At 41.0% G+C, this 269,494-nt stretch overlaps 12 protein-coding genes and 1 long non-coding RNA gene across 21 annotated transcripts; 8 read left to right on the top strand and 5 right to left on the bottom strand.

The window, feature by feature from the left end:
• Nucleotides 1–34,637: 34,637 nt before the first annotated feature.
• Nucleotides 34,638–83,911, top strand: LOC135239562 (synaptic vesicle glycoprotein 2C-like). 2 transcript variants are annotated; one of them, XM_064308300.1, is made up of 14 exons: nucleotides 34,638–34,804; nucleotides 35,471–35,665; nucleotides 46,067–46,766; nucleotides 58,814–58,994; nucleotides 62,428–62,579; nucleotides 69,374–69,507; nucleotides 70,466–70,555; nucleotides 71,236–71,346; nucleotides 71,802–71,890; nucleotides 76,734–76,898; nucleotides 77,548–77,681; nucleotides 79,443–79,646; nucleotides 80,074–80,233; nucleotides 80,815–83,911. In XM_064308300.1, exons 3-14 carry the CDS (start codon nucleotides 46,181–46,183, stop codon nucleotides 80,996–80,998), a joined length of 2,190 nt encoding a protein of 729 aa, XP_064164370.1. In that variant the 5' UTR covers nucleotides 34,638–34,804; nucleotides 35,471–35,665; nucleotides 46,067–46,180; the 3' UTR covers nucleotides 80,999–83,911. The 2 variants fall into 2 exon arrangements, with proteins under 2 accessions (XP_064164370.1, XP_064164369.1); XM_064308299.1 differs by having other exon boundaries at nucleotides 34,638–34,817.
• Nucleotides 40,580–42,325, bottom strand: LOC135239823 (uncharacterized). Its single transcript, XR_010325506.1, has 2 exons — nucleotides 41,852–42,325; nucleotides 40,580–41,669 (listed from the first exon to the last, which is right to left on the bottom strand). It is a non-coding gene; the product is annotated as an uncharacterized LOC135239823 (long non-coding RNA).
• Nucleotides 83,912–91,642: 7,731 nt separating the features above from the next.
• On the bottom strand, nucleotides 91,643–93,525 carry LOC135239966 (proteinase-activated receptor 3-like). The gene is made up of 2 exons (XM_064309001.1): nucleotides 93,245–93,525; nucleotides 91,643–92,912 (listed from the first exon to the last, which is right to left on the bottom strand). Exons 1-2 carry the CDS (start codon nucleotides 93,315–93,317, stop codon nucleotides 91,846–91,848), a joined length of 1,140 nt encoding a protein of 379 aa, XP_064165071.1. The 5' UTR covers nucleotides 93,318–93,525; the 3' UTR covers nucleotides 91,643–91,845.
• A 6,556-nt stretch (nucleotides 93,526–100,081) lies between these two features.
• On the top strand, nucleotides 100,082–101,266 carry LOC135239884 (proteinase-activated receptor 1-like). Its single transcript, XM_064308870.1, has one exon. The coding sequence runs from the start codon at nucleotides 100,265–100,267 to the stop codon at nucleotides 101,264–101,266; it is 1,002 nt and encodes a 333-aa protein (XP_064164940.1). The 5' UTR covers nucleotides 100,082–100,264.
• An 11,326-nt stretch (nucleotides 101,267–112,592) lies between these two features.
• LOC135239632 (proteinase-activated receptor 1-like) lies at nucleotides 112,593–114,622 on the top strand. Its single transcript, XM_064308447.1, has one exon. The coding sequence runs from the start codon at nucleotides 112,856–112,858 to the stop codon at nucleotides 113,858–113,860; it is 1,005 nt and encodes a 334-aa protein (XP_064164517.1). The 5' UTR covers nucleotides 112,593–112,855; the 3' UTR covers nucleotides 113,861–114,622.
• Nucleotides 114,623–118,900: 4,278 nt separating this feature from the next.
• LOC135239545 (proteinase-activated receptor 1-like) lies at nucleotides 118,901–120,044 on the top strand. Its single transcript, XM_064308261.1, has one exon. It carries the CDS (start codon nucleotides 118,921–118,923, stop codon nucleotides 119,863–119,865), a length of 945 nt encoding a protein of 314 aa, XP_064164331.1. The 5' UTR covers nucleotides 118,901–118,920; the 3' UTR covers nucleotides 119,866–120,044.
• Nucleotides 120,045–125,985: 5,941 nt separating this feature from the next.
• On the top strand, nucleotides 125,986–128,518 carry LOC135239310 (proteinase-activated receptor 1-like). Its single transcript, XM_064307883.1, has one exon. The coding sequence runs from the start codon at nucleotides 126,030–126,032 to the stop codon at nucleotides 127,110–127,112; it is 1,083 nt and encodes a 360-aa protein (XP_064163953.1). The 5' UTR covers nucleotides 125,986–126,029; the 3' UTR covers nucleotides 127,113–128,518.
• A 3,715-nt stretch (nucleotides 128,519–132,233) lies between these two features.
• s100z (S100 calcium binding protein Z) lies at nucleotides 132,234–147,078 on the top strand. 3 transcript variants are annotated; one of them, XM_064307881.1, is made up of 3 exons: nucleotides 132,234–132,531; nucleotides 143,000–143,169; nucleotides 145,675–147,078. In XM_064307881.1, exons 1-3 carry the CDS (start codon nucleotides 132,447–132,449, stop codon nucleotides 145,831–145,833), a joined length of 414 nt encoding a protein of 137 aa, XP_064163951.1. In that variant the 5' UTR covers nucleotides 132,234–132,446; the 3' UTR covers nucleotides 145,834–147,078. The 3 variants fall into 3 exon arrangements, with proteins under 3 accessions (XP_064163951.1, XP_064163950.1, XP_064163952.1); XM_064307882.1 differs by lacking the exon at nucleotides 132,234–132,531 and adding an exon at nucleotides 142,723–142,747; XM_064307880.1 differs by lacking the exons at nucleotides 143,000–143,169; nucleotides 145,675–147,078 and adding an exon at nucleotides 133,126–134,890 and having other exon boundaries at nucleotides 132,282–132,531.
• Nucleotides 137,553–138,778, bottom strand: ch25hl2 (cholesterol 25-hydroxylase like 2). Its single transcript, XM_064307884.1, has one exon. The coding sequence runs from the start codon at nucleotides 138,707–138,709 to the stop codon at nucleotides 137,831–137,833; it is 879 nt and encodes a 292-aa protein (XP_064163954.1). The 5' UTR covers nucleotides 138,710–138,778; the 3' UTR covers nucleotides 137,553–137,830.
• A 12,873-nt stretch (nucleotides 147,079–159,951) lies between the features above and the next one.
• Nucleotides 159,952–164,652, bottom strand: crhbp (corticotropin releasing hormone binding protein). Its single transcript, XM_064308925.1, has 7 exons — nucleotides 164,381–164,652; nucleotides 163,921–164,014; nucleotides 163,366–163,523; nucleotides 162,855–163,065; nucleotides 161,624–161,772; nucleotides 160,942–161,059; nucleotides 159,952–160,320 (listed from the first exon to the last, which is right to left on the bottom strand). The coding sequence occupies exons 1-7, from the start codon at nucleotides 164,459–164,461 to the stop codon at nucleotides 160,166–160,168; spliced, it is 966 nt and encodes a 321-aa protein (XP_064164995.1). The 5' UTR covers nucleotides 164,462–164,652; the 3' UTR covers nucleotides 159,952–160,165.
• A 13,103-nt stretch (nucleotides 164,653–177,755) lies between these two features.
• On the top strand, nucleotides 177,756–190,103 carry aggf1 (angiogenic factor with G patch and FHA domains 1). 3 transcript variants are annotated; one of them, XM_064308747.1, is made up of 16 exons: nucleotides 177,756–177,891; nucleotides 177,979–178,034; nucleotides 178,548–178,744; nucleotides 179,063–179,162; nucleotides 179,887–180,074; nucleotides 180,241–180,372; nucleotides 180,838–181,023; nucleotides 182,847–183,243; nucleotides 183,423–183,534; nucleotides 183,737–183,788; nucleotides 184,006–184,107; nucleotides 184,219–184,384; nucleotides 185,427–185,506; nucleotides 187,222–187,349; nucleotides 188,796–188,895; nucleotides 189,534–190,103. In XM_064308747.1, the coding sequence occupies exons 3-16, from the start codon at nucleotides 178,562–178,564 to the stop codon at nucleotides 189,753–189,755; spliced, it is 2,148 nt and encodes a 715-aa protein (XP_064164817.1). In that variant the 5' UTR covers nucleotides 177,756–177,891; nucleotides 177,979–178,034; nucleotides 178,548–178,561; the 3' UTR covers nucleotides 189,756–190,103. The 3 variants fall into 3 exon arrangements, with proteins under 3 accessions (XP_064164817.1, XP_064164815.1, XP_064164818.1); XM_064308745.1 differs by having other exon boundaries at nucleotides 179,063–179,174; XM_064308748.1 differs by lacking the exon at nucleotides 182,847–183,243 and adding an exon at nucleotides 182,003–182,072 and having other exon boundaries at nucleotides 179,063–179,174.
• Nucleotides 190,104–192,193: 2,090 nt separating this feature from the next.
• pde8b (phosphodiesterase 8B) lies at nucleotides 192,194–247,352 on the top strand. 3 transcript variants are annotated; one of them, XM_064308743.1, is made up of 22 exons: nucleotides 192,194–192,546; nucleotides 210,851–210,907; nucleotides 220,063–220,253; nucleotides 221,679–221,738; nucleotides 222,506–222,563; nucleotides 224,264–224,352; nucleotides 224,740–224,818; nucleotides 225,487–225,627; nucleotides 225,942–226,030; nucleotides 226,337–226,391; nucleotides 230,166–230,217; nucleotides 230,522–230,653; nucleotides 231,125–231,201; nucleotides 231,485–231,649; nucleotides 232,410–232,455; nucleotides 233,027–233,156; nucleotides 233,862–234,060; nucleotides 235,032–235,249; nucleotides 237,020–237,158; nucleotides 237,725–237,892; nucleotides 239,123–239,252; nucleotides 241,667–247,352. In XM_064308743.1, the coding sequence occupies exons 1-22, from the start codon at nucleotides 192,493–192,495 to the stop codon at nucleotides 241,774–241,776; spliced, it is 2,439 nt and encodes an 812-aa protein (XP_064164813.1). In that variant the 5' UTR covers nucleotides 192,194–192,492; the 3' UTR covers nucleotides 241,777–247,352. The 3 variants fall into 3 exon arrangements, with proteins under 3 accessions (XP_064164813.1, XP_064164812.1, XP_064164814.1); XM_064308742.1 differs by lacking the exon at nucleotides 192,194–192,546 and adding an exon at nucleotides 197,165–198,188; XM_064308744.1 differs by lacking the exon at nucleotides 192,194–192,546 and adding an exon at nucleotides 210,560–210,755.
• On the bottom strand, nucleotides 247,351–260,834 carry wdr41 (WD repeat domain 41). 2 transcript variants are annotated; one of them, XM_064308750.1, is made up of 14 exons: nucleotides 260,578–260,834; nucleotides 260,001–260,086; nucleotides 258,396–258,508; nucleotides 256,667–256,715; nucleotides 255,542–255,670; nucleotides 255,089–255,151; nucleotides 253,078–253,189; nucleotides 252,882–252,944; nucleotides 252,668–252,775; nucleotides 252,021–252,205; nucleotides 251,712–251,833; nucleotides 250,299–250,384; nucleotides 248,959–249,092; nucleotides 247,351–247,961 (listed from the first exon to the last, which is right to left on the bottom strand). In XM_064308750.1, exons 2-14 carry the CDS (start codon nucleotides 260,046–260,048, stop codon nucleotides 247,821–247,823), a joined length of 1,353 nt encoding a protein of 450 aa, XP_064164820.1. In that variant the 5' UTR covers nucleotides 260,049–260,086; nucleotides 260,578–260,834; the 3' UTR covers nucleotides 247,351–247,820. The 2 variants fall into 2 exon arrangements, with proteins under 2 accessions (XP_064164820.1, XP_064164819.1); XM_064308749.1 differs by having other exon boundaries at nucleotides 258,396–258,511; nucleotides 260,578–260,832.
• Nucleotides 260,835–269,494: the final 8,660 nt, after the last annotated feature.

Here is a 269,494-nt window from a genome sequence, read left to right as displayed (position 1 = left end):
CTGCTTCCCCTTAGCTGAACAAACCAGCTGCCAATTATTGCCTTCTGGCCTAAAGTGTAGCCTTCCGCATCTGCCAACCAGGTGAAGATGTTTTTCATTTCCATGTCCGATATTTCATCTCCTAGTTTCTGTCACCCCAAGGTCCAGGGGGTGTTTGCAGACTGTGGCCCCAATTTGCAGCCTGTGTGTTTGGTCAGGGACATTTTGGACACGCTCGCTGGGCAGGGAGGTGTTGCCGGACCTGAGCGCATGCAGGCACGTTACAGTCGTGCGTACAGCACCCTTATGAGCGCTAAACGGACTTACTGTGTCGATCCAACCCGTTTTTGCTGCAATGCGAAAATCATGACACGCCTCAGCAGGCCTGGGACACTGCTGCATATCCACCTGGCCCACCACTGGTCTCACTAGAGCGGGTATGTTATTCGCTCAGGAAGAGAGTATTTCAACCGTCTCAATTTCACTTTCTCTCTTGGTATAACACAGCTACAGTACACATTTGCTCTGTGTCTGGTATTTTGGATACAAAGTATTTTGATTTCCCTGTGTTGTAAAGTGTCTTTGAGACTGTGAAAAGCACTATATAAAATAAATTTATTATTATTATTATTATTATTATTTTTATTATTATTATTATTATTATTATTAAGACTAGACCTATATTTGTTATATTATGTGTGATTGTTTATTATATATTTGCTTAATATTCTGAGACTTTTGTTTTAAGAATCCATTGTTGAAAAGGTTACCTGAGTAGTGACATTTACTTTTGTTTGCAATGCTATTATTTGGTTTGTTTGGCTAACTTTACAATAATGGATTATAAATGGGCCTACTGTTCCTTTTTGATGATATCACACTTCTGTATTCCTGAGACTAACAGTGCTGTTAGCCACTTTTGTTGCTGTGCATAAGAGTGTCTACTATGGGAATGTAATGCAATGCGTGTCCTGAACACCACTGCAATGGTCTCTTTAAGACTTTGATGGAGATATATTAGACAAGAATAAAAAACGAGTGGTTCTAAACTATCAGGATGCACCAGGCTGTGCTCAGCAATACTGAAAATCATTCCACAATATCTGCTTTGTGGAATGATTTTAATAAGCGGTTTTATGTCTTGTTAATGACATTCCGAAGCCTATTGCTTTTGTTAGAGTAGGCTAAGTCGTTTTAAATGGTGCGTCGGTAAAAGTCCATCTCCACTAATTCAGCTGAATAAAGTAAGAAAAAGATATGATTTGTAGTGCTGAATCAAAAGTGCCTTTTTGGGCATTATCCAGGCTAATGATAAAATGGTTGTCAGAATCTGAAGTGGAACAGTGCACCACAGTTTACAATATTGTGCTGATGATCTGTTATAAATTGGTAGAATCAAGAGAATGCATTGCTTTATAAGACAACGTTTGTGATATAGACACCAAAGCCTATGCAGTGGTGTTTTCCAAGGATAGACAAAAAGGCTTAACTTGTAAAATGCTTTGTTCTTTTGCAGCTTTGTTCAAAGGACAAAAGCCAATGGACTGTAGGCTGTAGTCCTTGGGGAGCATATCCAAAATGAATGAAAAAGCAGATTAGTCTGCCTGAACATTTTTTTTTCCGTATTGGCTTTGTTCCCCTGATGGGATAACGTTTAAATGGGGCAATGGTTAAAATCCCAATAACAAATACATTAAAAAACGTCTTTAAAAGAACTGTGATGCGGATATTTTTAATAATTCCCGCAAAGTAGGAAATTGTCTTCTCTGGGGTTCAATCTTTATCTTCTGGCTTCTTACCTGTGACTCCTAAGAGGAGATTAACTGTTTTAGTTCTTGTTTCACTCTCCTGTCTGTCCTTCCTTCTTGGTGAGGAAGAGGGGGGCAGAGAGGGGTTCCCCTCTGACCTACAGAGTGAGCATTGAGGCATTTTTGATATTTTATAGATTGAAGAAAATATTTACTACTAAATTATTTAAGTTAATTATATTTCATATTTATATTTACTATTTACTAATGCAGTTATGGGACAGTGAGAATTTATGAACCACAAAATTGGAGGAGATAACTGTGCTATCAATGACTGTTCTGAACCAGGCATATGTTTCTTTTTTCTTCTTTTCTTTTGCAAAGAAAAGCCACTTGGTGGATTCAAAAGCCCACCCACAGACGGATTCACAAAGCCTCACTTTACTATTACTACTGCTAGTACATATGAGCAACACTGTCTCATCCATCTCATTCTGAAGATAAACACATTTCAATTGATGTGATTCACATTCTGGCACACTAATATTCCTCACATTCACTTATAGTTCCCAGATCTCACCTGACCTGAAAGATCAATGTATAGATTATGATGTGATTCAGAGGAACCCGAAACCATATACACCAGGATACAAAAAATCAATAGGGTGCACTGAAAAAATCAATTTTGTTATGACTCACCAAGTCAGAGTTGTACACTGATTTATTAAAAAATTCCGCTGCCAGGGATAATACTTACGGTTATTAGTCTGGCTATTATTCAATTTTTTATCCTGACTGAAGGTGTGTAAAAGTGAATCTCTCAGTGTAGAGCCAAGAAGAGGAAATATGTCAGACAGAATGTTTGCAGCCCAGAACTCAGTGGGTTTCCATCTATGCCCAGCTGCATCAGCAGGGGGCACTCATCTTCCTGCTTTCCTCTGAAACATCTTGGCAACACTTCCTCTCCACGTATCTGTACATTGGCCAGAAAGCTCAGATTGGGTGTGAATTTACACAAGTTTGTTTAAAATCTTTCAGCCAACCGTTTAGTTACCATGTCACAGGAAAACAGTCAGAACCTGAGCAGTGTAGATAATGAAACGTTATTTAAGCAAGAACTTATGACAGGCTGTGGTATATTGTGATTCTATCACAGCTAAGGGGTGTTGTTGCCAAGTTACAGCTTGGTGGGGGGGTATGCCCCATACCTATACAGCACTGACAGTTTGGCAGTTTTCTGGGTTTCCTACAGATATAACCTCAATTACCACAGACTCTGAGGCTTCAAGAACATTAAGTTTTGTAGCTTCTGACCTCATGTAAACGGACAGAATTCACAAAGAAATTCACACATCCACACAGTAAAGCCCCAAGCTTAGGGGATTTAGCTAAATTTGCTTGTTCTTGTTCTTCTTCTTGCCGTTTACACCATCAGAAATGCTCCAGTACCACAATCAATAATTCCACGCCTTGGACATTTAGCTGCATCTGTTAATTACAAAATGTGATAAAAGCATCCAATTGCAGAACACTACAGGCAAAAGGACGTTGCCATCTTCTTTCTGTGTGGAATGGAAGCTATAACTTGCTTGATAACTAATAATAAATTAAAAATGTTGCTTTTACAGCTGTATAATATTTTTGGGAAACTCGTTTATGTGTCAATTTGAATGCATTCTCTATATTTTTCACATGCAAACCCCACATAATATTGTTTCATGACTCTGAGCTGCATAACTCACCGTTGACCAAAGCATGATGTAGCCAGCTACATAGTCACATTTGTTTCATTTCCTGGCAAGGCTGACCCAAGGTTAAAAGCTTCAGTTCTAATGCCAGCATCCACCTTTCACTAGGATAGAAAAATGACCATTGCAGATCCCACATGAATTACCATTTGTAATGTTTCCTCGACAGATAAGGAAGTGAGGAAATGGAACAGGCACTGGAGAGAAACCAAACCTTGTTATAAGATATTCACCATGCAGCACAGTTTTATTGACTTTTGCTGAGTACTTTTCTGAAATTTCATGTGCCACTGTAGTTGTTTTGGAAAATTGTTAAGGAACATCATATTTAATTACTTTCAGTATTACTTTACTTCTATTATTAATCTCCTTGTATTATTTTACAATATATATATAAAGTTGCTGGGTAATTTTTCATAATATCTCATAATTAGATCATACTGTACCGAAACAGGGAATGACAGGTGGATGTGTCTGCAGAGAATGCTTAATCAGGTTTGCGTTTGTGTGGAAAAGGCATTGCTGATGCTTTGAATAAACAGTATGTTTCCATAAATTCAGAAATATTGACAATATTGAAAACAAAGGAACATGTTGCACCCAACTGGACGGTTAAACACCATCATCATATGTACTCATTTAAAAAAAAAAAAAAAAAAAACATAAACAGGAACATAACTTTAGTCAGTTAGGAGATTGTAGTGATAAAAGTACCAATGAGAATCACATGGTTCTCAGATTTATTCACATTCAATGTGAGGGCTTTATGTTTTATTTATGTGTCCTCCTTGTACAGCCCTAGAGAGCCATCGTCTCACCACAGTTATATTTTACTAAATATTATTAAAAATGCCATGTAATTGTTCATTAAATTAAGCAGTCTGAGATTGTTTTAATGCAAAATAACAATATTTTACTGGAGATATATTAAATAATATTGACAGTAATGAGTTACATCTTGTTTTTATTCCCTGTATTACTCTCAGTCAGGGAAATGGCAAAGGCATACATTTCTGATGTGAGGCATGTTTGACATGGAGGACTGACAATTGTGCATGAACAATAAAAGTCTTTACTGCCACGGAGCAGCAAAACCTTCAGGAATTACAGTCCGCTTATGCTCCCCACCTCTGGAGTGTTTCGTGGGTGTGGTCCCATGACTTCCACCCTGCTAGAGATCCTGTTTCCTGTGGCAGAAAGCAGCTTGTACCTCTCTCTTTCCATTGCAACGGACAGCTGAAGTGGCACTCCTGGAACAAAGGGAGCCATCTGTTAGCCCTTGTACCTGGCAGAGATATAGACGAGAGGCCTTGCAATTCGGCATCACAGATGCTGAAGGATGGAGCCAGTCCTGTGACTACAGCTTGGCGCACGTAGTTCTGCAGACATTTAGCGCATCTCCCGCGACGACGCTTTGCCCTCCCCCCCTCCCCCCCCCCCCAAACCCCGGAGATGGGAATCTCTGAAAGAAAGAGCAGCTGTTCTGCATTCTGTGTGTGCTGCTCTCTTTCGCCTCATTGGCAGTCTAGTTACTTAGGGAGAACTGGGCAAAGCTTCTCTGGCTTGTCATGTCATCTCATGGTTTTGTGGGACGAAGCGGCAACAAATTTCCCAGAAGCCAGTGGTCCTAAATCATACCTGTGCATATAGAGCCTAAATTATGGTGTATGAATTTTGAGGTGATTAACATAATTCTGTCAGATTGAGTTTGCTGTCACTGAGGGTTAGGTTTGCAGTATTTTCACCTTAGCTTATATGCTATAGACGGCATGGCACCCATTTTCACTTTCGCAACATTTATTTAAGGCCATAATGTGACTAAAGGTTATTACTGTGCCACTTTGCCACAGAAATGTTGAGATGAAAAAACACAGGGCCAAGTTACATGAGATTAGGGTAACATTGGATAGTATTGCTTTGGAATAATTGAATTTGTGTGAGCTAAGATATTGTTTGTTGTATCATGGCCTCAGTTTTGTATCAATAGTTTTACAGCAGGCCTAGATATTGCAAGTTTGAATTAATGACTTATAGACAGTGCTTTGTATGTGTGAGTAACTTGGCATTTTTGTACATTGAAGATGTGTTTTTGCTGAGATTGAACAGACAGGAAGGAAGCCTGTAGACAGCATGTCTTAGTCTTAAATTTTCAACAGGACACTACATAGGTCAGGCGCATAATTATTGTCTGATGGGCTGACCTATGTAGTGTCCTGAAAAGTCTTGACTTAAATTAAAGAAAGACTTTTCGGTCTTTCAGTGAAGAATCTAATATCTTATTTCAAAGCATCGTTTGATCTCTCATTGCATGCCAAAGCCTTTTGTTCAAAAGCTTTATAATGTATATACTGTATATTTAACAAGTGCTGTTGTAAGTGGAAAAAAAAAGCATTTAAACAATTTATCTGGCGTGTTGAACAAGCCCCCTTCTAAAGTGCTGGGTAATTTTTCCTCTGGAATTTGTCATCTGTGAACAACTAGTAACGATTAGCTTTCAGGCAGACAATGGAACCTATAATTACAGTATGGGGTTATGGAGTCCCACCAGCACCCCCTCTCCAGCTGCAACTATACTACATGGATAAAGAGGGCGGGTCAAGTTATCTTTATTCAGTAAAGGGGGTCTTGTTTCTGTACCAGTGGATCTGCTACAGATCTAACCTGCTTCTGCAAGAGGATTGTACTGTGTTTAATCAAATACAGTACTTTCTAGATTCTGTTGTTTTAAGATCACAGTCAAAAACAGGCTTTTACATTTACAATGTAAAAATACATTATAATTGTAAAAACTTTACAATTATAAGCAAATACATAGATAAAATTGTATATACAATAGCCTGCTCCCTCAAACACGAAATCATGGCTTCAGCTCAATATATAAAGCATACAGACATAATGTTTTGTTGGACCAAACGTTAGAATTGACTTTTACCATGGTATTATTGTTAGTGTCAACATCTCAGGAAAACTGCACTCCTGGGATTTTCATGCTCTACAGTCTGTATAGTTTAATGAGAGAAGCCAGAGGAGAATGAGCAGAATTGTTCAAGCTATTAGAGAGACCACGATTGCTCAAATAACAGCTGTTTACAACAGTGATGTGCAGAAGGGTATCTCTGAACACAAAACACACTGAAGCGGAAGACCATGGCGGTTTTCTCCCCTGTCAGCTAAGAACAGGATGATGGACCAAAATCCATCTTCAATCCATGCTGCATATAAGTATTGTTTTAATCAATTCAGTGTATCGGAGGGCAGTACAAAGCTAAGCTATTCTCAAGGACTGCCCACAGGATTCATGCTAATAAGGAATGTCCAGAAGAAGCCAACATCTCAAGCCTCATCTTTCAACTGCCAAGCAGGGTTTGTTATTTATTGTCTTCTGTACTGAATGATAAAAAGGAAACAAAAAGCATAGGTCACACACCCCAGTGCTTCATGATAAAAATACGAAATGATTTACTGTACTGTAAAGCAAGTGTATTCCCTTATTATCGACTTAAGAGAATGTTTCTCAACACTTAAATGTTGAGTATAGAAAAGTAAAGTGCTCATTATACATTATATTATCATTTCAGCAGAACAACAAGACAAAGAACAAATTTAAGAAAACCTTCCAGTATTGTAAATGTTTTTTTTCTTCTCTTTCTTATGCAGTTTTTCTCAATTCTCTTACAGTATATACCTTCAAAGTCCTAACAGATTGAAATCACTCTTGGTTTCTGTTGCTATTGTGCCTGAACACTATTGAGATTCAAGGTTTAATTTGAACCATTTTCATGCCTCATGGTTGTCTGTAAAATTGCATACAAAATCAATTTTTCCCCCATTCAAACTTGATAATGGCAGGATATCTTCTGAGGGCATTTAGACCTGAACATCATGCTATTGGAGACTGGAGTCATTATGACTTCAAATGGAGAACATTTGAAGAGCTCTGAGATTCCACCAACACTGATGCGTACACTATTAAATCTTAAGTTCATCCAACAAATGTTCATTTTTAAAGTAATTATTTAGAATCAGGGTTTTATTCTCACTAACACTCTATCCATGAGGAAAGCTTTTGAAGGCAATAGCGTTTCAGAAACTGCTGCAAGAATGTAGTCGGTGTAGGGTAGCATGACTGGAGCTTTCTAAGCGTTTTGAATTTGAGCTCTAATGATTGTCATTCACTACATTTTTACATCATATCGAATGGGATTTAATTATGTCTCTGAACTGAAACCTGCATGGCCTGAAAGCAATATTTGTGCTTTTATTATTTGTCTCAAAATTCAGCCACCATGTTTTCTGGAGAGTATCTGGCTCTAGGATCTTTGTATCTTGTCTTGCACTAAAACACATTCAAATGTTTTATAATAATAATAATAATAATAATAATAATAATAATAATAATAATATAACCTTGGAGTTTGTATGATTTTAAATATTCAATCATATCTTTACAATCCTGAAACTGGACATTAGAGTTTTTAGGAAGGAACAGAGGAAAGAATGGCTGTTCGGTCTCCATCCTGCTGCACTACCTTCTGCTATTGCTTGATATTGCTTTCCTCTAACCTGTGAGAGCGTGTCACTCTGCAGGAGTCCTGCGTAGTCTCATAGCCAGACCTGCATTACACCACTCTGTGCTTGAAATGGAGAGGAAAGTGCCTTTTCTATTTGCCAAAATGGACACCCTGAAGGATTCCATTACAGGAACAAACCACAGTGTCATATGGGGGTTCCCACATGGGTGGCCAAGCGGAAAGTTATACACACATTATCCAAGTGTCAGCTTATTCCTGTGGTTTACTGTGATTGTCTATGTTCTACACATTTAACAGAAACATTAAATAAATTAATAAATAATACTAAGTTTCCAGGAGACTAATATGACATTTCGCAAGCAATATTTCTCTTAATACACTACATACCAAGACATAATTTACACGAACACATTCAAGTATTTATAACTGTGTTCAGTGAAGGGTGACAATCTAATTTCATAGAATAAAAATTAAAAAAAATTTCCCATTGAAAATGTAACATTAGTGCATTTAATAATGGATTCGTTATTCAGAAAGCCTGCTGCTATGGCTACATTTTGAATTCAGCCGTTACCTGATTACTTTGGTCATTATATGACTCCATCTGCACTGGATAAGAGGAATTAGTTCTTCCAAGAGGTGGTTACGTTACTGTGAAAGAGACTATTTGAATGCTGTTATGTAGGCACCATTAGACCGCCGATTATTCTCAATTTGCCTAATGGAATTGCAGAGAGTAGAATGCACCCTCCTGAGAGATGGGCAATCCTATCAGCATTCTTAACCACAAGGGCACTTTTTGGGCCCTCTGGAGATTTTTTCATATCAAAATTTTCTCTCATAATCTTCACACGTTTTACAGACACCAGTATTTTCAAATAAGCCCGGTATAGCCCCAGTAGTATTATTAAATACAGTACCCGGATTTTAATGATTATCAAATCAAAATTTGTTTGTGCCTGAAATCCCCAGTATATATATAAATATGTACAAATATCCAGTTTTAAAAGTGATAATCAACTGATTATTGTGTGCTCAAGCCAATGCCTTAAACAACAGCAGTATCCACCTTCATGTATGATGCCCTCACTACAATAACATTTCTTTAACTTAATGCAATTTTATACAATGTTATTAAAATGTGTTATTAAAAGTTTCTTAAAAGTAATGACCATTGGTCAAAGGTTTTGGGAGCTTGTATATTTCTATTCTTTGTTTGGCAGCAACATGTATCCAGGGGAAAATGAACAGGAAGAACACTATTTTTTAAACTGAAGTTCCAGTTTAACTCAATTCTCAATACATTTCCACCCTAACAATGGAGACCCTATATTTATAAATTAATAGTGCTTTGCTAAATGCTGTTACAAGATAGCTTTAATAGATGTGATGAGAACAGCGCCTGAAATAACCTGTTAATAAAGGGTAATCAGTGCACGGACTGTCTATGGTTTCAGGCATTTTTTGCAGCTCTTGATACAGTTATTGCACCTGAGGCAATGGCAGCGGGGCGCCAGTGATTTATCTCGTAAATGGAACTTTCTGGAAAATAGTGACAGGAAGCTGGGTTACACCCATACGCAGCCTTCCTGGCGTGGAAATAAATGCACAAAACACCAAGGTGAAAAGAATGGAAAGGAGCCTGTGAATGTTTATAAAAAAACAAAATGACCCGATGACAGTTTTTCCACAAGAATAACAAAGGAAAGCAGGTGTTTACGCCATTTCAAGGGAAATCGAATAGATTACATTATGGGCTGCGTGTTTGCCAACCCAGATCTTTTATATTATCAATTTGTATCATGGTCACTAGGCTCCCAATCCAAAATTTGCCTGAGGCAGTTTGTTTGCATTAACCACAATTGTTGCATTTTGTTTCTACAAAGAGCCTTGCGACTGACTTGGCTGACTGTTTGTTTTTGTTTTTCAGTTTAAAAAATTAATGTTTTATGGGGGCTCAGTCTTGTTTCGTGGAAGTTTTTTTCAACGAGACCAGGAAGCACACTTTATGAAGGCAATGCGGACAAAAAAGCATGTCATGATACATTTATGAAAGATGAGGTCACAGCTGGGACCCCGTCTCTTCTCTTTCAGCCGCACAGTCTCTGTGTCTATTGAACTGCGCATGATTAATGTAATCCCCGGGATGGCGCAGGGAGAAATTTGCCGTTTCAATTATAACCTCCTCACTACCTGATTCCATGATTAATTGCTGCACCGCTGCTGCGACGGAAGGGAGCCTCTATCTGAATTTACAATGTCCCCTGTTCCTTTATCTCACCCTGAGCCAGTGAGCACGCAGGCCTTGTTTAGAGTTTGGGGAACCACTTCAGCAACTGTCTTCCACTTTCCTCAGATAAAGAGTACATGTTTGTGAGCAAACCGGCTTCAAGTTGCTACTGTACATGGCATGCAGCAATCACTGCTACAGTTCTGTCTACTAGCTTTATTTGAAGAATATGATTAAATTCATGATGAGAATGCAGTCGGAGTACTGTATGCAAGGTTTGGAATTATCAGAAATACATTTCAACAATTATTCAGATGTATTATTTATTTCAAAATATACTTACATAACCTCCTAGGAACCAGTAGTTTATTTCTGCATCCTGTAGGGAATATGAGTCTCTTAATCTCACAAACCTTATAATCTACTGAGACTAGACCTAGACTAAAAGGGACATTCAATAAAAAATAATATTTTTGAAAATATTTTCACAGTAACATGTTTTTGTCTTTGCCTATACGTATGTGTGCATAGAAAGTGAGAAGGACTGAATAATTATTGACATGTGACACTTGTGTGTCTGCAGGGGTGTGTGTGTGTGTGTGTGTGTGTGCATGTGCGTGTTATTTATATTGTAAAGTTTTTTTAGTTTTTTTTTAAATGACCATTTTCTGGCCCTGGTAACAAATACAGCCATATCTTCTTGACCTTAACATACACAGAATTCAAGTGATTGGGTTTGGGTAAATTCTATTTAAATTTCATTTCCTGAAAAGACTGCATTGAAATTGAATTAAGAAGTAAACAAACCCTTAAAATGTACCCTTCTAAAGTTTAACTGAATACGAGTCATGCAGTGAAATAAACTAATATATATATATATATATATATATTTGATGAAATATTATTACTCCGCCCTCTCAGTGTCAGGGGGTGCAGGGTACGGACTTACAGGCATGTGAATTGAAACATTGCCCCCTAGTGACCACACGGCACGGTGCAAGCCCTCCTGTTGATCTATTGAGACCAGTAGCAGATCCAAACTGGGAGATGAACTGGGACAAGGAATAGGGACATGAACATAGACATAATGAAACAAAGCAATTGAAAATTTACTATGCGGCAGCTGTGATAAACAAGTTGTTAGCAATAGTTGTCAATAATTCAGAAATGCGAAAATTTTTAATTCTGTCTATACAGTGACCTCTGGTGGTGTTTGTCATGTAGGTTTCTCTTGACAAAGACGTATTATGTCTTATGAGTGCAATTTCAAGGTTAACTTGAAAATAGAATGTAAAGACAGCACAGAGTGGAACCTCCGGAATCCCATGGAATGACTGACAGAGTTGCAGGGGAGTGTTGTGTGTGGAATGAACCCCGCTGGGCTATCCTGGGACTCTGCATACTGACCTCCCGGCTCCCCCCCCCCTCCACCTGCACCATGTCACTCTGGGGGCTGGTCTGAATCCATGGAGAAGGGACATCTGCCAAAGGGGCATAATAATAATAATAATAATAATAATAATAATAAAACAACAACAACAACAACATAAACAACAACAACAACAACAATAATAATAATAATTAGTATTAGCATTTGTCAACAGTGAAAGGGCTGGGGGGGGGGGGGGGTGGTTCACTTGGTAAAATCCTTCTTACATTACATTCTTATGCAATTTTTATAATTTATACCGCTAGTTCCGCGGTATGGGATGAATAACGCAATTAGGGAAATAACGTTATTTACCTTAGATACACATTGGATCGTGTGGCCCCACCTCGTGGTCGTGTGGCCCCCCCTAGCGTTTGTGGCCCTAAACATAGACATAGCATAGACCGTTTATGCCACGGGCAGGCCCAGACTGTAGTACAGCATTGTGCACCTCATATTATAATGCAGCATTGTGTGTTAAAAGCAGTTTTGGATGAAAATGCACTTAAGAGCGCACTGGAGTCAAACAGGATGCTGCTATGTATATATAATCCAACATACTGTAGCATTTATTCTTCAGTGAAGTGCGAAGGTTCTGGGAAGCTGTCACTAGTGTCAGCATTTCTCCGGCTGATTTACGGTCATCATTCCCAGGAACAGGAGCCAACTCCTCATCCATGCACCGCGACTCCATAATAATCAATGGCTCTGTAGCTAGACACACTGCACACAACACTCACAGCAAGGGTGGGCTTGATGCTTTCCCATAACCCATGTGCAAATATGCCACATTGCTGCTTGTTGACTAGTGGCCATTTTGTCATTTTTCAATGCTGCCAATGACAAGCAGGAGAAAATAATGTGTCAACCATATTCCCCAACATATGTTAAAAATGTATTTCCTTTCAAACCATCCAGAGCACTTCCACTTAAATTCATTGACCATGCTGCTGAATTGAGTGCAAGTTTCAGGATCATTCCGATCCTCCTTGAGTGAAATGCAAAATAAAGCAGGCATCACTAAATTTAGGTCATTGTCTGCATCCAGAGACTTTTCACGTACGTGATCCATATGTAAGTGCAGCGCTGGGCGTGTACCGTGTAATGACACTGCTGCAAGCTGTATTATGACCACACTGCACTGAACTGTTGCTATATTGGGCAGGTCTGACCCTATGTGCTCGACCTCTCATTTCTTCAAGTGGGGCTTGAGCGCTTAATGTACAGCAGTCAATCAGTGATGTGTCTGTTTGTGTGACAGGTGCTGATTGAGGCCAAGCGTGGCCTCTCTGTAGTCACAGCATACATGCCATGTATGACAGTACTCCTTGTGGATTTTTCTAAATGTACTTGCACCAACTGCTCTGGGCTTCTACAGCACCTGTGTACTGGGAGAGAGGAGGTCTGCGAATGCCGATAACTCTTCAATAAACCCTGATTCTGCAGCTAAAGCCTGAGCTTTCACTCTGGCCCCTCATTTTACCTTTCCTGTCTCACCGTTACCCCAGTGATGGCCTCACTGCCTCTAGTTCTTGCCGGTTACACTGCAAATAGCTCTTGAATAGCCTGTTGCAAAGCTGATTGGAACCATTCCATTTCTATTGTGTTGCATCGCTTTTAGTACGTTTTGTCATGCTGACATTCTGTCTCCTGTGGCTTTTCCATTCCATACTAAACCATCATTGCTTCTGTAAATGCATATATGACAGGGTTACAATCCTGTGTTTATAACAGCTACTTTATTTACAAAATAGGATTGTATAATAGCAACATCTTCACTGAGCGAAACTCTTATTTCTCTGTAAGACGCACCTCTAATAATGAATGCTCGGGTTTCAATGGCCGCGCATTGTAAGGAAGGACCATGCGTTCTGTTTCTCTGCGTTCAGGCCCAGTATGTTCAGTGGTGGTGAGGCTGTCGTAATGAGCAGCCAGTAGGCTACACTGCTGCGCTGCCCTTCGGCACCACTACTACACAGCTTCCCATCAATCAAACTCGCTCACTGAGACCGCTTCACCTCCGCAATTACTATCACACATTATTAACCTTTCCAGACCGACTCATTCTTAGAAAATTCTGGAAATAAGGGCTTCTGTAACATGACTCCTGACCTCTTTTTGTCTCTGCATTGGGCTCTGGCCTTTAAACAGTTCTGTGGACTTGCAATCTGCAGACAACTGTGTGGAGCCACACTTGACCTGTGCCATGTACGCCCACAGTACCCAGTCCTTTCAGTGGCCTTTCAGTAAGCCATACCCAGGCTGCCCACACGTTCCGTTTCAGCTGAAAGTGGTGGTGATGTGCCAGCACACGGGCCCAATGAGTCTGACCACAGGCTATGGAAGAAACAGAGATTAGGGACCGGGGTTGGGGTTAACGATGCATTTCATTCATACAGTCCATGAGCTGAAAAATAATCATCATGTTGTATGAGAATTTGTCAGTGAATTCATTAAATTTAAATGCTTTTCCTGGGATGACTACATTAAAATGGAATTGTCACCAACCTTGACCCTAGCTGACCCCAACCCTGTTAGAGACTCACTTTTTTACTGTTATGTTTGGTCTTTGGGTTAAAGCAACAAGTATATAGACTGAGACACTAAGTACATTCTTATGGAATGTACTCTAAAACTGACCCAATGCACAGCACTGGCAAAAATAAAAAGAAACTCTTAATCACGTGAGTAACTGATGTTGATGTTGTTGGTCTGCAACATTATTTCAGGAGAAAAAGAATGAGACGCAAATGTACGAAGATTTAATATGTACATACAGCGTGCCATCACCATGCTGCACCAGTCATTAAATTCAGCAGTGCCTTAGCATTAGCATCAACCCTAATGTTGTCAGACTAGCATCATTATGGTTTAACGGTTTAACACACCAAAGATGACTGCAGACATATCTCTCAGATTGCAGTATTCTGGCAGAAGCTGACATAATTTTTTTTACCATACTCCTGCATTCTGTCAGGAATTGCAATAACAGAAGAACTCTTGTTCACCTCCTCAAATCCTCAATCAATGTTAAAATCAATTGTATCAACAAGACTGATGACAGAATGTGCACTCTGCCAATTTTCATGCACTGCTTCCATTGACTTTCATTAGGCTACCTGCTTGCTTGCCATTGTACCTAAGGAACTGCGCAATGATAAGCTTCATCCTGGTGTTTATAAATCAGTGCATTTTTTTTTCTGGCACAGACAGAAGTATTACATTTGATGTTTATGAATAACTTCAATTCTGTCTAAACTGGAGCATTTGCCCATTGTGTTTCATGCTTCTCCATCTGATTTTTTTAAGCTTCTCTGTGAAATGTGTCTGTCTCTAGTACCCTATACCTGCTGTTAGAATTTTTATGTTTTTGTTTTTAATCATTTTTCCACACCTACATTTTAATGGAAACTTTTCCGTCCTCTTAAAGATGAATTTTTATTCATGTCTGCACTGAGAGGCATAGACCTGACCCAGCAGAAACTAGATTTTTAGATGCATAGCTTAATTCTGTGAGAGCCAGATGCAATTGAGAAAATAATTTTTTTACTCATAAAACCTTGTTGTGAGAGGCCTCTAATGAGGGATATGTTGAAAAATTAGCATTTTTATGTCTTGGTGCAAATTTCTGAACTTGTTATAAAAATGCAACATTGGGCTTGAGTGGTACCATTCTGAATGAAATGCTATAAATTTCAGGCTTCTATCCCAAACACAATAATATAAATGAATTTGCATTTGTTATATGAAGTCGAACAGTTCTGCTGGTCCTGTTTGCCTGTGTGACTTGGCCACCCTCCTCTGCTTGTTAGAGACAGTGGCTCTAAGGCAGTGATGTCTGGTTGAAGTTCTGTGAAATTCCACAATGCTTCATGCCTCTCACCTTGAAATGGCTTCACGTAAACACCATAATTCAATTATGTAGAACTGAAAGCTACCATCCTGAAGGTCAAAAATATGTCTTGAATGCATCACAGCAAATCATTACCAATCAATTGTAAATCCCTGTCTGTACAGACCAACCACTCAAGTTAATTATGTTTAAACTTTGACCTGCTCTGGTTTTTAGAGAATGCTACTGATATATTCTTGTGAAAGTAACAGATCAGACAGAATTCATGATAAAAAAAGTTGAATCTTAATTGAAACTGTTTGGGATCTAACTGATTTGACTTACCATGTCTTCCTTACCTCTGCTAACTCGAGTTGGGGGTGAGTGGGGTTCACAACTGGCAATTTTGATTCATTACAGCCCAGTTACCTCAGATGTTCACTCAGGATACCTGCCTACTGTAGCACTGGGGGTTGGGGGGGGACTGTCATACGGCAGGAGTGTGGACACCTCTGATGGCGCTGGAGCATGTTCCATACCTAAAACATCAAGGGCACGCAAAGTAGTTACATTTGTTTACAGATTTCTTTCTTTAGACAGTGTTCATTTGTGTTAGTTTTAAAACATAATTTCGATGAGTACCTTTAGTGTGCAGGAGAGGGTTGCTAATAACCCAAACAAACACAGGACGTACCTCACTGTGGGTGGGACGGAAGCCACACAGATCAGAACATCTGTCATATACTAGCTAATGAGGCCAAAGGTCCTTGTCCCTTTGGGCAGAGTGAATTATTCAATTAGCACCAAGAGAACTGCAACATGAGAGACCTCCAAATGAGTTAATTGGGAGGGGCTGTAGCTAATAGCAAAACAACATAGCTAATGTTACCAAGAAGAAGGCTGTCAGTCATTGGCATTTTAAATAAGCCAAGCCATGAGATTGTTCTCACATCTTCTTTTTCAAGACAACCATAGTAAATCCAGCCCTGTCTGAACAGCAGTGATCTGTGAGCAGTGAAATACAGCAAATGGCAGTGAAAATAAATAGTACTTGTAATGCTTTAAAAGGCTTTATAGGAAATAGGATACAGCCTGTGTCTGTTTGCTTTTGGCGGTGCAAACAGGTCAATAACCATGAATGAAGTGTCTTGGTTGCATAATGTGATCTTTCACGAGATATAGAGCTATCGAAAACGTATAGCTAAGATGCTGCAGTAAATTACCATGAAACGTGCATATAGTACAGAGTAAAGTAAGGTATAGTGTCAGACCTACTGCACTGCATACAAATTTTACTGTGCAGAGAAAATATATTTATAAGTGAGAGCAACTCAAAAACAACACATTGCCCTTTGTACTACAGCTTGAATACATAAAGATGTAAATGATTTCTCTCACTGCAGGGAATAGCTAGCTTGAACTGTGAGAAGTGACAGGAATTCTTATGTGTCCATACCTTGACAGAGAATGTCTGCTGTGAAAGAAAATCATATCTGTAAAAGCTGGTAAAATGTGTGAGGAACAGTTCATTTTGCTGCCTACCTCAGAGATTCAATGAAACTATCTATCGCGAAGTACTGTATATATGAACCCTGCTGTTAGTTTATGATAGGCAGTACTTGTGTTGAGTAATATGGATGGCAGGACTTTTTTTTCTGACTCCTGAACTTCCCACCCCTGGCAATATCCAACAGGCTATACTAATGCCAGCTGCTGGAAATGAACTCTAGGCCACATGCACCCTACACAAATCCTATAAATGCACTAGTTGTCACACCGTATGTAGAGAACTTAAGTGAAATCACTAATTCAGCAGGGATGGGGATAATGTTTTTTTTTTTTTGTGAACTGCCAATTATGGAAGACTAAATACTGAGGCAGTACTTTATCAGACGGTTGGCATCTGGTTGATATCATTCTCAGAATGCTTTAAAGCACATGAAATAAAATATGGATTATAATCATAATAATTACAGAGCATCCATAATTGATTTAACTTCAGCTAATTCAATCACACCACTAGGGGTGCAGAACATCTTTCATCTTTTGCGACATATTGTATATATTAGCCGCCGTGCTGTTAATGGCTTCCCCCTTTTCTGTTCCATTTCTCCCTCTTACAACCGTTCCTTTGATCTACCGTGCTGCATAGCTTCTGTTTTCTCTACCTCCATCTCTCTCTCTCTCTCTCTCTCTCTCTCTCTCTCTCTTTCTCTCCCTCTGACTCTCTCTCTGACTCTCTCTCTCTGGCTCTCTCTCTCTCTGAGGTGTTACCGTAAAAAGACGAAGCTCAACAGAGGGTAGCTGAGCGAGTGCGAGAGCGGGAGTGAGTGATCTCGAACGGCGGTGCGGGGCCGAGCTGACGAATGGGCTTGTCGCGGTGCGCTCTGGAGCATGTGCTCCACGTTCGCGGCGTGACTCACGCTGAGTCAGGCGGGGGAGTGCAGCCCCTGATGTGGCACAACACCAAACCAGCTCCCCCCCCCCAAGCTTGTTGCACTCTGGCAGATAATTGTAGTCTCATCCAGAAAGCGCAGACAGGAGTTCTGGGTGTTTCAGAGGGTGGTTTCAAGCTTGCAACGATGGTAATGAAAGACGTACTGGGGCCAGGGCTAATCACAACTTGCTTGCTGCTTTCTCATAGGCCTGTCTGCTCTTATTTTGGATGTTGATGTACCTGCGTGTTCACTGACCATTTATTTTGGACTTGCCACATGGCCCATGGTGATTAACACAATCCAATTAAACAAGACCAGGTTAAAACCAAGTATATGGCTGGACCTAACACACGTGATCCGGCCGACCAATGGTGTGACTTCATTACTCGGCCGACCAGTGGTGTAACTTCATCACTCAGTCACTCACTCAGTCGGTCACAGATGCTCACATTTGTAGGGCTGGCCTCGCTGTTGCGGTCCAGCCAAAAATAAAGAATATCCGTGTTCCAAGAATACTTCAAACATCTGCAAGACCCTTTGATGAACCAGGCCAAATCTGTATTTCTATTTGTGAACTTCCTCAAGTGCTGTCACTTGAAGAGACAACAATTGAGTTAGTAAATGTCATTTGTAGATTTGGACGTCCAGTGACTCTTGGCGTTTGACTTTTTTTATGACTAATGTGTCATTGGGATAGAAAACTTTCCTCTATAACTCATATCTCCACTCTCAATCTAGCAAGCTGCCTAATTAGAAATAGACTGGTGACAAAATCTTAGCTTGAGTCAGGATGCTTTGTTTGCATTGTGTGCCAAACATGTATTTATACCTCACCCTTATGGGAGCTATATGTGGAGCGGTGAGGAGTTTTGCTTCATTATTTCCGTCCTAGGCTGCGGTAATTGTGTGTGGAGAAGGGTAATGGAGGAGCCGCTCCACAGCACTGGCCATTTTGTTTCTCCGAACCCAATTAGAGGGAGGCAGCGCAGGGCTGTTGGCAAGGCTTTCACACACTTCCTCTTTCCCCAGTTACACAACAGTTTGGCCCTAACATGGAAACACAGTATTAAAGTTTGCAGAGGAGAGGATTTACTGAATTAATGAGGATTTAAAAGTACAACACATTGAAGCCATTTATGAGATCAACTGAGGCAGCCTCTATGTACCCTGCACAATCAATATTGTATTTTTTGGGAGGTAACTACATAAATAACTTACACAGTATATTTTGTAGATACATATATCTGTGTTTTCATGTTTTTATTCACTTACTATTGACAAGGATTAAGGTTTGAGATAAGTTTTGTGGGTTCGTTTTTAAAGTTTATCCAGTTTTAATTATTTTAACTTTTGCCCTATGGTGCTGCTTTCCACACCCTATTCAGTTGGACCACTGTTCTCTCCAATCCAGTATCTTATGGGTTTCAAAATAAGTGCCAGATTTGGCTTCTTTAAATTGTCAGGTCCTTGGAATCTATGTTCACAACTTCTGTGACATAATTTCCTCTATAGATGTTCACATATAGTCCTATCTTCTATCTGTGTACAAGGCTGTCCACCATTGTTCATATGCTAGTAGACTTCCACTCATTACAGATATGAAGCAGCTTGGGGTTCTTTGCTTCTGGGATCAAAATTGGTCATACTTCAAAAGGCTGTGCTAGTAGGATGAGAGTTAATGAGTTGTTTGGATAACTCCGCAGAGCCACACCACCAAATGTGCTCTTCTCTTTGAAGTAGACTGATTGTTAACAGCCCATCTTTTTCCTCTGTATCCTCCATGGTTTTGGATGTATGGCACTGTGCAGTCTATAGGACCTGGTGTCTACTCTCTTATGAAGAGTGGAGAGAGAAAACAGCTAAAATTGGGCAGTAGAAAGTTGAAGAAGTGTTAACTGTATGAAAACTCCAACCTCCCTTGGAGTAGGTCAGATATTTGGCTATGTCATTAAATTCAATTAAGATTTTATGAACTGTATTTTATCTCAGATATAAACATAATGTGAAATATGAATGTGTACAATACAAATTACACAAGCTATTTTTGTTAACTATGATTTGTACCATTACTAGCATAAATAACTCCAAAAATGTCTATTCCTTTTAATGTTGTTAAAGGAAGATAGCACTGCCAACTCTCAGCAAGAAGGTGCTGGGTTCATATCCCTGCTGGGCCTTTCTGTGTATAGTCTGCATGTTCTCTCTTTGTCTGCGTGGGTTTCCTCTGGATACTCCAGTTTCCTCCCGCAAAAACCACCATAAGCAACGGCAAATGATCAAGCCAAAATGGAAGTCACAGTGTACCTTCTGAATTTGTTGGGAAAAGCAACGCACATTTATTCAACACAGGTGCATAAACATTTTTAAAAATGCAAGACAGCTTGTCTACCAGAGCAAATACATAATTGAAACATAGTGGTTAAGCTTTGGATTTGTTTGCGTGTTCAGTTTTAAGAGGCATCCATTGACCCCTTGCTTTCATCATAGCATTTTAGTTAAGGTTTCCTAACATTAGGTTTGAATCAATGTGTGCATACACACAGACACATAGTCACATGCAAAGTTTCAGGTGAGGTGCTTGCAATGTAGTTCCCTTTAAAATAAGTATGACCAGGGTGCTGTGAGAATGAAGTCATAAATAGAAGAGTCTCTTGTTCTAGATACACAAATAGTCGTCTAGTCGTAGTTTAATTGCCATAATGCTTTAATTAAAAAGCCAGTTCCCAAGGCAATTCATGCAAACATTTCATTTAAGTGGGGAAGTGGGAAATCATAAGCCACTTGAAAGTTAAAGGTTCTAAAAAATGCTGATGCATGTTTTGAAACACAAAAGCCATTTAGTAGAAGATCTACAAAGATAGGAATTTTATACTCTAAGTTTAACGCATGAATGATACTCAGTTCCGCATAAAAGTTCCATGGAGTTTTTCATTATCAGCTATGCTGAATTGTATTCCCTTACGTGATCTTTGGTTTATGTATTAAAAATCCTGCAATGTGTGCTCTAATCTACCAGCTGTTGCAATTTTGATAATTAACAAACAATGGCAGTGTTAAGAATACCTTAAGTGCAGTCCCAACTGTACAGTGCGGTCCCACTACGGTGATTCCAAAAGGGTTAACTGGGACAAAGCAATTGCAATAAAACCCTGACAGAAGGAATGCATCTCTTCTTCATTATGATATGAAGAAGAGATGCATTCCTCTTCTTCATATCATGCACATTAGCTTGTGTTCCAGTACCCTTTCATTTGCTATACTCCACCGTTTTGCCAGTGCTGTTTTTTCTTGATCATTTTCAGGGTGCTTTCTCACCAGCAGAAACCATATTACCACAAAATACATCCTCCACAAGTGTTATTCTCCAGGTGATGACTGCTTAAAATGCTTGTTTTCATGTGAATTAAAAAAGACTAATGAAATGGCAAGGTTTCGTATCTTCACAATGGTAATGTGTAAGATACATAAGCAAGTTGTTGGTGTTGAACCTCCTTTGAAAACTGGCAAATACATGATAATTAAAAAATAAATTGAAAAAAATCCTGCTGATTTTTAAATATGCCAAGTATATTATCAAACTAGGTCATGTAAACTAAAACTTTACTTTATCTTTGGAGTCCTTTTTAGGAATCAACTTGTAATTATGTTATGAATGAATTTGTAATTAATGTTTTGCTCATTCACAAAAAGCTTTAATGCAAACCCTTATTCCATAAATGGTGAATGCATTTGTGTCTTCAGGATTTCTTTAGTGAAACACAGTCTTATGAAATTGCATTATTATTTGTACTGCATATCAATTTCCAAATTTCCCAGTGAAATCTTTTCAGACGGATGTTAATGATGTTCATCCATAGTTGAAAAATCAGTTGACAGAAGGGTTTCACCAATTATTTTTGACATGCTGTCATTATGTTTCCCAGACTCCATCAAGAGAACGACATCATCAACAGAAAATCTACACTCATCCCGGGAAAATAAAAGATCAAGCTCTGTCTCATCCTGACTGGCCTCGTATATTTGTATATATGTATATTTGTGATTAGCTATAGGTGCGATTAGCTCTGGATTGTTACAAATCTGTTTTAGCAATTAGGAATCCTGGTAGACTTTGTGGTGACGACGTGTAGATTTTAATTTCTATTTGTTGTAGTCCCTCACGTAATCTTTGGTTTATGTATTAAAAATCCTGCAGAAATCATAGCCACTTCTCCCCATTTCTGGGCAAGAATGGATATTTGGCCAGATGGATATTGGCTACAGTGTGCAGTGGGCTTTTACCAGTTCAACTGCCACCCCAATCAGGGGTGAATGATTTGCAGTGGAAGCTAAAAATAACAATACCGCTAAACCTTTAGTATTTATTACACTGAGCATTAGAAGGCTTCTGGGCCCGAAAGCAAGTGAATCACAAGGCTTTTCTTCAGCATGCTTCACCCTCTCCTTTCCCCTCCCCTCCTTTGTGCTAATTTAATAGGAAGTGAGTCTGCACAATGTCACCCAGCACACAGTGGATCAGTAATTCATACTCCAGCAGGGGGATTGTGACAGGACACAATAAAGCTAATGGAAAATGGCAACCTGCACTCTACATGAATATTCATTAAATGTCCTTCTATCATTATTTAAAGTGCATGTAAATTGAATGAACATCTAGCAAAAATTCCATTCTTAAAACTGCCATTCTAAGACACTGTTAATCATCAACATTCACTGGGCAGGACTGGAAACAGCAGACATGCACAAAAAATACAAAGACTGTTCCATTCACACACGCATTCACACTCGTACACGCACACACATACACACTCACGTACACACTCACACAAACAAACACACTCACACACACACGGACACAAAAACACTCAGGTGACATGTCTGTGTTATGGGAACAGATTATTTTTAGTTCTGTCTCCCAGTCGATATAAGGTGAGAATGGTGGTGCTGTAATAATAAAATCATTTACATACACTGCCCTAAAAAATCATAACAAAAACAGAAAATCCATAAACCTAGAAGATGTATTAATAATGTCTCTGCTTCAAAATATTCTTTTTTTTAGCAGTTGCAAAATACTAACTAATAGCACAGAAAACCTTCGAAGCGTTATGATAGAGTTCGTTTTAGAGGAAAGAACTAAGAAGCCACAATTCAGTCTGCACCTGACAAAATCCTGCAGTTAAAAGCTCTGCACGGCTGCCAGGGTGTTTATTAGGAGGCAGCTGAGAGGGGTTTCAGACAGACGGGTAGTAAATTAACCAGGCTGTATCACGGAGACATCGCAGAGCGTCTTCAATATCCGCGACATCGCTCCTTAAAATGCAGCGGCGGAGATTGCCAACGGGGAAGGAGGCTGTGCTTGGCCGCTGCGGGCGGCTGCGTCCGTGTCCATTTTCATTAGACAGTCTCCCGTCTCGGAGAGTCACAGAGAGACGGAGCTGGGCCTATTAAGGCTTAAGTAGCGACGCTTTATTAGATTTAGACAAGATTCCATAAATTACTGAGCGTGACTCTGTCTGCTTTATTACGGGCGGCGTTCCTTTCCAGAGGGTAGCCTCTCTCCCAGACCGTGCCATTTTCTCCTGCAGCTCGGTGTCAGAGTGCAAGCCCTAAAGAATGAGAATGTATAGAAAACAATGAAAATACAGTTTTAATGTTGTATTAAAAAAAAATCAAGGTAATTTATTTTATGATGTAATTAGGGGTTCACGTGCATAGCTATGGTATGATTTCAACAGATCTAGTACTGAGAAATGATCTCTTACAAATTTCTTTACTACTGTGATTTTCAGATATGCAATCACATTGTTTGGCCTTGATGTCTGTGAATTAAGTAAAACAATAAAGATTTTTTATTTTTATTTTTTTACATAACTCCTAAGAATGGCTGTATATCATTTACATTTCACTAGGAACACAAACACATTACACCGAGCAGGACAGGATTCATGTGAGCATGTAAGTCAAACGGCTGGAGGCCCTGGTTTCCCTTCTGAGGTTCAGGTGATGCCTGACTCTAACCTGCAGCTGCGCACCCAACGTCGCATCGCCCCCTCGGTTGCCGTGGTTACTGAACGGCGGCGTGGGCTATGAGGAACATCACAACGGATTTCGTCTCTCAGACAGTCTCGTTTTCCGCGTGGTTTTCTGGAATGTCAGCAATGTACAGCCTACGGTCAGCCAATAGGAGAAGGTATGCAGCAAGACTATGAATGAACGCAGAAGATGACTGAAGGTCCATATAAAGGTCAGGCTGACTACCAAGACCCTGTTTCGTATTCTCCTCACATGGAAAGACCGTCAATTCAGTCTTCATTTATCTTTTGTCTGAAGCCCTTTGCACCCCTCCAGGACTTGCTTGCTGTTGCTCAGAATAATACCAGCACCATCGCGACAACAAAATCCATTCCTCAGCTCCAGGACCATCAGTCCTTAGCAGGACCGGCCCGTTTGATCACCGTCCCAAAGACCCAAAAGAGGAGATATCGTTCCTTCAGAGGAAAGAAAAAGGCTCGCCATGTTGTGGACGGGTAATGTGATTATAGCGACGAGCGCACACTTATACATTATTCATCCTGGTGGGCAGGAAGAGGCAGGTCGGTTCCTGTGGAGCCCTGTGGAGTGTCTCGCACTTATCTATCCCTACCTCTGCCCAGCACAAAAAAAGCCAATTAACATCAATGTCAGAATCCATCTATTATCATCCAGACTAATATAAGATGACAAATTATACAGTGCACAGCACAATGCCGCAGCGATCCGCCCCTCCCGGCCCACGTCCTGTCCCTCACCGGTGACTGCGCGCTGGTACTGGGTGCGCTGCTTAAACAGACGAAAAGCCTCCGCTTTCTCTTCACAGCGCTTTAATAATCAGGAATTAAGCCGTGAGAATGCTCCGAGGAGGTCAGCAGAAAGTTTTTTACACATCGATGCACTGAAGGTAGAAAAAAAAAGAAATCTTTTGAATTCTTTAATACAGAAAAAAAAACACACAATGCTGCCAGCTCTATTTTACGCATAAAAGCCTGTGATGCCTGACTGTGTTCACAAAGCACATCAAGTAATTCCATGCTACAATGATAATACTTATTCACAAAGTAATTCTCACCTCCCAGACTGTTAGTGTCTTGAAAGGTTTATTATACTGCCTTTCTGTTTATCTCAGACTAGCTTCAGGCCAGCTTTTGCACAGCACAGTAAGCTAGTACCAGCACAGGAAGTGTTTTTTTTTTTCTTTTCTTTTTTTAAATTAAAGTTATTTTCTTAAAGGAGGATGGACAAATATTGTTTTAAAATGATATTTCACTTTCTGGGGTTTCATTTAAATAATCTTTATTCAAGCAAACATTTTTGATTGACCAGTCATGTTTGTTTGCAGTGAAGAAAGTTTTAGATATTTACAGAAGCTTCTGATGACCTGCCAACTTAACCATAGCTGGTATCGAGGCTTTGTGGGGTTTGTGGGCCAAAGAAAAACACTTAGGTTAACTCCCAAGCGGGTGCTGCGGTGTTATGTCTCCAGAGGTTGTGCATATTGCCTGATTATTCTGCACAAAATGGCGTTTAATTTTATTTTTGGTTGGACTTATTTCCTGTGGCCAAGCAACATGCACTCAAGGTAATTGTGGCATGGCTTCTGAAAACATATCATCACTGTACAAGTTGTTTTTTAGCTTCAAAAAGTTTAAAGTTTATTTAATAGCTTTACACAACAAACATCTGAATAGCCTGCTATCATGTATATGCTCAGATTCAAGGAACACGATTATCCCTAAAAAATGTGTCTTGCTTACAAAGATGCATAATACCAAAGATCAAATGAGGGTATTCAGTAAACTGCTTTAATTAGAATCAGACAGTAAGATCAGAATGGAAGGTCTCATTAAAAATGTATTCTCAATATGTAATAGATTTTTACAATAGCTACAAGTCAGGCTTGATTCTGGGAAAACATGCTTTTTATTCATTTATTTGTATAAATTAAAATGTATTTTTCTAAGTGTGTTTTATTAAGGATTCTCAATTAATTTGCCTTTTCTCTCTCTTAATTACTGACCAAGACTTGATTCTGTAAGTTTCTCCTTACAGAACAAATGGTAGCCTGGCACTCCAGGAACCAGGAGTAATGGGCACTGGGTAATTTTTTCAGATGGAACCTTATTTACGTTTCAGGCTTCTTTGAAGTGGCCATTATGGTGATACTGTGTGTTTCACACTCGAGCGAACACAGCACCTTCCCCCGTGTTGTGTTCCATTTAGTCTCATCCCACGGCTACAACATATTTTTAGAATAAAAAACATGCCGGGCGAATTGCGCACCAGGTTAAAAGTGAAAAGCTGAAATGTGTTGTACAGCACGATCAAACGGCATGCAATAATCTGCAGATTATACTTAGAAAAAAGAAAATGAGGATTTTTGCCATACAGCCAAAAATAGTTTCCCAAAGAAAGTGAAGGGGGTCCCTTTCCTGATTTCATGGTTTTATTCCAACCGAACAACCAATCTGTTCCCATGACAATTTTATATTATGCAATAATAATAATAATAATATTGATAATAATAATAATAATAATAATATTGATAATAATAATAATAATAATAATAAAACTAATAATAATAATAATAATAATAATAATAATAATAATAATAATAATAAAACTTTGATATATCCCTCAGCAGTTATACAGTTCACTGAATACTGTATAACCCTGCAGGCATATGTGTGATGAAAGAGCATGAGGAAACATGAAGCCATTTGATTCAATATTGTTTCAGAGTGACTGTTGGAAGCCAGGAAACTGCAAATGGCAGTTATGTAGAGCAGGCCACAGGAGAATAATCAACGCTTCCAGCCCTTAATCCTCTATACTGTATAGCAAACTCCAATGCGCTCTAGATTTACAGAATCTAACAAATCAAATGAAATTTCAATCTTTTAGGCTTTATCTGAAATTAATTAATCTGTAATTAATCTGTAATTTAGATTTCCATACCATTCAAACCTTGTCAGCCCACAATTTAACGAGTCATCTTTTTTTCTGATAAATTGGTAATGATGGGTCACAAATTACCCTGGAGTAGTACAATTCTCTAGAGTAGTTAAATCTGCAATGATGGAAATGGTGATTCTTCATACACATTCAGACACATTTAACAATAGATCTTTACTTTCACATCAGTCTACAACAGGGCTGTCCAGCCTGTAGGTTTTCACTCTAACCCTAACAAAGCACATTTCATTCAACAGCTAGAGATCTCATTCAGGTGCTAAATGGTTGAAATGAAAACCTGCAGCACATTTGTGCTGGAACAAGGACTGGGTTGGCCAACCCAGATCTACAGATATAGCACAGCTTGTCTTCATCCTTAATAGTGGGTGGTTGTCTGAACAATATTCAGATTCAACTGATTATTTCATGAATAGGATAATAAATAAAACCAGGTTAGTAATACCCCACATGACTAAGATTCAGCTCTTATATATCATGTGGTATACAGCTGAAGACTAAAACTGGACGAAGTCTCAACATCCCCCATCACAGTTGTTACTTATTCTGTCTGTGAATAAAAATGTTATAATAATAAGTAATAATTATTTTGACCATTAGAAAAAGGATACCATTTTTGAAATGATCAAGCTTGAACACATAGCAAATATACAACAATGGCTCTGATAATAGCCACTGTTCAGTAAAAATCAGTTACATGTGGTCTAAAGTATGGAAACTGTGAACATTAACCTACTTTACAGCTTTTGGGGTAATTAGAGATGCAATTTGAAAAGTCATTCAAGATTCAAGATTAATCTCATTAAGTATTAGACTGAGAATAGTGCTATCAATTAACTTTTTTTAGCAATGATGTTGTTCCAGGTCAATAATCTTGAGCGTATCATATTTTCCAGCTGAATAACACGGAGGAACTTCCATCATCTTAAGGCTACTTATTTATTTATTGTTATTACAGTTTTCAAAACCCTACGCAACCATTTTAGTGGCCCAGTTTATATGTACATGCGGTAACCCTCTGTGGTCAGGTTGAATCTAGAGCACTTGAATAAAGAGCTATTTTTTTAACATTTTTTTTTTCTCAACTGAATGCACCTTGACGTAAGGTGAAGATTAAAAATAACAGTGCGGGAGTCATGCTGGGAGATCAGTGCGGGTTGTATTCCTGGCATCGATGAGTAAAGCCAGAGGAAACTGGTGGAGGACACCTTTTATTTGTGGAGGCTACACATTAAGATAAGTGCTTTTTGTGCTCCTCAGTCATTTTAAATTCAGTTACTGAGCCAAAGGAGATCTCCTCTTCTTGCAGTGAAATGTGGTCAAACGTTCTGGCCTTGGGGGCGACTTACCCTCACAAGTTACTGGATTTAGAGGATAAGGAGAAGGCCCATTCATCAGTCTGGAAAATCACTCGAGTGTGCAACAGTTCTTATTATACTGTATTAGAAGGAAAATTGTAAAAATTGATGATTAAACTGAACCCTCTTGCTGAAAATTGAATTGTACATTGTCAGTGAACTGTTGGTTTCCAGTACAATATGGGATTATCAATCCAGCAAGCATTTATTTAAAAGCCTTGATTGAAAAACATTTAAATAACCATTTTACTTTTATTTGAATATTTTCCTATGAAAAGTGAAATGCTCTCTTTGAATGTCATGTGAATCTTTTTCATTCATTTCATAATTAGTCTGTATGTGAAGCACACAAAGACGAATGAAATGTGTCAACATCTTTATGTGGTTGTTTATTATATAGAATTGACATTAACTCTTCCAGCAGCTTTTAAGCAACATACACCAATCTTCACTATGTTATATGGTACTACAGAAAAGACAGCATTACGTCAATTTGTTGATAAACATTACACTTTTATGAGCTGTACCCTGTGTTACCTTTCTTTGGCAAAACTGGTTCTAGGCAGCCTTGATTTGAATCAGGGTTTAAAAGTAATTCTCGCCTGCTTGCCTGTGGCAAGTAAAACCAGGGGTCAGACAAGTGCTGCTCAGCCACTTGACTAGTCAGACAAGTTCTAATTCTCAGAGCTAATTCACAGTTTAATTCATTCAGAGCTCCATCCATTTTGAATCAACTAAAAAAACCTTAAAATGTGCGTGTATCATGGTGCAACAGATTTGTTTACTCATAACTGAACCGAGAGGTTGTACTCATGCACAGTGTTGCCTTTGTTGTACTGTTTAAAGGAGTCCACTACATGCAGTGTGTGTTATATTTTAGCTGGCCACAGTAATGTTGCATTATGATTGTGCAGTATTGCTCAAGCACAGCATAGCCTATTACCACACTCAATATTACTGATGTGTCACAATGCTACATGAATACTATGAAAAAATACGTGCTTGTGTGAAGACAGCTTTTGAATACCGAACCTCTCAGAGTCATACTCTTTGCTGTATATCTGTGAGGAGTAACAGCAGTCATTGATAAATGTTACCCACTGTAGTGTACCACACGCTGTCTCTTGCTGTCTCTCACCATGGCTTAAGGTCTGGAAAGGGCTTGTACACACACAGTCAGTAAAGCACTCAATGGTTCAAAAAAAAAACAAATCTTGAATCATTTATGATGTTACAATTTTAAACAGTAAAACCTAATAAAAAATGGATGCTTCTTTTAGGGAATTTCTATCTTCAATCTAAAGGGTTAGAGAACTGCCCAGCGATTTTTTTTTACAAGAGAAAACAAAGCTTGCAACTGCCAAGATTATGAAACGCACTGCACAAACTACCTTTTCACCGAACAATCATTTATGGGAGAATCTCTCATTTAAAATAGTTGTAGTTTGCGCTAGTATGGCAGAGCTGATGTAAAGTCCAATTTTGAATGAAGTAAAAATGGGTGAATTGTGAATTTGAAGCCTTTTGTGAAACTATTAAATTAATATTTTGATGTTTTAACACGCAAAACAAAAGATTAGTTTGTGAAACAATATTTGCATTGGCTGTTTTACTTCATCATCAGTAACATGGATGCCAAGACCAAAAATCCCAATGCATACTTATGTGTCATATATGTGTTAAAACACTCTCAACTTTCTATACGTTTATTTCTCAAAATGAAAATTAATTCACTAGCAGAAAGATTCACCTTTTATCAAAATAAGTATGTTTCTAAAAATGGAATTACTTGCCTCACCTTCCTTCCAATGGCGTGCTCAGGGGAGTCATGTGACATTTTGGTATTTGTTGAACGTTTTCAGAGAAAATTAACTGTCCTCCTGGCCGCAGTGTAACAATGCAAAAGGTCAGGGAGCAAAATGATTCAGCTGGGAACTTAGAACATCTTTCAAATGGAATTTTCCATGGAAAGGTGCTCCAAGACCATGACACACTGTCTACGGTATGGACCGAAAACCGAGACAACACAGACAAGAAGGAAGCTTGGGATAAAGGGGATTTAATTCAATGCTGAGGCCTTGGTCACCAGGAAGCTAGGGTTCAAGAAAGGCCTGAAACTCCAGATGCCAACGTCCTGGAAGGGTGCTTTTGTCATCTGTGGGTAGATATAGGCAGTGAGAGTTTGAACATGTCCTCTCCAGAACTTTCTGATGAAAAAAAAAACACCATTACGAGGTGAGCCCCTGTTGTCCCGGCAGGATAAACACCATTTGGCCTTCTCTTCCTGCAGGGCCCACACCTTTTTCTGCAGGCTCAGCTGCTGAGGGAACCCAGGACAGCTGGGCTGTGCCCGTACGGGACAGCTGCGCGCAGAGACGGGGAGCTCAGCCGCAGGGCTTCTCTGTCCTTGGTCCTGAAGGCCCTGTAGCTTCCTCCGGTGTTGCTGTCTGTGGTGCTGATGGCTTTCCCTGGGCATTTGGGATAAATTTGTAAGCTCACTGGTCCCAGCACAGCTACACCTGCTTTTCCAAGCACCACAGCACTGTTTAATTTATGCTAGGATAGAAGTGTTCACTGAACACAGAAATTAAATTAAATGCAAACTACCATCTTCAGTTTGGAGGATTTAAGGGGTGTCTCTCCTTTCCAGGTATAGCTTGTGAGAGACAATGGTATAACTATTTTCTTGTTCTTTCTTAATGATGGACGTTTATTTTGTTTGTACATATTTTTTTCTTTTCATATACAATCAATGTATATAGTTGGATATACATTGAAGCAACTCAGGTTAAGTACCATAGTTGAGGGTGCAATGATGATGGCCCACTTCTTTAACCCGAGTCACAGGAAATGACATCATGATCTCACAACTCACTCTTGACCAAGAGGGAGCTCCTATGTACACATTCAGGGCTACTTTTTATGGACTTTCTATATTTTTTTATCGGAAAACAAGTTCCATGTAAATTCCATCTATTTATATATTATATTTTGAGAATTTTAGCTTCCTTCCTCTTACAAAATATTGCCATATTTATTTTAAAGTCCTACAGCCATTGGAGGTAGATTTAATGCAAAAGTACCTGAACGTAATGCAAAAGGTGTACCTGATTGGAAATAGCAAGCATTCTGGAGTAACGGCAGCTGCCTTCACGCATCCCACCTGTATAGAGGCTTACAACCAATTTAGCAATGCAAATGATGTCATCCCCTTTACTTTTTTCAGGTACTACCATGTATAGATTGAGAATATATCGATACTGTGATGAATAGTTACTTCTAAAGTATATGATAGAAAGAGAAGGTGTTGATGGTAACTAATCTTCTGGAATCAGCCAAACATAGGCCTCTTATTCATTTCAAGGCGAAAATAGTAAACAAGACAAAGAAAATGCAGCCCTTGGACTGTTGGGTCCTTGTAGTGGTTTAAACACCATTGGTCTGTTTATCCCATCCCCTGCCCTTAACAAGTTACTGTAATCTGCATATACTGTAGCGATACCCAACAGCAATACAGTGTGTTCAATTTCAAGCACTGGTTGTAGTGTGTTGGTGTTTTTTCACGGTCTGTCCTCTGCTTCAGCCAGCAAGCCCTGCTGTTTATAAGAAAACCATGGGCAGACAAGACAATCCCTCCTAAGTCTTACCCCTGTAGGTTAAGAGAGGTAATTAACCTTGCAGTAACCTCCTATTCTCTCTCTGGGCACCATTCATCTTGCTGTATAACACCATCACTCACCATTGCAAAGTTCCTTTTTTGCATGGCTTTCTGAGTTTGCCATAATAGCAAGAAACAGAGGTTATACATGAAATTACGAACACCACTTGTAAATTGCTTTATTTACATGAATAATCTCAGGGGAATAAAGTAAATTTAGCAAAAAAAACTTTAGTGTATTATCAAATACACTGGAACTGAAAAATTGACACACTGAAAGTTCGAAATATCAAATAAATTGTCATTAAAATGTAATCAAACAAACCATTGCCTACATTTCTACTGATATTGAGTCTTTGATGTAAAACAGATAAAAACATATCACACATGTGCACACAGGTAAGCACACACACGTACATGCAGACATATGCTCACAATAGACTCTCTCTCGCACATACACACAATAAAAAGGTGAAAATAAACTATTAACAATTACATTTTAATTTTTAAAACAATTAAAAATTCAAACATTACTTTGTATGTGGGAGAGTTCTGCATATAAGCCTATGATTCAACTATTATTGTTCTGACTCAAATAGATGTAATTTATTTCCATCGGAAATTACATATTTTCAGGAGCAATGCTTTGAATCTACCAGATGACAAAGCCCATAATAGCCATGGTTTGTAATGGGGGAAACATACACATGCATGCTCAAAATTGTAAAATTACAACGGTGAAGAAGCCAATGAATCCTGAAGAGGATCACGTTCAGAACTTTTAAAAATAATATTATCTCTTCCATCAATTAATTTCCAAGCCAAACCATACAATTTAAAAAATAATTTAAATTATACTGCAAACCTAACTACCTAATATATACACTCACCGGCCACTTCATTAGGTGACAGGAGTGGCACCTGGTGTGGTCTTCTGCTACTGTAGCCCATCTGCTTCAAGGTTTGACGTGGTGTGCGTTCAGAGATGCTCTTCTGCATACCTCGGTTGTAACGAGTGGTTATTTGAGTTACTGTTGCCTTTCTATCAGCTCGAACCAGTCTGGCCATTCTCCTCTGACCTCTGTCATCAACAAGGCATTTTCGACAAGAGAACTGCCGCTCACTGGATATTTTCTCTTTTTCGGACCATTCTCTGTAAACCTTAGAGATGGTTGTGCGTGAAAATCCCAGTAGATCAGCAGTTTCTGAAATACTCAAACCAGCCCGTCGGGCACCGACAACCAAGCCACGTTCAAAATCACTTAAATCACCTTTCTTCCCCATTCTGATGCTTGGTTTGAACTTCAGCAGATCATTTTGACCATGTCTACATGCCTAAATGCACTGAGTTGCTGCCACGTGATTGGCTGATTAAATATTTGCGTTAAGGGGTGCAGTTTGCAGTTGAACAGGTGTACCTAATGAAGTGGTCAGTGAGTGTATATACATATATTAAGTGCTTAAAAATATGTCTGAGTACATAGAAAGTCTGCACCAGAATTTAGCATCAATCAGAACAGAAGCTGTATTTGTGGTGAAGGAATACTTCTCTATGTGCTCTGCAGAGCTATTTGAAAGGTTGACTTCATTGATGGAGTTAATGCTACAGTTGATGTGTGGTCATGTGGTGGGTTTTTAGTGAGTCCCTGCCACGCAGGGAATGAGGGCGCAGCTATTCAGACTGTGCAGAGTAATGGATGATGGGAATGAAACCCCTGAGGCCCTTTGTCAAACTGGCTATGGCAGCTGCAGAGAGAGAGAGGCCGGGGCTCTCTCCCCTGGCTGCACGACTGTTTACTGCTTCAGACTTCATTGAAGTTACTTACATTTAATGGGCAACAAAACCAAGCAATGTTTTCACAGACACAAATCCGATCTGGCTTTGCAAAGGAAGAGGAGTTATGTGACAGCTTGAATGATTCATTTTTTAAAGACTTTAAGAACTGCATCCTGAAGGAATTGGTGAGAACCGCATGCAGCTTCTGGCCTGGACCTTAGGTGCACCTTCGTGCTTTGCTTCACAGAGAGGTTCGGAAATTTATTTGACTTGTTTCCTTCAGTTAGGCTTCACATGGCAGCTCCTACTAATACCATATCAGAGATCCTAGCATCCAGTCATTATCGCAGGAGATCATCTAATTGGTGAAGAGGTGGGGGTTAATTCAATCAAATGCTGTATGCAATGATCCAGAAGCTATCAAAATATGAGGCGGGGGATGCCAGATGCCCTGAGTTTTGACATAAAAAGCTTCAGTGCTTATATTATTTTGGGACCAGGGTAATTAGTGGCAGAGGGATGCCAGTGAGAGCACTCTCACAGCAGTATATGCATCCATTCAGTTATTCCAATGAAACAGCTGCTGTTGAGTGTAATTGCATCTGAGAGTTTTCTTTGAATTTTGTTTTTTAAATTTAGATTGAAAAAGGGGAGCTTCTAGGCTTCCTTCCTCCAGTCCCCGCATTTTGTGGTTATTTCCGGCAGAACAAATCATTCAAGGGAATTCATAATGGCTGTTGGCCACCCAGGCGGAAAGGGATCGCCGAAATCTCCAAGGACCCATTCCAGCCCTAAAAATGCCTTAAACTCAGCGGTTAATCAGGAGGGCTGAATACAGCAGGTGGTGGAGCTATCTCAGGGCAGTCCCCGGGTGTGTGTCATGTCACGTGCTTCAAAGAATAATGCCCCGAAAAAAGCCCGGATTAAATTTCATATTTCCGTTTGCTTTAGAGTTGATGATACCACTCGGCCCTGCCCACCATTGTACATATTTCAGTCCGATGGCCAGCCCTAACTTTCGACTGTAGCATCTCTGCACCCACTAGGAGGGATGCCTGAAGAATACGTGAGTTTTTAAAGTTAAGTGCTGGCAAGTGTAAATATAACACGCTCTAGCGTAATTGTCTGAAATATCCATGACCAGAACTAGAAAAACTTAATTTAATGACGGATGCGTTCCTAAATTTAACAATCGTAGCTAATCGTAATGTCAAATTAGCCTAGGCGAACGTGCGATGTTCAAGCGTGTTTTGATTTTCGGTAATTGAACAGGGGTCCTTTATGATGGTTTATATCTGTAATTTAATCCACATGTTCACCCCTCTCTATAGCATAACCTTACGTGAATACATATATCTTAGAAGTAACCTGACAATTATTTATTTCATGTTTACATGATACTGCGTCATTGTACTTCTTTAAAAGTACACATTCTATTTCACGGCATTCATTCTTGCATTGACTTACTTCATAAACAACGAAGCTTTATAAAGATTCTTGTTGTATTCTTATTATTATAACTGCAGAACAATCAGTACTTCTGTCGCCTTGCCCCGCATTTGATACCAACTATTGTTCCATTACACGGGATTGCCCACTTCACTCTCTTGGATACATTTATTGATTGTATTTCTCTGTACTCTTGCTCGCTTCGTGTCGTGCCGCCCCCCCTCCTCCCCCCGTCTCTTTCTCTCCCCCTCGCTCCCACTCTCTCTCCTCCTTCTTGAAGTAGCTACTGCAGGCGCATTGGTGCACCAGAAAAAAAGAAAAGAAAAAGAAAAAAGAAAACTCGTCGACAGTTTCTACCTCAGGTCCTTTTCGAACAACACTACTGTGGAATACCAGCAAATTTCTATCCACGGCGCAAAGACAGTTTCTTGCTATGGGTGTTTACTGCTAACGTTCCGTCTCCATCCCTTCTTAACCGGTGAGTGGAGGGTAGCCTATCTCTGTTTAATAGTTGAGTGGCAGAGAAGCTTCTCCCTTTATTTCGGCTCTTATATATTTGCTTAGAACTGTCCAATGGTTCAGTGTTAAGCTCTGTATTTCTCAGTGTTTGTATTTTCAGAAGCACCTAATTAATAATTCGGTGTTTAGATATCCTATCGCTGAATATCATGTAGTGGTCGGTTGATGCACCTGCATTATGCCAGAGATTTACGCTATTTCGTCCCATTCTTCTTAGTTCGCTTTGTTTTGTCCTTCACGATTGTATATTTACACTAAAATTCAAAGCGAAATGAAACTTCTGTAAATCACTCTGGAGTTTGATAACGCTTTGGTTATGTTTGAGCAACATATTTCAGTTCAACAACAATAGAACATATAATTGTACAGTTGGCTATAGCTGTATCAAACATCAGATTTTGTTAATGGTAATCATATGATAAAGAAGAGCATATAATTTACCGACAGATAAATCTGGCTACCTAGTATGTTTAATGTAGCACATTTGGGAACTTGTAGGCCTACAAATAAACTTTTCATTCAAAGTATTTAATACTGGTGGACTATGGAATTCGCCCGCTGTTCATCGTTTTGGCTTAAATATATTCAAAAGTTGCGTTAAAGTCTTAAACCACGCTATTCTTCGGGTATCACATTATCGAACTGTTACGACCGTACATACATCTTTGTCGCTTGAAACAGTCTGCATCCTATGCACTCGCAGGATACAGTACAATTCATCGCGGAGTCCTATCCAACAACAGCTTAGCGTCAGCGAGGTTATGGTTTAAAATTTGTACTTAGGTCACCGGCCTCAGGCACATAAAGCATTCAGCATTACGCATAGAGATCCATCTATTTAAGTGGCTCGATGCTGCGGGTACTGAGTCATCCGTGGATTGCAGCTCCGGAGAGGAGAGAGGATTGATTCCAAAGCACAATGTCATGGCATCAGAAATCTCATTAAAGACGGCCGCTTGCGTCAAACTGTATTCGGTGATTGATTCCGTTCTTAGATCCTTCAAATGACGTTAGGACTGCTGGCTTTCGGAGGGTACCAGTAAAGGGTGAATCCATGGTGCGTGAAACGACCTATATGCTTGACTGGAGAGAGGTAGTTAATGCGTCGAATATGAAACTATCTTGACTACATTTCCGAAGTCCTTCCGTTGTTACAAAGGCTACATTCGAGGTATCGAGAAACAGTACGATTTTAAGCCATTGCACTTGATAGTCATTTGACTTAATCAATATCTACATTGTAGGCTAATTTTCGTATGGAAGTACAACAACTGTAAAGTAACAGGACTTTTTTCTGTCTTAATTGTTTGTATATAGTTTCAACATTCTAACCAGAAAGAATATTGGCAGTCTAATATTCTCACAAAGTTAGACAATGTGAATTGTTTCCTTATTAGGCTATGCTTAATACGGACTGCAAATTACATAATGCAGTTAATAAGCAATTCATCAGAACTATATAAACACTGATGAATGTTTTTACTGATATGAACTTACATATAATGGGCTATGTCGTCATCCATGTAATGTCATTAGTCTGAGTTAACAGCAATACAATAAGATAGATAGTCAGTGATGTATAAATACGTATTACTTAATGTTATTTATTTTGTTGTGTGTGTTCTTGCAACATAAAATGAATCAATTCGTACTCATACTTTGCCTCGTACTATTTTAAGAGTAAATATGCACACTTATAAAAGTACCTTTGTAAGAAAACACACATTGTTTAAATTTGAAATTTGAGCTTTTTCACAGACAGGGAGCTCCTACACTTATGGCGTCTGTACTTCTGTACTATTCAACATCATGCTCCGGTAGACCTGTGTGGGCCAAACTTAAAATTGGTCGGTTTCACAATATTTCTTTCTTTCTTTCTTTAGTGAAATGTACACACTTTTTGTGTACATATATATCACCCAGATGTGCAACTTTAATAATGATGCTAGCTTTTTGGAAAAGTGGTATTCATTGTTAAAAACCCAATTTAAGCCGTTTTAGCTTCCAAATCCCTTGCAAGATTATCTTGACAATTGGATATTGAATAAGATATTTCCCTGTCACGTGTAAGGCATATAAAAGTGTATATTTCACAATAAATAAATAAATAAATAAATAAGCATATCCCCAAACTGACAATATTATGTTTTACCCAGGTGGTCTGTGTCGCATTTGGATAAACACCTGGGTTGTATCTGTCCCATGGGTTTATGATAGTAATCAGTTCCAATAAATAAATCAATTTTGTTGTAACTAAAATATAGATCATATATGCAGCTTTTCAGTTTGAAACATTTACACAGGTTATCGAAGCTGTTAATGCAGCAATATTGAAGCAACTATTAAAGCAACAATGTGCTTTCCAAGTCAATTCAATATTGGCTGCATTCCTAGAATTGATCAAATTAGGCATTTTTTAGTCAATTATTTAACAAACACTTTACATGCGTGTAAAAAATATATGCATGAGTTCAACAGAATGTGATAATTGTGTGTTTGTTTTTTGTTTGCATGCCTGAGTGTATAGAGGTTTGCATCCATGAGATTTTTTCTCATACACAATAGTTTTGCATTTTTCGTGAAGTGGCTGACATTCTCGGACAGTAAATGCCCAGATTTAAAGACAGAGCTCGAAATGACAAACAATAGAAACAGTGCTGATTCCACTCTAATATGAATCTGGTGTTCTACCAGCCAAAGAAGGCTGATCTGAATGCCTCGCTGTGCAGTACGCCACTTCCCTCACGGAAGTGCGCACTGGGCTGGCATGCATGGGTAGATGTGTGCAGGCCACAGGTGATCAAATCTGTTTGTGTCCTTGAGGAGATCCCTGCTGGCTGCATGCATGTGCATTTGGCCTATCAGATTTTTTGTCATTCAATTACCCATTGGCCAATTGAAACAAGCAACATCGCTTAAACAAGCTACAAGCTGCAGTGATATTACACAACGATTAGTTACTACATGTCTGTCTACTCGACTATGGAGACATGCTATCTCATTTTACTAGACTAAGAAAATATAGTTTTATTGGAAAAGCTGGTTTGTTGAAAGTTACGTTAAATGGTGATGTTATATTGGCTGTAAAAAACTCACTGCCAATACACAGCTGAAATTGTGTGACACTAGCTAACCAGTTACATTGAGTTTTTTGTCGATTATTAATGCCTACTGTATATGGAAATACGTATGCCACAAAAAAAAATATATATATTTTTAAGGCATTTTTAACAAAGGGAAATTCCAGAAAGGCACAAATAAAATAAAAACAGAAATGACAGTTGTCAACATGTGAAGCAGAACCAAAACATTCACACTAGCCAGGGAACACACCTGATGTGTGTCTCAGCAGGCTTTCTGTAACTTGCACTGTAAGCCTGGACTTTGTCTTTAAATAAATAAAAAAGTGGTCATTAGTATGTTTTAGAGGAAACTTCATTCTTTTATATTTTAGAGGAAACAGTTTCTATTACTAAACCGAATTAAGTGTTTGGCAATATTCAGGTGAAATGTTCAGTGTAATATTTAAGTTAAAATTTCTTCCTAACAGTGGATACTGGCTTCTAATTGTTGCCTGAATTATTGCTAATTGTGCAGACACACTGGGTAAATGTACGCTGAAGAAGGTACCTAACATTAAACTTGTGTAACCCATGAAAGAGAAAACTGGAAGAAGTCGCTTGTTCTGATCCATTTATTGTCATACTTACACTGTTATGAATTTCACTTGTTTTAACAGCAATATTACTGTACTATGAACAGTAATTTGCTGTTGGTGTTGTATACAGTATGTTGCTGTAGACTTTCAATAGATTTTGTGTGAATTTTTTATGGCTGACAAAATATTACAGCAATCATCCTTTACTGTGATCCAAAATACAGTAATGTCAACTAATCCTAGATTACAGTGTAGTGACGCTGTTCTGTAGTTCCGTACTTCTGAGGCCTGAAGGTCAGGTGTCTTAGTGTTGCCGTTGCAGAGGGACTCCCTGGTGACATTGACTCTCAGTGTGGTCTGTGCGAACATACCCAATCCTATCTAAGGTGCATATATGTTTTTCTGACTGTTTCCCCATGCCATGTGAACCAGTGCAGAATAATGTACAGCTGCAGTGTATTACTCATTTATTTATGTTTGTGTCCTTTGTGAATATTTCATCTCATTCGCAGAGTCTCGTATATGATTAATGAACGTGCCCGATTGGTGGCAGTGTTCCGTGACAAGATGACTGTTTGAGAATAATCTATTTTTACACTCCATTATGTTGATGCATTTTTGCATGTTTTTCTGATTGCGTACTACAGAGCATGCTTGCACATTTGCTTACACTTTGCATTGGTTTGGGGGTTTGTTTTCAATCATAAAGAGAAAAAGAATTCTTACAAATTGTTATGGTGGAAATTTGTCATCGTTTCAAAGCAATACGGTTTGGTTAAGTCCCACAGGTTGTTGCTGCTGTTGTTTATATAACATTGATATATGATTTCTCAGAAATGTGCAGTTTCTGCACTTCTTAATTTTTTGGGAACGTGCATTTATGTTAGAGCTCCTGGCATGCTTGGATTCACAACCATAAGCATGTTAATTAGATACGCGCGTGAAATGGATCTACACTCGCAATGGCATGCCCAACCTGAGGCTGTTCCTTTCAGCAGTGAAACATCCTGGAAGGGTTCTTCTGAAGCAGAGAATGGCAGGAAGGTGCGTGAGGAGAGCTGACCTATCACAGGGCTGAAGGATGTCACAGCGATGCCCCGCTTTCATCCTCGCTGACCTGCTGGTCCTCTATGTCCTGTACTGCCAGTCACCTGCTGCCACCCCCTCCCCCCCTCCCAGTGGTGTCACTGCTGCCACTGAAACTCTGAAATAAGATGTCCCCTCTACTGCACAGGGATGTAATGACACGTACTGCCTCTGACTGTCATTTTTCTGTATTTTTAATTCGATGGCTGGTTGATATTTCAGCCCTTGATGCTTTACTTATGACAGAACATTGAATATTAATTAATACATAGATCAAGTAATGAATCAATTGAAGCTCAGTTAATTAATTTATACATTAATCTATACTCTCATACTTACATTATATTACACTCACAATCTGTGGACCACACTGTTGAGTGTTTATGAACACTGGCAACTTCAACTGGTGGTGTGTATAAATGAACATCATCTTCTCCTACTTTATACATTGCATCTTTGTGTCCTACCTGATGCAAAATTAATGGCAAAATTAAAATGGGGAGCGTAGACTGAACTTTTATCTTGTTGAAGCAAACCGAAGGTTAAGAGAAACACCATCCATCAACCTGCCAGAGGCTATCTCTGGTGTGCATCCTAGATTTTTGGCTATCTTGTGTACTGACCCCGCCTGAAATTCAGAAATGAACCTTAAATGTAACTGGATATATAGGGGTTCAGCAGGGAACCAAGTCTCCAGACTCTCCAGTGCTGGAGTCCAGGGGTGCAGCCCCCAATCCCCCCCCCCCCTTCCCCGACCACGATCCGTGCCTGGCAGGTAGACATCAGCTGCATCCTCATGCAGACCTGCCCATGATGAGGCTCATCACTGTTGACAGGGGGAATACGCTCTCTGCTCCACTTGCCCGCTGACAGACACTTGGTGGACCTCTGTGCTCTTGGGCGAGCGGTGCATTGTTCCAGAGCAGCCTGTGCACATCGTCATACTGATTCAATTTCCCCCTGAACCTGCACACATGAGATACGCTGCTGAGGTGATCTTCAAAAGGCGTTTCGCGCTGTCACCTTCAAGTGGCACGCAAATGGCAAGTGCCTTCGGTGATTAAAATCTTCCTCTGAGACCTCCATTTGATATTTATATTTCTAATGCTATTTTCAATATTAAATCTCATAAAGTGTGGTGATACGGATATGAATGCGGTGCATGTGGCAGTTGTAAGCTACAGCAGATATTGTAGCGTCCACGCGTTTTCAAGGTGTCCTGCAGTGGAAATAAAGGAGATATTACAGTACATTCTGCAATTACATAAGTGGTTGTAAAATAATTCATGGGGAACAGATAAATGCATAGCCTGGCGCTTCTATCATTACGTCCCCACAGGAATCTCTGTGTCTGTTTCCACTGCATCTGCAAGGATTTTGCGGTTTCACTCTGAACCCCACCTTTTTTGGAACTGGAAAAACTGTCTGTGAAGGAGTAAAAACTTGCCTCCTTCAGTCCCCTGTGAAACATGCAGAAGCCTCTGTCGAGGGAATTATTGTGCGTGGAAGGCTGTTAGCTGATATTCTGACATCACTGGAGAAGCACGGGTCATTAGTGTCAAAGCAGCGAGTCACAGGAAGGAGACACGTGAGCAGCTGACGACAGTGAGGATTTAGATGTTGGCCCTGACGGTCAGTGTGGTCTCATCGCTGACTGCAGCACACTGGCACTCACCGCCAAGGCTCTGATTGGCTGACTGCATAATTACTGATTGCATAAATACTGTTAATAATTGAATAATCCGAGTTTTATACCAACAGATGCACAGGGATGGACAATCAGTAGTCCAGACACCTGGTATTACCGGATTTTCTATCCTGGAACATCAAATGATGATGCACCAACACCCAGGGGACAACCAGTAAATTCTGTTTGCTCTGAGTGAACATTTAAAAAAATCTGATTGGCTGAGATTGCTTGTAATTTCCATTGGGTGACCTTCAATTGGTTCTTCCTTGATTAGATAACTAGGTGGGAGTTCCTGACTGTGCTAAGTACTGATTAGCGTTTTGGCAGAAGAGTGGAGCTTCCCCTTAATGCAGGCATGACAACAGTAGTCTGCATCTGCAGTACAACAATCCCTGTTGGTGTAGCCTGCAAAATTATTATGGCTAACATTCTGGCTAGAGGGACCATAATAAAGAAATATATATATATATATAAGAATATCTTAGCAAATATAATTAGATATACTGTACATTGGATGGTTTTTATGGCAATAATAGCTAGCTAGCATTTCAGTAACCAGATTAGATGTTTGGCCACTTAGCTAGTTATAAAATACCTTACTTTTTCAGATAACATTGTCAAGCTAACAGTAGCATACAGTAGCCAATATACCTACCTTGGCAGTGGCTGTTGGAATTGCTGTTGTGATAGCAAGCAGCCCACCTGGCCAGTGTTGTGATGTTCACAGTGCTGCCATGTTCATGGACTGTTATTTGGGCTATGTTTAAAGGGTACTGTGGGCATGATCAAACACATTCTTTGGAAATTATGTATCTTAAGTGTTGAAAACATATCAGGCATTTGAAATTTTGGTAGTCCCTTGCATGTGTTGATTACCTTTAAATAATCATTTGTCACAGCAGGCATTTGTTACCTTAGCTATGCTGCTTGATGGAAATAGTGAATTATGAGACAATGTAATAATTGTACAAAATTAAATTAATTTAAATTTATTTAGCTCATTAGCTTTGAGAGCCCTAGCAGGACCACATATATGTTCATATACAGTAAGTACAGGTCGGCTAATGATGAAGTGCTACACATCTTAGAAAGAGCACATTATCAAAATAATTTCTCACAAGTCCATTGGTATAAAGATAAATCTCTCTTTGTGATAAATTTAATAAATTTCAGAATTAAAATAGCTATATTTGACACTTCTTTATGAAGTGAGAATCATGCATTATGTTTTCAGCTGGTAGTTTCAGTTTCTTATTGAAATGCTAAAATGTGGCTTGAAAGTAAACTGTGACCACAAGCTGTGATAATCTGTAGTAGTTCAATGAAAATTAGATGTTAAACAATCATCATATTCACAGACAGACATATTCTGAGAAATATATTTCTTTAACCAAAGCTCCCAGATTGAACCATTTTGCCTGACAAAGAACCCTTGACCAGGATAGGGTTCCTCTACAGCAGTGGTCTCCAACCCTGGTCCTGGAGAGCTACAGGGTCTGCTGGTTTTCATAGTGACTCTGCACTTCATGAATCAATTAGAGCAGTTGATTACACAGTTAACTCAACTCACCTGGTGTCTTGGGTCTCAATTGGGTGCTGATTTTAAGGTGAAAACAAAAACCAGCAGACCCTGTAGCTCTCCAGGACCAGGGTTGGAGACCACTGCTCTATGGAGATGCAGTGAAGTCTTTTAGAATCCTTTCTTCTGAGAGTGTAGCTTTGTCTTGATGAAGCATAGTATCATTTTGACCTCAATATGAAAGCAGGGTGAAGAGAAATGTATGTCCCCCAGCATGTGTTTGGGCTAACCCCCGCAGGTTCAAACATACACTCTGCTGGAGCCCCTGACAAGGTGTTTTCATTTCAAATGAAACGAGTGAAACCTACTGTGCCGTGAAAAACCTGCAGTGCCCCTTACTGATTTCCTCTGTTATTGTGTATTTGTCGCAGTGAATGGTTTGAGATCTTTTGACAAAATGTAATATTAGACAGACACATTTTAAAAATTATTTTATTTAATGAAAAATGTTTTCACCCATATCACCCATGTGAAAAAGTTATTGCCCCCTTTATTACGCAATCAACCAATTAACCAAATACAATTGATAATTAGATTCAGCTGATTGAACATAGTCTGGCTTGATTGTAGCCAGCCCTGTTGAATCTAAACCTCATGCATATTGAACCTTACCAGAAGTTTATGCAGCAATGATCAAACAATTATCCAAAACCCAAAAACTAGTCTGCATCTGAGTGGCTGTAAAGGAACTAGATTACAGTTTTGGAGTGGCCTAGTTAAAGTTCTGACTTGAACCCAATAGAGATGCTGTGGCAGGACCTAAAATGAACAGTTCACACTCGAATGCTGACCAGTTTGTCTGAATTAACGCAGTTCTTCAAAGAAATGTGGGCTAAAATTCCTCCACAGTGATGTGAGAGTCTGATACCAAATTATATAAAGCATTTTGGGTGCTGTTATGGCTGCTAAAAGTGGTACAACCAGTTATTAAGTTTAAGGGGACATTTACTTTTTCACATGGACGATATTGGTGTTTGATGACCTTTTTCATCATGAAATAAATGAAATAATAATAATTTAAAAAAAACGTCTTGTGTTAACTCAGATTCCCTTTGTCTATTATTGTCTAAAGATCTAATACCATTCAGTGAGACAAATATGCAGATAAAGAGGAAAACAGGAAGGGTATTTGTGTGAGAGATGACGCTTTAGTTTTATTTCACTCAGCAGCTGTTATATTGCCATGCCCATTTAGATCAGACAGATCCATCACAGAGAGATAATTACAGCCAACATTTGTAATTATTGCTGCATGTCATTTAGCGTGCCATAGTGAATATGCTATTGCACGTCCAATGCACTGTAAAGACTCCTTTAACGCGCACCATATGTGTATTTTTCCAACGACATTATAATTGGATCAGTGCTGCAGTTACATACCAGTTATTTCTATTACCCCAGTGTCATAGACATAGACACACAAGACAGACAAAGTATTGATAAATTAACAACAGGCACACAAAGTATTGATGAATTAACAACATAGACACACACAGTATTGATAAATTAACAACAAAAGGTCATTTCTGCTGTATATGACCAATTTGTGATTCTACTTACCCTGAAACGAGCCATGACATAGAACAGAATTCGCCAGTGAGCCGAGAACAGCGGCAGCCGCCTTACTGTGAGAGCATGTTAACGATTTCTCCTATTTCTTTCATGCTATGTCTGTGATGAAAGAAATGGGGAAACTCGGATAAAGAGCTGGAACCTGCATACAGCATTAGATGCGCAACATTGTGCCAGTGGGACGTAAACAACGCCACATCTCGAAGCACAATGAAGTGGCATCTAGTGCCATCTATCAGTAACACCCAGGGCACCGCGTGTTTGTTAGGTAAAGATACAGCCATTTCCCGCAGCACCAGTCATTTTCTGGCTTCTATTTACAGTTGCTCTTACAAAGGCCCCGGAGCCTGCAGCGGGCCCTGCGAAATCTGACATCTGTGGGTCAACAATTTACTACTGCGTCTGCTTTTGGCACAGTAGGATTAAAGGTCATTTCCATGCTGTAGCTGAACTTCATTCAGCATCATGTTTATGCTAACAAATTGAATATGGACAAGGCTCACTGTAGTCTTCTCTTCATCGTTGCGTAATCTTCGATATTTCTGCGGAATGCTTTGGAGAAGGGAGATTCAAACTGAGCGTCTTTTGGGAATTTTAACTTGAATACAGCTTTGCAATAGATATGCATGCCCGTGAAGTCAAATGATGAAACTGTTACTTTCACATTACATAAGGCTGCACAAATGCTGCTGTACACACATGACCTAATTCATAGCATATAGTTTCTGTTTGAGGCATCTCTAAGACTTGTCCCTTTCATTGTTTTCCTCCACAGTCTGGAGACCTCCATTACTGGTGCAAAGACACTTGTATGTTGAGCCCTTCTGCAACGGGTCCTCCCAGAATCCTTCTGTAGCTCCTGTTTGCGATTGAGACTCCCCGGGGGAAGATGGGTGATGCGTACAGGGAGAGAACTTCACTGGCTAAGGGTGCAAAAGACATCGCCAAGGAGGCCAAGCGGCACGCGGCGAAGAAAGTGAGCAAGGTGGTGGACCGCGCCTCGGACGAGTACACCCAGCGGTCCTACAGCCGCTTCCAGGACGAGGAGGACGAGGACGACGACAACTACGACAGGCAAGATGGCAACTACGCGGACGGCGCCAACGAGGAGGAGGGCTCCAGCGACGCCACGGAGGGCCACGACGACGAGGACGAGATCTACGAGGGGGAGTACCAGGGCATCCCCGCGGGGGGGCAGGCCAAGGAGAACCAGGTGGCCTTGGGGAAGCCGGTGTCGGACGGCCTGAAGGACAGGCAGGAGCTGGAGATGGAGAGGCAGGCGGACGAGGAGGAGCTGGCGCAGCAGTACGAGCTGATCATCCAGGAGTGCGGGCACGGACGCTTCCAGTGGCAGCTCTTCTTCGTCTTGGGCCTGGCGCTCATGTCCGACGGCGTGGAGGTCTTCGTGGTGGGCTTCGTGCTGCCCAGCGCCGAGACGGACATGTGCATTCCCAACTCCGGCGCCGGCTGGTTAGGTAAGAATGGCAGTTTACGTTGAACGGTTTAATGAATGTGCAACTACACATTTCAGATCTGATCCGGCTGCATTTAGCCACACAAGCATTTAGTCACAAGCACAGTCATAAATTCTGGGCAGCTATTACATGTTACGTTTTCCAAAAAATCATTATGTACCTGTTTAAATATTCAGAAGCTGAACATTATAATGTTGAAATGCAGCCTTTAAAATTGCAAACACTAAGTAGCAATGTGTATGTGCATAGTAGTTGTACACCCTGCTGAGACTGTTTAAAGTAAAGTGATACTGTTGCCATAGTTATTGTTCTGGATCTGCTGCTAGTAGGTCATGAATAGTACTGATAAACAAATCCCTCCAGTAAATAGCTTCTGTGCTCAACCTGCACGAATTGGCAATATACTGTATAAAATATAAGCAGCATCTGTCATCATACATGAGAATATGTCTACCAAGCAAGCAAATTTTATCCATTGCCCAGTTCCTACATGATTAAATCCTCATGGATTTGAAGTGATGTGACATATTTGTCTTTAGATAATGTATGTAAAAGTGAGGTGAATCACAGTGAAAGGATTTCTGTCATGGATTTCATATGAATTTGGAGTCTCATCTTTTTATTCTTAGATTTTCGAAAGCTTTGCTGGTGACATTTTCAGATGTAATCTCATTTGGCCCAGTACAGGTTGTAGGTTGTCATGGCACCAGGTTTTTGGAGGTTGGCGTAGGCGGTGTTTATACGTCTGTCTGTGTGGGATTTCTTTCTCTCATAGCAGGCTGTGTGGGCGTGTGTGTGTGTGTGTGTGTGTGTGTGAGAGAGCGTCTAGGCCCAGCTCCCTGCTGCTTTAAAAGGTAACATGTCTGTAAATGCACAGCACAAGTTTGAATGCTACGTGCATGCTTCTGATGTGTTTTTATTGAGACAATTTTATTAATTTTTTGGAGATTGAAGAAGTACATTTGATGAATTGTGAATTGTTCTGCAAGCATAGGCTATCAGCTACTGTATGTTTCCCTTTCAAATATTTACCTATGTTTAGAAATGAGACCACAAATGGAAGCATGGTTAGTTTTGTTTTATTTTTTTAATTGTAAGTGAATCAACTTTTAAATTCAGTTTGAAGTAACGTATTTATGAAAATCACTCACTCATATGAGCTAAAGCAAAATCAACAAATCACAAAAAGTATATGTCAACAAAGCTCATTATTCTAATGCACTTTTCATTGTATTTCTTATTCTGTGTCAGTTATTTGTTTTGTTATTGTGACACAAGCAGGACAGAGATATTTCATTCCAGGATTCCCGCAATTAAAGCAAGTGCTTTGATTTACGCTGCAGTTGCGAAACAGAGTCTAAAATAATAAGCTCCTGTTTGGAGATGGAGCAATTGAGTGATTGTTCAACTCCATTAAGGAGGGTACTTCAGAAGGTCACCCCACACTCTTAAGGAAAGCGCTGCTAATTTTCTGCCAGTTGTTTGCGATCTCTGCTGAACAGCTGGCAAAGCTAGGCACACAAACACTCCACATGTCCAACAGGATCACTAGGTGGAGATTAAAGCGATTGCGTATGTCTTTATTTGTACTTACCACACTGAAAATCTCTTAAAAATACTGGCAATGATACTTTTTGATAGCATCGATGATAATAGTTGTAGTAATTTTACCATAACCTTGGTGTTTGCATATGTACAGTGTACTGTACATTTAATATGTTTATTATAAAGGCAATGCTTACTAACCCCAGCTGCTGAAGTGTGCCCTATGTGTGGAAGGCAGAATAGTACTGAAACTGTCAGGGCTGTGAGCAGCACGTATTTCCCTCCTTTCTGGGAAAACTCATCAGCAAAGAGTGCACCACCTCCTTTTCTCCCCGCTCCACCCTGCCACTTTCCCTCCCCCCCCCCCGGGTTTTTAAGGGTACCCAGTCATACGCGAGAGCCTCCACCTTTGTGGTAGGAATAAATCGGCTGGGAAAGACGGCCTGTGAGGGATTTTTTGGGTCCGGGTGTGCTCCAGTGAAACGCTAAAACCGCGCTCCGTCCCCTCTCTTGTCTGGCGTGAAAGATGTCCGCCGGGGGGGGGGGGGGGGGGGGGGCGTCACGGCACGTGTAGCGCGAGGGTGGCTGAACGCACCGACGGCTCCCAGAGTTTCAGTTACACTCGAACGACCTCTAATGGAGTCAGGGATTCCCTCTCCGGCAGAGTGAGATGCCCGTCGTGCTCCTTCAGCCACCGAAAGCTTTTCTTTCTGTACAAATATATCAAGGAGTCAAAGAGCATGGGATCGAGGGGAAGGCACTTCAGATGGCGGAAAGCTTTTCACCTGTCCTCGTGCTGCCGCTGCTGCTGAAATGCGATATCTGCGCAGTGCTGTATTGTGAGCTCTGACCAGCTGTTTGTTTTGGGACGGAAAAACAAACACGTGTAATGGAAGAGAGAAGCCGAACAAAGAGAACAAAGAGAAAGCTGTAATTTCCACGTTTGGGTATTTTACCCATAAAGCCAACTTGTGTCCACTACCCTACATGCGTGCAAGCTCGGTGCACTGTTAGATTTTTACTACGCAGATATGTTTTTTTAGCTCATCTTGCTAAGACTTCAGGTTCCAGTGGGCTGATGTGGCCCACAGTCTGGTATTAAATCCTGATCATGCCTGTGCAATTGAAGGTGTCACTGCATTGGTGTAGGATGTGCTTGGCAGTGGGAGGGATGGGTTGGGATGATTGTCTCATTGCATAAGAGCGGTTCCTCTAGCCAGTCTGGCACCTTCAGTCTGGCACCATCTTCGTCTGGTGCGATGAGAGTGCATCTCAGTAGATGGAGGGAAGACTGGAGCGGCTGGGAGCACAGGCTTCAGGGGAAAATGTGTGCTTTTACAACTCCTGGACTGACAGAAGACTTTGCACAGATGATATTTACAAATATATGGCCTTCTAAATTGTGAGAACAGATTATTTAGCCATTTAGTTGTGCATTTGTTTATTTCATTTTCTATTTATTAAGAAGGTTTGGTGAAATTGAATGAACTAAAACGTCTTAAATGGCTTTTAAACAGTCGTTGCACTGTGCATTTGGACTGAGACTGAGACTGTTATAAGTAAAATGATATGGCATCAGCACTAATTATCAGTGTTAATGGTATTTTGCAAGTATTTCATGGTTTTAGTCATTGTGACCTGCCATGGCAGCTTTATAATTCAAATACTTACTTTCTCGTGCTGCACTGCACACTTGCATTTATAACATACTGTAGAATATGTTACGGACATGCACATCTGCAACCTTAATGAGCAGGAGGAGTACAAGGCATCCAGGGGATCATATCCTACCAAAAACCCTGGATCATATACCTGGCATCCGTGCTTTCAACTTTAAAATCAAAGCAATACCAGAAATACTTTTACTTAAGGCACTGTAAACAATGACAAATCATTATTTTCCCCCTAAACAAAACCTTCATTGAACCTTAGGTTTTTTTTACCATGTCATTATTCCTAATACAATAACATTGCTCCTTTAAAACTACATGTCCTTGTGTATATCTAACCTAGTTTTCAGAAATTGTATTAGCTTTTGAAATGCTCAACAATGGAAGGTAATCCTTTCCTCCTCCTCACCCATGTCCTGTCCCATTTTGATCCTGCTTGGCTGACAGCCTGCTTGTCAATGTTCAACTGTCGATTGAACAACAGCAGACAGCTCTCTGTCTCTGGATCTTTGAAGGGGCAGCATTACAGCGTAACATTGTTCTTTAAAATGGTGTGCCGCATGGCTCAAAGCCACAGCATTGGTAGGGAATACTGCGTATGTAATAGGCACCGGTGACAGTTATCATCTGAATGTGCGGACTGACCTTTGACAGCATTTTGCACCAGACAAATGGAAGAAAGCATCTTCTGTAAGATTTGCTGTGTGGCAAAGCTTTATCTGAGCAAAACAGTACCCCTGCCCCCATAACACTAGTGGTCTGATACTGTACTGTACATACAAACAGCCCTTTATAATGTACACTTCAGAGCAGGCTGAAGGGGAGGCTGCTTTTATCCTGTCTGTCTTTTAACGGCTGATAGCAGCAAGTAAAGCAGGAAAAGCTACACAGACTTCGAATGATCACAAACACGGGATCACATGGGCATATTTTAACGGTATATAAAAAGCATGAATTACACGTTTGCACCTTTATCTTGTAACAGCTGTACACAACCAGCTGCAGAAACACTGAAAGTTCCCTTATTTTAAATGATGAACATCACTTTGCCATTATGCTACCATTTGGTGTGTGAAACAACGTATATGTTATACTTCACATAATTAATCTATGAAGATAATATGCTGTTTGAAGCTGTTTGAAGCTTCTGTTGGTTTTTCTCTCTTTTTAATTATACATAAATGCATACATGCATGGATATTTGACATGATAATAGACAACAGTTTATGCAGTTTACTAAATAAATAAATAATAAATGGATATAATTTTACTAATTCTTTAGTACGGTATATACATATATGTATGTAAAAAACAGGGAGTGAAAGAGAGGGAAACAGGCTGGGAGGTGGATGTCTTGTGTTATAAAACCAGCCCTGGTCCTCCAGTGTGCAGGTCTGCTTAACAAGCTGTGCTGTGCGAGGTATGAGCTGTGCAGGGTGATTTGTTTTGTGCATCGGTGATGTGTAAGAACTCAGCTGGGGATAGGGACCCACAGCGGCACTGCCGCCGCGCAGAAAAAAAACTCCTGCCGTCCGCACGGCACGTCACTGCGGAAACAAATACAAACACGGTGACAGGGTGGCAGTTTGCCCTCGCTCTCAAATAATGGCTTCTTTGGCTCTTAGTGGGCTGGAGGCTGTTTCAGCGTGATCTCTGAGAATAGGCCTCTATTCTGCTGGGAGACGCGCGTGGTGCAGACCGCAGAACTTTGTACGTGGTGAGTGAAGGCTCGGAAGAATGGCTGAAGCCTTTCTGTCACGACTGACGCAAGGTAGTAACTCAGAGTGACGCTTGCAGCGACATCCGTTAATGGCGGTTATCGGCTGCCTGTGTCCCAATCTGCCCTCCGCGGGAGTCGCTGAGCGATACGGAGCACATGCCTCCAGCAAAAAATGCGGCTAAAGCACAAATACTACAGACATCACAGGCCCATCGCGACGGCGTTCGGCGCAAGAGAACGCTACTGAGATTTACCTGGAGCAGTCTGCTTCCAAGCCCATTAGCAGTCATCATATTTTAATGGCACTCCTTTCTTTGTGTCTGTCTGCTATTCTTTACGCAGAGGTTTTTGCGAAACAGGGCCTTGGTGGCATCCTTACTGCTGATCCCCAGACCAGTTCGGTAAAGAAAAAGAATGGCAGAGTATGCCTCTGAGCACCAGCGCCGTTCTGCTGAGGAGGGTTATTTGCGTGGAGAACGGCGAATCGAGCAAAGCCTGACATAATATTTAACAAATTTAATTACATGCCAACTCGGTGGACGGAGCGGAGGAGAGGAATATTAAATTTCTGCCGCAGTAATAGCTGCCCTCTACACGGGCGCTGGGGTGGACTGGGGGGGGGGGGGGGCTGGGGGGGTGACCGAGCGGTTTACAGCAGGAGAAGGTACAGTACAGTGAATAAAACACAGGCTGCGTCCCGGGCACCTGATGTAATTTCCCCCTTCTCAGGAAACGCATCAAAGCGTGAAATCAGAAAAGGGCTCCGCGATGCAGGCTGAGCGCGGCCGCCGCTCTCCGGGGGACCACTCCGCGGATCCGACAGCTCGAAAAACGGAGGGCCTCTCCCGCCTTTCCCTCTCCTCACGCTCTTCCTCTGCACATTTCCCTCTTTCCTTCTGTATTTCTCTCCCTTTCTTTCCTTCTCCCTCCTTTTATCTCTCTCCCTACTTTTCCCTGCCCTCCCACACGCCCAGACTTCCTCTCTGTATTCAGATGTGCAGAACTCGCTGGTCCTCCCCCCCGGACCTCAGAGGGCTGGTGCTTCAGCCCTCAGCTGGGTCATGACACAGATAACTAGAGAAGCCCTTCTGCCTCTCGCTCAGCGAGCGAAGAGATGAATGGTCTTGCGATAGAATGGTGCCTTGTCCAGAGAGGCTACTGTAGGCTCTTTAGGGCCACAGAAATTGGGATAAGCTGTGACCTTGCGAGATGCCAGTCCCAGAGACGGATGAAAATGGTGGTTCGGGGTGGGCTGATAAGCTCTAGTCTAGACTCTTGCAGTGATCTTTTCAAGTGGTATGTGGTTCTGTGTAATTAAAAAATGTTCCATTGGCAGACCGATTCAAGTATATTGAGGACGCGGTTACATCCATTCCGTTTAACCAAGCTCTGTGTTAAAGGCACACAGTGCAGCCAAATCTTGCAGCTGCCTGGTTGAAAATGAACCCTACCCTGGACCAGGGTTGAGTCTAAATGGTGGAAGCATCATCTGAAAGTGAGAATCTGGCATGGATACATCCATTAGCCACCGTTAAAATCCAGCTCAGTGTGGCTGGTAGACAAGACGGTCAGCAGCTGGTCAGTGTGATGCGTTACTGATGTGTTCCTGCTGCCTGCCAGCCCTGCCAGCCCTGCCAGCCGTGCCAGCCCTGCTCAGTGCTGCTTGGCCCACCGGTCCTCTCTGGAACTGGTCCTGTCACTGCTGATCATCGATCTGCCCCTTGGGTCCTGCTTGGGGGAAAAATCTAAAAAAAAAAAACAATCAGCTTCTCTCCTCCACTTGCAGTTGCAGTGCCACTGGGCACAGCTGCACATGACAAAGTTTTTGTTTTTCCCCTTTCCCCCTTTTTGTAGCAAGATGCATTATAATGGTCAGCATTTTATATAATGAGCTGTACAGCAAGCAGAATGAATTATAATGACAGTTATGAGGTGATATAATAAGCCATGAACTGAAATGTGTGATATGCTACAAGCTGATTACATACATATATATATATATATATATATACACACACATATATGATTTTGCACCATGTGTAATGTGTATGTGTGTGTGTGAATGTGTGTGCGTGCACATGCATGTGTGTGTATAATGTGTGTGTACGTGTGTGTGTGTGTGTGTGTGCATGCATGTGTGTGTATAATGAGTGCGTGTGTGTGAGTGTTCTGGATGGTCCTGTACTGTGTGTGTTGTGGTGTATGCTGGGTGTACAAATAGTGTTGTTGGTCATGTGGTGTGGTGTGTGTGTGTGACAGTATTTGTTGTTTTTTTGTGTGCAGTGCATGTATGTCAGATTTTATGTGTACAGTAGCGTGATGTTGCGTGTTGGTGTGTGTGTGTACAGTCATGTGTGTGTGTATGCGTAGTGTTTAGTACAGTATTGTTCTACGCATTATGATTTTGCACATGGTATGTGTAGGTGTATGTGTGTGTGTGTGTGTGTTTGTGAATGCATGTGTGTGTATAATGAGTGAGTGTGTGTGTGTGTACAGTATGTGTGTGTGTGTGTGTGTATGCATGTGTGTACAATGAGTGTGTGTGTGTGTGTGTGTGTGTGTGTGTTACAGTATGTGTGTGGGGGCTTGTCTGACAGCACCTCACAGGGCGATCGCACCGAGCGCACAATCAAGTGGGCTGGCATTTCGGCTGATGAGTCCCCCGCCTGCCGCGGTGGGCCGAGGCCTCCTCTGTAATCAGACTGTGAGCTCACGCTGTGCTCGCGGCTCCTCCGCCGTAATTACCAGGGGCCCTCGTCACGTCCCTCGCCCTGACGGGACGCCCAGGGCCTGCTCTCTCACACGCCGTCGAGCGGCCCCAGCCTGGGCACCTCTGACCTCCGGGCACGACGATGCAGAGACGTCATCCCAGGTCTTTGTGCGCTGTGTGGTGGAGCACGTAGGATTTTGCAAACCCAAACTAGCCCCCCACCCCCGCCCCAATTACCCTACCCACTCTGAGCGAAGTAACTCTTTGTGTGAGGGGTTAACTCAGCTTGCAGTTCTGATCTCCTCCATTGCAAATTTCCATTGCATTTATGTTCTTTAAATGCAGATTTAATGTTTTAGTCATAACATACCTGTTGCGAATTGCAACCAATAAGTATTATTCCCAATAATATAGCTGGAGACTTAACTTTAATCTTAACTGGAATTAACTGTATTTCTTGTTTTGATTTTGTTGCCTTTTAAGATCCAAGAAACTGGATTCAATTTGTGGTTATATTCCCCAGAAGTGGCAATTGTTTTCTTTCAGGTTTTTAACCTAATCACTCATCACTCATATTCCTCATCACTCATCATCTCATAAGTATTATTGTTTAACAAAAATAAATTAACAGAAAAAAACAGTGCACAAAAACAAACTTTGAATTGCACAGAAATGGTAACAAGAAAGATAATGTGATAATGCCTACAACATAAAAATAGAAGCATATGGTGAAGAAAAATACTAAAGCTATAAATAGGCATCTAATCACATGTAATTTTATTTTTAATCCAAGACTGAAAGGTATCCACCGAAGGTTGAGCTGTTTACACCTTGACAGATAACAACGGCAGCGTGGGGCATGCCTCAGCACGCAGTCTGCCTGCTTTCAGCGCTGAGAGGGAGTTCCCTTTCTCTCAAGTGGGATTTAATTTCCTCTCGGATTAGTCGTGCTGTAAAATTCACGCCTGGCACAACGTGGCCAATTTGGTCACAGATTTCCAAATGTAATTACTCAGAGCATGAAATGTCATTATTAGCAAACATTTTGCACTGCGGCTCCAGCGCAGGCCCGTGAATGGGAGTTTTACCTCTGGGAGCAGGGGATTATGGGAAGTCCCAGAGAGTTTCATTACAGGGAGAATTAGTCAGATGTTTCAGACTGTCGTCTTGCTCTCTTTGTCTGAGCACAAAGCAGAACAGCATAGCCAGATATCAGAACTAATTACCACAGCACTTCCAATGCTTTTGGCTCCTCCACATGTTTTCTGAAATAATCCCTCATTTGTTTAGGCAATGTTGTGATGCAGTATAATACAATATAATACAATAATTAATTTCAAATAGCTTATAGTATATATGCCTGTCTGCACTACATGGCCAAAAGTATGTGGACTCCTGACATCCAACATCTCATCCAAAATTATGGGCATTGAAATGGAGTCAAAACCATGAAAAACAGCCCCAGACCAAGGGGTGTGCAGACACTTTTGTTCATATAGTGCATCTGTCTGTCTGTCAATCATATGTGATGCAGTGATTGTTTTATCATGGAATATGAAAGGGGAGTAATGGACTGATAAAAATGTAGGTGGAATCATCCTTAGTTGCTGTGGAATATGAATATCAGACACTCTGTGACTTTGTTATATTTTGATCTGACAAGACAGGCTGAATGTGTTGAGCTTTGTGTTAGTTGTCTGGCTGTTATGAATACAGCTCCTCCTGACATTGTCAAGACTTCCAGTACACACTACAGCCCACAGGGAATACGCATGAACCCAGTTTGACCTCAGTAGATTAGAAATCCAATGAGTTTCAATATCTGGCAACGCCTGCTATTGAGGAAACAAGACGGGACTAAAGTCATAAAATAAATGAAGTGCTGGTCACAGCAATTGAACTGCCATTCATAAAAATAAAAAAATTGTAATTGCAATTAAATACATTTTTGCTATTCTAGCTATTATGCTGCTATATATAGTACTTGTTGAATAAAACCAGACATTTTAGTGGAGGATATTGTTAGCTCATGTTTAGCATTATTTGATTAATGTCAGCATTAGACTTCCAAAAATCAAGCCTCAAGCCAAGAGTTATAGGAACAACACTTTTTGGTTTGGGTCATTTGCCTTTACAGTATTGCATAATCATTTAACCTTTGTGGATAATTCTGTCAAGTGTTTCAATTTTAACTGCATTTAAGGGCTCATCATTGAAACACTACGGATCATTGTTTTTGGGTCTCTCCCTGGTGTTGAAATGGGAGAGCACGTCACAAGGAAAATACCTGTCTGCAACAGGTATTTCAGAACAGTCAGTGGCAGCGGTGGGTTCTCGTCTCTGTAAAGCACGGCGTAGGGTGCCACAGCATGTGACTAAATCATTAAAAAATATTTAAAGAGACTTTCTGACAAATCAAAATTTTTTAGTCAATGATGCATGATATAAATATGTTCATCCTTGCTGCGCTCGTCCAGTGCGTGTAGAAGACCCAATCATACTCTCTGGAGTTAACCTCGGTCTATGGCTGGAATGAGAGGATGGTTTTGAGCAGGGAGAGCAGTTCAGCAGCGCAGCATGAGCGTGTGCATAATGTGTGCCCACTCCTGCAGCTGTCAGGAGTAATGAATTACCGGCTGAGCCGCTGGCTGTCTCATCACGGCTGTACCCCTCGATAAGGAAACAAACTTCAGGATATCTCTCCAATCGAGATGTGGGGAAATAAAGCACCGCAGTCCGGAGTGGGGACTTGGGGGGGGTGTGGGGGGGGGGGGGGGTGCTGTGTTGCCAAATAATCTGTTTTCCTCTGCCACAAATCTGCATTTTTATTAGCGTATATCTTGGTTTAGGATGGATGCATGATGCAGTCATCACGCTTTTTTTTCCCATTACAGAGCGATCACCACAGCATCATCAACTAAACAAACCCATGGCTCCTGCAGGCTCAGCATTCACTTCTTGCGCAAGTTGTTTTCTGTGTGACGGGGGGGACAGAATGTTCTATTTCACGCCCAGCTAATTTTCCATTTTTATTTATTTTTTTGTACACAAATTATGTATCATTTAAATTGCGGTCATTATGTCAGCATTAGGGATGAATGAAAGAAATGGATTCAGGACAACTGCTGTGTTCACTGCTGTGCAGTGGTGTCACTATCATCAGTACAGCACTGCATAACGTATTGCCTGTAACAAAATGGCCATCGCTGTGGGACATGCTTGCATTTATCTATAAGAGCAGTTATGTTCTCAGTTCTGAACCACACCAATTTTACATGTCAAAAATAAAAGGCTTGAAACTAAAATAAAAAAGACAAAAATGTAAAAATATTTAAATCAAATATAGACCTGTATAATCCATCAGTACCTTTTTATGTATTAGGATGTGTTCAATTTCGGTTGGTTCCATAAAGACAATACAAGTATGAATGAATTGGTTGCTAAATCTGCTGTAATTCATTCATATTCTGAATGGTTCCTGAAACTGGCAAGTTGAGGATGCATGTACCCATGAACCCATACTATAATTTAGAGAAATCTTGCCTCTCTGTCTCATACACAGCATAGCGGGACACGCTATACAAGAGCACAGTGCCACAAGGAAACTCAGAAATGTCGGTGGTGGGAAGCTCACACAGTGACTCTGTTTGCAGTAAATGGAGATGCAGATAAGGCAGGGGTTGAAAATGCTAAATTGGTATCAGCCAAAGAGAAGTACTTAATTGAATTTATGGACACTGTCTGATATGGTTTCTTCAGCACAGAGCGTAACAGGTTCCTCTGATTAAATTTGTGACCTTCTGGTCTACGGTCAAACTGGGGACACTCATTCCATTTAAGAGGTTGGGATATTTATGTCAACCATCTTACCTAATTCAATCAACACAGAGAAGCATTACCAATTCTATGGGGGTTGGGCTGGAGGGGTTTGTGTGATCAAGGCCATCCAAATGAAAGCATTTTTCTAATTATTAAGGCGTAGCTTATGGTATCCTTTGGGTGATTATATTTATTTAAGTTTTACTAGTCACATCATTTTGCTGCTTTGTAATACTAATACAGTAGTTCACTAAACCAACAGTCATTTTGAAATTTGTCACAAAAGGAAATGAAATAAAACCAAATGACCTCATTCAGATGAACACAGTTAGGACAGGATGTTCACAAGGTTACATGAGCTGCCTGCTGTGAATATTTTACAGCTTGAATTTATCATACCAGGCTGTCCATTTACCAGGGACAATTTTTGTTATACACAGCCTGCTGCCTCCTGTGACATATTGTATTGTAATAGGGTCGTACCGGTGACCAGCTCTGTTGACCCCATATGTGTTGGCAGCTTCATGTCTGTGCTCACTCTTCTTTCTGCCCACCCCCCCCCCCCTTTCTTGTGTGTCCACAGGCAGCATCGTGTACCTGGGGATGATGGTGGGGGCGTTCTTCTGGGGGGGTCTGTCCGACAAGGTGGGCCGTCGACAGGCCCTCCTCGTCTGCATGTCTGTCAACGGATTCTTTGCCTTCCTCTCCTCCTTCGTGCAGGGCTACAGTGTCTTCCTTTTCTGCCGCATGCTCTCAGGGTTTGGGTGAGTAGTACCTCACAACCGCAGGTCTTCTTTAGCTCCTATCGGCAGGTCAAGTTTCCGTCACCAAAATAAAATCGAAAGAGTTTTCCTGCACAGTGAATTCCAATACGACCGCCTTGATCGTTTTTTGTGCCACTTTAACAAGAATGAGAGCGATGTTAGAAAAGATTTTCGTCAGTTTCAAAAGAGTTGCACACAGTGGATTACCGTCATCTGAGCATGCAATGGCACCACTACTCCAGAGAGGCACTGTAGCATAATAAAACCAAATGGACCTTGGGGACAAGGTGATGACGACAAACAAGAAAACTACTGGGCTGCTCAATGCTCCATGAAAATAGCAACAACGCAGACCTGCATATGAATGTATTCAACCTAGGAATTGAATTCATTTTAAAACACCATTTTCAGCAATCTTCCTCTAGCCCAAAGTGAATTGTAATAAGATAAGAATTTCCAATAAGATTCATCCACATATGACATCAAAGTGAATATACTATGCAATATCACATTACATACCATGGCTGTTATTTGCCTTTCATTCAAAGCACAATGATCATTTTACTGTCAGTGATAATTCTGTACTGCCCCTGGACTTGAATGGGATCCTACCTGATCCTGTGATTGCAATAAACTCTTTCCCCACCGAGGTCTGCCCTTAATACAACAAGACTCTGGGCAGAACCCTCGAAAGCCTTCTGGAATATTCTATTTCACTTATAGAAAGAGATAACTTGCTTTCTTTTTTTGCTCCAGACTTTGACCCAAATGCACATTTATGTCTGTCCTGCAAGGACTGCCATGTGATGGAACACAACAGAGACAATTTTAGTTGTCTGGCCCTAGTCCATATCCTCTGTGGGAAAGAAATGGTGCAGATGAGCAAATGCATCACAGTACTTCATGAGTAATGGAATCTGTTTTTCTCCTTACATTTTTGTAACATGCATCACTTGTTCCAACAGCATCTGCCAACTATATAGACTTGACTTATGTTTTTAGCTTTGGTTCCAAGTGAAGAGTGCTTTAATGTTTGTCCACCTGTAGTGCTTCAGTAGGTAAAAATATTACTCAACATTTCATGGTTTCTTTAAGTTGACAGGCTATAACAGTGAGTCACCAAAGTTGGTAGGGATTGGTTGAAGTTGGAAGAGTTGGCTGTTATATTTGAAACCTGGTCCAGACTCATAATCATTTGATTTGAGTTATCCAAATGAGTGTTGCTGTTATTTCAAACTCCTGTATAGCCTTTCTGATCAGTGAGCTAGACATATATGTCTGCAGAGTTCTTGGCAAATCAGAAGTATGTTTGGGAATATTAATAAGGAACTTGTTTCAGAAATCGGAAGGATTTACTGTGTACTTATTACTACTTAAGCACCTATTGCCACTTTTGGCATAGAGTAGTTAGTTGTTGGTTGTAATGTTTTCTGTGACAGAAGATTTCTTTTTTCGTCATCATGGTATTATAATTTTTTTCTGAAATTACGTCACTGTTGGTTCCCTATGTGAGTACTCAAGGGCAGTGCTCTAGCAGCCTCAACTCCAATGCTTCAAAACCCTAGAAAGAGGACATCCTGGAATACATTGCTGATCATAGTACAAGATTGAAAGACAGTCTGTGTACTGGAGATCCCAAAATCATGTAAAGTGTTTCCTCCCTTGGATAGACAGTCACAATGAAGACCCTTGGATTGCTTAATGTACTGTCTGAAATTCTTGCTGTATAGGAGAGCTCGCTCACCCAATTGTATTTTTTTACATTTAAAAACATGCTTTATTTATACCGCAATATTTTTACAAGAACAGTGACACCGGAAAGATGAAGTACTTTGAAACTAGAATAAAAAAAACAGCAGAGCAATATCCTATAAGAGAAGCAGGCTGGTACTTGGAAACATTCATCATGCTTGACAGAAATCTTCTTCAGGGAAGCAGTTTACAATGAGCTCTCCTATCTCATACTAGAATCAGTTCAACAGGATTCACATACCAAGGATATGGAACCATATACGTGTACACTGGAGCTTCATCATGTCATCTTTCAAAAGCCTCTCTTTCTCTTGGTAATAGTCTCCCCTTGACTGATAATGCATTGCACCAGCTGGATCAATACCGGGAGCACTGCTTGTTTCTTACACTGCCAGAATCTATTTCAGCACCTCACATAAAGAGGAAGTACATTTTTTAAAGCATTTTATTTAGTGAGTTATCATTTACACTACTATTTTCAAGAGTATGTGGACACCTGAACATCACACCCATATGTACTTGTTGAACATCTCATTCCAAAACCATGGGCATTAATATATATTTGGACCCCCCTTTACTGCTGTAACAGCCTCCACTCTTCTGGGAAGGCTTTCCGGTAGATTGTCAAACATGGTTGCGCGGATTCGCTTCCATTCAGCCACAAGAGCTTTAGTGAGATTGGGCAGTGATGTTGGGCATAAGGCCTGGCCAGATACTTCCTCCCCTTTCAGGAAAAGCATGGACAAATTAGTTGTGAGAGCTGAAGTGTAATTGGTGAGACTTGCCCAACTGCCAGAGGGAAGTGCTGGTCTCCTGTTTCCTTGGCACAATTACCATACAAGCCAGACTATCTCTGCTTTCTTCTTTTTTTTTTTCCCTTTTTTGGCCAGCTTGGAGTCGCACTGCTCTACTTCCTTTAATCAAATTTGTTTGCTCTGTGAAGTTGGGTCAAATGGGTCAACCCCTTGATTTGAAGGACCCATTATGCTAAATGTCAACTTTTTTGAAGTGGAAGACTAAGATAGAGAGACCAATAAGCTGAATTCAGCCTTGAATGCAAATCAGGGTTCTTATGATTATGCATTGCAGGTTTATCTTTACTAAAATGTATAAATAATGAAAAGAGGTCTGCATGTCAGGTTTAACATATTTAATGTATTTATTTATGTATGGTTAATATCATATCTATGGCTTTCCTGACAATAGGAAGGCTATTTTCCAATGAATATACTGCATTTCTGTGATAAAGAATTTGATAAAAAAGTTTTGAAGGGGAAGTCAGAAAATGTAAACAAAAAAAAATCATTAATGTGGTATAATGTAACATGAGTATTTTTGAGTCTGACACATACATCTAAAGCTTGCTTCATCTTTTGGGTATGTCAGTGTTTCAAGGCTCTGACACTTTTGAAGGTTATTCAAAAGGTTATTCTGTCGGGATGTCATAAAACCATATTTTTCTCGTTTCCTGAAAAGTTTTATGACAGTGACAATGAAGTATAATATAATCTCATTATAATCTCAATATAAAGCATGTCAACCATTAGTAGAGCATGTCAGTAAAGCATATGAGTATTACATCAGTGGCACCCAGTTTAAAACGTTGGTATGTTTTCTGGCCACCCCTCCCCCTTGTTTGAATGGTACACTCCGCTGACTGCCTCTCTGTGGTCTCCTGCAGGATTGGAGGAGCGGTGCCCATCGTGTTCTCCTTCTTCTCGGAGGTGCTGGCACGGGAGAAGAGGGGAGAACACCTGAGCTGGCTGTGCATGTTCTGGATGATCGGGGGCATCTACGCCTCCGCGATGGCCTGGGCCATCATCCCCCATTACGGTGAGCGCCATCTGACGCCATCCTTTCACACCGTCGCAATGCTAGTGACACTGTATGAGAACTCTGTGTTTGGTTGGATGTGCCCAGGACTCTTTTATTGGTTTATTGGGGTTGGTGGGAGTATGAGTCTTGATGAACCTCACACTCAATGCAGTTGCAAATCGCTGACTCCTGTGATCCAATCAGAATACTTTGCTCTCAATAACAAAGCACTGTTATTGGCTCAAGTCAGTGAGTCAGCAATGACCCATTCTGGGGTTCATAAAGACCTCACTTGTTCTGAATTTCATTGAAAAATCGCATTTCTCATGGAGCACTCAGCCATATTGAGTTGACAATAAAACTAGATGGATTGAGAGAGGAGACAGAATACCCGGACAGCCTCCTCCCTGCGTGCTGCACCTTCAATATCCGGAGTGCACACGGTGCAGTGGAAACAGTGAAATTAAAGCAGTGCAGGCTGAAATGGCTTAATGGACCGACTGGAATGGAATGAGTGGAGCTAAATCACACCGTGTGCCCAGGTTTGGGAGACGGAACGTACTGTTAACAGGCATTTGGCTGCCTCAGGTGCGGTCGTCTTTACTCCAGTAAACGACTGGGGCATAAATTCAAACGACACGCAGGCACTGCCTGCGTCCCTGGGAACAGGAGATCTTAATAAGAGAGGATGGCAGGTGCCGCGTAGCTACACGTCGCGTATCGGACCATACTCTTAGTGAAGCATCGCGGAGCTGGCGAAGGAGCCGGGGCGAGGCTCTGCCCCGCCCCGCGCGGCGGCGGCGACGGCGTCTGTCTGAGAGGCCGGAGACGGCGAGGACGCGGGCGGCCGGTGATTAATGTCGCCCGCGCCGGGAATATTTCATGGATGACAGCGCGTCGCCGAGAGTGGGCCGACGAGCCTGAGCGATGTCATTTCCTCCCGCGCCTCGAGAGAAATCCGCTTAGTGATAACGCTGCTTAAATAAACAGTCAAAATGATAAAACACGACTGAATAAAACCAGGTAAAATATTAATACCCACGTGATTATTGATATTCACACTGCTAATTATAATAAAGCCAAAATATGTGACAGGACGTAAGCATGTTAGTCACCTCACGTGCTTACATTCCCGATCGATACTAGTTAGGGTTGCTCTTTGCCAAGTAAAACTAGAGCATTCTGTAATTCATGAACGGCCTGTGTCTGTACGCCATAGTGTTCGCCATCTTGCCCATCCCACTCATGGAGCGTACTGTATACAGGATCATGTTTATAGTCCCGATAGTCACAGCAGAGAGAGCGGGGTGACCCTCCCAGCAGACCCTGCAGCCCGGCGGGTGAGAGAACGCGCTCTCTGTGTGATTTACGCTGCCTCTCAGCAGGTAACCTACGCTGGGCGGGCTCCCACATGCTCCCCAGAATCCACAGGCTTGACAAGGAGAGCTGTCAGAGGCTCAGCTTTTGAAGTGATGTTCACACAGGAGAGAGAGTGCAGCATGCTGTGGGCGTGCTGGCCAGTGGACAGCATGCAAACAGCAAATTCTGTATTAATAGAAAATACAAATGTCATATTTTTTCATTTCCTTTTTATATCGAGAAGTTCTGTCAGCTCTCATGGTATTTGCTCTTCCATGTACTCCGGTTTCCTCCCACAGTCTAAAGACATGCATGTAGGCTAATTGGAGACTCTAAATTGCCCATAGGTGTGAGTGTGTGAGTCAATGGTGTGTGAATGGTGTGTGTGCCCTGCGATATACTGGCGGCCTGTCCATGGTGTATTCCTGTCCTCTTGCATGCTGGGATAGGCTCCAGCACCCCCCGTGACCCTGACCAGGATAAGCGGATATAGATAATGGATGGAAATGGGCTGCTTGGCACACTGTGTAAAGTATCACGTCTGAGCATTAAGCTTGCCTATTGGCCAAGGCTCCACGTATTGCCATTGCTTAAAAACAGAGAACATTGCACATATGAGTTCTTGTGCAGGTCATACGCCCAGGCAGACCTTGACGCATGAATGTATTGTGACTGTCTCAGTCCCATCAAGGTCACAGATAGGCGTTTTGGAGCTCAGCGCAGTGACATCATCCTCTTCTGCATGCAACGGCAAGCGCAGTCGTTACAGTATTAATGGACGGGGGTAACAGGCTCGTAAAGTTAAATGTGACCGATGTGTCCCCCCTTGGGGAAGCAGCACAGACGCCTTTGAAGAGGGAAAATAATGTTCAAGGCCTTGCAAGCCTCGTAGACCGTTTCCTAAAAATCACACCGTGCTCATAAGCTTTTTCCGAAGTAGGCATCTGGACGCCAAGAAACCGTCCTCCCATTATAATGTCTAGCGCGGCTCTGTAGCTAAGGCGCGCGTGATTCAGAGAGCTCGGCCAGGGAAGCATCCATCACCGGGCTGCTGTGACAGTGAAGTCTCCCCGTTAACGCATGTGTGTGGAGGGAGGGATTTAATTACTGCAGGCTGTCATTGATTTTGCAGGAAGGAGTAGGACCCCGGAGTGGGAGGGAGAGGGGGGGGGGGGGGGGGGGGGGCGGCACGGACCGTAAAACACTTTCTCCCCTCTCCGTCGCCATGGCTTTTCTTCCCTCTGCCTTCGAGAGCTTTGGCTCATAATTGAGGTCAATTGATTAGCTGTTCTCATCTGGAGTCTTTTTCTCTTTTTTTTTTTTACCGTCGACGGCCCGGCGAGCGAAGTTGGTTCTGCCGCAATGCTTTTGCCGTCGCCTGAACAGGGGGAAGGGCTGGAGGACTGTGCGTCCTCTTCTCTCCTCTCCTCTCCTCTCCTCTGCTCTCCCCTCCTATCCTCTCCTCTCCTCTCCCCTCCTCTGCTCTCCCCTCCTCTCCTCTCCTCTCCTGTCCTCTGCTCTCCTCTCCTCTCCCCTCCCCTCCTCTCCTATCCTATCCTCTCCCCTCCTCTCCTCCCTCTCCCTCCTCCTGCTCTCTCTCTCTCCTCTCCTCTCTCTCCTCCCTCTCTCCTCTCCTTTCCCTCCTCTCCTTCCTCCCTCTCCTCTCCCTCCCTCTCCCTCCCCTCCTCTCCCCTCCCCTCCTCTCCTCTCCTCTCCTCTCCCCTCCTCTCCCCTCCCTCTCCTCCTCCCCTCCCCTCCCCTCCCCTCCCTCCTCCCTCTCATCTCCTCCCTCTTCTCTCCTCTCCTTTCCTCTCCTCCCCTCTTCTCTCCTCTCCTTTCCTCTCCTCCCCTCTCCCCTCCCCTCCTGTCCTCTCCTCTCCGGGGGAGCCCGCTCCAGCGGTGTCGGCTCTGCGGGTGCGGGGCAGCGTCGGTCGGTGCGCTGGGCGTCCCACCAGCAGGTCTGAGTCAGTGGTTTGTGTCCAAGGACTTTGCAGGCGAGCCCGGCGCGGGCGCATTAATCTCCGGGGGCCCCACCGACTCAGTCAGCCGTTCGCCCCAGTCAATTATACACATAATCCCCGTAATGAGATTTTCAATGGCATGGACTAAGCGCTCCAGCTCCCGGGCTTGCGGGTACAAGGCAATTACGCAAGCGCATCCCTTAGTGTCAGTGCGAGGAATCCTGACATCCTTAAGTTCCCGTCCCCGTCCCCCCCCCCCGGCGACGCCCTGGGATACTCAGCCACAGGGTCACACCCACCCACACTGGACGGAGAGTCGGGGAGAGGGGGCGGCATTTGTTGTAATGACGTCAGTGACTGAACTATGGAAGATCACATGTGTATGTTTGTGTAGGCTCTATACATACACACTGCACGGAGCACATAATGTTAGTTCGAGTGAAACTGATTGTATTCTTGTCATGGACACACATATTCTTTCTCTCTGTCTCTTTCTTGTTCTCTCTCTCTCTCTCTCTATCTTTCACACACACACACACACACACACACACACACACACACACACACACACACACACACTCATTTACTTGTAAAATGATTCCACATTTCACCTTTACTGATAATGGCTGCCTCCTGGTATTTTGTGTAATACTGAGTATTTGAGTCACAGTAGATTAATTAATTGCAGTTTCCAGCCTCTAATCCCATCTTCAGTTGATAATAGCATTATTCTGTGAAATGATGCACTGAGGAACAGACTCAGTGTTACTGTGGTGGAGCAAGCTTGTAGGAGGTTAGGTTGCAATGTCATTTCAATACTGATGCTGGTTTCGATGAGGAAATAGAAAAAGATGAAATCATTCTTAATATCTTTATTAAATGAATAATAGTGAAATCATTAGACATGCACAACGTGCTTTGGTTCATTGGTTTCATTCCCTCCTTTGTCAAATATAATATTTTAATTTGGATCATTTTAAATAAAAAAATTCAAGACAGCCTTGGCAGTGTTAAATCTCGTTACAGTACACATGCCGTTCCCCATAGCAGAAACATTAGCATTTTTATTTGACTTGACATGGTTTCTCAGCAGTACTTGTACCAAGAAGGTTGTAAATTCAGTTCCAAAGGACTGTCACTGTACAACTGAGCCAGATACAGCACATTTCCACATTTCCCTCATGATATTATATCAATACGTTAATGTGTTACCTCAACAATAGTGTCTGAAATGCTATAATGGATCAGGTTTCAGTTTGTACAGTTCTAGCCAAATGACGTAAAGATTAAGGTGATCACCTATATTACTGTATAGCACAATGTACAGTACAACACTTTGCTTAGACACAGAGCTAATCTTATTTTAGTACTTCACAGGCAAAAACAAAAATACAACTGAGGCTAACTGAAAAAAACAGCGATACATTTCAGGAAGTGTTTTGCTCTTTATGAGGGCTAAATGCTCAGTGAATATAGATAAAGTAAAGATTTAGAATCAGATCAGAATCAGAATCGAATTTATTGCCAAGTACATTTACACATACGAGGAATTTGCTTTGATCAACACACCGAGGCAGCCATCTGCGGCGCCAACTTAATAGGAATTAGCTCCTCTGTTCCTTGGTTCTTCCTCTACACAGCCTGAACTTGCTGACACATCCTCCACTGCAGACAGAGTGTGTGATTCATGTATTCATCTTTGCTGCCCAGTGGAGTGAGAAGGTGATATTGAGCAGGAGGGAGGCCTGCTTTCTCTCGCTCTCTCTCTCTCTCTCTCTCTCTCTCTCTCTCTCTCTCTTTCTGTTTCTCTCTCTCTCTCTCTCTCTTTCGCTCTCTCTGTATCCCCTGTACCAAAGTGATCCCAACAATGCGGTGGGGCATGAGATACAACAATCCCCCACGCTAGGGCACAACCCTGGAAGATTGATCGGGCCTGGCTGGGCCTCGGGAGGGAACGAGGGTGCAGTTTGAGCGCAGTTCCTTTCCAAAATAAGTCATTTCAAACTGCTCCCTTCCCCAAACGCCCTCTGCAAAGCTTCAGTCGTACACTGCCCTAGCCGTAGCATTGCTGGAGAAGCACTGTCACTTACGAGTCTTTTGATGTCCATCAGGTCTTCACGCTGCAATGGCGCCTGATAATGATCTCACACCTCGCCTCACCTCACAGACCAAAGGGCTGAAATCTCATATCCTGCTCGCCCGCATTGGAAAGCAAAGGCAGACGCTTTAGATAACAGGCTTCCTCCCTTTCTATCTGGGCTCAAGTCCCTGAATGATCTCAGCAGTGAGGCAGCAGAACAGCACCGAGTGAGACAAGCTGTGCTGCTGGTGTGGGAGTCGCTATTCAAGAGGGACCTGGTCTGGTAAGAGCTCTGCTCCAATACCCTGCGGATGTGCTTTTGACCCACAGGCCCACTAAAAGCATAAGCTTTGGCTACAACAAATTCATTTGAACATGCGCATAGGTCCTCTTGCCTGTGCATTTCCAGTTTGTGTGTGTGTGTGTGTGTGTGTATCTTTGCTTTGTGTGTATGGGCGCTTATTCATTTCCAGTGATCCTTGGGAAGGCCACACATTGTCTGCCCATCTTTACATAGAAATCTCACTATTGTTAGATGTTTTGCCGAAGGGGGATATTTCCTTGGAAACCCGTGTAACAGCCTTGTGCTGAATAGAAAGGGGATTAATGAGGGACCGTTACTGGCCAAGGTTACCATCCCATAATGTGCAAGCCTCTGTTGCCCCCTCACTCTGATAAACCCAGTGAAAGCTTGTCGGTCACAAGCCCGTATTTAAATGGCGCTGTTGGAGTGCAGTTGGTTGAAAGGTAGGGCGCAATATTGCGGGAACCTTGTTGTGGAAGCACTTCTGAGGCAGCGCACTGAGATCTCGAGAAACTAGGGAAGCAGTCTAATCGTAACAGAAAGTGACTTTGAAGCATATTTCTCTCATATCCATTCTGGTCATCTGCGGTGATATTTGGATATTGCATTGGCATGAAGTAACAGTCTGAAAGAGACATTTTTAAGATAAATCAGGTGAGCAGGAAGCAGCCGATATAGAAAATTACATTTACAACTTTTCTTTTTGCTACACACAGTAAGCATGGAACCATACTCCTCTGTTTTACATATAAAATGGTCTGTCACTGTTGAACTTGCCTCTGGAACACTAACGCAAATATTTATGCTGTTTGAAATGACTTTTCTTTCCTTTTAACACCATATCTAAACTCTGATGATGTTTACCTGTTAGCAAACACAAAGGCATTTGTCCCTAGTTTTATTTATGCCAATTGGATATTAAATATTTAACAGTTGTTCTTTAGCTCTGCTCTGAAAATAATCTGTTTACAGAAGGTTCCACACAAAGTTGCTCTATGTTCACACGGTAGGGTAAATGTGCCCCATACAGCTTTGTTTTAGCAGTGTGTGTTGGAGCATGGAGGGGGGTCTGGCCCTTAATAGTGATGATGCTGTTTTCTCGGTACAGGCTGGAGTTTCAGCATGGGCTCGGCCTACCAGTTCCACAGCTGGAGGGTGTTTGTGGTGGTCTGCGCCCTGCCCTGCGTCTGCGCCGTCGTGACTCTCACCTTCATGCCCGAGAGCCCCAGGTTCTTCCTCGAGGTAAAGAGAAAGCCGTCAGACGAGAAAACAACGTCTTCGGTGCTCCGCATCGAGGCCTTCATTTAAGTGTGCGTTCAGAAGCTGTGCTACCTGCGTACATTAGAGGCTGTATGCAAATCTTAGCACCTAAGGAAAAGATCCCTTTCATCGTAGCTGAATGACTAATGACCTGTTTAATTAAGGAATGATAATACTGTAAACTACACGCTGTGTGAGCTGTTCAAAATGATACATGATCAAAAATGCCTTACTTCCATTTAAGTGTCTGGAAAGCTTAAAGAAAGTTTGAGAAATCTTTCGCATAAATATACTTCTGTAAAAGAGAATTACGGCTACTGGGTGGCTCATTTGAATAAGGCACCATGCTGTGGTGCATGAATGAGCGCCATAGTCTTGGATAAAATCCAGGCCGTGGCAGTGCTTACTGCAACTGTAGGTTTCATAGAGCGATGCACAATTGGTGATTATGTCGCCCAGGGTATGGGAGTGTTCAGTCGGTTATAGGTCTGCATTTCAAAGCTCTCCAGCGACCCCTGCTGTTCAGTCAGGTGTCAGTAGGCTGCATGTCAGAGGCGCATATGTCTTCCTCTGACTCCACTCTATGCGAGATTGGCTGTAGTCTGTGGTGTGAAAAGAAGCAGCTGGCGACTCCACGTGTTTCAGAGGAGAACCGCAGATGAACCCTGAATCAGCAGTGGGGCTTGTGCATAAGCACGGCTGTGGTTGCAAATAATTTATAACAAAAAGTTTACTAGAAACATTTATTTAAAAACATGAATGTGTACAGTTATTACAATGGAATACTTTGACGGAGGTTTCGGCAGAAAATTAAGCCGAGAGAACTGCATGCTGACATGATGACACCTTGGCAGTCTCCGCGGAGGAACCTGACACTTCATTTAGATCTCCTCCGTCAGTGCCAGTCCCCACAAACCCGTCCTTTCCTTTTCCTGCTCAGGTGGGGAAGCACGATGAGGCCTGGATGGTGCTCAAGCGCATCCACGACACCAACATGCGAGCACGCGGGGAGCCAGAGAAAGTGTTCACCGTGAGTCTCCCGCCCTGCTCTGCGCTTCGTCCTGCGGCTAACGCCACAGCGTAGCACGCTAACCACCGCTTTAGTGATCACTTTTTAAACTGCGTTCTCACAGATGCAAACAAAGGAAAGTCGCAAAGGAAAGTATTAGCATAACTAGCAGAGTGATTGTGGGTTGTAGCCATTAAATCTAAAGCTGTATAGGCAATAATTATGTCATGATGCATGAAGCTGTCTCTCCTAGACACGTTTGTCATCTCATGTGTACTGTATTGATAACCTTTTTGAAGCTGACTCAGTGATATATTCATCAGAATATCTATCTCAGGCTAGCTAATGTTCTAAATCTGTTTAGGAAGCCTTTAGTTCAATCACATCAGTCGTTCATTGAATACTATGGGATTTGTTTATCACAAAGGGAAATGGGTCCAATGTGAAACTAAAAATAGCAGGCTGTAGTTCTGGCAACAATGATACAGCTTGGTGAACGATTGTCTGCATCTTCTGGTTACAGATTGTCTTACAGATACTCAGGGTAATATACTGAAACTAAAATGACCCCCCCAGATAATATAACTGGAAGGAATAAACTGATTGGCTTTATCATTTAGAACATACAGGTAGAGTACAACCAAAGAACGAGCTTGTAATGTGGATTTAAACTCACACGGTCTCACATGGTTCCCTCACAGGTGAACAGGATTAAAACCCCGAAGCAGATCGATGAGCTTGTGGAGATGCAGTCAGAGTCTGCTAACCCCGTCTCCAAGGCCTTATTCAGGGTGAAGACTGAGCTCCATGGGGTGGGTCTCCGTGAAGACACTCACTGACACTGTGTCCCGCTCCTGTTCATTCTCTTTACCAGAACCATTCAAAATTAAATAGGTTTAAATGCTCTCCAGCATCCTTTTTTTCAGTGTAAAGATATCATTGATGAAATTGATATTCCAATTGCTTGACAGTTATTCCAGTACTATGCATGTCTAGTTTCAATGTGTATTTGAGAGAATTTGTTTGTGACCAAACTGTCTTTTGATGTAATGGCTTCTGTATGCATGCAGCAATATGTCTAAATGTGGGACAAATGGCTAGTACATTTTGGCCATTAAGAGTATGACCTACTTAAAGATTTGTGAATGGAACAGTTTTCAGACTCTAAAGAAAATGTGTTCTCCATAACTTACCTGGTTAAATAAGTAAATTAATGATAATGACCATTCATACCGCGTACGTTTAACATATTTTTGTCTTTTTGCAGATCTGGTTAACGTTCTTGAGATGTTTCAACTATCCAGTGAGAGATAACACCATCAAACTTGCTATTGTATGGTTTTCTTTGTCTTTTGGGTAAGAACAACTAACAATACGATTATTTATGATGATTATTCGCGTATGTCCTCTTTAGAGGTAATGACTGTTTTGCATATGAACATTAGTGGCTATGCAGATAATATTTTTATTCATTTAGGAATATCAGGAGATTTGCATAAATTGCACTAGAATTTCCAGATTAATTTAACAATTTATGACATCACTTCCCTTTCATTATTGTAGTGAGGGTTAGGATGAAGTGATTCCAAGACATGTAATCACTTCATTTCATTACTATGCCCCAGTTGAATGATATAACTGAATTAGGCAAATTGGGGGATCAATCATGATTTAATGGTAAATTGAGGTATTCAAACCTGAGCTGAAAGAATAAAATTTTAAAGAATTAATTAATTCAGCCTGTGGTTGAATGGCCTTACAGAATTTAATGCCTGGGGAAGCTGGTAATAAAAAACACATAGTCCTGGAAAATATTTGTGGCAAGTGTTTCTCTGTGATAGCATCAGCATAGCCTGTTTGCTGAAAGTGTTATTATAACAGTGGACAGGGGAAGATGTCAGCCTGTTCATCTTTAATGAGCCATTTAACATGTGACAAAGCTCTACGCAAGGTAGACTACAACTACCATGCTCATCTCATCTCAGGCCTGTTAAGTAAGCATGCCATAATATTTTAAAAACAAACTACATTTACAGCGTCAAATTCTACAGTTTAGGATATATTGTCTTCAGTCATGGATTACCTTCAAGGCTCTAACACAATGTGAATCCATATTCCAAAGATAAAATTTTAAACACTATTGATACCCAGCAGGAGTGTCCAGTCTTTGCAGAAAAGGGCCAGTGTAGGTGCAGGTTTTTGTTTTAGCCCAGCACTAAGATTCTAGCTGATTCTACTTATTAGTTAATTAGTTGAATCAGGTGTCACAGTGCTGGGCAAAAACAAAAGCCTTCACACCCCTTTTTTCAGAAAAGATTGGACACCCGTGGTGTAGAGTAGAGGATTAAAGGAACATTGACTCCCCAGCTTTTGCTCAATTTTCCACTTTGTGCCCAAGAAGAGGAATTCCATTGTTCTCTATGCCTGATAAACCAGTTTACAATCTTGTGAAATAATAATTAGCATAGCTTGAAAAGGTATTGCATATCCATATTTATGTGTAACTGTGTGTTTTTCCATTCCACAACCTGGCAGAGCCTTCAGGCTTTTTTTCTTCCTTTTTGCTGAGGATGGCCCTTTTTTCTCTTCCTGCCCTTTGCACGCACATCCTGAATATGACATGCAGCATGATGCATATGGACTTTGTTGCAAAATGTTTTTTCTTTCTTTTACACTTTAGTAAAAAAAAGGAATAAGAAGGGCCTAAACTTCAGAGATGGAACGTGAAACTCAAAGGCTGAAAAATGAGTGGGAAACTGCATTCAGTTCATAAGTGCTTGCAAAAACAAAATACAAATCTGTTTGAACAGATTATGCAGGGAAAGGTGTTCTCAACTCAAGTCAAATATTATGCTGTATTTAGTCATTTTCAGATTTTCAGCATGCAGGTACAAAGATTACAGACACAGAATATAAATGTATCTACACTCATCCTTCTCAGACACTGTTTTTAGCAGATTTACCTTAGAAGCATCCCATAATTCTGTGAGGGAGAAGCAGCTGGGACCAGTAATGTAATATGCAACTTGACTATCTGGAATTGGGCCAGGATTGTCTCAGCTCTGAACCCAATGATACTGGCTCACAGGACTGCTTCACATTAATATTACTTGTGCGACTGTAAATTTCATTCTTCAAGGTGACTAAAATTGTTTTTTACAATGCAGTATTTGTAAAGAGTCGGTAGTAGTGGCGAGCCAGAAATAGTCTCCTCCTCTGGCAGGATTTAGCGTGAATGAGTGTAAAATTGGATTCAGGACTGAGAAGAAGTGTGTGCGGAAGGCTGTGGGGTAGTGGTAAAATTTATGAACCCTCCCTTTTCTGTCCTCATCAACTTTGCATGGCTTATTTCCAGCGGACGCCCGCAGTGCACTCTTTAGTGGGGTGGCGCCGTGGAGCTTAAGATCCGACTTCATCCATGTAAATCCCCGCTGAGCCACGAGAAATAACAGCAAGAGATAACCTTTGAGAGTTAGCGCATGCGACGGGCGCTTCCCTTGTTTAACGCCAGGGGTCCGGATCTTAAGACTCACTGTGTGCTCTGCTTACGCGTCACCAGCCCTGCCCAGCACGACCTTCGCGCGTACTAGCAGCACCGACCCAATACCACGAATCACTGAGCCTGGGTAGGAGTGACACGCACACGCAAGCCCTGCCCCCTAACACGCCCACGCCCACCCCCAGAGAGGCAGAACACAGTCAATTAAACCGCAAGCAGATGTCTAATTTGTGTATCCAGTGTAATTCCCTGGAATTAATTATGTTCTGGTGTCGGCCACCTGCGTTACCGTCCCAGGATGGCTGGACCGCCGTGATTAAATAAAACCTAAATCGGGACTTTGGTTCCTGTTCGTTGTCCAATGCCAGCCTGGTGCACCTCTGCCACGCACTCCGGAACGGCGTCTTTATGTAAGCAGTGAGCCGTTGGTAGTGATTAGATGCATAGTGGAGTCATTATGGCTAGCTCATCACTTTAGCTGGTTTCGCATTTTAATCACCCTTAGTCGAGTAAAAACTTGACATTTCAAGCATCAGTTTGAATGTTTGCAGATTCTGATTCTGTGCATTCAGCCCGGTCAGACTGTTCTTTGTCTGACTGGCTGAATGCACAGAATTATGATCTGCAAAATCAAGCAAAATCCATACAGCATGAGAGGGAGCAAGTGTAGCATAAACTGCTAAAACATGTAATCGATGCATATACAGAAAATAGGGGAATGTGCACCGCTGACAGATGTGTTAAAAGGATTCTTCTACCAATGAGAAGACACTCACCAGTTTAGATCATGCTGAAATTTTAATAATAATTTAATTTAATAATTTTAATAATTGCATTCAAGAACAGTTGCCCTTCACGTTCCGTGCATTGCTTATCCGTATGCCAATGAAAGGAGGCAGAATAAAGAGAATTCTCACCGTAGCGAATTGACCAATCAGACGTACTGGCATGCAGTTATGTGCTTATTCGTGACAAGGTAAGGCCTCAGGCCACAGTTTTCCCGTGCGATCCGTCTGTCCCCAGGAACTATATTAAAAACCAGGGGAGCGGACGCTCTGTCCGCTCGGCTGGAGTCTGGGGACGCTATCAGCCCATCGCACATCCTGTTTATCCTCCCGCCTGTTGCTATGAAGACGCGTGCCTGGCCCGTATCGACGTGTTTTCATCTCGGCATCAAAAGGGCCCCCGCCAATGAGACCGATCTCGTTGTGCACGCCGGCGAGCCGTGGGTGGCTTTTTAAATGTAATAACTTTAACTGTAGCCGAAGGCAAAGAGCCGTTAAAGCATGTAATTATGCCGGGCAGGCATGCGGAGGGGTCTACGAGAGAGTAAAAGCCAGGAGTAGATGTAGTGGATTTAAAGCGTCATAATGTAAATACAATAACGCACAACGTGACGAAGTTTTGAATGAAAACATGATTTTATCACCATTATAGTGACATCGTGTGTGTTGCTTTGCTTTGATAACTTTTAATTATGCTGCCCCATCACATCATTAATGTGAAGCCATGCCTTACTGGAAGTTTCCTTATCTCTCTATGTAGCAGCAGTGCATAACTGCTACTCATTAAGCCAGTGTTGGCTAATAAGTACTCTCGAGGACAGTCATTTTTTGCGAAAGAGCACCAGCTGCTTACTGGTTTTTTGGTGCATGAAATTATATCCCTGATTATGATTATTTCTGCTGTTTATGTTTGACCCCAAGATTTTGGTAAATATCATGACACCTAGCGTGAGACTCTTTTGTAGAGAGAGAGGCTTTAGGCACCAGGTGTACTGTCTCTGTGTTTCTTCCAGTGGTTTTTCATGCAAATGCATGATGGGCAGAGCCTCTTTGATGTGTGATTGTGCTGCAGGTGTGTGGTGGGTTGAGTACGGGCTTCGCTGTCCATGGAACTGAACTGGCAGTGCCCATCCACCCTCGTCCTTGCCAAATGGTTCTGGCCTTGTGCCTGATCATTTGTTTTATCTTTCATCTTGCGGTTGCATACTGTAACTCACACATTAATGGTGTGAAATTTTTGCATGGTTAAATTCAGCTTCCTCTGTTCCATACTGGGGCAAATAATTCATTTGTTTCCAGGTGGTAGCAAAAAATCAGCAGAAAGGAGAAAACATCTTTCGTTCCTCCTCAACACTGGCAGCTACACCTTATCCCTGCCAGGAACAGTCTGGCCGTTCTGGTCCTAGTCCTGAGAGAGTTACGTTTTTGTTGCCCAGGTTGTTTTGCCATAGGGGTGAAGCAGGAGCATTTAAAACTAACATATCTTGCTTGTATTGATAGCTGACAACAAATTTTTTAATTAAACATAATTTTTTAATTTTCATGTTACTTGTTTTATAGTTATTGCTGTTTTTCTACGAAATAAGCCACTTTGGATAAAACTACTACATTGAAAAGAAGAATAATTCAGTAATTTTTCATTACAGTATCACAGCTCATGCTGTATCATTAATGTATTATATTTTATTATGTATATTGCTTTAACATCATGCAAATTCATACAGTGCATTGGACATGTGTTACCAAAAGTTCTGTGCATATTTATGCCTTATATCAGGAAATACTGTCCATAATCATTGTCTTTGATCAGTGAGACTTAATCCTCCAAATGTTATGACATCATAATCACAAATGCTGCCCCACACTTGACAGTGACATCATTTCCCTTTCCTGTTTTGTCATGACATGCGTACAGGTACTACGGACTCTCAGTTTGGTTCCCTGATGTCATCAAGCACCTTCAGGCAGACGAGTATGCCTCCAGGGTCAAGATGCACAACAATGAGCGTATCGAGGACTTTACTTTCAACTTCACCCTGGAGAACCAGATCCACACCAACGGAGTGTTCATCAATGACAGGTACCCCCTCTGTTATCTCTGCCCCATCCAGGAAAAAAAAATGTTCATCTTCCTCACCCTTCTCTTCAGTTTCTGCCTTTTTGGTCCAAAACAATTGTGGTTTATATTCAGCATTTAAGCTATACCTCTGTCTGAATATATGCATGCATTCAACAATTATAGAAAATAAAGGTACACATAGAAGATGTATGTGCCCATCGTGTGTGGAGAACAATGTATGCTTGTTGTTTACAGTAAATAGATTATGGACATGATGTTAGATTGCTAAATGCAAAGAGTAGCTTCATTTGAAGAATTTAATCAGATATATATATGTGGTATTGGTGGGTATTTTGGGACATCAAATATACCAGAGCATTGTTTAGACAATAAATAAAACAGAGAAATATTTATTCTACCTAACCTCTGGAATCTTGACAAAGACTAAATTCTGCTTGGCAAATATAAGCCCCCTGCAAGAACACGTCAGTTACGTAGTATCTATGATACATAAACAGATTCAATGGCCAAGCAGAAGCAAACAAAGTGCCTGAGTGTGCAGTAGACATGAAAGCATCCACGTTTCGGGAATAAGGGTATGCTCTTGCCATGACCTTTGTACAAACTCTTCTGCTTCTTGGGCCTGTCTAACTCACACCCTTCTGTGCAGATTCATCCACATGAAGCTCAGGTCGGTTACCTTCATCAACTCCACCTTCCAGGACTGCTACTTTGAAGATGTCACGTCAGTGGGCTCCTTTTTCAGGAACTGCACGTTCATCGAAGCCTTTTTCTACAACACTGGTGAGTCCATGGAACGTATTCCTCTCTCCAGACATCTCATTGTACTTTAATGACTTTGCTTTCCCTCGGTGTGTTCAATGTAGTGTGGGATGCTGGGTTGCTTATTTTATATCCTTGAACTCAGTTCACGCTCTCCCCTCTGCAATGATCCAAACTCTGTTCTTCTGAGCCCACCATTTGGGGGGGGGGGGGGGGCTAGCAGATGGTGTGAAAATATCCGTAGGGGATTTGTTGCAGTTAATTTGAAGGTATTGTCTCCGCTTTGTAAAAATTAAACACAATTCTTGTACCATGCCGGAAGTGGCCCATATCCTGAAAGAATGTTGAGCTTAAAACAAAAGCACAGAATTCAACATTTGGTATTTAGGTAATGTGTAAGTAACAAGACAATAGTCTTGACATACAGCACAGAGTGAAAAAGAGCTTTATTTTTTTACATGAGTTTCTTTAATTAGCATTGATAGGAACTTTGCCAGTTAATCCATACCTTATGGCAGGAGAGACCAGTGTGGTGAGGGGGAACATGGCCTCTTATTCTACTCCCAACATAATTAACAACAGCTGGAGAACCAGAGGCTGCTTGGAGGGTTTCTACCTCCTTCGTGTTTGTGGAGATGAGGCAGCTTTTTTTTTGTTTGAATCCTGAATTCTCTGCTTCTCTTTAGTGCATAAAAACAAAGTAAAGCGAATAAACAAACTGTATTGAGCACTCATTTATCTCCTCTACCTCAACAGTCAAAAAACTGCACAAACTGTGCCTAATTACAGCATCAGTCTGTCGAGCTCTGTCCTCGTCCAGGAGACAGGCGGCTAAACTCAAAGTCACCGGGCCTCACTTCAGTACGAAAAATTGAACAGAGTGGGGGAATGATTTAATATGTCCAAGAACCATGTAGTGCAGGGTGACTGTACAGAGAAAGCAATGTGCTGCTGGGGGGGAGGGGGAGGAGTTGACGGTCTGGAGATGGACGCATTGCTGACGGTGGAGAAGACGTAGGCGTCTCTGTCCGGGTCTCTGGGGGCTGTAGGGGCGCCCAGGGGTTTTTTTTTTGCTGACGTAGTTTGAAGGGCCGTCCCGGGGCGGGGGAAAATGCAGGAAGCGAGCCGCAGGTGCGCGGGGCTGGCAGGGCCTCCTGGGAAACGGCCGCCTCCGGGTCCGCGTTTCCACGGTTCCGGCGGGACGGGAGGAAAGGACGGAGCGGCTTTTCCGTAAATACGCTGGCTCTCTTTCCCCTTGGCTTCCGTGGGACTCGCCCCCCTCAGGCCTGCACTTTACCCGGTCCGGTCCTGCCCAGCCCTCCTGGCACCGACGTGGCAGACTGGCAGGCAGGCAGGCAGCGTTTGCGAGAGAGCCGACTGCCGCCCGGGCTGTGGTTCCCAACACGCAAGCAGCACGTCTGCTCGTGGAGTAAAAGGCTGAGGTGCGAAGAACACGCAGTGCAGAGAGAAGGCCCAAAACTCTGATAAAAAGAGAAAAAAAACTGATCAAAAGGTTTCAAAAGGAGAAAAGGTTTCTCAAAAAAATCTTAAAGCAGTTAAGGTATAGCGCGGCGGTGCAGAATGATAGTGTCAGAACTCATGGTCTCTGCCATAAAAACTGTACACCCAGAAAAAGGTCTTTCTTTCAGTTGGAAACTCCAGGTTGGAAACAAAAAGGTTTTTAAAAATGGGGTTATGAAAAATAAAGCTCAGCTGTGTCAAACATTTGCTTGTTTGGGTTTCCAAAGCCAATCCCCCTCTGTCTTTTCCTTTGGGCCACAGATATCGATGACTCCAAACTGATCGACACGCAGGTGATAAACAGCTCCTTCCACCACAACAAGACGGGGTGTCAGATGACATTCGACGACGACTACAGTGCCTACTGGGTGTACTTCGTCAACTTCCTGGGGACACTGGCTGTCTTGCCGGGGAACATAGTTTCTGCATTGCTCATGGACAAAATAGGGCGCCTGACAATGTTAGGTAAGGCAGCAATTTTTAGGTATTAGGCACAGAGGAATTATGAATTTCCTGTATGTTGGCATGTATACAATCAATATTTGTCCTGAACTTTGTCCTGTCCTGTTAAAAGCAAATGATCTATTCATAGGCATGAACATTAACATAAAAATGAAACAAATATTAAAGCCTGAAATTTATTGATAGTAAATTTTTGGGACAAATGTTGATTGAATCCTGACCTCCGTATTTGTGTCTAGGAAATAGACTTCCCCCCCACAAGAAGGAAGGATGTGCCTTATCTGATGTGCTAAATCTGTTTCCTTCTCTGACAAACAAAATGGCACATAGAGAAGCAAGGGTTTTAACACCTCCTGAAAAGTCTCGCTGATGACAGAGGCCACTACAGCCATTCACTTGTGTAAGTGCTGTCTGTCCGTGCTGTCTCCAGGCGGGTCCATGGTGCTGTCAGGGATCAGCTGTTTCTTCCTGTGGTTTGGGACCAGCGAGGCCATGATGATCGGCATGCTGTGCCTGTACAATGGCCTGAGCATCTCTGCCTGGAACTCCCTGGACGTGGTCACCGTGGAGCTCTACCCCACGGACAGGAGGTACTCAACACGCTGAACGCAGCCACTACACGTGTGTGTGGCGTTCGCTGATATGCCCCTCGGCTTCCCCGAAGACATGTTTGAACTTGCTTAGAGGATTGTGGGCTAATGATCCTGATCGTTCCTGTTCGGATTTTACTGCTTCCTGCTACAGAGTACCTCAGTTTCTTACAGATCCATGTAATTTGCCATTAATAAAATCATGTGCTTAATGTCACTTAATGTGATGTAACATAACAATAATTTCATTTGCAATTTTAGTCAAAAGCAGAGCTCAAAACAAAGGAGGTTAATTCATTTAAGGCCAGTCCCCAGAAATCCTTCACTACACAGGGGAGTGTAGCTCACATTTCGGGCGGCAGTGTAGTATAATGGGTAAGGAACTGGTCTTGTAACCTAAAGGTCACAGGTTCGATTCCCAGGTAGGACACTTAACCAGCCTCGCTTCAGTATATATCCAGCTGTATAAATGAATGCAGTGTAAATTCTATGTAAACAAAAAAATAGTTGTGTAAGTCGGGATAAGAGCATCTGCTAAATGCCTGTAATGTAATGTCTCTCTCTCTCTCTCTCTCCTCCAGGGGTACAGGGTTTGGATTCTGTAACTCGATGTGTAAGCTGGCGGCGGTGCTGGGCAACCTGATTTTCGGATCTCTAGTGGGCATCACGAAAGCCATCCCCATCCTGCTAGCCTCCACGGTCCTGGTGTGTGGGGGGCTGGTGGGGTTGCGGCTACCGGACACCAGGTCCAACGTCCTCATGTAACCCCTCCGGGTACACAGGGTGCAAAAGACTCAGACCACACTTTTTTTTTTTTTACGTTTGCCAATTTGCTTTATCATTACGACCTCAAAGCCATTAAGCCTAGCCATATGTCGATGAGTGAATCAGGCCAAGACAAAGTGGCAGGGTAATTCTGAGTCAGACACTTCACTGAGTCAAGTCCCGTAATGTGAGATATGAGTCAGCGGTGGTGAAATATCTGATTCCAAACAGTTTTTTTTTTTACTGGAAAAACTGCTGGTACATCAGATTATTAATATAATAATCTCCACCCATCAGAGATGACCAGCTGGAGGGGGGAGATAAAAATGCAGGCTAACAGGGGAGCTTGCCTTAAGAGCAGAATGACACATCTCATGCTTCAGTCTGACAGCAGTGTGATTTATGTCTGATTAAATATGATTACTAGCTCTGTGTTACTGGATATATTCTGCTATAGACAGAATGATAATAATCCCCATTACCGTTCTAGTTGCACAGTGACAATGATTGCATTATGGAATTATGTTGTTTTTATGTTTTTTCAATTAATTTTAACTGTTAGAGTAAGCAAGTAATTTATTTGTTGCAGAGTGCTTTTTTGTTTAGCCTTTTTAGATATTGCCACAGCATTTAATGGAATTTGTTCAATAGTGTTTAAAGTGTGGATTTCTGAGCCTTCTGCACCCATTTCAGTTCTGAGAATATAAAGGCCATAGAAAAATATGAATAGTAATAATTATTGTTGTGCAAGTGACTTTATTGGCAATCACATTTCTAAATGAAAAAAAAGCTATCAGTTTACATTTTCTGCTTTTCAACCAAAAGTTAGCAGAAATCTGAATACACGTTAAAAGTAGTGTATTATAATTATCTTTAAGGCTAATGTAATATATCCAAGTTCAACATTAAGTGCTTTTGATTTGAGTTGTGTTACTTTTGATTTGCTAATACCGTGTAAGGAATTCACATCATGCAATTGCCTTTCAGAGTTGCTTGCCATACTGCTTTTGAGTGTGCGTTCTTTAAAAATAATACTCAATGGCCTTTTTGAATGTTGTGCCTCTCCTGATCTTCTGTCCAGCATATTGTTATTGGAAGTAGCCCTCCATGGTAGTCTGTCTTGGTGCTTTTCTTTTATTCATTCTCAGTCCATGCTACGTTAACGTTGGTGATAGCTCTGGTGTGCATGTGTGTGCAGACAGCTTGGTTTGGGACCTGAAGTGAATGACTGCTCTCATACAGTGTGCAGTTTTAAATTTAGCAAGGCCTAACTGAACAGATGGAGGTATTTTCTGCACTATTCCAGTGTGACAGCATGCGAAACGTATAATGCAAGTTGGTTAAATGACAGCTCTTGGTTGAAGTTTTTCCAGCAATACTACTGTAAAAAAAAAGTAAGTGTTGTAAGAGATTTAGACTTTTTTTGGGGAAATATAGGTACGCTCAGAAGTATAAACTACAGTAGCTACATCTAGTTTTTATTTTGAAACCGGGACTCTTCTTTTTGAAGCAGGGACTTTTTGTACGGCAAAAATTTAATAATTTATTCCGTACATTACGAACCATTTAATGCACTGCTCCCATGCCTTCTCTGCTCATTAACTCAATAGTGTGCATTTTAATCTCACAAAATGCTTGGCAGATATCACAATCCATTTGAATTCTCTCAGCCAGTCGGGTATATGTGCTGTTGCCTTCTGATTAAAAAATAAATTCATCATAGACCCCATTTGTAGGCTTTACCTCTCTGCCACAGTATTACCTTTATGGAGCTGGTCTATACATCACGTTAATTGCTCCTCTATCCACCAGGTTGTTTGTAGTTTCTTGTTTAATAGAATTGTAAGCCCTCTTTTTGTGATTAAGCCTGCTATCTATCCATTTGTTTTTTAACACTTTTGTAAAGGACTCATTGTCAGACGTATAATAAGCAGTAAATGTATGTATAAATGTTAATATTTTGGACATTTGAACCATGTAGTTTGCTGATTTTTAGTTGTTTGATGATATGTGTGCAAATCCTCCACAACCCTGTGTTGGTCAAAAGTAAGCTTGATATAGTTAGAGCTCTTGATTTGCTAGCGAAAAAAGCCATTCTTTTTTAGGCCTGATTAACGTCAATCCTAAGTACACCTCAGTGATAAGGGATAGATAAAATACATATCATTAAAAGATTATGGCAGTACCTTTGTTTTGGTGTTTTGGGTTGTATGCCCTAATATGGCCGGTCAACTGAACTGTGGCAGCATAACTTGCCTTTCTCATTTTAGTGGGGAAAGAATGTTAATTTGCATTTGTGTGTGTGTGCGTGTGTGTGTGTGTATGTGTGTCCGTGTGTGTGTGCGCGTGTGTAAATACTGTATATATTATTAGATGTTGATTTCATTTTGTTCATGTACACCTTTGATTTACTGCCATGTTTCATGGCTGGCTCCTGGGCTTGTGGCAGCATGCGCAGCTCCAGTGTCGGCACTGTTCCCTCCGTGTTCACTACTCTCTGTGTCCAAGACAAGCGCAAGTAAACACACTCTGCTACTACACGGGATAAAAAGCAAACTTGCATGTATGTACTGAAGTCTTTGGGTTTGTGTTCAGCTTTGTGTTCTCCGGTTCTTCTGACAGAAATTTCGAAAAGAAAAAAAATGCGAATGTACCATTCTTGTGAGCTCCTTAGTGTGAGGTGGTTGGTGAGGTTTGTTTTGAGTTTCCAGTCATCGTGCAAGGGCATGCCAATCATCAGAAGGCTTTGTGGGCAATGCAGTTCTATACTTTATGTGAAGGTGTGCATAAAAGAGTATATCTGCCAAATAACTGTCTGACATTTTCAAGAGAGAAAGTGATAAGTGTGGTATAAAATGTATAGATGTGGATGCTGCTGAGCTCCACGTGTATTGAATAAAGTTATGTTCTCTATATATGTGTGGTGTGTGTTATTTATCTGTCTTTATTCTGTTTGTCAGTATACACACATGTATGTTACTCTCTGAAACATGTCTTTTAGGGTAATTAACCACGTGCAGCTAATGCTACTGATTCCAACTGAGAATTGAACTGGTATGCATATGTAATTAATGAATTTGCATTTAATTTTCATTTTTTACCAACAATATCGCCATCTTGTGGTGGATCATATTAAGTTCAATTCATTGTACTTCTCACTCGTTCTTTACATCATGGGAAATCACACTGTAACAGTGTTCAATTAGGGATTTGGGTTAGAGAAAGTTCTGAAAGTCCTAACTTGTATGTTAGTTTAACCACAACAAAAAGAAAATATAAGGGGAAAGTATTTTTATCAAAGGAACACAGTTTTTAGAGCTTTTTGCGCAGGAAATTTTACGAGAGAAGAGGCAAACATGGCGCACTCCTACTTGCTAATATGCTACTGGACTTATAACTGACTAATGACATGAGAAGGATAAAGATAGAAGGATATGTGTGATAAGAGCCATCCTAGATTGGGAGTACTCTGCGTAGTAGTGATAAAGTTAATCCAGGTACAATAAACAAGGTATGTTTTTTCAGGCTGCGGCAGAAAAATGGCAGGGACTGAGTGGTTTGTAGAGGAATGGGGAGTTCGTTCCACCACTGGGGAGCTACAGTTGAAGAAGCTCCATGGTCGGGACGAGCGAGAACTGTTCACCCAGATAGCAGGAGGCGAAAGCAGCCCTGCTGCAGCAGAACGGAGTGGCCATGCTGGTGGGTGCGGTCGAATCATGTCCTGTACATAGGAGGGGCCTGTCCTGTTGGCTGCAGTGTAGGCCAGAGTCAGGACTTTCAACATGACCCTGGCTGCAACCGGTAGTCAGTGAAGTTATTTCAGCAGGAGAGTGACATGGGAGAACTTTGGAAGGTTTGAAGACTCCTCATGAAGTCTGGCAGCGGTGTTCTGAATCAGCTGTAGTGGCTGTATGGCACAGGCTGGTAGACTATGCTATTACAGAACAATATAAACCACAGAGGGCTGCTCTGTGCTTTATCCACATTTCCATATTAATTGAATCTTCCCTGTAAACAGTAAAAAAAGAAACACAGTTGAATGTGGCAGGTCTATTTCACAATGTGAATTACGGTGTAAGACCTCTCAAAACCCTGTGCATCACATGGTGACATCACCAAGCATTATCATTCATGTGAAACATGGAAGCTTGGCCTATTTAATATATATATTTCAGTATAAATGCATGCTCTCACTGAAACAACATCTAGATGATTATGACATATATATATTTGACAGTGATGAACTGGTATAGGAAGTGAATTTTGTTTTGTCATATAAAGAGCAGTGACTGATCATTGGCTTGGCCCATCAGCAGACACCAGGAGGGGCAGACATTTAAAATTAAAGATATTCATTATATGTATTTATGAATGCTCTTGTTAAAAAATTTCTATTCTCAAATAAATTTTATTCATAGCGTGGCAAATATGCTTCTCCCTTGTGTAGCGGTGTTCCCGGCATCTGGAATCCATGAAATCTGCCTCTTGTTTATCCAGAGTTCTGACGCTCACTCATTTTTTCCATCTTTTATCTCTCCCTCCATCCCTCGCACTCCTCCTCCACCAGACGGGTAGGTACGCCCGTGCCATTTCCTGGTCGTCTCTGTGGCCGCTGCCTCTCTGATCCCCCACAGTGACGGTGGGACCTGCCGGTGATGGTGATCACAGCTGGCATCCACAATGTCTGGATGGCAGGTGCGAGGCCCTTCTGTCGGCTGCCATGGCGACACTCTGCTCATTAACCCGAGTCCTGCTTTGATCCTGACAGGGACACAGGCCTTAAGGTATTTCCACAGCACCTGCAGGGGTTTTATGGTGCCAAATGTCTTTTTACGATGACCACTACTACTAGTAATGCTGCTACTACTACCACTACTACTGCTACTGCTACTGCTATTATTAGTACTGCCACCACTACTACTACTATTACTGATGCCACTACGACTACTATTACTGCTACTACTACTACCACTACCACTACTACTACCACTACTACTACTATTACTGCTGCCACTACGACTACTATTACTGCTACTACTACTACCACTACCACTACTACTACCACTACTACTACTATTACTGCTGCCACTACGACTACCACTACTACTGATATTACTACTACTGCTGCTACTACATGACTACCACTACTACTATTCCTGCTACTGTTGCTACTACTACTACTACTATTACTGCTTCCACTACGACTACTATTACTGCTACTACTACTACCACTACTACTGCTATTACTACTACTGCTGCTACTACAATGACTACCACTACTACTATTATTATTATTATTATTATTATTATTATTATTATTATTCATATCTGACCCTACAAATACATCTGGGCTAGTTGAAATGACTCAAAATGACAAAGAACTTTTTTCAAAAGAGCCACACATTCCTGTTCAGGCACTGCTCTTGTGGATGGGCCCCACGGTTGGGTGATGAATCTGGACTGTATCACTGCTGACTGTAGCCAACACACATGCTGCCCAGGGAATGGAGGGTTTCAGTCAGCTGGGATGACAGCATTTGATTGTGTGACCTCTACTGGTCAACTGGGAAACTGCAAGTCCACCTGCTACAGAGCAAGGCTGTGTCAGAAACAGCTGACTTGTCTGCTATTGAATACATAAGGTTACATAAGTCTGCTCAATAGTAGGCAAGTAAGCCATTTTGGAAATGTTCCAAGTAAACCCAGAGCAGAAAACTGCTGTTGCAATGTTCCCTATGGGTTCAAATTTTCATGCTGCTTGCACTGTTGGCCGCACCCAATCAGGACAGGTATTTTGCCTCAAGTGTCAATGGAAAAATATCTGTAATGACATCACCGATTTAGGTGTGGTCGGCAGCGCAACCTAGCTAAAGATTTCAATCTACAGTGAGTGCTGTAACAAGTTTTCTGTCCAGTGTTGACTTACTCTTTAAGCTGCACATGAAGTGACTTCCTCTGACTCATGTGCAAGTCAGCCTGACTGTGTTGAGGGGCCGGGGGGGGGGGGGGGGCGGGTAAGCATGAGAAAACCATGTATTGTATTATTTACATTCTAACTTTTAAAAAAACATTGCTGATCTCATCAAGTAATTTGGATTAAAGTGGGTTTTTCAGAATATCTTCAGCATCCAGAGGTGGGAAGAATACACACATACAAGCATTGTTACTTTAATGAAAATGTATTAAAGTTAAAGTAGCCCTCCTAAAAAAAAAAAAATGACAAGGACTGAAACACAGCGGAGACTGCTCAGAGGAGGATATCCTGCCATGTCAACATTGTATCCATTGAAATCTGTTAGAAAAATGGATAGTTCACTTCATTAAGTTTTTAAAAATTGTATACCAAGTTGTGATTCATATGATTTTTGACATATCCTAATCATACAATGTCTGGACCAGAATCACAAAATGTGAAACACATCACATTTATCAAGAAACCAAATACATGTTGTATAAAAAGATAATGTAAATGGTGCTATATTCATGATGATGTAAACTAATGCTGACATATACAGTATTGTTTCACCCTTTCAGATATTAATCTCAGGAAAATATGTTCTGTACACGGTTATAAAACCAAGTTCCTTACACCGCACAATGAAATAAAGTAAAGCATTAAAGCAAGGGATGTGTGAGGTGGTGGCACCTCTCACTCTGATTTCTGCGGGTTAATTGACCCTGACGAGGGGCAGGTGTGTGAGTGCTATGGTGAGGTGATGGCACCTCACAGGCATTTGCTCTGAGCTAATTGTCCCTGATGAGGGTCAGGTGTGGGAGGCCTATATCTAGCCCCTGATTTCTGGGGTTCAGCGCAGACTCTTTGTTTGTCAGACTCTTGGTGTGTAGGGGTGTGAGAATCGGCAGAAGTTACCGTATTGATCCTATCTGCCAGATTTGATCACCGTTTAGTTTCTTCTCAAGCTGTTTATCTCTTCGCGCTGTGGAGGACATTTTGCCCTCGTCTCTTTAGTTTTCCTTTTGTTTTCTACCCGCCAGGCTGCGAATATCCTTTTTCTTTTGTAAGTGACCCCACTCTGTTTTTCTAGTGGGGGTTTTCTTTCTGGGTAGCTACGCTGTGGCGGTGTTTCATTTCTTTTAGTTTTCTGAGCCCGCTGACAGAAGTTTCAGTGAGTGGAGGGAGCGATTACTTGGCTCTTTATTATTTGGTCTTTCCCCCTCCCTTTCTATCACTCGGCGATTTTGTGGATACCCCTCAGGGTTAACTTTTAGATCCCCTCGGTCCGCAATTGCGTCCCACCCTCCTCAACCGTGACAGGATGATTCTTTGTTTATATTGAAGCCATGGTTACTTAAGCTCCTGTTGACATTTCTCAGCACCTTGCGTTGTGTGGAAAATCTGCTTCTCCACTGACAGTCATGAATGGACAACACTGTGTTTGTTCGACGCTCTCCTCAGTGAGGTGTGGAAATTCTCAGGTTATGCATGTGACACAGAAGCAAGAGTTTGAGCACCCAAATCAGAGACATCTTGGGCCGTGAATGTTTTTATGTTTTATATATTGACGGTTTTGACAGTTTTTATTGTTTTGCATAAATAACCATGGTCATCAAAAGTTTTACCACAGACACATTTCCAACCCCTTTAGGTGATTTACCGTCAACATTTTCAAAGTCAGTCTTCTATAATATAAGCAGCACAGCCATGAGGGCCCTGACAAAGGATCTTGACTTCAGCCCTTCCCTGATCTCTGTCCAGCAGTGTCCCCTAAGTAGTTCATGTAGGGGCTGATGACACATGATTTACAGTATACCTAATATTCCAGTTGCATGACATAAATTAATGTTGTTCCTTTAAGATTGCTTTCTTAATGTTACTTTGCATGTCTGAAGCACAACAAAACCATACTTTATTCCACAATTTAAAGAAAACAATCAAAAATATTATGATATACATGGCGTCATTCTGGGGGCATAAAAACATCTTGATATGATAAATATTATTTTTAGAACGTATCACCCAACCCTTCTGTATATTCCACAGAATGAAAGAGAAATGCAGTGCAGTCTTAGAGAGGCAATTGCAGTCACACAAAAACTGCAGAGATTTTAAAAATGAAAAAGAATCTTGATAGGGAAAAGGCCAAGTTGCTTTGCCAGCATAATAAAAAATCAGACATCAAAAGAAAATAAAATGTTGCTTTATTTCCCATTGAGGGTGTGTGTGTGCTGTAAAATGCTGTAAAATGCATGTGCAGATTTGCTGAGTGAGTCTTTCTGCTCTCTCTTTCTCTCTTCACAGATGGATAATGGACCAAAATAAATGTAATGTCATTGCATTTCGGCATCCATGCAATAGGGGCTCTAGAACCCTCAGTTCTGGCCCTGGGACTCGATGTAGGGTAGGCAATTAAACTGCTGCCCCCTTGGCACACAAGCCTTCCCGAGGAAGACTGCTGAACGGAATGTACTTTGATACTTACCTGCAGAGCTATATTTCTCAAATTGTGCACAGTTAGTTTGCTGCTCACATGGCTGCTCAAACATGTTCTTATTTGCAAGCCATTTTGATAATCATAAAAACTAGTACCCTGCCTTATTGACTGGATGATTTACCGCTTTTTGCTTAGAATTTATAATGAAAATTTTTATTTTATTTTTTATCATTTGTTCAGAATTTACAAATTTAAGGTTTGCTTTGAATTTTATAGGAAATAATGCTACTTTTATGCTTCATTCGTTGTCTTTATGAAATAAATGACAGTTATCCAAGTTGGCTGCATTCTGGTTGAGCTGAAATTCAATGTAGCTGAAAGGTTAGCCAGAATGAGCTCATAGAAAATACAAATGATGCTCAGTGAAACTAGCTGCATTGCTGGGGAGGGAAGTAGCATGGGTATTCTAAAGGGACCCAGTCCGGGAATAGCTCGTATACCATGAGGATGTGATTTTGACCCAGAGGCCCACTAAAAGCATAAGCTTTGGCCACAATGTTTCATTTGAACATGTGCATCCCAGCCACCTATGCAGTCGCTGTTTGTGTGTGTGTGTGTGTGTGTCTGTAGGTGTGTGTGTGTGTGTATGCATGTGTGTGTATTTATGCATTGAGCCCTACAGCATTTTATTTGTAACAGCCCCTCAAATCTTAATCATTAGGCTAAAGACATACTGTAATGGCAATCATAGCCACCAAAAGTTCTGAAGATTCATCATTTCCCAGAATCAAATTAAACCTAACTGCTGAGTGAGGTTTACTTTATTTTCAGTGGGACAGACTGTCACAGTGTTGAGTAATTTGAAGTTGTCCAGGGTTTCCAAACAGTATAACAATGTAAACTAGTGACCATGGTATGTACATGGCCATGCCCTAGATCGTGTTACCCTCAGAACTGCTGTTGTGGAAAATGACTTAATATGGATTTCTTTCTGACTGAAAAATGTAATAGTACAGAGGGTCTAAGGGGACTTGCAATCTGATTGATGGATGTCATGGGAGATAAAGTTTTGCAAGATGTCAGTTATATTTGGGTGAGCATTTGTACAAAAACAAAACTGAACTCAGTTGACATACTTGCTTAAATGACATACCTCTATGAAAACAGGTGATTTTAAAAAATGCCACTAGAGGCCACTGTTGCCTTTTACAGTTGCTTTTATTTAATAGAAAACTTGAAATGTGGAGATAGTGTTCTAAATTCATGTATGTGAATTTATGTTCGTCTTTAGAATTTTTTTTTCATATTTGCAGTGCAAAGTCTTGCTGAATATAATTATTATTCAATACTTTGATAGCGCGGTCTCTGGAGGGTGTGCGCAGAACAGCATCAGGGGAATTATGCACAAGTTCCCACACAAGTTCTCCCGAAATATCTGTGGTTTGCGTAGATAACCCCATTAAAGGAAAAAAAACATCCCCATCCATGGTAATAAAACTGGGATCAAAGACTGGGGAAAAAAATGGGGTTGCACTGAATTTCAGCACAAATGTATAACTCACAGACATACTTAGCTGAGCTGAAATGACTATGCGGAATGGTGTTAATAACATGTTACTGTGATATGTAGAGTATGTATGTGAGGTGATACATTGGACCAAACCTATAAAAAAGTTTTTTTTTTTTTATCTGTCCCGGTGTCTAAGAAAATGGATTGAAAACAGGTATTTGTGACTACTGTATTATAGACATGACTACTAACATAATTGGTAGTTAATTAAAAAAGCATGAAGAATTTTACTACAGAAAAATCAAGTTGATCGGGTGGTCATCCAAACTGCTCCTGAATTAACAACAGTTGTTCTTCTTGTGTCATAAACTCAATGAGGGAGTTGCTGCCAAGCACAGTAAATTTCTGTAGGTTTCATACAGTAAATAGTTAACTTCTCACAACACCCTGTCTACTATACTTGGGTACTTACATGCCTCATTTGAGCTAATCTCAATACTGCATGAGTTGAACTCGTCTTTCCCACTCATGTTTTCACAGCTTCCTCTCCATAGTTCATTCAGCGGTCTAATCCAGTAATCCCAACACTGCACCCTCAGTGACTCATGGCTCTTGTTGGACAGCAAGCAGAAACTGTGAATGCACACAGGAGTTATTTTTGATTCATCTCATACCATAGTAGTTTTTTCATCAAGCATTTCATCATGTTTGGCTGGTAATGAAGATACAAGCACAGTGAAGTTAAATGAATAAGCAATATTTTATTTTTATTATCTTCATTTATTACAAAACTTAATATGAAAATGACAAATGCTGATGATAATACTGGCTCTGTCTGTTTGTTGTACATTTCTGATTGCATACATATATGATTTCACATTATTTACGATGAAAAGGCCAGTCCTTGGCCAGTGCAAACCTTTTTTTTTTTGCAGATTTGGTTTTTATGTGGACGTACTGAGAGTTTTTCCTTTAAACGTGATAAAGTACTGCTTCGACCCAGTGGATCTGGACATGAGAGAGAACAGGAAGGGGTCCAGACAGCTGTGAATGCCGCACAAACACATGGCCACACTGTAGTACACATAGAAGTGCTCCTCTTTGCTGGTGTACAGTTTGACATAATGAATAAAGTGGATCACGTTACTGGGCGTAAAGCACACTGTGAATATGATGAACACCAAGGTACTCATTTTGATATAATGCATACAGTCATCGTGCGCTTTGTTCAGCTGGAAGATTATAAACACGTGGGAGACGACAGTGACCATGAAGGGTACAAAGAATCCCAGACATATCAGAGTGAGCTTATAGTAGGGCAGGAAGGAGTAGGACTCGTCATTTAGGGGGAGGACATCGTGGCAGGTGGTTATTCCAAGGTCAGGGAGATGGTAGCTCTGGCGAATGAGGAATTCTGGGACCATGGCAGTGAAGAACAGGACCCAAACCATCAGGCTGCAGCACATGGTGCATGAGTGCTTGGGCAGGCTCTTGTAGGTGAAGGGGTGGACAATGGCCAGGTAGCGATTGATGCTGATGCACATGAGCGTCTGGATGGAGCAGTAGACGTTTCCATAGAAACAGGCCGTCACCACCTTGCACGCAGCCTCTCCAAACACCCAGTGGTTTCCGTTGAAGTGGTAGAACGCTTTCAGGGTCAGAGTTATCAGAAAAAGGAGGTCGGAGAGGGCCAGGCTGAAGTAGAGGATGGCGGTGGAGAATGTTTTGGTTTTGGCGGTCAGTGCCACCAGAACAATGGCGTTGGATGGTATCCCAATGATAATGGCCACCACATAGGCAGCAGGGATGATTTGAGTGCTCAGGACACTAGTGAAGTAACTGGCAGTGCCATTGGCCTGCAGGCCCAACTTCAGGAACAAAGTGGGAGAAGGGGAGGAGGGGACTGTCCTCATCGTGTTTTGCGGATGTACGATTTTCCCCTTCAATCCCCCTCTGAAGCTTCGAGGACTGATAGCGGTGATGTTTCGGTTTTCTTTGTGGGATTTGTTCCCTGTTCATAATGATAGGTGTTAAAAAGTCTATAATGCCAGAATACAGTACAGAATACTAGAAAGTCATAGCATGATTTCATTTTATTTCACAACTGGTCATTTTGAAATGAGTGCCAGAAACTATCTGTATTAATGATCTTGGAGTGCATATGTTTTAATCAGATACAACACGAAACATACTAATACATAAAATACTTTAATTTAGTTCAATGGCTGACACTAAATTCAGAAATAAAAAATATCAGTTTTTTTTCCATCAAATTGCATTTCTATTAGATGATTATATTTTCTCAAAAACTGAGTCCTTGATAATGTAGCAAACCACTCTTACCGTTGTCTTGGAGAGATACATCCAGCAACAGAAGAGAAAGCAGTAATATCAGCAGTACTGTTTTTGACATCATTCCTCCTTAGACTCGGTAGTCCTAATGTCTGTGTAGCACTCCTCAAAAAACAGTTGTATACTGTAGTCTAGAGATCTCGTGCTCGAGGTCCAGCCCACATTTGTTTACATGTCTTAGCAGAGCTGGCTATCAAATTTGACGTAATATGCAATCCAGCGGTGTGGTTGGTGTGTGCCTGATGCAAGCAAAGAGGACTCCCTCATCCACGCACAGAGTTGTCCCCGTCACAGCTGCATGAGGAGGAGGAGCAGCAGACCAGCACGGGGATGAATTCTTCTCCGCCGTGTCAACTTCCCAGGCTCTGAACATTCATCTGCCAGTGGGCGGAGACTGCGTTGTAGTTGCCACACAGTTTGCTCACTTAAACAACACTGCTCTTCCGAGCATCGCCTTTGGCTTTGAAATCGCGTTATACTGTATGCTCATTTCAGAATCAATCCAGGCCTCATTCTAATTTTTAATATGAATTACCTGTGTGAGAATTTTTTTTTTTTTAAGTCTGTCTGTCTGGTTTTATATATTCATTGTTCTGTGTGACAATGTAGGCAAGAAATAAGATTTTTATTTCAATGAATTTGCTTTTTGCCATAAAACTGTGCTTTGTCTTTTTGAATTTTTCTGAAAGATGCCCAAAAAGCGTTTGTTTTCAAATTCTGTATTAGGTGTCATATTGCTGTGTCTATTCACACAATGAGCTGTCATTTGTGATGGCATTGTTTACTGTGTAACAGGCAGATCTATTTGATGAAGCTAATTACAGTACAGCCCTATTCACACTGTAAATAACATCAACACAACAAGTTAAAAGTGATGAGCAGAAGATTGGGGAGTCTATTTAGTGCGGAGCAGTAGATCAGGGCAAAAACATGGCTTGATTCTTAGTTGAAAGGTGTGAAACCTGTTATTCTTTGGTTTTGTTTGTTATTTATCTTCAAAATTAAGACATGTACTCTGAAAGTACTTGTAGTTATGTGAACGTTTCTATTATAGTACTTTTGTGTGTGTTTTTGTCATTGTGTTCTTTTAAATTTTCCATAAGCAGCATTAAAATTTATTTGAATCCTTAAAATGTGCATGTGCCAAAGTACGTTGATTCACTTTGAGTGTAAGTTTTTATGAAGATTGGAAACCAGCTGATATGGAAGGGAAGAAGCATCTGGCTGGAGCAGATATGTCATCTCTGACTGTTATTAGAGCCAAGTTTGTCTCATCTTCCAGTCTACTGGGGAAATTATGTTGTGCCTCTGGGGAACATGTCTGATTATATATCCTAAAATTCTTACATGACATAGAATCCATTGCAGTGATTAAATGTCATCATCAAAGTTCAGTGAACCAGTCTTGTGATCTCCAGTACAGCCCAGCACATTGTGTTTGTCATTTGCATCATTAAGGGATATGTGATAAAAGTTTTGTAGTTGAGTGTCTTGTTGGTGAATGGGCACTAATGACATGCTTTTAAATGGTATGAAATCATATGTCAGAATTAATTAAAGTGTTAACTTACTAAGTGTTAACAAAAGGAGTTTTGTGCACTATGACATACGGTTAACATAAACTGTCCCTTTAAGTGTCTTTGACTTATATAAACCAGTTCCTCCTCTAGTTCCCTGATTTGTTTCCTAAATATATTCATACAAATCATGGGCGAGTTACAGGTGCTGAGAAACCCTAAAAACACCTTTGGGGATAAATTCCACAGAAAGCCTCCTCGGTGTCAGTAGTCTTTTACACTTGTTTGAGCATGTGAAAGACAGAAGACATGCAATTTAGCATGGTCTATATAATCTGATGAAAGACACATTTTCAACGTACAAAAATGCCAAGTTGCTCACACATAGCCTTTCTTTTCATAGAATTAATGGCCAGAGGTTTTTGCTCAACAATGGTGCAAAGATGCAGAGTTTTAATAACTGTCCAAGTAGAACTATCAACCAGAGTTTTGCTTGACAACGGTAAATACATTTTTTTTTTTAAATGGCCAAAGCGGAGAAGAATATTTCCATTTCAGCTGATTAAGTCAATAAGAATAAATAAACATATGTGACTACACATGCCTCATTATTAGTATTGGTTTTATAAGCAGAATTGACTACTCCGGACAGTCCGTTAGTCATACATTATTTTCCAATAACGAGACAGAACGTCATGGTTTATTCCTTAAATACGGTATGTACACTATATGACCAAAAGTACCTGGACACCCCTTTAGTCTGGGCCTGTTTTTCATTGATTGGGCTAGGCCTCTTAGTTCCAGTGAAGGTGAATCTAAATGCTACAGCATACAATCACATTCTAAAGGATTCTGTGCTCTCCCTACAGTTTGGAATAGACCCTTGCCTGTTTCTACATACCAATGCTCTGAGGACACAGCAAGGTCCATTTGGCTTTGTTAACAACATGGAGGAAATGGACTGGCCTGCACAGAGCTCTAACCTGAACCCCAGCCAACACCTAATTGGGGACTACTTGGAAAGCCAGCTGCAAGCCAGGCCTAATGGCCCGATCAGTGCCCAACCTCATTAATGCACTTGTGGCTGAATGGAAACAAATCCCTGCAGCAATGCTCCAACATCTAGTGTAAAGCCTTCCCAGAAGAGTGGAGGTTGTTATAATGGACCAATGCCATATTAATGCCCAGAATTCTGGATCAAATTTTGGATCTCAGGTGTCCACATACATTTGGCCATGCAGTGTAAATATAAATAAGTAACATAGATGAATATAAAATAAAAACAATCAAAATAACATAAAAATATGCCTGTTGGTTGTGTACTGCTGATGTTCAAAATATTAGTACTGTGATGAGACTCGTAGATAGATTAATGGAACAGTAGAAAGATCAGACATGGCATAGTTCCATGGCACTTTTTTTAAACATGACTGGAAAATGTTCAAATGTGACATTTGTTAATTGCAGGAACCTAAATTTCTTACATGTAATTGTGTATGTGTTTGTATATGTACAGTGTACACCTACATATTGTACAACGATACGTAATGTCATAAGTATTAAATAAACTACACAAAACATATCTGTTGTTCTAAGAAGGATAGTCGTTAAGTGTGGGTGTATGTGAATATGGCTCCCGTGACCCTCTTTCGTTCTCTTTGAATTTCTTTTTGTAGATGCAATGTTGTTGGCAATACTGTGTATGGATTAAATTAGCTGTGTTCACTTTTTGTTTGCACTATTAACTGTTGGTTTGTTCAGCTAACTTTACACATTGATTATAAATTTGTCTCCGGTGCCTTCTTGGTAATATTGCAGTTTTGTATAAATGACAGTGTCACTGATGTTCTTGAACTGTAAGTCACTGTGGATAAGTGTCTGTTAAGTGAATATAATTTAATGTACTATAGTGTGGACACCGTGTTTTCTTGATTTAATGTGATATGTCTCTTTGTGTATTGGTAGCATGAACTTCTGCCTGGGTCCAGTCATCCACTGTACTACTTTGTTTAATCTCAGTGCAGGTTTCCCTCCTCCTTGTCTGTCAGGCTTCACCAGATAGCTCATGATCAGGAAAAAAAGAGGCAGGCTCTGAGCATTCTTTTGTTATGTTCATAACACAAATTAGCTGCAGGGTGTGTCCAGGCAGTGGTTCACAATGCTAATGCACATTGAGAGCAGCCATTACTTAATGACTTCCTGTGACTTTTAAAGGGCTGCTAATGTTGATAGACCACAATTATGTCATTGATTTGTGTTTTCTTGGAGAGACATCAAATACAGTTGTACTTCATGCGCTTTCATCACAACTGAACGAATAATGAATTATTATCTATCTAACTAGCTATCTATCTATCCGTCTATCATCCATCTGAATTACCTGAAGAAAATACCTATGAGAGCCTTCAGGTATTGCAATTATTATTTTATAAAGCAGTGAACTGAGGAGGGAATATCCTACTGCAAGATGTAAACTAGTTTGTACTTATTCATGCGGCAGTGCAAATAAACTATGATGCTGACATCATCTGAATGTTTATCGTGTTTGACCTGAAATTCAGCACTCATTACTAGAAGCAGGCACTAGTGAACAGTCGGGTGGAGCACTTCTGCCAGCTATCATATTGAAACATTTAATTTCACTTAATTGCATATATAATAACAGTATCTTCAAAACATACATTTTTCCGGACACTGATACTTGAAGTGGAAGCTACGGCTATGTTCTTTGTATTTTCAGTTTTGCTTTGCCTGCACAGTGCAACTGCAGGAAATGGTAAGTATCCTCTTTACTATCTTACCTGTGATTATTAGTTAATTGGATTGTCAGTGTAAAGGCGGGTGGCGGCAGTTAACTAAACGGTGCACAAATCTATACACTGCAAGTGTTTTGATAATATGTATCAATATTTACAGTTGAGGCCAAACGTTTACATTCACATAGACTAAAGATATTTAAACTCAGTTTTTCACAACTCTGCACATTTCATGTTACCATACATTTATTTTGGCAAGTCAATTAGAGCATCTACTTTGTTCAGAGTTATTTCAGCTTTAATTGACTATATTGGAATTCCAGTGGGTAAAAAATTTACGTACACCAAGTTGACTGTCTCTTTAAACAGTCTGGAAGATTCCAGAAATTGATGTAATGACATTTTAGAAGCTTCTGATTGACCAATTGTCATAATTAGGAGTTAATTGGGAGTTAATTGGCACCTGTGGCTGTATTTAAGGGCGTACCTTTAGAGCCACTGCCTTTTTTCCCTTGATACCATGGGAAAATCTAAGCAACTCAGCCAAGACCTCAGAAATAAAATTGTGGACCTGCACAAGTCTGGTTCCTCCTTACGAGCAATTTCCAAACAACTGAAGATACCATGAGTGTCATGGTTCTGTGTTTTCTGTCTGTCCTTCCTTGTTGGGCCGCCAGATGGCGGCACTTCTGTTTGGTGTCCTGCTTGTACCTTGTTTAATTGTATTTGTGTTTTCAATTGTTCAATTATTGTTTTTTGGTTATCTTGTTTTCCCCTCCCTCTCTGTGGCCTGATTGTGCATTGTGCCCTGCTGTGTCTCGTCAGTGTCTTGTCTATTTAAGTTCCCTTCTCCCTGACTCACGTGCTGGATCCTTGTTGTTAGTTTGTTTGTTCGTGCTTCTGATCGTGTTTCTGCCCCGTGTGTTTCTTGCTAAGAGTAGCCTCCAGTGTTTTTGCCCACGTTCCATTTCTTGTGTTTTTGGATTGTTGGATTTTCTTTGTTTCCTTAGTTTTGAAAATCTTACTTTGTTTTTTAGGACTTGCCCTGCGCGGCCTCGTTTGTTCCCTTTTGTTTTTTGTTCAAATTAAAAGCAACACTCCTGGTTTTGCGTTTACTCTGGATTTTGAGTGTTTTTTGACTCTGCGTTTGGGTCCATCCCCTCGCCCACCCTGACAATGAGCATCTGTACAAAGACCGCAGAAGATCGCACTTCAAGACCAGCATAAAAAAGCCTGCATGAAGTTTGCAGTGATCACCAGGACCAAGACCTAGCCTTTGGAGGAGTGTTCACTGGTCAGATGAAACAAAATTTGAGCTGTTTGGCCATAATGATCAGAGCTATGTATGGAGGAAAAAAGGTGAGGCTTTTAATATGTAGAACACCATCCCAACCGTGAAGCATGGTAGTGGAAGTACCATGTTGTGGGAGTGTTTTGCTGGAAAAGGGACTGGTGCACATCAGAAAATAGATGGCATCATGAAGGAGGAGGAATATCTAGAAATACTGATCCAACACCTCAAGACATCAGCTAGAAAGTTAAAACTTGGTCACAACTGGGTCTCCCAGAAGGAAAATGATCCTAAGCATATCTCCAAAGTTGTAAGAACATGGCTTAAAGACAACAAAGTGAAAGTATTGGAGTGGCCATCACAAAGCCCTGATCTGAATCCCATAAATTTGTGGACTGAACTGAAAAAGCATGTCTGAGCAAGGAGGCCCACAAACCTGAATGAGTTACACCAATTCGGTCAGGAGGAAAGGGCAAAAATACAGCAAAGCATTGTGAGAAGCTTGTGGATGGTTACGCCAAGCAATTGATTCAAGTTAAGCAATTAAAAGGCAATGCCACCAAATACTAACAAGGTGTATGTAAACTTTTGACCCACTGAAAATCTGAGATTCATTTCAGCTTTTATGTATTGTCTCTTAGCTATTATTTTGAAATGACCTCTTATGGAAATAAAGTAGATACCCTAATTGACTTAACACAGGAAATGTATGGTAACACGAAATGTGTGAAGTTGTGAAATTTAGTTTGAATGTCTTTAGCCTAGGTGTATGTAAACTTTTGGCCTCAACTGTTTTTTCTAACAACGGCTGATAAAAGTTTACATTCCCGAACACACTGAATTATGCAAAAGCTTAAAGCATTTAAAGAGAAGAACAAAACCTTTTTTGTTTTAACCTGCACTGCATAAAGGTTTCATATTCAAAAGGTACATACTGTATTTAGTGGTTACTATTGCTAATATGCCACACCATAGAGAATTTTCTTTGGTTACATTCAAGCAAACAAAACTGCACTATATTCAGTTTTATAAATAAATGTTTCTGTTTATTGGAAGGAACTGTTAATCATAAGAAAATGAATGTACCCTAACACTCACATTGAAAGTATTGCATATGCAGCACCATTCATTTAACATCTGAATCATTATTAAAGCCATGAGGTGAGTGTTCTGGACAAATAGTATCCCATTGAGGATTGAAGCATTTGGGTAACAAGCTTGGCTATTACATTGGACTTGCACTGTTTTAGCAAAACTAAGTAGAGCTACAAAAAGCTGACATCACCTCGCTTCAAACAAGCATGCATTAATACTGCAAAAATGCTTTATTATTTCAGGGATCGTGGAGTATGGTTTCCCAGCATTCCCTGAGACAAACTCTGAGGAAATCACAACTGTTAATGGCAGTGGGTCTGAAAACCTTACTGGCCACTGTCAAACACCTGAGATGAAGCAGATGCTGGGCATCAGCAAAGAGGCTACACTGTTCCTGACTGGCTCCCTTATGACCACAGTCATCCCCAGCATCTATGTCCTGGTGTTCATCGCCAGCGTCCCTCTCAACGCCGCCGCCATCTTTATGTTCTCGCTCAAAGTCCGACCCAAAAAGCCAGCAGTCATCTACATGCTCAACCTGGCCACAGCCGACCTGCTGTTTGTGCTGCTGCTCCCCTTCAAGGCATCATACCACTTCAACGGCAATGACTGGGTGTATGGACCGGCCATGTGCCGCGTGGTCACCTTCGCCTTCTACTGCAACATGTATGGCTCAGTCCTGCTGATGATGAGCATCAGCATGGATCGCTTCCTGGGTGTGGTCTACCCCATCAGATCGCTGGCCTGGCGCTGCCAGCGGAACGCAGTGGCCATGTGCTGTGCCATGTGGCTGCTGGCTGTTGCCGGGGTGATGCCCATCCTCCTGTCAGAGCAGACCATGTGCCTGCCCGAGCTGGGCATCATCACCTGCCATGACGTGACGGATGACAGGCAGATGCAGGGCTACTATCTCTACTTCTTCCCCGCCTTCACCTGTGTGTTCTTCTTCATCCCCCTCATCGTCACCACCGCCTGCTACATGAGCATCATCCGGGTCCTGCTTCGCTCCTGTGAGTCAAAGCGCTCCAAGAAGACCCGGGCCATAATCACGGCGGTCATGGTGCTGACGGTCTTTGTGGTCTGCTTCACCCCATCCAACATCCTCCTGCTTGCTCATTACTCACAGTTTTCCAAGCAGCACAGCAACAAATTATATATTGCTTACCTGGTCTCTGTGTGCATTGGGAGTGTGAACAGCTGCCTGGATCCAGTCATCTACTACTTCGGCTCGTCTCAGTGCCGGAAGCAGGTGACCCGGCTCCTCTGCCGTCAAGCCGCTCCAGGGAGTTCAGCGCAGAAAACTACAGAGACCAGCCAGTCGGGGACCTTCCAGGGCAGCCTGGAGAAGCGCTGACATCACAGAAGACTAATATGAAAAGTGATAATATGCACTTATTTTATTAAGATGTTACTGCACTTATGCATGTATTAAGCTTGCTTATGATATAGATAAATGCTATGCTAAAATGCTAAAATGATTATATATAGCAGTCTTCTCTTGCCATAAAATGGGTTTCCTCTTAATTCATTTTGTCTTATATGCATTGAAAACAATGCACATTGAAAACATGCATACTAATATATGTTAATTTAAATAATTAGTAATACATATACCTTCCAGTACTCAACTGTACCTTTACAGTACAATTCTTTTTTAAACTGTTGGCATTGTGCTGCTATAGAAAATAGACAGAGACTCAGAGTGTCTGTGCAAGGACTGTGTAAGGTTTGTTCAGCTGTGCTCCTCCCACCACAGATGCAGCTGATAGCAGTGAGACAGCATCTTAGTACAGTTGTAAATATTGCCATAGATTAGTGTACAGTGTAGTATAATGGGTACGGAGCTGGTCTTGTAACCCAAAGGTCACAGGTTTGATTCCCAGGCATGACACTGCTTTTTAATGATTATTTCATTTCTTTAATGAAAAAAAGTTATCAAACACCCATATCAAAAGTAATTGCCCCCTTAAACCTAATAACTGGTTCCAGCAACTTTAGCAGCAATAACAGTAACCAAACATTTCCTTTAATTTGATATCAGGCTATCACGTCAACGTGAAAGAATTGTATCCCACTCTTCTTTGTAGAATTGTTTTAATGAAGACTAAGTGGTAGGTTTTCGAGCATGAACTGCTTGTTTCCGGTCCTGCCACAGCATCTCTAATGGGGTCAAGTCAGGACTTTGACTGGGCCACTCCAATACTTTAATTTTTTTTTTGTCCAGCCATTCAGTTGTGCATTTTCTTTTGTGTTGTGGATCATCATCTTGCTGCGTAACCCAGTTAGCCTCCAGCTGCTGGATTAGCTGTCACATTGCCGTGTCTATTCACACAGTCAGCTGTAATTTGTGATGTCATTGTTTACTGTGTGATGAAACTAATTACAGCACACACCTGTTCACACTGTAAATAACACCAAGTTAAAAGTTATGAGGAGACGATTGGAGACTCCGTTTAGAGTGCAGCAGTAGAGCAGGGCGAAAACATGGCTTGATTCTCAGTTGAAAGGTGTGAAACCTGTTATTCTTCTGTTTTGTTATTTATCTTCAAAATTAAAACATTTACTCTGAAAGTGCTTGTAGTTATGTGAGAGTTTTTTATTATAGTACTTGTGTGTGTTTTTGTCATTGTGTTTTTTCCATTTTCCATGAGCAGCATTATAATTAATTTGAATCCTTCAAATGTGCATGTGCCAAAGTATGTATATTCACATTGAGTGTAAGTTTTTATGAAGACTGGAATCTCAGCAAACCAGCTGATATAGAAGGAAGGAAGCATCTGGCTGGGGCAGATATGCCATCTCCGACTGTTATAAGAGCCAAGTTTGTCTCATCTTCCAGTCTACTGGGGAAATGATGTTGTGTCTCTAGAGAACCTGTCTATATATTCTAAAATTCTTACATAAAAAGAACATTGCTCTGACAATGAGCGTTTGGTGAACCTGTCTTGGGAATTTCAGCACAGCCCAGTGCATTGTGTTTGTCATTTTCTTATTAAAGGATACGTAAAAAAAGTTGATAGACTGTCGTGTTGGTGAATGGGCACTAATGGACATGCTTTTAAATGGCATGAATTCATATGTCAGAATTAAATAAAATGTTAACTTACTAAGTGTTAACAAAAGGAGTTTTGTGCACTATAACATACAGTTAACATAAACTGTCCCTTTAAATGTGCAACCTTTCACTGAGTGCCACCAACAAAATGACTGGAAACAATGGGCCAATTACAGGTACTGAAAAACCCTAAAAACACCTTTGGGGATAAATTCCACTGAAAGCTTCCTCAACGTCAGTAGCCTTTTGCACTTGTTTGAACATGCAATTTAGTGTGGTACATAACATCTGATGAAAGACACATTTTCAACGTACAAAAATGCCAAGTTACTCACACATAGCCTACAAAGTACTGTCTATGAGTCATTCATTCAAATCTAGGCCTGCCTTTAAAAGCATGAAACAGTATTGGCTATCTCAGATGACACAAATTAAACAAGCTGTATTCCGAAGCAATGCTACCCAATGTTTCCTAAATTGTTTCAAGTAACTTCAGAAAGCTCCTATCTTTGAAAGCTGACGGCCAGTTACCTGTCACTAAAATAGAACATTAACTCCTGGATTGTTTCAGCTGTCCACCATTATGTTGTTAAAGCTCTGTTACACTGTCGGGGAAGTCTTGTTCGATGTGTGTACATGGATGCAACGTTCCAGTTCTAACACCTGCTGAATGTGTCTCCTGTAACTGGAAGAGACCACTGCACAAAAAAACCTGCGAATAACTGATAGAAGATGTGGCACAACAGCCACTGTTAATGTTCCCCCAGAGTTGAGCCCCTTATAGTTTTAAAGGGTTTAAATGGTAAATGGACTGCATTTATATAGCGCTTTTATCCAAAGCGCTTTACAATTGATGCCTCTCATTCGCCAGAGCAGTTAGGGATTAGGGATTAGGTGTCTTGCTCAAGGACACTTCGACATGCCCGGGGTGGGGTTTGAACCGGCAACCCTCCGACTGCCAGACAATCGGTCTTACCTCCTGAGCTATGTCGCTGAGCTATGGGTTTACAAACAGTTTAACGCATAAACTAGTGACCATATTATGCTCAGTTTTTTCACTGGCTGCCATGCCACTGATTATTTCTACCCTCAGAACTGCTGTCGTGGAAAATTGCTTGATATGGATTTCTTTCTGACTGAAAAATGTGATTGGACATCATACACTAATAAGACAGGGGGTCTCAGCAGACATGGAATCTGCCAGTGAAGGATTTCATGGGAGTTAAAATTTTGCAAGATGTAAATTATATTTGGTTGAGCGTCTCAACAAAAACAAAACTGAGCTTTCAGTTGACCTTTTTGGTTAAATGGACACAGGTGAACCTCCAGGTGATTTTTGACACCAGTGATAAAAAAATAAACTTAAACGACCACCAGAGGCCACTGTTGCCTTTTACAATGGCAAAGTGGAGCGCTTAAAATGTGCCGGTATTGTTCTAAGTTCATTTATGTGAATGTATGTTTGTATTCAGTATTTTTTATTATTTGCAGTGCAATGTCTTGCTAAATATATTCAGTACTTGAACTGTTTTACTGTTTTGCATCACATTTGGGGAATTATACACAAAAACATCAAAAACATCTCCATCCATGGTGACAAAACTGGGGAACCAAAGACTGGGGAAAAAAACTGGGATCGAAGACGTCTTACACTCAATTTCAGCACAAATGAGTAACTCATAGCCATGCTGAGCTAAAATGACTATGTGGAGTGGTATTAATAAGGTTACTGTGATTTACAGTATGTATGTGAGGTGATACATAAAACCTTTTTACACAATCTATAAAAAGGTTTTTTTCATCTGTTCCGGTGTAGAATAAAATGGATTGAAAACAGATATTTGTGACTACTGTATTATAGGTACAGTATGGCTACTAACAGAATTCTGACATGGATAATTTTACTTAGCCTACAGTCAGCCAAACTGCTCCTGAATTAACAACAGTTCTCCTTGTTGCGTCATAAACTCTCTGCCAAGCTGCCAAATTTTGGTAGGTTTTATACAGTAAATAGTTGACTTTTCACAGCCTACTATAGTTGGGTACTATCATGCCTCCTTTGAGCAAATCTCAATACTGTATGAGTTAAACTTGTCTTTCCCACTCATTGTTTTTGTTGGACAGCAAGCAGAGACAGTGAATGCATACAGGAGTTAAACAGAGACAGTGAATGCACACAGAAGTTTAACAGAGACCGTGAATGCACACAGAAGTTTAACAGAGACAGTGAATGCACACAGGAGTTAAACAGAGACCGTGAATGCACACAGAAGTTTAACAGAGACAGTGAATGCACACAGGAGTTTATCAGAGAAAGTTAATGCACACAGGAGTTTAGCAGAGACAGTGAATGCACACAGGAGTTAAACAGAGACCATGAATGCACACAGGAGTTTAGCAGAGACAGTGAATGCACACAGGAGTTAAACAGAGACCATGAATGCACACAGGAGTTTAGCAGAGAGGGATAACGCACACAGGATTTCAGCAGAGACAATGAATGCACACAGGAGTTTAGCAAAGAGAGTTTATGCCAGGGGTGTAGGAGTGAGTTTGACATCGGGGGGGACACATTTGCTCCCCAGCCCCTACTCTCCCCCCACCACATCCCCCCCCATATTATAGTCAGTGGAACAGTTCATTGGTTCCAGCAGAGCCAGATATGGGTTTTAAAGATGCAGACACATGCTAGCCTCATTCATTCTGACCTGTAAGAGCTGGCTTTGTCGTTCCTCGTAAAATCTTGTGGTATATAATTTGAAAATGGTGAATATTAAAGATTGATACTCTACCCATTCAGTCGTCTGATTGCAACTTACTGACCCTACTCATTAGTAGACATCTACCCTATGATGTTAATGGGATGATTTTTTCATGATTTTTTTGAAGCTCCATTAAAAGCAATGATATTTGATATTTAGTGGGCTTGCTTCCGGCATGCCCACTCTTGCTATCTTTCTTTTTTTTTCTTATCTGCACTTTCTGCCCAACTATTCTAGCTTTAACTAGTCCTACAGTTTTGCACTACATTCAAACGTTTTACACTAAAAGGACCGGCTAGTTCCAGACATTGTTGCTTGTATTCAGATTTTTGAAATATTCAAAACTTTTTGAAATATTGAACTTTTTTTGTGGTCACTCCATAGAGGCTCATTCATGGACGTTTAGTGGAACGCTTTAGTAGGACGCATGCGCAGGTGGTCACTCAGGCATGGCTGTTTAGTTGGATGCACTTCCAATGGCACAAGATTTTTAAGCACAGCTTTATTGCCTAACGTTACTTTAGGTAACCCTAATATGTTAGCGTTTTGCCTACTTTAGTTAACCTAGTTAGTGCGAATGGATGCTATCCTGCACGCATGAGTAGGAGCTACGGACACACAGCTACAACCCACGTACGGATGCTCTCCTACATGCATGAGTAGGAGCTACGGACACACAGCTACAACCACCAATACAGATGTATGGACACGGACGCTACAACCACCGATACAGACGTGTGGACACACGAAGGACAACAAATAACATTACAGAGGTGAGGACATGCCAGAGCTAGCTAGCTATATAGTTAGCCAAGTTTTACTCAAGGCACATTTAGGATACGACTAAGCCCTGGAACATAATCGCTACTTGCTGATCCCCGGCTGTATATGTCATGCTATGGTGCGCCGTGGGTCTGGACGGTTTTGTGCTTCTTCTGAGCTATGCGACCTCATTGAAATGCATTGAGGCTTGAGGACAGTGCCAGTTGGAATTTGAAGCACACAATTCAGGAATTGTAACCTTTCTAGTTTGATATTGATATTTTTCAGCAAAATTATCAGAAATGGGGCAAGCTTAAGTGCTTTCAGTTTTAGGGCGACATGTTTAGGGCACCCCTGTTGCTTGACAACAGTAAAAATAAATTACCCAAAGGGAAGAACAATATTTCCATTTCAGCTGATTAAGTTGATAAAAATAAATAAACATGAAACTAACTAATATATAGGCCTGGTCATTGATAACCGTTATAAAAGCGGAATAAACCATTATGGACTGTCCCGTTAGTCATATACTGTACTATATTTTCCAATTACTAGATAGACTGTCATGGTTTATTCCTTACAAACACACTATATGACCAATAGTATCTGGACACCCCTTAGTCTGGGACTGTTTTTCATCGTTTGGGCTAGGCCTTAGTTCCAGCGAAGTAGAATCTTAATGCTACACCATGCAATCACATTCCAAACAATTCTGGGCTTTCCCTACAGTTTGGGGAAGACCCTTGTGTGTTTCAACATGATAATGCTCCGAGGACACTCCAAGTTCCGTATAGAAATGGTTTTATAAAGAACGTGGAAGGAAATTGACTGGCCTGCACAGAGTCCTGACCTGAACCCCTGCCAACACCTTTGGGACCAACTGGAAAGCCAGCTGCGAGCCAGGCCTAATGGCCCAATCAGTGCCCGACCTCATTAATGCACTTGTGGCTGAATGGAAGCAAATCCTTGCAGTGCTCCAACATCTATTAAATATAAAGCCTTCCCAGAAAAGTGGAGGTTGTTATAGTAGACAAACTCCATATTAATGCCCATAAAACTGGGTGAAATCGTGGATGTCCACATACTTTCGGCAATGTAGTGTATATATGAATAAGTAAAATAGATTAATGTAAAATAAAAACAATCAAAATAACAAAATAATAAAACAGATAAGAAAACATACAACAAGCTCTCCCACGAGATCTGTGGTTTGTGTAAGTATCCCATTAATGGGAAACAATGTGGAATCAAAAACCTTAATCTCTTCCATTGAAGGAACTGTGTGATGTCATAACTGCTGCAGCAGCTCTTGCAGCTGTGAGGTCAGGCACACTGTAGGCGTTTAACAGCATTGTGAAATTCGCTATGTCTTCCATTCTCATCTCCTGTTAACTCCACACAGGGGGGCGTTAACGTTTATTAACCGAGAAATCTTTAAAGCCATGCATGACGAACATGCCCTTTGTTTGGTACTGCTGATATTCTGAATATTAGTACTGAGACAAGACTCTTGTAGGTGAGTTCATGGAACAGTGGAAAGATCAGACATGGCATAGTTCCATGCCACTTTTTTAAAATGTGTGACTTTTTTAATGCATGACTAGGAAAAAATGTTTAAATCCGGCATTTGTTTTTGTAGAAACATAACATCTCACACATGTAATGCTCATATGTATGTACTCGTGTACACGTTTGTATGTGTACAATGTACACCTACTTATTGTACAACTGTAAGTTTCAAAATTGGAAACGTATACCAAAACATATTTGTTTATTTTTTTATTTATTTTATTTATTTATTTATTTTTTTTTTTTTTTTTGAGAAAGTGAACTACTTAACTATTGGGTGGGTGTATGTGAGTATGAGTTCCTCCAGTTCAGCCTTGTGTGTGAGGGTGACGGAAGCCATAGAAGACAGAACAATTTAAGATTAGTTTTACTATGCTGAATATGACTGGGATTTGGTGAATCCATTTATGGATGATAAATCAAATGATAATATCCATTAAATAAATTTTTTACAACAGTGAAAATAATACTTTAAATATAGTCACAAGTAAATAAAAAATCAGATGAGGTAATTCATTTATTTTGCAAATAATGTGCATTCTTGATACTGATAGTTGTATCAAAATAATAAACACATCCTCCCTAGTTTCAACAAAACTTATTCAACATACTGGTGTGTAGTCAATACTTAATTTGTTTAGTAAAATAATGGTGTTTTAGCATCAGCATATAGGTAGTTAAGTACATGCCTTTTCTTATTAGCAAAATAAATAAAGCATTTTCCTGATCGTGAGCTATCGGGTGGAGCTTGACAGACGGGGAGGAGGGAAACCTGCACTGAGATTAAACAAAGTAGTACAGTGGATGACTGGACCCAGGCAGAAGTTCATGCTACCAATGCACACGGAGACATATCACATTGAAACAAGAAAACACAGTGTCCGCACTATAGTATATTAAATTATATTCACTTATCCACAGTGACTTACAGTTCAAGAACATCAGTGACACTGTCATTTATACAAAACTGCAATAATACCAAGAAGGAGACAGTGGAGACACATTTATAATCAATGTGTAAAGTTAGCTGAACAAACCAACAAAAAAAATTATAAAATTAATAAAACTGAAGACAGCTAAATTAATGCATACAGAGCAATGCCAACAACATTGCATCTACAAAAAGATATTCAAGAAGAACGAAAGAGGGTCAGGGGAGCCACAGTGCAGTCAGCATTTCTGTCTGCTCTCGAAGACGGGCAGGGAAGGGTAGATGCCTTTGAGCATTCTTTTGTTGTGTTGTTTTGTTGTGTTGTGTTAGCTGCAGGGTGTGTCTAGGCAGTGGTTCACACTGCTAATGCACATTGAGAGCAGCCATTAATTAATGACCTCCTGTGACTTTTAAAGCGCTGCTAATGTTGATAGACCACAATTATGGCATTAATTTGTGTTTTCTTGGAGAGACATCGGATACAGTTGAACTTCATACACTTTTTTTCACAATAATAAGAAAGAATAATGATTTATTATCTATCTATCTAGCTATCTATCTATTCATCTATCATCCATCTGAATTACCTGAAGAAAATACCTATGAGAGCCTTCGGGTATTGCAATTATTATTTTAGTGCACTTATAAAGCAGTGAAATGAGGTGTAAATATCCTACTGCAAGATGTAAACTAGTTTGTGTTTATTCATGCGGAAGTGCAAATAAACTATGATGCTGACATCATCTGAATGTTAATTGTGTTTGACTTGCAATTCAGCACTCATTACTAGAAGAAGGCACTGGTGAACGGTCGGGCGGAACACTTCTGTCAGTTATCATATTGAACCATTTAATTTTATTTAATTGCATATATAATAACAATAACCTCAAAACGTACATTTTTCAGGACACTGATACTTGAAGTGGAAGCTACGGCTATGTTCTTTGTATTTTCGGTTTTGCTTTGCCTGCACAGTGCAACTGCAGAATATGGTAAGTTTCCTCTTTACTATCTTACCTGTGTTTATTAGTTAATTGGATTGTCAGTGTAAAGGGGGGTGGGGGCAGTTAACTGAATGGTGCACAAATCTATACACTGCAAATGTTTTGATAATATGTATCAATATTCACCTAGACTAAAAATATTCAAACTCAGTTTTTCAGCGTTAATTCATTATATCGGAATTCCAGTGGGTCAAAAGTTTACATACATAAGTTGACTGTCTCTTTGAACAGTCTGGAAGATTCCAGAAATTGATGTAATGACATTTTAGAAGCTTTTGATTGACCAATTGTCATAATTAGGAGTTAATTGGGAGTTAATTGGCCCCTGTGGCTGTATTTAAGGGTGTACCTTTAGAGCCACTGCCTTTTTCCCCTTGATACCATGGGGAAATCCAAGCAACTCAGCCAAGACCTCAGAAATAAAATTGTGGACCTCCACAAGCCTGGTTCCTTCTTAGAAGCAATTTCCAAACAACTGAAGATACCATGAGCATCTGTACAATCAATTGTATGCAAATATAGACCACATAGACCAGACACTGCATCGTTAAAGAAGGAGGCACAAACTAACTACCTGGGCTGAACGAACTTTGGTCAGAAATGTTCAACTGAACTCCAAGACAACAACAAAGGAACTGGTGAAGGAGTTGGAGGCATCAGGTACCAAAGTATTTACAACCACCTTAAAGAGAATCCTACATCGTCATGGCCAGAAAGGCTGTGGCACAAGGAAGAAGACCATACTCCAAGACCAGCATAAAAAAGCCAGCATGAAGTTTGCAGTGACCACCAGGACCAAGACCTAGCCTTTGGAGGAGTGTTCACCAGTCAGATGTAACTAAATTTGAGCTGTTTGACCATAATGATCAACGCTATGTATGGAAGAAAAAGGGTGAGGTTTTTAATACGAAGAACACCATCCCAACCGTGAAGCATGATGGTGGAAGCATCATGTTGTGGGGATGTTTTGCTGGACTAGACTAGTGCATTTCAGAAAATAGATGGTATCATGAAGGAGGAATATCTAGAAATACTGAAGCAACACCTCAAGACATCAAAACCTGGTCACAACCGGGTCTTCCAGCAGGACAATGATCCTAATGTCATGGTTTTGGCTGATGTCACCATTTCTTTTCCTTTCTGCGCCTTTTCTTCAGTTATTACGGCCATTGGTTTTTTCATGCGCCTTTTCTTCAGTTATTACGGCCATTGAGTTGATTGAATTATACACGTGCAAATTTTCTTTTTACAATTTGCACCTGTTGGCGTTCTATTTAAACCCCAAGCAAGCTGATAAGCTTTGCTTCAGTGTCACTTATGTTGCACGAGAGCTGGTATTCTGTCAAGCGAGGTAAAGGTAAAGGTAAAGGTAAAGGTAAAGGTAAAGGTAAAGGTAAAGGTAAAGGTAAAGGTAAAGGTAAAGGTAAAGGTAAAGGTAAAGGTAAAGGTAAAGGTAAAGGTAAAGAGGTAGCGATATTGGATTGTTGTGGCTATAAAATTAGCACAAACAGTCTTTAGCTTTTTTAGATTGTGGCACTAACTTGTTGCCAACAATCTAAGCTCAGTATTCTTTCTTTAGGGTGTTACTTTTTCAGCCTCGGTCCGAGGTCTGTTTTCTTTGAGTTGCCCCGTCTTCTGCTCCGGCAGTTTTGTTTTATTTTCATACTCCTTAAGCTTTAGTTTTTTTTACCCAGTATGTGGGTTGTGTAGAGCTTTTCTTTGGGATACTCTCCCTAAGGAGTATTGTTTTCCTTTCTCTTATTTTTCCGCTGTCCTTGTCTCTTGAGACTTTGTGGCTATTTTACCTCTGGTGAATAGCTTAAAGAACCCCCTGTTCAGTTGCGGTTGGTCTCCCAAAACCCCCACTCCCTCACACCTAAGCATACCTCCAAAGTTGTAACAACATGGCTTAAAAACAACAAAGTGAAAGTACTGAAGTGGCCATCACAAAGCCCTGGTCTGAATCCCAAAATTTGTGGACTGAACTGAAAAAGCATGTCCGAGCAAGGAGGCCCACAAACCTGACTGAGTTACACCAGTTTGGTAAGGAGGAAAGGGCAAAAATACAGCAAAGTATTGTTAGAAGCTTGTGGAAGGCTACAACAAGCATTTGATTCAAGTTAAGCAATTAAAAGGCAATGCCACCAAATACTAACAATGTGTATGTAAACTTTTGACCCACTGAAAATCTGATAATACATAAAAGCTGAAATAAATCTCTCTGCTATTATTTTGAAATGACCTCTTATGGAAATAAAGTAGATACCCTAATTGGCTTAACACAGGAAATGTATGGTAACATGAAATGTGTGAAGTTGTGAAAAACTGAGTTTGAATGTCTTTAGCCTAGGTGTATGTAAACTTTTGGCCTCAGCTGTAGTTTATAACAATGGCTGATAAAGACATACATATTCTTTGGTTACATTCATGCAAACAAAACTGCACTATATTCAGTTTAATAAATAAATGTTTCTGTTTATTAGAGGGAACTGTTAATCGTAAGAAAATGAATATACCATAACTCTCACATTGAAAGTATTGCACCATTCATTTAACATCTGAATCATTACTAAAGCCATGAGGTGAGTGTTCTGGACAAATAGTATCCCATTGAGGATTGAAGCATTTGGGTCACTAGCTTGACTATTACATTGGACTTGCACTGTTTTAGCAAAACTGAGTAGAGCTACAAAATGCTGACATCACCTCTCTTCAAACAAGCATGCATTAATGCTGCAAAAAATGTTTTATTATTTCAGGGAGCACTGATTATAATTCCTCAAGACCACATATACAATTATGTGGAGAAAGCACAAAGGTTAACAGCAGTGGGGCTGGAAACCATACTGGCCCCTGTGAAATGGCGGATACGAAGCAGCAAATCAGCAAAGAGGCTGAACTGTTCCTGACTGGCTCCCTGATGACCACAGTCATCCCCAGCATCTATGTCCTGGTGTTCATCGCCAGCGTCCCTCTCAATGCCGCCGCCATCTTCATGTTCTCGTTCAGAGTACGACCCAAAAAGCCAGCAGTCATCTACATGCTCAATCTGGCCACAGCCGACCTACTATTTGTGCTGCTGCTCCCCTTCAAGGCGTCATACCACTTCAACGGCACTGACTGGGTGTACGGATCGGCCATGTGCCGCGTGGTCACCTTCGCCTTCTACTGCAACATGTATGGCTCAGTCCTGCTGATGATGTGCATCAGCGTGGATCGCTTCCTGGCTGTGGTCTACCCCATCAGATCGCTGGCCTGGCGCTGCCAGCGGAACGCAGTGGCCGTGTGCTGTGCCATGTGGCTGCTGGCTGTTGCCGGGGTGATGCCCATCGTCCTGCCAGAGCAGACCGCATACCTGCCTGACCTGAACATCACCACCTGCTATGATGTGAAGGAAGACAGTGAGATGCATGGCTACTACCTCTACTTCTTCCCCGCCTTCTCCTGTGTGTTCTTCTTCATCCCCCTCATCGTCACCACAGCCTGCTACGGGAGCATCATCCGGGTCCTGCTTCGCGCCAGTGAGTCAAAACGCTCCAAGAAGACCCGGGCCCTAGTCACGGCAATCATGGTGCTGACGGTCTTTGTGGTCTGCTTCACCCCATCCAACATCCTCCTGCTGGCTCATTACGCAGAGTATTCCAAGCAGCACAGCGACAGCTTATATACTGCTTACCTCGTCGCCACGAGCATTGGGAGTGTGAACTGCTGCCTGGATCCCGTCATCTACTACTTCGGCTCGTCTCAGTACCGGAAGCAGGTGGCCCGGCTCCTCTGCCGTCAAGCACCTCCAGGGAGTTCATCGCAGAAAACCTCCAAGACCAGCCAGTCGGGGACCTTCCAGGGCAGCCTGGAGAAGCGCTGACATCACAAAAGACTAATATGAAAAGTGATAATATGCACTTCTTTTATTAAGATATTTCTGCACTTATGCATGCACAATGCATGTACTAAGATTACTTATGATATAGATAAATGCTATGCTAAAATGACTGTATATAGCAGATTACTCCAGCCATAAAATGGGGTTTGCTCTGAATTAGACCTGTTTTTGTCTTATATGCATATTGAAAACAATGCACATTGAAAACATGCATACTAATACATGTTAATTTAAATAATTTGTAATACAAATACCTTGCAATACCCAACTATACATTTACAATACAATTTTCTTTTAAAACTGTTGGCATTGTGTTGCTATAGAAAATAGACTGAGACTCAGAGTGTCTGTGTAAGGACTGTGTAAGGTTTGTTCAGCTGTGATCCACAGATGCAGCTGATAGCAGTGAGACAGCATCTTAGTACAGTTGTAAGTATTGCCATAGGCTAGTGTAGCAGTTTAGTATAATTGGTAAGGAGCTGACCTTGTTACCCAAAAGTCACAGGTTTGATTCCCAGGTATGTCACTGCTGTTATACCCTTGAGCAGGGTACTTAACCTGCATTGCTTCAGTAAATATCCAGCTGTATAAATGGATGCAATGTAAACGCTATGTAAAAGCTGTCAGTCACTCGAGATGAGAGTGTCAGCTAAATGCTTATAATGTAAGGTTATGCCCAGTGCTGTGAAAAAGTATGTAAAAAGTCTCCCCTTCCTGTTTTCCTCTATTATTGCATATTTGTCGCACTGAAAGGTTTCAGATATGTAAACAAAATGTAATATTACACAAAGGGAACCCGAATAAACAGAAAACATCTTTTAAATTATTGTTTCAGCTCTTTAATTGAAAAAGTTATCAAACACCCACATTAAACGTAATTGCCCCCTTCAACCTAATAACTGGTTGCGCCAACTTTCGCAGCAATAACAGCAACCCAACACTTCCTTTAATTTGATATCAGGCTTTCCCACCACTGTGGAAGACTTTTAGCCTGCTCTTCCTCGCAGAACTGCTTTAATTAAGACTAAGTGGTAGGTTTTCAAGCATGAACTGCTTGTTTCCAGCCACAGCATCTCTAATGGGGTCAAGTCAGGACTTTGACTAGGCCACTCCAATACTTTAATTTTGTTTCTTTTGTGTTTTTGATCATTATCTTGCTGCGTAACCCAGTTAAGCTTAAGTTTCTGTATTTGGTGTCATATTGCCGTGTCTATTCACACAATCAGCTGTAATTTGTGAGGTTATTGTTTACTGTGCAACAGGCGGATCTCTTTGATGAAGCTAATTACAGCACACACCTACTCACACTGTAAATAACACCAAGGTCAAAGTTATGAGCAGAAGTTTGGAGACTCTATTTAGTGTGGAGCAGAAGAGCAGGGAAAAATGGCCTTTTTCAATGTCTTTGAGTAGAGAGCTTGAAATGTACATGTATTTTTAAGTTATGAATGTGTGTGAATTTGTGTTTGTATTCAGTATTTTTTATTATTTGCAGTACAATGTTCTGCTAAATATATTCAGTACTTGAACTGTTTGGGTGTGTGCACAATGGTACCATGTCAGGGGAATTATGCAGAAGATTCCACACAACAAGCACTCACACAGTATCTGTTGTTTAAGTAGATATCCCCATTATAGGAAAAAACATTCCCAGCTGTGGTGATAAAACTGGGGTCAAAGACTGGGAAAACAATTGGGATCAAAGATGTCTTACACTGCATTTCAGCACAAATGTGTAACTCACAGCCATACGTATCTCAAATGACTATGCGGAATGGTGTTAACAGGGCCTGCCCATGGCATAAACGGTCTATGCGGTTGTTTAGGGCCACAACCACTGGGGGGGGGGCACACGGCAACGAGGGGGGCCACACGATCCAATGTTTATCTAAGGTAAATAACGTTAGTTTTGCAATTACGTTATTCATCCCGTATCGCGGAACTAGCGGTATAAAATATAAACGGAATGGCAACCGAACATTTCATAACAAGGATTTTTACGCTTGACAGAATCCGATAGCAATAGCAAACCACGCTGGACTGCCCCGTTAGTCATACATTATTTTCCAATAACGAGACAGACCGCCATGGTTTATTCCTTACATATATACTACATGACCAAAAGTATCTGGACACCCCTTAGTCTGGGACTGCTTTTCATTGTTTGGCCCAGGCCTCCTAGTTCCAGTGAAGGTGAATCTTAATGCCACACCACACAATCACATTCTAAAGGATTCTGAGCTTTCCCTACAGTTTGGGGAAGACCCTTGTGTGTTTCAACATGAGGATGCTCCGAGGACACAGTAATCCATGTAGAAATTGTTTTGTCAAGAGTGTGGAAGAAATTGACTGGCCTGCACAAGGCCCTGACCTGAACCCCTGCCAACACCTTTGGGACCAATTGGAAAGCCAGCTGCAAGCCAGGCCTAATGGCCCAATCAGTGCCCGACCTTATTAATGCACTTGTGGCTGCATGGATGCAAATCCCGGCAGCAATGCTCCAACATCTATTAAGCATAAAGCCTTCCCAGAAAATTGGAGATTGTTAAAGCAGACCAACTCCATATCAATTCCCAAAATTCTGCATGAATTGTAGGATGTCAGGTGTCCACATACTTTCGACCATGTAGTGTATATATAAATAAGTAAAATAAATTAATGTAAAATAATTGCAATCAAAATAACAAAATAACAAAACCGATAAGAAAACATACAACAAGCTATCCCACAAGATCTGTGGTTTGTGTAAGTATCCCTTTAATGTTTAAAAAAATTGGGATCAAAGACCTTCATCTCTTCTGTCAAAGGAACTGTGTGATGTCATAATTGCTCAGAATGACCTCTAGGCAATACTTAATTTGTTTATTAAAATAATGGTGTTTTAGCATCAGTGTATAGATAGTGAGGTACATGTCTTTTCGTATTAACAAAATGAATACATAAATAAAGCTTGACCTCTTTTGTTCCTGATCGTGAGCTATCTGGTGGAGCCTGGCCGAGGAGGAGGTGGGAAACCTACACTGAGATTAAACAAAGTAGTACAGTGGATGACTGGACCTAGGCAGCAGTTCATGCTACCAATGCACACGGAGACATATCACATTAAAACAAAAAAAAAAAAACACAATGTCCGCACTATAGTACATTAAATTATATTCACTTAACAGACACTTATCCACAGTGACTTACAGTTCAAGAACATCAGTGTCACTGTCGTTTATACAAAACTGCAATAATACCAAGAAGGCACCGGAGACAAATTTATAATCAATGTGCAAAGTTAGCTGAACAAACCAACAATAAAAAGTGAACACAGCTAAAATAATCCATACACAGCATTGCCAATAACTCTGCATCTACAAAAGAACGAAAGAGGATCAGGGGAGCCACAGTGCAGTCAGCTTTTCCGTCTGCTCTCGAAGACGGGCAGGGATGGGTAGATGCCTTTGAGCATTCTTTTGTTGTGCTCTTAACACAAATTAGCTGCAAGGAGTGTCTAGGCAGTGGTTCACGCTGCTAATACATATTGAGAGCAGTCATTCCTTAATGACTTCCTGTGACTTTTTAATGACAGCTAATGTTGTTAGACCACAATTATGTCATTAATTTGTGTTTTCTTGGAGAAACATCGAATACAGTTGTACTTCATGCACTATTTTCACAACTGAAAAAATATTGATTAATTATCTATCTATCTATCTATCTATCCATTAATTTGTGTTCTCTTGGAGAGACATCAAATACAGTTGTACTTCATTCAGTATTTTCAAAACTGAAAGAATATTGATCTACCTGTCTATCTATCCATATATCATCCCTCTGAATTACCTGAATAGAATACCTATGAGAGCCTACAGGTGTTGCAATTATTATTTTAGTGCACTTATAATCCACTGTGATGCACTGAAATGAGGAGGGAATACCCTACTGCAAGATGTAAATTAGTTTGTGTTTATTCATGCGGAAGTGCAAATAAACCATGATGCTGACATCATCTGAATGTTAACTGTGGTTGACCTGCAATTCAGCACTCATTACTATAAGAAGGCATTGGTGAACGGTCGGGCGGAGCACTTCTGTCAGTTATCATATTGAACCATTTAATTTCAGTTCATCGCATATATAATAACAATAACCTCAAAACGTACATTTTTCTGGACACTGATACTTGCAGTGGAAGCTACAGCTATGTTCTTTGTATTTTTGGTTTTGTTCTGCCTGCATAGTGCAGCTGCAAAAAATGGTAAGTATCCTCTTTATTATCTTACCCCTGTTAATTTGTTAAAAGGATTGTCAGTGTAAAGGGGGGTGGGGGCAGTTAACTGAATTATGTACAAATGTATACACTGCAAATTGTTTTGATAACATGTATTAATATTTATTTTCTAACAACGGCTGATAAAGATTTACATATTCCTGAACCCACTGAATTATGTAAAAGCATGCAAAGCATTTCAAGAAAAGAACAAAAGGTTTTTTGATTTAACCAGCACTGTATAAAGGTTTCATATTCATATTCATACTGCATTTAGTGGTTACTATTGCAAATATGCCACACCATAGAGTATTTTCTTACATTCATGCCAACAAAACGTTATTATATTCAGTTCTTTAAAGAACTGTTTCTGTTTATTGGAGGGAACTGTTCTTCGTAAGGAAATTAATATACCATTCATTTAACATCTGAATCATTAGTAAAGCCATTCAGAGTGAGTGTTCTGGACAAATAGTATCCCATTGAGGATTGAAGCCTTTGGGTCACTATCTTAACTATTACATTGGACTGTTTTTGCAAAACTGAGTAGAGCTACATAAAGCGGACATCACCACACTTCAAACAAGAATACATTAATGCTGCAAAATTTTTTATTATTTCAGGGAGCATGCTGATCATTAGCTATTCATTCCATTCGGAAGAAATATTCACACTGAATTCTGTGGTTAACGGCAGTGGGTCTGAAAACCTTGCTGGCCACTGTAAAATGACAGATGTGAAGCAGCAAATCAGCAAAGAAGCTGAACTGTTCCTGACTGGATCTCTGATGACCACAGTCATCCCCAGCATCTATGTCCTGGTGTTCATCACCAGCGTCCCTCTCAATGCCGCCGCCATCTTCATGTTCTTGCTCAGAGTCCGACCCAAAAAGCCAGCAGTCATCTACATGCTCAATCTGGCCACAGCCGACCTGCTGTTTGTGCTGCTGCTTCCCTTCAAGGCGTCATACCACTTCAACGGCAATGACTGGGTGTACGGACCGGCCATGTGCCGCGTGGTCACCTTCGCCTTCTACTGCAACATGTATGGCTCAGTCCTGCTGATGACGAGCATCAGTGTGGATCGCTTCCTGGCTGTGGTCTACCCCATCAGATCGCTGGCCTGGCGCTGCCAGCGGAACGCAGTGGCCGTGTGCTGTGCCATGTGGCTGCTGGCTGTTGCCGGGGTGATGCCCATCCTCCTGTCAGAGCAGACCATGTCCCTGCCCGAACTGGGCATCACCACCTGCCATGACGTGATGGATGCCAGGCAGATGCAGGGCTACTACCTCTACTTCTTCCCCGCCTTCTCCTGTGTGTTCTTCTTCATCCCCCTCATCGTCACCACTGCCTGCTACATGAGCATCATCCGGGTCCTGCTTCGCTCCAGCGAGTCAAAACGCTCCAAGAAGACCCGTGCCATAGTCACGGCGGTCATGGTGCTGACAGTCTTTGTGGTCTGCTTCACCCCATCTAACATCCTCCTGCTGACTCATCACGCAGAGTATTCCAAGCAGCACAGCGACAGCTTATATTCTGCTTACCTGGTCGCCGTGTGCATTGGGAGTGTGAACTGCTGTCTGGATCCCGTCATCTACTACTTCGGCTCGTCTCAGTGCCGGAAGCAGGTGGCCCGGCTCCTCTGCCGTCAAGCCCCTCCAGGGAGTTCATCGCAGAAAACCTCCAAGACCAGCCAGTCGGAGACCTTCCAGGGCAGCCTGGAGAAGCGCTGACACCACAGAAGACTAATATGAAAAGTGATAATATGCACTTATTTTATTAAGATGTTACTGCACTTATGCATGTACAATGCATGTACTAAGCTTACCTATGATATAGATAAATGTTATGCTAAAATGACTGTATATAGCAGATTACTCCAGCCATAAAATGAGTTTCCTCTTAGATCTGTTTTTGCCTTATATGCATATTGAACACAATGCACATTGAAAACATGCAGACTAATGCACGTTAATTTAAATAATTAGTAATACATATACCTTCCCGTACTAAACCTTTACAGTACAATTATTTTTTAAACTGTTGGTATTGTGTTGCTATAGAAAATAGACAGAGACTCAGAGTGTCTGTGTAAGGACTGTGTAAGGTTTGTTCAGCTGTGTTCCACAGATGCAGCTGATAGCAGTGAGACAGCATCTTAGTACAGTTGTAAGTTGTGCCATAGGTTAGTGTCGCAGTGTAGTGTAAGGGGTAAGGAGCTGGCCTTGTAACCCAAAGGACACAGGTTTGATTCCCTGGTGACACTGCTGTTGTACCCTTGAGCAGGGTACTTAACCTGCATTGCTTCAGTAAATATCCAGCTGTATAAATGGATGCAATGTAAATGCTGTGTAAAAGCTGTCAGTCACTCGAGATGAGAGTGTCAGCTAAATGCTTATAATGTAAGGTTATGCACAGTGCTGTGAAAAAGTATTTTCCCCATTCCTGATATCCTCTATTATTGCATATTTTTACACTGAATGGTTTCAGATCTTTAAACAAAATGTACACAAAGGGAACCTGAGCAAACACAAAACATTTTTTAAATTGTCATTTTATTTCTTTAATGAAAAAAGTTATCAAACTTTTAACTTTTAACTTTTCACAGTCTACTATTGTTGGGTACAGGCATGCCTCCTTCGAGCAAATCTCAAAACTGTATGAGCTGAACTTGACTCTTGTTGGACAACAAGCAGAGACTGTGAATGCACACAGTAGTTTAGCAGAGACCGTGAATGCCAGGGGCATAGGAGTGAGTTTGACATTGGGGTGGACACATTTGAATGTTTCTACAAAAACAAAACTGTGCTGTCGACCAACAAATACCCCTATGGAAACAGGTTATTTTTTAATCAAGCAACACAAAATGTACATCAATGGCCACCAGAGGTCACTGCTGCTTTTTATAATTGCTAAGTGGAGAACTTGGATTGTGAAGTCACTGTTTTAAATTAATGTATTATTCATTTATGTTTGTTATTATTTTCACTTTTTTTTTTTTTTTGCAGTGCAATGTACTTAACTTGAATCCACCATGTGCTTTGACACGAGAGTCCCTAGGTGCGTGATGAATGGCATGATGAGAGGAGAACTGCTGTGTATTTAAAAACCTGGAGAAAATTGCTGCCAGCAACACATCATTACGATTACGAGGTATGCTATTGGATTCTGTCAAGCGTAAATATCCTTGTTATGAAATGTTCGGTTGCCATTCCGTTTAAAATTTATGCCGCTAGTTCCGCGATAGGGGATGAATAACGTAATTGCGAAAAGAACGTTATTTACCTTAGATAAACATTGGATTGTGCGGCCCCCCCTTGTTGCCATGTGGCCCCTCTAGCGGTTGTGGCCCTAAACAACCGCATAGACCGTTTATGCCACGGGCCGGCCCTGGTAACAAGCACACAGTGAGACCATTTTGACCTAAAATCTGAGCTGAATTTTAATATTAGCTAGGTAATGTGAGTGACGGCGAACCTAGCATAAAGCTACATCTAACCTGGGGGGGGACTAGAAAGATGCTATGTTTACACTGCAGCACCAGACCACTTAAAAAAGAAGACAGCTAGGGAAACACATTTGACTTCAGTTATGGTTTCATGCAATTTTCTTAATTAATGCGAGAACAAAAATAACCAAAATTGATGCTAATTGTAGGCTATGGTATGAAAACAAAAAGGAACTTTTTTTTTCTTGATATAATAATTGTTTACATAGAATTATGACCAAAGGTTTTTGCTTAACAATGGCGGATCAATATTTCCATTTCAGCTAATTAAGTAAATTAAAAGTAACTAATATAGGCCTGGTCATTGGTAACCGTTATATAAGCGGAATAAACCACTCTGGGCTGAACGATTCGGTGCTTTCCCTATACAGTTTGGGGAAGACCCTTGCCTTATTCAACATGACAATGCTCCAGGGACCCAGCAAGGTCCATTAGAAATGGTTTTGTTAAGAATGTGGAAAAAATTGTCTGGCCTGCAGAGATCGCTGGCCTGAACCACAGCCAACATCTTTGGGACTAAGCGCAAAGCAAGCCAGGCCTAATGGCCCAATCAGTGCCCGACCTCATTGCACTTGCGGCTGAATGAAGCAAATCCCTGCAGCTGTGCTCCAACGTCTTGTATAAAGCCTTCCCAGAAGAGTGGAGGTTGTTATAGTAGACCAACTCCATATTAATGCCCATAATTCTGTATGAAATGTTGGATGTCAGGTGTCCACAGTTTTGGCCATGTCGTGTATATAAATAAGTAAAATGGATGAATGTAAAATAAAAACAATAAAAATAATAAAACAGATAAGTAAACACACAATAAGCTCTCCCACAATATCTGTGGTTTATGTAAGTATCCCATTAATGGGAAACTATTTGGCATCAAAGACCTTCAACTCTTCCATCGAATGAAATGTGTGATGTCATAACTGCTCGGAATGACCTTCTGCAGCTGTGAGGTCAGGCACACTCTTCAGGGTTTGCTGAGGATAGGACCCAGGTGCAGAGTGAAAAATACGGAGCTCAAGAGGTAAGTTGAAATAAAGACTTTACTTAAAAAAAGGCAAACACAAACAGGGAACAAAAAAGGCCACGATGGGCAAAACCACAAACTCAAAAAATCCTTCAAACAGATAAAAATGCAACAGAACTCAAAATACTCAAAAAAGACTAAGAGCAAGAAAACATACAAATGAAAATCGAGATTACTCGAAATACTGGGAACTCAAAATACTGGAAATACAGGGAGCGCTGGGAAACATTACATTACATTAGAGGCATTTAGCAGACGCTCTTATCCAGAGCGACTTACACAACTTTTTACATAGCACTTTTACATTGTATCCATTTATACAGCTGGATATATACTGAAGCAGTGCAGGCTAAGTACCTTGCTCAAGGGTACAACGGCAGTGTCCTTACCCGGGAATCGAACCTGCGACCTTTCGGTTACAAGCCCAGATCCTTACCCACTGTGCTACACGCCGTCCTAGACAAACAAACAAACAAGACAAACAAACAGGGAACTTGAATTCCATGAAATGCACAAAACACAGGGAGCAAACTCCAAGGGAGCACAACAGTAGGATCCAATATCCGAGTCAGGCAAACACAGAACTTAAATACACAGGGGCTAACAAGACACAAGAGATCATAATGCACAATCAACAGAATAACGAGACAGACATGTGGAACGTGATCACATAATGAACCCATTACCACAACAATTAACAACCAGACACGAAACGCAGGCAGACCAAACTAAGGGGTGCGAGACAGGACAAAAAGTACGGGGAGGTGGGAACAGAGGAGGCACAACCATGACACACGCTAGGCCAGTGGTCTCAAACCCGCTTCCATGGAGGGCCGTGTGTATGCAGGTTTTCATTCCAACCAATTAATTGAGTCCAATTCAGCCGTATGCATTTAACTGCATTGAACCACAGAATATAAGCAAGTTTTTAATTAGACAACGCGAGTCACCAATGGTGTTTTAGCATCAGCGTATAGGTAGTTAGGTACATGCCTTTTCGTATTAGCAAAATGAATACATAAATAAAGCCTGACCTCTTTTTTCCGTGCCATCTGGTGGAGCCTGGCAGAGGAGGAGGTGGGAAACCTGCACTGAGATGAAACAAAGTAGTACAGTGGATGATTGGACCCAGGCAGCAGTTCATGCTGCCAGTCCACACAGAGACATATTACATGAACACAAATAAGCTGCAGGGTGTGTCTAGGCAGTGGTACACACTAATGCACTTTGAGAGCAGCCATTGCTCAATGACTTCCTTTGACTTTTTAATGACAGCTAATGTTGTTAGTCCACAATTATGTCATTCATTTGTGTTCTCTTGGAGACACATCGAATACAGTTGTAATTCATGCACTATTTTCATAACTGAAAGAATATTGACACATTATCTATCTATATATCTATATATGAATTTGTTTTCTCTTGGAGTGACATAAAATTCAGTTGTACTTCAGTTGTACTTCTTTCACAGATGAAAGAATATCTAAATCTAAATAAATGTGATGCAGTGAAATTAGGAGGAAATATCCTACTGCAAGATGTAAACTAATTTGTGTTTTTCATGCGGAAGTGCCAATAAACCATGATGCTGACATCATCTGAATGTTAACTGTGTTTGACCTGTAATTCAGCACTCATTACTAGAAGCAGGCACTGGTGAACGGTCGGGCGGAGCACTTCTATCAGTTATCATATTGAACCATTTAATTTCAGTTCATTGCATATATAATAATAACCTCAAAACATACATTTTTCTGGACACTGACATCTGAATTGGAAGCTATAGCTATGTTCTTAGTATTTTCAGTTTTCCTTTGCCTGCAAAGTGCATCTGCAGAAAATGGTAAGTATGCTCTTTATTATCTTACCCGTGTTTAGCTGTTATTTAGATTTCCAGTGTAAAGGGGGGTTGGACAGTTAACTGAACTGTGCACAAATACACTACAAATGTTTAAATAATATGTATTAATGATTAATGTGTCTTTTATAACAACGGCAGATTCAAAATTACATATTCCTGAACCCACTGAATTACGTAAAAGTATGCGAAGCAAAGAACAAAGGCTTTTTCGTTTTAGCCAGCACATCATAAAGGTTTCTGTAGCATCCGGTCCATCGGAGAAGTGGATTTGGCTTGGTTGCGCCGTCCGGTGGAGGGAGCACACGCACCTGGGTTGCATTAACTAATCTATGTAGGGGGCGACATAGCTCAGGAGGTAAGACCGATTGTCTGGCAGTCGGAGGGTTGTCGGTTCAAACCCCGCCCTGGGCGTGTCGAAGTGTCCTTGAGCAAGACACCTAACCCCTAACCCCTAACTGCTCTGGCGAATGAGAGGCATCAATTGTAAAGCGCTTTGGATAAAAGCGCTATATAAATGCAGTCCATTTACCATTTACCATTTAATCAGCCCAGGTGCTTAAAGGTGTGCTGCTCTCCACAGTTCGGTGCCGAGATTGGGAGCTCACACCGAGAGCGTGTTTCATTATTTGAGTTATGTTTAATTTCAGTTTTGTTTCCTTTAACATGACGCATGAAGCTGGTCAGGGGAAAATCTGCCCAGCTACAAGCAGACAACTGACAAGATGCCGCTCTGTTTGACCTTCTTTTGTCTTTGTTATTTTAATGTATTGTTTTTGCCCGGAACCCATGAGGGCGAAGGGTGAAGATGGTCGTTTATTTTATTTTGTAGTTTGTGCAGGTGTGCGCTCTCTCTCTCCCTGCGGCAACAAACGGTACTGCCGCATCTCTGTCCCAGGGGTGTCACGCTGGCATGTGACATCTTGGTGCCGAAACCCGGGGTGGGAGCGGTCTCGACGTAAGCCAAACTAGTCTGTGGCTGCATTCTTGGGTTGGAGGTGTGTGGCATTTGGTCCGTTGGCGCAACAGAGACCAATCCGCTTCTGTGGCGTACCGAATGCTACAGTTTCATATTCAAAATGTACATACTGTATTTAGTGATTGCTATTTTCTTTGGTTACATTCGTGCAAACAAAACAATTATATTCAGTACTATAAATAAATGTTTCTGTTTATTGGAGGGAACAGTTAATCGTAAGAAAATTAATATACCATGACACTCACATTGAAAGTATTGCGTTTTCAGCATCGTTCCTTTAACATCTGGATCATTAGTACAGCCGTTCAGGGTGAGTGTTCTGGACAAATAGTATCCCGTTGAGGATTGAAGCATTTGGGTACCAAGCATGATTATTACATTGGACTTGCACTGTTTTATGAAAAATGAGTAGAGCTACAAAAAGCTGACATCACCACAAATAAGCACGCATTAATACTGCAAAAATGCTTTATTATTTCAGGGAGCTTGTTGGATGCTTTCTTAGGATTCCCTGCGAGATTCCCTGGGAAAATGATAAAGGTTAACGGCAGTGGGTCTGAAAACCTTCCTGGCCACTGTAAAACACCAGAGGTGAAGCAGGTACTGGGCATCAGCAAAGAGGCTACACTGCTCCTGACTGGCTCCCTTATGACCACAGTCATCCCCAGCATCTATGTCCTGGTGTTCATCGCCAGCGTCCCTCTCAACGCCGCCGCCATCTTTATGTTCTCATTCAGAGTTCGACCCAAAAAGCCGGCAGCCATCTACATGCTGAACCTGGCCACAGCCGACCTACTATTTGTGCTGCTGCTCCCCTTCAAGGCGTCATACCACTTCAACGGCAATGACTGGGTGTACGGACCGGCTATGTGCCGCATGGTCACCTTCGCCTTCTACTGCAACATGTATGGCTCAGTCCTGCTGATGATGAGCATCAGCGTGGATCGCTTCCTGGCTGTGGTCTACCCCATCAGATCGCTGGCCTGGCGCTGCCAGCGGAACGCAGTGGCCGTGTGCTGTGCCATGTGGCTGCTGGCTGTTGCTGGGGTGATGCCCATCCTCCTGTCAGAGCAGACCATGTGCCTGCCCGAACTGGGCATCACCACCTGCCATGACGTGCTGGATGTCAGGCAGCTCCGGGGCTACTACCTCTACTTCTTCCCCGCCTTCTCCTGTGTGTTCTTCTTCATCCCCCTCATCGTCACCACCGCCTGCTACGTGAGCATCATCCGGGTCCTGCTTCGCACCAGTGAGTCAAAACGCTCCAAGAAGACCCGGGCCATAGTCACGGCAGTCATGGTGCTGACGGTCTTTGTGGTCTGCTTCACCCCATCCAACATCCTCCTGCTGACTCACTATGCACAGTTTTCCCACCAGCACAGCGACAGCTCCTACGCTGCTTACCTGGTCTCCGTGTGCATTGGGAGTGTGAACTGCTGCCTGGATCCAGTCATCTACTACTTCGGCTCATCTCAGTGCCGGAAGCAGATGGCCCAGCTCCGCTGCCGTCCAGCCCCTCCAGGGAGTTCATCGCAAAAAACTTCAGAGACCAGCCAGTCGGAGACCTTCCAGGGTAGCCTGGAGAAGCGCTGCGAGTCGACCACAGAAGACTAATATGAAAAGTGATAATATGCACGTCTTTTATTATGATATTTCTACACTTATGCATGTACAATGCATGTATTAATGATATAGATAAATGCTATGCTAAAATGACTGCATATAGCAGTCTCATCTAGCCATAAAATAGGTTTCCTCTATATTAGTCTTATGTTTTGTCTTATGCGTATTGAAAATAATGCACACTGAATACTTGCATAATAATACATGTTTATTCAAATAATGTCTAATACATTTACCTTTCAGTACTCAACTGTACTTTTACAGTACAGTTTAAAAATGTTTTGTATTGTGTTGCCATAGAAAATAGACAGAGACTCAGAGTGTCTGTGTAAGGACTGTTTAAGGTTCATTCAGCTGTGTCCCTCCCACCACAGATGCAGCTGATAGCAGTGAGACAGCAGCTTAGTACATTTGTAAGTATTGCCATAGGTTAAGTACAGTACTGTGAAGAAGTTCTTTCCCCCTTCATGATTTCCTCTATTATTGCATATTTGTCACACTGAAAGGTTTCAGATCTGTGGAATGTAAAATTTCAAAAAATAACCTTAGTAAACGGAAAACACTTAAAAAAATATATTTCATATTTATTTATATATCTATATTTTTTTATTTTTTCATTTATTTAATGAAAAAAGTTATCAGACTCCCATATCAAAAGTAATTTCCCCTTAAACCTAATAACTGGTTGCACCAGCTTTAGCAGCAATAATGGCAACCAAAACGCTTCCTTTGATTTGATATCAGTTTTTCACATTGCTGTGGAAGAATTTTAGCCTACTCTTCTTTGCAGAACTGCTTTATTAAGACTAAGTGGCAGAGGATGAACTACTGTTTTAGAATCTCTGTTGGGTTCAAGTCAGGACTTTGACTGGGCCACTCCAATACTTTAATTTTGTTTCTTTTCAGCCATTCAGATGTGCATTTTCTTTTGTGTTTTGGATCACTGTCTTGCTGTGTAATCCAGTTATGCTTCAGCTTCAGTTCATGGACAAATGACCGGACATTTAAAAAAAAAAAAAAAAGGTTCTGATACAGATCAGAAATCATGGTTCCGTCCATAATGGACAAGTTATACTGATCCTGAGGCAGCAAAGCATCCCCACACCATCAGACTACCACCACCATGTTTGACTGTTGGTATGATGTTTGTACCGTACTGTCAAGGGCTGTATTAGCTTCACAGCAGATATAATGGGGCCCATGTTGTCTAAACAGTTCCACTTTTGACTCACCTGTCCACAGAACATTATCCCAAAAGGCTTGGGGATCATCCAGGTACTTTCTTTTTGCAAATGTGAGACAAATGAGACACTGTTTCTCTTTGTTAGCAGTGGTTTCTGCCCTGCTGTTCTCCCATGAATCTCTTTTTTTGTCCAGTCTGTTCCTTACTGTGGAGTCACTCGCCTTAGCTGAGGCTAGAGAGGCCTGCAGTTCTTTGGATGTTTTTCTTGGATTCCTTGTGACTTCTTGGATAAGTTGTTGCTGTGCCCTTGAAGAAATTTTGGCAGGCTGGCCACTGATTCAACACTGTTCCAAGTGTTCTCTATTTGGAGATAATTGTGTGGGACTTATTCAATAAGTCCCAGATGCTTAGAAATGGCTTTGTAACCCTTTATATTTTAACAAATCTTTTCTCATCTCTTCTGGACTTCTTTGATCACAGCATAGTGTTCATGTATAAACTTTGTGGTGACTACTTCCCTGATGACAAGGTTCAATATGAGGGAGGTTTAGATTCAACAGGGCTAGCTGCAATCAAAACCTGGCAGTGTTCAATCAGCTAAATCGAATTAATTCAATTTGCAAATTAAATTTTATTGATTGAGTTACTTTTAGATGATCGAGTGCTTTTGGGTGTTTGACCTGCATTGTAACCTTTTTCAAAAAATAAAAGACTCAATTTTCCTTTATCTAATATTACATTTTTCAAAAGATCTGACAAACATGCAATAATTGAGGAAGTCAAGAAGGGGGCAAATACTTTTTCAGAACACTGTAAATTGATACAGTGTGGAGTCAGCAACAAAGACTTGCAAAGGTATGCTATACACAGTTTACTGTACATGCACGTACATAAATAACATGTATAGGTAGACAATAACCAAAAGAAAAAAACATCAAAATGTTTAATATAATAAACTTGATTGCTTATTAAAATGACACTAAGCACCATTAACGGGTTGCAGAATGTAATTTTGAAATTACTAAATAGATGTCTGTGGTATTAGTAAACATAAAATGGCTTAACCATCCTTTACTGAAGATTGCACCAAAATGCTACTTTTCAAATGATGCTCATTAAGATGTAATTATATTACGCAGTTTACTCAATGAAAGTGGAATTTATTAATATACATCTACATTTATATCAAATTAGTTAGAAAATTTTGCATTTTGATAGCTGATCCATTTGTCAGTGTTCGATACTGAGATGCCACTGCTTATGCTGTAGGGTTGTTTTTAAGGAGTAACACGCCTTGCATGTTCCAAAGCCAAGATTTGTAATTAAGTTAAATGATAACCTATTTGCACCAAATGCTTTGAATTGCATTTCTGAAAGCTTTTCAATTGCTACTACGTTCTTCTTACATTAATCATTTTGATAAAGTGGCCACTTAATGCGGCACTGTTATCTGCTCCCCAGTTGATACATTTTCTAATTATATTATTACAGCTCAGATTAAAGATTGACATTAGATTTTAATATCTCAGGTGTCATGTGGCTAATGCAAAGGCCCTCAGATTTTGTTTAATGTGATTAAAAACTGTCTCCAGACCAGAGTAAATTTGTAAGGAAGTAAATATACAGTACAAGGTGTCATTGTTGCTGAGGTAAGGCTTTAATGATTGACATATCAGAGATATCTTTCCACCTGTCCATTTCCCTATCTTCATAGGCTTTCACATTTCACATTCCCTATACTGTAGGTCATTCCAAGCAGAAAAGCTAAGCAAAACATGTCACATACTAAAATGCATTGTTACTATAGAGGACATGCCTCCTGGTGAACTTTTTTGCCTGGGGAAATAAAGGAAGGCATTGAAGAATGAAAAATGGATTCTATTTAATATTTAACCATTATATTAAAAAACAGGATCCAATTATACACACATAATAAAGTCAACAAGACAAAGGTTCTAAAAAATAACTCATAACTTTTAGAATAGGTTCTAAAACCATTTCTGTGTTCATCTTCAAAGATATGTGACTATGGGAGCTTTGTGCACATGGAGCAAAGGAGAGGGAGAGTAGCTGTTTTTCCTTGGGAAATATAGAATGTCGCAATTTCAATGTTTCACAGAGTATTCCTCTTTTTTTTCTCTTGTTGACTTGTGTTTGCTGGCCTTTTGTGAGTCAGCACTTGTAGATCCTGTTCGTAGGACTGTTTTTTAACATCTTGTATCCTGTTGCCACATTACCAAATGGAAACAGGAAATGTTTTACTTTGTTGCTTTGTGGGTTTTGAGGGACATGTTGGTCTTAAAGCTTCATTCTATCATAATTGTAAAATACAGTCAAATTGAGTGAGAACACATTGATTTTGCCTGCTTGAACTTTAAAAATATCAAGCCATCTTTGTTAAGATAATGACTATATATTTCATGCTTATTTTCTAATTGGCCACATTGTCTATGAAAGGATTGACAATTGCTATGGGATTTGTACTGTTTCAAAACAGTACACACAACACAGATGAAATGTATGCAAACATGAATAAACACAACCTACACTTTCAATGACATCACAATATAGCATTTGTTTAATCTACTGGATATTTTTATGCCACCTGTCAAGACAAACTTTTTTTTGAAGGAGCAGTCACACAGAGCACGTGTGATGCAAGAGCCTGTTTCTCAACCATCTGATCATTAAAAGAAATTCTTAGGATTCCTTGTGGTGAAGTCACCACAGTTAATCTAGAGACTGAGAAGCTGATAGAAGGCAGTGCAGCTAAAATATCCCAGTCCCTGTTCAATTGTCTTGTATATTTTAAACATCATGTAAAAAGTGTAGGCCTGTGTTGTTTCAACTTCCTTTACAGTAAATTGAGCATACAGAAACATCCTGTTGTAATGCATTTGCTTCCAAATGTTGGGTGACAAATATTTCTGACACTGTGACACCATTTGAAGTATTAAAAAGCAAAATGAGTATGTATGATAATGGAATTAATATCCAGAGCTGTTTCTAAAGTTATCAACTTCAGAGAAAACAGGAAGTATGAAACTCTGAGGTATTATATAAGGTTTTCCATTTATCTTTTAGAGAACCACGTATTATCAGTTTACTTCTATCTGAATATGAACAATGGCCATTTATCCACATGGTCCAGGAACAAACAACCAGAAACAATAGCCATAAATTTAAAACACTAAAAGCTACTAGCATTTTTCCATTGACTTTATTATTATTATTTTTCCATTGACTTTCCAAAACAAGTGCTCTGACCTATGATGTCACGTTACACTCTCACCCAGGTAGAAGTAGAAGCTTGTTGTAATGCCAGGATACAAATAAATTGGGGTTTTCTGTGTGCATGGTCGTGTGTTTATTTACTTCTGACAATAAGCACAGCTTTATCAAATTTGCCACCTTGTTAAATTGCTTTTGGCTGAAACGAAACTTACCTGCTTTCCCAAAACAAGCTTGCAAGTGGGTTTAACACAACTGTGTTTTAAAGGCAACTGAAATATGCACACTTAAAGACATTCTGATATGTTTAACAGGAGTGTTAATTTGTCTTCTCTGTTGGAAAAACTATAATGTGAGGGAGTCTTTTTAGCGACTCAGCAATCCAGAATACAAAAAGTATTAAGTGGGCCTACAAGTGGGCCCCAGATAGGCCTACAGACATAAACAAATTGTTCTTGAAATAACTTCCTATTACTACATAGATGATCAAGTAGCCTAATCACTCAACTGACAATGCAGCGTTTTACCGTCTCCTCATGAGTGCCAGAAAGAAGTCAATCGGGGTGGGGGGACGCATCCATTTTAGGCTCAGTGGAAACGAACACACAAAGAGGTTTATTTTAAAAATGTGTTTTCAATGCTGTGCTATTTCATTGATCGTCATCACACACAGGCACCTAAAATAAAATGGTTTCAGTTTTCAATGCTGTTGAACAGCGCACGGAGAGTAAAAAAAAAAGAAGAAGCACAGGTGCGTGTGGTCACGTGAACGTGACATCACCAGGTAGCTTCACTTCTTTTGACTGGGCGGATGAGTGTGTTTTCACACTGAGATCAAACCGCGGACGAAAATATCACATTTGTGTTGTCATTTGAATCAACGGTGTAAATCGATAGTTTGATACACTGAAATGGGAGTAAAAATGAAGTATTCGATGCAACTAACTATGCTGGTTTGCTGTTTGACATGCGCCCACATCTCAACTGCTGAACCAGGTAAGAGTTTTAGCTTTTTTGACTACACGGTGCGTTAAAAATAAAATATAACTGTACAGAAAAGAATTGCCATTATTTTTTTATATTCGTTACGCTTTTGACACACTTCTGATTTTCTTATTGTTATTATTAGGCTCCTTTTAAGTGTTGTATTTCGTGATATTTCTAGGTAACCTATAGGCTAAAATGCCATTGTTTCTGTGGCAGGCCTGAGGTTTTGTGCTCATGTTGTGACACCGACGCTCGTAGGCTATAGAGATAGAAAATAGAATCGTTGTTCCGTTGCTCAGAAAGGTCCACTTTTCATCAATTCGCAATTACCAGTTGAACTTTGAGGTAGCTTGTGGTAATTTTAATAGATATTCTAAAATATGTGTCGTATGAAAAAATGTCTCTCGTTTTTTAGCTTTCTGTCGCTTTTAAAAATGGAAGCATCCATTGTTTTAGCCATACAATTTAAGCAATGTTTAACATAATCTTATATCCAATTTGGATGTATTTTTAAGATTTCGTATGAAAGATGCTTTGAAAATGTTTTTTTTTTCCATAAAGATTTGTATTTATTTATTATTATTATTTTGTTTTTATATATAGATAAAAAAGGATTTTTCGGTACTGAAACAGAAGATGGTGTTGCTGTAAGCAGGACTGCAGTCCAAACACTTGACGGTCCATTGACGAAAGTCTTCCTCCCCATTCTGTATATCATTGTATTTGCTGTTGGTGTGCCCACCAATGCCATGGCCATTTGGGTCTTCCTCTTCAGAACCAAGAAGAAACACCCTGCTGCCATCTACATGGCCAACTTGGCACTCTCTGACTTGCTCTTTGTCATCTGGATCCCACTGAAAATTGCCTACCACTTGAATAGAAATGACTGGATCTATGGCGAGGGGCTCTGTAAAGTGTTGATGGGGTTTTTCTATGGAAACATGTACTGCTCCATCCTCTTTATCACCTGCATCAGTGTACAGCGATACTGGGCCATTGTTCATCCCATGTCTGTTCAGAGGAGGAATAATCGAATTGCCATTGTGATTTCTGTTTCTATATGGGCTGTGATTTGGCTGGCAACGACTCCCCTGTACCTGTATGACCAAACGGTCAAGGTCAGCAACCTTAACATCATCACCTGCCACGATGTCAACAGACCCAGTCAAACGAAGATTCCTGCGGGTTACTTCATAACCATGGGGATTGTGGGCTTTGTCATTCCTTCCATAGTGTGCATAGTGGCCTATGTCCTAATGCTCCGGGCTCTGAGAAGCTCCATGACGGATGAGCAGATTGGTAAGAAGCGAAGGAAGGCCGTTGTCCTGATCATCACTGTCCTCGTCCTGTTCCTGGTGTGTTTCACTCCCAGCAACATCATGCTGCTTGTCCACTACTCCCTCCTGCTCGGCGGTAATGTCAACAATGGCTACAGCTTCTATATCACCACACTGTGCCTAGCGAGCCTCAACAGCTGCCTGGACCCCTTTGTTTACTACTTCATCTCAGAGGAGTTTCGGGACAACGTGAAGAACACCCTGATCTGTAGGAGCAATCGCACTGTGGAGAGAATGCGGGTCTCCTTCAGTGCCCTCAAGTACTCTAAGAAGAGCAGCACGTACACCTCGGAGTCTGGCAACACACAGAGCACTAGCTGCTGATGTGAGGGCAAGGGTCCATTTTTAAACTTCCACTCAGGACACACCTCCATGTTTTTATGTTTAAAGAGTCTTCCACATTGTTGCTGGCTCTATTCAACTGGCACTGACATTTGTGAGGCCCTCTGGCAGTGTCTCTATAATTTTATGTATCATTTGTATCTTGTATGCTAATGCAAGGTCAAATGTTTTAACTCAGAGTTTGTGCATTGTGCTTAAATATTGTACACTTTCGAGTTTCACCATGCTCTCCTTTGACATTGGCAATGTGCACATTCCTATGTGGGTGAGGACCATTTTACTGACATTCCGTAATGCTTTTTTTTGTCACCAGTGTACACGTCAAAAGCACATTATTGATGCTAGAAGACCAGATGTATATAATTTTAATATTTGTTTTTATACATAAATGTGGTAAGCTGTAGGCGTTTTCTTATTTGTTTTTATTTCTTTCTCTGAAATCTTTTCTGTTCAATAAAACTGCTTTCCATGTTAATGTTTGGCTTCAAGTTCAGCAGCTCAAGCTGCATACCTGGTAATATTATTGATGCCTGTTTTAAGTACCTGTGCATTCATTGCATAGTTTATCAATGTGAATTAATGGTATTATGAGTGAGCTATCACCAGCCTTCACACTGTTTTGTAAATATGTGTGCCACTGTAGTTATGTTTTACCTTTTTTGTGGTAATTAAATTTATTTCACTCATAAGTGCAATCCTTTCTGACGAGCCTCACTAACAAGTGTCTTGGTCCATTGATATATTCGTATTCATAAAGATTTCCTTTATGATTTCCTTTCTGAGAAAATAACATTTAAACTCAGCTGCCTCACAATAATAATAAAAAAACTAGAGAAAGCCACCATAACATGTACACTGTATTTTACTGAATGATATAACCGTAGAATTGGCTGTCCTTTTTTTAAGAATCATGATCATTTGAGCATTGATAGCAACTGTGTATTTGGGCTCAACAAATTAAATTGCAAAAAATCTGTCATTGTATAGGTTATTGTTTAAGTGCACGGTTTAGCTTTACTAATGCAGTACTTTTCTTTTTCATTCCCTCACATATCCATATAGAGGCATTTATTAGTGATATTGACTTGAAGCATTGGATGATTTATATTTACTTGAGATTTACATTTGTAAGAAAAAGGTCCTTCACCAGAACAACACATAGAGTCGACAGGAATTGGACAGGGTAGGAGGGGCCGCCGGTGAAGCTTAGCAAGTAACAGGAAACAGCCTCTACTGCGCATGCTGGGCAAAACATTAATATTTATTAAAATGTGCATATTTTATTACACAATTCAAATTTCCAGTCTGTTTTTCATATGAAAGGAAACGGTCGTCAATAGAGTTTCGAAATGTAAATGCAGGACGTTTCATTTTATCTTCTTATAGTCTGACATTCCCCATTAACTTTAATGGGAGCTCCAGTGTTTTTCCCTCAACACGCCCAGTAGCCTACAGGCTTACTTCTGGGACTTCATAGGCTTAGGTTAGCTGAAGGCGTGCCTGCCGGTATAGTTAAATATTCATGCCTGTGGTGTAGGGTAGCAAGTACTGAGTTGATTGTCAGGTAGCCGTCTTTCTGCAGGAATTTGTTTGTTGTTTTGGAACAACAGTGAGTTTCAATGAGAGCGGAGGGCACCGAGAAACTAGTCATAGAGAAAATGTAAGCTCATTGTAAAAGTCGCTCTCTGTCGCACACACAGATAAAGGAATCCTGTTGGAAACTGAGACACTGACTCATCAATGTGTCTGTCAGCGCAGGGAAACCAGGCATGTTGAAATATACCTGTTGCTCAACGCGTTGTAAACCCTTTTATTACTCTTAGCTTTTTTGTAGACCATTATTCAGCCAGTATGTAACGCTCTTTCGGCAACACATTTTAAACGGAAAAAGAAAGCGGCTTTCTACTAATGCTCCAAAATATAATTTATTTACCAAATAGCATATATCGACCAACGTTTCGGCACACTGTTATTCGGTAAGGAAATAATATTTTGGAGCATTAGTAGTAAGCTGCTTTCTATTTCTTTCTATAATAATTATATATGACCGCCGCCAGCCAGCACCTCCGGAAGTTATCGGGTGTGAGTCCTTTCGTTTTGCATTTAACACGTTTTAAACGACCACATATTTTTAAAGTGAACTCTTCCTTGTGGAAAAACCAGTATATCATGTCCTGTTATTTTAAGACAGTGATAATTCCCAGCGTTATGGAATTTCATTCATGCATACTATGAGTAGCTACATACTGTTTAGCTTTTTATAGAACATGAAATGCTGGTCTGGGTGGCTTTAGCATTGTTAAAAGAACAGCGGAAAGTATACAATGGAAACACACGCTGTTACTGTCTGGTGGCCTCTGTATAGCCTATACCAAGTGTATGCCTATCACAGAGAAAGTCTATCAGATACTTGAATATTATACAATATTCATATATGCAGTAATTAATGGTCATCAAATGGTGTCCAGCCACGCTTCCTAAATAAGGTCTCAATTTAGTGTTGAGCGACACCTGGAGGAAATATAGCGTAACTGCATAAACGACTACAGAGCAGTTATGTGTTATTTTACTGCATTTAAAGGTATATCGAACTACATTCCTTACCTGGGTTCTGACTTCGGTTTTTTTTCCGTGCGAACATTAAAAGAAACATATATACTTTATGGCTATTATTGATTTTTTAAATTGCCATTTCTCCTCCATATTTTAGCCTATGTATTATGTCCTGTAAGCTGCCAAGTCTTCCTTCAAAAGCTTTGGCGCATGCCTGGAATTCTTGAATTCTTGTTTTATTTTCCGATATGAAAAGATTCCTTTGTTGTGGGAGAGACCACATAATTCTGTTTCCTCTGTCAATGTGCTTTCCTTATAAAAGACTAATGATTGATTAGCATTGGCATGAAATACCGCAACAGTGCTCAAATATCTATTTGCCAAAATTTCATAGAAATCACAGGGACCATAGACAAGCTGAGACTTTCATAATTTTCTCATTGTTTCTATAATACATAACTCAGTAGTAACTATGTCACTGGATGACTGTTTCTGGTGTTCTGTGTTGTGTAACACTTCTCCTTCTGATTCTGATGCATACTAATTTTAGTAAATTGTTTTTGTGGCTCAAAATATATTAATATCATTTCCACACCTAACCCATTGAAACCAGATTTACTCTCTGGAACTGTAGCGTCTGTGGAAAAATAATAAATGAACAAAACACAAGATGCATTTAGATTTTTTATTACATTTTTTTTACATTTAAATTATATAAATTCCAATAAAACACATCATAAATTACATTTATTAGTGTGTTTTATTGGATCACATTATTAAATGTATTTTAAAACTGGGTCAAGCTTTCTTTCTATCTTGTTTTGCAGGTTGGTCTCTAAATAGTGTTTAATATAAATGCTCTAATAAATAACATAAAATCCACCAACATTAGTAGGACAAAGCCAATCCATCTAAAAAAAAAAAAGCAAAGAGTGGATTCCATTACACAGTCAAAATACATTCAAGAATTCTAGAAGGCACTTTATTTTTCATGAAGTTTTAACTTTAAAGCACAATACATAAGCCAAGTTAGTAGAAAGACAGACTGTGTTTAAGAGCAGGCCAGTCAGGGATGGTTAGTCTCCTTTCTTCTTCCTTCCCTTCAGAGCATACGAATGGACAAAGGACGATGTGGTCCCTCCTAACCAATCCCAGTGGGAGAAGAAGGGGGCAAAGTTAGTGTTTGGCTTTTGATGGTGGGCATCGTGCTTTACCGACCCTCCCCACAGGCCAAAAGGGACCAGGTTGTGGAGGGACCAGGGGAAGTCGTAGCCGCAGTGGTCATCAGTGGAGATCCAGATGTTGAAGAGCATGAAGCCCCATGCAGTCAGGCAGTGGCATTGCAGGAGTACAGGGTCCACTGTGGTCCAGAAGCCCACCGTGATGAGCTCCCAGGCGGACAGGTACTGGGTGACCAGACTGAAGGGCTCGTTATACTGGTGATGAATGGCATGAAAAGTCCGGTACAGCCAGCCAATCTTGTGGTGCAGGAGATGCCACAGGTAGTACTGGAAATCAAAGAGGATGGTACAGCCCAAGATACCCAGCAGGAACTCAGAGAGACTGGGTGCTTCTTTGGGGAGTGGAATAGGGGGCCTCCAGAGCCACTGCCCCACTGCTGCTGGGAAGATGTAGATCAGATGGTTATACGTGGTAAGGCTCATGGTTCTGCTGATATTCCCCCAAGTGATGAGATTCTCCGGGTGGATCTTATACCTGTTGATGCTGGGGCAGGTGGTCGCTAAGATATCCAACACTGTGAAGAGTGCCACCAGCAAGAGGTATGTGGACACAGACAGTAGAACAGGGAAAAGAGGTGACCTCAAGGTGCATTGGTAGTTATCGAGGAGGTAGTCCCACATAGGCTGCAGCACCGATGTTTCAGGAAGTACAAATGTCATGTTGGCCACAAATAATTTCCCATAATAAATTCTGCTAGGGCTGACTTCTGTCATTTTAAAAAGGAAATATGAGAAAGTAGTTTAAATATGAGAAAGTAGCTTACTTGCTTTCTTCAATCTTGTTTCAATGTCCCATGTGTTAAACTGGGCTGGCAATCTTGTTTATATGCACTTCTAAGCACCACCTCCTTTGTAAAAGCAGTGAGCATTTTCTGTGAAGGCTTTTTCATCAGTGTGAGAACCCCAGCTGGCTACAATGACCCTGTCACACCCCCAATAGACATTGACCTAAATTCTAGTGCTCCTGCAGTTAGCAAACAGCTTAGATATTAACTTCAAAAACTTTTTCTCTGCAGCATAAAGAAATGAAACCCTGTCATTTCGAACACTTTCAGCTTATTTAATCGGGGTTGCTATGAAAATGTCCAGTACTTACAAAATTTTCCTTGAATACAGTGATTGGATTAGTGTATCACTTTGTCAGTTGAAAGGATAAGGGGCTTGAACAAGTGCAATGTGGTTCCAATGGTCACTAGGAGGCACCACTTACCACTTAACAGGATGCAGTCGAAAGAGGTTGTCTGAGGCTGGTGGTCCCTTGCTCCTCTTCAAATAAAGAACAGTCTGTGTTGGGCGGAGTCATAATTTGAGTGTGGCATTCTAGGCAGTCAGTTCAGATATGCTGTGTCATTGAAAAATTCCTGGCAGAGAGTTGTCTGTTCATGTTTGTTTAAGATCCTGCCGATGGGGGAGGATGGACGCCCAGGTCATTTACCCGCATTCACGGGCAGGAAGTGCTCATCATTTCCAGTTAACAATGATAGAAATTCTATACATGTAAAATTATATTTCGTTAATCCATGCTTGTGTGATAAAAAATATTTTTTATGATTCCAGTAAAATATAAAGCAAAATGAAATTCCATTAATTTATGAAGCTACTATTTTACATTTGAGGGACTCTAAGCCTAAAATTATAGATTTGCTTAAAATCAAAATTAAGTCATGTGGTCTGGTCAGGCCAGTTGATAGAGCAGCAAGGAGGCACAGGTACAAAAAGATAGAGATAGGCAGTTTAACCAATGTATGTAATTAGCTAAACCTGGAGTTTATTTTATTTGCCAGTATTAAATTTTGTTAGTTAAGTAGCACATTCTATGTTTGGCATTCTTGATCTTGTAATAAAGGCAAATGCTGTATGCCTATAAGCCTTAGGTGGGCGTCTGTAACAAATGTTGTAGTGGTGATGGTATTATGGTACCATTAATATTGTATGTCAGTATGCCTGTGTGCAGAAATGATGGTGCTTATTATTCAAATTATTTCAAATGACCTCAAATTCACTCAATAAATTGTAATGTTAGACATTATGGGATGTATTCGCATACGGTGGCAAAGCAACTAATAGTCCAAACCAAGCTTTGCGTTAGTTTTGTACAGCATACTGGTACACTTTAAATGAAATGTGTTTTTGTTGTCATGGGTGGACAGAATGATTGTTTCACTTGTTTTCACCTGCTGAAAACAACTTTTCAGAATGTCCCCTTTATTGTTGTGCCAGAAAAGCCACTAGATGGCAGACAAATATTGTTGAAATCAGTCTGCTGAAGGTAAGCCTGATAGTAACTGATTGGATGCGATGCCTTTAGGTTCTTTGGACTGCAGTGACACCTGCACAATTTGGAGTAATTATGTGCAAAAGCCACAAATGTGCATTTTTGAAGATTGAATTGTATACAGTTGTGAATGAGATATTCTTTGATTTTCAGCTATTGAGAACAATGACAGATTGGATGTATCATACCGCTTTACTTTCACGGTGCTTACTTTAAGATAAAAAGTGTAATAAAGCAATTAAGGAATTGCCATTTATTAAATCAATACAGTTAAAATGTACAGTTCTGTGCCATGTGTCATACTACAGTGTCATAATTTATCAGAATAATAATAACAACAACAATAATAATAATAATTATAACAACAATAATAAAAGAGGCATAAATATAGCAGCTAGAACTAGAGAACTTCCAGAATTCAATACTTTCAAGGACACTATTCATACGGCCATTGCAAGTTTGGTGTAATGCCATTTCTTGGGGTTGTTCCTGCATGCTCCATTTATTAATTAAGAGAGCAGAGGCAGTGGATGTCTAAGCTCCTTTAGGAGCCTTATGTGACTCTTTCCAAGTGGTCTAGCCTAAAATGCCTGGAGAAGTATTTCATCATGGAAAATGAGCATGCACAGACAGAGGATGGGGGGGGGGGGGGGGTGAGCAAGCACACCTGAAAATCGTGCGTCCCTGAGGTAAAACGGATGAGGATGGCGCTAAAAAAAGAACGCTCCGGAATATCAGCCGCAGTGTTCCGCGTAAATGCGAAAGGTCACCCTGTGCCACAGCCAGAGTCGAGGCTGACAGTGTGTTTCATAAATGCTCACAGAAAAAAAATGTGAATCCTATATCAAACGTTGGAAGTCAAACTATAGGAGAAGATACTGTACTGTACGGTACTGCCCAGCAAGTTAAAGCAGTGTGTAGCTGAGATTAAGGGATGCATCTGTGGTTTACAAACTGGTCAGTGGTCACTGGTCACTGGTCACTGGTTGCCTGCATGTCGTGGCATAGTAGGCGGCAGTGTAGCACAGTGGATAAGGAACTGGGCTTGTAACCGAAAGGTCATAGGTTCGATTCCTGGGTAGGACACTGCCGTTGTACCCTTGAGCAAGGTACTTAACCTGCATTGCTTCAGTATGCATCCAGCTGTATAAATGGATACAATGTAAAAGTTGTAAGTCGCTCTGGATAAGAGCGTCTGCTAAATGCCTGTAATGTAATGTATAGTTTCTTTCTGTGGAATATATATGTATCCAATGAAATTATCACAGTATGGATATCTAAAAACTTTTGAATAGGCTATTGATAATTATGTTACATGATCCTAAAAAGCTTTCCTTTATTTGGAATATAGAGGTAGACGAAACAGTGGCAGAAAGGCTGGGTACATAAATAGTATGCTGAAAAACAGACCCTGCACCTGGAGTATGATACTAAGTCACCGGATCACAACAGTTAAAATATTTGATGTTCCAGAGCAGTCCGGCCCTAGTCTTTTATTCAGACAGCACTAAACCTGTTCCAGTGTGAAAGCCCCACGACGGCTCTGTCTTTCCTGAGCTTCTTATACAAGCACACCTCTCAATTCAGCTTTGCGATGGCAGAGAAGAGCTGTATAACTCCGCAGCATCACGATTCACTCCGGTTTATGCAGAGAAGCAATGTGCTCCGCGATCTATATTCAAACACCAACTCTCGGAAATAAACATGACACAACTAACCTGAAGTGAGCACAAATGTGTTCACACCCCATGAAATGCATCATTCTGACATTTTATTGTCAATATTAATAAGCAGCATGGCTATTGTTATTTGATTGTTTTCCTGTTTTTTCAGGTGGGTCTGAAAGAGTTTGCTCGGTTGTTTAGTTTCATTTCCCAGCCCGACACAGAGTAGGCCTTTACCCCACGTACAGGTGAAAATTAGGAAAATGAATATATATCTGGTATGTTCCGCTATTTGATTATAATTTCTGAGGATTGTAAAAATGTTTAAAATTTTGTCCATGGATCTTGCCCATCTGAAGTCGCACATTTGCACCTTTCACACCTATACAGAGAGAAATATATGTGTATTCATGTACATGAACGTGATCTTTTATTTAATGTAGCAATCGCAGGGAAATACCAGTGCTGTGCTAGCTGAACAGGATACGAGTCTGTACAGTAGTACACTAAAGGCCTTATCTAACTGGGAAAGGGTCAGTTGTTTTAAAAATGTCCGGTTATTATCCGAGCCAACATTCAAATATTTCTGAAGTGCAAATAAAAAATGATGACGCCTTAGGGGGTAGGGGACTATGTTTTGTTTTTCATATACCCATTTATATAGCTTATTAAATAATGGGTAAAGATAGAGACTGTTGCCAAGGGCCTCACCTGTGGAATTAATTAGCACAGGGAAATGGGGGTGGGCATGTTCTGCATAAACAACTAGTGTTGTGACCTCTCCTGCTTCAGACTTTCTTGGACTCTTACCTGGTAAGTGCTGCGGAGACTTATCTTAAGGGTATGCCTTCTGTCTGCAGGAGATCTTTCAGCTAAAACTTAGTCTAAAGACATTTTGTTATATTGCATGATTACTTTTTTGTTTTTGATTTTGAGTTTTTAATGCTTATGTCAGATTGGTTGATTTGTTTCAGGTATTTTGTATTCAGATAATGCACTGTTTACAGATGAAGCATTGAAAAACTGCAAAATATAAAATACTTCAAACTTTATATTTTTCTGTAGGTTGCCTGTGCCCTCAACCTCTGATCACTATGCCGACGCAGCTGGAGGGTGCAATGGATGCACTAATCACTGTTTTTCACAACTACTCTGGAAATGAAGGGGATAAATACAAACTTAACAAGGGCGAGCTCAAACAGCTTTTAAACAGTGAGCTCACCGATTTCTTGACGGTAAGGCAACACAGGTTCACTTTCGATTTTTTTAAATATTGTTTTTCTCTTACTATTAGGCTACCACATGTGTTTATTGGAAAGTTCCACTTTGTCTTTTGGGAATACTAATTAAATTAATGTGTTAATGGGAATTGAAAGTATCCGAATTATAGAGCTTGCACTGTGGTGGGAAGGATTTTTTATATTAATTTAAACCTTTTACTCCACAGTGTTTGAAACCTTTTAGGCAGCATATATAGAAGATTTGAGCTTTCTGCAAAAACAGATTATCTACTACAAGAGTAAAACAAAACACCCTTATTTAATATTTTTATGAACTGCCAGTTAATAATGCATAAATAAATGTATCTTATATTAAAACAATATTTAAAGCTTATTCAGCATAATGTTTATGGCAATTACAGTTGTAACAGCATATATAAGATGTCGAATGTAATTTCAAAATATTCAGCTACTTTAGCCACACGTGGCAACACTAAATCAATGGCATATCTATAAGCTCAGGTGTAATTGCAATTCCTATAAATGTAATTATCATCACCATAATCATCAGTATTAAGTTGCATATTTTTCAGAGATTAGCAGATGTATGACATTGCTTAAAATAATGAAATCAGTCTTTCAAATAATGTAAAGTATAAAACAAACCTGCTGTATTCAGATACAAAAATTGGATAAATACTGTAGCAAGGAATGGAATTTTGGTCACGATTAAAATAACATATCACATTAGCATTGAGCAACTGAACATATTGGCAGTATACACAAAGTGAATGTATGGCTTACTGAAAACATTGTGATTATCTTTGGTTTCTAAACTCTGTGTGAAAGAAGTGGTTTCTTCTTTGAAATGAGTTTCAATGGAAAATAAACGAATGCGCTTCGTCTGACTCTTTGAAGGTTGAAACTGAAAGGAAGCTAATAGTATACTGTCCTGAAGAAATATGAAATATAATTCACAGATGTGTCCCAGTAGCCCTGGAGATGCAAACACAACAAAAGCACACTTATTTCTCAAAAACAATAAATGATGAGGTGCTAATGTAGATCAGCGGGGCACAATACTGAGGGTATATCCCGTCCTTCTCTATGTTATAAAGAACAGATAAGCCTGGTGGACATGCGAATGATTTTGTTCCTTATCAAGATTAATCTTGGGTAGATGGGTAGATTAAAGTTGGGCAGATGATGTCACTTCCAGTTTTTGGACTACTGCACATGTTGCCCCCCCGGTTTTCAGATGGTCCTCAGCTCAGTTAAACTGCTCTGAAGATAGCGGATCTGTCCTGAGACGATGTGGAAATGAACAAAGCGCGTTTTGTCAGATAAGCTCAATCCGCTCATCTCAAGTTCCTCATGAGAGCCGAGCCGATACTTTCCCCCTGGTCTCGATACATGTGGCAGCTGCGGTCGGATCTTCGGGGACTGACGCACGGCCTTGCGCTACGCTGCGTTCCAAATATAGCTCTGCGCTATCGTTTTCCCCAAAGCGTTTGTTGCTTGGTGCTCCAGTTCATTTTTCATTTCCTGAGTGGAACATTTTGAATTCCCTGTACTCGCACACACACACTCACACGCACACACACACACACACACACACACACTCACATGCATGCACGTACACGCAGTGATTTATGATAATTTGTCTTACCATCTCCAGAATATTTGAAACATTGTTACCGAATATAATGGCAGTGAATTCAAGACAGTGCTCATTATTTTCTTTCTGTTTGTTTTAAAAAAAAATGGAACTTACATTTAGGTAACCAGGATGAAAAGCACACTGGTTATATTCTGTAAATACAATTAAGATCCAAAGATCACCCTTGCCCTGGAGGACAGTTGGTTAAAATGGACTTTACTCCTGAGAGATAGACCATTATAGTTGTAGTTCAGTTGTCTCAATCACCTAATTCAGTTGTGTGCATGGATCATTGGGCACAAGTGTCACGGTGATTTGTGGCATCCTTACAGGACAGTCATCTCTTCAGAAAAACTCTTCCTCATGAACGTCACTGTGGTGGACTCACCATCAGGGATGAGTCGTGCATGACTAGCTGGGTGAATGGATCACTCCCTCTCAGGCTGTCTAAGACTGGCACCTAATTGATGGACCAGTGAATGGAGCATAAACAATTTTCAACCTATTGGATCAATAAGTGACGTATGAACTGCCAACCCACCTTCAGTAACAGGGAGCTGCCACTAAGGTGATAGGTTCTCTCATTTGACCTAGAGTAACCCCAAGTATTTGTCGTATCTCAAAGTATCTCCCTGGACTGAAGAACACTGATGTTGGCTATCAGGCCTGGTCCATCGGCTGCATGTACGTCTAATGGAATAGAAAGAGCGGCTCCTTCAATTTCAGTGTCCAGGGTGGACATTCAATTCTAACTAATTGTCATTCCCTTCAGAATGAACAAGATAAGAATCGTATGTGATGCTCAACCACTATCGTACGTAGCCAGTGGCATTAACAGAATTGTGCTATTTCCCTTTCAGTCTCAAAAGGATCCTATGCTGGTAGAGAAGATCATGAATGACCTGGACTCCAACAAGGACAACGAGGTGGACTTCAATGAGTTTGTGGTGCTAGTGGCTGCGCTGACCGTGGCATGCAATGATTTCTTTCAGGAACAGCAGAAGAAGAAAGGGAATTAGGGCACGCGACACCAAATCCTCACTCAGTCCGAAGGAGCTGTCCATGTTTGTAAATGACCTGTGAACATACATTACGATGATATTTATTGCAATTCCTCTAGGTCTTACATCAGGCGTTTTCAACTCATGTGTAATCTGGGACCCTCTCAAAGAAATACACTGAGATTACGACACCCCCCAAACAATCACAAATTCACACATATAAAATATTTTGCTTACTGTAATGTCACTTGCACGGTTGTCAACATTGTGGATGTGATAATAACTATGAATTACAATAGTGTATTTTTAAAAAAACTTATTTTGGTTACGATGGCCACCTCCATTCCGCTTCAAGAACTCTAAGGCCCCCTCAGATTCTTTGGTGAAAACTCCTGATTTAATTACTGTTGTTATACTGTAGCAACTGGTCATAGCTGTTTGGCTTATAGAATATAATCTGTTGGTGCACAGCAAATTTCCTTGCACAAATACATTCTGTGAGAATTGACCGTTTTCTTTTACAATTTAAAATGGTTGTAAATTAGAATTGTGAGCAACATCCTGTCTAATTGTATTACATATATTTCTCTTGATCTTGTGTGTGGTTCATTTAGATTTTTGTGGTCATTTTGTATAACCATTCCCCCCAACCCCCAAACCCCCAGGAGCGATGTAAATGAACACACCTAATGTGTGGACAATGCTACAGCATCAGCTTACTTGTGAATGCTTGGCTTTGGATTTCTGCTGGGCAGGTTTTCAAAATTCAAGCAACCTCTCCTTATTTTTATTTATCTATGTTGTTGCCCTGAAAGTCACAAATCCCATTAAGTACTTCTGACTTGAATCCCCTTATCCTCCGTCTGGGTAGCCTAATCCCAGCACTTATCATGCTAATTCAGGCAAGAACAATGGATTTCTCTCTAGTGATCAACATTTCAACATTTGCTTTTTAAAAAAGAATTTAGCAAGGCTGACTGATTGATTATGAGATCTCTGTGTTACAGACAGGCAACAACTGTTAGAATTTAATGAATGCATAGTGTATTTCATTACTTACTATGTCATTTGGGGGAGACATATTGTGGGTGGGTCGTTGCTTTAATAAGGCCAACATCTGCTTTTGTGCTAGGCTATAGAATAAGACTGTACTGTACAAAAATGTGAAACAAATATTTTACGGTTTTTCACTGACCTTCTAACTGTACATTTAATTTTATTGAAATAACAGCTCTCTATTAAAATGATGAAAACTGGTTAAAATATTATGCTTATTCTTCTTTACTGTTGTTAACATGATAATTCAGTGTTGCATTTGTTGCATTCACAGAATTAGTTAGCAATTAAATTTAAGATATAATTGCTAATAGGCTAGAAGAATTTTTATATCACAGTAACCTAGATTGCATTTGCTTTGAAATATGTAATTTGCATGATACTTTAATATACTCTACTCATCATATCACTCTGCTATGAACAAGGCAGTTCAGTTTTCTAAAGTTGTATATTTATTTCAGTTATTTGCACAAACACATTCAGGTAAAGGTCTGTGAAATGTCTCCTGTGCTGGCCCAAACATTTTGGTAGCTAGACCATCATCGCTGCAGTGGTTTGTGTCTTCTACAGATATCTTACTTTTCTCAGAACTCAGTGCTGGATTAGGCAGGGTAGAGTAATCATCACACTAATGTTCTAATTCATCTGCTTCAATAGAATAGACATGACACCTGTCTAAATCAGACACTTTATTCTGGAAATGAGCATGGTGTGCAAGCTCCCTGTCTCTCAAACTGAAAACCAATTCTGTGTTTCCATGCACAATGTGAAGGGAGAAACATGCTACCCTTCTAAATATGTCTTTTGGTAAGATTGAGAGGTACAGAATGGATGCAGGTGAAATTGTTTCAGATGTGAATAGTAAGTTCAACTAAATGTGCTGTTTTGTTATGGCTGATGTGAACGTCTATGGCTTGTAAGGGCAATGGGCTCTATCAGAACTGTTGCTTTGCTGTCACTGCATAAGTAGGAAAGCGCTTCATGTATCACTGCATATTCAGAGAGCGCTAACAGCTTTTCCAGTGCTATTGTTCTTGCGCTGGTTTCCAGTCTGCAATCGGCAACAAATACCCCCTGCCCAGACTGCAATTGCTTTTGGTTGCCCCTGGTTACTTCTTGTTTAGGGCCACCAAAAGCCCAAAGCCAGCTGTGTTTGCTGGGTTGGGTTATACTGGCTGTAGTCTGCAGGCCATTAGAATTGGTTTAAAAGTCCCTTATTTCCTGTAAAATGGCCTCAGTGGGCATTTGGTGATCCGTAACATTTCCCAGTTCATAAATCAGCTCTGGCTCCCAAGATATTCTCCTTCTGTAGATAAACTCAGTGCTGGGCCGCACAGCTGACTCCTGCTTTTCCCTGATCCTAGCAGGATGAGAGTACTTAGACTTTGAAACATGGCGAGCCTGTAGTCGCACGTGTTCTCGTGGAGGCCTGTGGGCTCAGGCTTTATCCGTGTGCTGCCATCTCTCTGTTGTTCTTGGGCACTAGCAGCCGCAACCAATGATGTTGTAGACTGCTACCATCACATGTGACGGTATATTATTGTGAAGGAACAGAAGTCTGTTTGCACAGTTACAATGATGGAGCCAAGCCAACAGAGCACACTTTCATTCTCATTTACATATATGGAACTGGAATACAAGGGGAATCCCTTGCTTTTATAATATTGGATCATTCCATGGCCTATGATAATAATCATGATTCAGAGTAATGTTCCCATTCTCAAGTTTCAATCGTCAGTGTTTGTACCAGTGACATTGCAATTAAAATAGATGATTAAGGTGCATTTAAAGACAAGAATTGCCATGGAAAAGTAGCACATTATTATTTTTTGGTATTTCATGAAGCAGGAGTAAGGAGTTGGAAGTGTTAACTAGAAGTCAATTTTTTTTAAACAGGAGTGAGACTAGTGTGAACATGAATTCATATTATTTGTTTGACATAAACAAAAGTAGTTATTCAAGTAGATGGGTTTAAACACATTCTTAGCTCATGATAGACTTGTATTTGATTTGCTTTGGGTGACTTTGCTCTATGAAAATAAGATATGTAGTCATATTTGTTAAAGGTTCCATTTGGCCAAAAATGTCAGAATCAATTCATTATTTTTAAATTAGTCATTAATTAATTATATTGAAGTGCCTTTCTCAATTCCGATCCTGATTTGAACACAGTTTTCTTAATGCCAGCTCAGAGTGCATGCATGGGAATTTTATTTTATTTCAGCTCCCCAAGAAATTGCTTTGGAAATGACATTTAAAGGTGGAATATGACTCCTGATCCACAAATTTTTTTAATTTTTTTATTTTTTATTATTTTAGTCTCTAAGGGGTTGTTTCATGCTGATATCCCCTATGTATACTGCCCAGTGACACTTTGCTATGTTTTGGGTAGAGACATTGATTGCTGTGCAGTTGCCAGGAGTGTTGTGGAAATTTAATGTGAGAACTTGCGCAGGGCTTGGGGGTTTGATGTAACAAGATGATGTGGAATGATGCAATTCCCACTGAAAAGCCCAGGTGAACAAAGTCTGTCAATCAGCCTGGCTTGTTTGGAACTATGTGTTGCAGTATGTTGATCAAAGCAGACAGACATACAGACAGACAGACAGATAGATAGATAGATAGATAGATAGATAGAGAGAGAGAGAGAGAGAGAGAGCATTGCAGATATTTCAGATCAATACCTATTTTTGTTAGAATAATCATGGACAGACATTTGTTACCAATTAGAGGGTATTCAAATGTAATTAGCTGGAAGTGGCTGAAATAATAGCAACCCTCATCACTGAGTGTGACTCAGTAATTGCGTTAAAATGTGTGGCATTTTATAATAGCTATAATTATGTTTGTTTCATTTGCGCGAAACACCTTTATTCATAATTCATGATTCTCAAATATTTAAAAAACGAGAACCAATAAAACAATGAAAACTAAACGTTTTCTTGTCCATCACTCTGTCTCTGTCTTTCTCTTTCTTTGTATCCCTCTCTCTCTCTCTCTCTCTCTCTCTCTCTCTATCTGCTTTGATCAACAGACTGTGTGTGTGTGTGTGGGTGGGTGTTTTTGGGTATGTGCAATGGTTCTTGTAAGAACATACTGCAACAATTATGAAGCGGCTGATGTACTTTGTTCCCGCAATATATAATGTGTGAGTCCATTTTGCTTAGACTTGACTGTCTTATTGTTTCTATACATTTGTTTCATACATTTTAAACTACAAGCTGTTGCATACATTAACTTGCACATCTCTACAAGGTGAGTCAAAAGTCTTTACTCTTGTCTTCCTTATCAGTGATGTACAGTTTAAAGGCTATTGTTTTTTTCACTGCTTTCAGCAAAGTCAGTGAATGATAGGTGAGATTATAGATAGTCCCTTCCTTTAATAGCAGCAGCAGTACAATTACTGTGCCCTTTGTGAAATCAAATTACAAGCAGACCAGACTTCCTGATAGAGGCTGGTGGTGTTGAGGTGACTGTGAAAGCCTCTAACAGTGAGAGCAGGGAACTGAACAATGAGTAACATCGGGTGGTGCTGAGCCAGTACAACACACTGTCTGTCATCAGCCTCCACTTATCTCTACACCGGCACACAAAGAGATGTGTAAACTAACTGGAGCCACAGTAAAATAAAAAGTCTATCAATTCCCAAGGTCAAATTATTTTCTCTTCTCAAACCACATCCCTCATTGTGACGTTTTTTTTTTAATCAGATGAAGCTTCACTATACCTCCAAAAAAGTACTTACTGCCATTGATATTTCTGTGTTTTTTCAGATCTCTTTCTGATGGTTGGGAGCAGCCTTATCTTCGGCACGTCTCATTTCCTTCGTCACACAGTGCGTCATTCCACCCATTTGTTCCTCTCCTTAGGAGGGGCAATGTCTTAAGGGGGACATTGATCTTAGGGAGTCATCTTCTGATCTTAGACAGTCTGGTAATACATTTACCTCAGAGTTACAATTGCACTACCAGAACCTGTTCCAGGTCTTTTGTCTGAAGCCATGCAGGTGTTTACAGGATACCATGAAACGTTTACCCATGTCAGTCAGCAGAAACTGTATGACCGTTTGTAACATTCTGCAACCTAGAAAAGAGATTTTATAGTAGGACTTGCCCGGGAAAGTAACTGGTAAATAAATAAGATTTTAAAAATCCTGGGATATATTTTCAAGCCACTGTGATTTAACTGTTGGCAGCATTTTCTGTTGCACTGTTGTTTGAACACAAAATAGCCATTTCGGTTAAAAACAAACAAAGACAAAATTAGCAAAAAAAAAAATTTTTAATTAAGGAGAAGGCACACTGAAAACAGATGTTTTGAAAACAAACCTCAAATTTTTACTTAAATTTGTAACATCTATATCCATTTGAATAAACCTAAAATTTCAGCTGAGAACCTAAAAACCTAAAAATAATATAGGTGTAACAAAAAGAATTAAAATTTTAGGATTATTGTGTATGATGGAGCTTAATTTATTTTTTCAGTATGTTTTAAATTATTTAGTTGTACATGTTTTTAAAATTTTAAAAATGTGTAAGTTTATTTTCTTATATAGATATTCAAAATATTACACTGGAATATGGTCTTAAAAGACATTTAAACCGTAATTTGTTGTAACGTTTTTCCAATCGTGGCTAATGTCCCCCATGAACCAAATTTGCCGTCATCATGGAACAAATTCATAGACATGAAAACAAGTTCAGGTGTGACATGATTTTCCTCTTACATTCCCTGATTAGGTTACCAGTAATGACCCATTTCACATCTGCTTTATTAATAGCCTAGTCCCCTTGGACTGCTCCATGGTCCCAGTCCTTGGAAATTGTGGTGTAAATACAAAATAGTGAGGAATCACTTTAACAGGTTTCAGTCCACCATAGACTTACAACCTGGTGCTGCCATCCCAGAATAACACGGAAAATGGCAGCTATGGAACAATGTGTTTACTGACACCTATAGGACAGGACTCAAGAAACGAATGGCTAATGCCTGGTAAAAATAAATAAATAAATAAATATAAATAAATAAATAAAAACTCCTGAGATTGTCTTTGAAAAGTTTTCCATAAGTCTTCCATTGGGAGACGGAGCGATCCTTAAACACGACCCGGAGATGAGAGGAGCATTTTCACAGGGTTCAGGATGGAGAGAGACGATGGCGCTGAACGCGATGATGCGGGGGCGGTACAGATTTCACACCTCTTAGGTTTCGCGGCGGACAGATGGAAGATTATGGGGTATCCTTTCATGTGACTCCTCGGTTTTCCTCAACAGCATGGGTTCGGTCACACTAACGATCATCCTGGGCGATTACGGCATTCCTAAATGCCATTTTGCATAATCTTTGACGCTCTGGTGTGTGGGAAAATCACCCTTTCGTCTGGAGCGGACAAATCTAGTTTCGCCAAATCCAGGACTCAGTTTATTCATGTGGCTTTGTATGGAAGACTGGCGCGCCCATTCAAGTGTACTAATTTCACACGTCCGGGGGGCTGATGACGACCAGAAGAGGACTAACGTGATTGGCTACTGTAACAGGAATGGTGACGAGTATTTGCATGTGACCTGATGATATAAGAACCCTGCATCGGTGTAGAGAATCACAGTGAACAGCTTGTATGGTGTAACTCGTAGCTATTAAGCTCCTATTAAAGCAGCTATTGTCAAGGTGCATTAAGTTTGTAGCTGTATCCTTCATGTACCTAAGATGGTCTATTTGCCGCACATCACCTCCTCACATCCCACTGATGATCCAGCCCTTCCTGCACTTAAATCCAGGCACAGAGCTCCATCACAGGTCATCACACTATGCAATTCAGGGACAAAGAGAAAATAACTGACCAACTTGTCTACATAAATAAATTTGAAAAAAGAAATCTTTCAGAGGGTTAAACTTATTCAATAACTAAGGAAGGATAGCGCTATCTGCAGTCATATTTAAAGTGTAATTTATTTTTGCCTGCGCATTTGATATCCACAGCGTCAAATACGCCGTTTAGTTTTTATCTGTGACAGTGATTTAGTGAGCAATTTGGAGTGTTTATTTGATGCCTCGGCCTGTGAAGGGAGATGCAGGCAGACTTGAGCTTCAGATGTAATAAGTTCCCGGAACCTGCGAGCAGCAGTCCCTCCTGCACAAAAGCGAAGATAACAAGTGCAAATGGGGACAAACATGGGGGGGGGGGGGGGGAAGGGGGGGGGACAATTTAAATGGCTGTGATTGTTTAAAGCCGAAGAAGCAGGAGGTGCAATGCGGAAGAAGAAACCACGTGGTGAGAAACGTATCCCCACATAAAGAAGGACCTTGCCAGACATCCCCTCCTATATGGAAATCACATCTGTTCATCTGATAACAACATTTCTTATTTTCATTGTGAGTGCAATTTCATACCGACCACTCTAACTGTAGTGGGGTTGCTCCATAAAAATAAAAAAAGTTTCTATAATGACTGTTTTCCAAAGCAATGTACTTTAGTCATGTATAATACAATACAATACAGTAATATACAATACACAGGGCAATATAACAAACAATATAATCAATTCACTATATATTACACATATTTACATATAAAGGATATAGAGCAAGACATTATTGGCTTATTGTGTGGATAGTCTTGAGTACTAGGGACAAGTTGTGGAAAAAGGAATCAGCACTGAAGGTATAGTAGAAAGGAGGACCTGGGGTCTTCAAAGGGGATTTAAGGGATTGTAACTAGGGGCTATGATTATTAAAGTTTCTGATGTTGCTTTTCTTTATGACTTCTTTTAACTAGAAGTAACAGTGATCTGGTTTCTTATATTTTCTTTGGATGAGGTTGAAGGTCATCACTGAATAACTGTCCCAGGCTGGTTCCTCCTCTTTGACTGCATGTTGAGAAAAATGGGTTTCTTACTCATTAAAAAACATGGGATTATGCGGTATGCCACATGTGGGTAATAGGGATGGTCCTGAATCAAAATACGATATTCAGCAAAGCACAAATGTGTTTTATATGACTATTTGTTTCTTACAAATTTCTGTAATATTATTTTAATTCAGAAGCCTATCCATATAGCTACAATCATAAGAAAAAATTGTTATAGTTGACTGAAAATAACTCGCTTGACTTGCTTCTCTTGACTGACGAGAGATTGGAAGGGCCGGGGTTTGATCATTTCAATGTACTGAATGACTCAAATGACTCAAATGAACGAAACGTACCGAATATACTGAATGACTCAAATTAACAAAATGAACGAAATGTACTGAACGACTGAATGACGCAGAAGAATGAAATGTACTGAATGCACTGAATGACTCAAATGAATTGAAAGATTAAATTTATATTTATAATAAAACTCAAAAAGTAGCCTACTGGACAACTCGCTGAGACTACGGCATAGGCCTACTAATGCCTCGTGCAAGCAAAAGCAAGACAAATGCAACAGGAAACGCTATATGCTTGGCAAAAGATTTGTGAAAAATTACATTACAGGCATTTAGCAGACGCTCTTATTCAGAGCGACTAACACAACTTTTTACATTGTATCCATTTATGCAGCTGGATATATACTGAAGCAATGCAGGTTAAGTACCTTGCTCAAGGGTACAACGGCAGTGTCCTACCACAATGAACCTGCGACTTGTACAGCCCAGTTCTTACACACTGTGCACTCTCTGTGCTACAAAATAATGTCATATGGATGTTCATAATGGCGTTAATGACAACCTTGATGACAACTTGAACTTTTCAAACAGTGCTAAGAGAGCATATTCTCCTCATCTCGTAAAAACTAAATTAGCATATAGGGTATTTTTTTAAACAAAACCCAATGGATGCAGCCTAGCAGGCTATATTCTTTTGCTTGTCCTTAGAAACGGTGTTGTCCTTAATTATATAATATGACCAAATATATAATTGGTCATATTATAGCAATTAAATTAGACTAATTTGTGATTGCTATTAAGCAATTAAATGATTTTGGACTCAAGTTTTTATGTCAACAACAAATCAAGAGAAATATAAATATAAATATAAAATATGGATCAAAACAAAGATTAAAATATAATAAAGGCTGGGGCCTTTCTGCGTGAAATTTGCATGTTCTACCCATGTCAAGGTACTCTGGTTTCCTCCCATGGTCCAAAGACATGCAGATTAAGCGAATTGGTGTCTAAAGGTATGAATGTTTGAGCAAATGGTTTGTGCCCTGCAATGGATTGGTAACATGTCCAGGTTGTATTCCTACCTCTTTTCTAATGCATACTTGGATTGGCTCCAGCCACCCCCACCCCTCCTCCCCGGCGACTCTGACCAGGAATAAATGGGTTAGATAATGGATGGCTGGATGGATGGATGGATGGATGGATGGAATAAGACTCCACAGCCAAACTATGTTTAAGCACTTTGCAAAGGGATGCTAAAGCCACTGTGCAATATTGTGGAACACCCAGACAGAACCTGAAGGGACGAGAGCTAAGGGTGGAATATTGACCCTCACACGCGTTGATGATTGATTTGTCCATTAGTCGCCAATGCTATTCCACATAGGAATTAATCAACAGACAGACATGTGAGTCATCTGGAGCAAAATGGAGTTGTTCATTTTCAATTGCGAAAATAAATTGCCCCTGGCTTCCACCATGTACCACACCACGTTTTCGTTGGCTGCTTTGGCATTACAGGCAGGCAGACATCAGAAATGAGTGAACCCAGATAAATTCAACACATAATTTTGAATTTGGAATGCTAAATTTTTAAAAAGCCTAAGAACAGCCTTAACTGAAGTAGATTATTGTATAAAAAAAATATAAGTATGTTGTAATGTTCTATAAAAATAAGACAAAGCAAATCAGGGGAAAGAGGGGAGGGGGTGCAATTTAATTGGATTGGACATGATTTATTTTAATACAAACTACATAGAGATATGTTAACTCTCATATATAGAAAAGTACCAGAGACTGCATAATGATCTAATCACTGTTTCATTTGTCATAGTGAGAAACATATGTGCATTTTATGTTTGACAAAGTAACAATTCTGTGGCTTAAAATGATCTGCTTGTGGGGAACAAGGACGAACCGCTTGGGCTCCAGGAAAGCAGCTTCTTTTGTTTTCCTTCAACACTGCAAGACTACGGTACTAGGAGCATAACCAGCACCACCAATCAAAGTAACATTAAAAATAATGAGGAGTTGCCAAACGGATACTGTTTGACTAAGATGGCGTGGATAATCAAGTCTCCCTGACTGACACTTTAATTTCAGCTCCGCAGCTGTCCTCGTAAATTGGGGGCTGCAAAACTGATCGATTAATGATGTGCATTTAGCGTATGGTTAGCTGGGCTCAGGTGGTCCATGAATGTTCCCTGTGATAGACCGGTGTGTCTCAGCATGGTAGCAATTTCTGGATGCAGATGACGAACAGCACAAATATGTGTTTCAGTTACCTGGTGAGAATTTTGGGTCTCATCAGTCATTACGCAGAGTTTCTGCCTGGGATGTCTGAGTCATGCTGTGATAATGCCTCCAGACGTTAATCAGGAATAGATTGAGACACCCCTCTCCACAGCAATGTTTACCTTTGGCATCATGAAGAATATGACGTTGTAGACTTTTTTCCTACTGTAGTGAAAAATTTAATGAAGCCAAACATTCAATTCCAGTCTATTTTGGCAAGAGAGACAGTTTTGTTGGATAATTACATTTGAGTGATACATTATATGGATTTGGAATGGTATCGGTTGTATAGTGATGCATTTAATCTGTTTCACCAATTTTTTTTCTTCTCAGAATAATTTCAGATTCAAAATTCAAAAGCTAAACCAATTGCTGTATAAACATAGTTGAGAGGAATTTGCCTTCTGTAGCTTTTAAAAAACACATACAATGTATCACAGGTATATACATCAATGTGATTCTTTTAACATATTTGTTATACACCAAACAAAAGCAACACACGCACCATCCCACAACACACACACACACACACACACACACATCTAAATTCACAACAATTCTTGCTATACACACGCGTGCATGCACATTTGCTAAATATCCTCACGCATCATCCCAAAAACCTGCACAGACAGACAAAAAATCTTGTGTACCCATTACAAAACTGGCACAGTACCACCAAAAACACACAGACCACACTATTAAAAATAACTACAATGCAATACAAAATACTAAAAGATAAATTAAATATGAGCGAGATTTGGTTAATTGGTTAATTTGGTAACTAAGAGGGCAATTACTCTTTCACAATGGTGATATGGGTGTTTGATAACTTTTTTCATGAAATAAATGAAATAATGATAAAAAATTTTCTTTTTAAATGTTTACTCAGGTTCCCTTTGTTCCCACGGCGCACAGGCAGGACTGCCACCGTGGGCTATGCATGGCAAATTATGGTGACTCATTCACTCACTCACTCACTCACTCACTCATGGACAACCTTTGGTGCTTCGTTTAATAGGACGTTTAATAGGATGCATGCGCAGGTGGTACGGCACAACATTTTTAAGCACAGCTTTATCGCCTAACATTACTTTAGCTAACCCTAACATGTTCGCGTTTCGCTTTCTTTAGTTAACCTAGTTAGCGCCTATGGACCGCCTACTTTAGTTAACCTAGTTAGCGTGTACAGATGCTATCCTGCAGGCATGAGTAGGAGCTAACACAGCTACAACCACCGATACAGATGTATGGACACACGGAGGACAACAAATAATGTTACAGAGGTGAGGACATGCCATAGCTAGCTAGCTATATAGTTAGTACAGGTGCGCCGTGGGTCTGGATGGTTTCGTGCTTGTTTAATGGTACATTTTTAAAAATCTGAAGCCATTCAGTATGACAAATAAGCAATAATAGACTAAATCAGGAAGGGAGCAAGTAATTTTTCATGGCACTGTATTTGGACAGTGACACAAATTTTGTTGTTTTGGCTCTATACTCCAGCACATTGGCTCTATACTCCAGCATAAGGAAACAATTAAATATGAAGTAAAATTGCAGACTGTCAGGTTTAATTTGAGGGTATTTACATCCATATCAGCTGATCCCTATAGGAAATACAACCCCCCCCCCCCATCTCCAGTCTGCACTATAACCTCATATTCATTGTTTCTTTTCAAATTCAATGTGCTGGAGAACAGAGCCAAAATGACAGAAATTGTGTCATTGTCCAAATACCTGCGGATGACACTGTATTGTTTTAAATTGCCAGTGGTGAAAATATCTAATTTTGTTTAAATTGACTGACAGATGTAAAAATGTTCCATTTATGATAACTGTTGGCACATTGGCTTTCATGCACTGTTGCATGACCTGCATTTCTATGCAAAAACAATATATTCAACTTTTCAAGTACTTCTTCAAGTACATATTTCAAGCAAGTATTTATTTAGATTTGGAATGTAAATACTGCATATAGAATCAACATGTATTTCAGTGGAATACATACAGTAAGGTATGGTCAACAATTGCATTTAGCTTAGATTGCATTTACTTATATTGCAAAATTCACTGAGATTTCTGATGCTGTGCTCTCTGCTTAAAATCCAGATCAAGCTGCTCTTGGGTGAGGCTTTAAAGCTCTGCGAGCCAATAGAAAATAAACAAAGCGGTAAGTGAAAAGAATGTAGATCTTGTCCAAGTTAGGATAATGACAGCTCGCTTTTCAGCTGATGGCAGTACGAACAGATGGTGAGACGTAATTCTTCGGAGGCAGAATTTCTTCTGGATATAACTGCAAGTGAAGGTGACAAGAGTGTCTATGCTGCTGAGAGGTGATGATCAGGAGAGTGATAGCAAGAGAACCCTTGACCGCCAGTAACTTAGACTAATGCTGACAGCCATCTCTAGACCTGTGGGTATGTTGTTCAGGGGGGAGGAGAAGTACTGGTGTTGTTCAGTAGGAGCAGAGGGCACTAGTTTTTTTAGCGATGGTGTGTGGGTGTGATGTAGAGTGGGGGAGGCGGGGGGGGTGCCTGGTGTTGCCCTGGTGTTGCACTTTATGTCCACACACATTACTGTGCAGTATGTGTGGTGATGCTCGTTTATTCTGTGCATATGTCAAAATTTTAAATTAGACCAAACACACACACACACACACACACACACGGAAATAGCCCAACATCTGACTTTTTCCACACAGCTTCATTAAATCCAGCCCCGTTTGGCAGGCAAACCACAGGCCTGGCAACATTAGGCTAAGCTTTCACGTACAATGTAACTTGCTATTGTCATTGAGCTGAGGAAAAAAGAGAGTGTAGCTTATTTCACCTTGATTATATGCTAGTCCCACTGTGTTACTTCAGAGGCCCACCAATAGTTATCAGTCACAGAAACCTTCTCATACAGGGCTGTTGTTAAATCATAAACTCATGGAACAGCCTACACTGTACGTACTGTACAATTCCTAAATCTACATTTTAAAGTTTTGGAAATAAATCTGCAGGAAATATTGTTCTGATTTTTTTCCATTTCAGTTATATGAAAGAGAGAAAATGCAATTTTATAAGCTATCGTTAAGGTGCCATGGCTGAATTTAAACATTACTGACTTATGAACTATAGGACAGTGTGGCTTACGCGCTACACTAACGTTATTTTGCAAACAGTAATTTACAGTAATTATCAACTACAGAGATTGCTTTACCATGCAGTACAATTTTATTAAAAACAAGTTTGATACAAATGATATATTAGCATACAATTAACATGATTTTTATACACTGCATTGGGCACTTGCTTATTTATTTATTTTTTACATTTCAGCAAGTAATATAAATAATATTCTATTTGTTTTAGAGTATGAGTGTTTGGAATGTTTATATGATTACACATTAAAACACTCCTACTCTAAAACAAATAGAATATTATTTACATTAGCATACAATTAACATGACTTTTATACACTGCATTGGGCACTTTTTTAATTTTTGTATTTATTTATTTATTGTTTTACATTTTAGCAAGTGCTATAAATATTCTGTTTGTTTTAGAGTAGAACTGTTTGTAATGTTTATATGATCACTAAAACTTATTTTGTTTTGCCTTTCATATAGTACTGTAGAAAGGGAATGCCAAATAATGTTTTAGCAGTGCACACAAACACAAAATAGGTTTTTATTGATCCTATACCAGTGAGGGGTTCGATATATATGACCAAAAAAAAATAATGAAGTCATAAATAGATAAACCTGTAAAAGAAATGTATGATTCCATGATGCTGCCCGATGCTGCCTCCTCAGCCACATGGTTATTTGGCTTTCAGTCATTCACTTTAATGAGGCAGAAATGCAAACTCATTCAGTGAAACAGAAGTCCTCCACGTTGTTCCCTTTGATCTTCTGAAGCTCACTGCGGTCCAGGAGTCGATATTGAAAAGTCACTCGGTTTACAAATTTGCCGCTTGATACCATCCTCACAACAGTGTTTTCACACCCTATCTTCATTTGAGCTGAAAGCAAACCGAAATAGACTTGGGTTACAATCGTCCTCACATCCAAACAAGACTGGATGCTTCTTTAGGTTTCCAGGTATTTCTTTTTAACCATGTATTCCCAAACATGAGCATCCTGGATCTAAACGTATGTTTCCTCTTTTTTAACTTTATAAGTTCAGAGTTTAAATTATATTTGGCGAACTGCATTTACATTTCAGCTTCAGAAAAAACTGCTGTTTTCAAATGCCATCATATATCACCATATCATGTGTAACTCTTCTATTGTATAGTTTGTTTGATACTTTGTACATTCCCCTTAGTGGAAATCTATTTGCAGTATTTAGATTCTCAATTTTGTGAGACTTATCAAATGGAAAAGAGCATTGTGAACTTAATAGTTATTCAACTTTATAAAATTCTATGCATTAAAAAATCAGCATGTTTTATCCTTATTTATAGTTATAGTTATAGTTAGTTATCTATATAGTTTACCAGCACTAAAACACTGGATGTGCATCCTCTTTTATTCCTTTAATTCAGTACACATAGTTATTTGCATGAAAAGTGCATAGTTTCAAAGTGATTTTGCAATGTTTTTCCCTGTTGATGTGAAGACAGAATTTTGGCATTACTCACCAGGGCCACTGAAAGAGTAGCAGAGGTCAGCCACAGGGAACATCTTTGAGGTGTCCACACCATTGCCCCCCAGGAGTTCCACAAAATCTCCAGCTCCAGCACACCCCGGGACAACCCTCTGAGAAATGAGCAAACAGCCATTATGCACATGTCACCCAGAAAGAAAGCTCCTGTGACAGCTATCTCCCGCACATTTCAGCTTATGTTTAAGTTCCAGCTTTTCTTTTATCTTATTTTACTGTACCACTGTGGCACTGCACTCTCTTCAACATTTTATTTGAAAAAAAAAAAAAAAAAACAATTAACATTAATAGTATGTGTTTGGGTTTGTAACAGGTTTTTTTCACTTCAGGGTTTTTTTGGGGACAATTTTGGTTTTGATTGACACAGTTGATAAATTTTAGACTAACACTCTCTTGGAGACAATCAGTCACAATTTTTGTCTTTAAAATGATTTTTGACTGATCGAAAACTTTTTTTTATCATTTTTTATCATCAAACTATTTATCAGGCTTTAAAAATACGCATGCACAACACTAGGTCACGAAGCACACAGTGTTTGTACTTTTCCTGTACTACCCCAGTGTTCATAAATGAGCCAAACTGTTGATTTGCTAATGGAGCGGGTGCTGACTACAGTAAGAAGGGTCCATGTAAAACTGTAAAGAAAGCTGGTCCTCACCTTAACAGGGAAGTCGTTGAAGTGCCCCAAGCTGAGCTCAGCTATCTGAATCTCGACAGGATATATGATGGAGAAACTGCAGTTCTTGTGCTGCTGGGGGATCACCATTGTGAAGCTGCCCTCTGGGGTCTGTGAGATTATGTTGCAGGCTGGAGGATAGATAAGCGTAAAATCAAGGATAATGTTGGCTTAAGCAAATAAACTGAGGTATTACAATTAGAACAATGATACCTTTCAATTATGAAACATTTAGTAAACACACGAATGCTCTCTCTCTCTTTCTCTCTCTCTCCCTCACACGCACACAAGCACATGCACACACACCCACACAGACAGACAGACACACAAACACACAAAACTCTCTGTTTACTCTCACCTTTAGAAGCAGTAATGGTTCCAGTCATGTCTGATTTATTGAGCTTACAATTCATCTGTACATTTCCTGTTTATATCACATTATTAGATGCGCTTCACCAATAAAGCCACAATAAATGCACTTTAGCTATGACTATTCAAGCATGAATTTGTAACTCATGACGTAGGCCATGTTTTTACGATGATGTAATTTCATATACAGATTTGGGTGACATCTTAGCATTTGGTCAAAATATTAATTATAGCATGGATGAATTTGAGTGTTGGCACAAAAATAATTATTTCATAATGCAAAATTATATGAATTGTGTTCTGCTATTAAACCATGTTCTTATCCACCTTCTGTATTATGTTATTACATCATATAACTGGAAATCATGCGTCTTCCTTTGGAAAATGATCATCTTTACAACATTATGTGACATATATATATATGGCTAAAAAACACATTGAAAATTGTTCATAGAAGAACTTATTGGTTTTGTTAGACCATATGTCTCATGTCCTAATATCTTCACAGTAAATATTAATAAATTCCAATATGAGGCACAATTTTTAAGGCACATAACATTCCTTTCTGCATGTCATCTCCCATTGAAAATCAGTCTGCATGAAGGCAGATGTAGCGAAGAGGATCAAACTAAATTGCTTACAGACCATTTATGCATATGACTCAACACAGAGGGGAAAAGCTATTGGACTATATGCTCACACTGCACACAAACATTGGCCGTACAATCGATTTTTGTTTTTGAATCTCCCCCAAGCAGCAGACTGTCAGGAGAGCGTACAAAAATGTGTTATTTTCCTTTTTCATTTTCTTTTTTTTTTCCTGGAGGGAGGAGGGGGAACTCACGGAAGGGGTTGAGGAGTTTCTTCACAGTGATGCTGAATCCACTCTCGGCGTTGTGTATGCGGAAGAAGATCATGGCCACATTCTGTGAGGAGCGGACCACTCTCCTGACCGAGCCAGTCTCGCAGAAGTCGATGTATCGCTCGTACAGAGGGAGAGGGTGGTCTTGGGAACTGGGGAACTTCTCACCTTTCATAACCCAGCCATCAAATACCTGCAAGAAACATTGGTCCACTCAACTCACTACAATCCCACTCTCAGAGAATACATAAACTCTTGCGGTTTGTTGAATTATCCTGATTGCAAATTGAATACAAAATGGTTACTGAAAAAGGCAGAAGAGACCCCATTCTCCCATGATCACCCTGGTGACACGAGTCCATTACAGTGCAATAAGAGATGACATGCATGTTCAGCTGATCCTCACAGCTGAGGTGAAGAACAGACAGGTCGCGGGGGACAGGCAGTGCTGTCCTCCGTGGGTGAAGACACAGCCACAGTGGAGGTGCATTACCTTGATGAAATCCCCGCCGTCACAGTCGATGTTCACGTTGTCGTACGCTATGCTGATCATCTCATTGGGTTCGCCAATGAAGAAGGCTGCGCAGTTGAGCTGCGGGCGGTCTGCAGCGAAGGTGAACTGCCCGTCCGTCGCCAGCATGTCCAGACATCCTGACACAAAACAGCAGACCTGTCAGCCCTCTAACAATCTCTCACACAAACATCAGCTGGGACTCAATATACAGTCTTTAGGCTAGTACTGTAAAAGAATGTAATTGCATTTTTATTGTATAATAATTGTGATCTTTTAACCTTCATGAGTCAAGTACACTTGTGACATTTAGTATATATATATATATATATATATATATAAATTCAGTGCATGCAATAATTTTGACTCAGAATAATATCTCAATGAAGTAACCTAATGAAATAAATGTGGCTTCCATACACTAAGCAGACTATTGTTTTATACATGAACTATAACAATAAAAAATGAGCAAGTATGACCATGTCATACTTTTGGCTTGACAACATCTTTAAACTTTAAACATACATAGTTACTTACGTAGAGGTCTACGGTATATAAAATCCTCAGACAATTCCCTTTTGAGTTCGGAATTCAGAAGTGAGAATAATCCCTCTGGAGTAATTTCATTTTCCTGAAAACAGAAATTTGAAAGAAAAGTGAGACGATATAGCCTATATGCAATCTTGAAAAATAATGCAAATTATTTTTGATGTGATAAAAACGTTGCGATTGATTCATTAAGCAGGGTAACTAAAGTCATTTTCATGAAGTGGTCAATAATGAAAGGGAGTCTTGAATGAATGAATACGGATCCGATATCCACCTCTGCAGTAAATTACAGTAGGCTAAGCTATATACACAGGTGCATGCAAAATACATTTGATACAATCATTACTTTATTTCGTTAGAATTGTGAACTAGACTGAACTCCAAAAACGCGATCAAAATGCACGGTAACTTTAAAAAGGACAGTAAATCCGCGCTCGTACAATCTTACCTCCAGGTATCGGGTTTGTCCCTTGAGAGCTGAAAGGCTCAGCAAGAAGAAATACAACGGAACCCTGAAAGTCACAGACATCGCACCTCTCCAGCGCTTGTAGACGAAAGTAGAGATCCAGTGACTAGAACGCCCCTTTTATAGAATGCCGATTGCATTTAAAAACAAAGATCTATCGATAAGTCTGTACTCACTATAGGCTAACCGTACAAACTTGCGTGGTTGTGACGAGGGCATGGAAGGAATCACAGTTCAACAAACTGAGAGGCGTACTTTGTAACGTGACAGATGCCTTAAGACTTAAGCCCCGTTAAAGACTAAAGGCTAATCCTCACAGCCTCTGAAGATTGCTCATGAAAGAGCAAACGACCGAACGAGTTTTCAGTGACAATGCAAAGTTATTTATATAAATAAGTACTTAGCCATTCACCTAAAATAAGAAACATATAATTGAAAACAAATAGTAAATAAAATAGTCTGTGTTTAATTAAAGCGTGTTATACCAATTTGTTGAGCACAGAGCAAAAAATAAGGAAAAAATGCAATGTAAGTCTTAAGTCATTGACATTATGAAAAATAGGAACATTCCACAGTAGTTGTCACATTTCCGTTGCATTAGCCTTCCTGAGACTACATGAGTAATACATCTAAAATATGGAATAGGCTAATGTACAGTAACTGGTTCTTTGGAAACAATTTGATCCATGGTGTAAGGATACAAATATTTGCAAAGATACAAATATTTTGCAGATTATACATGAGGATCGGCACCAGTTCATCTAAAATATTCCTTGAGAAAGTTATATTTTCTAAATACCATAATTAGAATGATCAAAGCTTCTTTTAGTCTGCATACACATTTTGCATACACATTTTGTTATGTGCATGTCATGTGACTTCATTCAATGCTGTAATGAAACTTATTTTTTCTAAACACAATGATCAAGCACAGTAAAGTGAATATCTTTCAAAAGAGAAGCAATAAATTATTAGCCATCTCCCAATCAACTTGTGATTTAAGATGTGAATAAGATTTGAAGTTCTCTCTCAAGACAAAGAATGCACAGCTATAGAAATTTTTTTCTTGGCTCTCTCTTTCAATGTGATCCCAATCATAGGCTATGTGATCCCTGCAGGTAAGGTTGACTGAGCATTGCATTCCAGAGAATAAAATCTATCTTGTGTTGGCAATGGAAGGTCATTACTAACAACCGCCTCATTGAGTGTAAAACACTTGAGGTTGTCATAGGCATTCAAGCCTCTAACATCCACCATGTGTTCAGTCTTTCAGAATGGAGCCATCCTCATCCCTTCCAATTTCCTCAACTATGAACACTTTGGGATGCATTGGGTAAGTAAATAATTAAATAAATAAATAAATAAAATTACACCAACCAATGGCGCAGGTTTGTAGAAAGCAGCTGTAATACGTTTTAAAAACAGGCTGCAAGTCTCAAAAGCTTCCAGCATGTTCCCCTAGCTTGTATCATTATATTTAAGCCTTTGACCAGGACCTTCAACCTCGCTATTATACAATCAGAGAAAATTCTGTCAAAATGCATTCAAAGAGATAACATTTATACTGTGGCTAGTATAAAGTATATAGGCTCTGCTAAGTATTATGAGACCAGATTAAATGTTTTGCAGGCACTATAAGGGTAGATATAGATGTATGTTACATGTTTTTTCTTTAAAAATGCCAAGATCTAAAATCCTAAAATTTTAATCTGCTGGTTTAGAGGTGTTTTTAACTGTGTATTCTGTCTTCAGCTCAACTTTACGCAGCTGTGTGTATACCAAGGGATTAGTACTGGGCTTGAGTGTTCAGATTTATGGTCAGAGTGTGGCATATTTCGAAATGTTACATGTGCACTGCTATTCACTAGTTTGTATTTAACAGCTCATCAAGGCACCATGCCTTGCTGAATTGTGTAGAAAAATTATCCCAATCTACATTATAATCATTTTTAGGTACATTTAGAGTGAATGGGGAACATATCGAACACATTCTGATTGGGCTTATACTGTATGAATGCTAAGGCGTGCTTGTCTGTTCCATTCCATTTTTTGGAAATAATTAGGAATGTTTTGTTTTTCGTTTTTTTTTTTCTTTAGAGAAAGTTATAGAAAAAAAACATAATTATTTACAATAAATGTAGTGGAACAGGTGAGAAAAACTATACCTATTGATAGAGTTTGGTATTCAGATAGTCCCGAACAGATTATTTCCACCTTGGTAATATGATTGCATCCAATTAGAATTCACCAGAGTAATCAGTAGAGATTAGAGAATTGTAATGCAATCAATCAGACACAACATTCTCTGCACAATGAAATTCTCTAACCTCCAGGTGTGAGCTCCTCTGACATAAAACAATAAACAACTTTATGACCCAATCAGAATGCAGGATAAAAGTAAGGGGAAAGCATTATGACACAGCACAAGTGTTGAAAGCAGATTATGTGCCTGTTGTATCACAAGGATACAAAAATCTTTGAGCAAAATGTTCATTGTCTGTGCTAAATTTCATAAGGACTTGATTGTAATTGCACCTGGATCATAAGGTAAATATTTTGCTATCATCTGGAGTAACAAGACTATAGGAAGTCCTTATAAATGTAGGATTCTTAGAGACTATATCATTGACTAAAAATGTGAAATTTCAGCTCTTGAAGGCAACAAGAGCAATATACATGTCCTCCCTCAGCTCTTAAGCTCTTAAATCTGTATTTTCAGTTAAGCTTTGATGACAGCTTAAGTATTATAAATTATTAATCCACTATATAATTTTCAAAGCTATTCATATCTTGCCAATGAAATGTGACCAAAAATTGAAATATGATTTAAAAGGTTCGAGACGTTCTTCCTGAACACGCTCCTGCAATACATATCATGCTATTTTTAATTACTTGGTCATCTACTTCCTGGTTTAATTCATACCCTTAATTGCCTTAAAATAAATTTCTTTGTCAGTGACGCAAACGGTGGATTCGTGCTGCCGTCTGCATGTAAATCACAAACCTTTCAGGCTCGGGTGCTCTTACTCCCACAGACATACAGCACCAGACATTTTACAGGCCATGATGCTCTTTAGCCTCAATAATAATAATTATAATAATAACTATTATTATTGTTGTTGTTGTTATTATTATTATTATTATTAGTAGTAGTAGTAGTAGTAGTAGAGTAGTAGTAGTGTAGTAGTAGTAGTAGTAGTAGTAGTAGTAGTAGTAGTAGTAGTAGTAGTAGTAGTAGTAGTAGTAGTAGTAGCGGTGTGAAAACTATAGGAAAGAATACAAGCTGAGTGAATTCCTTATGGCATCCCAACATGAGCAAAGGGCTTTGGTGGGCACTATAATGGAAGTAGAGAATGTGATATCCAAATAGACACTGACGGTTGCCCCTAGCAACCGTGGCCAACCTGAAACCCTATCCTATCACACGACTCTGGAATTCCAGCCAAAGTCGTCATGTGGCAACTCCTAAGCTCAAACTGCAGGCTACGATGTCATGGCTACAGAACTCAGCCTGCACTCAGGGAGAGTGCCTTCACAGTCAGAGCGACTCATGAAGCCTAAGGTCACATTTAATTTATTACTGTGTGATTTAGGTTTACCATTATGACCTTGCAAATTCCACACCAGCCAAACTGCTGTGCATGATTGCTTGCTGATACATTATCCCAGTCCAATATATAGAGCTGTCGATGTAATTAAGCTTTCCGTATTAGTGTTTCATTCATCCATATTTGTATCCCAGCCATGGACAGGGGTTTCCCTGCCTCACAGTGGATTCAATGTACAATCCAGATGCATCTAGGTACTAAACTCAGAGTGGTACAGATAATTGCATGTCTCTGAGCCGTCTCTCCCTGACACAGAGAATGGGCTCTCATCTGTCACTCAGCATATGATTTGTCAACACACCCACATTATGATGGAACAGTCAAGCACACACTTCATTGCTTAAAAAGTTGTGTATACTTGAAATACCTCCAAAATAGAATGGATGACTAAAAATGCAAGGCTTATTCACCATATTTACTTTATGAAACAAAGAGTCTATCGTCAGGACCTACCACACACGCACTAGGACTGAACAATATGACTGTAAATAATTGACCTTTGCTTGATGTGTGATGGCTGTCACAAGGTCACTTATGTTGAAAACATCGCTTAGGATAATTGCACAAGATACTCATCCCAGTTTGATGGCTGCCACCTGTTATGCATGCACTGATGTCACTAAATACAGTACATCATGGTTCTGTTTGGATGGCCAAAAATAAATATTAACTTATTTTTTTGCAATTCTTTAAAAAAAAAAAAAATAATAAAAGAGAAGCCAGGCCCTGCCAGAGTGCCAATGAATTATGTTAAATATTCTTGCAAATCAAATTTATCTTTAATACATATTGTGTATTTTAGTGTTGATTAAAAGTAAAGCAAACGATTTCTCTTTCCTGGCACTCAGTTTGACCTTACTAAGTGAGTAACAAGTGGAGTAAGAAGTAATGGATTACACAAATGCTTGTCAGACATCAATATTTACTGTTAGATGTCACGATAGGAAGATTAATTCGAAATGGCTAAATTTGAAACCACATTACTCTAGTAAAAAAAGATAGAAGAGAAGTAATAGTCCCAGGCTTCATTCTAGCACGTACTCTTAAAACAACAACTGACATGTAGTTTCGTCCCTAAATAAATTTGTCAGTGTGTTAATAATGACATGCATTCTACAGGTGAATCTAGCTCTCTATTGTGCCAATTTGATGCAAGATATATATATATATGCTGACTGTTTACCCATGATAGTATATGGACTCCTGGGTTATTTTCAGTTCTCATACATTTTCAGTTAATTCATAAGGCATCGGAACACTCAGGACTGCGATGACGTTTCCTGCATGTACACTTTACTGTGTGGCGTTGTTTGTAATGCAAAGTCAGAAATGTGTCTGTGTTACCCATTACCCTATGTTCATTTTCATTAGAACATTGACTGACTTTCACTGTACATTAATAGGACTGTACAATCCCAATAATTTTAATGTCATATTAATGTATACTTAAAGCATATTAGTGAATAATTTGCTAAGCTATAGTTGCTAGTGCGTGTCACGTGAATAATCCACTATGCAAATTATTATTTCAGTTTGGTTATCTTAATCATTTAATTCATTTTCAGATATAAAAGTTGTATATCCATTGCTATGAGGGTATATGAGTTACAGTAGAGGCCCAAAAGACGTCCTGTGGTAAAGACTAATTCTGTTAATTTATAGACATTTGTTGAATAATAAACCAAAGTAAAAACTTTTTTAAATGTATACATACAATAACACAAAAACACGAGTTTTACTTAGACACGACTAAAGAGGTCATTAAGAACGTCAATTAAAAAATAATCTTAGACACTACTTTCTTAATGACCTCCTTTGCCTTTAAATACAATTAAACAAATAACTGGAAGTCTATCCAATCATTTTGCAAAGAGGGAGGGGGAGGGGTAGTTAAATTGAAATCTTATCTGTCTTAGATGTTTTTTTGTTTTGTTTTTTTTTTTACCACAGGTAGCCTAATTTCCATGTGCAGTGTTCCATAAACACTCAAAAGGGTCCAGCTGATGGGCAGCCATGTTAACAGGAGAACACCTGCAAGTAGACAGACAACAACAGAGACAGAAGACATATATTGCGGTATCTAGCTAAAGAAATCATCGCAAAACTGCACCACAACTACATAAAGAACGCAATCCAACTAGAGAGGAACCAGTTTACCTGAATACAGTGAAATAATGACTACAATCTGCTGCTCTAAAAGGATGTGCATCTGCCATTTCTCAATCTTTCTTGGTCCAGTGTTGATGGTTCATGGCCCACTGGAGTCTTTTCTTCTTGTTAACAACACGACGCAAGGGTGTTTTTGCAGATACAGTACTGTGTGGTGAGTTCCTGCTGAGTTTATGACCAGAAGGCCGATTGTTAATTTTTCAGTTTTAAAATATCAGTCATCATGAGTCATTGCAAGCATGGGTGGTCAACCAATGCTAATTCCAACTATAAAGAATGATATTCCTATAATCTCTCATTTCCTGTTTTTAATCATATCGACATCAAAGGTCTATAAACACAGCTAGTGTATTTATATGTACCAGAATTCCCATCATCAGTTCCCATTATATGATAACTATTGTAATTAATTTCCATACTCAATTGAGCATGACATTTTTGCTCAACGGATGCTCAGATAATTGAATTTTCAATCTCACTGTGACAGTCTTCTTTTACTAGGTGGCACTGGATCATCTTTAATTAGACAATTGGCAATAATCTAGGGTCCTATGACCTCACTAAAAAGATTGGATTAACATCATTGAGAGCAATTACTGGATCTGCCTGCCTTCAGGAAAAGAGATAATTTACCCAATTTATTGACAGCAGATGTTTTCAAGAGAAAGGGGGGTGGGGGGGGTGGTATTTGCCCCTTAAGAGGTGAGGCGCATTGCATTTGATGGTTTCTCGGCAGGCTTTATAGATAATGACCAGCATTACTTTCGTGACGTCAAATGGTTAATAGCGGAGATTTCACAAAAGAAATCTCTTTTGTTCCTTCTCATTTCCGGCACGGACCCAGGTAAGGCAACCCGTGTTAAAGCCATTTATTCACACATTAGGAAATGGGGTGAATAAACTGCAGTTTAAAAGCCTCCCACACAGAAATTGATGTCCTGTTCAGGCAAGAAATACTGCAGCTTTTGATATATCAAGAGTGATGCATGCGCTGGTCTATTTAATGTAATGATGTACAGCATTGACTGCTCTTTTAGTTTTACTTGTGAGAAGGTTTGTGCATTGCTCTATGGTCGTATTCAAGGTGTGAAATTGTTTGATGGTTGCCAAGTGTTAGTATATAGTAGTGTGAGCAGGTTCATAAAAGAAAATGCAAATGGAATATGTTGTTTTTAATTTTTGAGCCCCTCAATCAGTAGGAAACCATACAAAAACAATAAATGTCACACAATAATTCATCCTTCGTAAAAAAGAATGTTGCTGATGAATTGGAGAGAAGCCCACATGACAATCTCAGTAGAGGATGTGGGTATCTGTACCTTTTGATTATAATTCATTCTGACCAGACACATGTACTGTGAGAAAGCTGGAGAAGTGTGGAATGAATGATCATCATTAGAGCCAGGCTTCCGGGTTTTATTTCTCCTTCCTCCTTGCAGGACTGTCAGCTTATCACGTACAGAGAAGCCAGTCTGCTCAATTCTTTCATTTTAGATACAACACTTTTATGATGATGTTCTGTGGAGGGAAATGTTCTGACATGGTTTAAAAGGTCATGTCAGATTTTTTTTTTTTTTTTTTTAAGGCCGGGGGATGGGGGTTGCAGCAAAAATCTAAGGGACATTTCCCTGTTGTTTGGCCATTTCGTATTTTAGTAAGTCATTTCTTTACTATGTCTCCAATAGCAAGCTGCAAACATCTTTGATGAGGAACACCGATCCTTTAATTCGACTCTGATAAGCTGAAACAGTCTAAGTGAAATATTCGTATATGGTGATTTGGGGTGTGTTAATCAAAATGTAGCACTGATTGAAAGGAAAGAAAACTTCTCACAGCAGGAGGTGCTTCCAAAGCGAAGTAATTTGACATTGTAATCACGCAGCATTGTTAAATAAACCCAGTATTGTGAGTGATAAAAACCTAGTTTAATGAATGAAAAGTTGTGTTTTCTAAGAATCAGTATTCAAAGACAGAACACCATGTGGTTGAATTTAATTACAGCCTTATCTTTGCAGGATCATCTCTATTCTGATGAGTTAGAAAAAATACAGGTTCAATTCAACGTTGCAGTCAGTCTGGCCAGGTGAAAACAGTGCTGATTTAATTTTAATTTTTTATTTATTTTACAATGCATATCTGAACCTATTCCAAATATAGTCAAAAACGGTGAAACGGTATTTATTAACTAAGGAAGAGTTATAATTGGTCCACAATCTGGATTACCCAGTGACTTTTGTAGGTCCTCATTGCGCTGTCTGGGTCGGTTTTAGAGTGTGTACATAAGCACAGTGTACATCATCCGGGGTCCCCTGCCAGCCATTGTCTCCGACTGCGCCGTCACGGTCTCTGTTTTCGCGTGGAGCTGGAATGAGCAGAGACGATTTTATTGGCATCCATCCAGTCAACCGCACTATAAGTTTTTTGTCAGTCAGTGTTTCCTGCTGTTATTGGGGTGTTAAGGTACAATGTCATTTTTAATGATCATACTTGAAATGAAGATGCTGTTTGCTCATTCTATGGTTGAACTTGCAGAAAACGACTCTATTTCTTGAGCATTTGTTTGCTTAAGGTTGTTAATAATGTATTAGCAAGCCAATGTCAGTGAGTTGTTTTATTGGACAAAGTTGCATCTGAATGGACTGAGGGAAAATCCTGCTAACCTTTGACATTCTTGGGTCACAAAATATCAAGTGCCTATATACTTATCTGAAATATAAATAATCATATAAAATAATGCATCAAAAATATAGTTGAGACGGATTGTCTAAAGGTACGATTAATGATTTTATTTTTATTTTTCCCTGGAGAAGATGGAGTAGAGAAGTAACAGTGATTGACTGATGGGAGTGACATTGCAATGAAAGACTGTTTGTGTGTGAGTGTTAGGGCAGTTTTAGGTTTGTACCTGAAGGACATCCATTTATCCCAGTGTTGTCATTTAGATGTACACAACTTCACCATGTGTGAAACTCTACAGCTGTGCAGAATGTGTCTATAGCCATAGGGGGATTCACAGAATAATACGGTATCCTCCATTAGAAGAAGACACATTGCAGTTTAAAGGAGTTATTATCACCAAGACCCCTCATCACTGAATATCAATACATCAGAGCCTTGAGATTGGAAACTCACAGATACGTAAACTTACTTTCTTCATCAAGGTGTTCCCTCTGAAATATTTTATATAAAATAGGAAGAAAAAAAGTTAAGCCATACAAATCATTTGACAGCAGTGTGATTTCTATGATTAAGGCACTGGTATTATGTCTTGTGTATTCAAACCCAAGGTGAACACTGGACACTTGGACATGGCCAGTCTGCAGCACTCCCTCACTGTGTAGCTTGAGTAACACAAGAAGAAAATGTTCAATATATAAAACAGCCAGCAGTCACAGAAAATAACCCTTTTTGTGTTTTTTTTTCTCCAACTTTGAAATGGCCAATCATGTTCATCAGTGCTCATTGCTGCAACCTTGCTACTGATTCAAGAGAGAGCAGACAAGCATGTTCTCTCCTGTGAAGCACATGATGTCAGCTGCCACTTCTTATCACATTTACAGTTTGGGCTTGCACAGACATGAGCTGCAGAATGACATTTTGCAGATCATGGATGTGGAATACAACACAATCGGTTCTTTCCACTGTCATCATCACACATCGAAAGTGACAAAACTGACAAAAACTACAAACAAAAAACTCCCAACCTAATGAGCTAAAAAACAGATGTTGTAAACAATTCTGTTACACACGTTTCCTATTAAAACAAACACTAGAAAATACCAAATTTGAAACAAATTCCTCATTCTGCATATGATAAAGTGCAGTTGTAATAAGTCATAGTCTGTCCTTTGCAAACTACAGAAATAACCTCTGAGTGGTTTCAAATCTTAGGGTAATGAGTCATCTTGGTGTGTTGTCACAAGTAACATTTAATATTTAGTAGAAAACCAATCATGTATTCATTACAGGACTTCTTTCTTCCCTGAGGGAAAAGCAATTTTGGCAGAGGTCTTAGATTTGACAGGTTTCTGATGAATAGCTCCAAGGACAGTTAGAAACCCCTTTCTCCATATTGAACTTCTGAAGTGCAAGTTCTTACTCTACAAGAAGTCAAACAGTTTTAACTTCCTGTACTGTTAATGTTTTCATCTCCTGCATGTCAACACCTGACACACCAGACTGACTTCCTAGACATTATGGATTGGCCCCCTGAATGTTAAGTTCAGCTCCAGTTGCTTTGAATGGAGATTGTCATTGCACAGCATATGGCAGGGTTGCTGGAATGACACAGAGTTATACTCATAGAAGGACTTTATGTGTTTCTTGCCTTGACCCTGCGAATGATCTTCTGAAATGAAGGACAGATTGATTAAAAAATCTTATCTCAACCTGATTTTGGCAAGAAATCAAGAGACAAAGCACATTAAATTATTTCAAAGACAGGTCAAAGTCCAGGCATTACGTTTGTTGGACGAGCTCCTGACTGAACTTCCTAACAGATATTCCACTAAAGCGCAATTACAAACAGCCCAGAAATATTTTGTTGGAAATGACAACATCTGAAAGCTATTTTCTTACACTAGGTACAGTACATGCAGTTATTTAAAATACGCCTTTATGGGGCCTTACTCTTACAGTTAAACACAGGTTAAAGAAATACATACATACATGTCATAGAAGGCCCATTGCTCAGTTTGTGATACGCATACACAAAAAGTGCAAAACCATTTCACACAGCCCAAATAAATGGAATTAGAATTAAAGAGGCCCATTGAGAGCCAGCCTATCTGATCACACTCAACCTCTCCCAAAAGGTTACAGCTTTTAATTTTGTTCTTAAATTGCCAGGGAAATTTGAGATGCTGTCAAGATATATAATCACACATTTCCCTTTTGCAGAGGGCTGAGTGTTTCATCACACAATGGTTACTCTGCAGGCAAACTTTGCCATTACATGTAAATGCCAACAATGGCTCACTAAAAATGGAAAATAAAGACTTCACTTAACCTTAGCAGGCTTGTGAATTACACAGCCTTTCTGCATATGACCAAAACATTGACCTGCTATCATATTGTATCATAGTGGGCACAGCAGAAGCATAAGTACAGTATGCATAAAAATGTGGAAAGGTTCAAAGTCCCTCTGGTTGATGTGGTGTGGTGAATTGATTTGAGATCAACTTAGAAAGCAAAATCCCAATTTAAAATGTACAGGGGAGAGACAAAGTCCCTTTCAATCTTTTTGAAAGGCAGAATAGAGACCAGAATGAGAGGTAAATTGAAATCCTGGCCCATTGAACAATTGATGTGCTAGAATGAAACCTACTGTGATTTCCTTTCTGACCCAGATGAGGTGGATTAGTTATGACATAGTGTGTTAAAATTCTAACTTTGGTTAGCCTTCCTACTACCTCACTTAACTACTGTAATACCTTTAACAAGACCAGTAGATTAATATCTACCTACCTCTATGTTGAATTCTACTGCACACATCACTGGATGGAATTCACAGTAATGCTTTGGGATGACTGAATGAAATATGCTAGACACACTGTAAATATCATAGTGATTACCTGTATCTTATATCAACACTTTATTTTTACTAATTAGGCAACACTGATGCATATATACATATACAAAATGTGTGATGAGCAGAAGGAATAGGATTTTAACACAGAAAATGACTCAAAATAATTGTATCAGCAAAAGTACAGTGGGTTTTTTCAAGTCAACATGTCTGGCCTGGTTGGCAAAGCTGTTGTAATTCAGACTTTTCAAGAACCTAGCTGTTTTAGTTTTGTAACCTTCCAAAATGTTTGGTGAAAACCCAATTACATTTGGTTGAAAAATGAAAGTTGTCTGGCCAAATAAGACATAGCCAGGTTATATCCCGTTAAAACATGAGCTAAATCCAAGCTACCCTAGTCCATTTATGTCAAAACATCTCTCAACCTAGATTCCCACCCCTCTAGAAGTCTAGATTCCATTGAGATTTGCGCATGTGGTCACTGAGAATGCTTGTGTTTGTTTTATCCATGTTTCAAACAGCATGTCAACAGACAATTAAAAATATTCATCATGTATTTTCAATTCTTCATACAGAAGTTTGAAATACAATGACCCTTGTATTTCTGGCCCATTTCATACCTTGTAACATTGGAAGGTTGCCCTTTGGAGTTTCCTCAGCAGTATGGTCTTCTTACAATACATTTATTTATTTTACTTTAACTGGTTAGGTAGTTAAACTGACAACTCAATTCTCATTTACAGTGATGATCAGGGGAATCAAAGTGGGAAGGGAATTCTGCAATGGATGGTGTACCCATATCGGTTTGGGTACACAATCCATTGCATCCCCTTCCCACTTTGATTCCCCAAAAGGTAAAATTGGCCCCACCGGCCCACCAACAACATTATTATTACTACTGTGTAACAGTAGTTCAGAGGTCTCCAATCAAACTACTAACCAAGACCAACCCATTTTACCTTAAGCACTTTGGCATGAGAAGGCAAAAGGGTGGTATAGCTGCTGATATTCTGCATCGCTGGTGAATGATCATTTCTCATTTCGCCTGAATGCTTGCTCTCAGAAAGGTGGGAATGTTGGGGGACAGGAAAGATATGACACTGAAGTTGTGTGCTTTTTTCTAAAACGTAGAATCATCTATTTTCCTGTTTTAGTTGATTACTTTCAGCGTGAAATTACTGTGCATAAAATAAACAGGGTTTCCCTAGTCTCTGGTTTGAACACATACTTTTTTTTATATTCCTGATGTGTTTGAGTTGTGATAATGTGTGTAAGTTTGCCCGTTTGTTACAGGTGGCAATCAACTTTCCCCAGTGGGGTTTTTATTGTCTGTGGCGATTGATAAATGACTTTATATTATATTATCCTCTATTCCTCAGGGGGAGAACATATCAGCCATTCCTTTCAAAGCAATACAGACTAAGGTAAATACTCATTCATGGTGTTTCCATAAATTAAGTCTTCATTCAATTCGCAAAGCTTTTAAGTGCATGAAAACAACCCACTATGCTTCACTGTATGAGTGAAATGCTGTCATTTATGATCATCACAGGCCATTGAACAGCCAGGTTCAATTCAAAACCTCAATTTATTCATGTTCAAGATGATAAGGTTTGTGACTGCTTGCAATTGGATTCTGTCCTTTAAGCCAAACCTGCCATTTTAACGCATAGGCTAATCTCCAGTAAATTCCATTAGAATTGTGCCTTTAAGAAGGACTGCATTGGCAGTCTTACAAATATTGGACAGATGACAAGAAACTTACATATAAAAAGTGTAAAAGCTTATTAATAATTCAGTCCGTATATCTATTTGCAGTTTTGTTTAATTAAAAAGTAAGTCAGAAAAGTTAGAAAGTATCTGGATATTGTATCTTTAACTTTGTGTTTCACACAAATGTGCTAGGCGTGACGTGAATGATGGGTTTGTTAGCATCAATTCAACGAGAGGATAATTATGATGGGTACGTATCACGAGATCATTTATTAATTCACGTTTTTCCAAATGGTCGTGATGCTTTCCATCAGTTCTAATTTTTGTCATTCCCTGCCATCTGCTGGTAGAACACAGCTCTGTGAAGTAGAGAAAGCAGAAGTGACGCAAAACGTCAGCTAACGTAAAGTAATCTAGCTATAGAAACATGGCGGCGTCCTATGAAGCGAAGTGTAAACATCGCAGCTTTGCTAACAGTAACTCAATTTATTATGAAACAAAACATGTACTCGTGTATATTAAAAATGGGAGGTAGTCATAAGATGTTTATTTTCAATTTCCAGGTTAATCACTTCTGCGGCTCGACTGGAACACGTTTGAAAGTCGACTTGACGACGTGGTAAGTTAGACTAAAGTATGTTAGAATAATCATATAGCACCTAGCTAGCTAGCTAGCTGTATCGATGTCAGCGTTTTTGCAACTTATTCGCTTTCCTGTCATACGCAGTATGTTTTTAGGACACACATATATATTTTGCGTATTTGTTGCCTGTTTTAATTTGATATTTTCCATGCATTCGCCATTGATTTATTATCCATTGCTTCATGTTTGCATGTTAGCTAATTAGCTCACTAAGGCTAACTAGCAAGCAAGCAAAATGTTTCCTTGCTAATGTTATGCTAACTAGCGAGTTTACGAAATTTATTAGAATAACCCATATACCGGCGACCTCCCATCGTCACATATTTTGTTGACACCTTTGTGTATCAAGTATCTTGAATAATTATTTTGCCATAACATAACGTGTTTGAATATTATCTCAACAGCTATCGCTACATTTTCTGCACGTGCTACGTTAATGCAGTTTAGACTATTGATGCTAGGCCTCGTGTTTAAACTATTTTACTGTAGATATTCAATCTAAAATGGCAAAAAATGGAGAAGAAAGCTCAGAATCGGAAGTTGCAGGGCTGAGGATTAAAGTGGAGACCCTGCGACATAAACTGAAAAAGTGCAAAGGTGAAATCCACAAGTTGCAGAAGAAACTTAACAAAACTGAGCGGCTACAGAAGAACACAGAAAAATACAACGATGACCTCCGAAAACAGGTAATGTTATCTCGCCGTGTGTACATTTTAAAACATGTAGATTTAGCTACTGTTTGGGCCTGCATGTGCAATAGTAGCATTTGTCAGATTTGTTGGCTGCAAAGAAGGTAGGCCTACTCCCGTACTTAGTTAAAATTGTTTTCAGAAAATATTTTTTGACAACAGATTGCTGGCTAACGCTGCAATGAAATTATAAATGTAGAAGTTATTTTACTCATTGTTGTTAGGTTAATCATGAGAATATACGAATATGGGCTGGATAATGTATATTAAAGATTAATCTTGTTTAGTTATAATATTTTGATGTTACTGTTCTAGGTTGATAAATTAAGTGCTGAAATCCATGAAAGGAAGAGAAGAGAGAAAAACAGAACTGATGCAGAGACACAAACCGATGACTGCACCTGGACAGAATCAGGTATTGCTGAAGGTGAATTCATACAGTAATATCTTTGTAAGCCATTGAAACTCCTTTTGTAGAGGAAAACAGATCTCTCGAATAGGTTGTCCACAGTAAATCCACAGGTTCCCAGGCTTGGTATAAGTTCATATGTGGAATTTAAGCCGTTGATTGAAAGAGAACTAAAATTGAAACCTGTTCTGTCTATCAGGCACCAGCAGAACTGTGGATCGACTATATGGAGTGCACAATTGACTGAGTATAGTCGTCTGCTAGACTTTAAGGGTGGAGTTATCTTTTTTCGGAAACAACGTGAACCAATATTTAGTGGTATTCGTACGGTAAAACTAACGTACTGTTAGCATTTACTTGTATATGTTGATGTGGGATGCGACACTTAATGAAATATATGTGGGTCAAATTTGCATTATGATTTTTGACTTCTAAAGTAAAAAAAAAAGTAGCACCACTGAACTGTCTTTTGCACTTTTGAAACATCTAATCTAATCTTTTTCTAATCTAATTTTGTATATTTCTTTGTTTAATGACCTGTTAAAATTGACACTGATGCCAAATTTGTTTTATTTTTGTGTGTGGAACCTATCCATTGTGATTGCATTGCACGCACTTTCAAAATGCCCTTACATGAATGCACCCAGTTGGCCAACATTAGGCTGGTGTACACATTAATGCTTCATGAATGCTTTTTGATGTTTAATTTTTCTCTGAATGTTCCTGACAGATTATTACAACTACTACTATGGAAGCTATTATCAGAGTGGGACTGCTGCTACAGAAACTCAAGAAAATTCAACTTCAGAGGTTCCTGAAAGCCAGCAAACTGCGGAACCATGTCAGGCAGGGACGGAAAAGGTTACAGATGACCCAAATTCACAGGAGAATTACAGCGCTGCTGCTGTTAAACCAGAGGTGCGTGTGCCAAAGTCTTAGCTATCATTTTTATGGTAGCTACCATAAGCTATGGTAATTGCTTTTTAAAATGTAGGAATCTACATTTTTTTGGTGCACGTGAAAGACGATTTGCTGAATTTGTGAATTTTTGTGTGTCGTTTACTAAATGGTTTTGATCGCTCAGGAAACTGACGGAACCTCCATTGCTGACATGATTAGAGCCACAGCAGAAGAGGCAGTTTCCCAGACAGGATTTGTCTTCGATGAGAACTCTGGGATGTATTACGATCACAGCACCAGCCTCTACTATGATTCGGTAAACAATATGCATTTGAATGTGTTTTTTTTTTTTTTTTTTTACAGTTGAGCAGTGCTACATTTGGTTTGGTAAACTGCTATCGAAAACGTCCCTAATAATAGAATCGCAGATCGTGTGATTTGCTTCTAGTGTCCCCGATGTGTGCCGTTCACCTGGATCCTTACAATTCATCTGGATCATTGTTTTAAAATAGATGTCCCAAGATGTGCCACTTAATGTAATGGCATTAGATCTGTGCCAACATAGAATGCACCTGAAGTAGAATATGAGAGAATATATTAAAATCAGTTTTGCTCTATGGCTGCATTCACCAGTGTTTTTAATCTGTGTGCCATGCTGTGGAAATACCTGGGTTCTCAGAATGTGTTGAAATATGATAGCATATGCATCAGAGTACCATTAGAAATAATATTGTATGAAGCTCTGAAACTTAGGTGCCATTTTGCCCCCTCCTTTTGGCAGGCCAGTCAGCTGTACTATGATGCCAACTCAGGGATGTACTACTACTACGACGCAGAGAGCGGGCGTTACCAGTTCCACTCCCGAGTGGAGGTGCCCGCCTACCAGGCCACCCCCGACCCCAGCCAAGAGAAAAAGAGCAAAAAGAAAAAAAAGGAGTCTGAGAAATCTTCCCTGCAAGACGGCAAGGTAGTTCTGAACGTGTCATTGCGGTGTCTTCTGCAGATATTGTCAAAAAACGATTATTTGCTTTTCAGCAGTCAGGACTATAGATCAGAAACAGTCAGCCTTGTCATGGGAGTGAAACAATCAGACAGGTTTTGTAAGTCTCTTGTAATACTTCAATGCAGTGCCCTGGATGAATTTATACCAATAGGATCAAATTAATTCAGGGTTTGGCAGGAACAAATACCAAAAAAGGCCAAAAAAATGTACCATGGGGTTAGGCTGCATCCCTAGGCTGCAAACGCTTTAACACAATTTTATCAATTAAGCACTACCAATATTGCTTCAACAGTTAACAATTTAAGAGTATTTGAAATTTTGAGTGTTTGAAGTGTCTAAGGTGGAAAATATGGGGAGTTTGGTTTTGGGGAGGGGGGTTGGGGTTAAATAATGTATCACTCTGATTTTTCCTCAGCGTTGTGAGTCGAACTTTATCATGTTGAGTTTTTCAGCAAGTTAACCAACGAGTCCCCCAAAATAAACCCCTCTCGGCAATTCTCTATTTGAAATTCCATTTGCTGTCACTAGACACGTTGTCTCAGTTTTCAAACAGTGGTGGAAAATCGAAAACTCTGTGAAAGAAGCCAGAGGGAATATAATTAGGAGTGGAGTCTTTTTGTCAATAGGCTGGTTAACTGATTTATATCCTCTTACTGTTCCTGACACTGCTCTGGCAATGTCTCTGATTGTACTCCTCGGTGGTTCTGTGGGGGTGGTTCTTGGCTTTATTTGCCGGAAATATATATTTTTGTATCTCTTATGGGGATCCTAGTCCGGATTCACTGGTGCCTACGAAAAACTTTTATAGCAATGGAGAATTGAGCCATCGAGTTTGTAAAGTGTAGCAAGCCAATACAGTTGGGTGCACCAACCTGGACATATTTCGAAAGTCACAGTCATTCCCAGTGTGCAGCTGACTGTTTGCTGTTCCTCCCATCCTTAGGTAGAAGAGGTGACTAACTCGATGGCTAATATGAAGATTGCTTCTTATGGATGTGGTACTACAAGTAAAGGTACACCTGTTGCATCAATACATCAGCATAACGGCAACCAGTCCCAGTCAGTGGAACCACCGTAGATTCAGGACAGCACAATTTTAGAACTAAATGTGTCTGTTCAGAGGCTTCGGCTTAATTAGGTTATCAGTGTTCCCAGAGTCACTGAGAACATGTTGACATTGCCTTGATGACAATGGCGTATTTCAAACCGAGATGGCATCAGATAGCGGTATGGGACAAGATAGCTACATGCATTGGAACAGCGTAGTTCTGAGGGAGATTCAGGTGTTTCTCGGGAAAAGGTTTGTCAATACTAATCGGCTTGTGTGGGATTCTACTAAGAGTGGTAATTGGTGAAGTACAAGAGCCTCAGAAGAATTAAGGGGAGGTTATACTTCCTGTTATAGATGGCAGACAGGCACAATGAATGTTTCTTGTGACTGACTTTTTACAACCAGTTCAGTCTTATTTATCAGTGGTCTTTGTATCGTGATGCTTTAATGTCCTTCTTAGTCTAGTTTAATCTAGTTTTGATATTCGCCTCGCCACTGTATCAATTTTGATGAGACGGTCAGAAAACAAGTGCTATATAAATAACCTTGAAAATACACATCCCCCTGTTTGAAAACTGAGACGCGAAGTGACAGACAACCACAGACAAAAAATTCTAAATCGGGTGCCCCTCTTTCTGGACTGCAAATTTTGTCTGACCGATGGTTCAGACATCGAAGGGACGATGTGGTGGGTTAGCCGAAAGTGTCCAGAAAGCTAAACTGTGTCCAACGACAGGACCTGCCTGCTGACGTTCGGAGAGACGAGGGTGATGGGAGGAGGTCACAGCAGAAGGGAAAGAGGACCCCTTCGTGTAGAGTTAGGAGAAGGTCCCGTAGCCCGAGGGGGAGGTCCCGTAGCCCAAAAGGGAGGTCCCGTAGCCCAAAAGGGAGGTCCCGTAGCCCCGGCTCCTCTGAGGACGGGGTGGCAGAGAGGGCGAAGGCCAAGCGGAAGAAAGCCAAGAGAGCGGCCCGCTCGCGGCGCAAGAGGGCGCGGTCCGACGCGGCGAGCAGCGGGAGCGAGCCGGAGGAGGGCGAGATCACCGAGTCGGAGGAGGAGGAGTGCGGCGGCTCCTCCCAGTCCTCCTCCTCCTCCTCCGTCGCCAGCTCCGCGTCGGAGCCCGAGGACCAGGGAGGTGAGCCGCGCCCAGGAAGCCCGCACCCCGCCCGGGGGCGTGCACGCGAACCTCCGGCTGCGCTCGCGAACCTGCCGGCTGCGCGTGCAGGCCCCTTAAACCCAGTCCTTTCTCACGGCCCCGCGTTGCGCCGAGCGCCAGCTTCTGGTTGGCTGATCCCTTGTGCGCGGCTCTTCCAGGGTCGGAGGAGGCCTGGCCGCCCTGCGTCCGGGTGACGGTGGTCCGCTCTCCGGTGCTGCAGACGGGGACCCTCTACATCATCACCGCGGACACGCCCGCCACGATCGGGAGGTGTGTGCACTGTGAGGCCCTGACTGTAGGCCTTACTGCACACCACACACATCAGGCCTCCTTTTAATCCTTTTAGGAAGCAAAGCATCGCTGCAGTACCTTTACGGTTATTGTCTTGTCATTGAAAAGTGTATTCATGCATGTAAATTGTAACTATTTGTAAGTATTTATAATGTAAAGTTGGGTGATCTGTCTTCTACAGAGAGAAGGACATGGCTCATGCAATCAGAATACCTGAAGTGGGTGTTAGCAAGGTAATGTTACCTTTCAGGGCTGCTAATTTATACAATGCAATGTGGGGGTTAACAGTTGATTCATTTATCCTTAGCAGTGGTTTCCATTGCGTATTACCTGCCCGGCACGGTTGTGGGACTGTGTGTTGCAGGCGTATAGCCTCCTGGCATGATTCAAGTAACTCTTTAGCATTTGGTATAGCGATAGTTCTGGTACTAACGGGTGCCGTCCTCTCAGTTCCACGCAGAGGTGTATTTTGACCAGGAACTGCAGTGCTACGTGCTGGTGGACCAGGGCAGCCAGAATGGGACCGTCATCAACGGGAACCGCATTCTGCAAGTAAGAACGCCGCTTCCCGAAGAGCAGGTCTGCGTTGTGATGGAGCCCCTCTTTTAACGCCCTGTCCGTGTTCCATTGCCCCCCCCCCCCCCTCCTTGGGTGTCCGTCCAGCCCAAAGCGAAGAGCGAGCCCTGCACGCTGACCCATGGCGACGAGATCAAGATGGGCGACACGGTGCTGTCCTTCCACATCCACTCGGGCAACGACACGTGCGACGGCTGCGAGCCCGGCCAGGTCATCGCCCACCTGACCCGCCACAAGAGGGAGGAGCCGGCGGGTACGTCCCATCCGCAGAGCGCACGCCCTTCTACGCCTTCAACACCTTAAAATGAACTAGAACTAATCAGATCAGATTGGTTTATTGTCCACCTCAGTGCCGATTTATCTACAGAGGCTCAAGGTGTAAAACAAGTAACATGAAACCAGATTTTACGTATAATGCCTACATATTTCTACGTTATTCTTGTGGTAAACTGTTATGAAGTTTGTTATATATGGATTTTTAAAATACTTTAAATATCAGTCAGTGTATTCTTGACTGAATAATGGTGATTGAGTAGAAATGGTGGAATATTATCAGACACATAGCGGGAACTGGTGTGGTGCAACTGATATTGTGTGTCTGAAATGAATTTGCCCAAATTGAAATGAGCGTGATGGACATTTTTGGGTATGGTATGGTACATACAACACATAATCCTGTGCTTGAGGTAGTCACAGCACTACCAAGGATAGATGGTACATTTAATGGAAATTTGATTTCAGGTCTACTGAAGCCAGGATCCTCCGGATGCATCGTTTTGCCTGGCTTATAATTAGACTGCATGTGAAACTTGCCGAAACTACCTAGATGCAACACAATGTTTTTTTATTAATTACACAAAACACTAACTCCTCCTGCAGCTTAAGTTATGTGTGCTGAAGTTAAAAGTTTTTGCATTTTAACATAGCGTTAAGCGATCTAAGAAGCAATTGTACATTGCATTTCATGCAGTGCAGTCTACAGGACTGAGTTTGGTTTGGTTATGTAATTGTAGCTAAATAACTGCCATAATGTTAGTATGATTGAGTCTGTCGCATACTCATAACAAATTCAAATAATATTTACTGTGAACCACTGCATACCCTCAAAGAAGTAGGTCGTCTGTTCTTAGCGATTCCTCAATAACTCAAGAAGCTTTAAATGTACAGATATGCAGACTGGCTCCCAAGAAATAATAATGCAGTCATATTGTTTTCGGTTTTGTGATGGATTATGTTCCTTCTTTCTTTGAGCAGTAATAGGCAACTGCTTTAAATCAGTCTTCCTATTTCTGTAGGTCAAGGGATAAGCAGAGAAGATAAGGAACTGCAACGACAGAAAGAACTGAAGCAGATGAAAGTGAAATATGGCTTGAAAGTAAGTTTCCCTCTTTAAATCAATGTTTGCATTTATTTAAAGAGTCGCATCTTCATTTTTGTCAACTAGTATTGACTGAATTGATTTTGAATATGTCCATGAAAAAGGAGTGAGTGAAATGCTATGGAGCTATGGAGTATCCTTAAACCTCCAGCAGATGTCACTATTTAGCATTGAAGCGCTCAATGTAGTGAAAATTTATGTTAAAAAAAAAACTTGACTGCAGCATCTCTTTCCGAATATAATGCCTCGATCTAGAAAACTCGTTATTTCAGTGAACCTGTATGGATGGATAGATACTACTCTGGGTAAATGGAAACATTTTTGGGTGAACTGCCCGTATAAAATATTTATCAAATACAGCACACAATAGAGTCAAAGTTTTACCCTGTACATGTATTTATAAGTAGTCTTGAAAAGATTGTCTTGACTGAAATGTTGCATGATATGAGATAATTAGTTGAAGTCATGTGGGAGTTATTTGCTATATTTAGCCTCCCCCAAATCTTCAGATTAGATAAGATTACAGTGTCCTAAATCAGTGTCATGCTAGTGGTATATTAGCATGTGAAAATAAGACTGCTTATTTCCCAGAAGCTTATTTTGAGTAATTGATTGAATGTGAAAACCAGTGTGGGTTCATCAGCATCTTCAAACTGGTATTATTCAAATGATAATCATTATTTAGTTCGTGCTCATTATTGATCTCTGCAGACTTGATGACCATCCTGTGTAAATGTTCAGTGTTGAGTGTGCCCCAGTGTGTCACAGGAGCTTTACTTGCATCATGGGATGTTGGTGCCGAGCGGGTCATTAAAACTCCAGCCTGTGGCGATTTGGGATCCAAACAAACACTCTCACACCCTCATAGCGATTTAGCAGTTGTACTAATTTATACAATCAGATCCTTCCTTTAAGAAATTCCTGCTTGCCAAACTGATAATTATAACCCCACGAGAGTGTGAAATTGAACCGTGCGCCGATCAGTTCTCTTCAGTCATTCCCACTTCCTGTGAAAATCGCCCTTTGTAGTTTGCAGCTAATGAATAATTCTTTGAAAGCCTGAATACCCTGATGAAATTTCTCAGCATGTCTGGGCCTGCAGCTGTAGACCCTTCAGAGAGATATCATTTTATGCCGCCCCGCCAAGGCGTAACTTGGCGGGATGGCATCCCTGCCATCCCAATACCTTAACACTTCTGTCCAGGGCTTGCATGTTAATGTGGACCAGCGAGGTGCATGGCCTCTGCTGTTTAGGGCAATGGTGTTTCATAAAGGTTTTCAGCAAGATCATCTCAGCTGGTTTGTTTTTTTATTACAGTTTGACCAATAGCCCTCATGGCCCTCTTTTGACCACAGAACTTTTCATTGGGTTTAAAATGCAACAGCACAGAGGCTGAAAGTTTACCAGCATGCAATCCATCCATGAGTCTTATTTGAGCACCTGCATTGTGATTCAGGTGTGTTTGAGCACCTGCATTGTGATTCAGGTGTGTTTGAGCACCTGCATTGTGATTCAGGTGTGTTTGAGCACCTGCATTGTGATTCAGGTGTGTTTGAGCACCTGCGTTGTGATTCAGGTGTGTTTGAGCACCTGCGTTGTGATTGAGGTGTGTTTGAGCACCTGCGTTGTGATTCAGGTGTGTTTGAGCACCTGCACAGTGATGCCTGCTAGGTGTCTGTTTAATTTCCCCGTTGTTTAATTCCATTTGCAGAACAGTGAGTACGAGGGAGCCAAGGTGCTGAAGAGCTCCAAGTACAAGGACCGCGCGGAGAAGCGGCGGCAGGTGGTGGGAAGCGAGGGGGCCTTTCACCGGGACGACGCGCCGGCCTCCGTGCACGTGTGAGTGTGCCGGCGGGAATCAAGCGGGCCGCGGCGGCGCGTCCTCGTCCGCGGGTCTGCGGGAGGAGCTTCAGACAGGCCGCGAGATCGCGCGCGACACATACGGCTCTTGCTCCGTATCGCCATTCGCGTCAGTCAAACGAAACGCAGAGTTTTACACGTCACGCGCGCTGCGCTAGCCACAGGCTGCATGCAGCTGTTCTGACTGGTGAAAACATTTTCATTATGTATGTGAGCTTGTTGGGATAAGTTTTAATAAAGGGTGGGTTACTGCCCACTCAGTGTGTGGACTCTGGCAGAAAGTTCAGGAACTCCAGCTTTAGAGGCATAATTATTCTTTGGCAGATCTAGATGGTAAACCTTTCAGTCCCTAGGAGACCAGTGTGACCTGCCCATGTCGTAAGGCATGCATCTAGAATGGACATACTTCAAAGGATTTAGATCTAATCTCCGTAGGACTTAAGCCTCATTGCTTAGTTCAGGGTATCTAAAGCTCCCAGAAGTTGGCACTTACATAATCATATTTGATATATTTTGGGTCACTTGCTCTCAATTTTTCTGGCTCTGTTCTATTTCATTAAAAGAGAATTTCACCAAATATTTTCATATTACTTTTTGCCTGTTAAGCGGTCCGTTTGCTTATGTTAGCATTATGAACATGAAGACCACTGTAGGAGATTGAAGATGTAGGAGATTGTCTGTTTAAACTTCATTATGTAATGCTCAGAACATATTGATGTTACTCTCGTAATGTATACGTAGTACAATCAGTTTCTTCAATATTTTTTCATGCAACCAAACTCTCGGCCGAGAACCAATGGAGGAGGAAAAAAGAATCAAACAGTGTTTGAAATTCAGAGAAGATGCAAATGTCAGGAAACGGTCTGATTTATCTTAAATCACTTGGACTGAATATGCACGCTTCTCTTAGAAAATGGCCCATACACTCCAGTCAGGAGCCAGGACCGTTTGGATCAAGCTAATGCGCAGTATTCAGTGATGTTATTGAGGAGCTAAGCCAATTTTTGCATAATGCAAGTGTTTGAGGTGACATGACCTCCAAAGTCATTTTCACATAAGTAACGTCTTTTGGCTACATGAAAGCCAGTTTTTTCCCTTTATGAAAAACATAAAAAATGCATTTTTAATCCTTTTAAAGTGTAATTCATCACAAAAAACATGCGTTATGGTTCTGTGATTAAATTTACCGACCTTCACTTGTATCTGAAAGAAGCTGACATCTGGGTTTGGAGTGCAGTCAGTATTTTAGAGAAATGCATTTTTTTTGTAAATACATTTTAAAAGATGATGCAGTTCCATTCTATAAAGGTTCATGTGTACAGCATGTAGAACGTGATAACTTGTGCATAATATTAGAAATTCATGACTTGTCTTTTCTTTTCTCTTTTAATGCACATTAATACTTTAACCCTTTTCCAAATGCAGAGAAATCGGTGATGGAAACAAAGGAAGGAAGATGCTGGAAAAGATGGGTTGGAAGAAAGGGGAAGGATTGGGCAAAGATGGAGCAGGAAGGAAGGACCCGGTAATTATTGATATTTTCACTGATGTAAAGTAAATTTGAATTTAAACTGTCCAAATAGGTCTAAAATGAACAACTGTAATAGGATTAATAACTGAAATGTGTCCCTGTTTTCGAGGGTTTTGAACTTTGTATGTAGTAGTAGTGCATAGGGATGTGAATAATTTGTTGATTTGATTGTCAGCCGCAAACAAGCGAATGTTAATTAATTGAAAACTGATTCAATCTCGTGATCTGCACTGATTCAAGTAGTGGCATGGTATCCTTCATGGTTGAAGAAATGATTCGTCTGTCACTGCCCTTTTCAGACAGCAACTTTCAATGGTCAGAAATGTGTGTCGTTCACATCCCTACTAGCAATCAGTTCTGCAGTTAACTCCATAACAGATTTTTCCTTCAGCAGCTAATATAATGCCAAACTTGTTGTGACAAGTTTGCAAATACAAACCAGTCTTCATCAGCACTGGTCCGTGGTTAACATAATGTTTTAATCCTTTTGTCAGACTACTTTTATTTGGTCGGAACGTGAATATTGAGAATATATATTTGATGCAGAGCATTCTAAGGGCTTAATGAAGTGCCTCCCCATGTGCTCTGTGAAGTTTGGATCATTGCTGCTCACCAACTGCTTTGACCGACAGATTCAGCTGCAGATCCGGAAGTCCCATGCTGGTCTGGGAACAGCCGCTGCGGTGTCCGTGGATGACGCCGCACTGACCAGAAGCAAAAATCAGGAGAACTGGGAGAAGGCGCGGGAGAGGTTTGCCGACACGTGCCAAACCTCTAATCCTTCCAGTAAAAAAGAGAACCGGTCGCTCACGCCATTCGTTAAGAGCAAAGTCGATAAGTCACCCAAACAGTGAAATGGAGAACTAGCTGTGCGTGTGTGTGTGTGTGTGTTGGGAACAAATTGTCAGCATTTGGGACACATACATTTAAGTATGATTGAAAAGGGAGTCACCTCCATATTTTTGTATTAAGGCATTATTATGTTTTTTTCCCCATACAGTCCTGCTGCCCAGGCACCAGGCACATGTGTAATAAAGATTGGTTTCATATTTTCATTGTAAGACCAACATTTTTTAGTTTTGATGGCATCACAGCTGGATTGAACCTTGGATAGACAAACCTCTTCATTTGTAGGTAAAATGTGGGAGTCTGAGTTTATATCACTGCGTTTGTTTTCAATAAATCAGAAGATTAAAGGCTCAGCCTGATTGGTTTATTACTATGTGGGCATTAATTAATGAATTTATTTATAATTTTAATTTATTTATTTTCCCATTCTCATTAAAATTTGAGGTTGGCTTATCCAATTTGGTAGGCTGGTCTTGTCTCCTGGTGATGCAGGCACATGGCATTCGCGAGGTTAGCTCACGTAGCTAGTTTGACTAAGAAATATAAAAGTTGGTACATAAGTCCCTCTGCTCACGAGAAACAAATTAGCCTCATAGTCTGCCATATTGAATATTCTGCAACTGGAAATGCATCTTCTCCTGCAAGTATTGACTTACTGGCATGAAACTCGCTATGGTGCATCTGTGGACCTACCTCTGTACAGGTATTTTGTGGGTTTGGCAATGAATAGTTGACTGACTAGCTAATGAACTTTCAGTGGATGTAGCTTCTCCCAAAAACATGTGGCTTACGCTTGAAAACACATGGCGGTGCTGTAAATCACTGGTGCTTTCACGATTTCAAACCTGGCACAGTGATTATTTTGTCACTTAATTGAAATTTTAAAATTTCTATTAGACAATTTTCTCTTTTTTTTGTTTTGGCCCAGCCAGATGGTTAATTCTTTGGAAACTGCACACTTATAGCGGTTTTGTCCGAATGGCTACTCATCAGTTTTAGAACGGATTGGCCACGTGGTGGCGCTATGACTGTCCCTTGAATTTCCAACATTTAAATGATCACAATTCCTGGCCTGTTTGAAGTAGAGACTTGAAAGCAGCCTCACAATATTCTGGTTCCCTTCATCGGCAAATTTGTTCAATAACTTCTAATGTCCACTTTGTTGAATATTTAGGTTTAAAATTTTCTGAAAAGCACTTAAATGCTTCTTCACCAAAAACAAAGATGACTAATTTGCATAAAATATATGGTGTACCTATAGACTTGCCTTTGCACTGATATTAATTTTCTTGTAGTTCTGTCAAAGGATGGCCGGATGATGACCCAATGATCTCAGTGGCTTATAACAAGAATGCTTACATATCCCTAAATTGATGCCACATCCACACTGTACTCCTGAAGAACTGGCCCAATACAACTAAGGTGGCACCTTAGAACTCTATATTAAAAAAAGAAAATTAATAAAAATTATATATAAATTATTATTTTTTTATGTAGTAACAATAGGTGATACTATGCTTTACTTTTTAATATAATGCATATTATTGTGCAATAAGTGCTCTATCTCACATAAGAACAATTCTTCCTGTTCTATGCACATGCCCTTAATGTAAATATTAAAGAAAAAATAATCTGCTCACATTAATAGGCGTGTGCTGTTGTACATTTGCCCATTTATTTGATACACTTCCAAAAGCCAGTTATACTGAATAATATCTTTTGTGGTTATTCCTTTAAACAATTGCTTATCTGTCATAGTGACGAGGCTTGTGGTGGGTTATCTCCAGTCTAAACCAGGACACTATTCTCAGTGTAATGAATAGTACATATTTTGTCATTTATCCAAGGTCATGTGGTGTTGACAATCATCAGTCTCCATACCTAGTTTTCAGTTGAACTGTGAAATACTACTGCCTTATGTGGTAAGTCCGTGTTCAATGAAAAAAGACAGGGAGATATCCAGAACTCAGGAATAAATTAATTAAATGTGCTTCACTGGACTGTGAGCAAATATTCTACATATGAAATTAAAATGAGAAAATCCTTTTTAAGATATATAATTATTGACATGGGACACCTGGGGCAGTGGTCATGGACAGGTGAGCCAATGCATGGTATTCAGGACAAGGCAACTGGGTTCAGAGAATGTATACATGTATAAAATATGTTCATATATGTAATTATTACTAATACATTACATTAAAAGATTAGGGTGGAAATTTAAACATAAAACAAACCAAAACTTGCAATACTATGGTCTGCCAGATTATATGTATATATGTATGTATGATATGTGTAAGGGTCTGTGGAAATGAAAGCAGTTCTTTAATCACAAAATTATTATTGTAAATTGACCTACTAAATAGCCTATACCAAAAATACCAAAACGCCTGAATGTACTGAAATCTGGTGATCAGACATGGACGTTACATGTATAGGCCTGCCTTTCTTTCAGTGCAAGCTGCTAAATGTTGAAATGTTGAATGATAGGGCATCTCGTGTCCAAAGCGTTCATATAACGTAAGAGGGCACTAGGACCGCACGAACATTGTGGCGTTGGTGAGGAAAAGTTCTGAGTCTACACCGACCGTAAAGTCTGAATGTTTTCAGGTTGGATGTCGCTCAACATCAGAATGTGAATGACACATTCCTCTGTGAAACTGTCATTTCTTCCTCGACCGGAATTATCGGTACGTTTAAACCTACCACTGTAAGCATCGTACAGCGACTTCTAATGACGAAATGAATCAAAGAAAGAAGAAGGAAAAAGAATTTACTAATGGTCCTCGGAAAGTGGTAAGTGGGAATTTACTCATTTATTCTTGAATGGATGCGTAAACCTCTATATGGGTGACTAAATAATTTGTTGAGTCACTTGTATTGACCGCATGCTGTTCACCTGGATTATGCGAGTTTATTAAATGATCGAATTGCAGTCAATTCTATGAGAGAACTGCGCAGTACAAGAGGGCTACCGCGTTAATAGATTTAACTTATTCCCTGCGTTTTGAAAGTTTTAACGATGGCATTATTTTGTTTTCAAAACAAAAAAAACGGTCTTAACACAGGCGCAAATACAAAGGAGCTACGTTAAACTTTTTATTAGGCAACATGCTGTTATGTGCTGAACACGTGATAGGCTACACTTTTTAAAATAGAAATCGAGATGAGCTGCATGTAGGCGGGATGCATGCGATGGTTAAAATAGCGTTTTGAACTTTAAATTAAGTGTTTTACATTGGATTATTAAGGTGGCTAGGCCTACTGGATATTGCGTTGTAACAAGTGTAATCTGGAATACAATGTGATAATGTATGTAATGTATTAATCTACCATATGATGCTATGCTTCACACACCAGTTAACTGTTAGAAACCTATTTTAGATATACACTGTTTATAGGTAACATAAGTGGAAAAAATGTATTCTTACAACCTCTGAAACTTCACAGCTGGAAAGCTCGAAATATGGCTTTACCAATCGTCCTGCTAAATGAAGCCCTTTTGCACCAGGGGGCGCTTGTGGAAGGTCCGATAATTATTTGTATATAGGCCTATAACTGGCCCAAATAATAGTTTATGTTTGTTCAAACATACTAAAAATCTAACATGGAACATGCGTTATTTTAAATATAAATATTTCTTAATTTGGTTTGTTTGGTAATGGCTAACTGTACAATGGCAGCATTTAGATGTACCAGTCGCCACAGATGTTGCCAAATCCTCAAAAATTGAAAAATTAAGGCCAGACATTTTAATTCATAATATTTAATACTTGGTTGCAAATCCTTTACATTTGATGGCTGCCTGAAGTCTCTGACCTATAGACATCACCAGATGCGGGTTATCTTCCCTGGTGATGCACCGCCAGTCCCGTAGTGCAACCATCTTCAGGTCCTGTTTTTGGGCTTTTAGCCTTCAGTCTTGTATTCTGTAAGTTAAATGCATGTTCAGTTGGATTCAGGTCAGGGCCCTGTTTCACGTATGTCGCTTAAACAATCCAACATAATTTGATGCAAATCGTATCAAATTATCTCATTAATTCTGTTCGGGGCTTACTCTATTTCACAAACGTGAATCAAGATTTGATTAGTTAATCTTGGATGAAATCACCTCTGATAACTCCCCACAATGGGTCTACTATAAACGGGTGATGTATCGCTTGCTAAAAACAGGATCATGCTTTATATAGACATAAATGGAGGTAGTGCTGCAATTTGTGGGATCAAGTCTAAATTGACGAAAGCAATTTTTGTTTGAACTCTCATAATGTAACCTATGTTGTTTTTCAATTTGTTTTGAGGATTTAGATCACCAAATTATGGCAACACTGATGGCAGGCGTATTTTTCACTTATAAAGATCAAGAACTGAACAAGAGAAAGCAATCCTAACTAGCAAATCAAACATACAGTTGCTAGAGCGGCCAAAATGAGAGGGGAAGCTTTGTCAGTTAAATTAAGTAGGCCTATGCCTACATAAGAAGACTTTCATTCACATGCTTTCTGATAATGTCACCACACTGAAACATTTAAATTCTACTAATTTTCAGGGCTTGTGACAGCAGCGACAAAAGGAGTCAGCAGCAGGTCAAAGTTAAATATTGGGATGGCAGGTATGCCATCCCGCCAAGTTTTAAGCCTTGGCGGGGCAGCATGCCCCATACAGCACCAAGAGTTTGCCCCTTTTCAGGGTTCTCTATAGAAATATCCACAATGAAATGACCACATTCTCTTCAGATGGTGAGATGAAAAAACACAGGGCCATGTTAGGCTACTTGAAGTCATTCAGGAAACATTGGGTAGCAGCATTGCTTTGGAAAATGACTTGTTAAATTTGTGTGAGCTAAGATATCCAACATTGTTTCTTGGCCTAACTTTGATATCAATACTTTTATTGGCATGCCTAGATTTTTATAAGTTGTAATGACTTAGACAGTGCTTTGTGTGTGAGTAACTTAGCATTTTTGTATGTTGAAAACATGTTTTTTCTTCAGATAAAAATATATAGCAAACATAGCCTCTTAATTGAAATTCTACATTTTCAACTAGGTAATGTACAAGTCGGTAGTTAACCCCACAGGACATTTGGAAACACCATGAAAACATTTATTTATTAGTGATTATGTAAATTGCAAAACCATTTTTCCAATTATATCTTTACCTACATAGAAACCTTCCTTAATATTTGTTCGCCCTTGCATGGCCAGGAAATCTGATGAACACACTGTTATGCCTTTTGAATGCAAGGTACACTTTTTTGATTGCTTGGCAGGCTATACTGTGGCTTTAGGCTAGGCTACATATATTTTAATTTATTTGACTTTAATGGTAATTAACTGCCTATTTTTCATTTTATTTCTTACATTTTTTTTTTCCTCTGCCTTGTTTCAATGTCCTCATTTACTGCTGTATTTATTGTGTAATCTTGTATCCTGCTTGTTGGTTTTATTTTGAATTTATTCTTGTCCTCAAATGTGAAGCACAGTGCCTTGCATTTTATGTATGAAACAAATGAACAAATAAAGTTTATTATTAGGCCTATATTTCTAACATCGCAAAATGTACTGGTGGGAGGTGGCAGAGGTCAATACAATGTTTGTATCACTGTTAGGGCTTGCTTCGCTCTGAGTAGGCAATGTGCATTCCTATTAATTGCTGGAGGTAAATAATTCCCTCATGACTAAATCAGTAGCGCTCATAAAGGTAATCATACAAGTGCCTTAAAGGATCTAAAAACACGTTCCTTCCTAAATACTCTTCTTACAATGGTGGCATGTTTATCGACAAGAACCTTGCATTCTTTTCAGCTGTTGGTGTGTGTGTGTGTGTGTGTGATTTCACCAGTTAATTTAAGCATTAGCCTGTGGTTTTGCAGGTTTGGGCTTAAGACTCTGTTGCCCCGGTAAGCAGTCTGGCTAAATTGTGAATTTGCTTTGTGAAACCAAAAATCCAGAGTTTATCCCAAAATGTCAACAGACTAATCGGGTTAACTGAGTTAGCCACATATGTGTAACAGGGCCCATATGAATGACGTGGCTAGCCAAGAACATTCCGCTTTTTGATCCCTGAAAACTTCTGAGTTGCTTTACCAGTATGTTTGGGCTCTTTGTCCTGCTGGAGGGTGAAGCGCCATCCAATAAGTCTTGAGGCATTTGGTTGGATCACAGATGAGGTGATATGCTTCAGATCATGAGCAATTCCTTTCTTTCTCTACACTTTCCTCTTTCCAGCACTTTGGTATAAGTTAATACTCGTCTCATCTGTCCATAAGAGTTTGTTCAAGAACTCTAGTTTTTAATGTATTTTTTGAGCAAACTCTAACATGACCATTCTGTTCTTGAAGTTTTCCAGTGGTTTACATCTTAAGGTGAACCCTCTTGAGGTTATTCTGGTGTAGTCTTCTCTTTATCATAGTCTTTGTAACATCTATGCCTGCATCCTAAAGAGTGCTCTTTATCTGTTTTACAGTTAAAAATGTGTTTTTCTTTGCAACTGAAAGTATTCTTCAGTCATCCACTACAGTGGTCTTCCGTAGGCTACCAGGTCATTTGCATCTCTCGCTGTGAGGTGATGGTGCTATTCACTGCACCACTGTGCTGCCCCCTGGTGAAAATGTAACTAAAGACATTAGCTGTGTGAATTGGAATTCAAACCTTAACAGACAATAACTTCTGCATAAAAAGTATAGAGAGTAGAAACGTCACACTGGCTGGTCAGTAATTATGATTAACTTTTAAAATAATTGGTGAGGGAATAAAGCAGCAACAATGTAGGTGTCTCCTTATGATTGTTAGAATGACTTGGCCTCCATTAATTTATTTTATCTCATCACCATTTCCATCAGTTTTATTACTTTAATTCTGTTATCTCCATCTCATTGTATGTTTCCACTGAATATATTTGAATGTGATAATTAATGAAATATTTTATTGCATTCCTAACAGTAATCAACTCTCTCATGGTGTAGCTTGTGTGCCTGCAAAGGATAAGATTGTTACAGTAAAATGCTGAATGCAAACACAGCATAGGATTATGAAATTGTGTGTCTCAGAGAGATGTAAATCTTTTGACAAGTCTGGGTGATGCAGCGATGCTTTTGATTAAGCATTCGCTGCATCGCTGAATCAACACCACGAAATGTTCCTGTGTTCAAGTGATTCACACTCCTGTAGTGAGTAATTCAGTTTTTTTTTTTTTTTTGTTAAAACATTTGTCTGCAGGAAATTTTAAGATGGATATGGTGACGTGTAGTCTACAGTCATTGATAAACTCAGATAATTATATAAAAATGAAAATAACTAAATAATAAAAAGCTTTGAATAAAAATCAAACCCCTCCCTGCTATATTGTATGTGGAGTCACCAGTAAATATATATTCACCGGTTTGAATAGGAGGGTACGAGGTCGGTCCAAAGATTCCAATCAAAATTCATACTGTAGGCTACTATACCCACGGTCATGGCATGCATTTTCGGATCAGTATTCATAATAGACCCGTGGGGCGAGCAGAAGTGTTGAAAAGATGAAAATCAGAATGGACTAGCTCAACGCAAGTTAGCACACGTAAATTCCTGACAATATAGCCTAATGCTGTGACCTGAAAGAAGTGCGTGAGTTGTAATTGACCTGTTCAAATTACCGCTTCGCCCGGGCGTGCTCATTCTTCTCGAGAGACGAAACACGGTGACAGTCATGAGGACGTTGTTTATGTGGAGATGAAAGCGACCAATTGTACAAGATGCAACGCGGGATTAGCCAACCATAAAGAAACCGTTTATTTCGTTATTGGCATCAATAACGGGATCTGATGTGTTGTGGCTACAATATTACCAAATATGTTTTTTCAACTGACAGCTAGAATGCTATTACAGTAGCAGTCGTGCAAGCAGCGCTTGAGGAAAAGCACTAGATGACGGTGCGCTGGAATAAGCGGGATAGCTTGAAGGTGAAAAGGAGGAAACATTAAAACATTTTTCTTGATGTCTTCAAGTGGACAGAAGAGGAGATGTGGGGGAGCTGCGATAGTGAGTAACAAGCGATGTACTGAGCGGACAGCAAGGAGAACTCAGACAGCGAGAGAATAGGAAAACATAACAGACATAGAAGCAACTGGATTTATTTGAGATCTGGGTTTGCGCAGCGAGCGTTGTCTGAGGCATGGGCTGCGCTCCCAGTATTCACGTCTCTCAGAGCGGGGTGATCTATTGCAGGGACTCGGACGAGTCCAACTCCCCTCACCAGACAACGACTATATCCCAGGGTACCGCTGCCACCCTCCACGGCCTGTTTATCAAGACGGACGCGGCAGACACCATACCTTCAGTTATCGCTTACCAGAGCAGGCACACACGAACCAATTCGCACCGGGAGCGCAGAGAAAACAGCGGAGGGCATATCTGCATCGAGGCCGAGACGCAGACGAGCCATACCAGCGTTAAGGTACAGATCGAGTTGTGCTGATTCATAAAAATAACACAGAACCTGTCTTTCACATACCAGCCGCAATGTGTGCAAAGATAGGCCTGTAATAATGTAGGAAGATTCCTACAGTTGTAGGCTACACCTCATGTGTACCTATATGAGCGGGTTGGTTGTGTTGCAATATGATTTTGATGTCACGTTTCAATTTCTACCAGTCCCACATTGAAGTGCTTTTTTTAATTAAATTTATTTATTAAAAAATTTATTTTTTATTTCTTTACGTAATATGTGTGTGTGCGCGTGTACATGTATGATGTATACTCCTAAGAGGCTATTACTTGTGATCTGGCACACCTGTCCCAAAAAGTGATGGAATTAATTGTTTCTTAGACTGAAAGACATTGAAGTAATCTAAAGAAATCACAAAGATGAATAATTACAAAATATTCAGAAACACAAATCTATTCATTCTCTTCAGTAACAGGATAATGCACAACACATCCTCTTTTAAGTAGGGATATGTTTGTCTCAGAACTGCCATAGGAGTCTAAGTTTATAACATGCTTGGGAGCATGGTGTTCTGTTGTCATTTGGTGAATCAACCACATTATTTTTTTATTTATTATTTTTCTTTTTGAACAGTTTCCTCGTGTCTGTTAGCCTGTTGCCTGCGAGTAGCTACATGTTGTTTATGTTGGTGCTCATGGTATGATGCTGTTCCAGTGCAATGGAGCATGGTCCACCCAGTGTGTTTTCCTGCACGTCAGACAGTAGATGTCTTATTTGTAGCCTACTGTAGTTGCGCCGAGCACAAAGCAAGCTTCTGTCTCACAGATTGTGCTTGCTGTTTCCATTTGCCATTTTTAATTTTCCAGAAAACAGTTGTATTAGATGACCTGACCCACACATATTTATGGTAGAACTGTAGTACTGCTAGAACTGCTTAGATCTATAATACTACTATGTAACAAGTGAGAGATCTATATGTGAATCAATACCGCACCAAAAATATGGTATTTTTTGGAGAACAAGTGTCACCTTTATGACCATCAGTAACATTTGGAAGGTCCATAATGTTGAACCCCATGCATATATTAATTCATTTGTCATTGTTAGATAAAAAACGTATTTGGGGGATCTCTGTAGTTGTAGTTCATAAAATTTAGGGAAATCAGTTCTCATTATAAGGCTGATGTTTGATAGTTGAAAGGTCTTGCAATTTGTCATGTAAGTTGAAGTAAGATGGTGTTTTGTGAGATCAAAGAGCTCAGCTGTTTTGCTTTTTAAGCCTTGACAGTGTATCATTTAAGGCACTGACTGCTACATCACGTTTTTTGCAGAATCACAGTAAAAATGTTGATAACTTGAGCTGCCTCTTCTGGTACACTGTTTATCCTTTTGGGCAAAACTGGACTGGAGTGTGAAAAATCACATGTGAGCAGGTGACAGTGTCTTCAGATGCTGTTTATGCACAGCATCAGGTTTAAAAAAAAAGAGAATATGCAATATTCCTGTGTCCTAAAGAAGTGTTATTATATGATATTACCTTTCTGCTTTAAATTTCTTTAAAATAGTATGTTTTAAAAAACCTATTAAAAATGCACAGTGATTATTCTAGGGCGTGTCTCAATGCATGCATGACTGAGCACACCAAGAGGGCACCCACCCACAGCCACACCAGTTGCACACCCAGTACATCCACACATCGACTCACACCCATTTCTGATTGAGTACAAGTAAACCAAAAGCCCAAACATCCATATATTTAAGCAACCTAATTAAAAGGCCTCACTCCATATTCAACAGACTTTATAACCTCCAGTGCAGATACTGAGGCTTTAAACAATGTTAATTTACAGTGCTCTCTTGATAAAGCTATTCATACAAGGCTGCTTTAAATAGGTAGCACAGTATGCTCAAACATGGGAAAATAATATTTTGTTTACTACTACAGCTTCTCAGAGAGATTTTAAACAAGTAATATTTTTTCTTGAAAAAGATAGGTGTCACAAAATCACACTTATGCTGTTTTAAGTACTTTTAGTACCCTCCCTTCACATGGATAAGAGTACTAGGTCACCTTCTATAATGTGTTTGAGGTTTGGAAAAATATTAAGGAGGATATTTGACCATTTCTCCATGAAGAATTTTTCAAGATCTTTTCAGATCCTTCATTCTGTGCTTGGAGACTGCCCACTTCATTTAAAACCACACATCTTCGATTGGGCTTAAGTCTGGAGACTGAGATGGTCATTGGCAGAACAGTTATTTTGCGGTCAGTTTTTATTAGTTTATTTCAGGTATTCTTAGGATTACTGTCTTGCTATTTTCAGCCATAATTTAGGTAGCTGGTGGGTGGACCGTGGACACTGGGTTCTTGGCCAACATGTCTAGGTACTTGCTGGAGACCTAAAGATCTTTGGATGTCTTGGATATATAGGGAAAATGAGTATGAGTAGCACTCAGCAGCTGTTTATTCCATTAAATGGCCATGTTTGCTCCACTTAAATACTGTTTTCGGGTTCTTGAAATAAAACTCTTAGATTCAAGCTGGTGACACAGCTGTTTGTAGTTTCTATGGCAGTATGTTCCAATCACAGAATAGTGTGTATGTGTGTGTGTGTGTGTGTGTGTTAGTGTGTGGTGTGTGCATGAGCAAGTGCGAAAAGATTCTTTATTTACTGTATGCTCAACATATCTCACGACCTGTAGGCTGCTTCTCCCATAGACTACGGATTATGGCTGCAGTTCCTACCATCTAATGAGAAAATGCATGCCTGCTTATAGCATTTATAGATTCCTTTTTTTGTGTTGGGAGGCATGTAGCTGTACTCATTGAAGCAACCTTCACTATCAGTTCAGGAGTGTGCAGACAGGCATGTGCTCTTCCCCAACACGTGATGGCAAGCCACTACTTCTTTTCATACAGACCGCAAGCTTCACAGCAGGATGTTTGTGTAAAAGTCATACGTACAGTATATGGGGCCAAAGTCAGTATTAAATCAGAGGCAGGAAAAATGAGTGACACACGCGCACAGTTGTCAGTTCACTTTGCCCCCCCACCCCCCCGCATAATTGACATTCACTGCATCTCACCCTCGCCTCAGCTGAGTGGTGGTGTCATGCACTGACTCAGACCCTCTCACTCTTACCATACAGATCAAGCAATAATTCGCAAACGTGGAAAATTTTGTCATTGATCGTTCCTTGACATCATGCTCCATTGAGAGCTGAATCATCTCAGAGTGAGTGTGTTTTCCCGTACAGCTTTGGATACATTGGAACCAAGGCTTTTTTGTTGACTGTGGATTGCTGTTTTTTACATGACTGGGTGCTACAGAATTTAGCTGCAGAAGAGAAGGTTTCAAAAAAAAAAACCAAAAAAAAAAAAAAAAAACAGGAACGTGAGTTTTTGATGTAAGTTGATTTGCCCCATTCATTCATATCAAACAAGACCTCAGGCTTTTTTAAACATGTCTTTGAGATTGATTTTCCTTGCAGTGTTTTAAATATGAATGTTTTTGCAAAGGTGTGCACCTGCCTGGTATGATGAAGAGGAGTCAAAAGGCCATGCAGATGCTGGGTTTATCAGTGAGAAAGAGAGAGAGCTTACAACAGATTACAAACAAATTCATGTCCAGCAAAGAACTGAATAGGATTTAAAGAGCCATCGATACTGATTTGATAGCATGCAGTGGCTCTACCATGGGATTTAGTCTTAGGGAGCAGCAACTGTGGGCTGGGGGGCTGGGGTTCTGCCTCTCTTAGCCTTTCGGTGTCCACAGCCTTGATGACAACTTGAAAGTGTGAGTGTAGGTAAGAAATGATTTCATGCTTCATTTGCATTCATTTCTAATTATTTCTAATTCTCAACAAGTCCTCAAGTGATTTTCTGCCCTGAAACAACATTATCAAACAGGGGGAAAAAATTGCAGTCCATGTTTCCAACTTTCAGAAAAAGCATGCAAGCCTTTTCTGTTTATTTATTTTTTTAGATAGCAGCACCACGTCTCCATTATACAATACAATATTCTGTGGTAGCCTATTTATTCATGTCTAATTTTGGGGGAAAGGTAGAAAAGCTTTAAAGCTTCAGCATTAAAAGTGGCTTTTAACATTGAGCCCTTTTTGGAAAGCTGCAGCTTGGCAGAAATATTGATGCCGTTCTCTAGTCAGGGGCTCCCAAACATGCTTCCATTTCAAAGTCCTTTAAAATGACCAAGCCTGATTACATTAAATCAATGATTAACCCTTAGCACCTTTAACACCGACTGTAAGCAGCAATGCAGTGTATATTTAATACATTAGTAAATAATGTCTAAAAGGGGATGTCCTATCTTGGATCTATCAAAGGAATGTATTTAATACAAAATTAATATTTAATATATTGTAGTGATAATACTGTTGTTGAGTAAGCCAACCTATTGCCAATGTATTGTCAAGAACTTGTAGACAAGACTTTTTGTAAGGTTTATTTTATTAGCTTGGCTCACTTGCGATCTGCCTAAGTCAGTATTTCATATCAAAAATGGTCAAAAGGTATGGAAGACCAATGATCTAGATCTGTGCTTGTCTAACCGAGGAGCTATGCATTTCTTTTCTATTTTAGCTCACTGTCACCATCTCACACGTAATGTTTTAATGTTAAAAAAAAAAAAAAAAAGTGAAATAAAAATCATTTTTGTCTTTTCTAAACACTTCTTATGAAGTCAGATGAGGATAGACACTGTTAAAAGGGATGAATAATCAGAGATTCCATCCACAAACATCTGCTACAGGAACATCTATGGAGCTATGGAGAGTTTGAAAGATGAAAGGCTGACATCTGGGTCCATTCCAGCCGTTGCCGGGTGACGGTTTGTAAACCAGCCTGCAATGCTGAGAAACGAGAGAGGTCTTTTGATGTCAGCATTGGATGATGCTTTCTCTGTTCCTCCTGAAATACTCCAGGAACATGCAGAAAGGTGCATTGCTTTCATTTTCAAATAAAAAGCGATATCCGATGGTCACTTATTCCAATTTACTGTCCTTATTTTCGACGGAGTCTGACAAGTATGGAGAAAGCCTTTCAGAAACACAACATTAAGCAGAGGTGTTAAATATGATGTTAAGTAAAGGTGGTCTCAGTTCAGGCCTGTGTGAACGCAGCTCTGGCTGTAATAATGTGTCATTTGCAATGTGATTGCATGATCTTTTGTCTGAATGTGGTGTGATTGAGCAGTTTGAACAGATGTGTGATCAGCTCATCTGCAGAGCACAACTAAATTTGGACTGGAATTTGTAATTCTTGTGGAGGGTAGTCATTTTATTGGGGTTTATCTCCTTATCACTGTTTTCCTTACCCTGTCCTACCCTGTCGTACATGCATCATCTCCACCATAAGGAGCTTGCAGTAATACCAGAATTGTTGCAATAAATATTATATATGTCTTATTGTTAGCTAGCATCCTGAGTGTATTATGTGTTTTTTGCGTCTCCGCTTCCTGCTATTGTCTTTGTCGGGATTCATAGCATTAAACCCATTTGATTTGTAGGTGCATTCTTAAGGCCATTGGCCAGATCTAGTATGTCTACAAATTCAAAAGAGGTCCATTGGATCAAAAAACTGCAGAACACCTGTTTTTTAAAAAAAAAGGAGATTCTCACCTTCTGAAAGGTCTGCATTTGGATAAAAGAAGTAGGTCAGTGAGGCCTTTGCATGCATGGTTCATAGAAAGGCCTCTCAAGAGTTATTTTAGGCCTGGATTCTCGTAATCTTTTGTATAACAGCATCACAGGGTTTCTTTTCATGGCCACAACATCTAGAAGACCTGGATTCAGGGGTCCTTTGTGAGGAGCTCCTCACATAATGGTTCTGCTGTGTGTCCTCTTCATGTGGAATTAACATTAGTGTCAAGTTTCAGACAAGAACCCAAAATGACATAATATGTATTTGCATAGCATATTATGTAGGCTAGGGGGCTTGTGCCTACATGCTATTTGTTATATAACCTCGTTAAATAAAGGGATATTATTATCTTGCAAAATTTTGCTGAAAAAGACAGCGATATCTTCATCCTCATGTATGTCTGCAGTGCCAAGCATGCACAGTGAGGTTGTTCAGGCTGGAGACGGAGATGTTGCAATTCATAGTACAGGGTTTTCTGTGGTGTCTGTCACCAAACTGAAAACCACGTACCCTAAAGACAGCTTGTATCCCAAAACCGGAGGGCAGACCACAACGGCAAATTATTTTGTAAACTTTGTGTTGGCTTTCATGTTATTATTTCAGTTAGGTGCTTCTGTGCCCTGGCTAGGAATAATATTATAATGTCAGTATTAATGTTAAGGGTATGCAATGTTTGCTCTAAAAAGTTAAATGAAATAATTTTGCTAAACAGTACACAACTAAGCACGGAAGTGAACACCGTGGACTCCATTCTCTATTCTGAGTTGTTGGAAAATAAAAGCAAGACAGTCTTTTGTTTTCAGAAGGACCTTTGCGAAAAGATTCAAACACACTGCACACGATGATGGTATTATTATAATGCACCAGCTCATCATTGCTGCTGTGCTCAGAATCCATAATATATTGATAAGTGGACTTTGATACAATAAATATGTATGCTGTCCAGCTGTCAATGTGATGTGTTTTGCCAGTGTTCAGCAGATGGCAACATTGGATCCCCAGCCCATCAACACCTGTGCACTATCTGGGTATAGTCTATTCTGGATGTATAAAATAGAGATCATTCAGAATCATGGCAATTGCCATGCTCTATGATAAAAATAAATGTTTTTGACAGACCTATTTCCTTGATGATATTAGAACCCCAGTGATACAAACACATCAGCATGGTCATTTATGTAGCTTTGGAAGTGATGTCAAGATATACCAATTTTAAGAATCTGAATCCTTTAACGATTGGCGTTGCAACCAGCATTAAGGTAGCCTTATTTGTTAACAGGCTACTACTGCAAGAGTGTGCACATTAAGAACCAATAATAAAACCTGCAGTGATTGAGATGCCATGAGAACATGTGTTAATTTTTGCTACACTGCGTGTCCAAACAATATTATCACACTTTAAGTAACCTATCTTTGGTCTCCTTTGCAAACTGTGTGGTTTTGTTCTGGCCCTTCTTTATATCAAACACTGCTGACTTCCCTACACTGTATTCTGATGCAATAGTGCTGTGACATTCTCCTTTGTCCAATGTTGACAGTATTCCACTTTTTTCAATGGAGACTTAATTTCTGTTGAATGCTTGATTTTCACTGGTATGAGCTTGTTATAGTGTTTGTGACTTACAATTAAATACATTCTTGGTTCAGCGGTTAAACTCTGAGGACTGTGCTTCTGAGCGTCTGCTGTAACAAGCTATCCTGAAGCCCAGCACAGTTTACTTGAAAAGGGACCGTATTGGTAATAAATATGCTTTGAGCTAACAAAACGAATGATTTTGTTCATTCTTTTAGAATACTGATGAATGGCTTACAGTTAAATTTTATATGGAATTTGGAATGGAACAGTAAAGAAAAATTTATACTCTCTTCGTGGAAATACTCAGAGCATTAGCATGATTATTAAATTTTTTCCTGATATATCTGGAGCATGTCTCTAATTTCTTGGAATTTTTATTGTAATCCAATTTTAAGAAAAATTCTCATGTGTAATTGTAATATGACCTTAAGTGTGATTGAATCAGTGCGCTGATCTCTACAAAGAGGATTTTAGAGGGGTACCAGGCATGGGCCGTTGCACCATTGTGAGTTCTCTTCAGAGGACCTTGTGCTGCACATCACCCATTGCTCAGTGATCATGGTAGCTGATAATGAGGAAGATGGTCCTGCATACATCACACATTACAGCAGTATTGGGGTTTCCCAGTATCTTAATTCTAGAGAGATGGAGCTCTAAAGCAGAATGTCAAATTTAGTGAAGACCATGGTCATTTAGTAGTTTCTTTCATTATCAAGAGGTAATGACCACAGCAGTTAATTGACTTTCAAAGCAATAGGTGCATCGTGAATAATGTTCCTGGGAAAGTGACATGCTTTTAAGTGACTGAAATACGATTTTCTTTCTGATCTGCCATTGTTTTCGGTGTGTTTAAAGGGAGTTACCATATGAGATCAAACGAGAAGGGAACCATCAGTTCAGAAAATAAGTGTACGTCAGATCAAATGAGGAATGTGGCGATGATGTCTTGCTTTGTTAATTTTTTTTTGGCTTCAATCCACCAGACTTCATTAGTGTCTGAGATTCTTTTGGAACAGGACTGTTTCTATTTCAGTGCCAATGAAGAGTAAATCAGCATGTGATTGTGGGCCAAACACAAAGGCTTTAACCTCGGTGTCCAGCCAGGTTTGAGTGGTATTTAGTCGTTACTCTATCCAGTTAGTATGAAAACTGAAGTTGAAAGGAGATGAAGGAAAAAGTGAAGGTGACACAAGATGGCATTTAATATTTGTTTTTCTGGGTCTGAAGTGTAATTCTAGGAGGTTTATCTTTCCAGTAGAATTTTATGATAGCTTCAGAGATACCGAACAGTTGGAAAAGGGGGATCATAATTAATAGGTTTGACAGTTTTAATGCAGCCGATGAGTAAAACATTTACATGTATGCATGTACATATACTGTAAATTGACTCAGGTGCAAATGGTGAAGAATATTTGTTAGGTCGCACTTGATATTTGTATCTGAATTTAGAGTTAAAGATATATAAAAAAGCTAATGAAATAGCTTTTAAAAAAAGATATGAAAGAGTCCTTGTTGACTTCAGATGATTGTTTATTGTTTATTTTGTACTCTACAGAAGCACATGATATCTGAGTGGTGTGAAGATGTTACGTATCTTTATTGAAGTGGGGGAAATCAACAAAAACTCTTTATAATTCTGCATGGTTTTTGGCCTGCTCACAAGTAAGGTGGCAGTGGTCTGGAGAAGCAGTGAAGGGCAACACTTATATCTATAAATTGTCTATGTAATATGATATTGAGCTTGTAAGCTGAATTGCCTAGTTAAACAGTGTTGATTGGGTGAAATTAGATTTTCATTTTACCCTCATTTTGTCAGTACTTTGACAGCAGGAATGACATTGGGCAGTACTCCTCTGTACTACCTGGGCCCTGAACATTGTTGTTGTGCACGTCAGGTGATGTGTCTTGATAAATTCCAACAGGGACAATTTGAGGGCTATAACTCCATAGCACAAGGAGAGACAAGCAAAAGTGTGGCTGAATGATGGTGAACTGCAGGTCATTTGAGTGCTGTCCATTCTGCTAGAATGGATGAGGGGTTGTTGTTTCTCTGTCCTGCGCTAGGCATCTCGACTCCTTTCCTTTCATGATTTTTTTTCCCTTTTGGAATGCCCATGTCATGGTTGTAAAGCCCATACACTCACTGCAGAATCCTTTATGAATTTAGAGAAGCTGCAGATGCTGCTTCTCTTCTGTATGCACTGTACAACATTAGGTCTCAAATTCTTAAAGCTTCTCAGAGTATACTGTCAGTGTTGACCTAGGATCAAGTTCCCCTTATCCATTATGATCTAAAACTGCTGCTTGATCAGCACTCCTAACCTGAGGTTTATAAATACAGGCCAAGGTTGTCTATGCTCAATATTAGCAAGTCACATGTTTTAGGGATCAGCAATATTTTGGGTTGTAACTACACAGATAAACAAAAACATCTTCTGAAATCAGGTTGCTGTGTTAAATATTGAATGTGAAAACATTTGTTTGGTGCTACAGTGGGGTTTCTGAATATAAGGGTGGTTCATTCCTTCTAGGTTTCATGAGTTTGCCATGTTTACCTGTGTAACATTACTTGGTAGAAACATATTTGTATTACCATTGTCAACATCATTGTTATTATTATAATGTCACATGCCTGTTGCATATACTATCATGAAAGCTATTTTTTTCCAAGCAGCTGTTTCTAAGCTAAAAAATTTAGGAGAATACTAATGCATCCCCATTAGGAAAGGTGTTCCTAAATTATTTTTTACAGTTAGCACACATACATTTTAAGGGGCAAATGCTCCTAATTTGGGAACAATGCCGTGCCCTGATAAACCTATTATTTCAAGTGGAACTGTACTGTTCTGCTCTGAGGTGTGAACGTATCTGAGAATGAAAGCCCTCCCTTTTCCCCAAAACTTGGTTACAAGTATCAAAAAAGTAGAAGGTTTAAAAAAAGGTCAAAAAATGATCCAGTCTTCTCTTGAGAACAATGAATAAGCAGGACCCAGTATGTAAATAAACTACTGATAGCAGAAAAAATCAAGGGCAAACGCCAGAATCTGACTGGACTAGCTGCAGGGGGTGTTCCATAAGTTCAATTTCCTTTACACACTGTGCTCCACTAAAGTGAATCAATGTATGTTGTAGTCTCTATTGTATCAGCAAAAATGGATCTATTATTGAAATAAACCCTCAACGGTATTGCTTTCAAAATGTGTAATTGGTTGACATAATGTATTATGTTGGATTTTGGGTGTAGTATCATCCTGATTTATTTGTACACACAACTGTACATTATAAATAAATGAATGAAACATTTCTGTATCCTGGATCAGATGTAGCATATTTGCAAGATAATAATTATTAGTACAGGCGTTTACAGTAATGCCTTTGCTAGAAGTTCATACTAGGACGCTCTCTCTTTGTGTGTCCTTTTCTGCATTTTATACAATCCTATAAAAAATGCTGCAGTGGAGAGAAGAACATTTTGTACTGCAAGATTTTTATGTAATGTTTAGTCTAATGTACCCTGAACAGCTTGGAAACAGTATTTAGAAACTGTTACATAACTACATACTCTTAATTTCAAATTCTGTTTTAAATTCAGTTTAAGTAAATCGTAGTTTTATAGCAGAGGTGAACTGAATTTCCGAGGCAACGATGCGGAAGGTATATTGTTGGGTTGTATTGCTGCATCATTTATGATTTGTAGCATAAATTATTGATGTTTGCCAGTAAATGTTCAATTTCCTTATTTTCCGTGAAATTTTTGTCTTCGTTGCCCATTACGGCGGAGCATATGCCTGTACCATTTATTGGTATGGATCTGTCTATACTGGGTGTGAGTAGAGTGGTAGTGGCGCAGCAGCGGTACAGATTTAACGGTACGGTTTAACAAAGAGAGCATTAGCGCGTATTGCGCTGAAGTGCGCCGGCACATGGTGACCCCGCGGCAGCACGCTGGAATCCCCTGCTGAGGAGCTTACGGGTGGCATTAGTGACGCAGCGAGGAGGCGTGCGTCAGCCCTACCGGCAGCAGGCGGCAGCGGCACATGCTAGGAGACACGCCTGCCACGCGCTCCCTACCAACCACGTGCTGCCCGAGTGCCGCACACTACCAACCGCCTGCTGCACGAGAGCCGCACACTACCAACCACCTGCTACACGAGACCCGCACACTACCAGCCGCCTGCTACCCTAGAGCCGCCCGCTACCAACCGCCTGCTACTCGAGAGCCGCACACTACCAACCGCCTGCTACACGAGAGCCGCACACTACCAACTGCCTGCTACTCGAGAGCCGCACACTACCAACCGCCTGCTGCACGAGAGCCGCACGCTACCAACCGCCTGCTACTCGAGAGCCGCACACTACCAACCGCCTGCTACTCGAGAGCCGCACACTACCAACCGCCTGCTACACGAGAGCCGCACACTACCAACCGCCTGCTGCACGAGAGCCGCACACTACCAACCGCCTGCTACACGAGAGCCGCACACTACCAACCGCCTGCTGCACGAGAGCCGCACACTACCAACCGCCTGCTACCCTAGAGCCGCACACTACCATCCGCCTGCTGTACCCTGCTACATGAGAGCCGCACACTACCAACCGCCTGCTACCCTAGATCCGCACACTACCAACCGCCTGCTACCCGAGAGCCGCACACTACCAACCGCCTGCGACCCGAGAGCCGCACACTACCAACCGCCTGCTACACGAGAGCCGCACACATTACCAACCGCCTGCTACCCAAGAGCCGGACTCTACCAACCGCCTGCTACCCAAGAGCCGCACACTACCAACCGCCTGCTACCCGAGAGCCGCACACTACCAACCGCCTGCTACACGAGAGCCGCACACTACCAACCGCCTGCGACCCGAGAGCCGCACACTACCAACCGCCTGCTACTCGAGAGCCGCACACTACCAACCGCCTGCTACACGAGAGCCGCACACTACCAACCGCCTGCTACTCGAGAGCCACACACTACCAACCGCCTGCTACACGAGAGCCGACCACTACCAACCGCCTGCTACTCGAGAGCCGCACACTACCAACCGCTTGCTACACGAGAGCCGCACACTACCAACCACCTGCTACACGAGAGCCGCACACTGCCAACCGCCTGCTACACGAGAGCCGCACACTACCAACCGCCTGCTACACGAGAGCCGCACACTACAACAAAGCAACCTGCCCGGCCAGCAACAGGTTAACACACTCTTGTCTCATCCGAGTGGACGCTCACACTGAGTGTCTTTCCGGGTGACATTACGTCCCTGTGTACAAATGGCAAAGAGGTCAATGGTGTAAGACTGGCTGGAGATGTTTGTGGATGGGCAGTCTGTGATGGTAAATGAGGGCCTGTTATTAGCTTTTGTTGTTGATTTTTATTGCCCATTATTTTTTTTACTATTCTCACCTTTTCTTCATCTTCTTTTATGCAGGTCTCTTCCACAGAGGAATGCATAGGTCCAATGCGACTGACCCAAGAGCCTATTCAGGTAAAACAGAAACTACAATTTTTACACATTCAGGGTTCCTTCAGTTTCAGGTGACCGTTCAAGATTCCTGCATTCATTTCTTGAAATAGGAAACTCTTGGGAAACTGTTCTCTTTATGTAAGTTAACGCAGTGTTTACCTGCCTCATTTGGTTTGAGGTGGCCTTGTAGACTGCAACCCACAGATCAATGTTTTCCCATGTTGTCATGCCCATGTTGAATCAGGAAAAATGTAAATTAGCAGTTGGGCAAGAGTGCATTCTTTTCACATGAGATAGAATTGTGCTTGCCCGCAGATGCTTGATTAATCACAAAAAGTAACGAGTCTCCAAATGCACTCAGTGTTAATTGTTTGAAGACTCCGGATTCTCTTAACCGGGCACTTGGATTAAGTCAAGCTGAAAGAGTCTGAGGCAAGATGGTGACAGACACAGTTAATCTAAGAGACCCAGACCATGTGGGGCCAAGCAAATCTACATCTGATTCATCCACTTTGAAAGTAATTAGGCCTATACTGTCCTTTGAAGACTTCACAATATAATCTGCTTTTGTACAACCACATCTGTGCACTCTATTAAGTTTGTACAATCTATTATAATAATAGAACTTTGTTTCTCGAATCCCATTTAAGTGGTTGATAAACCGATGAACTGATTTGACCTAAATATGTTTGAAGTACATGATCAATCAAGTAATACTTCTTTCAAATAGTCAAAAGTCTTTCAAAATGCAACATGGATCAGTTATAGGATCTCTTTCTCTGTCAGGTTTGGTGTGATCCAATAATAAGAGCCTTTGCTTTAATGTTTTGCTAAATAGTAAAAAAAAATTATATCCCTGTTGCAAAATAGTTATCCTTTGTGTGATGGCAGGTGCATGTTTTCAAGTTTAGTCATTTCGTATTTTGTTTCACCATTAGAGACGGTGCAATTTAAGGTGAAGATGTCAAGCCTTTTAGGCTGATTCCAAAATCATTACAGTGTTCAGCTTGTTAGGTGCAATGCACATGTGGTAACGTCATTTCACCTTGTGCCTCATATTTGCACGTTATTTAACGTCATAAAATAAAACGCATGAAAGCCGCCTGGCAACGCAGCGGACAGGCGGTATGAATGTCTGCTTTACCGAAGCCTGCTGGAGTCATGAACCTTATTCCAATAAACTCCAACTAATAAGAGAACAAGACAGCAATGCTATGACCTAATTTCTCTGCATGTTATACCTCCTGCTAATAGAGATGTAATTTACTGTAAGGTATTTTTTTTTAAAACACACACATTTGAAATTGCAGTCATTTCATTCTCAGGTGTCCCAGTAATCCAACTCTGGGTAAACCAGCTCTGTGAGTACCCATTAAATGCTGGAATACTTTACGTGCCGGGCTTGAGGAAGGCGTATATGGATACTGGCGTAATGTTTAGTGGTTTCAGGCATGTACGAATTTTATAGATGCAGTTAGGCTCTGTTTGCAGGCCGACCATAGATGACAATGATTTTTTTCTTATGCTTTCTGCCCTTTGGGCTGGCTTCTTTCAGAACATGGTAACTGTGATCTGCTGGTCTTGTGATCAGTGCACTGGCAGTCAACATCGCGAGCAGAGCTTTTGCACTTGAATGATTGAATACCAGTGAATGCGAAAATCCTTGCATGAGGCGTGAGACCAAGGGGTTGGGAAAATTGACCGTGTGATGCTCCACATTCGGTTTCTTGAACTGTAAAAAGCAGTTCAACACTGTGTGGTTTTCCACTGCCTTCTGTTAAATCTACAGTAGGAGTGTCAGATGATATCTCATGGCTCCTAGAAACAATTCATATTAAATATTTTCCTTGGAAGCAACCGAATCACGAAATAAAGGCAACGCATTAAACACAGATAATGTTAAGTTGTTCATGCAGTTGGGATCCTTGTAACTTCATCATAAACCTGCCTTGTTAAGGTTATGTGTGAAGTGAAGCAAAGATGCCTTCTTAATGACAGTTGTCTGTCTCTGTACAACGCTCATTCAGTAAGTCATTTATTTTGTGCAGCATGTCGGGTGACCCGGTGTGACTTTTGCGACTCTGAATGAAATACGTACGTCGCTGCATTACAAAGAGGTCAGATTTAACAACAGACAATTATTTTTCATGTGCAAATGAAACTTCATCAGTGTCCAGCCTGGATAAGGACTGAGCATATGGAGGTATTTTGTAGCAAAAGTCACAAATACTTAGATGGTTTCACAAATCTGTAAATGAGGTTTGACAAATACGTAAAAGGTTTCACAACTATGTAAATGGTTTCACAAATCAGTAAATGGGGTTTCACAAATATGTAAATGGTTTCATTTTCAAAACAGCTGTTCTTGAAAGTTCGACTATACGACTACATAATTTTGTGTAAACAGTAAGTGATATGCATCACATACTCTAGCAGACATTTATTCCTACACAGCACCCACTTGCTGTGTGTTATTTATACTTATTTTAGGTAAGGAAAGTCATCCAGAATAGCATTGTGTTTGTCCTCTGCTTTCTCTTGTAGCCAGAGTTGTTTAAATAACTGCAGAATCACAAGTCTGAGACCATGATTGAAAGCAATTCAGCCAGAGATTAACAGAACCAACATTTTGTTCTGGCAAATTCCCTAATTTGACCAAAAAATATATTAAATATCCAGGCTTTGTTAATGCTAAGTCCCTCTGGATATTCTGGGTTGGTCATATTTACATAGTTTCTTATAAATGAGGTTACAGTTCTTGCTCTGGCTAGCTGGCTCATGCCTGCAGACAGTTAGCCTCTTAGGATATCGGGGGGTGGCCTGCAGTGGTAAAACTCTGTCTGTGCCCTTCAGGGGTACATGATACCTGTAACACTGTAAATTAAATTTAATTTATGATAATATATTATTTATGTATGACCTTATCCAGGATGTCTTGCATAGCTTACATTTAATGTGCTCCATTTGTACAGCTGGATATACATTTAAGCAAATCAGGTTAAGGATCTTGCTCCAGGGTACAGTAGAATCTGATCCTACAACCTTCTGGTCACAAGCAAGCTCCTGAACAATCGCTCCATATTGTTATTGCCTTTTGCTCTGTGAAGAAATGTATTGTGTTTATTCATGAGAGAGAAGTGACTGTAGGAAAAAGCATAGGCAGATGAATATAATGTAAAGATAAAGAAATTATACGTATTTTATGGAGGCTGAAAGGGGGGAAATTAGTTGCTCCAGCAATATTTAAGAATCTTCACCAATAAAGATCTTTTGTATATATGTATAGGTTCCCTATGTAAAATAAAAAAGAAGATATTTCTGACAAGTGTTAAGTCATTTACTGTTTAAGCCATCTGCTGGCATCAGGTGGATCAGGGGATGTGATGGGTGCCAGAGTAGGTCATAAACCAATCCACCATCAATTATCACATTCATTTTTATTTTTCAATTTCACTATGGAAGCTTTACAATAGATGGTTTATCTCTTTACCCGAACAATTCACCTTTTACATAGAAAAATGGGGCTTGGGGGTGGGATGGAGCAAAATATAAAGGAACAAGTGCTGTGCCTTGAGCAGTTTCGAAGGCCAATCCAACATGATTTCAAATTTAGAGTAAAGTGTCAACTCCATGGAAACACCATTGCTTAAGTATCTGTGTGCTGGCAGTAAGTACTTGAATGCTCAGCAATTAAATACTCGTTTCCATTTCTGTGGCTGATATCTTGCCTTTGAAAGATAAACTAGGCCTACAGAATCTAATAAATGGCAATGGTGCTTTGGATACAATGAATCCAATGCTGTTCATCTGTAATCTTTAACTGAAATTGCAACCAATATAGTTCCTGCATCCCTGGCATGCCGAATATTTTTAACACAAACATGCTCAAAGGAATAAACATCTGGGAATATACTTGTTATAGAATTATACTGCATTTATTTAATCTGAGGTGCACTGCTATAGTGCCATGAAAAAACAAACAAAGTTATTCAGATCTTTGGAAAAAATATAAAGGGAACCTGAGTAAACACAAAGCATTATTACTATTTAATTTATTTGGTAGCAGCAATAACTGCAACCAAATGCTTCCTATAATCTGTTATCAGTCTTTTATATCGCTGTGGAAGAATTTTAGCCCACTCTTCTTTGCAGAACTGCTTTAATTCAGACAAATTGGTAGATTTTCAAAACTGCTAGTTTGAGGTCCTGTCGCAGCATCTCTATTGGGTTCAAGTCAGGACTTTGACTAGGCGAATCCAAATCCTCGCTTTTCTGTTTTGGATCATTGTCATGCTCCATAACCCAATTGCTCTTCAGCTTCAGTTCACAGACAGATGATGGTACAGAGCAGAATTCATGGTTCCTTCAATAATGTCATCCAGGTCCCGAGGCAGCTAAGCATGCCCGCACCATCACCCTACCAGCACCATGTTTGACTTAGTGATATGATGTTCTTACTGTGAAATGTTGTATTTGGCTGTATTACACCAAACATAATGGGACCCATATTGTCCAAAAGGTTTTGCTCTCGACTCATCTGTCCATAGAGCATTATCTCAAATGACTTGGGGATCATCCAGGTGCTGTTTTGAAAATGTGAGACAAGCATTGGTGTTTCTGTCAGCTCAGTGGTCTCTGTCTTGCTATTCTCCCATGAATCACATTTTTTCTCAGTCTCTTTCTTATTGTAGAGTCATAAACACTGACCTTATAGCTGAGGCTAGAGAGGCCTTCAGTTCATTGGGTGTTCTTCTGGGATCTTTTATGACTTCCTGGAGGAGTTGTCGCTTGGAGAAATTTTGGCAGGCTGGCCACTCCTGGGAAGATTGTTCTGAAGACTGTTCCAAGTGTTCTCCATTTGGAGAGAATAGCTCTCACTGTGGTTTAGTGGAGACTCTGAGCCTTTGAAATGGCTTTGTGACCCTTTCCAGACTGATATATTTCAACCAGTGGCATAGATTTAGTTTGAACATTGGGGGGGACACATTAAGTGGGGGGTCTGGGGGTCCTCCCTCAGGAAATGTTGAGCATCAAACACTTCATTTCCTGCATTCTGGTGATTTTTTTGCACCAATTTGTGCCTTCTCTGCATGAATTTATGGTGGAAATGTCTTTATTTATGTAAAGGAAAACACAAAATTCAGGGGGACAAATGCACGTGTTCTAAATATTGAGGGGGACGTATCCCCTGCATCCCCCCCGAAATCTATGCCTATGATTTCAACAACTTATTTCTCTTGTGGAATTTTCTTTGAATGTGGCATAATGTGACTACTTCACTCTGATGGTGAGGTTCAGTATGAGTGAGGTCTCGATTCAACAGGGCTGACTGCAGTCAAATACTTTTTCACGGCGCTGTATGTTTTCACAGTATTACTTTACATCCACTAATAGTGTGGCACAGTGGGGCCATGCCAGTGGGCATGCAGCTTTAAGTGGCAAGGCTCTATAATTTGGTGTCGCCCAAACATAAATGTCTGACTGGGGTGTGCAAACATTGTGGATTAGCCTTTCCGCTTCATAAAATATCTGATTGGCAACATCACGCAGATAAGCCTCCTTTGAGGTCAGTCAGCCTTGTGACGCTTGACTTTCTGGCATGTTTGAATTCTGCCCCCAGATTTACTGTCCTGCCACAAACAATCAGTATATTTTGGGCACACATTGTGGCAATGTGGCACAGTCCTCTGGTGCCCAGGAGCCCTAAAGAAAGGTGTGTGATAGGCCCTGCCATCCTTTCAGGCTGATGGGAGTGTGAAGGTGTTTTCAGTGATTAATGAACATGTACGTAATAGAGCCTTAAGGAAATGACTTATGAGTTGGCTATAGGCACTCCTTATGTGTCCAGTATATATACACAGCCTTACTGTTTGGAGTCAACTGTTTTTCTTCGCAACAAACAGCACTGGGTTGAAAGAACATTCGTGAGGCAGTTGTGGTGAAGTCATAGCTGAGTGTTCAATAGCTGAGTGTTCAAATTTGTTTTGTAATGGAGAGTGGACCGTCATGTATTTTGAGTTATTCCTATGGGGAAAGCAGGGGGGGTTGCAGATAGAGATCGGTTCACAGTACAGTAAGTACCATGGCAGGGATTCAATCCCCAGGAGGATTTGTGAATAGCTTGAGAGGGCAGCCTTGCACCACATGGTTGCCCAAGTATTCTGTCTTTTTCTCCCTTCCAAATGCACCCGGCTACCCAGCAGATGGTGGCCAACCTGGTTTATTGGCTTCCATACAGTTTACCTCGAGTCACTGCTTCATTTTTTCATTTTTTTCCTGCTCTTTCTTGTTTTCTTCCAGCTAATGAAGCTATTCCTGCCTCTCAAAGTTCTGCCCCTCCTTGGTTCTTCTCTGTCTGCGTAGTCTGTCCTGTGCTCGGTCTCTCGCCGCTGCTCGTGTGACGCTAGGGTGCTGGCAGGGTTCAGGGCGCTGAGGAGCAGCAGGCGCAGTGAGGTGGCGACCCTGTGTGGCCCTGTCCGTCAGCGCAGGGCGCACGGGGATGGGGGGGGCGGGGGTCATCGCCAGCGGCTGCCCGCCTCTGCTGTGCTGTGTGGAATTTCTCAGGGACGCTCCATGGTAGCACAACCTCGACAGGATGAAAGCGTGTTGACCTTTCACAGGCCTCTGCAAATATTATGGCCTTTTTTTTTTCTCTCCTCTTCGTCGCCCCCTCGCCATCGCGACGACCCGTCTTGTAAGACTCGCTTCGCGGGCTTTGAACTCTTCCCGTACGGCAGGCAGAGAGGTGGTAGGACTGAGGGTGACGGGAAAGGGGCGGGGCTTAGCCGCTTGGTCTTCAGATGATGGAATCGCGGGCCACATTCCTCCCCTGGCGGTGGCATCAGAGGCAGACTGGAGCGAGACTCCAGAGCATGCTGCAAGCTGGAAGCTGCTTCAACACAGGCAACAAGATGCCTGTTAGAAACATCTTAAGACTCCATTCTGACATTTATGAGAAATAGGATCCAGGCTCAAGCAAACCACAGTTTTTTTTTGTCTCGAAGTGTGAATGATGCAGATTTAGAAGTGTGAACATAACAAATTATTGAGTGTTAGATGATTTACTTTATTTTTACTTTTTTTCCTGTGGCCACCCACTTCCTGCTGGTACTGTTGAGCCGTCCAAAGCTTATTGTGATTATGTCTGTTTTTTTTTTAACTAATTACTGCCATTTTTGTTTGTATGATTTTCAGATTTGAGCCCTTATTCACTTAATCATATTCAAGCTCAGCTTTACACCGAAACACCAAATATTTCCCTTTCGTTATGGTGCATTCTTGCTGCTTCTCTCTTCATTTTGGTTTTATTTTGGCTGCCCAGTGCTTCTTCCTGTGTGTGCCTTGATTGAAACCTTGCCTTGTGTGCCCGGTTCCCCAGTCTGGGGAGATTGTGATGCTGTGAGACAGTAGTGAACAGGCTTGTTGATACTGGACACTGGCCAGCTGCCTGTAGACAGTTTCTCTCTTGCTTCCTGTCTCCCACTGTTTGAAGGGGAGCTAGTTCCTGGACTGACCTATTAAGAGCAACAGATGCCGCACAAGCCTAAGTTTAACATCTGCTCACTTGGATTTATCTTTCATTAACATTTTATTACTCTTTACTGAGAGATAAAAGAGACAGGCTGCTTTATTTTATTCAGTTTAAATATGAGAGTTTTTTTTAATTGCCTTTTGTTTGCACTGTTCTTGGACAGTCCTGAATAAGCTTTTCCTTTGTTGGAAGTTTTTTTTAAATTTTTTTATTTTTTTAAGGAGGGAGGCATTCTTTTGTGTCACCTGAACTCTGTGGACATTCAGGGTTATGAGAATGAAGGCGTAATTGTGTGAACTTTTGAGTTCAGTCTATGTGTTCCTCATATCCCAAAAAATCTTTCTGATACCAAAATAATGCAGCCAGTGACCAAAATACATTCTCTTGTGTGTGTGTGTATGTGTGTTTGTGTGTCTGTGAAAGAGAGAGAGAGAGAGCATGCATGAGAGAGGACATGGTCCCTGCATTTTTCTGTATTGCATTTTTTTTAATAATCATAAATGGATCTGTAATATGATTACGGTGCACTATCATGCTAAAAAAATTGCCCAAATGAATCATGCGACCAGTCTTAGCATTACAATTTGCCTGAACACTAGGGATTGCTCAGAGAACTGTCAAAATGAAAATCTAAAAATGGAATTTCCTGGAGCCCTGCATGTGTTCTCGCTGTAACGCAGAGGATTATGTGGTGGACAGATTACAGGAGTGGATATTTATAGAGCACAACCTGCCCTGTTGCAGGAATGCAACGGTAATGAATCATACGGTGTGATTAATCCAGGAGTAACCACACAGAAAACCTCCCAGCATCCAATAATAATCGAGGTGCCCGACGCAGAATACCAGAGCAGCACAAACTGCAATAAATAGCCAAACACTCGGTAAAAACATCAGGAGATGAAGGCCTCTGGTTTTTAGCAACCATCAGGCAACAGTCCAACATCTTCTTGTAGGAAAATTATGCTGACAGTGCATTGGTGGCTCAGATCTTTGGACATGAGTCACATGGTTTGCTGTTCTCTAATTAATTGCCATTTTTGGTTCCACCTGTTTTAGCTATTTGTCCCATAATCCTTCATTTCCCCCCCATATATCAGATCCCAAACTGTTCTGGAAGCTGCTCCTAAGTGAGTAAAGTTTAGTCCATATTTGTTTTGCTTATGTTTCCCACATCCGTGAGCTCCATTAGAAGGAAAATAAATTCCACTTTGTTTATCAATTACAAAGCAGCTGCTTCTGAGCAAGCATAACTTGAGTCAGAGGTCGACAATGAATTATGATTAAATTACTATATAACATTGCTCCTTGCCCATGGCTATGCAGCAACTTTATGTATGATTAATGTAAAGAGCGGCAATGGTCTGATCATAATGGAATATATTTGGCCTGCACCCAAGGCTAGTTCGGCTAGACGTCTACTTGCTCGAAACTTTGCGAGCCTTGTTTCTGAGTGAACATCAGGAACATTGGAAGCATTGTCATGTTTTGAGCCTGAAGAGGGTAGGCAGCTGAGGGTTGTAGCAGTCTCATTCTATGCCTCAGGCAGATGTGCTGTAACTGTTCTCCTTCTGGAGAGGGCCCTTTCAGTATGGAACGCAGCACTCTAAATGCCCCTTCCCCCCCTCCTCCCACCCACTCCCAGGTCTTGCTGGTCTTTGCGAAGGAGGACAGCCAGAGCGACGCGTTTTGGTGGGCGTGTGACCGCGCGGGCTTCCGGTGCAACATCGCCCGGACGCCGGAGTCCGCCGTCGAGTGCTTCCTGGACAAGCACCACGAGATCGTCGTCGTTGATGGAAGGCACTCCCGCTACTTTGAAGCCGAGGCAGTCTGCAGGTGTGCTGGGGTGGCTGTGACATTACGGAGAGCTAAAGTGGCAGTAAAAAATAGATACAGGTTATAAGGGTAGGGACGGAGATATACCAGGTGGATATAACAGCAAAGGCCTTGCTTGTTTTGTGTGATATAGATCTGTAGGCATATCCATTGTTTTCCATTTCCGCTCAATGTTCATTGAATATCTGCAAAAGCCGAGGCCCCCAGGTTGTTCAATCCCAGGCTTGTCAGTGTTTGATACTCGGAAAGGAAAATTGTGAGCCTGAATACGGACTGAGTGGTCCATTGCCATCTTCAAACATGAGTTCTTATGTATATTTCCAAGCAGACCTCACAGACAGTGGCACAGAAGGTATGTGTCATGTGCCAATGTGCTGTTTGCTCTCCCCAACACAAGTAGCATTTATCAGTGCTTATCAGAGCCATACGGGGCATAGCCCTTCTGTGAATACACTTATCTCACGCATATTAGACAGTTAATATTAAAACATAAAATTATGTTTCCTTCCTCTATAAAGTCAGTCAGAAGGGCTAATACAGTATAGTTGAGTTTGGCTAAGGCATGGATTTTGCCAACGGTGTCAACTCTGTTGACATTTCACATTAAGCTGATATTAATCTTAAGGTCTGCTTACCTCATGTATTTGGCTGGAGCATTTATTTGTTTTAATATTAAGCTATCAAGCTGTCGCTAACATCAAGATTGCAACATTGCGAGAACAGTCTTCTAATGCGGTGATACTGCTCTACAGTATTTGGCAGCACGCAGAGATTGCACGCACACTATCATGGGTCTTAGGAATGTGAATATGCCATTTCTAGCTGTTAGTTTGCAATTTAAATTAGGGCGCTTTTGCATATTAGCACCAATTTTGCTGTTGGACTTTTAAAAAACTCTTTTACATTCTGTGGTAGTCAATGGTGTGTTTTACTCCGCAGTTGCTATTGCTGCAGGATTTTCTTGCATTTAACTGAGAGCCCATATTAGTAACTTGGTGATTCAAATTGTCCTGTACAGCAATACGATTAAAACCAATTCTGAATATTTAATTTTTGAACAGCTCTTGACAATACTGGCATCTGTAGTGTCAGTGTCTTTTATACAAAGTACTTACATCCACAGTGTCTGAGTGTCTCTAATTCTCAGTACTGACGTCAACAGTGCCTGAGATTCTTTAACTCACAGTACCTACATCCACAGTGTCAGTGTTTCTAACTCATAGAACCCACATCCAGTTATATATTACATTGTACACTACACCCTACTACTAAAATGTGATATAATATTGACAAATATTACCTGCCACAATATAAATGGATTATATTTCTTGAATTAAATTGAAATGGAATTAACCATATTTAATTTAATGGTATGAGTAGCGCTTGAAATAATAAACTCATTACTGTTCGCGCTTTCTTTTGTAGGTCAATCCGTGCCACCAAGCCTTCTGAGCATGCTGTCATTTTAGCAGTGGTCCCGCAAATGTGAGTGTCCCGGTGTCCCCATACTTATTGCAACACCGTGGAGATCCTCTGGAGTTCTGCTTTGTACGCAAAAACAAAACAAGACAAAAACAGTCGGAGACAAGGCCAAACCTTAGGCTTACCAAAATCAACTATTTGTAAAATAATTAAGAAGAAAGACAGCACTGGCTACTCAACCCTGTTCCTTGAGATCTACCATCCTTTATGTTTTCATTCCAGCCATAATGAAGCACACCTCATTCAACGGCTGGAGATCTCATTGAGCTGCTGATTAGTAGAATCAGGTGGGCCAAATTAGGGTTGAAATGAAAACCTACAGCATAGTAGATCCCCCAGGAATAGGGTTGGACAGCCCTGCATTACATAGATAATATTCTGCAAGATAACAAGCACATATTTGTATATACACTATTAGTAATAGGAATTTGATTGTAGAATGAGCCTTATAATTATCTGTAATGATATGTAACAGACCAGGGCTCAGCTGGAAAGCTTGAAAACAGCCAGAGACGGAGAGGCTCTGAAGAGGCTTTTTGTGCCTCTTAACATAATGAGGCCAAAATAAGTAAGCAAGGACGTATGTGATGATGTGTACCTATAATTAAATTCATGAATTTGTGGTCTCCCAAGTATTTCATACCAGTAATAATCTATCCTGATTGATTGAGTTACATAAGAAACTAAACTCACAAAGCCAGAGCAGTCCTCCCAGACCAGGGATGTGTAATGCTTTATGTGTGCTGTTTTTTTTTTTTTTTTGTGATTAGACCACAGGATCAGGAGGAGCCCTCTGTCCTGCCTCTTCTCAACGCAGGCTTCAGCAGAGTACGTACGCTTAACCTCATCCTCCCCCCTCTTCACGGTCAAGCTGGGCTCTACCTTCTCATACACCTCTTGGGAAGACACAGTGCGTGTGAGCTCGCTCATGCGTGTGGGGCGCTTGATTGACCGTCGCACCATGAGGCGTTGTGGACAAAATACATTTTAAAAATGATTGCGGCTTTGGGGATTATCCTTTCTATCCACCTTGCTATGTCCAAGCTAGCCTCATCACTAGTTCAAGTAGCACAGAGTATTAAGGCAGTAGGCACGCCATGTTCCTCCATCATCATACATCACGCAGATGTGTTGTCGTGGTTAAAGGGTGATTCCACAAGGGATAACTAGTCTTTAGGCCTAATGCAGTGTGCGTATGCTTGAATAACTTTAGGCCTAAAAGACAATAAAGAAGATCAACCCATATTATTCTGAGCTCAGTATTTTCATAGGGAATCCATATCTGCCTATTTAATTAATCATAGATGAGCTTGTTATTGTTGGCCACTCTGGGAGTCTCTGCACAGACCTGATGCCAAGGAACCTTGAGGATTACACTGAGTAGACATCAGGGGCAAATTGCTGCAGGGTAAATTGTGTTCCGTTTTATCCGGCTAATAGATGCTGGATTCCGTGATTTAGATTGGGTTGATTTCGGCTCCGTCCCAATGCCGGGATTGGCTACAAAGCATGAGCTCGGCACCTGAACCGGGGCCATGTTTACTGATGCAGTCATGCCAATGCTGGGACAAGACAACAGACGGGTCATTTAAAATCCCCCTGTAGCCTATATCATTTTCATCTTTCTGCTGCTCCTGATGTAGGGCATCAGGTCGCCATTGTTGACATCACCCATCCTTTATCCTGAATCTGACTGGTCTTATGTAATAGCTGACAATGCCTGTGCTTTCCTGTTTGATATAGTGGCAGTAATTATTACATTTTTTTACGTAAGTGGAGTATCAGTACACTGTTGAACTATCTTTATTGTACCACTTTTGTACGCTCCCTCACTCGTGACAACATTGATTTTTAGCTGTGAAATCCGATCCCACTTGTGACTGATGGGATAGAATGTCCTGCCCATATCTAACATCTCCTCCCTTTTGAAATCTGAACAAGACAAGCTGTACGTGTAATTACAGGGAATAATAATGCGGAAATCCAAAGGAGATGTTCCTTTTCATTTATCAAATATTTTTCACTATTTGATGTCTGTGGTTGGCCTACTACAAGTGCTATTGTTGGACAAGGCACCCTCAAAACATATCCAGCCAGTGGTTTTGCTGAAGCATTATTTTAGCCAACTGTGATTCTAAGCTGGATGTTTTTTTTATAGTCCTCTTGTTTTCTTACATCTTACATCCAAGGATTGGAGGTTAAGACAAAAATAATGATGGCTTATTAAAAAACAATGTTTGTAACACTTAGAACGGCCTTAAAATGAGTATGAGTTTAAATCACTGCTTTAGGTTTTTTCTCTGTTCTAGAAGATTGATAGACTCTTACGTTGCCTTTTCATGTATTTATTATTCATTATGCCATTGTAATAAGATTCATCTCCAGAAATGTAAGCCTTTTAGAATGTTATCATAATCCAGAATGTGTCACCTACGCAGAGGATTTCTTTCTGCCCTCACCAGCACATTTCGGGCATGAAATTTGATAGCGTTATCCCCCTGTCCTTGATGTGTTATCTTGTCTTTCAGAGATTTGTGGAGAACAGCACAGTCTCTGCCTGCTACAATGAGCTCATCCAGATTGAACATGGGGAGGTACGCTCACAGTTTAAACTGAGGTAAGGCTGAACCCAACCATATCGGCTAGCACTGGTACCATGATCACTCAGGCGCTGAGTCTTGGTAATTCGGAAAGCATGGAGATGGCTGCTGTGATTGGCAAAGCCAAAGGGCTTTCTGCACTGACTTGACACCATCTCTCCTTCTCAGGCAGACTACAGTATTTTAAAGCATCAGCCTTAACTTGGTTTTTATGTAAAATATGTTGAATTTGTCATTTTCTGGTTGATTGTCCTTTTTTGCCTGAACACTCCATTACAATAGTTGCGTAATATTGAAAATCTACATTGTAATAGCATGTAATACCAAAGATGGGGTAGTCACTTATGTGCAGTCACTCATCAGTTTGTTGAAGGCTGTGTGCATTGTGTGCTGATGTCTTTCAGGGCCTGTAACTCAGTATTCACTGCACTGGAACACTGCCAGGAGGCAGTAGAGATCACCAGTGAGGACCATGTCATACAGGTGAGAACAGGGACAGTTAGAAGGGCCCGGCGGGCTCGGTGAGAAATCAGTCATGGGCCTAGTGGTCAGATCAGCATCCTCTCCCATTTCAGCCATAATTAAATGAAGGGCATCATGGCAAGCAGTAATTCTCCTTAAAACTGATTAAATCAAGGTCCTAAATCAATCATTCGAGGCACTCACTATTCTGTGTTTTTTGCTTTGTATGGAAAAACTGTTTAAAAATTCCAGTAACAATTGTGGTCAAAACGATTGCACTGCATATAATCAAACTATGTGTGCAATCAAGGGAAATTTATGATAAAAGTGAATACTTTTGTAAGTAATTTATATATCGACCCATGCATGATATCTACAGTACTGGATTGGACTGAATAACAATCACGCAAAGTTGAAGCTGCAACAGAAAGTCTGTTATCTAAAATGGAGGATGTTAGACTTGGCAGATTCCTCAGGTGATTTAAGGACTTATAAAACTGTAACAGGTACTGATGTACTAAACACATTCATTTTCTCAAGTGGGCTGACAACCTAACAGACTAACAAATGAAAAAATAAGTATTTCTCTTTAGTCTTCTGCATATCAAACCAATCAGTACATAAATTGCTGCGTTGAAATTGCATTTCAAAGATCAAGTGATGCATGCGCATTTGTCCTTCTGCGACAGTACGTGAACCCCGCCTTTGAGAAGATGATGGGGTACCACAAAGGGGAGCTCATCGGCAAAGAGCTGATGGAACTGCCAAAGAGCGACAAAAATCGAGCCGACCTCCTGGACACAATTAACACCTGCATAAAGAAAGGCAAGGTCAGTGTGCTAACCACAGGGACACGGCACTTAAAGAAGACCCCCCCCCTACCCCCCCACCCCCCATTAGCACATCTCCACCCTGAATCCCGGAGTATTTTCGTTTGGTTTGATGGTCTGAACGGCTGTGCTGCAAGCAAGGTACAGGTAGAGCCGACTCAGGACCGGCGAATGTAATTAAATGTAATGTAATTGCATGCGGTTTATGCAGGGTCTCGCATTCATTACGTTGATGGAATGGAATGAACGTGTCGTTAAAGGTAAGGTAAACCCTGCCCGTCTGTGCGCACGTGACAGTGTTTTCTCCTCCGTAGGAGTGGCAGGGCATTTACTATGCGAGGAGGAAGTGTGGCGACAGCATTCAGCAGCATGTTAAAATCACCCCTGTCATCGGCCAAGGAGGGTAAGCCCCCGCGTCAGTCACTCCCACGCACTGCCGTTCTGCTTCCCCTCTCTGCAAGCCTGCAAATGCAGGTCTTTATGATGACTGTTGGATTAGGACTCAATGCTGAGAAACAGTAACTTGCCAATGTTGAAAATCCATGAGAGGTAAACCTGTGAGCACAGATCCAACTATTCCAGTGCCTTGAATTCTTAGTATTTTCTTTCTTCCCGAGGAGACTGAAATAATTGAGAGGCCTTCGAACTCTGTTGCATGTGGTTTGAGGCAGTGGTCGCCATATGCTTATTTCTGTTCTGCTCTTTTCAGGAAAATCCGACATTTTGTGTCAATCAAGAGACCACACAGTGACAACAATAAACAGGTGAAGCGATGTATTGCTTGTTACTTTGCCAAAATCCTGCCAGCCGGCTGATTATTGAAATGGCTGAAATGCTCTGTCTCTGATTGTGACTTTCTTAGAACAATTAATCTTTAAGTTATTTGATATACAATGCTGAAAGCTCATAAGATAATACTCACAAGTTGTTTATAAGTCACAAGCAGAGCAGACATTCCTGGATGGCGGCCATGTTGGTGCTAAAAGCTTTGACATATTGATACACCCAGCAGTTTACCTTCTGACATAGTTTCACGGGGTTGCAAACATTTTTAAGCAGATTGCATGTTTAGTCTCCTAATGTTGCAACATTGCTTGAATACACTCAGTGACACAGTAGATTCTAAGAGTCAATACCCACATACATAATTCAGTTTTAATTGTACATGGGGGATAAATGCAGTCATGTTTTCAAATATATATTTCAATACAAACATGTCAGTAGTGACTAAAAATTCAGCTAATCATCGTTTAATAACTTCATTATCATGGCTGCATACACGAGTAGCCTCTTAGAACTTGGGAGCTGTTAGGTGTCAAGAGCATGACATCATTCTTCTGATTCTCACATTAGTGGCATGAATGTTTACACTCTCTTGAACAAAACCACACCTACTTGAATGAAGAATGATTGCACACACCTTTTTGTGGTTCACACTGTAATATATAAATCAGTTCACACAAACTTGAAAACTTGCGCTGGCAACAGTATTCACATTTTTATAATGTAGGCTATGTGTTCAATTGTGTATGACCAATTTTGTCAATAAATTCAATTTAGTTTTCATTTTTGCCAATAGTGCTTTTCATTTTGCATTTGACATTTCGAGAAGCAGCAGCTCCACTCGCTGTTATACTGATGCACAAATCAGTTTGGCCTGTTATGCCGAAGAATGTATGGATTTCGGTCCGGTTCAAAGCTAGCATGCTGCTAAAGAAGCAGAATCCCAGTTAAGGCTGAGTACGGCTGGCTGCCAGGGACCCAGGCTATTTTTACAAGTGTAAAGCCGAGTTCTGGCCAATAATAGATCTTTGCGGCTTTCATCTAGTGTGCTGAAGGTGCGTTGAGTCAGCCTTGCTCATTTTTGCCGTTAGACAGATGGTATTCTCTTTACCGATTCTACGCATTGTGTGCGTCCGCTTCTTTGAACATTATTTGCTTCTGGGAAGAGTGACAGACAGGCATCTCGATCCATGATATTGTGCCTGATTCAGAATGATGTGCTGTACGGTGTGTTCCTTCCCTTTCCACAAAACGAAGGGGAGATATTAGTGATAAAATTATAGTATGTATGACAGTGACTGTACCGGACATTGAGGACAGATGCATAGGTTTGGTCACTCAAGCAGTGCGGCTATTATTACAAGCAACAAAGGTTTTCTTAACATTGAACTGGTGAAGTGTGATGGATGTGTGCCCGTGGGTAAATTAAAGATTTGAAGCTTGCCCTAATTAAAGTAAACGCATGTAATTCCAAGTTATATATTAAATGTAGCAACAGTAAATTCTCATCTCATCCCTTTAGCTGATTGCTCTAAACGAGTGATTGCTGTGATGCAGCTCTGTGGCAGGAGACCGCCCATCGTAATGGTCCTGATGGGGCTGATGGGGTTGATAGGGCGGAGCGTGGGTCTGTCAGGAAAGTGCCTCGCATTAAGAGAAGTGCCCGGCCGAGAGGGGCGGGGCCGCTGGCAGGGGCCCCTCTGAGGGGGTGTGGACAGGAGATTATCCCACGCTGGTACGAGGCTCCATTAATGAGATTAGAGGTTACATTCACACAATCTCCTCGATAGATCGGGTATCTCCTTCTTCCACGTTTAACCCTCTAGGCGCTCTGGTAACACGAGCTGTGAGGCATTACATTTCCCACTGGCCTTGTTGTAAGGCAGTGAGTGGAGTGGCTCGCCGTGGCTCAGAGCTGCTGCTGGAGACAGAAATGTTGAGGGCAGGTGGGTTTTAGGGGTTCAGTTGGATGATATTTTTGTCATACGTTCCTGTGGAAATTACTGCACATTTATGCCAACTGTAAGCACACATGAGAGAGATGCAGAACAGCGTAGATCACAGATGCTTCACGATGTTCATATTTACAAACCTGCTCAGGGATCTGTGAGTCTGCCCCATGGTCTGCCCCCAAAGAGATGCAGCCTGCAGCTGTGTGATGCTGAGCGCCCTGAGTATCAGCCGTGTAATGGCTAGCGCAGAGCGACTGTGGCCCAGGCGGTCGGCGCTGATTAGTGAAAGGGTCGTAAAGCGGGGTCGCTGAGGATTCCCCCGTGCCTCCAGCTTCCCTGGCCTGCGTTCCGGGCGAGCGGGAGGCTCCCTGGCTGGCGCCGCGCGCGGGCTTAGCACGCTAGCGCGATGGCGAGAGTGATACGGTCATCCCTGGGCGTCTCCTCAGCGCCCAAAATAACTTCTGTGTCATCGCACGACACCCTGGGCCAGCCTGTGGTGTGGGAATGTGTCTCCGAGCTACAGCTGTGCTCTGTGGGAATACTGGAGCCATTTAAAAGAGCCGGTAATCAGCCAATCAGTGTTTGTGATCGCATTCACAGTTTACTACGCCACTGATGCTACTTTACTACATGTTTATAGTAGAGCATTAGCATCTAACATAAGGAGACTCTGGTATTTCTATACCTGAAATAAGTGATAGGCCTGTTCTTTTAAAAATGAATAATTTTCATAGAGACACAAGAGTGTGATTCCCTATTTTCCCTGCTGCAGAAGTATTTGTGGTGGGCGTAGCTGAGGCCCTGCAGTACTTGTGCTGGAGGTGGGGCTTTGATTGGTCTGGATGGAAGTGTGCTGCCCTCCCATAGGCTGCTGCTGAGAGTTGCTCCCTTGCACAAGGAGCCTGGCCGCAGCATGCTATCGATCTTTCACTGTGCGCCTGAGCGTGCCACAGAGGAAGTGGGATCACGTTGATCCTGGTTGTTTTCACTTTGAGTTGCTTGAGACAGGGGAGGTTTCATTTTCCACAGCAATGCAATGGGAGGGGAGGGGATGCCAGATTTTAGCCATCAGCGATCTCTGTTGAAATTAAAATGGAAAGCGGAATCAGCAGCTCATGAGTTATATTTACTTGAGTTTGCTGAGGAAAACCAGGTTCTGGGTCATTATCAGAAGCTCACAGACTGCCGTGGCTTCTGTCTCTTCTATTTCATCTCCACCCAAGACCCATGGTCACCAGTATAACTCGGGGTTCCGTGTAGTATTTGCTATAATATTAACTGTACTTAACCTAATTAACTGCAATTAGATCACTTTGTTGGATCTGCAGGCCGTTTATATTACTTCATGAATTTCAAACACAAAATGGATGAACACCCAGGACAAACTGCACTCAAACATCTCATGGAATGCAAGTGGACCCAACTTATCTTTATAAGGTCTTAGTTAAATTTTGAAAACTGCATTTTCTGTTGCTGCAACCAATGTTTATTATCCCCCAGGCAGTGCTGATTTCGACACACAAAAGATTTAGAGTAGCCTGTATAAATGTCAGAATCCTTAGAAAAATATGCGTGTAGAACATTTCTCATCCGGAAACAGATTTGCCCTGTGAGTGACATTCTTAGTCAAAATGGTGTCTATCTGTTTTCACGGGAAGCCGTCCAAGAGTGTTTTCCCATACTGCTGTTCTCTGCTGCCGAGTTGACCACAGGGGTACGAGGTGACGGTAAATGTTGAAGAATGTGATGATGATGACTGCGTGTTGTGAACAGCAGATGCCAACCAGCTCCCTGTCTCTCTAGGTGCACAAGATCAGCCGGGATGAAAGACACAGTGGAGAAAATTCGCAATCAGGTAGCTGGGAGATTTCTCTGTGCGGGTCGCCTAATGTGTCTGAATACGTGGTTATGTCAGTTATATTGCAGTAATGACATTTGTCGTGTTGTATAAGCATTGACATTTGAATCCCAGCATTTAGGGGCTTGTACGGTATATGGTAGGTCTTTGTTTTTGTGTAATAGGGGATATGTTAAAAGGATTCTCAAACCTTCTTTGCAGAGGGGAATGACGTGTCATCCGTTTTATTTTTCCGTACTCTGTCATCATTGGCCGTGCAAAAAAAGCTTTTGTTTCTGCATTTCTTCTTTTTCTTTCCCAGAATGCCAGTCCCTGCGTCACAAGGACAGGAGGAAAGAGTCTGTTGACGTCAGGTCCATCAGCTCCCGGAGCAGCGACGGTACGGGCGCTATCTCCGCCTCTCCTCGGCCAGCGGAGCAGAGGAGGCCTCCCAGTAATTACTCCGCTCGGGTGGAGGGGAGTGAGTCAGACACGCCAGGGCTGTAATTCAGGAGGAGAGGCCTCAGAGACGTGGCGAATGCTGATGACATCATCAGCCCCCCTCTGACGCAGCCGGAGCTATTTTAAGGATATGGGCTGAGAGAGGTCTCCTTCTCTCTCTCTCTCTCTCTCTCTCTCTCTCTCTCTCTCCTCTTCTTCTCCCTCTCTCTCTCTCTCTCTCTCTCGCTCTGTGTCTCCACTGCACTCCTTACAATTTTAGATAAGGGAATATTGTACGTATGTTAAGAGTAGTTCTACATCTAAAATTCATTATACTTTGCATTTTGCATGCAGTTCTAACTGACAATACCTGCATAGCTTGTGAATAATATAACAGGTGTGGTGTTTCAGAATCACAGTTTGCTATCGGTCTTTGTGTCTTTATCTTTTTATTCACACAAAGGGCTATTCTCCTTTTTTTCAGCTCCAAGTTTACAGAATCGCAGGTACTCTTCCATGGCCAGGATCCATTCGATGACAATAGAGGCACCGATCACAAAGGCAAGCCCCCCCCTCTCCCTCGCCCCCTCTGAGAAACAGACTCGTTCCTGTGACCCGCCATTCCTACAGTCATCGCCCATCTTAGCCGCTCCCACATGATAATTGGTTTCCTTCCCGCTGTTTAGCTCCACTTCCCAGACATGAGCGCAGTGCTCGTGATCGCACGCGTGACTCCGTGCCACGCGCACAGAGAAAGAGGCTGTCTGTTCCAGGGCAGATGCCGCCCCCTGGGTGTTTTTGTGCCGTGCGCCAGTAGCTCCTTTTTGCGATCCGTGCCCCGCAGGTTATAAACATCATCAACGCGGCCCAGGAGAGCAGCCCGGTGACGGTTGCCGAGGCCCTGGACCGGGTTCTGGAGATCCTGAGGACCACCGAGCTGTACTCGCCCCAGCTGGCCTCCAAAGAGGACGACCCCCACACCAATGACCTCGTGGGGGGGCTCATGAGTGTGAGTGCAACAGGCTCCAACTCTGAGAGGTTATTTTAGGAGGCGCTTAAAATGTGGAGCATTGTAACTCATTTGGTTATAGCGTAGACATGTTTCTTTCTATATTACATTTCTTTGTTCTTCTGTGGTTTAAATCAACATTTTATGAGGCTTAAAAGATTTTGGATATCTTGGCTGCATTTCGATAACACCCGTCTGAGGGGGATTCATAGTATTGTAAGATGGAGAGGTGCATCGGAATGAATATGTAAAAAGTACTGATTGTGACGTATGAGCATTTCTAACTATCAGTAGCTGGTCGTGACAGAGAGTGATTGTTGCGTTAGACCTACATAACCTTATTAGTCAGAGAGGTGTTAGGACACAGTTGATGAGATGATTTAATCTCTTCATTTTCCTGTTCAAGATCTCCTTTTGATGCCCAGTATATTTGAATGCATACTTCCATGTATAAAATAGAGGTCTTTAAATGGTGGTAGGCTGACCCCCTACCTCTAGCAGTGGCATCTGAGGTGAAGGCTGTTTGTGTTTCCCATTTTGGCTCTTGTCTTTATTTTTTTACCAAAAGGGCCTCGTGCACCAGACAGTTACACTGTAGGACATCTATGAATGCTATGAACATGCCATATATCCGCTCGTTTACAAAAATTAGCCACGTAGTGTGTTGAGGGGTGTGTCATGAAATGAATGTGGAACTATTAATCTTTCAGATGCTTTAAGGCGTATGGGTGAAAAGCCTTAAACGTGCCTTCTTTTATAGGATGGTTTACGACGACTCTCTGGGAACGAATACGTCTTCTCAAAAAGTAAGAATGAAAGCAGGCACATCTTGATTTTTCTGAGGGACACCTTTGTGACTAAATGCCAGTGTAAAGAGTTGAACACACTGTGCACTACTGCAATAGTTCAGTTTTAGAACACCATGTGCAGTAACAGTATTGTACTCAGCATTATTACATTATGTTGGCCTCATGTCTCATAAGCTGTGAACAGTCTCTGCTGAAAGTATTACTCTATACATGTAAGTTTGATCATTCAACAGGATCTGTTTTCCACATTTGTGAAGAATAAATACATTCCTCCTCTACAGTAATGTGATTTAAGCTCGTTATGCGATTTAATCAATTACAGACTAGCAAGGCAATATTAATAATTTCATAATCTCATAATATTTATTCAAGTCATGATTCACAGAAGGAGAACCACTTAAACTCCTTAATGTTCCGTTCCATTAGGAAAGACGTACCACTTTTCTCAGAAAAAGACCGTATTGTGAACGTTCCATTATGACTGTGATAGAGGATCCGACGGTGCCAGCGTTGAGCGCTGTCTCCTCCGTTATCTCTGTGCCCCTGTCCTCCGCGCGCCTCTCCGCAGATATCTCCCAGAGTCAGCTGGCCATGCCTGTCACCCTTAACGACGTCCCGCCCTCCATCGCCGAGATGCTGGACGGGGAGGATCACTGGGAGTTTAACATCCTGGAGCTGGAGGCTGCTACCCACAAGAGGTCTGAGGGGGAGCGGAAGAGGAGGAGAGAGGGGGCAGAGTAATGTGATAGAGAGAGGGAAAGGGAAATGGAGGGAGGCATAGAGAGAGGGTAGAATCGGAAATAAAGGGCAGAACAGATGGAGTGAGTAACAGACTTTGTCAGCTATATTTTTAACCTTTTTTTATATAGAAATGCAGGTAATGCATTATTTGCATTTGGTCATTCTAGTTTTGCTTTTTGTTGCTGTTTGTTTCCTTTGGTTTTCTGTAAATTGTTTTTGAAACCACTCTGACTTCATTTGCATTTTAATTAGGCAAATTAAGTACTTGTGTAATTTAGAGAGGAGAGAGAGAAAGAGAGTGAGAGTGTGTGAGAGAGAGAGGAATGTGAGCGATACAGGGTGATGGAGGGGTGGTGATCAGATAGAAAAAAGTACTATCACCTTTGAAACTGCCTGAATTAAAAGCAAGGGCATACAACTGAATGTCCCTTACTAAATACAGAGATCCACTGTAACGCTAACCCAGCTAACACAACATTTTATCACAAATGTTACTGGAATGTTTTGTCAATGTTATAACATTGCCACTACGTGGCAACAGCATTTAGAGAATGTGCATTTGCATTAGCTGGGAGGGTCCTAATGAAATGTACCTGTCATTCAAAGGGCGGACTGTCATTCGAAGTCTTACCTGTGCATATGCATGCTGCGTCTGTTCCCAGGCCCTTAACCTACCTCGGTTTGAAAATCTTCGCCCGTTTCGGCATCTGCGAGTTCCTTAACTGCACGGAGGCCATGTTGCGGTCCTGGCTCCAGGTCATCGAGGTCAATTACCACTCCTCCAACTCCTACCACAACTCCACGCACGCCGCGGACGTGCTCCACGCTACAGCTTACTTCCTGCGCAAGGAGAGGGTCAAGGTATGTGCCCAAAAGCCTCGCTGTGCCCTCCTCCTCCTACGGACTGCGCTGACACTGATACTGAACGTCAGTGACTCTGATTGTTACTCTAGACTGAACATCTGAATATAAGATTGCATCCAGTACTGTCCAAGTTATACATTATGAAAATAAATATGTATTAGCCTTAATCTGTTACTATCCACTGTGAGACCAGTTCACTAGGAGAGAGACACTCTTCATTTTCCAAACTATACGCAGGGTTCAGTTTCCAATCAGAAAGTCCTTGAACCTTTTCATTATTATTTATGATATCATGGGTTTGTTGGATACTCAATTCTAATTGGTAAATGAGTGACTATTATTGCTGTATAATGACCACTGTTTCACACCAGGTTATATACGGCAACTAAAGTTAATATGGACTCGACGACTTTGGAAAAAAGGAAAATATAAAATGCTGCTCATGCTAGGAAGAGCTGACATTTCAGACCAGGCTGTCAGCATCCCAGAAGTCACCCCTTCAACATGACACAACACGATAACTAGAAGCAAAATAGCAAATGGGATGTTGCTAGGATGCAAAAAGTTTTTTTGTTGTTAGTTAGAACTGTTTTCATGGCTGAAGCTAGAAATGTATGAATATGTGAATTCAATTTAAACATGATTTTGAGGCAGATAATTTATTTGGCAAGTAGCCACTGAGGTAGGTAAGCAGGAAACTGTTCAGCGAGCTTGTCATTTTCAAAATAAGCCTCTTCAGAGTGGTTAAGAATCAGAATTTCGCATCACCCTATCAGTGCTGATTTTGAAGCAGTCGACTCACTTGCTGTGGATTGTCCCTTGCATGCTATTTAAGGTATTATTGAATCAGTCGGCCTCACAGATGTTATCGGTGCACTGTGGAGATCAGGTCCTGTGTGGTGACCGCAGCGAGGGGGGGGAGGGGAAAGTCTGTTCACCGCGGTGTCCTTCTGTCCCGCTTGGCCCAGGGCAGTCTGGATCAGATGGACGAGGTGGCGGCGCTGATCGCGGCCACCGTGCACGACGTGGACCACCCGGGCCGCACCAACTCCTTCCTGTGCAACGCGGGCAGCGAGCTGGCCATCCTGTACAACGACACGGCCGTGCTGGAGAGCCACCACGCCGCCCTGGCCTTCCAGCTGACCGTGCGCGACAGCAAGTGCAACATCTTCAAGAACATGGAGAGGTCTTTGCCCTCGCACAGCCCTAAACATGTAGTGCAGAGAACAGGATTTGCACCCTTCTGATTTCCTCTGTTTTTGTATATTTGTCGCACTGAATGGTTTCAGATCTTTAGGCAAAGTGCAATACACAAAATGGAAACTGGAAAAAGAATGAACACGGAACACATCATTGAAAATTATTTAACTTATTTAATGAAAAAACTTATCAAGCATCCATATCACCCATGTAAAACTTAATTGCCGTCAATCAACCAATTAACCTAATAATTAAATTCTGCTGATTGAACACAGCCAGGCTTAATTGCACGGGTCCCTCTTGAATTGAAACCTCACTCACATTGAACCTTACCAACAGAAGTCGTCACCACAAAGTTTCTACAATCAAAGGAAATGAGAAAAAAAAGTTAAATATATCAGTCTGGAAAGGGTTAGAATGCCATTTCTAAGGCTCTGGGAGTTCACTGAACCGCAGTGAGAGCCATTATATCCAAATAGAGAACACTTGGAACTGTGGTGAATCTTCCCAGGAGTAGCCAGCTTGCCTTAATTAGTCATAGGGCACAGCGACAACTCATCCATGAAGTCACAAAAATCCCAGAAGAATATCCAAAGAACTTGAACCCTCTCTTGTCTCAGCTCAGGTCAGTGTTCATGACTCCATAATAAGAAAGAGACTGGGCAAAAATGGGATTCATGGGAGAGTGGCTAGGTGGAAGCCACTGCTAACCAAGAGGAACATCAATGCTCTTCTCAGATTTGCAAAAATGATCTGGATGATCCCCAAGCCTTTTGGGATAATGTTCTATGGACAGTTGAGTCAAAAGTGGAACTTTTTGGACGACACAGATCCCATTATGTCTGGCATAAAGCAAATACAGCATTTCTCAGCGAGAACATCATACCCACAGTCAAACGTGGTTGTAGTAGTGTGATGGTGTGGGGATACTTTGCTGCCCCAGGTTCTGGAAAACTTGCCATTATTGAAGGAGCCATGAATTCTGTACCAGAAACTTGAGAACCAGAGAATGTCCCATCATCTGTCCGTTAGCTGAAGCTGAAGTGTAATTGGGTTATGCAACAAGGCAATGGTCCAAAATACAAAACCAAGTCCACATCTGAATGGCTGAGAATAAACAAAATTAAAATTCTGGAGTGGCCTAGTTGATGTCCTGACTTGAACCCAATAGAGATGCTGTGGCAGGACCTGAAACAAGCAGTTCATGCTCGAAAACCGAACTATTTGCCTGAATTAAAGCAGTTTTGCAAAGAACCGTGGGCTACAATTCCTCCACAGCAATATGAAAGACTTGTATCAAATTATCGGAAGGATTTTGCGGTTTTTGCTGCTAAAGGTGGTGCAACCAGTTTTTTAGTTCAAAGGGGCAATTACGTTTTTACATGGATGATGTGGGTGTTTGGTAACTTATTTTTCATTAAATGTGTTTGCTCAGGTTCCCTTTGTTGAATATAAAATTTTGTCTAAAGATCTGAAAACATTCAGTGTGACAAATATGCAATAACAAAGGAAATCAGGAAGGGGGCAAATACTTTTTCACAGCACTGTGTACTGTACATCAGTGGTACCCCAAGCCAGATGTAGATATTTCATGTGCTCCATATCAGGCACACCTGATGCAGCCAATCAAGAGCTTTATTAGTTGTATCAGGTGTGTTTTAGGTAGAACACATCAAACACCTGTATCGAACTGGGGGTGCCGGGGGTCTGGTGTGAGTGTGACTGGTCCTAACCCTAACCCTCTGCCCGGCTGCAGGACTCAGTTCCGCACGCTGAGGCAGTCCATCATCGACATGGTGTTGGCCACGGAGATGACTCGCCACTTTGAGCATGTCAACAAGTTTGTCAACAGCATCAACAAGCCAATGGCAGCCATGGAGGAGTCCAGCTCCAATGTAAGCTCCCCCCATCAATCCCCCGCATGTCCTTTACTGAACTTTATTTTCTAGTATGCTTTAGTTCTATAAAAAAGATGCATGTTCACAAAACTCATATTTCAAAGTTCTGGATTTATATTATCATGTCTGTCTCTTTATAAGATGTTGAATGTCCAGTCAGAAAGGAGAGAATGTCTTTAGATATTAAATTTTTGTATGCATTTGTGCAACATTGAATAGTGTCGGGACAATGAGGATTGAGTAAAATGTGTTTATTTTCTGAATCCAGCCATTTTAACAGCTGACGCCCACATTTAACGCAGCACAAATGATATTGTCTGCTTCTCCATGGTGATGATCTAAAAACTAGATATCCGACAACAGAAAGATGACAATCCCACGAGTTTACATACTGTACAGTCTTGCTAAAGAGTGAACAGGGGATTGGCCTGGTACTTTATGACACGTTTATGTGGTGGTGTAGTGAGCCCATGTGTGTGATGAGTGTGGGAGTATAAGTAAGCCCGTGTGTGTGATGAGTGTGGGAGTTCAAGCGAGCCCCCCCGTGTTTGTTTTAATGACAGAGTGACGGCAGTGACTGCGAGGGCCCCGCCAGCATCAGGAACTCGCCGGAGAACCGGCTGCTCATCAAGCGCATGATGATCAAGTGCGCGGACGTGGCTAACCCGTGCCGCCCGCTGGAGCTCTGCATCGAGTGGGCCGGGCGCATCTCCGAGGAGTACTTCGCCCAGGTAACCGGGGGGAACGGCCTCAGTATGGCGGGCACTTCGCGGTGGAGAACATCGGCGTTGGCCTCGGGCACACGACAGCGTGATATCAACAAGAGGGGCACGGAAGCCCCGTCTATAATCGATGAGTGTAGCGTTAGCCGATAAAACCAGCAATTAGTATTGTAAACAAAAAGCTAATAACACTACACGTCTACCCAACCACCACACACCACATCTGGCAGTATACATCTCAATAGTTCTGCAAATCCAGAAACCTGGGAAGACGTGGTCCAGTCATCTTTACTTGTGCAGACAGCTGTCCTAAAATTCGCTGCATTTTTTGCACCAATGATTATATGAAGATGCATTATGCATTAAGGTGGTATCGTTTCAGTTGTTTGATCCACGTTTTCTTCCCATTTTTCTGCACAGACAATTTTCAGTGTCCCAGCAGGTGCATAACACTTTGCATTGGTGGTGGGGACATGTTAATGTCCCAGAAACACTGGATTTTGAAACCAAAATCCCCCCCCCAATGCATCCACAAAGCACCCACAAAGCACTAATAACAGTCTTGACCACTTGATGATGTCATAAGGGGTGTGTCTTTGCATCACTTCTGCCGGCCTATTGAAGCGGCTCACATTCATCACTTGTGACCTTAAAAGCTGCCTGCTCAGCACATCCCCTGTCATCAGCGAGACTGCATGTGTGGAGAGCTGAAGGGGAAGTGCAGAGGACATTCACAACACCGGAGACCGTACCGTAGAATATTTAGGGCTTATAACCGCTCTGATGGTCTTCCACCAGCTCATCTCATTTACTGTAGCTGAGTGCTGCAATCATCAGTTCTTACTACCAATGATTTTACATGTGTTGTGTTTATTGGTATGTTCGTGCATTTGTGTGTATATGGTTTCAAGCATGTGTGAGTGTGTGTGTGTGTGTGTGTGTGTATTCATATGTGTGTGTGTGTATGCGTGTGTGTATGTGTGTGTGTTTGTGTGTGTGCAAGCGCACATGCTCATTGTGAGTTTGTGTGAATGCCTGTGTGTGGGAGCGGATGTATGGTAAAGCACGGAAAGGGGACTTCAGGTCCCCAATGGAGAACTTCTGCTGCATCCCTGAGCAATGCACTTACACAGCTGTGTCACTATACAGGAAGGGTGTGCTGGCCAAATGTAAGTAATCTTATGCAGTGTTTGTGCGCGTGTGTGTGTGTGTGTGTGGGTGTGTGTGTGTGTGTTACAGACTGATGAGGAGAAGAGGCAGGGTATGCCCGTGGTCATGCCTGTCTTCGACCGGAACACCTGCAGCATTCCCAAGTCTCAGATCTCCTTCATTGACTACTTCATCACGGACATGTTCGACGCCTGGGACGGTAACCGCTGCTACTCTCCTAAACGCATCCGCCAAAGAGGCTCATATGTACTGTGCACACGTTCTGTGTATACACAGAATAATTCCACATCAGAGCCAGGATTGGAACGGTAGTGGCGGCTGTAGCCGGATGTGTTTTATTTTGGTTAGAAATCATAAAATGAGAAAATATCCCTTTTGTTTGTTTACAAACACATCATTAGTTGTTTGACCTATTTGCGTGAGAATGCTGAGGAAACAAAAAAGCGATCTCCCCAGTGACCTAAATCCCTTTCGAAGGGGGCGTGTCATGTTTTCAAGAAAGCCTTTCTTTTTTGGGTCCAAAAATCAGTGCCTCCCCATTGAGTTTTTTTATGTCTTGATCATTTTAAAAATAAAAACCAGGGTGTCACACCCTATACATCAGACTGAGGCAGTGCCCTGAGGGCAGCTATTTGGCTCGGTTCACTGTAAAACCGAAACCAGACCAGGCATACAATTAACTGCAGTGCCAGTCTAGTGGAACTTTGTGGAAATGTGGAGGGGGTGGGGGATGGGGGGGGGTACTACTTTCCCATGCCTCCAGGCTGAGCTCTACTCTCCTATATTAGTTAAATTTGTCTGGTTCGGCCATCGCGCCCTGTGTGAGCCCCGCACGCAGGCCGGGGGGGAGCCCCGCGCCCTTTCCCACCACGCTTAGCCCCGGGAACAAACATGTTTACTGTCAACAGCGTGCTGATGTCATGGAAAGTTTAAAAAAACACGGGCGAGCGGGGACCAGAGGCCGCGGCGGGGTCGGGAACCGACGGGCAGGATCCCACCGCCGCCCGCTTTAATTCCCGGGGTCGCGGAGGGGTCAGGCTCGTGCGGAGAAACGCTGGGCGGGGTTCAGAGAGTCAGCGGCCCCCCGAAAACAGAGGGCAGGGAGCACAAAGGACGAGCTTATATAGCGCTGAGCCTGGAGAGCGTGCAGAGGGGCCAGTACTGCCCCCTTCTGCAGTCCAGCCTATAAAGCAGCCAATCGGGAGGCACTGTTACACATAGCACAGGAAACATGTCTGCACAGTTACACAGAGCACAGGAAACATGTCTGCACTGTTACACAGAGCACACAGGAAACAGGTCTGCACAGTTACACAGAGCACACAGGAAACAGGTCTGCACAGTTACACATAGCATAGGAAACAGGTCTGCACAGTTACACAGAGCAGACAGGAAACAGGTCTGCACAGTTACACATAGCACAGGAAACATGTCTGCACAGTTACACAGAGCACACAGGAAACAGGTCTGCACAGTTACACAGAGCACACAGGAAACAGGTCTGCACTGTTACACAGAGCACACAGGAAACAGGTCTGCACTGTTACACAGAGCACACAGGAAACAGGTCTGCACAGTTACACAGAGCATAGGAAACAGGTCTGCACTGTTACACAGAGCACAGGAAACAGGTCTGCACTGTTACACAGAGCACACAGGAAACAGGTCTGCACTGTTACACAGAGCACACAGGAAACAGGTCTGCACAGTTACACAGAGCACACAGGAAACAGGTCTGCACAGTTACACATAGCACAGGAAACAGGTCTGCACTGTTACACAGAGCACACAGGACACAGGTCTGCACAGTTACACAGAGCACACAGGAAACAGGTCTGCACTGTTACACAGAGCACAGGAAACAGGTCTGCACTGTTACACAGAGCACACAGGAAACAGGTCTGCACTGTTACACAGAGCACACAGGAAACAGGTCTTCAAAGGTGCTTTACTCACCTGCTGCAGTGCAGTGGGGATGGACCTGCAGCTTGATTTAATGCAGTAAAACATGTCTCCTGGGTGCTTTATAGAGGGAGGGCCAGGCAGAGTCTGTGCAGAAACCTCTGGTTGATAGCGGCTGGAATTCAAATGGTATCGCTGACAATGAAAAGGCCCTGTGGCACTGGTCCCAACCTCCAGGCCGTTCATTACCAGCAGTCTGGCAGGCCTCTTCAAGGAGCTGGCAGCACGCGGAGGTGCTTTTATTTCGGATTTTTCTCCGCTAATGACTCCTTCACCCTTCGGATATTAAAGACAGAGAACCCAAGAGAGTTTCACACGGCTCTGGCCTGCGCTGCCGTGTGACCCCCACTGTTTTCGCCTGTTACTGACTAGAACTGAAAATGAAATCACACAAAGCAGCAATCAGTCACGCTTGTTTGCCTCTCCGGTATGCAACGCATTCCTGACACTGTCTCGTATTGGTCCAGTGTACGTGAAGGCAAAAACTCTATTGTCTCCTCAGGAGCTAAAACCCATAATGATCTTGTGCTCTAACAGCTACCGTTGTGTGTGTATTGTGTGTGTGTGCAGCATACAGGTGCATGTGCACATTTGTGTCTGCATTGTGCGTATGTGTGCTTACCTGTATCGTATGTCCTTTGCCTTCGTCAGCCTTTGCCAGCCTGCCTGGACTGATGGAGCACCTTTCAGAGAACTACAAGTACTGGAAGAGTTTGGATGAGATGAAGTGCAAGAGCTTGAGACCCCCGCCACCCCCGTGACCCCCCCCCCCCCCCGGCCCCCCATCCATATGCCACGCCCCCCTGCAGCCGAGGGGGGTCCATGAATGTAGCCCGACACTCTTATTAACCTCCCCACTGTGATACAACAATACAAGTCCGCCAAACACTGGCCTCGAAGCAGGAACCGGAGGCAAGGTGGCCGAGGCCTCCAAGCGAGAGGGTGACCCCGCTGGACTGTCTCTCTTGACAATCTTTCCGGGTTTAAAGGGTGACTATGCTCAAATCGCACTTTACTAGAAGGAGAGTTCTCTACCTTTTGCAGTTTCTTTTTTTTTTTTTACCATTTTTAGTTTGCACCGTATGGGCATCTTGACAGAGGGAGGCTGAAAACAATGGTCCGCAGCACCTGTTTCCCACTGCGTAACCTGTTTCTTCAACGAGGAGAAAGAAAAATATTTTGGGTACAGTCCTTCTACCAGAATGGGACATCTGAGAAGACATGGTGCAACACAAGAACACAACTCAAGATCACTTCTGAGTAGTCAGCTTTTAAGCTGCAATCCCCTCTTTTCATTTTTACAAAGCCAGCTTGAATATTTCATTTATACTGGCACTGATAAGCCATTCTGGTGAGTTATATTGTGCTCTGCGGTCATTGCCAAAATCTGAGCAGTAAGAGCAATCTCTTTGGTTCAGTGTATTGCTGCAGCTAACTACTGTGATCTTAAATGACTGTAATATACATCACAATAAGAGAGCTCATAACCTACCGATAGCATGGTCTGTGAGAAGTCTGTATTTATGGGACTAGCACTTACGAACAAATGGAGAACCCAACCCAGCTCTCTGAGGTCTTCGATGTTTCCGTTTTTTTTATGTACATTTTTTTATTGAGGCTTTTAAAGCAGGCTATGTTTATTGTGCATTGTACAGGCCCAAAATGCTTTATCCAATGTTCTGATTCCTTCATACTGCAAAGTGGTTTGTCTTAAACTTTGAACATGGTATTCAATTTTTTTTCAATTTGTTAATTTTTCAGTTTGCTAAGTAACGGAAAACAAGAAACACTCCTTGAAGTATGTCAGTGAAGGGTAAGGATGCTGCTGCTTTGTGGGTTGATGTAGTCAGTCCTTACAAATGCCATGCAAACTGAGGACAAAGCACTACATAAGCTTAAATGTATTTGATTTCATTCAAGTAACATGTACGACTGAGAGAGAAAAGCACTTGTTGATAATGTCAATGTGTAGTAGCAGCCTGAACCTTTTGCAGCCGTATTGTCTTTAAACCATTTTATTTCCAGTCTCGCAAATTATGTGGACCAGTGGAAGGCTAGGCAATATTGAGGACAATGTCTAAACAAGACTTCCCATTGTTTGTATTCATCGTGAACAGTTGATATAAAAGACCTCGTCAATAGTTATATTGTAATTTATAATTTATAATTTTCTGTTTCATTCAAAGTGTTTAAACAGGAGCTAGTCACTTGACTGCTTAAATTATGAATGTATTTTTAAAAGTATTTTTGTTCCTAAAGGCATATTCAGAAATGTTGTATCAAAGGTTAAGAGATCTATATTAAAGGGCACTAGCCTGCACCTGAACATGTACAAAACTTAAACTTGCAGTAGTTGTACCATAATCTATTGATAACCTGTTGGTGCTTTATCATGATTATATTCTGGTGAATACGAAGCCAATGAGTATTTAACTATTTAGTAGTAAGTCTATATTCAATACTGTAACCCATGAGTTTTCTTTACCAAGCCTTCTCCAACCAGGCTGTCCATAGGACACACATGAAATTCATGCACTATTGGGTACTTCTCCCGAATCGTAAATAGTTGATTTTTAAGTAATCTAAAAAGATGCAGGGTACGCTCAGTTTTAGAATTTCCTTTCATTATTATTATTATTATTATTATTATTATTATTATTTGGGCTCAAAAATGAATGTGAAACAGTGAGAGTGGAATGGAATGTGTTTCAGGAAACAGAAGAGGCTCACTTGTGCTCACAGTAATGCAGAACTCCAGTGACTTCCTGCTCTGGAAGATCACAGTGTGTGCAGTGTGCAGTGTGTTGTACCCCAGTTTGCCCATGTAGTTATTATTAGTATCTCGTTGGGCGAGAGGAACAAAGAATGCTTCATCAGTACAACCGTGTTCAGTCTTTAAAACTGGGAAATTGGTTCTGCACTGAGCTGAGAAATTTCGCTCAGAAATTTTCTTTTTCTATTCGTTTATCCTGTCAGTTCCATTGCATTTTGAAATGGTTTGTACACAGGAGAAATGCCAGAATGTTCTGGCTCTTTGCCTTCTTCGGTGCATTCAAGGACACATTTACAAAGCCCTATGTGGGAATATGTTTGTGTATCCATTAAGAGCAAACTAATAATGTGCGTGTACGTATAAAACCCCAGTAGAGTACAATCCGGGAAGGTCTCAGCTCTTGGATTCAGATTCTTTGAGTTACGGTCTGCTTTACAGATTCAGGCATTGCCATATTCCACTGTACTGTTCCTGCCTGGCAGTGTGGGCTGCATCAAACTCAGATTTGCTCTTGGCCTGCAATCAAACATGGTTGTCTCGCATCACGACTGTTTCCTTTCCACTCAACTGTTCACATCAGATCCCTGATAAAAATGACTGAATCACTACAGTGTGAGCGTTTGCCCACATCATTTTATTTTTCTCTTTTTTATGACTCTTCTGAACTCGATAGCTGCTAGTTTAAACTGACGGTTCTTATTTAATTTACATTACCATTTGTCTTTGGGTATGCTTGTTTTTCCTCAGATGTTCTTCAAATGCTGCTTTGGAGAGCTATGACTAGATATGCTAATAATTTGCAGGGTTGAGAAGGTACATTTTCTAGGCCAGTGTCTCCACCCAGTGGTACTTGTAGGTAAAAGCAATTTACAAGTGAGCTAGAGGCTAAGGAAAAGTGCTAGTGTGAAAAGGCATTTGTGGATAGGTGTACTTTACCATGAAAGATTGTTTTTTTAAATTGTTTTTTTAAATACTCTGTTGAGTGTGAGGCCCCCAATAATCAGAGCATTGTCTGATTATTGGTTATCTACTTGTAGTTTTCAGAAACCAATTCTGATATTTCAGTTTTATTTACCTGGTTATTCTTTGGTTTCTTTTTTACATGCACAAAGATGGGAATGAACCTTGTAGCAAACTTTTTTGTACATTCCATTTGTGTGTGCTGTTCTGAAGAAAAGCTTATGTGTACAGTGTCTTAACAAAGAATTGGAATTGTATAAGTATACACTTCCAACCTGCTCTAAAGGAACAATCATATATATTCATTGTGTAATGTTCTTATATATGGGGACTAGTACTGTATGTACTGAACACAAGGACATGGAGTAATTTGTGAGTCGCACGCTGATGAGTGATTGGACAGTTTTAGCTGTAAAGTTCTTCCGACTGCTATCTGTAAGAAATAACATTCTGTGTTCTTTGTGTACTGTATTTTATGCCACAGGCTAAACTTTTTTCTTCCTTTTTAAATTTTTTTCTTTTTTATTTTATTTTTTGTACCAAAAGCACAGTACCCTGCATTAGTTGCCTTACTGTAAGCACTTGCTCCTCTCTGGGCAGGTTGAAACTAAACAAAGTAACAGCACTGATTCTCTAGCCTAATCAGATGGTCAGCACTGTATTCTTAGCATTGACGGTTCTGTCTGCTGTGGCTGAAGATGAAACTCTTCAAATTGATGCCTTATTATGGATATTCACAAAGGGGAAAGGTTGCAGTGAATGATGGCAATGGACTTTCTGTCCTTGGGTATGCCTCTTCATGAATATCTATAAATTGTAATAGCACTGGAAACTCCTATATTAGGGACGTACAGAGGATGGAAGGAACTGTAGCTGAGTATCTGGTTACTGTGGTGAGAAATCTGTGACAACAATAAGCCATACTGTGACTGGCTCTTGACCTGAAACTTAAAAATACCAACAGATCGCAAATGCTTAAATCATGCAGGTATACTCTTTTGTCACATTCTTTTTTAAAACAAAATATGAATATTGCTTTTGCTTTTTTTTATGTTTTATTAACTTTAACCATTTTCAAGTGAGCAAAGGAATTGAGAGTAAATGAGATTAGTCACACTAATCAGTTGTTGCCTTAATCTCTATCCAATGAATGACACACAAAAAGCTTTTTCCGTAATGCGAATAGGCTTGAGAAACAACTGGGACACACTCAGCACTCACAAATTACTACTACGGTAACTATGTAACTATGTTATGACAAGCACACAGCTGTGCTTGTCATAAGAATCTGTTGTCTGGTTCATGGTGGTTTCTGCTGATGTGAAAATGTATCAGTGATGAATTAATATCACCTTGGAAGAACCATAAATGCAATATGCCACACCAGGGCTTCCCTCAAGGAAAAGACACCTTCTCAGTGTTTCATACAGTACAATTCCCTGCTCTGATTTTCAGATAATGTTGCTTCTTGTTAATGTGTTTAAATTGTGGTCCTGTTGGTTATTCTTTAACTACCAGTGCGTCATTTGTCTTTCATGTGAACTGTCCACGCCCAAACCTGGAAGTCACACTTCCCCTCAAAGACAAGCAGTTACTGCTCTAGAGCCACCGACTACTGTCAAGGCATTATCATCAAGTACTTTTTTTATTGAGGCAGCAAGGTGAGCACGCTCCGGGTTTAAGCATGTCGAGCTCGGGCAGCTCCTCTCCTGCTCTGACTTTACCTCTAGCGTGTGCACGTACAGGTGGGTCCTCGAAGGCGTGCGCGTCTGTGCTCGGTCGTGGAAGACGAAAGCGCGGTCAGTAACACGTCTAGGGCGAGTCCCCTTCACTGTCTGCCTCACAGGGGCCACTGGACTGAAATACTTATCGTATTCGGTATTATTCAATCACATCAGTCAACTGAAATGGTAGCCGAGACGGAGTTACTTCTGAAGTTCAGATATTCACATCTGAAATGTCTTGAGGATTGGCTACGTGCCGCGATTAATGAGTTATTGCAGTGGTCCCTCACTGAGAGGGCTTGCAAAGACATTTTCTACCTGGTTTTTCTAGCTTTGTTTTTCTGTGTGGCCTCCAGTGGCTGAGACTAAGCACCCAGGGATGGTGATGGGAACATTTCACACTTTCTGTTTTTGTTAAATACTGTGGAGATACTGTTTTACAGCAATTTACAATGTGGATATAGGCAATGTGTGCCAAGTCCTTTACCGTTCGCATTTTGTTTTTATTTTTTGTAAATTTACTAGCTGCACAACCAACAGAAATTCCCAAGCAGAATTGTAAATAAGCTCTATTTTTTAAAAGAATCATCTTTATTGCTGACAGAATAATGGTATCATATAACTCATATGGTCTGTGTATTTTTGAAGGATATTTCTGTTTAGTTGTTTAAAAGAATGTGCATCACAGCTATGTTGGTGCAGAATCATATCACATTCCCAATCCATGATCGTGCTTTTCTTTTCTGTTTTAAAGTGTTATTTCAGTATTCCTGTTTGAAGAGCTTTAGGATTATACTTTTTTTTAATTACAATTTTTTTGGTCACGACAAGTTTTAAACTGTATTTGTGAAACACAATAAAAGGAACTTGCAAAAATGTGGTCAACCTCTGAAGAACACTTTATTTTTTAAGGAATTAAAAGCAATTAAGTTAATAGCCATTATTCACAGTTAGAATGAGCATTAAGCAGAAGACGAAAATTGGTAAATTCCAACCAACACAAACAAGTTCAGTTTTAAAATACTGTTAAAACATTTTAGCACACCAAATTAAAATCAAACCTACATGTCAGTCATGGACATTCGTGCATAAAGGCCAAGCTCATGTTTAAGAACTTACTGTACAACTCACATGCGACACTGAACTGTGCACGTTACATCAAAAACTGCAGAACGGTTCACTTTCAAAGCATGCTGCCTTTTGTTCGACACGTAAGAACACTTCTGCAGACAATATTGCACTGCCATAAAAATTTAAAAAACATAATTAAACACAATCACATTTATACAAATAAATTAGGGCTTCAAAACAAAACTATGGACATGTCAGGCGCTGGGGGTCACTGGGGTCATAGGCCCTGGTTCTCCTCCAGTTTCTGGAACAGAGACAGGCTGCGAAATCTGGACTGCCTCTCGCCGTTCTTCCACACTATGATCAGCTGATCCGCCGAACAGGTCACCAGCCCCAGGTCCACAAAGTTCACAAACATCTGCACAGGAGAGCATGGCCCAACACACAAATGATTAATTTGTACAAGACAAATAACTTCATGATTACTACTGAATTCAGACAGCAGGCGTGGACTCACAGAGATTTAGTCCCTGCTCCCCAGTAACTTCTGTCTTATTCTGGGACAAATGAACTAGTACAACAGCTACAGCAAAAATATCTAAAGTAAGTTTCATTGTTATCACTGTACTATATTACATCTATTTCATAATTTCCATCTTACAGTGTGTATGGCAAACATCATTGATAATGGACAAGAGTCAAGAGGGCTCTTCCCCGAATACGCGAGACAGTCAGACGAAGCATGAGCACGATCATCTGCACTAGCTGGAGCCAATTTCTCCTTCGCCCCTCCCTGAGACAGGAGGCTCCAGCCTCAGGTTCGTCAGTTCGCTCATAATAAACCTGAAGAGCGGAGGAAGTTCACAGCAACCAGAGATAAGCCAGCTGCAGCCATTTCACAAAGGACTGTGCAGACATACAGGAATATTACAGACCTGATAACATCGCTGACTGTCTACTCTGGCAAACGCTACCTTTAGCTCATCTGAAAATGTGAGGGTGGAGTCTCAGACTCTCAGCATATAGTCCCATTTACAATGAGGGCTCACGCTGGTTATAGCAAGATGGCTTTTTTGAGGCGTGCTTTCAAAAAGAAACATTTTTCAAAAGCTCCAAACCCATTTCACGAACACAAGGTTTTACAGTCACAATTATTAGCCTTTACGAGACGCTTGATTACAAGCACACAAAGCAGTAAGGACCAAATGAAATGGGCACATTTACAAGCACAACTGAGCGATAAAGTCCGAGGCAGCACAGCCAAATAAAACGTATCCAAGTCCACTGTAAAATACCGATCGTTCTTATCGCTGCTTAGGGGTCATACCGGGACAGCCTATCCCATAGAGAAATACAATGAGAGGAGATGTGGGTGTGTCTCAAGTCATGTGACTGCTGCACTGCGATGACTGTACCTGCACAGCTCCAGAGTGTCCAATGAGATCCCCCGTCAGCTCCAAGGTGCGTAGTCCTGGGACTTCCGGAACTTTCTTCACCTGCTGGCTGGCCTGCTTACTCGACCTCCCGAAAGTCCACATCCCAAAGAAACCTGGACAAGCGGGTGAGAAAACAAGGCCCCTTTCAAACCCTCTGCCAGAAAGAGACTACACAAAGGAAGATAATGAACCCTAACACAGGAAGTCAGACGCATCCCAGGCAGGAAACGCATCGCTGAAGAAAACATGAACTCGTATCTGCGGAAGGCATCAGTCAGGGCATCTGAGCATGTTCCAAAACTGCCGAGCACTCAGGCCCATAGAGTTCCTGTCATTTTCGCACATTCCTAAACATTTATCTTTAAAATAATAAAATGGAACTTTTTATTTTATTTCTTTTTGTAAATCAGAGGGGAAATATTTCCCCGCTATAAATCACTGTCGGAGGAGGTGAGGAAGGAAGGCTTCTCGGCCAGCGTGATTCATTATAGCGAGCGGAAACCGGGCCGCAGAAACAGGACCTCGGTATAACATATGAAAAGGCTTCAAGCGCATGACGTTACACAAACACCCTGCTTTAAACCCAGTGATGGATGAATGGGGCAGACTCGCCACTACTGAACGGAGGGGGGTTAAATTAGTATGGAGGGAAACTAAAGCACATCCCAAATCAATCTCGGAGTCCAATTCTACTTCAAAGACAGTCATCTGGGAAGCATTACTCCCCAGAACATCTCCCCCCCCCCACCCCCCCTTGGCTTCAAGGAGGTAAAGACAGGACTGAGAATCCTCTCCCCTCTCCAAAGCCAAGAACTGGACCGCGGACCTGGGCCCGTTTCAACAGCGTTATCAGAGTAAGGATCGAGTCTGGTTGTCTGGTCGTCTGGTCATCCTGCGGTGCTCTCTGATCCACAGACACACACCTGGACTGCGTTAGCGGAACGAAATGAACAGGAGATGAACGCGAAGTGAGATCTTCCCTGGAAGTGTTTTGAAGTTTCTGAGCTTGGAGGAAGCGGACAAAATCCAGGTTCTGCAGCTCAACCACACAAAAAAAACCTGCCCCCTGTTTTCTTTGAAGCAGCAGGAGAGGCATATGAGCTTTTTTCTGGAAAGGAGCAAGGCTAAATACTTATTAAATTCCTGGTGGGGGGGGAGATTTGGCCATTAGCTATACCCATTATTTAAATACTTAGTGACCTGTTTGCGTGGGTAAGGCAGAACACCCATAGAGATACTGAGCAGAACACTGTGTCATGCTTCCCTGTGTTGTGCATTATAAACGTGATTTGAGATGATGCCTGTGTGGGCGTGGTCACCTGAGGAGGCGGGCTCCGCGGTTAAGGGGAGGTCCTGGAGTTCCCACATCCTCACGCTGCCATCCTCAGAGCAGGACAACAGCTGTCTGCAAGAGCACAGGAAACAGCTAAAGCACCCTGCACACTCTGGGTCTACAGTCACACACAGTGAGCAGGACTACAGTCAGTCAGAGCAGCACTACAGTCCTGGATCTACAGTCAACACACAGAGCAGGCTAGTCAGACACAGGCAGGTCTACAGTCAGACACACAGAGCAGGACTACAGTCACACACACTGAGCAGGTCTACAGTCAGACACACAGAGCAGGACTACAGTCACACACACTGAGCAGGTCTACAGTCAGACACACAGAGCAGGTCTACTGTCAGACACACTGAGCATGTCTACAGTCAGACACACAGAGCAGGATTACAGTCAGACACACAGAGCAGGTCTACAGTCAGACACACTGAGCAGGACTACAGTCACACACACTGAGCAGGTCTACAGTCAGACACACAGAGCAGGTCTACAGTCAGACACACAGAGCAGGATTACAGTCAGACACACAGAGCAGGACTACAGTCAGACACACAGAGCAGGACTACAGTCAGACACACAGAGCAGGTCTACAGTCAGACACACTGAGCAGGTCTACTGTCAGACACACAGAGCAGGTCTACAGTCAGACACACAGAGCAGGACTACAGTCAGACACAGAACAGGACTACAGTCACACACTGAGCAGGTCTACAGTCAGACACACGGAGCAGGTCTACAGTCAAACACAGAGCAGGACTACAGTCAGAAACACAGAGCAGGTGTAATATGTAAATGCTTGCAGCAGTGGTGTCCTCTCCTGGTCCTGAAGATCCACAGAGCACTTCAGAGATGTCTTTCAACCAGCAGGTGATTACTAATCAATCGTTTGCTAATGTTAACAGTCTGAAAAGGTAGCTAACAGTGAGTGAACAATTATCCTGGCTGCTATAATTCATTTTAATAAATGTAACATATTAAATATCTAAACTTTTAAGAACAATCTGAGGGCACTCAGATGAAAATCTTTCTCTCTCTCGCTGTTGCATGCATCTTAATAAATCCAATGTCAATGGCGAACTAAACCAAAACAAGTTATTTTAAATTGTTCAGCAAGATCTGTTAGAAGGGAGCGCAGTTTAATTGCGTGTGATTTATTTCTCTATGTTGGGGGCATGTCAGGTTCCTGCCCACATCAACGGCTCCGCTGATGTAAGGGAGACCTCGACTGGGTCCAGAAATGGGTGGACCACCAGAGGACACCACTAGACTGGGGCCAGAAACGGGCGGACCACCAGAGGACACCACTGGACTGGGCCACAAACGGGCGGACCAGCAGAGGACACCACTGGGCTGCCGCTCCAGCAGGGCTGGGGGGTGGGGGGATGCAGACCCTTCCGGCAGCAGCATGGTGTGGAGGATGTTGGAGTCGTGGGCGGCCTTCCTGTAAGCGACCACGCCCCTCGTGGAGACGTCGTAAAGGTACAGTCCGCTCCCGACGGCAGCGACAACGCACTAGAAGGACATTTACATTTTCAGAACTGAAAAAAGATCATCTCTATTTGTCATTTTTTTAAATCAAGACATGGCAACGTAATGTAGAATAAGTCGAAACAGTTGACGCCGTCGTATGATCTGATCTACAAACTAGCGCCTTCGCCGCCTCGTCAATGGGGAAAAGCGGGCGGAGAGCCGGCCCCACCTCTCCGTCCGTGGCCAGGTGCTGGATGGACATCTCGCTCTGCTTCTGGGAGCTCATGCGGATTTCGGCCTGGCCCTCGGGACGGGGCTCCTCCCACAGGATGCGCTCGTAGGCCTGGGCGCTCCAGTCCAGCGAGTCCCAGACGATCAGCTCCCCCACGTGGGAGCCGCTGGCAAAGGCCTGATCTGAGGAGGGGGACATAGGGGCGACATAGCTCAGGAGGTAAGACCGATTGTCTGGCAGTCGGAGGGTTGCCGGTTCAAACCCCGCCCTGGGCATGTCGAAGTGTCCTTGAGCAAGACACCTAACCCCTAACCCCTAACTGCTCTGGCGAATGAGAGGCATCAATTGTAAAGCGCTTTGGATAAAAGCGCTATATAAATGCAGTCCATTTACCATTTACCATTTACCAACGAAGCCTCAGCCCATCTGCTTCCTGCGCAGTCCGAATTAAGAGTGAATCCACCAACACTGTCGGCGTCCTTCACCTCAGGTACGCAGCTGCTTATGCTGTTAATTGTGTACGGTTCGTAAAAACACTAAATGGACTTATTATCAGAGCATCACGTGGGTTGACTCATTGCAGAGACAGTACAGATTCTCTCACATGAAAAGTACTCGTGCGGTATTAAACAGCGCTGACTCACCGTTGACGGTGATCAGAGCCCGGATGCTGTCCTGATGTTCCGTCAGCCTGCGGACTTCTGAAATCGACGTGCCCGATTTGGACGATGACTCGCTCAACCTGTAAATCACTGGGGAAAGAAGGGGAATGTTCGGTACCTTAAAAAAACCTCACGTGACCACTCTGGTCAACTTAAAGGATTGCAAAAAAACATGCTGGCCACAGTTGAAGGTTACCAATCTCTTTGTCCATCGCTGCTGCAATGCAATTCTTTGGCAATTCAACCATGGCGGTGATTCCTTTAAAAACAGAAAATACAAGGAGAAAATTACAAAGTAAAAGTTCCTTCACAGGAAAAAAAAAATGTATATTTCCATTCTAGATAGCAGAATTCTTTTGTATTCGCAGTCCTGTGTGCCAGCAGTAGGCTACCTGCGTCACTGTGGTGATCCGTCTTGCACAGGAGGTGGAAGTCTCTGTCCCAAACGCACAGCTCATTCCCCCCGGAGATCCACAAATCGAGGCGATACAACACAAGCAGGCACTGAGAGAGGGGAGGATGGATACGGTACAGTCAACACACGCAAATACCCACACACGCATGTAAGCACATGTGCATGCGCGTATGCACACGTGTACAGACACTAAAAACACCAGGAGGAAAGAATTATACAAATATAAATATATATGTGTGTGTGTGTGTACATGTAGATGTGTTTATATACACACATACATGCATATATATATATATATATATATATATATATATATATATATATATATATATATATATATATTATATAATCTTTATGTACATTTCCTGGTTCTTCTTCTCACTGAGAATGGTATACTGAGGGAGGGCCACAGTTCAAACTCCATTTAATCTGGAGAGAGAATGCTCCTCACGAACAGGAAATAGATGCAGCCGCACGTCTCAGCGGTGGCACCCTGCAGGCTCCACACGCAGCCGAGCGCAGAGCAGAGATCCCCACAGACAGAATCAGCCCACAGCCCTCAGACCGGCTCATCTGAGCCCCACGCAAGCCGAGCGTCACTACGGCAGCCGAGCCGAGCCGAGCCGAGCCGGACGGGCGGCTCGTCGCTAAGCAACCCCGAGGTCTTTCTGGACGGCGATGGCCGTTTGCTGTTGGACGGAGACGGGCCTTTCTAGCGGAATGTAAGCCAGGCTCCGCACCGAGCCGTGGGAGCGGACCCTGGGGGAAAGGAGCAGGTGACGTTAGCCCCGCACCGGAGTAAGGAATGTCTCGCTTTCGCATTCCGCCGCGCTCAGAAGCCAAGGATGACGGATGATACACGAGGCAAACAGAACTCTCCCGCCAGGTCTTCAGGTCCACAGAGCTACGAACCGTTTCAGAGTCCCTGAAGAGAACGCAGGAAGTCACTGAGCTAAAACCAGAGGACGTTAAAAACAGACTAACAAACAGATGGCCTGAATTTCCTCAGCAGAAAGGCAGCTGCTGAACAAAGATAAGCACAGAGATCACAGCTGAGCTCAGCCTCGAAGGTCACTGTGCCACCAAAAATGTTTCAGCAGATAGCTTCAGACTGGAGTGGGAGAGACACTCTTCTGTGCTTAAGCACCAGGAGGCATTTGAAGGCAGAAAACATGAAGTGTAAGAAATAAAAAGAAGTAGGTTTTTCTTTAAAAAACATGCCATCGTTTTCTGTGCGTGCAGGAAGTATAGCCTAATTAAAGGGGAACACAGGTGGGGAAAGTCACTCCTTTTTCCAACAGACGCACAAGAACTCAGCGGTGAACACACAAAACGGACCACGCTGGTATCCAATTTCCCTGACTTTTGCAAATAAATAACAGTATAATAAAAAAAATGAAAAGAGGTGGGTTTGGATGCGGGCCCGGACCGGGTATAAAGCCTGTAGGCCTGGCTCTGACTGGCTCCTCGGGACAGGGAGCCTCTGGGGAGAGGCCAGCCGCCCTCCAGCGAACGGGAGGAAGGCTGGCGCTCGTGCCGGAGTGCAATGTGTGATTTGCGGGCGGGTCCGGGGTTCTGGCTGAAGCACCTGCCCAGTAATGGTCTGGCTCCTTTGCCCTCCAGCCAACACCACTGTCACAGCTGAGCGTTGTGTGTTGAGTCTGGAAGCCAGAGCCACTTAACATCTACTTAAGCAAATGGGATTCTTTCAGTGCGCTGGCAGTTTACCACTGCTTGACCTCATAGCACTGCACAATACCGTGATTTAAAAATATATACAGATTTGACAAACTCAGAAAAGTTATTATAATTATGCCATATAACTAGATATCATTAAATGTGCTTGAAATAAAAAAAAATGTTTCATAAGCTGAAATTATTCCTATTCCGATTTAATTTAACTGTATTCAGACCACTGAAGATGCCAAATCTTACACCTTCACACATTACATTCTACAAAAAATGTGTTTTAAGTCAGATGCACTTGCCTTGGCTGAAGACTGCAGATCGGACACGGTCTGCACCCGGTTCCCAGTCTCCGGATCCCACAGCTGAGGAGGCGCGTTCAGGAAAATCCAAACAGTGGGCAGAAAAAAAAAAAAAAACTCCACAGCTAACACTTCTACCAGCATTTCTGCTGCATGAAAAACAAACCAATGCTGCTCAAGTGGCTTTATCAACACAAACATCGGAGGCATCTCAGTGAAAAGCACGCAGAGACCACCGTGTTTGCCCTGCGCGAGATCAGAACTAAAGCAGTCATCTGGACTTGATTAGGCTAGGCTAAAAAGCTAATCAACTGCAGGGCAAACAAATTTCAAACAAAGACCGCAAACACTGACAGAGGTGACCTCGTCAGCCCCTTCCGTGTGTGACATCAGGCCCTTTTCCCGCGTGGCGGTGTCGGCGGGGGGGGCGGGGGGCGAAAGCGAGGGGGATACGCTGAGGGTCCGGTCGGAGGAGGCAGTGACGAGGGCCACGTGGTCCAGGTCCCCGGCCGTCCAGCCGTAGGCCGCCATGGCCGTGATCTGCTGGGAGTGGCCGCGCAGCTCCTGGAGACGCTCCCCGGTCTGAGAGAGACGGACGCTTTACGGTCAGACCGCGACGCGCGAGGCGCAAGGAGAGCGCGCGGCTAAGCGGCTCCACCAGGGTTAACAGGCTTAGAGCTTCCTGTCAAAGCTACAGCGCCAGTAAATACCTACTCTACAAATGCAATACAGACCTTCACCGTACAACGCTAATGCCATCTTCCCCAATTAAAACAGTCACATGTTAGAAAAGAAGTGAAAGGACTTGTGGAAATACAAAGGAACATACATGTGTTCAGTACAGCACTCCCCAGTTATTACCATTAAACCCCTCTCCCCCTATTGCAAGCTTTATTTATTATGCATGGAAAGCAAATAAAAAAGCAGCTCTTACGGAATAAGGTGAATTCAAATTCACTTTGAAACTGCAATATGCAGTAGACTTATTTTAGTAGTCTAAAATAATTTTTCACAGGTACACATTTTGCGGAAATATAAAATATGAACATACTGACTAAGGTGTATCTACACTACAGCATGTCTAATTCAGCAATAAAGCAACATTTTTCATCGCGTCATCTTAAAGGCAAAGTGAGAAAGACATTTTTTAAGAGGAAAGCGTGTTGCCGTAATGTGGTGCTCTGACGAAGGACCATCGACCGGATGGTCGGCCAAATGAATTTTTATTGTTTATCGCGGGAGTTCTTCTCTGACCCGCCGGCGTGGGGAGTTAAAACTGACAGCAGGACTATCGGCTTTGATCGCGAAGGGATGCAGTGTCCGCAGGTTTCTTTCCATCACCCCCCCTCTCCCCCCTCCCCACCCCCCCAAACCCACCCCGTTCAATCACTGCGAGTCATCATGTTGATCGAACCAATTTGCTCTCGCTCTCCCCGCGGCTCTGAGTGTGTTAGCGGGTCTGAGGGGCGATCGGAGGCATTACCGCGCGTCAGGGCCGGGCCCCCGGGGGCCGGGCGGCGGCTCTGGGCGCGAGAGAGGGAGGCTCGTAAGTGAATTTAACGCCGACGAATAACTAACCTCAGCGTTCCAGACCAGCACCAGCCCGTCATCTCCGGCCGACGCAAACCTGTGAGCGACAAACAAGACGAGCCAATCACCGGACGGCCCCTGAAGGCGCGGGGTCAAACAGCCGCAGGTTAAACTCCCAATGTGAAGCGCTGCTGATGTGCCTCAGTCACAACACCTGGTAGCTCTCTGGCTGAAATGGCTGAGGCTCAAGTGGAGCTGGCCCTGGTTAGTACGAACAGAAGCCTGACCGATGTGGGAAACCCAGGTGGCAGCTGTGGGTGATGTTGTGGGCCAATAGGGGGCAGTCTTCTCTCTAGAGTGAGAACCAGTGCCCAAATACAGCCAGGGAGATGCTTTATTAAAATATGAAATATCATCTTTGGGTGTGCAGTTAAATGTAGCTCCAAACTTGCTTTGGTCATTAAATGGTGAGAAAATTGAAGTATATTCGTGATTACTAATTCACCAATCAATGAGAAGTAAGGGGACAAAGGCTTGCTACAGTACTATGCATGTGTAAATATATTTGAAAATATTGTTGCAGTTTTGCACATAACATAACATAGTCCTTAATTTTCCTTCAAACAATAAAGTACAGTTTTCAGTATTTAAATAAAATTCCAATAAAAACTAAGCCCAAAAAGGGTTTCCATGGAGAAATTCCTTAGACACTGTTTGAGAACCGTCCAAAGCCGCTTCTAAGACTAATGGAAGTTTAAATAACACAAGCCAGCTGACTAATGTCTACGACACATACAAATACACAAAAATGGCCGCAGAGAAAGAGGTCAGAACTTGAAAGGCATTCTAGAGCCTCCAGGCTTAATTAATTGCCTTGGTGTATTAATTGACATCATCGCACATCCAGCTGCCATGTGAACCCACTGCCACTCATTACCACTAAAGCATGTGGCTTTACAGGCGTCGACAGCGCAGCCTGGCGACAGGCTTGCTGAGCTTCGGGTTTCTGGGTCACCTGATCGCCCCCGCATCGCTTCGCCGCGCTGCGATTTCCGCGTCGGCCTCACCTCCGAAGCGCCTCGCACCGACCGAGCTGAAGGTGCGGCCATTTTGTCTTGGCCATTTTGTCACCCCCGTTGTCGGCCGTGAGCGCACGGTGCTCGGGCCCGCCTGCCCCCTGCTGACGGGTGAAAGGCTCGGGCCGAGGGCTTAGCCCTTTGACACAGAGTGCCCCTGACGGCTTGTTCCAAAAACCGAGTTACAGGATAACGAAAAAAACGGAGAGAAGCGGTGAGAGGAACTGCCTCCGAGCCTGACAGAGGATACGTTTTCCGTCTTCAAAACCAATCAGAAAAAATTTTCCAGCGCCTGCTTTCTCCTGAGCTCCACTAAAGACGAGAGAAGCTGACTGCACAGCCCTCAATAACAGAGGATTACTGAGGGAGGCCAAGCGTGAAACCCGCTTCGCCGCTGACTTCTCCAATACTGCACCGACACTGCGTTTAGTTCTGCTGTTAACTTCAAAAAGTCCTTACTGCACAGCAAGCCGCACAATCTCGCATCCCCCGCTTCTAAAAACGCGAGGGGCTGCGTTACGCCGCTTGTTATTTATTTTACCTCTGGCAGGGTGGACACACAAACCATCCAGAAAACAGAATTAAGCGCCTCTCACAGTCTACAGGTTTGCTTTTCAGGGTAGATCTAGCGCAGACTTCCCTGTCAATCACGGGGTGCGGGATAGACGGCTGTCAGAGGCAGCCGGGAGAGAGCCACTTACCTGAAGTCATCAATCTGCACCAGAAATCGAACGATGTCAAAGTGTCCTTTAAGCACCTGCAGCTCCGTGTAAGAGTTTTTAGGCTGTTCCTCCCCAATGAACAGGACTGTGTTCTTCTGAGGCGGTACAAAAGAAAAGAGGTCACACACGGCCACACCAGCAATGGTGCCGCAGTACAGCTGCCTACACTTTCAAGAACATACCGCGTTTACATCTAATTTCCCACATGACTGTTCTACATACAAATAATAACATTTTACTATCAAAATATATTAGCCCTACATGACAATACGTACAAACACAGAGATTTCTCTATTAACATCCAAAATATTCTTCAAATATATAGTCGGTGTTTGGAACAGACAACTAAGAATCCTCTCTAAGAGTAGCTAGTTGCAATTTATATCTTGTCAATCGCACATGGCTGACTTGCCATTTTGTCATTTAATTATTCACTTAATTACATAACTCTCAAATTCCCAAAAAGATTCATTTTTCAAATGTCAAATACTATTACCTGTGTTCTTACAAAAATAAAAATCCAGTCAGGTATTCTACAGAAACGTACCTACTGGAGTTTAAGAAAATATTTTCTACATTAACCTTTATTATTAACCCCTATTAACCTTTACTATTATATTAACCACTTTTCTAAGTAAATACTTAATGAGTGGCCTCTAAGCTCAGTAGTGAAACCACCCTATTAGAAACAAATTGCTTGCATTATATTATAATCCGTATAAAGCGATGTGAGTGTTCATTTTGATGCTGCTGATCACACCACTGATCTGCATTAAAGCCTGTGTGCACCTTACAGGTAATGCACTGGGGAAGTTTGGTTTCTCCCTCACTGGCAGTTCCTATTTTTAGTTCCTGAATGTGCCCCCAATTACTGTATCAGGGTATCCCAGGGGTAAGGCCCCAGGGTCTGTCAAGGCTCTAAACAGATTGATCTTTGACCCATTTAATGACATTACAATAAACATTGTCTCTTGGACACACATTCCATAAACACAATGTGCCAATGGCACATACATTAAGGAAATCTTTCAGTGAACCCACTTGAGATGACATGTGTACTCCACAGAACATTTCAGTGAAACATCTGATCATAATTTTGGACTTGAAACACATATTAGAAATAAGTCACAAACATTCAACTGTCAACTACAAGTATGTCTAGAATTAAAGATTTAATTTCATTTAGGAGTCTAAATGGATGACATTTATCCCACGAGCTCAGGTAGAATGTTGCAGGGCAGTATAATAAATTTAAAAAATATTGCATTGCTGCAGTTCCCCCCTGTACCTACTGAATTTTGCATATACAGTGTATATTTTAACATTTAAATATTTAAGATTTCATTTTCGTAAGGCATCCAATATTTTAACAACTGACCAGCAAGGTCTTCCTTCATTTCGCCTAAAATCAAAACGAAGTGCAACCTGGCTGTCCAAGTTCTGATGTGCCGTCCCAATTCTTTTAAGTCTTCTTGATGTGTATATGTCCTATTCATTGAATGTGATTTCTCAGAATACTCTTTTCTTAAGTGCTGGATTTATCTATAGATAGCTGTTAGGACCGGGCTACTGTAGCCTACTCACCTCGACTGCACCCTGAGCTTCCCGACCTCCAAGTATCCATCGGAACATGTCAAGCTAGCAAACCAGCTAGTTCGTTTCGTTAGAGTCTGGGAAGAAGTAGGAAGATATTTGGTTTTCCAAATTATGAATTACTTCATATGTGCAATTTAATGCTATGATGGGCAGCCTGCCAATGAGTGAGGTGACTTGTTATGTGACCTGTTAGCTAACGTTAAGTAGCTAGGTAGCTACAATTACACACTGTAACTAAGTTAGCTAGATATGAACAGTTTTTAATCAGTAGCACTACAAGAACTGTAGCCTACTACACTAGGAATGTCGCGCGTAATACTACATGGCGAACCTTTAACGCCAGCGTTAACGTTAGCGAACGAACAAAATTAACGTTCCCCTCTTCGTGTAGCTAGCAATATAACCGGCTAGCTAATAAATTAAACAGTGTCAGAATAACTGACCTAAACAGGGCTGGAAAGACCAAAACCTAGCGAGCTAAACTTAACATTATACGTTAGTACGATACTATTAACTAGCTAAAAGTTACATTGTATGGATGGTTGTGTTCCATTGCATAACTTACCTTTCGCCGAATTGTCTTAACGTAGTGTTAGAGTTTCTTTTGCATTAAATTAGCAACCACTACCTCTGTTCCGTAAATATTATTATTAGCATTCAGTAAACATGTTTTCAGAACAACGTAAGAGTCGGTGATGTCAACATCGCTAGATATACCAACCCAGCTAGCCAGTTATATCTTCTGTAAATGACCACCACAGTCACCACTCGGAATAAACATTGCCGAGAAATGATTTGTCTTGCATAAAACCTCATTCATGTGACTTGGAACTACGGAAGCTTTCAACGGACAAACAGATGTAAGGAGCACTTTCGGAGTTCTTCCATATCTCGATGGTCTGGAGTGGTTCAGACGTGTGAGCACAAATGCTATAAAATGTACTAGGTGTATTCAATATAATATAACTAGTTCAGTGGTTTCTCACGGGCTCTCTTAGCGGTTTTATAGTACGTAAATTCGTATTATGTTATTGTCGCTTACAGTATCACAATGCACCATGTCTCTTCTGCGTGCCCACGGTTTGCCCTCTCTAAAGAACTAGACGCTTGCAGCCCATCTGAACCACTCTGTGCCCATCTACATTTGTAATTTCGGGTAAAGTTTCAATTGGAGACTTGCACAACAAATGACTATTCGTGAGCAAATGCTTCGTTGATAGGTTCATCTATTGACAACTGAAACTTTCTCTTTCCATGCAGTTGTTTTGGGCCCAACTGTTATAAACAGGTACAGTGTATTTAACATTATCAATACACAATAGTCTCTCTAACTGTATATGATTATTACACAGTAAATACCACAGTAAATATAGTAAATCAAATGTGTATTATGCAATGTTAAACGGCATTATTAGAATCTGTTAAAAATGTTCTAAAATGGCACTTTATGGAGTTATTTCCATGAAAAACTGTTTTCAACATTTTTCATTGACAACATTGACTTTTTTTTTTTTCTTGCTGTTTACAATACCTCATTCGACCACTAGATGCCAGTCCATAACAATAGGAGTCTTGCAAACTATCAGGGATCCTATCATTCTTTGTTTTTCCTTCGGACATACATGTTTGTATGTATGGTGATTTATGGTGATTCCATATAGTGTCGAGGGTTTGATGTCCAAAGCAGGATTCTAAGTCATGCTTTCATGGATTGTGAAAATATTTGTATTAAAAAATACTGGTCCAATATTTTTTCAACATCCCCTCATCCATTACTCAAGCATGTAGCTGCAATTGAAATGCTGTAATGAAATGTCAGCCTTTTTCTTCACATCCAGCAAACCTAGCCTATTTTTTCTCCATAGCCATTGATATTTTCAAGGAAAACTCCTCATGGAGTAAACGGTTCTCTCTATTTCATGGGAGCATTTTTTTGTGAAGATAATAGTGCATTCTGGAAGCTAGAATGATATGATAATTAGGTTTACATATCCCTTGATTGTGTGATGCATCAGTTTTATTTTAAACATACCATTGCATATTTGTGTACATGTTTGCTTTTGAAAACAGGAAACAATAGATATGGAAAAAGTGTATTGGAATTAATTATCAATGTGCAACCTAGGCAGGAAAACCCTTCAGATTATCCACAGCCAGTGAAGAGCAGGGAATCATGCAGGGGGGAAAAAAACAAACTTCACAACACACTTCCCCTTTCCACTCAGAGGTTGCAGTTATAATGCGAATCCCAATCTCTAGGCTCTGGGAGCAATAAATGGAGAATAATCGAGTGTTTGTGTCGTTGAGTAAGTATTTGGAGATTACCATAACATGACACTCAGGTAACCTGCTCCCAGTGGTGACAATCCCCCCAGCTTGTGTCTTTTCTCTAGATTGAGATGGCACAGAGCTGATGGCTGTGACCTTCATGGTGGCTTAGATCCCTGGCTGGCACTGATTTTTGATTTAGTGTCGATCTGCCGCGCTTGTCAGGGCCTGCAAGGTGCTTTCCATGCGCTAATAGAATAGCTCAAGGGCAGCTGGGAAGGGGGGGGGGAGCGTGTGGAGTGTGTAACTGTCTGCTTTCTGAGTGGGCTTTAGCAAGAGAGCTTAGCTTTTTTTTTGTCCATCTTGAGAAAAGCTTGTAATCCCCTAAGGGAAGAAGCCAGAGTAACAGAGGAGAGGAGTAGAGAATCAAGGCATAAGACTGGGGGAGCTGGGATAATAACGATTATAATAACTTTGTATAGCGTCTTGCTTATATTTATAGTTCAAAGTGCTGTATTGAGATTAAAATAAAATGTGCTGTATTTTAACTAAAACTTTATGGCTACACAAACACTTCCATACATGAGACTTATTTAAACTATAAAAGCAGTGAAAGGGAGGATAGGTAAATAATGACAGCAAGAATAAGATTTTTTTTTAAAAGATGAGGCTTCACAAATTCACAATTCACAAATAAGAAAAACCATTCATAGCCTCAGTAATGTTTTTCCCATCTACCCAAATAACATTCTCCAACCCTCTTCTGCAATCATTTTGTGATTATAGTTTCTAGATACCCTTCTTGTAAGTATTTTGTAAGGAATTACATTCTACTCTGTATTTGTATCTATGCGCGTGTTCTTTATTTTGATCTCTACAGACTATCACATATTGATGCCCATAATTATATATACAGTTGCAGTAGGAAGTTTACATACACTTAGTTTAAAGTCATTAAAACTCATTTTTAACCACTCCACAGATTTCATGTTAGCAAACTATAGTGCTGGCAAGTCAGTTAGGACATCTACTTTGTGCATCTAATTTTTCCAACAATTGTTTACAGACAGATTATTTCACTTTTAATTCACTATATCACAATTCCAGTGGGTCAGAAGTTTACATACACTAAGTTGACTGTGCCTTTAAACAGCTTGGAAAATTCCAGAAAATTATGTCATGGCTTTAGAAACTTCTGATAGGCTAATTGACAGTATTTGAGTCAATTGGAGGTGTACCTGTAGATGTATTTTAAGGCCTACCTTCAAACTCAGTGCCTGTTTGCTTGACATCATGGGATAAGCAAAAGAAATCAGTCAAGACCTCAGAAAGAAAATTGTGGACCTCCACAAGTCTGGTTCATCCTTGGGAGCAATTTCCAAATGCCTGAAGGTACCACGTTCGTCTGTACAAACAATAGTACGCAAGTATAAACCATGGGACCACGCAGTCGTCATACCGCTCAGGAAGGAGACGCATTATGTCTCCTAGAGATGAACGTGCTTTGGTGCAAAAAGTGCAAATCAATCCCAGAACAACAGCAAAGGACCTTGTGAAGATGCTGGAGGGAACAGGTACAGAAGTATCTATATCCACAGTAAAACGAGTCCTATATCGACATAACCTGAAAGGCTGCTCAGCAAGGAAGAAGCCACTACTCCAAAACCGCCATAAAAAACCCAGACTACAGTTTGCAACTGCACATGGGGACAAAGATCTTACTTTCTGGAGAAATGTCCTCTGGTCAGGTGAAACAAATATTGAACTGTTTGGCCACAATGACCATCGTTATGTTTGGAGGAAAAAGGGTGAGGCTTGCAAGCCGAAGAACACCATCCCAACCATGAAGCATGGGGGTGGCAGCATCATGTTGTGGGGATGCTTTGCTGCAGGAGAGACTGGTGCACTTCATAAAATAGATGACATCATAAGGAAGGAAAATTATGTGGATATATTGAAGCAACATCTCAAGACATCAGCCAGGAAGTTAAAGCTTGGTCACAAATGACTCTTCCAAATGGACAATGACCCAAATCATACTTCCAAAGTTGTGGCAAAATGGCTTAAGGACAACAAAGTCAAGGTATTGGAGCGGTCATCACAAAGTCCTGACCTCAATCCAATTGAAAATTTGTGGGCAGAACTGAAGAAGCGTGTGCGAGCAAGGAGGCCTACCAGCCTGACTCAGTTACACCAGTTCTGTCAGGAGGAATGGGCCAAAATTCCAGAAACTTTTTGTGAGAAGCTTGTGGAAGGCTACCCGAAACGTTTGACCCAAGTTAAACAATTTAAAGGCAATGCTACCAAATACTAACAGAATGTATGTAAACGTCTGACCCACTGGGAATGTGATGAAAGAAATAAAAGCTGAAATAAATTATTCTCTCTGCGATTATTCTGATATTTCACATTCTTAAAATAAAGTCGTGATCCTAACTGACCTAAGACAGGGGATGTTTACTAAGATTAAATGTCAGGAATTGTAAACTGAGTTTAAATGGATTTGGCTAAGGTGTATGTAAACTTTCGACTTCAATTGTATAGTGAACTCCATAATGTTTGGGACATATTTTTTTTCTTGATTTGGCTCTGTATTCCACAATTTTAGATTATTAATCAAACAATTCACATGCGGTTAAAGATTCTCAACTTTTGAACATGTGTTTCATATACTGAAGAGAAAAATTAAGGCAACCACCCCGAACCAAGCAGGAGCTGAAGATGGCTGTAGTACAGGCCCGGCTAAGCATCACCAGACAAGATACTCAGGGATACAAAATATATTCCTTTGTGACCTGCAGTCTTCTTACTCATGTAAGTTATATTTTTCTTTCAAATATCATATGAAATAAAACCCAACAATTCTATGTATTTGTCAGCATAGTTGTAATTTGTTCCCTGGTGAAATATTTAGGATTTCCACAGCATTCATTTTATTAAACCAAATAATGAATAAACCAATGCTTAATTTTTTCAATTCACTTAATCACTTCCAACTTTTATTTTCCTATGACAATAATAAAAAACAAAAACTGTGTGGGATTTGTTTTTTGCATCTTGTGAAATTTGCTTTTGAAATGTATTTTTTAAATTGTACAGAAGCATTTTTATAAATTTTTCTCAGAACTGTTGCTTTAGCATATTTTATATAGTCACTTCCTTTGTCTTAATAAACCCTCCTGTAAAGATTTATTTGACTGTCGAGGCTACTTTTTCCTTTCATTTTGAAATAATTTTATGATGACCCATTTCAACTGCACTTCTCCCTTTCAACTGTTACAAATCCCTCATGTCATAATGAGCACAAATGCCCAATGAACCTGCACCCCACTTTCGTACCCCAGATTTGTAGCCACGTGTAAAACCTCCTTATATAAAATGTTGTTTCCCTTTAGCATCACATGGCACAGCACAATGTCAAAGAAGACCACTATGCAGTTTCCTAATCGTTATGCTGCATCAAATAATTACCCCTGTAAAAACTCAAACCTACCATGCCTATGGATTAGCTCCAAAAAGGAATATGTTATATTATCTCTGAATATCTCTGTAATGTTCAATCAATCTATCACACTTTGCGAGCTGATACATAATTTGTCTAATGAGGAAGCAGCTTTGTTTTTAGTTGCAGTCTTCGTATTTGGTGTGAGATGTGCTTTTGTAGGGTGAGATAGAACCTGGAAGTGTGTGTCTCATGCCAAAAGTGTGAGAGACGGTAACCCTATCAATCTTATTGGAAAAGAGCCAATGTGGGTGCGGGTTTCTGTTTTAGTCCAGCACTAAGCCAACTTATGATACTTCTGAAGGTCTAGATTGAACAGTATGATTAGTTAACTAATTGAAACAGGTGTTGTAGTGCTGGTCTAAAACAAAAACCTGCAAACACACTGGCCTGTTTAAAGACAGAATTGAGCACCCCTGTTTTAGTGCCATGTAACTCTATCTCCCTGCCTGAACTGCAGCCTCCAACTTCTCCCTGCCTTTAGCATGCATACAGGGTTATAATGACAACAGCCTGGAAATAAGACATGTAATGTTACAGTGAAAGCCAGCTAGTTGTTCCTCAAGATCAGGGCTCTTGCTCTCCGGGTGTTTAACCAGTCTTCACCAGTCAAAGATGAATTCATTCAGCATGTCTCCTTCACTGTGAAGAGGTAGGTCTGTCAGACTCAGAAAGAACATTGCACTGCTCAGTCCAGCCATCCAGGACACACACTATTTGAAATTCATTGAAGGGCCTTTTAAAACAAGCTTTCACACCTCAGGCCATCCCACCGTTGCCACTGAGGTAGAGGAACCCAAGTTGGCGTTGCTGTTTTGTGTTGTGCAACGATGAGAGAAAAATTACTAAGCACTGTATTAGGGGCTGCAAACCGTATCACTGCATTGAACACATAATAGTTTGACTGTTAGGGGCGGGCTGCAGAGCAGAAAGACCAGGCCACACCCACAGCACTTGTGCTTTCGAAACAAGGTGTCAAATATGAGCAATGGAACACATCTTGGCCATGAGAGCCAATGATATTAGTTCTTCCCAGAGAGAGAGACAACGAGAGAGAGAGAGAGAGAGAGAGAGAGAGAGAGAGAACAACAGCAAAGGAGGATCTCATCACAGCCCATCACAACTCCTGAAAGGAAAACAAATTGTTATTATGATAGAAGAAGAATTAAGCTATAATCCAGAGGAGAGTTGGCTACAGAAGTAAATAAGTGGGTCTCCCACAGAGACTTGTAAAAATGGGAGACTCATTTATGACCAGCAGGCTTTGCTGTCCCTCTAGATTACCTACCTACTGCATTCTGCTTTATTTATGAATTTTCTTCTTGTTCGATACAAATTTAGACCCCAGGGCTGATTCTGTTCAGTATAAGTTATTATTGTAGGTCCCTATATCACATGATGGATTATATCAAATAATATAAATAAAATGTATATGCTTTTATTTTTAAAGTTACTTCCATTATAGTAAAATTATATTAAGAATATTATATCTTTCAGAGCAGATTCTGTTGTGTACTTACTTCAAAATTTGCCATGTCTCTGTCCAAGGCTATTTTTATCTGGCCCAAGCACAGTGTCCTTTAGGTCCTGCACCCAGTCAATAGATGATTATGAATGATTGTGTACATTAGTTCTTGTTAGAAAGTTGATTTTGGGTCAGTACATCAGATGTGTCCATGAATGGTGGCAGGTGGCAGGCGGCCATTAAAGTGCTATGTATATATTATATATTATATATAACATTATGAGTGTGTGTGTGTGTGTGTGTGTATATATATACATATATATATATATATATATATATATATATATAGAGAGAGAGAGAGAGAGAGAGGGATGGAGAGAAAGAGAAAGAGAGTAATTTAGTAATTTATGTTTAAAGATGCAGGCATAGAATATGAATGAACAGATTTTATTCCCTGACCCTTCAATTTGTCACATATGCATAGAATCATCTTGTAATTGGTTTGTATCCATCACCACTGTGTAATTATCATGCTCCTCGTTACAGAGGGTCCCAAGTGTGTTGTGGAAGTGAAAGATTCACCCTCCACCCCACAAATACTTTCAAAATACAGACCACATGTTGTTATATACATTAGGAAGCACCCAGGAACTGAAGATACACAGTCCCCGGGCTGTAACAAAATAAAGAAATCTGAACTTGAATCCTTTATTGACCTCAAATTATAACAAGTGTGAAAAAATCAGTCTGTGTGTTATTAACATTTTAGTTCTTATGTTATGAATGTTGGGGTAGCATGGGGGTGCAGGGGCTAGCACTGGTGCATCACAGCAAGAAGGTCCTCAGTTCCAAAGTTAATTGGACAGTTTAAAATGCCCCTAGTTAAGAGTGTGCCAGTGAATGGTGTGTGTGCCCTGCGATGGACCGGCAAACTGTCCAGGGTCTATTGTTGCCTCTTCTCCAATACATGCTTCAGCACCCCCTGCGACCCTGATCAGGAATCAGTGGGTATAGATAATAGATGGATGGATGGATAGATGTTATAAATATAAACATGTTTAGGGCACTTCTAGTTTAAAAAGAGTTAAGCAACCAGAGCTTTCACGGGGGTAAATTAATTACCTCAAGCCAATACTTGGCTATATTAAAATATAATTTAAAAAAACTGATTATTCAAATTCTATGATAAGAAATGACACTGTGTTACAGTTCATGACTGCAAAATCCCATGTTCAGAAATTGCCATGTTAAAAACATCTGTAGACAGGACTGCATATTACAGCATATATACACACAACTTCACACCCGCACACAAACATGCACACACACACACACACACTTACACAAACACAGCCCTGCTCCAAGAAACAGAATAGAATGGAATCTAATTTTTATGGCAGGTTATGTTTTGTTATTAGTTTCATGCTTTGAGATATTTAGCCCTGACCGATGTTAATTGAGATGCAAAATAGTACATCAAAATAACCTTTGAAAGGAGTGTGTTTAAATTGACTACATATGCATAAAGTTTAGCAGAATAAACCTCTGATGCAATATAAGTTGGAGATTCATGGGGCAACATGATAAACAAGACAAAAAGAAACATTTGGAAATGAAGCATCATACGTAATTTACTGCCATCAAGGTTGTGGGAGAGTTGCTCATCATTCTAAAAACAGAAGAAAATCACATTCATTAGTCTGTGGGCAAAGGACTCCTAAAGTGTGTAATGCAATTAGAATAACTGTTTAATGCTTTTAATAACATAATCCAAAAGTTCATTGGTCAAAGCTTTTGACGGTCTGCAAATAAATCAAGTTGATGAATTACCTTCTGGTTTTTATCACGGACTCCATGTGTCATAATAATAATAATAATAATAATAATAAGAAGAAGAAGAAGAAGCAGAAGAAGAAGAAGAAGAAGAAGAATCATCATCATCATCATCATCATTATGAAAACTTAGTGAAACCTGTGAGATAAGGCCAGAAGTGTAGTAAGCACTTACGCTCTACTTCAGGTTAACGAACAGGTAATGAATATTATGCTGCACAATGACTTCCATGTCTTGCTTGCTCTGGCAAGTCATCCGATCAGTTATCCATTTTAAGGAACAGAATGTTATCACTTCCAGTGATATTTTTGGCTAACTGCCCTAGGTGCTTTTGGAAGAACTCCTTCAGGAATGTGAATCTCTTTTTTTTTTTTTTAAAGTAGCAGTTTACACTAGTTTCTGCTCAAATTTGT

Source organism: Anguilla rostrata, chromosome 14, assembly GCF_018555375.3.
Source record: "Anguilla rostrata isolate EN2019 chromosome 14, ASM1855537v3, whole genome shotgun sequence".
Taxonomy (NCBI): Eukaryota; Metazoa; Chordata; class Actinopteri; order Anguilliformes; family Anguillidae; genus Anguilla; species Anguilla rostrata.
The sequence above is the reverse complement of the archived record's forward strand: the minus strand, read 5'-3'. Positions and strand labels throughout refer to the sequence as shown.

Coding starts and splice junctions, on each gene's coding strand:
- LOC135239562 (XM_064308300.1), top strand. CDS start 46,181: ATGGGTGATGCGTACAGGGAGAGAACTTCACTGGCTAAGGGTGCAAAA. Junction 69,508..70,465: donor GCCCCAGGTTCTTCCTCGAG/GTAAAGAGAAAG, acceptor TTTCCTGCTCAG/GTGGGGAAGCACGATGAGGC. Junction 71,891..76,733: donor TGGTTTTCTTTGTCTTTTGG/GTAAGAACAACT, acceptor ACATGCGTACAG/GTACTACGGACTCTCAGTTT.
- LOC135239966 (XM_064309001.1), bottom strand. CDS start 93,317: ATGATGTCAAAAACAGTACTGCTGATATTACTGCTTTCTCTTCTGTTG. Junction 92,913..93,244: donor TGTATCTCTCCAAGACAACG/GTAAGAGTGGTT, acceptor CATTATGAACAG/GGAACAAATCCCACAAAGAA.
- LOC135239884 (XM_064308870.1), top strand. CDS start 100,265: ATGAAGCAGATGCTGGGCATCAGCAAAGAGGCTACACTGTTCCTGACT.
- LOC135239632 (XM_064308447.1), top strand. CDS start 112,856: ATGGCGGATACGAAGCAGCAAATCAGCAAAGAGGCTGAACTGTTCCTG.
- LOC135239545 (XM_064308261.1), top strand. CDS start 118,921: ATGACCACAGTCATCCCCAGCATCTATGTCCTGGTGTTCATCACCAGC.
- LOC135239310 (XM_064307883.1), top strand. CDS start 126,030: ATGATAAAGGTTAACGGCAGTGGGTCTGAAAACCTTCCTGGCCACTGT.
- s100z (XM_064307880.1), top strand. CDS start 132,447: ATGGGAGTAAAAATGAAGTATTCGATGCAACTAACTATGCTGGTTTGC. Junction 132,532..133,125: donor CATCTCAACTGCTGAACCAG/GTAAGAGTTTTA, acceptor TTTTATATATAG/ATAAAAAAGGATTTTTCGGT.
- ch25hl2 (XM_064307884.1), bottom strand. CDS start 138,709: ATGACAGAAGTCAGCCCTAGCAGAATTTATTATGGGAAATTATTTGTG.
- crhbp (XM_064308925.1), bottom strand. CDS start 164,461: ATGTCTGTGACTTTCAGGGTTCCGTTGTATTTCTTCTTGCTGAGCCTT. Junction 163,524..163,920: donor TATATACCGTAGACCTCTAC/GTAAGTAACTAT, acceptor GTTTTGTGTCAG/GATGTCTGGACATGCTGGCG. Junction 161,773..162,854: donor GAAACTCCTCAACCCCTTCC/GTGAGTTCCCCC, acceptor TCTATCCTCCAG/CCTGCAACATAATCTCACAG.
- aggf1 (XM_064308745.1), top strand. CDS start 178,562: ATGGCAAAAAATGGAGAAGAAAGCTCAGAATCGGAAGTTGCAGGGCTG. Junction 184,108..184,218: donor ACGGGAACCGCATTCTGCAA/GTAAGAACGCCG, acceptor GTGTCCGTCCAG/CCCAAAGCGAAGAGCGAGCC. Junction 188,896..189,533: donor GAGCAGGAAGGAAGGACCCG/GTAATTATTGAT, acceptor TTTGACCGACAG/ATTCAGCTGCAGATCCGGAA.
- pde8b (XM_064308742.1), top strand. CDS start 197,907: ATGGGCTGCGCTCCCAGTATTCACGTCTCTCAGAGCGGGGTGATCTAT. Junction 231,202..231,484: donor TAGAGGCACCGATCACAAAG/GCAAGCCCCCCC, acceptor CGTGCCCCGCAG/GTTATAAACATCATCAACGC. Junction 237,159..237,724: donor TGGAGGAGTCCAGCTCCAAT/GTAAGCTCCCCC, acceptor TTTTAATGACAG/AGTGACGGCAGTGACTGCGA.
- wdr41 (XM_064308749.1), bottom strand. CDS start 260,048: ATGTTCCGATGGATACTTGGAGGTCGGGAAGCTCAGGGTGCAGTCGAG. Junction 258,512..260,000: donor AAGCTCAGGGTGCAGTCGAG/GTGAGTAGGCTA, acceptor GTACCGCCTCAG/AAGAACACAGTCCTGTTCAT. Junction 255,152..255,541: donor CCTCCGACCGGACCCTCAGC/GTATCCCCCTCG, acceptor GCGCCTCCTCAG/CTGTGGGATCCGGAGACTGG.